The sequence below is a fragment of the Primulina tabacum genome, chromosome 18 (genome assembly GCF_025594145.1).
Source record: "Primulina tabacum isolate GXHZ01 chromosome 18, ASM2559414v2, whole genome shotgun sequence".
Classification (NCBI taxonomy): Eukaryota; Viridiplantae; Streptophyta; class Magnoliopsida; order Lamiales; family Gesneriaceae; genus Primulina; species Primulina tabacum.
In genome coordinates, this window is record NC_134567.1 from 30,269,564 (window position 1) to 30,513,340 (window position 243,777).

Consider the following 243,777-nt stretch of genomic DNA (forward strand, 5'->3'; position numbering starts at 1 on the left):
AACTCCATTCTTTTTTATCATATAAATTAATAATTATTTTTCTGAATAATTATTAATTTATCGTCAAAATATGCATTATACACATATATTGGAAATTTATTATAAACAATAACTAATTGCAAATAAATAACGTTTTCTTCAAAATCGTTGTCCAACCTAACACTGAAAACGTGCTTAAGCATGTTGTGTAGTCAGCTGAATATACGAGTGTAGCTCGTGGGGTTCGAATTAAGAACTGTATTAGAATCCATAGCACATGATCTCTGCTAATTAATAATTAATTTGGAACGATTAATTATTTGAATAAATCCATGAAAATAAGTGCAACATAAAGAAATCTCACATAGTCACGCAGTTACGTTTTGACAAGTATTTATAAATTTATTTTTTTTTTAAAAAAATCTTATAAAATGTTTTAAAAACAAATTTGTGTTTATACAACTATTCTATAAAAAAAAAGTTTTTTATAGTTAAAAAATCGTATGTTTTGATTTCCACTACTGTTTTCATGTCTGAAAATATCACAAAACACATATCAGTTGTTTTTTAAAAACTATACTATTTACTTTAAGGTTTTATTGGTATTTCTTCGCTCGACTAAAATTATTCGACGCTTTTAAATTAAGCTCGTATAAATAACATAAAATGTTATATTTGTGTAATGTATAAAATTAAACTACCACATCACTAGATCTTTATGAGAGAATACTTTCACATTAACCCGGTTCTTTTTTCGGGTCTTCAACTTTTTTATTTTTTGGCATTTATTTATTATTATTATTATTATTATTTATGTCTACCGACACATGAGTGATGGGTTTGTTAGTTACCAATCGGTTTTCAATCAATTGGAATCGAGGCAGTGACAGCACAATCAATCAATTGGAAAGGTTTTATTTATTTATTTATTTATTTTTAAATATTTTTATGGTTTATTTATTTATTTCCATTCAAAACTATATATATTATTATTTCCAAAATATTCAACGATTCTCATTCCCCAGCAGTAACATGCATTCACGTTGCTTCCAATTATTGAAATTATTTATTAGCTCGAAATTTTAGTGTCGACTCGGTTGATTTCGGAATCAAGGGTACATACGTCAATTACCCACTTCGTTTTGACGTAGAACCCTCAACCGATGAAGAATAAAGACAACTGGGCACAAATGTTTCTTTTATTTCGTATATTTGAAGGATCCATTTCATTTGGGAAATGTTAATATATTGAACAATTCTTGAGAGTCGTGTGTATATGAACTTGAACAATCTTCTTTTCTTGAACTAGATTTTAAGGTCGAGTCCTGATTTTAAGACATGGTGTCTTCTCGTTAATTAAGGTCAAAAAATGAAAAAAGTTGATAAGATCTTTTGCTTTTCGTTTTTTTTTTAAAGTTATTTTAGTGAAGAAATATAATGATATGGGCCAATAAAAGGAGAAGGTTGCAAGTCTTGGAAGCAAAAATTAAATAATCACCCTCTGATGCCATTCAATATTATTTATTTTCTAAAATTTTGTGGGGTTTCTTCATAATTATATCCTCTTTTCAAGCAAAACGCGAAGAAAAAATAATCAATAAACAGTAAAAGAATCCCACAAATTTTAGAGTATGTCTCTTGTGAGACGATCTCACAAATCTTTATCTATGAGACGGGTCAACCTTACCGATATTTACAATAAAAAGTAATACTCTTAGCATAAAAAGTAATACTTTTTCATGGATGACCCAAATAAGAGATCTGTATCACAAAATACAACCTGTGAGACCGTCTCACACAAGTTTTTGTTCAAAGTTTAATATATAAAAAAATAATTAACAGATATTTTCTCAACAACCTTGATAATCATTATGCACCAAGCCTTAATTCTCCATTTTCAGTTAGTTAATGTATTGTCAAATTCACTTTTCTTTCCCCCAAAAAGTTGAAGTCTTTTGGAAGGAATTTATTTATAAGAGTGCAACTCAAGTTAGAAAAATAAAATAAATAAAAGAAATCAGGAACTTATCCGGATAAAAACAATTCCTAGTCGTATTATTGCTTTGTTTTTTTTTTTTTACGATTTTTTATAATTAGGTCTCGAACTCTAAATCTTAGATTTTTAAAAAATGCCTAGAGTAAAGCGACAGTTTGCTTCAAAATGTAATTGAAGCATATACATTTACAAAATGTCTGAGGAGCAGGCTTTGCAGCTGCGAAGTCACTTTACTCCAATTTATTTATATCAAGAATGCTTTTTTTTTTCCGATTCTGTTCTAAAACAAAAAAAAAAAATGCAGTAACTTATATAAGATTGTTTCACGAATAAATTTTGTGATATGAATCTGTAACACGAAACAATGCATGAACTTTTTGTGTATCAAATCGACTCATATACATATATATATATATGTATACATATATACCTTTGACACTATTTAAAGAAGACATACCAAAAAGATGCTTGCGAAACTTTCTGTTGGAGGAGATAATAAGAAAAAAATAATTATATATTCAAATATTTTTCGTTTAAACTATCAAAATTCGAAATTATTTTAAATTTCCTAATTTGAATTTTTCTAACAAAGTCAAACGTGAGCGCATTTCTAATCTACAATACACGCTTGTCATTTCCCTATGTATTCACACGCGGATACTAATCAAAGCCCCCCTACATGCCTCCTCGCATGTACATACATGTCTGTACGCGCATTCATTCAAGCTGTAAAAAGAGACAAAAAAAAAAGGTGAAAAAAGAAAGAAATTCAAAAGGATATATTAATTTTTTTCTCGAGTTTTAAGAGTTAGAGCGGTGGGGGTGGGGGAATTGAAGAAGACTTAAACATCACGACAGGGAATGTGAGGGAGGGGCTGTGCGTAAAAGACAGCTTGCAATGGAGCAAGAAACTTCACCTACCATAGTGTTTTTTTTTTCCATTTATTTTTAGCCTCTCCTCCTCTCAGCACTCCTTCCTCTCAAACAATAAAAGCCCCCATTTTCAGTTTCAAAGTTTCCACTATGTTTCTCTCTTTTCTTTCTCTGTACACGTGAGACTCCCTCTCTCACAGCTAGATACGTTAAACAGACAGCCCCTATAACTATTGTTTTCAGCTACCAGTGGTAATAGTGTGGGAATGGAGGAATAATAGAAAAGGGATTTGGGTTCCTTTTTCTCTTGTCCCTTGCTGTGTTTCAGAGTGTTGTGTTTCTTATTTCAGACTGGCCCTTGTATTTCTGTCTTGGAAGTTGTTCCGTTGAAAAAGTTTTCTTCTCATTTCTTGGTTGGCCATTGCTCTGTGAGACTTTCGGGCGGGAGTTTTGTGGGGTTTTAGCACAGGTTCGGCCCTGCATTTACTCTACGTTTTCTATTTCGTTGCGGTGAAAAAGTTGGGTTCTCTCAGTTTCACATTTTAAATTTCAAGCTGATTATTTGAACTCTAGTTGGTTCTTCAAGAGCAAAATGTTGGGTTTTACTCCATTTTTCTAGCATGTGGACTGTTCTTGGTGAAAGAAGGTTGGAAAAATGGCAAAAGTGTGGATCTTTCTCCCAGAACTCCAAAACAAATAAATTGGACTTTCTTCATTCTACAGAAATATATTCGAAAATTTGATTCTTTAGTCTATATTTTTTTATCAAATGAGCAAAAAATATCGATTTCTACAAGATTTTAAATGGACAGACCTTTTCTTGCAGAATAATTAGTCCAGTGGAAACTTTAGTTTCAAAGATTTTGTACCCTTTCAAACTTCAAGGTTTGTGCTTTATATGCAGTTTGGCCTTAACAATCTGTACTCAGCGTCGTGCTGTCTAATATGTGCTTAGATTACTTTAAATTTGCTGTGTCCCGTGACTCAATTTAACATTTCAAAACATTGTACTTTGAAGAAGATGACCTTTTTTCACTTGTTTCATAATATTTGTCCGTAATTTACCCAAGAATTTTAGGATCTCAGTCGCTTTGAGTTCTTATGAACGAGATCCAGCAACTGCTTTTACATAAACATTTATCCTTTTTCTAACGTCTCGTATTCTTGTTTTAACTATGTCCTGAACTGTGTTCCTTTTCTTCTCTTCTAACTAACATTCTTGGTTTTGTTTTTCAGAAAACTTTCGCGAGAGAAGAGACTAATGGAGTCGAATTTCATGGATGAGATTGACTGCGGGAACTTCTTTGATCAAATTGATGACTTGATCGAGTTTCCTCCTGAGAACGAGTGTGTCGGTGGTAATTTAGTTGGTTCCGGTGAATGTAAGGATTTTCCGAGCATGTGGAACGATGCTTTTCCGGAGACGGATGTCCTTTTTTCTGGTCGCCAGGGCACCGCTGCATCTGATATCTCTGCTGAGCTCTTTGTGCCGGTTAGTATGCACTTGTTTATGTATTCGATTCGAGCTTTGATGGATCTTGAATTGCTGTTCCTCATTTGGTTTCGAAGTTTGGAGATATTTGTTCTCAACTATTGGGTTGAAAAAAAAAAATCTGCATTCAATTTGAAATTCAATTTTGCAGTTGATATTAGGTGGTCCACTCTATCTACAAGATAACTGGAAATTCAATGCAACTTTGTCTTCATGGGAATGTTTATACAGTTATATTTGAATTTCGAAATGTTAGGGAAGCATCCCACCCATGTAAAACTTTATCTCCCGCCTTGTCGAGTCGCTTTCCTTCACAACTATTCTCATGCTCGAAGAGTTTTTTATGTGCAGATGAAATTGTTTTCTGTTGGTCTTACCGTGTATATAACACCATGTGCTGAAGATTTGTGCTTTTGTTGCAGCCGACAATTATCTTGAATCTCGTCGTGTTCTAATATTTCTCTGTTTTTTGTTCTCTTGCAGTACGAGGATATCGTCCAGCTTGAATGGATGTCAACATTTGTCCAGGATTCATTTTCCGGTGGAGGGATGACCGGCGGAAAAGAAAACCCGAGCATCATCAAGGAGATGACATACAACCGATACCAATCATCAAGTCCAGTTTCAGTTTTGGAGAGCAGCAGCAGCAGCAGTTGTAGCTCACGTGGGAAGACTTTGCCTCTCTGCCCCAATCACCAGGCCACGCAACGTGCGAGAACCAAGCGCCCTCGACCCAAGTCTTTTAATCCAAGGGCTGTGATTCAACCACTTGTCCCTCCACCCGGATTCTCTTCCGATCCTGTATGCTTTGCTGAGTCGCCGCAGGTGAAGAAAACCAAGAAAATAAAATTCTCCATGCCTGCCAATCCGATGGAAGCAGCCCCAAACCCGCCATCCCAATCAATCAGAAAATGCTTGCACTGCGAGATAACCAAGACTCCTCAATGGAGAGCTGGTCCCATGGGCCCAAAAACACTATGCAATGCATGTGGTGTTCGCCACAAGTCGGGCCGGTTGTTCCCTGAGTACCGTCCAGCTGCAAGTCCAACCTTTGTCCCGTCTCTGCACTCGAACTCTCACAAGAAAGTTGTTGAGATGAGAAGCAAAGCTGATCCAATAAGTGCAGCCACGACTGCGCCAGCCTCTGTTAAACCCGAGTAGAACGGACCTGTCGAAGTCACTCCCTGCAAATTGTGGGTCCGCCGTTCTTGATGCGCGTTTCGTGAAGTCCTTTGTACAGCAATGTAATGGGGGGGGAGTGATAGGAGCCAAATTTGACCATTATTTAGTTCTACTAGAAAGGAGTCTAGGTACGAAGTTTACTAATAGTTCAAGGAATACTGGGGACTAAAACTGAAATTTACTCATGTAATCCCAGTTTAAGTTTTAGTTCTTCGAGTCGGGTCGATCATTTTTCTTATAAATGGGTATTCTTTTTGCAGTTGATATTTGTTTTAGGGATTCCAAGTAATGAGTACGAGTTGAAATTTTTTTTTATCTGCATATTCTTTCTTTGGTTTGATGCAATGCAAATGTTTCCTTGATGCATTTGGGAGGTGGAATGTTGTGCACTAAGAAAAACCTTGTTTGATTGAGACATATTTTGAGGTTTAGAAAGAAAAATATCAATTCCATTCCTACAATGGATCTAAAATTTGTGTGTAAGAGATATTCCATATTGAGCCAACTGGAGGCCGAGCAGACCGGGCTTGGGTTTCACTGGACTAGCCCATCATAGCATATATGTTGGCCCAATAATTTTCTTGTTTGTTTTGTTTTTTTTAAAGAGTGTTTCAAGTATAATTTCTGAAGAACAATTGAAATATGTTGATTTATTTTAAGAATACAAAACTAGGTTAAAAAAAAATTAAAATATTTTTGTAAATTAGTTATCCAAATACCTTAATTATTTTTAATTATGAAATCAATTTTTAAATATAGTTCACACGTTTTCAAATCTAAAAACTTTTTATAGAATATTTGTTCAAAATCATATTTATTTCTAAAACAACTTTTAAAATTAATTTTTGTAAAAACCTTTTTTGTAAACTAAGTATTTGTCCACATAGAGCTGCATAATTACAAAGGTATTGACCAACATTAATATTCCAAAATATTTTACATATTTTATAATCAAACTCAAGATTTCTAATTTTTGGGGTAAAAGGTTGTCAACAACACTTAGTTAACTTGTATAAATATTTATTTTAACTCACTCAAACGTTAAATTGATAGTACTTGTAAATAAGAGACTTCCTTCAACATAACGTGTTACCTGTCATAATTCCAAAAGGGAAATATAAGAGAATCAACACCAATAAAAAAAATTATCTATTTAACTAAAAAGAAACTGGTAGGCTACTAAAGAAAGCTAATGTATGTGGAGCAGTAGACTTTCCAAATTGAGAACACCATGAAGGAAGCTTCTGAAGAATATTTTTTATTGGTGGGGTTAATCTGTCTAAGTCTGTTCTAAGTTTTAGAAGTGGAGGCTCGTTTTTACTATCTGACGGAGTCGAAAAAGTATGGTTGTTCATCCAGAAAAGTGAGAGGTTGAACTTGGTTGGCGCCTTTTTCCCACCCGAAAACTGAATGACATGCCATCCGTTTACACCGTACTTTTCGCCGGGTGAGATCAAATCCTCAGTACTTTCAGCATCTGTTGACAGAAGGTGTAAATGTTATAATCAAGGAATTTAAAATGCAGAAGAAGACTCCGTGTCGATTCAAGTGCTGATACCTTTCAACTGGAAGTCTTCAATTTCTTTGGTATTGATGCCAAGGGCCCATCGAGTGGAAGTTCTAGTGTTGATTGAGACCTGTGTTATTCTGCTCTCACCTTTCGTATCTTTGTCCACATGGATTCTAGGAACATCAGACTCGACCCATCCGGTTTCAGCGCTACTACTCATCCAACAGCTATAGTTGACAGAAAAGGTAACAAAATCTAAATGCCGATCCCTACCACAAACAACTCCTTCCCCAATATGCTCAGCCTCCTTATTCAAGTTTCCGGGAGTTACAGAAAATAGAGAAACAAATGAGGTTTCCGGCTTTCCACTCTTTCTTTGTGTTGCATCCACAACATGCACAACCTGGGAACCAAAATAAAGTTTTTACTATGGATTGTGCGTTGAAGTTTTAACCAAATTTTTGGACCACATTGATATTCAAGGACAATCAGTTGCGCACGTTTACAGCTCTTGCAGTATCTTCGGTAAATGGCAGAACGAGGCCCCCCCACACAGCAACGAGAGAGATAGCAAGCAGAATGCATGTCGTGAAAATGAGAGGAACTTTTGCATCTAGACAAAAGACAGAAAAGACACAAAAGGGCCTAGTTAAAAAATCTTTATTAGTTTATCATGTAAAATCTATTATCACCTTAGAGTTAGTGACATAAATGCCATGATTAAATTCACTGCAGCAGCAAGCTAAAAAAAGTATAACCAGAATCACCTGATATGTGGATGTATGATAGTAGATATACCATGGTCAAACACACAATAGCAGCAATAAAAATGGCAATTACTACATTTCCGACCCAGTCAGAAGTAGCACCGGGATTTCTGCGAACCAAAATGCATACTATGAGTTCTTGTAAAATAGTTAGACATGAAATACATAATGTCAAGAATGAAATTTGGGAGTGTGGAGAACAGTGATGATTTATCAGGCGTTTGGTTGTCCAAAACTCTTGACTGAATATTCAATCATATTGTTTTCATCCATCAAAGAAAAAGAAAAGTGGAAGATGAAAATCACTTAATTGGATCACGTTCCGCAGTTTTTGCAAGTGATTTGAGCCATTACCTAACAAACCGAACCATTATCCCAATTATAGTGGCTGTCAACCGAATAATCATGCCAGAAGAGAGTAATAACGGCACAAACAAACCAATAAGCAAGGTCAGAGTTTTAAGTCGCAGTGGCAATCTTGCAGGGGATAATGTTGCTTCGAGCAAACCATCTACATATTCCAGAATAAAGATTAGATTGAACCATAATCGCAAATAAACTACTAAAAATCAACCGAAAAAAAAGGAAGATATTGTGCATTTTCATGATCAGTGCTACACATAATAGGCTGATATTCTGGACTGTACTTACAAGCGAATGCGGGTGAAACCAACCAAACAAGAGCTATATAAGAAGAACCAACTTTATAGTAATTCCCAACAGCTAATAGAACAAGCCACTGCAATAAACCGGCTTTAAAAAGCCATCTTTCAGCATCCAACTTAGCCAAAGTAGCTTGCGATTCAGCAGATAGTTTTGCCTTTCTCACAGCAAATGTTTTTAACAAATAAGATTTAAGGATAATATATCCCAAATGTTGACCAGTAAATGCCCCAAGAAGTGCAGGTGCAGCAAACAGACCAATAACCAGCCACGGACTTGAAAGACATGGCACTGGTGAAGACATGATCGTAAGAATGAAGGCCACGGCAATGGAAAAACTTATCGAGCATAACCACATAAGTATGATACTGAAACATGATAGAATTAATGATATAGCAGCAGGATAACCACCCATCACCACTGACGTAGCCCATATCAAAATGGATTGCAGTATCACTGAATTGTAAAGCATATTGGCAAAGCTTTGACGAAATGTGACCATGTATGCTCCCTGAGATCAGAAGTCAATACTCATTAGGTTATAATACATGGAAACAAGACTTAAGTAAAAAATATCTTACTCCCTCCACCCGCTCCAAAAGTGTTATAATCTGCTTTGAGGAGAGATTTATATAAGAATTGAAAAGTTGCAAATTTGTGTGTTTATAGTTTTTCCTTAAAAGCAGTAGTTGAGTGGCGGAGGTGTCACATTGATAATTCAAGAAGTGAGTGTTCTTTAGGAGAAAATTTCCATTTTAGGAACAAAGATACCAACATCCAGAAAACGAAAAAGGACTCTTAATTAAATTGGGACAGAATTAATGGATGTATAAATATTATTATATAAAATTGCAAGAGGACTAGAGATACCAAGATGTCAAAATATATGGCTTTCTCCTTGCTAGATTCTATATCTGATTCCAACGTCTTGCCGGTAGGAAGGCTGGCATAGGCAGCAGCATGGAGCAAGAAAGCAAGAACATTTTCTCCAAGATGTTGAAGAGAACCAGGTTTCAGAAATTTTAACTTGTCATTCTGTATTAACAAGATAAGAGTTTACTGCACTTTCATCGCAAAAATGAAGTGCTTTGGTAAGTGTAAGAAATGGAAGTAGATGTGGTTCACTTAATTCCTCTAGCAATCATTACCTTTGTATGGTACACAGCTGTGTTATCTGCAAATGCAAAATCGAGCCCAGAAAGTCCTGCAATGTCTTTATACACTTGAAAGTCTGTTGCAGAATTTATAATCCCAGAATAAAAAAGATCCTGGAGCATGTAAGCCACTTAACTGTTAGCTGAAATCTGTAGGAAAGGGATATCTATGATACAATGATAAATTAAGAGAAATTTATTGCATTACTTTTGCCAACAGACCTGAGCAACAATTTGAGCAGATGGATACTTCGCTACCAAAGCAAAGTTTTCAATGGCCCAAGGATGAGGACCAGCCTGTCGAGCGAACAGTGTTAAAAAATCAAATATGATCTATTTGTTTTGATCCTTAACTGATCAGGTAAACTATCAAGTGAAACGGGAGATGAAAATAGGGTAAGGAATCTTAACCTATGTTGAAGAGATTAGAAATAAACCAGTAACAAGTTACATGTTTCACCAAGTTGTGCATTTACTTGATGATACAACCAAAATAAGAAGAAGAAAATCCATTCTTTCCCGAGACCTAAATGAATGGCAAAAGACCCTTCGACACATTGAAGTTACATATAGCTTCGAAATGTGACCTTGTATGCAATATATACCTAACCAACCGCTATGATACCATCATAAGTGTGGACAGCTGTGAGTATGTCTAGTTATGTATATAGGGTTATGCATATGAAGTGAGAATGAAAATATGAAGAAACCAAAAAATTATATTTGGAAATAAATGCAGACCTGGAAAATGCTAGATTTTCCTCCTATTCCCATTGCTTCCAAATCAATGGCCAATCTTAAGGTATCACTCCAAGGATGCTGCAACAATAGTATCGAGACCACTCCACATCATTTAAACAAATGGTTTAAACCAAATTGGCAGCTTTAAAAATGTTGCAACATGATTTTCTATAGAGGTGGATCCGGTAAGTGGCCCGGAAGGGGGGGGGGGGGAGGTGGGGCAGGACGGTCAACTAAATAATTTTTACAATTTTGTGTATAAATTTTTAAATCTCAAGTTTTGCCCAGGGTTAATGCATCTTGATTGCTGCAAACCTGAGAAATAAAGCTGTGAGCGCCATTCAAGCCTTCCTCCTCTCCAATATTAAATAAGAATATGACAGCATTCTTAAATCCATGAGCCCACTGGGAAACTCCTCTAGCAAGCTCCAACATAACCGCAACACATGAACTGCAATCGCCAGCTCCTTCCCTGAAACAGTACCCAGAGAAAGGACTTAATGTATAATTATCCAAATCATAGTTACTCTATTACAGCAAATTTTACCATAAAAACGTTTCAGCAAAGACTTTTATACTAGAATACTTCATAAGTGAATTAAGTGCAAAAGAATATGCAAGCATTTTAAATTACTCAATTATGACCGCACAACACTAGTAAAAGATATTGTAAAGAAAAGTAAAATTCCATTCTATGGAAGACAGATGTGCATAAAATTGGATCTTCTCTATACAAAAAAATTCCCGAGTTAAATATTTTCATTATTAATAAATTGGTATCACACGAAATAAAAACAAATATGAAAACCCACAAAGAATTTTGAAAACAATAAATTGATAGCAACCATGGAACAAACTTCAAGAATACCAGAGCCATACGCTGCAAAAACGGTATCAATGTGGGAGGAGACAAGAATAGCATTATCTGCTGCTTCAGATGCATATTTCGGCATGATTCTTAACACAACGTGATTCAAATCTGAATAGACAAGGGACTTTCTTCTAAAGAGGCCACCAAGTTGATTGTTGACTCCAGAATTTGCATGAAATAAATCCACGTCAACGTCAACCTCCCAATGAGCCGTTTTTTTTATATTTTCTGCTGCTTCTCTGACATACTGCAGGAAAAGATCCACAGCAATATTCCCAAGAATGACATCAAGCTTAATATCAAAAGGGTAGACTTCCAAACCAATAAAACCAATTATTCTCATTCCTAAATTCTTGGGTATCATTTTATGTTGCTGGTTGGAGAGAACTTTTGGTGAGCCTTAGATAATCATTTCTTGATTCATGACTGATATTTTAGAAACAATAAAAGTATTGTAACATCTAATTAGCATAAATGTGGTGCCTAATATTCCATTTTAGCATGATATCAAGTGTTAGTCAAGAACCTCATCAGCCAACAAAGGCCGGAATACATACAAAGTCCTGAATCTTTCATTCAAAGCTATAATACAAATCTGCAACAAAACTTGTGCTTCACAAGATACACGAGTAACAATAGTCTAAAGCAATATCAACAAGGCACATATATCAGTACTGCACTCAACATAAAGAATCAATTTTTCAAATCACAGCTAAGTACCTGAAAAGCTCTCTCGAGAGCATCAGAGCCAATGGTATGAGGGCCTAATTGAGTCAATGCGACTACATGTTTCATAGCCTCCTTTTCGGAGAAACCCCTTTTTCCCGCACTTTCGAGATCCAGCGGAGTAGGCAGATTCTCAAACTGATAATGGTAAACACCCCAACTCCCATTAATGACAAGAACAAAGAGTGCAAGAATCACGTAAGGTGACCTGGTGGCCACCAAAATGGAATTTTTATCCTTAACAGCGGTATTCACTTCTCCAATCTGTTCACTGGTCCTGGCCTCACGGCCAGACGTACCTTTTGGTTTTCGTCTCATGTTTTTCTTCTGCTTATTTATTGATCAATGAAAGCATAAAAAACAACAGTTAAAAAACAAAGGACGACATTATAATTATGGGGGGAAAGGAAAAACTAAGGATAGAATTCCTCCATGAGTGTTCGTATGCGCTTCACACGCACCCTGAGCATGCTAGCTCAAGTGAATTCCGATTTACCAGACATAACTACTCAAGAAACCTTGAATTGGTTTTGATAAAATGCTAGAAAACAACGCCCCCGTAACAAGTAAAAGATTACAGGTATTCCGAGTAAAAAACAAAAACAAAAACTTACCGACTGAATTGGGATTGTGATAACGATCGATTTGTCCGGGAAAAAGGTCAAGAAAGATTGACAGGATGGTTAATTACAGGACAACCAGACTCGATAACCATAGTTCGGGAAATATGACAGGGGGGCAGAGAATATCAAGAGTTCCATTGGATAATGCAAATTTGCTTCTTCCATTTAATCAAAGAAAGCAATTGGTTGGATTCATTATTGATTTGATCCCCACTGGGGAGTTCATTTCGATCCGACGACTTTTTCGGTGCACGTGGTTATGGTTATGGGCCCGAATTCGTACTAGGTTCGGTATCCAAGTCCACTGATAGTATGTCATTCCAAATAGGTTAGGTAAGTACGATTGGCATACTCAATTCCCCAAATCGTGAAACGGGCCCAACAAATGGTAGGTTGTTGACCGGCCCGCTCAACCTACCAAATTAATATAAGCCCGCTAAGTTAGTCCGTTCCACTATCTAAAATAGGTAAGTGTCGAAATAAGTTTCTTACATCATTTGATGCCATTACTGCAAACTCCAAGTAACCTGAAAGTTCTGAGTTCTTGGTAAAAACAAATGAAACACCTGGATTGGTCAAATAATATGTAACCACATATTAATGTTAAATATGCAAATCATATGACAAAATATATACTTTCCGAAATAAGCATGAACTACTACTGTCTGAGTTGTACCTTGAAGTACATATTACAATCAGATGCGGAATTGTACTCATGTTCGATTGATATATAGGATCGGATCGTGTCCTCTCTGAGCATCATGTCATCGGCAGCGGAACTGGAAACATATTGCCTGATGTGGTCATTGCGACCTTTTTAGACGATTATGTAATGCAACAAGCTTGGAGTCTTGTCCCCTACCCGAGTAAATGACACGCTTCGATAACTTAATCGTCATTTCTTCCCTCTTGTATTTTGTTTAAGCCCCGTTAACGTGGGAATGGTGTTTCCATAAATATTTGACTGCAATTTTGTTTTATTTCCTTGATAGAATTTTTTCCTCACTATTGTTGCTTTTTTGCCTCTTCACTAACGTTGTGTAGAAAGAGTTTTGAGTCTTTTGACGAAATCACATCTACATGCAATCCTTAGATTCAAATTTTTACATCTTTTCTTAAAGTGTCGAGTTCACTTAAAGTTGGAAATGTTTTTGCTTTTATACCAATATAATACACACATCATTTCAAGTGTAGAAACTTAAAATGCAATATGGTTATGTAAATGATCACAGCTACCAAAAAACCGAAAAAACAATTTTTTTTTAAAAAAAAAGAAAGGAACTTCAGAAAATTGCGATTTCTTTAACCGACGCCATTTTCATACATGACACAGCGGGATCCCATTTTTACACATGACAAAGCGGGTTGAGTTTGATTATCCTAATCGTAGATTTAATGACTCGTAATTTTCCATGTCAATACTATAACATCAATTATACTCGTATGTTTGAGATATTAACTGTTAGATACATAACTTGTGTACAACACTAACATTAATTATACTCTATATTAACCATCATATACATAACTTGTGTACCACCCTAAGAGTAGGATCTCATTAAATAACAGAGCGTTCGTTACATGAGAAAAATACCGCGTGGAAAAAAATTTGATCTCGACTTTCCAAGACGGGTGATGATATCTATTTTCTTTTCCACATACGTGGAAAGGGAAACCACCAAAAGAAACAATCCTCATTAAAATGAAATAGAGAACTGCAGAGAAAATCATCGAGCACACATTATTTTATGATGTGCCACATTCATCGCATGTTCATAGAACATCCATGACAGTATTAGATACATCGTGAGTATCGCATTATCAATGTAGAAAGGGATACAACACCAAATGAACTCAAATTCGCCACCACATATAAACATGGAAGTCTTAAATCAACAGTTACAAATCCTAATGTTGCAGCCTGCAGGGAAACAATAAGGGCAAACACCCTCCCCCCTCCCCCTCCCCCTCCCCCACCAGATTCACAAGATGGCAGGAAATACCAAAAGAATAGAGAAGAAAAATGATAGCAAATTGGGATCATACAACTTACACAAGAACTGAATATACATCTCCTTGATCAACTGCATGGGCTATCCTCTTAAGCTACAGTCAATTGAACAGACTGAAGGCCTGAATATGACAGCCATCAAGGCCAGAAACAAGATACACAATCTACCATCTAAAGCATTACTTGATACTGATCCAATTCGAATAAATACAGCTTCTGATTCAATCAAGCAAAACTTGAGAGAATAAAAGAAAAAAGGAACACTCTACTGGTGGAGTCACTTGTAATGCAATATCGACTAATGATCTCCCTCCACATGGATATATGATCTGAAATGTCGAGCCACGTTTCCACTGTGTTGCAGCATAGTTTCCATAAGACCTTCAAAACCACAAGATAAGCATTTATATGGGTTCTAAGGACTTGAAATGCTCATATACTATTGAGGAGTTAACTAAAGACAGGTATATCTGCCACGAGAGAAATACTTTAACAAGAAAGTGAATGGAAAACAGAGGCTACAAAGTCGAGAGAAGCTCACAACACGTTATTTGCTATTCGAAAAAACCCACTATTATATCTTTAGCTCGCTGAAGTTTTCAACACCGGCTGACTCTGGCAGCTTGTCCTGCAAATTTGTCCCAGCCTCTTCAGCAAATTGTATTGAGGTGGTGGTTGCGTTGTTGACTTCAGAAACAGGTGGTGCAACCTGAACAGCCTTGAATTCAGCCGCTAGTAGATGAGTTTGAACTGCTGGAACTTCAGAATCTGGTGCCTCACAAATAGGTAACAACTTGGAACCATGAGGCTCTTCAACTCGAACCAGGGGGATTTTTGGGAACTTTGATTCCTCAAGTTTGCTCACTGCTGCTCTAGAAATTGGCAGATTCTCTGCTAGAGATGTTGCGGGTTTGAAGAGGCGTGGGTCCTCTACTTTAACAACCGGATGTAATTTGGCTAGCTCCTCCTTTCTAACAGGAGGAGTATATACTGGAACAGCCTGTCTCACACACACAGGTGGAACCATACCCAATGGTGAAGGCCTCATTACCATTGAAGACTGTGGAGAAGGAAGAGGTGGTGCAGAGAAAACCGGAATTACATTGCGTATTGTCACTGGTGGTGCAACTCTATGGTGTGGGCTGCAATGACGGACAGGAATGTAGGGAGCTGCTCCTGCTGCAGGAAACTTTTGGGGTCGGATCTTGAGGTTGTCTGCAAATGAGGAGATGCTCTCGTTCGAGATAGAAATATGTAACTGGCTGTGAGTTGGCTGCACAGTCTTTTGGCAAATTGAATTGTTGCTTACAGTAGTCAAAGTCCTGTGGCGCGGAGCTGTTTTAGGGCATATCAAAGGAAGAATTTTTGATGTCGAGGCCGGAGACTGCTGCATACTTGATGGTTTAGGATTTGGTGTGGGGAATTTTATTGGAAAAGATATTTTCTCCAATCTTGCCATTATTAAATACTTCTGCAGAGCACGCGCTGCTGTCACATGCTCCTGCTCGTCCTTATGAGTCTTCTCTGATGCTGAACTTTCAAATTGTTGCACAACTGGTAACATAAGAGAAATAAGTCACTTGTAGTATTACATACTTTGGCCATATAACTTAAGCTCGAAGACAATTGACTGTGTATTTCTTAGTCAAATCGTTATGTTACAAGCACCGTCAGAGATGTTAGAACTTAGAAGTTCACAACTTTAGTAATTAAAATAAAATATACGTAGAGGAACTTGGCTAATCTACTCTTAGTCAAATCGACAACTCCCAACATCTCTTGTTGAAAATCAGACAACTCTTTCGTTGTTGGATTACAAGATTACCCTTTATGGATAGGATATACCACTCAAGAAGAGATCGAACTTTTATGACAAACCACATTCTTATGTAGATTTAGGTCACTTACGTGATTTAAGAGATAACCAAGCGGCCATAGCAGCATTCTTTTCCGCTTGCTTCTTGTTCTTAGCTGGCTCACCTGTAAATATGACTCCAGCCAGCTCTACAGTACAAGTAAAAACAGGAAGGTGACCCAGGCCGGTTCGGAAAGTTGTATAAGCAGGCAAAGATGCCCCCACTCTTTGTGAAACCTCCTGCAAGAGATTCTTATAGACACCTGTCTCATCCTGTAAATTAGCAAACGATATAGCTTGCAAATCATCTCAGAAACGAACAAGGCATAAAAATAAATTAGGAGACTTTGCAACACGCTAACATATATAATATGGCGATTCTGATCTGAAAACTTCAGCTTGCCGTTTGAATATAACAGCCAAGTCAATTGCATTTTATTGTGGTTTTTCTTACCTTACAACTATTTTTTTCCTTAAACCTCCCTATCTTTGTTTGTTTTCTGTCAATATCTCTTTTACACCCTAAAATTGTTAGGCTTTTGGTAAATATTAGGATCGTTGGCCCAGATTTGCAATGCGAGACCATAAGCTCAATGGCCAACACAGTTCACCAACAATGGTTACACATCTTGGAATATCTATCAAACCCATTCTACTTCTATCGCAGTCATTACATCTCCCATATACATCACATATTATCTTGTAAGATTCTTTACAGATTTGTGCTCACTAAGTCTAGCTTAATTTAGTTATTGTGGCGCTCTACATGCCAACAGAATCTGGTAAAATACTCGAGTGTCTTAAACTGCAAGAATAGAAAGAGAACATAAAGAGGTTGAGAACCACATTTTTCATCCCAGATATTGCTTTAAGACACAGAGCACGTCAGCACCAAATCTCAGAGAGTATGATGTCACGTGCAATCAAAAGCACCCTGGTTGCTCGCAGAGTTAAAAAGACACATGGATATCATCTTGTTACTAGAAAATCAAATTTTTTTTTACAAAAATGCTGTCACTGAGATTTTCGTTCATTGACTATGAGACCAGAATGACCACAGAAGCTATTTCTCCCATAAACATAGAGAAGCTCTACATCACGTTGCAAGTACCAGTATTACAATAAGTTGTCTGCTTCAGACCTCCAACAAGTGCAATAGTTACCAAAATAATGTCAAGAGTTAATAGCCCATAAAACATAGAGAAGCTCTACATCACGTTGCAAGTACTACTATTACAATAAGTTGTCTGCTTCAGACCTCCAACAAGTGCAATAGTTACCAAAATAATGTCAGAGTTAACATAAAGATGACTTTAAAGTAAAAATGGCAAATAAAGCATCTAGTTGTCACTCAATAAATATCAATGGGCACGCTAGATCGAAGCACAGAAAGAGGAACAAGAAGCAATTATCGTAACACATGGCATTCTCAAATGAAGCGCTAATCATTACTGAGATTCTACATCAATCCGTCTTTGCTATTAAATTTCGTGTCCAAACAAACCACACTAAAGATTTCCATAAAAGAACAAATGAGGTTAAAAAGAATGTATTTTCCGCCCATAAGCAAGAACTGTATCAATCAAAAGGTAATAAAATCACCAGAATTCTAGCGGCGAGGGAATTTGAAGGGCCACGGCTGGAGAGGGCATCGAGAGCCACCTCAGCAGCGGAGTGCTCAGCCTGACGGAGCGTAGAGCAGTAACTAGGGCTCTCAAAAGTCTCGCCGTTAAAGTTAACAGCCGCCTTGAACCTCGGCGCGTGATCAGGACCTTCCCGAAAGCTTGTGTACGCCGGAAGATTAAAGCAGCTCCGCTGCGCCAGCTCCTGCAGCTGATTTTTATACATTCCTCCCAAAATCCCCAAAAAATCAAAAAAAGAATAAAAAGAACATATATTGTTCACATCATAATTACATTCAAATCATTTCATTGCCCAACGACAACTAAAATCCGTAAAATGCGTCGAACTAGCATTCCAAATGAGGTCTGATCGTGTTTTCCTCTGGTTTTTGGTAGGGTTTTTGGTTAAATTTCAAAGGTGGGTCTGAGCTTTGGGGAGAAATTTAGAGAGAGAGACAGAGAGAGGGTAGTGGAGAATTGTAGCATGCAGTCACTTCCACTAATAGAAATTATGATGGCGCAATTCTGACCGTTGGATTGTTTGACTTTTTCAATATATGATGAGGTTGAGTGCATTGGAATAAGAGGATTGAAGTTATGTTGAATTTAGGCATGTGGATTTTATTTCTTTATGCTTTCCATTATTAGCTGTGTTTCTTTATTATTTCAATTTCGATTATTATTTGAATTTACGTTAGCGGACAGGGACGGAGGCACACTCTTGTATATCATACTCGGCTTTAGTTCGAGTGGCCCAATTTTTTTAAAAAAATTTATATATAAATTTTGTATAATTTTGGAATAATATGATATCAGTCGGGTATATCAATTTAAAATATTAAAAGATTGTAGAGTTTAAAATTCTAGCCCGGACAGAGTCATATTTCTGACTCCGTCACTGCATACGGACCGGGGTAAACTTAAAAAATTATGTTTCTAGGTTACACCTTTTGTTTTGAACCAGTCATAGAACCGATTGTCCTCTATGAAATGTTTAATTCGCTTATCTACGAGTGAAAGTAAAACAACAAGATTGTAGTTCCAAAACAAGGATTCTACGGTCTTCCAATATCAAACCCGAACTAAAAACAATCCATTGTTTCTATATGATTTAAGAAGATTTTATTCGGAATTTCAATATAATCAATGGGATGAACAACACATAAATCCCTTATCAACAAGAATATGGATTCATTTAATATATATCAGTGAGTTGCATCACATACTATACATGAAAAAAATTAAATTTTAAGATGAATTTGTCGAATTTTTAAGTTGAAATAATATAATCAATTTGTGAAATTGAAATGATATAAGATATATATAGGATGGTCAAGTTTAGTTTGACAAGATATATAGTCTTGTTAATATAGAGTGCTCGCATATTATTATAATAGGTTTCTCGTAAGATGATATCACATATCTTTATCCTTTAGACGAGTCAATTTTGCTCATATCTACAATAATAAGTAATACTTTTGGCATAAAATGTAATATTTTTTATAGATTACCCAATAAGGGACTCGTCTCATTAAATTGACTGGTGAGATCGTCTAACAAAATTTTTTGTGATATTATTAATAATAATAGATTTTTACTTAAAATAAATCGGCATTTTAAAATGATCTATTCAGGAGTTGATTGATGATTATATGAATTTGAAGTTTCAACGATCAATTATATTTCTCGAAAATGCTTGTGATGAAAGAGAATAGAATTCAATCTTTAACTAGTGCCTAATATTTATGATAGATACGATCAACTAATTTTTATAGTGATAATAATTAGCAAAATACAAATATGTTGTACGGTAAATGTATTTTTATAGAAGAAATGTATCTTTTTAATAAACGGTAAATATATAGTCAGATATACATAAAACCTCAACATTCAACTTTACTGACAACCTATATAATACATTTAGGTTACATTAGGTTGGATATGATTACATTTAAAATGAATTTATTATTAAGTGAATTTGAAATTTATTATATAATGGTTACATACAAGTTTATAGAATATAGAAATGCGAGATGGCCATGGCGTGTATGTGTCGGATGAACAAAATCCTCATTGAATTTGATTTTTCCATTAGAAGGGGCGATGCCTATTCTTTGCATTTATTACGATTATGTGACGGTCTCACAAGTCAATTTTGTGATATAAAGATTCTATTTGAGTCATATATGCAAAACAATATTTTTTTAATGTAAAAAATATTATTTTTTATTGTAAATACGAACACTATTGACTTATTTCACAAATAAAAATCTATAAACAATCTCACAAAAAATCAACTCATCATAAAATAAGTGAATATAAATCTTAAGTCATATTTCTTTAAAAATATAAAAATACATTTAAATGTTTTTTTATATTTTTATTAATTCTAACTATGATGATCGCCGTCCCATTACTTGAGTGCTGGACGACCGATCGAAGCTGCCACCATGGTCTCTGCGTGGCGGTGGCCATCCGCAGCTCAGGGCTCCGATTAGCCCCTCCATTCCCCATCCTCTATGTCTATCGTCGCTGATATCCTGATCTCCGCTTCTAAATCTAACCGCTGGCGTCGGGTACTGCCGGCGGCTCCGCTTACTGCTCACACCCTTTAGTTCCATCACACTTGAAAGTCTCGATGTACCGAAGAAGAACAAGTACCACTTAGCTTTCCCAGACGACGAGGACGCCATTACAGGAAATTTCTGCACCGGGAAATCGCACCCTTTAACTTTCTTTGGTGAATAACGCAATGGGCTAGAAACATGGCGATCTTTTACGTTCTTCTGCACCAGGCCAGTTAACGGGATTGCTCTCGTTTTATCATACTTGGAGTCGATGCATCTTCCAGAAGCACTATTGCTGGAACCAAAATTCCAACTCGAAACTCCACGATCTTGATCTTTACTTGTGTGGGCTTCTTGTTTCCTATTTTCGAATGAACTTTTTTGATCACAATATGGCTGTTTGTAAGGAATAAGCTTTCCACAGAAGATGATGTTCTCCGGCGGGATTCCGGCGGGGGGAGAAGGGTTGGAGTATTCTTGGCTAAAGAACTCGAAAAGATTGTCTTCGGATGAGGAGAAGGATGTTGATTCTTGAGAGGAGAAATCTTGTCCCCAACCATCACTATACAATGGAAGATCACTCAAAGAAAGTGTTTCCTCCTCATCTTCTTGATCCCGTGTGTGATGAATGCTTTCGAAGTGAAGTTTGTCCATTGGAGCAATAATTACTTTTGGTTTCGACAACTGAGGAAATTATGGGGAATTATTGATGTTTATATAGTGTTGCAAATTCGATGTGTTCATTTTTTTAAAACATATTTGTAAAGGAGAGAAAAATCTCAAAATTTTAAAAAAAGTAAACAAAAGGTATAATGATGGCTTGAATATCATTGCAATATTTACTATTATTTAATAATTATATTTTAATAGCCGCGTGTGAAAAGCATAAAGTTATGTTAATTTCTCTTTTTAATTTCTAGAAGGTTTGGCCGTTTGAGGTGACATTTGCTAAAGTAGAGCTAAAATATTAAATATGTACTAGTTGCATTTTGTTGGGATGATTAAATAATGAAATGATTAAGAGAGAAATGATAAAAAAAATGATTGAAGTAAATAAGGATAAAATAATATTATTTTTGGTATGATTTTTAAAGATGGGATAAATAATAATCTTTTGATGAATCGACAAAATTGCCCTTCAAGTTATGTGGCGGTAGTCGGCGGCGGTCGGTGATGGCAGTCGGCGGCGGTCGGCGGGCGTCGGAGGTGGTCGGGCGGCGGTCGGTGTAGGGAAGTGGTGATGAGTTTAGATTTAGGAGAATGTAAAATTGGAAAAATAAGATGGATTAAGAGTGAGATTAATAATCTTAGTGGGTGAGGAGTGATTATTTTATCACACATAATATAACCTAATCATTCATAGGAGGGATAGACTTGGTTAAATAATCACTCCTACCAAACATGTGATTAAGTGTGTTAAAAAAATAAACACACCTATTTACTCGTACCAAACGCTGCCCTAGAGGTTATCATGGCTAGACTTTGAAACAAAACCAATCACAACTTGACTCCTTAACTAGACATAGTCTTCATATAACATTTTTTTTTTGGAAATTTAGAATTTTTATGATATATATATATCTATATATTATAAAAAAAATTAAGCAAAAAATTGTGTGAGACGGTCTCACACAAGTATTTTGTGATACGGATCTTATTTGGGTCATCCATGAAAAAATATTATTTTTATACTAAGAGTACTACTTTTTATTGTGAATATCGGTAGAATTGATTCGTCTCACATATAAAGATTCGTGAGACAGTCTCTCAAGATACCTACTCAAAAAAGCATATACATTTCATAATCATATAGACCTCGTGACAATCTTATCATCCTTGTGGTAGTACCACAAGGATAACATTGAACAAACTTATTTGTGTATCAGGAATTTTTGGATTTCGAACTACTTTATTCTAAGTCCGATGTAATTATCACACATAAAAATTCGTACTTACATAAAAAACCATAATTTTGTGGTGTTACGATCGTTCTGTTAGGAATTAGCGAAAGTTTTGGGAAATAGACTTGGTAAAAAAATAATCTTTAACTATAAAAAACGCACTATACTACACATACGAAATTATATTTAAAATCGAATAAATATATTTTATAATTTTTTTACCATTATTATTTTTTAGAATCCCCTAATAAACTTTACAAGATAAACTAGGGAGTAATAAATACAATAACGAGAGAAGATTTTTCCCTGTCGCGTGGGTTAGGTATATTGTTCTAGAATTGGGCCCTACTCTGTCATCCTCGAAACACTTTAAGACTAGTGGGCCGGCGGCCTGTATCACCGGAGTCTGACTTAGGGGAAAAGAAATAGGAAAACGAGAACAATATCTCAGTCAGTCAGTGCTAAATTAAATAATTATACTTTATAAAATTTGCGAACTAATGCTAAAACAATCAATCCGGTGAGCTGTAATAATTATTTATGTTGAGTAAATCGATTGAATTATGATGTATGAGTTATTATATGATTTAAAAAATTTAAATTGCATCCTTAAACAGTCGTATAATTGGTATCAAAGTCAAATTTTCGAGTTTGATTCCTATTTGGTTTCAAGAAGTGTACTTATTGAGAGATTATTTATTATGGTGCAATGATTAACTCTGTTGAAACAACGATCGAACCGTGACGTTTGAGCTGTCGCACAGTTTAAATTATTTGAGTTACGTCGTTATAATCGATTATAGCTTTTGTTAAAGTTACAAGTATTCGATCTTACAAAAATAACCAAAAATTATTTAAATTACACAAATAGTTAAAAAATAATTTGTTATTAAAAAAACATAAATCATACTTTACTATATGCTCTAAATTGGAAGTTAATGAATTAATTTTTTTATTTACATCTTATCCTTTGGAACTCTGTTTTTATGTTCTATAGTTGCGATAAATCATATCATTCGAAACGAACATTATTATAATATTTGCTAAAAAAAAAAAGAAGAAGAAGAAGTGGGAAAACGAAGTCCTTATTCTCAAGCAACCAAGCCATTAAATTTTTAGGCATTTTTGGATGTGTTGGGCAATTAGTGGTAACCAAACTCGTGAACATTTTATTTATGGTTTTTCTTGAGTCTATGTTGTACAAAAAAACCATATCCAATATTTAAAAAGTCACGTGACATATAAGTGACACGTGGCACTTTTTTCAAATTTTTGAATGAGTGTAAGAAGTTAAAAAGCTCTACATTATCGTATATATTAATAAAACTAAGTTATAAATATTTGGCCCTGCATAAAAGCTTAAGCCTTACAATTTCAAAATTACAATCAACATTCATATTTCTAATTATAGTAGGTATTTTATGAGACGTTATCACAAATTTTTATATGTGATACGTGTCAACTCTACCGAAATTCACAATAAAAAATAAATTTTTCATGGATGACCCAAATAAGAGATCTGTCTCACAAAATACGACCCGCAAGACCGTCTCACACAGATTTTTGCCTTCTAATTAATTTAGTAAGTATTCTATGTTACGTTATCTTTTTAATCTTATTATTTTAATTAATCAAAATAATATACAAGTTTAAAATAAAATTAATTACTTTTAGCTCTAAAAATATCTATTAATATATATAAGCATAGATTTTGTTATATTTGAAAAGTTCCCGTCAAAATACATTTGCTAAAAAAATTATTCTGTAATACTTTACATATTATCAAACAAATACAAAGTTAAATTTTAAGTATTTTCGACTTCCTTTTTAATATTCAAAATTGAATCTCACTTCCTTTGAAAATAAAAACTAATTTAAATGTCTATATTGATTATATCATTTTATTTAATTTTTGTTATGATTTGTGATTTTGTGTTACTTTTATATATTTTGTTTGTATATTCTTTAAAATATTAAATAAAATATAAATTTTATATAATATTATATTTTTCGACTTTTAGTGAAAAATCTAATCGTGTATTTTGATATATTGTATGTAATTAAATTGATATTATTATCATCACCATTTTTATTATTACAAAAATTTATGTGAGACGAGTCAATTTTGTGAAACAAATATTAAATTTGAGTTAACCATGAAAAAATCATTTTTTATACCAAAATTATTACATTTTAATACAATTAATTTACCTTTTAACATTAAAAAAATTATTTTTTTCGATTCTTTTTAATAGAAATCCCTTCGACAAAGATAATTATATAAAAATCAACTCACGTAACGATACTAGTTAATTTTAAAAACGATTATATAAATATAGAACAAGTTATATCAACTTGCTAATAGAAATAATAAAAATAGGTAATTAATATTTGGGGTTCGAAAATAATACAGCGTAAAAAGTAATATTCTTAGCATAAAAAAGTTATATTTTTTCATGAATGACTCAAATAAGAGACCGTCTCACACAGGTTTTTGTCATTTCAAATTTACTAAAAAAGTCTTGTTATAATACATTTTATTGGAGGGAATAATAGTATTTTTGTGCATCTATTAAATTATCAAGATAGTTACTATAAAGAGTCGATATATTATTAAATAGTATATATAATATGAGGAGATTAGTTGGTGAACATCCATCATTGACATATATATGAACATTGTCGATGTGACGTTCTGTACGACATTGTCGATATGACGTTCTGTACGTCTAAAAGAGTATATATCATCTTAGTTGATGGTCACATATGTATTTACAGTGAATGTTCATAATATATAATAGTAATATATATATACATTGAATTTTGAAGGTATTCATTTTGTAATATATTAAATTACTATTATTTCATATATAATTGCTCTTTATTTGGATGAATACTGTTTCAATTTTTTTAAAAAGGAAGAAACAAGTATCATGCTGCATTTTCCCCAGCTATACATCGAGATTTTAATAAATTATGATATATTAAAAGTCTCCAACTTGAAAATTTTAACGATTAGGAAGAAAAAACTGTCAAGCTCGAGTCATATAATATTTCATCTAAGAACATAGACTTATTTGTTTATTTTCATACAAACTAAAAAATCATTGAAAAACAAAAAATAAGCTTCATATCTTGTCCTTATTTAAATTATTCAAAAAATAATTGTATGTTATTTAATAAATATTTAATAGAAATATATTAGTAAAAACAAAAAAAGTACTATTAAATATAAGAGTATGTCTCTTGTGAGACGATATCACAAATCTTAATCTGTGATACAGGTCAATCATACCGATATCCACAATAAAAAGTAATACTCTTAGTATAAAAATCGGTACTTTTTTATGTATGACCCAAATAAGAGATCCGTCTCACAAAATACGACCCACGAGACCGTCTCACAGAAGTTTTCGCGTAAATAAATATAAAAATTGAATAATATATTTAAGAGAATCAGAAGATAAAAGATTTTTTTTAAAAAAAAAGATAAAAGAGTGGATGTCTCATAATTCTGACAATTATGTTGGATACATAGCTTAATCATATATAGGTATGCTTCACCACTTCGAAGTTGACTTTTAAAGCACAGGTGCTTAAAGTTGATCGAATTCATACAATTCAACACGAATTGGGGGCAAGATCCCTAATTTGTTTGTATCTTGAAAACCATGTCAAATAATTTGTTCCCGTAGATTGTTTTAATTTATTACACATTGTTGGCGTGTGGGTTAGGTACGTTAATTACGATGTCGTTTTAATCTTCTTTCCGAATATACCCACTTCGTTTACATTTTCTCCCCAAACCTTTGCCCAACACACTCCATTATTTTATCCCTTCTCTCTCTAGAGATACCTCTGCCCAAGTTCTGATAATTGCCTGTATGAGATTTGAGTCTTTTGAATTTTGAAGGTATTCATTTTGTTTTTCTCCTTGATGCTTTCATTTTCTTGTTTGTGATTATCATCTTTCGTCAAAGTTTTAATTTTTAGGCTTTTTACATGTTATGTGTTTGTGGGTTTTGCTTTTTCGATGTTTTTTATGATTTTGAATTTGATGGTTTAAGGTAACAGAGAAATTGTTTGTAAGGCCTAATGATGGATTTTCTCCTCGTTTGCTATTTTCCATCAGTTGGTTTGGGTTTGATTCTTTGTTTTGGTTTGATGATATAATATAGGTTTTTGTGCTATGATTTAAGGTATAGATACCGTGGGTTTGTCTTTTTATATGGGTTAAACAGTTTGCTGGTTATTATTATGAAATGAAACTTAAAAGAAGGGTGTAATTTAAAAGAAAGGGTGGGTTCCATGAGTTTTCTAAGATTATATAGACAGTATATTATGTACAAATTGTTCTGGGTTTATAGAATTGAGCAAGAATAGGCGATTTCAAGGTCTATTTTCTCTATCTGATGGGAAAAAGGTCAGATCCAAAGTGGCAAGGTGTTCTTTTGTGTTATATCTTTTTTATAAATGGAGGTTTTTATATGTTCGAAAATCTAAAAACGACAGGTTAAAGAAAAGATTTTTAAAAATCAAAGGATATTTAAAGGTGTATCTCAATTTTGTTGCATGTTGTAACGAGTTAGTTGTCACAGTCAATCAAGCATTTTGTAGCTATGTAATTATCAAGCTTGATGATTTGTTTATTGGTTTTGTACCTTTGTGATTATGTGGAATTATTGTTTGACCTCGGATTTTCTCAAGTTCGTGGCCTTTTCTGTTCCATGTCTTTTTGTTTCGAAAAGATCCTTTGATCTGATGTTGCATACTGGTGTTTGCGATATGGTTCTTTCTTGCTAATTTTATGTAACCATTTCAGATAAAGGATCACACAAGGTCAATTATCTTTCTTTAATAGGTTGTCCTTTGAAAGGTGCTTGAATTGTATACGAATTTAACACGTTAATTTCAGTTCTCTTTCTTTAGATTTAGTAAAGGATAAGTCTTCTTACTCCATTAAAAGCTGGAAGTTAGCTACTAATTAATGTTAATATTTGTCACTGTTCTCGGTGATGCTTCTTTTGATTAATATATTCTTACACCATGGTTATGAATTGTTTTCTCCTTCCCTTATCTCTCTTCTGCAGGTAATTTTACATTGATAGAATGGATTTTGTCTTCGGAAACTTGAATGGGGGATCCTCATCTTTCAACCCGGACATCAATAAGTGTCCATTTTTGCGAAATATTAATGAGCCAACAAACTTTTCCTTCTCAATGCCTATGGCTCTCCCTATACCGGTAATCCATCCATCTCTTTCACTTCCATGTTACATTCTATTTAGATAATCCTTATCATGCTTATTCATATTATCATATATGAGCAAAATTAAGCTGACAATCTTCTATACCTTGGACCTTCAGTTGCGAGATGGAAAAGGTCCCATATTTGAGGATGGTCCCAACTTTGATATGGCATTTAGGCTTTTCCATGGGCAGAATGGTGTTGTCCCTCTTTCTGAGAGATCATTCATTCGTACTGAGAAATGTCCATCCGAATCATCTCCCATTCATTTCAATCCATTGGGAGCAAAAGCAGCCACCATTAGTCTCTCAGCCTTTGGTCCAGGAGGACCTTTTGGGTTTGATGCATTTTCCAAGAAGTGGAAGAAAGAAAGCAAGAAATCAAGTTCCTCGAAAAATGAGTCCTCAAAGGTAGTCGACTACTCAGTTTCTATTTATTTTCAGTACTTTGAGTCTTGACGAAAAAGCTTTGTATTGACATTTATGACCGAAAAATTATGGTAATTTATTTAATAAACCTGAACAGTTTTGAAACACTTGCATGACATGTCAGAAATCAGAATACTAACAATAAACATAATGGTTACTCGTCTGTCCCATCGCTAATATGTCGTTGAAAACTTGTATACTGAGGATCCTATTATGTATCTGTTTCCAAGTTATCTTGACGATTCTGTTTGCTTGTAGGGAACGAAATCAGAACACGAAGCCATGGGCAATGAATGGCTACAGAACGGGAACTGCCCCATTGCAAAGTCGTATCGGGCTGTGAGTCATGTCCTTCCTCTTGTAGCAAAGGTCTTTAAACCCCCGCCTGGCATGAAGTATAGGTGTCCTCCAGCTGTGGTCGCTGCCAGGAGTGCTATAGCAAAAACAGCCTTTGCCAAAAACCTTCGACCTCAACCACTACCCACAAAAGTACTTGTTGTTGGCATTTTGGGTATGGCAGCAAATGTACCATTAGGAATATGGAGAGAACACACCGAAAAGTTTTCACCTTCTTGGTTTGCTGCTGTTCATGCTGCCGTACCGTTCATAGGTATTCTCCGGAAATCCATCTTGATGCCTAAAGCAGCAATGGCTTTTACCATTGCTGCTTCCATTTTAGGGCAGGTGATTGGTTCGAGGGCAGAAAGACTCCGTCTGAAATCGGTTGCTGCCAGGAAGCTGGCAGTTCTTGAATCTTCTAGCAGTGGGCCGACTCAATTGGCTGTTGGTGGAGTTAGAGGTGGATACTGTGGTGAAATCATTGATTGGAAACAGAATTCTATTGAAGCTCCCCCATCGTCGGCAGACGTTTTTTGCTGATGGGGTCATTGTGTTGGCTCTTGTTCTTCATTGTTTTCGGTTAGAGCCATGTGTTTCTTATGTCGCTAAATTTGTTTCTTTTGTATAAATAAATGAATACAACTACGGGACCCTGTGAAACAAGGGAGATGAGATTTCTTGTACTTGTATTATGACACTGAGATTCTGTGTCAATTGTGAGGAAAATATTATGTGGTTCATTTGTTTGTCTTGGTGTAAGAAGGCATTACTCACACTGTAACTGTACGATTTGGGCTACCTTAATCCTGGCATTTGATTTACTACACAATTTAAAATATGCATTAATTGTAACATTTTGACGTAAGGTGAAAAACTTGGTCCAATTTGCGTTACATTTCTGTCCAAATGTCCAAACGAATGATTGGTGGAGAGCATCGTTTTTTCTTATCCAAATGTACAATATCTTTAAAACAGATCTGTCCTCTCCTGTATATGCTTTGAGGATCGTCTTGGATGTCTGTTTTCCAAGATACAACGGAACAACCAGCAGTGACTTAACACGAGACACTACTACGACGAATTGAAAACAAACATTTACTTTATCAATGAGATTTAACGGATGTCAAATGAAAAACTAACAATATGAAATGCAAGATAATACTTGAAAGAGATAAGATTTTCGTATATATGAAATAAGGAAATGAACACATTATTTATAAGCCCAAAATGCACACCAAGTATTCTGTTAAGATACATGATTTTCATGTATGACCCAAATAAGAAATCTGTCTCACAAAATACGATACGTGAGACAGTCTTACACAAGTTTTTGTCTTGTTTAAAATAGCAAGCTTGTGTTTTATCGCTAAATTATTTCTTGGATATTGGGTTTTAATTTGGGATATTATCGGTTTATAAATAAATTAGAGTAGTTTTGCAAATGCTTAAAAAAACGCTATCCAAAAGGGCCTGGTGGAGCAAACTTCACCTAGAAAGGGAGAAAATTGACAGACTGTGGCGACCGGGTATTTTGCCCAAGCATGCTTATGTGCTAAGCAAAAGCAGGCTTCTATTTGTTGATGACAAGAATTGTGTTTTGTGTTCCACTTCCTGCTTGGAAACTCTTGATCACGATCACCTCTTCTTTCAGTGCAATTTAGTAAGCAGTTATGGGGTAAAGTTGTTGGCTTCATGTGTTTCATTCGATGACTACCGTTCGGGCTGCCTTCCATCGTGATTATCGTCAGCTTAGTATGATTAATACCTGCATACAAGTGGATGCTTCTTCCCACAGAATTGAAGTGTTTGTGTCGCGTTGCTTGTACCTGCATTTCCCGGCGTCCCGCCGGTTTTCTGGATTTAGCTCAACTATTGTCTCCTCGTTTCCAGGTTCTTTGCATTGAGTTTTTGCTGATTATGTTATTGCTAATGGTGTTGATGATTGTATTGCTTTATGATTTGCCCGGATACAACCGGTATCATCCTGTATTAGACTTTTTTTTTATCTATTTATTTCATTTACGGATGAAAAAAAAGAAGAAATGAACAAAGATCCAGAGGACCTCACATAGAAGACTTGTGGGAACTCGTGAGAATATGAATTCCAGACAATTCACCTAAAATTTTGGGGGAACGGAAAAAAAAAAGAAAATAATTTAAAAAAAGGATCACGCACAATTGTGAAGTTAAGCATCCATAAAGTCTAAAAGACCCTTATCGTATGACTAAAATTCAGGTGATGAATGCACAGGATAGCTTCAAGAATGGGACAAACGAACGAAAGATCTGCACAACTGTGAAGTTATTTACTCCTTCCATGGAGAAGCGCATTTAACTCGGCACTTCCACCTCTCAATTTGTTTACAAACGACACAATAACACAAGTCAACAGGAAATCGCCATAAATTATAGCATCACAACACAACATCCCACTTTCTCCCCAAACTTTTGATAGATTATTTCTGTATTTCCATCAAATACAACAAATACATAGCCCTTCTCAAATATTACATCTAGTGTGTTTCTGACCAAAACTACAAAACAAAAGTTGGATTCTGCAACTGTTCACAAAACTATAATACAGCGCGACAAAAAAACAAGAGATTTTGCCGCAGAGGGTGTTCAAGATCGGCTATGACTACCTGCCTACATCCCCTTTACTTCTCCATGTATCATCGTCTTTGATGATGCTTCCAGCTTGCAAACTGAACTGTTCGTTTTTTGCATAGTGCATTTTGATGGCAGCAACAGGGTCCGAGACGTTGGAACACTGGCCTCCAACAAGAACCCCTCTTCCAATGTTCATTTCAACGACTCCTCTTGACTGCTGCTGCATCCCAGGGATGATATGGAAACCATTCTGTCTTTGCATCTCAGGGAATAGTGTGGCTTGTGGGTTTTTCATATTTATGGTGAAAGGCTGCTGCCCTTCTTGATACTTTAGATAATCTGCTATTCCATTGCTGCTACATAGATCCTTGGTCGAATAAAGAGAGACACCACCATTCACAGGGCGGTCATTGCTAGCAACAATTCCATGTAATGGTGGATGCTCGATTTTCACAGCAGGAATGGTAAAATTACTAAATGCTGCAGGATACTTAGTCAACAAAAGGGTTGAGTCGGGTATAGGAGGAAGCCCTGTCTTCATCCTGTTTCCATCCCAAAAGCTGAAATTTCTTGCCTGAATATCATCGGAACCAAGATAGTTATGACGATCAAACTTTGGCAGAGAGCAATCAAAGCTGACATTCTGTTCATTATTAAATTTCAGGCCCAGTAAGGCAGAACCCGGTTTGTGGTTCTGGCCATTATTGTCCTCAGTTTGTTGTCCACGAGAATTTTGTTTCTGTTGGGAGGGCACTAAAATCTTACCAAACAATTTCACATCACCATTCCCGGATGGTTTTTCAAAGCCAGATGAGCCACTGGGCTGGGGTCCAGAATGATCTACGGTCTGGTCATGAACAGGATGTTGAGCTTCAAACATTTTACTATCATGTCCCGAACTATTACACTTTTTAAGCAAGGGCTCTGCATGATGTCCGGTATGCAAATTTCCATCTGGCCGAGAGGCATTCTGATGCAGGACTTGTTTTTGGCAACCTACACACCCGTTTACCTCTTCATTCAGCATTGGCACAGAAATTGGGTATCCTCTGAGAATCCGAGAGGATTCAACATGATCTGACAATGAGTGACCTGAGACATGCTGCTGGCAATCACATGTCAGAGCAATATTCTGAGAATGGTCATCATAGGTGCCATTAATACCAACGGACGGCAATGCATTATGATAGGACAGCTTTTGATATTTAATTGGAACAGAAAACAAGGTTGACGACCTCAAGGATGCTATGTGACCATTCTGCGGCAAGGAGCGGGCATCAGATGTGTCTTCAGTAGTGCTTCGAAGAACAGCTTTCTTATGGCACGCAGAAACATTATCAACTTGAATGGAAGAATGCCCATCAACAAAAGCACGAGAGGCGCTCTCGGTCCGCTGTGAGTCAGATGAAGTCTTCATCTGAGTCACTGACCAATCTGTGCCACTTACTCCAGTGGAATTAGCATCTTTTTCTTCAACTTTCTGATCGGTTGATACATCTTCAGCTAACAAAAGATCCAACCCTTCATACTCTTTCCCCTGAAGCTCGTCTGAAATCTCAATCAAAGTATTTTTCTCAGCCCCAGTTGATCCATTAGGCAGAGCATGGTCATCTGCTTCTTCAACTCCTGGCAATGATTCTTCAACAGAGGATACACCCGTTAATCCAATTTCTCTCATAGATACGGGAACATCAGTCACACCATTCTGTCCATTGACACCTGAAACAGGTTTATCAGCCAGTTGAGAATTAACCAACAACAAACTATTCACACCAAGTTCGGCATCCATGGGATCAGGGGTGGAATCCAACCCATTTAATTCCTCACGTCTCTTGGATTCAGGCTTCAAACTCAGTGTCCCTGATACAACATTAGACATATGACTTGACTTTCGGTCAGGAGATGGAAGGTCCTCTTCTGTCTTGGCCCCTGATCCCTCATTGTAAATAAGGGAGCCAGTCTCCACAATACTGGCATCTTCGATGTCACTATCACCTCCGTTAACGTCACCAGAAACTGCATTATGAAATCCAGGCAGAATAAGATCCAAACCAAGACACTTCCGGGACTTACTAAAGAATACCTTGCACTGGTCCCTGGACTTTGATCTGACACAACGTGATATCATTCCAAAATCTTTGCCATAAGTTGACACAGCCTGAATAAAGATTGATTTCTCAACATCAGTCCAATCAGTAGGATCCATCTCCCCACAGCTCTCATCCGAGCACTCATCGTCAACAATCTGGGTAATCTCAGTGTTGAAAGACCGCTTCATCGAAAAACCAACTCTCTTACACCTTGAATCCTGATATCCATCCCCAGGGTCAAAAGAACTCGTGATGCAAGAACTCATAGCCTCAGATGATAAAGAACCACAAATACCAGCCAAAACATCGGCAGCCACCGCTTCTCTCTCATTCCTATAAAAATCCAGACTGTTCGATCTCTGTGATTGATCATCGTAACACCTAGGTGCTTTATAAGCACTAGATACACCCAAAGAAAATCTAGAAGCACCTTTCTGGTTCTCAATACCATCGGCATTAGCCGCAATTGCTGAAGCTTCACCAAGTATGTCTAGGGAAGCTGCCACTGCCTCACGATTCCATCTTTTCCCTGAGGCGACCAAGTATGTAGTACATTGGGACTTACTTCGTTTCACAGCTTCAGGCTTCTTTCTAGCTTTCTCAAAGCTATCTGATTTGTGGTTCTTGTAGTAGAACTCAACACAATCAGCTATTGTCTTGTGATCCAAAGAAGATGCAATCTTCCTGAAATCTTTCCCAAAGATGGCAAGCTTGTCGATGAAGATCTCTCTCTCTGCATGTGTCCATGTGTTGATCATAGACCTTTCTTTTTCAATAGCACAAGGATCTTCCACCAGACCATTACTTGTGATAAACCTTGACATCTGCATCTCCTTCTTGTCCAAAATCAAAGCAGGCATCTTCAAAGCATTTCTACAGGGTTTAAACGAGGATTCAGAAAGCAACCCACTAACAAAACCAACTACATCTTCTGCAGGAACAGTTCGAGAACTACTAGCTGCAAACATAATCAAGGAGAAATATTGAAATGTTAGGAAAGATCTGCCAATGTATAATCAATTTTGGATCCCAATGTATCCAACAATTAGAGCAAATGCGAACAGATAGAATCAGGAGAATCACATAAACACAAGTTTACATAAAACTATGGAGGAAGCTGCAAATTAAACGGCATTCATTCCCATTAAGGAATAAAAGTATACATCTCATATCAATTTTCCTTGAATCCGGTGCACGGACACTACATTGTTGAGGAATATCACAGCCTACACCAATAAAATAATTTATAAATCGTTAAGCCCCCTCACATAAACTATAAAGTAACCTACAGATTCCTATCACCTAATCTTTTCTTGCAGCCTGTGGATGTACTAAAGGATACGCACAACACAAATTCCCTCAATCACCGTACTCAAGCTCCAAATACTCCATCTAAGAATCACCACAAAATTCACAATGAGAGATAGCACTAGCAACTGGGCACATGCAACACGTGTGACACAATTTTATATTTCAAATGTTTGGTTTAACTATGACATTTTCATAAAACTACATATAAAGAATTAATTTTCGTAAATGATAAATACATGAGAAACCACAATGATAGTTATTAAATCGTTAGCACTACATAAGAACATTCCTCCTAGAATAGTTGTTAATACGAATAAGAGAAACTCTGTTATAGCCATTTCTGTACATTCGATGTACTCTACGGATAGAGGAATACATAGAGTTGAACATAGTAAAATAAGAAATTGAAAGATTTCGTTGAAATTGTTCGTTTGGAATTTCCCGAAAAGCTAATCATAGGTTCTTCTCTCCATCGGAACAATAGGGCTGTTATGCTCATTACTAAACTTGTTGATGTCATTTAAATAAAATTGATAATGAAAACGGAAGGAAAAAAAGGATTTACAAAACAAAAATGGGATTCCTAAAAAATAGATTGATTCTAAAATTTAAGTAATTATAAAAAAAATCAATCGTTAATGTGATTAAATACGGCAAAGGAAAGCATATCATGAAGCATTTGAATTGAAATGAGGTTGAGGAAAATGCGGGATAATGGGAGAAATTGTGGGAGGTTTGAAATTTACCAAAAAAAGGCTACAAAATCAAAGTAATAAAAACCTATACGGGCAAAAGATGTTGGGGTAGAAAGAGAAAAAAATTTGGTGCCGCGTGATGTACCAAAGCAGTTTTTCTAAGGATCTACTTCAAAATAGTGAAGATTAGTAAACAGTAAATCTTATGGGCAGCAAGACTTAAAAAATAGTGAAGATATTTAGATGACAAACAGTAAATCTTATGGGTAGCATTAGTTTGGCAAAATGTTTATGAAGATGAAAAATACAGAATAGGGCCTAGCCTTTAGTACTTTCTTAAAACATAACTACGTAGGCCGCCCTATCAAATCAACAATTCTATGTTTTCCTAATTTACAACTATGAGGACAATCTTGCATCATTTATACAAAAAGTTTCACTGATTCCTAATTCTAAACTATGATTGAAGGCTTTAAATTAAGATTCTAAGCCTGACAAGAATGGAAGAGTAGAAACATGTATTCCCATGATCCTAAGTTAGCATATTATCAAGAGAAACATAAACCAACATTAATAAGATAAAATGATGAGCAAAAACAGCATTAATTCTGTCCACACAGGACCCACGATTAAAAGAAAAACTGTACATTATCTGGTGGTGACGTTCATCATACATGAATACTGAAATTCTAGAATCGTAATCGGAGGACAGAATATATAGAGAATCTACCACAGGCTAAACAGTAATACATTCCAATAACATATATTCATAAACTAAATGACTTGGAATTGCTTCAAATTTAATGAAATGAATGCAGGCCAGAAAAGAAATCTAGATGCTGCAGATTATTAGATCATGCCAGAATCAGAATTAGGTTTCAAACTTTGCACGCCAAGTTCCCAACCCATAAATAATTCAATAACTAAGAAAGTTCTTTAACATTGAAATCATTTGTTGCATGATGTCACACAGGTACTGACACCATATTTTCTGGAACAACTGTTTGGCTACATCTTTGATTTCGGAGAAAAGATACAAAAAAAGAACTTAACTTTGTTTATTAATTAAAATATCACCTAATAACAGCATAAAAGCCGTATCTCCCAAAAAGTGCTAATTTTTTGACAAATATCCCCCACGCTGCTTTCGGGCCAACGATTCTCATCAAATTTCAGTAGAGAGTTAAAAATGGAAACATAAATCTTTTAACATCCACACATAAAGTCATATCCAGACAAACTAAATCACACAACTATGACACCAGTGGATAAAAACCAACCTCCAACAGCCAACTGATTGAATCCTATAATGAAGTAAATTTTCATATAACAAATTTCCGAATAATTGGCAAGAAGCTTCAATGGAACTTTTGACAAAATAAATTAGGGGGTCCCTTCACAGATATAAAAGAACAAAATTGGGGTCTCTTCCTCCGGCACAGTACGAAAAGAGAACTTAGTTCCCATTATCATTAAAGCGTAAAACCAAAAATAATACAAATATCTTTCCAAGTTATAGAAAAATTGAAAAAACGAAAATTCCAGATAATTTATAGCAGCAAGAGTGCGATAAGCAGAGAAAGCAGCCAGCATATGAAAGATTGAAAATTAGATCATAACATGAGGAAAAGCAAGGACGAAAAAAGAAAACACAAGGGAAATGTCATAAATAATTACCAAGCGAACAAGTTCCAGGGCGGCCATAACGATGCTTTTTATGCCCAACCACGTCTATTTTCTTATGAGACTTTGCTTGAAGCTTCCTCACAGAAACCAGTCGACCTTCAATCCAAAAATGCTGAAATAACTTATACTTGATTGTAAGAACCTTCTCCTTGAATCTGAGAAATTGCTTCCTCATATAATATTTCTTTTTAATCAGTGAGGGAACGCTTGCCAGGCAAGAAACTTTAGGTCCAGCCATACACTGTTTGGAAGGTAGTAACTTATTTAAGGCTTCAGAAGCTGCATTTGCTTGAACTCTATTTGAAGCCAATATTGAGTCATAAATATCCAACACATCATCATCCATAACCCTAGCAAGATCACTGCAACTATTAATGTGAGTCAGTTCACAGTAATCCGCACGACAAACGTTTTCCTCATCACAGAGACCATTGCCTACATATTTCTCATTCAAGTTACTAGGATTCTTGACATCCAAATTCACAAGACCTGTATTATTTTGAGAAGAGTAGGCATCATCCCCAGATAGTGAAACCTCAATATACTTAGAGGTTGCACTGCTTGGGCTATCAAAATTCTCAGATTTTAACCTCACATGCTCATCTTCAACTGCACCAGGTGTATTTTCAACAATCGCGTCTCCGGACGAAACAAGATGCAAAGGAGTCGGTCCATGAATAAAATTGGAAGCTGTGCCTTGCTCCTTGCAAGGTTTAAAGTGAAATTTTTGTGGTTGCAAACTGGGTGCATCTGGATGAGGACAGCTATCTCCAGGACCAGGTATCAATGACTTCAGTTCAGTTTCAAGCGAATCTATCTCTGTTACGGTGATCTCAAGTGCCTTTAATGCATCAACCTTCCATAACAACAACTTGTTCACCAAGTTAGCTCCGAGATAATTCGAACTCCTGGAACTTAGATCATCTGATTGTAACAAATCACAAATCAAAGAGCTGACACAAGCAAAAGAAGTAAGCTCTAAGTTTTCTAGGTTAAAAATTGATCCCTCGTTCGGATTCCAGGAAACAATACTAGGTGAACAGCTTAAATTAGCTGTGTAATGATCTACATTGACAGCCCTGTAGGATTCTTTCTCCTCAACACCTGTATTATTGAAAAAAAGGGTAAGCCAGAAAAAAATGAAGATATTCACACGCAATGCATATTCTCTCGACAAAGAGAGGAAACACAAATTACTGTTTGAGTAGATAACATCAAAAAGCCACTTCTCTCAAATGTTATCACAAATTCAGCAACCACAATGGTGGCCAATAACATCACATTATGACAATTGAAGCATCACCCTAAGAGAGAAAGTGAAGCTCATTAGAATGATTGCAGTTTGCACCATGACAAAGGTACATATTTTGCACCAGAAACTATAAATATTAGCAATTTAATCATTTGCCATCTACAAGTTGTTGATTTTCCTAAACTTAGCCAACCAAAATTTAGATAAAATAGCCTGAGTAGTGAAATAAAAACATGCATAAAACACAGCATGAAGCACAAAGTAATACAAGGAAAGAAGACTAAGCTATAAAATTAACAATTACAGATCAAGAAGTAATCAACATGGCATCCAATCACAAACAAAATATTTTTAAATGCAATATCCGGAAGGAACTCAAACATAATCAATTCATGACAAAGAACATACTACCGTTGTGTTTTACTTCTTCGAACATACATGAACCATTCTTTATCAATTTCCAATCCCGTTATATGCCTCCTATTGATGCATACCATACCCTTCATATTGTTTTTGTCACAACTATAAAACAAAATGATGGACAAAGACATCACCTGTAGATGAGCTACAGCCAACTGAAGATGGAGTTGCAGGTGAAGCAAGATCAAGAAAACCTGCAACCCTGGGACTCTTATCAAGCACGTTCATGTCATGAGACCGAACAGTTTCTTCGATGTTACTGAGGTTAATAACCAGTTCATTTTTTGCTGCACCATCTTCAGGGCCATCTATTTTTTTCTTCTCATACTTAGCCAGTCCCTCGCCCCAGCCAAGTCGTGGTTTCTTCCTGGAACTAGTCTCTTCAGATGAAGCTGGAGCAGCAGTCATTACACAAGTAGTAGCCTCTGCGATAGGAGATTGAACAGGCGCCAGTTTCTTTTCCCGTACCTCAGCCACTCTCTCAACAGAATCCATGCCCATACTCTTTGAGCTACTTGAGCAACTGAGACTAGATCCTCTCGAAGATAAGCTCCCAGACCTTGACCACTTCAGAGGTTTCCAATCAATTGAAGCCAAGCAGTTTTCTTTCTCTAATTTCCCTGTGCTTTCCAATCCATTAGCACACAATCTATCAGAATTGTCACCATCCTTATCCTGCCGCTCTTTCTCTAGAGGGCAAGATGGCTCCGAAGGGTTTAGAGAATCAGAAGGCCGAGAGAGATTCTCGCTCTTAGGGCAGTTGGGAACACAATTGCTCTCATGAGTTGTTTTGTTGTTCTCCAGAAGCCTACTCTGATCATTAGTCTCGGTGTTGGGTCTACAAGGAGTTGATGCAGCAAAAGGTTCCCAAGAAGTTGCTTTCCACTCTTTCTGGCTGAAGGACACCCTATTTTCTCTACTATTTCTCACATACCTTCCTCCATCACTGCAAGATCTGTAAGGCCGAAAATTCTCTTCTTCTAAGTTCCTGTCGCTGAATCTAGACCCAAAAGGCAGAAACGCATGACTACCCTCGTCAGGATGCGCGTACCAACCAGCTTGCTTACCTTGAGCTTCAGCAGAAAAATGCACACCCACAGAAAGGTCAGAAAAAATAAATACAAGAAAAAAATCTAGTTATCAGAAAGACATAATTTTTCTTCATAAATTATTCCTGAATAGCACAGCGTGTTCAAATCCATCCAACAAATTAAACACCCTATCATATAAAATGTTTCTATACATATCAGATCTAGTCAAAATATCCACCTGAACCCACCTATAGATTCTAGACAAAATATGCAAATAAACCGGTCAAGGCTTCCTTCCTTTAAAAATTACTCACAGATATAACAACGTGAAAAGGCATATTTTCATCGACATATCAAGGGTTGAAAATTACAGTAATCATCAATCACCGAAAATTCCCCAAACCCGCTTCAATTACCTAGTTTTTTCTGAAACCTGACTACAACTTAATTAAAAAGAATACAAATATCTTGTTATCATCGAAAAATAAGAAACTTGAGAGACATCTCTCTTAAAAAAGAAAAAGAAAAAGAAAACCCTATTTGGTTGTAAATCGATAACTCACCAGGTGGGAGAGAACGAGTCCGGAAATCAGAATACCAACGCTGCTGCTGCTGCTGCTGCTGCTGCTGCTGATGGTGATAGTTTTGGTGGTACGAAGGCGGGTGAGCAGGCGGTGCGTTGTGATGTTGTTGGTCTCGCCATCTGGGAGACCCGCCGCCTCCAAATCCACCTCCAAAACGAGGGTCCGGCCCGGATCTCTCGTGCTTACGGAAATCTCTCCGATCCCACGGATATGGTTCCGGCGGCATCAAAATTATACTCTACTTCTGCTGCTCCACTTAATCTCATCCAATACCTTACACAACAAACAGAAAACGGCAATTGAAGTAAATTAAAGGGTGAAATGAAATTAGAAAAATGGCAATTGGAGTCAATTAAAGGGTGAAAGTAAATTAGAAAATTGGCAATTGGAGTCAATTCTAGGGTTTAAAAACAGAATTTAAAAAAATAAATAAACAAAGAGTTCAGGAGCACACCTCCCCACGTTAATGCGAAGAATTCAAATTCTTGACTTCACACAAGGTTCAATTCGGAGGCGATAAAATACAAGTACGATAGAAAGGGGATAGAGTGGTGTTGAAGAGAGAAGGAAGAGATGAGAGGACTTTCCTTTTTTTGTGTGTGTGTGGTTTCCTTTAATTTTTTTTGTTTATTATTATATTTTGTAAGAGAGAGGATAGAGACGTGGCGGTGAGGAGAGCAAATGGAGGCTGTTCAATTAGGGTTTCAATCATGTGTGCTGCCCCGCCCCTTGCACGGTTGGCGCATAGTACACACATGATATGAAATATATTACATAAAATATTTATTTGTAATAATAATAATAAATAAATAAAGAAAAATCATGAGTTTAGAATAATGTCATAACATGTATACCAAATTAATTTAAATCACGATATATTTTTATCCCATAAATAATGTTAGTTATATAAAAATAAAAATTATTAAAGTTTTTTAAAAATTATAATTTTTCAAAATAAGAAAACTTTATTTTTAAAATAGATTAAATTTCAAACAAAAATCACAATTTTTGGCCTAAGTTATGAAGGTCAGGCTTAAATTTACCGAAAAAATGTCAAATTGGAATTTGACTTGAAACATAAAAAATAAAATAAAATTTGTTGTAACAAAGTCACGTCGTATTTCCAAATTAATTGGTTAGATTTGATTTTGAATCTATGATTTTGGCCCCTTTTGACTTTAGATATTAGAAACTTCTTGAAGTAATTTGTTATATATATATATATATATATATATATAATTAAAAGAAAAATTTGAGTATAAAACATTAAACTTGACTACAGAAATGTGGCGAAACTGCTAATGAGCTGTATCCATTTTTATGAGTTAGATAGATTAGATAAAAAGAAAATTAATCGTGGATGAGAGAATTTTCCCTACAGGATCCATGTTCTCTCTAAATTCATTAGGATTGGATATGGTTGGAAATTTTAGTCGAAAATTTTTCGAGAACTTTTCAATATTGCACATTGATGGCGTTAAAACTACATTAATCATATATCCAATGTCTCTGTGATTTTGTTTTGCCGCATCAATATCTTATGCGTTGAGATAAGAATCGTTATATACATTGATATAATACTATATTAAAGGTATTATCTCATTAACTATTGAAGGTGTACCACAACCATAGACAAACTCGTCGTTTTGACTTTATTCACTAACATCATTCTTTTTATTTTAGGATATTTTTTTATTACTCGCGTGAGAGATCGTTTCACATTAATTATATATACTAGTGTAACCGTGGCACACGCGTTGCGTATGTCCTGAATACATGTGACTAATATATTAAATATTCATGATATTACAATATAATGACGTCACAACATAAAGAAGAGAGTTTATTTTTCACGGTGGCTAATTTGGAGAAGAAATAATATTATTTTTCACGTGAGCGGTTTCCTTATGACGGTGAATATAATATCATTTGTTAAGAAAAAATATAATATGAAAAATGAGAAAGGATAAAATAGGAAAGAAAGTTTGTGTCCTCGTAGAGCGGTTATTATTAGGGGCTCAACTATAATAAAATAATAAATATAAAAAATTAAAAAGGGTAAAACAGGAAAGAAAGTTGGTGTCTTCGTAGAACGGTTATTATTAGGGCCTCATACTTAATATAACAGTATAGATATACATATATGTTACAACTTTTTTTTAAGAAGTAAAATCCTACGATTTTAAAATATTTATCGATTACTAAGAAAAACAAAGAAATAAGTTTTTACATTTATTAAAACAAAGTGAAGGAGTTATTATTTATTTTTTCAAAAAAAGAAAAATTAGAAACGAATTTCAAGAAGGGTTTGACTTGAAGTATGAAGATATTATATTTGTTCGTTGGAACATAGGTTTGTTTCATACTACCCGTGCAGCAGGCCTGCACGGGCAATGAACGGCCCGGATCACTCCACATGAGTGATCCGGGCCCACCTCCATGTAAAAAAAAAAAAAAAATTGGCTCGAAAAAATACGAGCCGTTGGATCGATCCCTGCAGGCAGTGCCCGCCAGGGGTAGGGTCGACCGAACCGACTGGGGCCCAACGTACAATTCCGCGAAGAGTGGCGCAATATAACGTGTCGCAGAGTAGCAGAGCCCCGTACGTGTGTGTTTTCGGATCTCAACGTATCTATCAATGTGAATATAATTTGTTTTCAAGTCCACTCGACGATTTTTTCACTCATTTTTACTGAAATACCCTTCCTCTGTCCACCGACAACTTGGCTGCCGACGTCAGGTCAATTGCTTTTAATTCCCGGCTTCCGTTGTTGCCTCATTTATTACTCATATCCGGTTAAATTTCGATTCCTATTTGTATTATTTCACTCGCTTGGGTGATTAAATTAAATAAAATTTTTTTCTGTTTTTTTAACTTTTTACATATTATGTCATTTATAGATATCCCAATGTTCGGTCCGCCAAATCATCATTAATTAGTACTCACATGCCAACGAATTAATGAAGTAATGGTCTTCCCCTCATCTTCTGTTCAAATGTTTCTTGCAACTCACATGCGGTGTTCCTTAATTACCTCACACTCCACAAGAACTAACGACCATGTCCTATAAAAATGGGTACATATCGGTTAGTCTAAAATTAATCGAATCGAGCTCGAACTTGTTGCACGTGGTTATTTTTTCTACATCATGTGGCTGCTTCGATTAGGTTCCCACACCATAAACACGAGCAAGAGAGGGATATGATTCTTCAGGCTCCCCGAAATGTCGATTTCAGACAATATTCGGGCTATGCCATATTCGAGTCGATCGAGCGTGGAGCCTGGTTCAAATTTCAAAGCCACTTGTTGTGTGGCTTAACGGCAGGCGGGGCTGCCCATCCATCGCGTATGGGGCATCGGAGGAGATCGGGGCGATGGGCGGTGGCCGGTGATCACTCTACTCGAGTCAACATGCATGGAATTGAACAAAGGTTTACCATCTTCTATTGTTTGAAACTTTGCTACAAACTCTACTATGTTGTTTTGGATAGGTGCATACAGAAGCCAACTTACAATTTCTTGGGTTAATATAATTATAATTACAAACTTTTTTCAGTTAAAGATGCTTATAAATTCCTTACAAGATCCCCCAAGATTCCACACAATTAGAGGGTTGCCCCTCAACCTTTTTTGTTTTAGGTCATTACATACCTCAACTTTCTAGCTAATGCCATTGTTGAAAGCAACAGGGGAGCCAAGAATCCTATCATCAACTTTCAAGGTTTCTTGGTTAGTTCTAGTATCAATCAAAATTACATGTACATACATACATACATACATACATGTGCAAAAGGCCTTTCATAGATATATATATAGATATATAGCTTATATGCATGTGCAAAAGGCCTTTCATGCCATATTCAAAAAATTATCAGATTTCCACGAAGTTCCATTAACAAGTCCAAAGCTTGCTCCAACTTTTTTTTAGGCATTTCTTAACCAATCAGTTGATGTAACTTTATTAACGCTACAATAATTAAATTTCTGTTGATATCGATAGTGGAAACATATATCATAATAACTTTTCTTTTATTTAAGAGTTATGTTTATGTAGGAAAAGGGAATCATGGTATATTTGTGTGTCGAATAATTTTTAAATTTGTTGTAAGAATGTATATTTTTTTATAATTTTGCGTGTGTGTATAAAACATGAATTGCAAATATTATTTTGGAAAGGAAAACATATACTATGTCAGTTGAAGAAAGAGATCACGTGCATGTATTGCGGAACATTTATACATACTTGATTTTGAAATATCAATAATTACTTTATACTTTAGATTGAAAAACCATGCAATATAGAGAATATGTTTTCTTTTTTTTTAAAAAAAAAATATGTTTGAGATGGAAATGGGTTTGTTATAATTGGGTTTGAAACCCAATATTTCTTCTCATATGATAATAATAAATCATCGAGCATATATCACGTGAGACGGTTTTATGGATATATGTATATTTGAGACATAATTGACCCTAGCTCTGTTCCTTGCTTGCCTTGCTACAATATTTAACTGAGAATTCGATACGTTTTTATTCCACTAGCTAGCAACAAGAATATAATCCATCCGGAATGTAATTCATCTCAATCAAATTTGTGGATGATAAGGTTGCTCTAATTGTTAATAGGAGGAGTACTATATAACGATTTTTATTTTCTTTTTTTTAACCGAATATAAAAATTTTAAACTATACCGAACTAATATAATTAATTTTTCTTTTCTTTTTTTTTAACCGAATATAAAAATTTTAAACTATACCGACCTAATATAATTAATTTATTTTTTTTAAAACTAAATTTGTATTTTGGTAAACGCAAAGAAATTCCCTCGAAAGTTCCTTAGTCTCCAATTAAGGGAGCTTCTGTATGCATCTCAATCAATGTGTGGATGGCCATCACACTGTACATTATTCTATCGAAAGCAATCCATAAAGCAAAAAAAGCATAAAGCAACCAGCTTAAGTGACATTATTTCAACACCTCATGCAGGAAGATATATTAATAAAGCAAATTAAATCAAATAACCCCATTTTCACTCACTCCGATGCCATAAAAAGTAAAACGAAAAAGCTTGGTATATAATACATCCGGAATTTAATTCATTTGAACGTGTCTTTTTTTTTTTGTATATGAAAATATAATATTTATAGATCATTTCATGATTTTTTTCAATACAATTACTCAAAAGAATTTCTTAAATCGGTTATTTCGCATGAATAAAAAATGTTTTATTATTATTATTTTTTTTAAAAAGAGTAAGAATCGTTTTGTTGATTGCTTGATTTAAAAAAGGAGAATTCATGGTGCAAATATGATTTTATGAGCTCTATATATATACAAACGATTCCAATGCATACAAAAAACTAATCGAAACTCTTTAAAATTTGCAAAATATATATCACCTCTACCCTCCGCTGTGATAACGCCATGATCATTAAAGATAAAGCTAGTAAAGCAAACAAATCATACAAGAACCATAACTCGAAAACCACCCACTACCACTAAAACACCAGAAAAACAAAGCACACAACCCCATGTACAGATTCAGCAACACATTGATAGGATTTCTCAACCTCTTCACCCTCTTAGCTTCGATACCGATAATCGGGGCCGGGTTATGGATGGCGAGAAGCAGCACGACCTGTGAAAACTTTCTCCAAACACCCCTTCTAGTGGTGGGCTTCATAGTCCTGATAATATCGTTGGCAGGATTCATAGGTGCATGCTTCCATGTTGCGTGGGCACTTTGGGTTTATTTGGCTATCATGCTGCTGATCATAGCAACTTTGATGGGATTAACGATCTTCGGATTCGTCGTCACGAGCCCGGGAGGCGGTATTGAAGTGCCTGGGAGGATATATCAGGAGTATCATCTGGACAAGTATTCGGGATGGTTAAGGAAAAGGATTGAGGATCCGAGGTATTGGATGACTGTTAGGAGCTGTATTTTGGGGTCCAAGACTTGCGGTCAGGTTGTTTCGTGGACTCCTTATGATTATTTGACTAAAGATATGTCTCCAGTTCAGGTAATAATACCATTTTTCTTTTTGTGTCTTTTAGTTAGTAGGTGGGATTGTTAATTCTGGGTAATTATAAGTTTTAAACATCGATCTTTTGTTTAAAAAAAAACAGTTTTAAAGATTTGATCTTGATCTGCTTGGAAGAAAATAATAATAAATAATGTCTTAAATATTATTTAATCTGAGCAAGTCTATGTTCATTTGTGATTCTTCAAATTAGTATTAAACGCTTTGCTCAATTTATTATTCCAAACAAAGCTATTTTAACTCTCTCCATAAACCATGTTTATATAATTAATATGTATTCCAGATTAACATTTATAATTTCCCATGAAACCAAGGAAATAATTTATGCATTTAGCTAACGAACAATCGATACAAATATGAATGCAGTCTGGCTGTTGCAAGCCACCAACATCATGCGACTATACAGCCACAACGACAGCCCAGGACGCAGACTGCTACAGATGGAACAACGCCCCGAACGTGCTGTGCTACGAGTGTGACTCGTGCAAGGCCGGCGTGCTCGAAAACGTGCGTAGGGATTGGCACAAACTCGCGGTGTTGAGCATCGTGATGCTTCTTTTCCTAATCGGGATCTACTCCATAGGATGTTGCGCCTTTCAGAACGCGAAGAGGGCGGAGACCGACTACCCTTACGGCCATAATCGCATGTCCAAAGTGCAACCTAGATGGGATTTCCATTGGTAAGTCAAAAATGAGGAAATACTTTTTACAATGATATTTGGTTTAAAATATTTAATCCAAAATTGTTTTTCCAGAAATTTAGTTTCACAAAAATAAACCCCATCAATTCAAATTTTTGAATTAAAGTGACATGATCACGTGGATGTGTTTTGTAGGTGGAGATGGTTGGATGACAGAAGGAACCAACTTTATTAGCTAAAGCTAGACAACTAAATATAATATTTTCCTTGCTTTCTTTTTGTAGTATGCATCCGAAAAACAAAGGCCAAATATTTCTAATATGTTGTTGCAATCTTTGCTTTTATATGATAGATAGATCATGTCCAGCTTTTCTTTTTTCAAAACTGTACGTAGAAATATTTAAATTTATTTTTTAGATCTTTTACTAAGTACAGTCGCCCTCACGGTGTATTCGACAAATTAACCAGTTCACAAACTTCCAATAATATATATCGACCTGATCAATATCTGAATTTAAACAGCCAGGCTCGTAAAGCTCGCGACCCGACTTCCTTTCTTTTTGGTAGGATTGTGCACATAGTCGCATATTCTCCCTAAATTAATTAAAGGCAGATGTATACAACGAGATTTTATCAAATATTGTTTATAAGCCTCCTTGCATGTTTCTGCACACTGAGCTTCATCAATTGTAAGGACGACTGTGCTTCCATATCCGAAGCTTGGCCAAGAAATCACGACCAAGAAAGTTATAATTGCCACACATATGGATTTCATCGTGGTTTCTTCAATTAACTGATTTTAGTTTTTTTTTCATTTTCTTTTATCTTTTTGAAATGAGAGTTAAAAACATAATCTGATCTGATGTTTATAGAAAATATTGATTTTCATGAAACATAAATTTGTATAACAAAATTAATTAAATGATGCTCGCAATTGGTTTTCAGATTAGTGCCATTAATTACTTTTATAATTCAGGACGTTGGGTAAGGAAGAAAGTTAGAATTTAATTACGTAAGTCGATGTATTTTTTATTTTTAGTAAAGTAACTTGTTAGTATTTGATTTTCTTTCAATAGGTTGGATTGTTTTTGGTTTTGATCTTTTTTTTCCGAAATCACTAAATTCATCGAATATTGATTATTTGACATCAATTATTTGCTCATAAGATACAAATAAATTCTATGTTACACATATTATAATCGATCTGAGTAAAGATAAAATGAAAAAAAAAACCAAACAACGCCAAATATTTCAAAATGTGAGAATTTTTTATTTTTCTTAATTAAATTTTAATATATGTTTTACTAGGGCCGAATAAGTCACATTGGAGAGTATAACGGTCAAATAAATAATATTCGTTAAATTTAGTGATTTTGGGAAAAAAAGAACTAAAAAACACAAAAAAAATAAAAATAAATTAGGAGATGAAATCCAAACTCTGATAAGTTACATGATTAAAATAAAAAATAAGTCAACTTACAGGACCAAAATCTTAAATTTTCCCTGGGTAACCAATAAATTAATATCGTTATGTAGTTAAAATATTCTGGAAAATGAAAATATGAAATAATATATGAAAATTAGAAGGAGCACGGATGTGCACTATATGCATACAATGACGATTCGTGAGACCGTCTCACAAGAGACCTAGTCAAGAAGGATTGGAAAAAAATGAAAAAAGATATTACATACTTGTAATCTTGAATCTTGCAAATTTTTGTAGAGGGTGGCGGCATGTTAGTAAGTAAAACTGGCCAGCAGGCACAAATGGATTTACATACACGGAATAAGCCACCCAAGTCACCAAGAAGCCGGCGACGGAAGACATCAAAAGATTCGAAACCATAGAATCGAACTTTTTTTCTAAATTTTTTTAAAAACAAGCACATAAAAATACAAACCAAAATACGAAAAGTGGGGAAGCTAAATAGCTAAGTAGCAGAATAACTACTCCTAGAAAAGAAACTGACACATGCAAAATATCTTCAGGAACTTTTCATGGTTTGTTCTTCACTAGGATACCTTGAACTCTATGTTTTTTTTCCTGTGCCCTTATTATTTAGACATGTGATGCTTGTAATGTTCTGGAAAATGTAGTGACACATCATTACTTACTTCAGGGTTAACCACTGGATCTCCAATCAAGATACAAGCCAATACTGATCAAAGAGGGCATGTAAGCACATAAACAAGTCTTCACTGGTTGTCTAGTTCAGAACTTAATGGTGCTATTTCATCAATATACACATGAAGATATTGAAATCTTCCTAGAATTGATTCCCCAGAATACTGTCCTGTATGCAGACCCATAGGATGGAAACATTTTTACCTTCTTTTTTTGAAATACCAATTTTTAATGCATGGGTTAACTTTGCTAGTTTGCTAAAAGTTTCAAAGGAATTTTTTCAACTGATAATGACATATTAAATGGAGCTGGACTTCATTTATGTGATTTTCATGCAGATTCAACTTATGATTTCAAATATGGCGTAAGACATTAATACAGGTAGCATCTCAGCTTACTTGAAAAGTTAATGTTCACGTTCTCGAGCAACTCTCGGAATGTTCCACGGCTAACCCCCATATCCTACCCCCTCTCAAGCAACTCTGGAATGTGTTGCATGATTTACTGCAATACTTGTCGTTTGGTTAATTGTTGATATTAAGAATTCTCCGAAATGCATCTGAGCACTCATTTGCATCATTTCAGGGGCACGGTTCTCCGGTTTTTGACAAACTCGAAGCAGAGTTGGGCAAAGCTGTTTTGTCACAACCTGCAACGAAGGGCTTCGATTTTGGCAGTGGATTTGCAGGTGCAAATCATGCATGTTTATGATTTAGTGTTTCCTTTATTTGATGACCGGCTGATAGTTTGCAAGTGTGTTGTACAATAATTAACATATCGAAGAGACATTTTTGTCCCAAGTTTAATCATCTTTTGTTGAAACTCTATCAGCTACTTTCATGACTGCAGTGAGCATAATGATGAGTTAATTCTACATGGATGAATCTGGTCGAATTAGGACAAAAACCAACCGATCTGGTGGCATACAAGTATAGGGTGTTTTTTTCATAGGACCATATGTATAGGTTATACCTGTCATCTTTCTAAGTTTCTGTCTGTGATTCCCCAATACATTTTCAGGGTGGAATGTCAAATGGAGAAATAATTAACAAGAGAATAGCTTTCAAAGTGAGCCATGCTAGCAGCCCGTGAGTCTAATTGTTACTTGGCAGGATCATGCCATCAAGCGCTCGAGTCTAATTTTTTTCCCTAATTGTCATATCGCGTTTATAAATTGCTCTGCCAACAACAGTTAACCAATTACAATGTAAGCCTGGTGAATTGCATCTAATACACAGGAAATATTGTCCGACTTTGGGTAGAATATATGCCATTGTCGACGTGATAACAGATATTTGAAATTGAAACTTCCTGCTGTGTCGAAGAGAGAACAAAATCATGCATGTCTTAAGCTATCTCACTGTTTGACTGGAATTATGTTCTATATTCAAACCTTTGTTTGGCGATCCCCTCATCAAGAAGTTATGCAAGTTTCATGCGGGCCTATGTAGGGACACTTGTTGTTCAACAGCAAGAAGTTACGCAAGTTTCTTACTTTGTTTGATTCAACACCAAAAAAACGTATGTTTCGATTTCTCTGTCTAACGCGATAATTATGCAAGTTTCATGTCAAGGCATAGAATCCCCTCAAATAATGGCTACTGGTCGGCATTGCTTAGCCCGTAACTGGCACGTCGAATTCTATGGATGAATGGACACCTCACCTCAATCATGTACAACTCTAATTCGCGTATGCACAAGGTTGGGTCACCTTCTAGTCCAAAACTCCATCTCACTATTATTTTTCAAATAATATTTGTCCAAAAAGAATAATACGGTTAAAAGAGCACACCACACCTCACCGCCCCGCACCGGCCGGGCGCGTTTAATTCACCGAGATCTAGCCTGGCAGCGTCTCCCCCTTCCAAAAACTTCAGTACCCCTTGGGGCCCTAACCCATAGTCCATACTTAGAACTAATAAAGAGGAGTAATTCCTCTAGGCTTCTAATGTGGGACAACCATATTTTCATTTTATTCACCTTTTCTCTAACACTAATTTGTTTTAAGTTCTAAAAATACAGAATTATAACTTCTAAAAAATATATTATTCACTTTCTTTGTGCAATAAACAATTAATTATAAATATTTGTTTCATCTATTTTGTTTTAAGTTCTAAAAATATTAGAATTATAACTTCTAAAAAATATATTATTCACTTTCTTTGTGCAATAAACAATTAATTCTTAAAAAAGTAGTTATAAGCATGAATGTATTTTATTTATTTGGAAAAAAAACTCACAGTATATATATTTAAACATGTTAAAAACACAAATTTGTTACAAATCAGAACATTTATAATAAATTAAATTATATAATATAAATATTTTTTTTTTTGGTTTGGTGAGATCAGTAAAATTTTGGAAAATCAAAACTTTACAATATCTTTATATATTTTATTAGCGGTGATAAACTTTTTGTTATTTTACATTTATTTATATATAATAAAAAATGACAGTTTTTTAAAATATTAAAAAAAATAAAATTAATTTTTATGTTTTAATCTACTTAATTTAATCTAAATCCAAAACCCGATTTCATGACGATTTAAATATTTTGATAAATAAATGAAAATTATTGTATATACTTTTCTCTTTAATATTTATGTTTAATTCAAAATAACCCTTTATATTCACTTATTTGCCAAAACTTTATTTCTAGGAGAAAAATCACTTTATACATTCAATTATTGATTTCTGAGTTACTTAAAATGTCGATTTCAATCCCATAGCCGTTTCTTTTAGGTATCCCCATCCATGATTTGACCAGTTCAAGATTTTTATATATTCACCTTATTTTTTTATGTGAAATTTTGCCAAATAAAAAATTGTAGATAATATCTAATTGCTTATGTTTTTAATATGATATGTCCCCATCGATTAAGTTTTATATTTTTATTTTAAATTCAGACAATTAAAATAAATATTTTGTATCATACTACAAATATATCGTTGGTTTGGGTCTCTGTTGTTTTAATAATTATGTATTCTACTCTTATTTCGATGAATTATTGACCCTTTTTGCTTTATTATTTCTTTTTCTCAATGATTTAATTAATGGACATTTGTTGATTTAAACAAAAACCATACATGATGTAAAGTCATAATAATCATCGTCGGTTTGAGGGACTGTCCTATTGAAAACTATTTTTTAAAGTTGACCAAACAAATATATATTAATCTTATTCATATAAAGTTGTTATGTTCGATGGATAATCGATAATCAGATTCAATTAAATGTTTAGTTCGGTGTAATGATTTTTTTGTCTCACGTCAATCAAATTATTAATTAATTATCTCACGTGGCATTAAAATTACAATATTTGAATTCATTTATTTCTATATTTATATTATTAATTAATTAAATAGAAATGATAAAATTGTAATTAATCAATCAATTAAACATTTATGATCGGATATATTTTATTAGACGAACTCATGAATCTATACTCATGATATTGGTCAACCCGATCTATATTTACCATGAAAAGTAATATTCTGACATAAAAAATAATATTTTTCATGCATTATGCCAGATCAGATATTCGTTTCACAAAAATTCATCTGCAAACCGTCTCACGAAACTTTTTGTAATAATTATTTTTTCAATATTGTTCCACGTCTTATTCAAATATTTTAATAATTGAGTGGAGAATATAAATAAAGTCTGGAAGTGCTCACAATAAGTAAACGTGTTCAAAAGGATAAGCTTTTGTCTAAACAAAGATAAAGCTAAAGTTTATCCCATGGCTCTCTATTAAACCACAAACAAATTCGGGTTATTATATAAATGCGCTAACTCGTGGCATGACTATTTTTTTATTATTATTACAACAACACACGTGAAGAGGGAGATCGAATTCGGAGAAAAGAGCCAGCTAATCTGATGGGTGAGAGCATTGAGCTACAAGCCCGGTCTCTCGTGGCATGACTATTTTATTGTAATTAAAGCATTTAAAATGATCTGTATATATGAGAATGATCGATCTGATTTATATTTATCACGAAAAATAATATTTTTTATAAGTTTGTATTTTTTTCATTATTATTATCTTATACATGATTTGGATAGCATAAAGTAGAAAGACAACAAAATTAATCAAAAAATTAGTCATAAATTCTAATGGAATAAAGCATTAAAACAATTGGCTAAGGTTTGTTCCAACATCTTCATCTTTCTCAATAATTTAATGGGGAAGTGGACATTATAATCATCAAATCACCATTAAAATGTGACGAATAGAAAATTGGCCATTGTGGTTATGTTTCGAGAATGACGACTTTGATTTGAAATTTACATTTTATCAACTTTTGCTTATTTGATTAGTTCAGAACGCTGACTTTGATTTGAAACTTGCATTTAGCTTATATTACTAATATTTTTTTTATTTGAGTCAAACGCACTGTGTTTGCGATCGACATGATTTATAAGTTATTACGTCCACTTGAAAATTTTCAATTGTGCATAGAAATACAACGAAGTCGAGTTCCACGTCTTAAAACAATTTAAGACAATGAGGGATACATGCATACGTGTGATCCTCACACTTTTTTTAAAAAATTTGGTTAATGTGTTACTTTAATTTCATTAATTAGGAGTGTGATCGGGCATGGTCTTAATCAAACTGATAGGCATGACACCATAACATATATAGCTTAACCTATGAGAGTTGAATTATTTAATTAGATGTCACCGTTTTATCTAATAAAATATAGTGTAGGTTTCTTGTGAGACGGTCTCATGAATCCTTATCTGTGAGACGAGTCAAACCTACCGATATTCTCAATGAAAAGTAATACTCTTAGCATAAAAAGTAATACGACCCGTGAAACCGTCTCACAATATATTTTGCCTAAAATATATTATTTAAATTTTTTTTTAAAAAAAAACCAACAAACCAAAAATATAAAATTGCCTTTTTTTTAATCGTAAATAACCCTTAAAAAACCAACAAGTCAAAATATAAAATTTTCTTTTTTAATCGTAAATTACCCTTAATTCATTTTAAAAATAATGTATTTAGATTATAATTTAATTCTCATAGGAAAATATAATTATTTGTATACATAATAACCATATATGTAGATGCATAAAATATGATTTTTTCGTAGTCATATATTCTTAGCAGGGTAGTTATTATACCCACGCACATATAACTATAATATAAATTATAAGACCGAAATGTTTGAAAACAAAAAAAAAATTTATTGTTTATTCACTAAATTTTCTAATTATGTTAAATGTATATGGAACTCAATTCAGGCAGGCCGCCGGTCTTCAAAGAGGTTGGGGCGAGCCGGTTCACCAACCCTAGAGTTGGAAAAACCCTAATCCAATCTGGCACGGATTTTAAATTAACAAATGAACCAATTAAAAAATAAAAAATCTAAAAAAAATTACAAAACATAAAAAAATTCATACATAAACAATTATAAATTACATAAAATTCATTAACAATAATTAAATCATTATAAAATAATATAATATTTCAAATTCAATCGACTGTACGAACTATTATAAATAACATAAATCTTTTAAAACTTTCAATAGTATACAAATCATTTAAAACTTATTAATAATCTTCAAACGGATTAAAGACAAAAACTTGTGAGAGACGGTCTCACGTGTTGTATTTTGTGAGACGGATCTCTTATTTGGGTCATCCATGAAAAAGTATTACTTTTTTATGCTAAGAGTATTACTTTTTATTGTGAATATAGGTAAGGTTGACCCGTCTCATAGATAAAGATTCGTGAGACCATCTCATAAAAGACCTACTCTGGACTAAAATGTTTGGCTCGCCACCAAAATTTCGAGCCAACCCAAATCAAACACACAAACCGCCAAAAGAGAGAAAAAAAAACAACTCAAATAATTTGAAGGAAATGAGGTTTACAAATGGGCAACTATCTGATTGATGTAGAAACACAAATATATTCTTTTTGACTACCATGACAATTAAGAAAAGAAAAAACTTTTTTTTTTGTTTTTCTTGCAGAAGAAAAGATTCACTTCACACTCTTTTTCTATCTCAGTCTCTTGCTAGTCACCACCCAATTCTCCAAATCTTTGCCAATTTCTCAAAAGCGAAAGCTTTCCTTACTTTTGCTTTTTGAAAATTTTCTCCTTACAACAATATAAATCTTCATTTACCTGCATCGAATAAATACACCAACATTCATAAGAAACTGAACCAAAGTTTTGATTCCCTCTCATAAGAAATATGATCGGCAAGGACTTCATGACAGATTTTTCCACAAGAGTGACACTAGTAACCACTTGGGTTATGCAGAGTATATGATTGTAAGCTCCACAAAGATCAAAACAAGAATCAAATGTTAATCGGAAGAGGTCGCAAGAAGGCTCATTTCTTGGTTTTATTTTTATTTTTAGCAAAGATCTTATTGACTCGTCAATGGGAATGTCAAAAACTCTATGCTACATAATCAGTTACTTAAAGTAATAATTGAAAGGTTTTAACTTGTAAGTTCATATTGTTGCCTAAGTTTACTGTTTTCGAACGTAGGAGAGCAAACGAGCAGGCAAAATAATGCAAGTAATAAACATAAAGTAAAGTGACAATATAATACTAGTGATAAATAATGAAAAAATAGTCAAAGAGGGTGGGGCTTACCTTTTCTTAACTCTTCTTGTTCAAGAAGTTTTTGGGGTAGCTTGCTTGAATGCAACAGTGGGAGTTTTCCACAACTTCTCCTCTGATGTTCCAGCACTAGCTGTTCGGCAAACCATTCGAGTTTCTCGAAATTGCTCCTCTCTCCTATCCTCTTACCTTTGAAGAGGACCGATTCGATGTTTTTTTGCTTCAGCATGTCATCGGCCGCTCCGATCAGCATTCTCACTTTGCTAGAAGTAAGGTATGACTCGAACCCATGTCGACCCAAGTTCGTTCCATTAGTCTGCGACTCGAAAATTCAGTCAAAGTATCAGCAAACACGCTATATTAGATTGGATGTAACTCGAGAGTATAACTCAATACAGAATAGGGATCCTTGTAAAAATAAAACAGTATTAACATAGCAGTAGATCAGAACCAAGGTTTTGATTATGGCAATACAAGTTTCCATGGTGAAAAAAACAAGTAAAATAAATAGAATAAGGGGCAACTCATCATGCCCGTGTCCCATCCCTTCATATTTTATCAAAAGATGCACCTAGCATAATTATCAAATTTTTGTGAACATAATAATGCAAATAACTAGCAACTAACACAAGAACTTGCAGTATAATCACAATTCCCAACTCAGATTCAAGAAGACAATCAAGTTTTAATTAGCTCATCCTTCCCATACTTCTCCGATCCCCTAACTGCTCATATGGTCTAACAGTACAATCTATGTTTTTTGGTCAATTCCATGATATTCAGATCATATATAAATAAACTTCAGGAAGATCACAATCACCAATATGCATATATTATAGTACACCTGGGAAAAGAATCAACAGATAAAACCGATAAACTTATTATGGTGCTGGACCATAATAGAAAAGTTGTAAATAGACCCCACATTATGCCAGTGGTCCGAACAATTAGGCGACATGCAAGATTAGGAAGAAAAATCAAACCCTTGCAGTTAATTCAAGCACAAGATCTGTACAAAAATAAAATGTTCAATTGTGTCAAATCTTGATTTTCTTGCTGAGTTGCATTCGATATGAATTGCACCCTATATCTTCTCTGAACTTAAAAACTCCTAGTTTTAAACGCAATTTTCCAAAAAATCTAGTTTTCGTCTCCTCACTCTCCAACCTTGCTCATCGAAAACCCCGAGTTCGCGAGGACTCCGCTGACATAACTTCCCCCCAGGTGAAAATGTAAAAACTGAAATGATAACTAGCTGTGTATTGATTTACCCCTAATGGAAGTGGCACCACAAGCGTAGAAGCCTTAAAAATACTGGATAATGTGAAAAGGGCAATTAACACCAGCCAGCCAAACATGTGACTAGCTGAAAATGTAAACAACGTAAACACAAATTAAAAAACGAAGTGTTGTATGTATGTCGAGGTAAATTTACCAGAGTCAACGTAAACGACAAATTATATTAAAAACAGTGCTGTATGTCGAGGTAAATTTACCAGAGTTTAGAAAAACCAAGAAACTGTAAAGGCATTCAACCATTAAGCAATGATTTACGAAAGAACATCCTTTCACATTAATTGACAATAGAACAAGACTTTATGAAGGTTGTCCATACGCATGTGATAAAATATACCATCCTGGAAAACAGTACTGAATGAAGGTAACAAAGTCCATAAATGTTTGGAACACTCCATTCAATATATGCTGACTATGTTGAGAGATGAACTCCATAACTAAAATAGAGAAGTAATTAAGACGATCCAATCAACTGAGGGAAATTCATTTCAATTGTTTGTCATTTAAATATCAGAGTATTCTTGCCATTTGAAACAAAAAGGCATCTTGGTCTCAACAGTATTGCCAATTGAAACAAATGACAAAACGATTCTCCATGTCTCTGTCTGCAAATGCTGCTGGTCACTACTCTCTGACCTGTTCGCTTCCTTCACTCAAGTGCACGTTCCTCTCCATAACGAGGACACTGAAATAAATTGCATGCTCCCAAAATGTCTACCTTAGTCCACCCCTCAGCCTGTCTAATCTCACCAAAACCTCCAAACTAAATCTCGTATCCATTAATAAAATTTGTTATTTTTCACATTTCAAAAGTAAACTGAGAGCTCCGATGATACATTTAAATGATGAGTTCCATTAAAAATTTTTACATCGAACATCTAAAAGGCGAAGCGGTGTACCTGAATGCGGACGTAATTGCTGCTACGGCTGTCACCGAAAGCCAAAGCTACGGCTTGGTCAACAAACTCAGCTGAGCCATCGGCCGAAATCCTAGCCGACGGCCGAGCCCAATCTTTAGACTTCCATTTCTTGACCTCCTCATAGTCAAAGCTGCCTCCGAGAACCTGGCCGCCCGCTCCGAGTGAAAGTACCAAAATATCCTCAACCCCTTTCACAAAAGGGAACTCCTGTTTGTTATGCAGCACGTGGGTAATAGCCGCCGCCGTTGGATTGTTCATCGCCAACCCTCCGTCCACACTAAAGCAACGTGTCGACCCATCAACCGACGTAATGCAAACCGGGCCGAAAAACCCGGGTTCTGCTGCTGTGGCCATACATACCTCCCAGAGGTTGAAATCGAATCTGTCTGATTCGAGAGCATCTGCTCGGGAGAATAGAAACGGCGCCATACTGGCAAGGTCGTAGCAAGGTATCAAAACCGGTTTCAAAGTATTTTTCAACGTTAAGCTGCGCCCGGTTTTCTCATCCTTGAAAGCTTCCTTTATCGCCTTCTCTAAACCCGTGGCCGAAAAATCAGCGCCGCCGGTTTTCCTGAAAAATCGCTTGAGTATATTGCCCTTGTTATTACGTGTTTTTGCGGGGTGGCAGGTTTTTTCACTCTCCGATTCCAGAAACTTCCACGTGTCATCGGCGTGGAAGATCGGGTGGTTCTGATCGTTGGTGGCGAAAAGCATCGCCGTGAAAAAACCACCTACACCGGCCCCGGCGGCAACGTCGAAATAATCAGCTATTCTGGCGTTTGGATTGCCAGACTTACTTTTCAAGGCAGTCTCCAAAAACGACAGCGCTTTACCCGATAGAATGTTCTGCATCCCACCGCCATCTATGCTGAGGATGCATGTCTTCCACCTCTGGTTTTTCATTGCCTGAAAGCCATCTTCTTCTTTAAGCACGACATCGTTTCCGAGCTGCTGCTGCTGCTCTGTCAGCTGCTTCGGAACCAATATGTTCTGATCATCACAGCCAAATAAAAAATTGGATTCCAGTATCGAGAAAATCTCGTAGCTCAATTTATCCGCATCAATACTGGGTTCTTGCAATCCAAACGAATAACTTTTAACATTATCAACACCAATACACGCCATTTCTGAACAATTTATCCTCCCGCCAACTAATTAATACATCAGTCTCCGTATCTTTTAAGTTAGAATAGAATAAGAACTGGTCTGTATGTATACAGGGATTGCAGACTACAATAGGATAAGGGGTCAAAGGATTAATGCTGCAAACGAGGAATGAGAAAGAAGATGAAGAACGTGACAGAAGCCGGGGAAGTAGAGCAGTATTTTGCAAAGCGTCTCTCTTCAATTCTGCATTTTATAACCAAAATAAATAATTGATACCTAATATTTAACAATAATACATATTGTATTATTTTATAAACAAATCTGAACCATGCATTAATTTTTTAAAAAATAAATAAATCATGAAGGAAATTTTATGGTTAGAAGATATATTTAATTTTGTTTTTTAAAACTATAATATATATTTATTGTAAGCAAGTAGGACCCTTTAAAAATTTGCCTCAAATTTTAATCCATTCAACCGTCAACGTATATATTTTGAAAAAAAGTTACGTGAGACGGTCTCACGGGTCGTATTTTGTGAGACATATATCTTATTTGAGTCACCCATAAAAAAATATTAGTTTTTATGAAAAAAAAAATATTACTTTTTATTGTGAATATCAGTATGTTTGACCCGTCTCATAAATAAAAATTCGTAAGACCGTTTCACAAAAAACTTACTCTTTTCACGTCAATGTCCAGAAAATATTCCAAAGAGGTTTTATTTTTATCATCAAATTATTATGATCTTGTTATTACAAGTGAGGGTATTATAAATATAACATCCTCGTACGGATGAATTGAAGGATAAAATTTAATACCTCACCAAAATAGTAAAAAATTATTTTATTTGTATTATATAATTATTAAGAGATGTCTTATTACTTACTAGATCAACTAACTTCGGTAAATGTCGGGACAAAATACTCATTCACTTTCATGGAAGTTCTGAGTTAGATTCTTTCGGGCAAGCTTATATTGTCTAATGTTGTTTAATTGATTAGAGTAAATTAAAGATGACTGTGTCAACTCAAGATTTATCTATCGAGTCATTGTACAATTTAACTGATTAGAGTAAATTGAAGATTACTATGTTAGCTCGAATTTACCTATCGAGTTATAAGATGAATGGTTTATTTTTTTCAATAATTTTTTTATAAGATGAATGGTTTATTTTTTTCAATAATTTTTTTTAAAAAAAATTTCACAAAACTGGCAAAACATATGCGGTCTAATCACTTGTGTGAAACGGTGTGGAATGGATCGGAAGAGAAGGGTTCCGCACGGTTGCTGCCGTCAAGTGGTCCATCCCCAAGGCCCGCTACGCCCAAATTGCATTATAATATGTCGAACTCCATCATGGGGTCACTTCAATTTCTTAGTGCTCTCATCTCTGTTGCTAAGTTTTGTTCAAGATTGAACCGAACTCGACTCGTGACTACACCTTGTCGAGTCAGCTAGCAAAACGATCCGGAAGCTTTATTCCAGGCAATGTAGCCGAAACCTTTGAGCAACACTAAGAAAAAACATCGTCACACTCGAAAGAAAAAAGGCATACCTTATCTACAGGTATTCTAGGCGATTTAATCAACCACATTGAGAATAAATATTGACCATCCCACGGTGATGGCGAACTTTTGGCCAAGTTTTTGCAGCATCTATAGGGTGAATTAAATATCGTAACAATTAAAAAATTATGCGGTGACCTCGAAAAATTAAATCTAGGATTTCCGGCACATTCCAGGACCAGACTCTTTGAATCTCTATAGTTTCTTCTGTAGCAGAAACTGTTGTTAGATTGAGCCGAAAGTGCTTTGACCCTCTCATAGTTCATCCTTGGCATCATTACTGCTCGCTTCATGGCTTGCAGTAGAATCTGAAGAAGCAGCAGTTCTCTGTTGTGAGGCCGGTTTCTGAAGCTTCAATGGAATGGATGCGTGTTTCTTTAAGAATTTGTAGTAGGCCACCACTGTGCGGTCGGTGTCACAAGTAATCTGCAAAGAATTATATTTAGATACATAATGATAGTATATTCCTAATACAACGAAGATTTTAGAATATTGAAATAAACTACTGCGTACAGGATCAAAACTCTTGTTGCCCGCTGGGAAGAACAGAAGAGTTGGGAAACCATCTGGCTGTAAAACACACAGTGAAATTAGCATCAGGAATTCTATGCAGAAATGCTTATATGCTTAATGTCTCGAGAACTTCCCTTCAAAATTAAGGTTTACTCGAAATCTTTACTTTAAACTTCCCAAATAGGAAAATGGGTTGTCAGAAAACCACATTCAAACAAAACGGGAGTACCTTAGCTCGAGGGTGCTCGTTTGTTGTCCCATCCATCTTGGCGATGACGAGGGAATCTATACCTCTCAAATGCCGGCCAAGCTTGTTGTATATGGGTTCTAAAGATTGACAGTGCCCGCACCAAGGAGCATATATCTATTTCAAAACAATAATCATAACCCACAAAACAAATACAAATTTAATGATCATCCCATGTTCGTTCAGGTGCAACGGTACTCGGATCTATATCTTACTGTAGGTTGCACTTGGTGTTAAATAGAAATTTTTTAGTACTACTGAGACTATAACATCATCACAGATGAGCAGACTTGTACCTCGAGAAGAACGTCTTTGGACTCATCCAACACGATTTCATCAAAGTTATTGCCCACCACTATTTTGACGTCTCCATCATTCTGTAAAAAGAAATGACAAAAGTGGGAACGGATGTCTCATGGATACACGTCAATGTCCAAGTAACCAATTGAAACATACTTTTTCAGGTATAGGATCGGATTTGTAGAAGGGTCGAAGATTATCTTGCAAAAAATTCTCTCCAAAAGACTACAAGATTAACAAAATCCTTTAGACCACAATAACTCACAGTTCCAGAAATTGTTCAGTTCCATGAAAACGAGTATTGAATAACCTTTATGCTGCTAATGGTCAATTCTCCATCCAATAAAAACTTCCTGGCATCATCATTTCCTGTGTATGCAATAACCTGGATTTCAAATTATTGTTATCAGATAAATGTATCATTATTTAATATATTAATGAATAAATGAAAAAATGTTACGTGACGGAAACAACAAAGACAACGGGGAAGATTTTAGAGGGGTAATCAGCGAAATAACATCAGCCAAACAATTTTCTAAAAAAAATGGCCTTATTTGTATTTGAAAACACTCAAATACACTTGTAGAAGGTTATTTTAAAAAAATTAAGTTTGACCAAAGTTATTCCCCCAAATATCTCGATTTTAGACAGGGGCATTACCCTTGGAAAGGCTCCACTGACTCCAAAGTATTCAGAGACTTCTTTCCCAACATCTTCATTATCCAATTCCACATAAACACATAGAAGCTGCAATAGATTCAATAAAACAATTCACAGTGGAAACATTTATCATGTATCACAAGTTGGCATGAGCGAAAATGAATGGAGAGGAAATGGCACAGAACCAAATAGCAGGAACCTATATGGAAAGAAACTGAGATCTTCAATATGTTTAATTAAAATATCATGCTCATTTGGCTAACCATGTTACAATGTTAATAGTGCAAAATTTCAATAATCAGATACAAAACATGCTTCAGTTTTCACCTACAAATTTTTATTTTTATTTTTTAAAAAAATAATACAGGCATACCCAACCTCCAAAGTTTCGAAGGTACTGAGATAATAAGAAAAAGAATGCGACTTTTAAAGTTAGACTAAGATACTGTAGATTCTGATCTAAAGAAGAAATGTGCAAATAATCTGTTAATTGAAGCATGCTGATAAAGACTGTAGTCACCTTTCCCTTGACAGTTTTTGCTGCCTCTAGAAATGCTGGATAAAATTTCTCCGAATCACTGGAAGTGGCAAAAAGTATCAACTGTGATAAAAAAAAAAGAAGAAAAAAGAACAAAATTAAATCAGCCTACAAATAAATAAATGAAAATAGAATTCTTCTTATCTACTGTTAAAGTGGGATCGGCCTATGATACCTGTTTCTTGATCGGATTCTCAAACACTTGTCTTGCACTCTCCCGTGTCAAATTGGTGACAAGAGGAAGCTTATTCTCAAATACAAAGTCTGCAATTGCTGACTTAGTGAACTGGCCATCTGCCCGACCACGGAATAATGAACATAATTACAATATGAGGTTAAGTTCTCAAAGAAAGAGACTAGGAGAACTCACCAAAAATGCCAAGTTTTTCAGCTTCTTTTTTAATTACAGCCAAAGCTGGACGTTTGATGAGAGGATCAATGTGGAAAAGTTTTGCCACATCTGAAGATGTTGTCTGGTAAAAGCTAACATCATCTTCGAGCTTTGAGGCAGCACCAAGTTCCTCACTATCCGAAGCCTACAAATTCATAGGTTAATCAGTGCTGCTTCACTTCAAAATAAATTTTTCCAAAGCACATTGATTATCGTCATGACATGTCAGACTACACTGAACGAATCATGAACGAACTTCATACCGAGGGAATTAACTAAAATTTAGAATTTTACTAATTTTAAAGTCAATTATCCTCTTTAAACTCAGGAAAGACAACCAAGAAGATTAGAAATAGTGGATAACCATACCACCAAACTTTCCAAATAGCCCAAAACTAATATGTCTTGAGATGCCAGAATGCTTTGTGCTTCTTCAATCGTTGTAATATTTTGCAATATCGGTCCTATCTTTTTCTTCAACCAAGAAACAATAGAATCTCTGTAACAAAAATTATTACATTAGAAAATGTCTTGCAACGTAAGCTATCGAATATTTGCAATATCACAGTTGGAAAAGAAATTAAAATCATCAAATTTCCGACCGTTGATAATAAAATCAAATTCTATCGATGAACAACACACGCAGTTTAAAAATTACTCATTTAATACGCAAAAAGTCAAAATTTTACTTGGTGCGGTGCCCAGTATAGGGTTTTTGAATCCCATCCACGAAGAAGTAAAGAGTAGGAAACCCCTGCACATCGAACTTCTGCGCCAGCTCCATCTCCTCCGTGGCATCGATCTTTGCCAGCACCACCTCCTCATCCTTAAGCTCCGCCGCAGCCTCTGCGTACTCCGGGGCCAGTGCCTGACAATGCCCACACCAAGGCGCGTAAAACTCCACCATCACAAACCTGTTCTTCTGAAGGAACTCGCTGAAGTTCGATTCCTTCAGAACCAGCACGTGGGTCTCGTCCACCTCAGGCGCACTGTAGCTGCCGTCATCGTCCGTGTACGTCGATAAATCATCGTCTTCCTCTAAATCGTCATAATTTTCGTAATCTCTCGGATGGCCGTAGGGATGAGCTGAATCAGATGATTCGGCATAATTTTTCTCGTCTTGCTCAAGAAAAGTGAGATCTTCATCTTGCTCAGGTTTTGACGACTGTATAGTTATACTGAAACAAACTAAGTACAGAAAAACTGAAAGAATCATCACATATTTCATTGCCAATTACCAAAAAAAACACCAAAAATTTCGAGAATTCGTTAGTTTATGGGTGTAGTACTTGAATCGACGGGTGAAGGAATGGACGACAAAAGGTGACCGAAAGCGAAAACTGCTGATTTTTTTATTAATTATTATTGTTAGATCGGAAAATGGTTGTGCCGGGGATCGAGGGTTCAGGAACACCACGTTGTCAGAGGAGTGAAACGTGGACTTTAATAATTGGTTGAGTTGGAAGTTTAACAAATAGTATATTGACATGTGTACTGATTGAGTACATTTGACTTTTACATGCCGAGGACGTAAGTCGTCGTCCGAAACGCAGACGTGGAGGATCATACAAGACTGGCATGGGTTAGAATTTAACATTACATATAAATTTTTTATTTTTTGTCTTATTAAAGTTGTTACAATTATATATAGCATTTTTTTACATGGAATAAGATAAATCATTAGAAAAATAATTTACAAACAATTTTTTATTTTATTCTTATTTGATTTATTTAAAAATGGTTGTACGTTTTTCAAAACTTATTTTATATGAGTATATATTAGTAAAAGAGTCGAAAAATTTAAATTTTAATATATATTTGTATTTATTGTTGAAAAATCGATCAAATTTTTTTTATTAAGCAAATAGTCATGCCCTAGTTTATTTTGTAAACTAGCTCGGTGATAAATTGGTGATGGATGATTTGAAATGATATTTTTCAAATTTCTTGACTTTTTCTTACTGGAAAATTTAAGTAAATTTAAAAATTGTCTGGTTTTCGGTATCAGATAAATTAAGTTATTAGAAGTTATATATATAAACTTTAACATTCAACTTCTTGAGTTGGCATTTTGTGTGAACTTATATTCAAATTTTTGATCTTAAACTCATCAAATTAAGATAAATATAAGCTTATTTATGACTATGGGTATGATTTGTAATCAGTGGTTTCATTCATATTTATTATATTCATCTTCATCTTTATTCATATTGAGTATTCAATTTCATCAACATCAACACATACCAGTTGGAGAATTGAATATTCAAACCTTACCCAAATATCTTATTACCACCTATAATTATATTTTCTCAAATTTTAATTATTTCGAATAAACTATGAATATTTATTAAATTATTGAATGATAATAAGAAAAAAATAAATATAAAAATTAGTAAATTAAATATTATAAAAAATAACAAAATATTCATACTAATAATTTTCTTAATTCCATCCAACTAATAGTATTCACAAAAACATATTAGAATTATCATCATAGTCGAAAAATCATATATACTAGTATACTGATGTACGTGTTGCGTGCTTGTATAATATTTTTTATAATTCATTTGATTTATATTTAAATGAGCATCAAAATATAATTATAAAAAATAATGAGGGACTACACTGTAATTTTGATAAATAAATTAAAAAATTTAATTAAAAAAATTAAATAATAAAAAAATGACCTCAATAAGAATTAAACTTATAACATAAACCTTAAAAAACAATGACTCTATCCACTGAACTACATATAACCTGCATTAAAATTTTAACATTTTATTAATGTATATAATTATTAAAATAGACCATGACACCAAAATTAGTTACTCTAAGTGTCTCAAACTTAATAAAATAGTATATATATATATATATATATATATATATATATATAATCGAGTATTCGGGTTGAATATGAGTAAAATTCTTCAAAACCCGCCTCCATCCTCGTACCCAAAACTCTCGACACCGATTACCACGTTCATATCATCCATTATTTGGTTCGGTTTCGGAGGAAATTGCCATCCATAGCCTAGAAAAGTCAAATATTGGGAGTTCGTAGAGTTTATCCACTCAAGCATTCACTGCTAACAGATGTTCAAAGTCCTCAATAAACCGAAGTAGAACAGAATAGAATCAGATATCGATGGTGACGATGAGGGTGATTTATGAAACAACACAATTTATTAGTTACAAGAATTTCATAGCCACACAACCATCCAGCCGTCTCATCTCCACCGTTAACCGCGACGCTCAGATCTTGTCACCAGCCAATCCACAACCTCCCCAAACACAAGCTCCACATTTTCATCTGGTTCTCCCGCTAGCTGGTGCCACATTCCAGGGTAGATCCTAAGGGTCTTATCCTTGGAGGACGCGCGGCTGTAGAGCTCCTCTGCACAAGCCGGATCACACACTATGTCTTCCCCACCATGCACAATCAGAAATGGCACATCAACTTCATGGAACTTCCCTTGCAAGTCCCTGCATACCCTCAACAGTTCTTGTGCAGTGGCTGCACGAGGCCTCAACAAAGGCCTCCTAGGGCTTGCAAATGCCAGCTTTCGCTTCCATTCCACCTTTAAAACAAAGAATCATATGAAAACATGTCACACGTGCTACTTAAACTCAGGAGGGAAGAATTTCTTTGGCTAATGTTATTGAACAGCAGTCCCCCATCTAAACCGTCAGCTTTACACGTAATTGTTTAAAAAAGTGACCTCCCGGCTCAGTCATTTTTATACAAAATTACATATAAATGTCGCCGAGTCACTTTTATTGCCTCCAATCTCTTTTTCCAATCAAGTCTTAAAATCGACGGTAAATTCATACAATATTTTCCTTTCTCCAATAACGTGTTTGGAAATACGGTGATACAAATCCATAAAGCGTTCGTATAACATGAAATAGTCGACATTATCATTCTAATTAGTCTCAAGCCTTTCTATAACTCAGATTTTGCAAATAATTACCGAGAATTGATCTTCCAATTTCATTCAAAATGTCCATTCCAATTCTCCTTTATAAATAGGGACGGCCAAGCAAGCCCACTCGTATGTAATCTTAAGAAACAAAATAAAAAATCGCCACTTTCTTAGGCCATCCCTACTAATTAACCAAATAAATTCCGACGATTCAAAATTTTAAAGCGACACAACCAGTTTTCCTAGTAATCTACCAAATTCTAAATCATGGCTTCTATTGGATGATTTACGAACATTATCCATCATTCGTGATCACATCCTATCAGATTCCGTCGAGAAACCGAACTACACTATAATAACAAAGTTAAAAAGTGGGGGAAAAGGTTACCTTGAAGGAAACACCGGGTATGGAGCCGCGTGTAGGCACAACGCACCACGTCGGAACCAAAAACGCAGCAAGGGAAAGGAAATGCTCCAATGGCCATGGTGGCTTAAACTTATCACTAATCCCACACATAGCCCCGTTTAAAACGACGCCGGCGAACTTCCTATCCGGTAAAATTCCATCACGGCGAAGCGTTATCAGCAACGCAATAGCACCGCCAAGCGACTCCGCGTACATGAACGCCGGCAAATCCGGCCCGTACCTCGCGCGGAAACTGTTGAAGAACAAAACACATTCATCCACAACGAGGTTCATGTCCGGTAAATGAGCAATTAAGCCTTCGGAGAAGCCGTGGCCGAAGTGATCGATAGCGCACACGGCGAATCCGTGCTTGGCAAAGTGCACGGATGTGAGCTGCAGGAACCAGCTGGTTTCTCCGGTGTACCCGTGCACCACGCACACTATGCCTTTGAGCGGGGTTTGCTGCTGAATGGGGGTCCACCACTGGGTGAAGAGCTTGAGGTTCTGCTTGCTGGTGATGTAAGCAGAACCGTGGTCGACAGAGTGGCGCGTGTAGAACTCCTCCGGCGTCAGCGAGCCAAAGGGGCTCGTCTCGTTGGCTTCGGCTACAGGGTGTGTGTGTTTCATTTTTCGTAGGTTGCCAGAATGCGCCGGGGTAATTAGAAGCGAGACGGACATAGTGGAGGAGGCCGGGAATAACTATGTTAGTGCATCCGCGTCCGTCGGAATTAATCCATGTTAATAACTCTCCATCTTATCAAAAATAATGGGGTCCACGAGCCACATATTCATTACATTAACACTTCCCCATTATTAACACACACCCACGTTCATTTAATTTCAACTTTCATTATTTATGGATCCCACTGTCCACTTACTCATTTTTTTTTATTTTTAATATTTCAATATCTTTCTAATATTTTTAAAATTTTACAACAAATATTACTAAAAATAAATAGTATTATTATTTTAAAAATAACTTAATTCCAATATTCATTAAAATATTATTAAGAAATGAAAAAAAAGTTGGACTCTTTTATTTAAAATATTATTCAACACAATCTCTTTAAAAAAAACACAAAATACAAAGAAAACGAATTACGATAATTGAAAAGAGAATTACATCAATCGAAAATTACATATTCCATTTCTCTCTAATTTGGTCACACAGTCTTTCGAAAGGATTTCGTATTCCTTAAGCAAATATTTGCTCTTTTAAGCTTCAGATTTGTTCAAAGCCGCTTTTGCTTTCATCTCCTCTATTGCAAGTTCTTTTTGTTTCCATTCAGATTCGTTCTTCTTTATGTCTGTATACTGAGTAAAACTTTCGACAAACTGTCGTATCTGGTTGTCAAATCCTCCATCGATGATTTTGCTTTGTTTTTACCTTTTCTTTTGCGGATTTTTGACCAATTGGACGAATCTCTTCTTCATTTATATCTAAATCAATACTGGCATCTTTGTTCGATGAGGTGTTGCTAGCCCCCGACTCTGAGATTCTCGCTTTCTTTGTACCAACCAAGTGATCATCGGACTGTGGAGTGAACAGTGGACGTGTTTTCATGATTGTCCACACATGCTCCAGATTAAATGCAACTCCATTATTTTCATCACGATATTTTTCATATGCAAACCGCAATACGTCTTCATCACTATGGCCGCTTCGATAAGTATTGTAAACACTATTATAATTTGCGTTGAAGCGATTTACCTTTTTTTGGACGGTATTGTGCCAATGAGATCGAATCACGTTTAAAGCTCTCCGAGATGAACCAGCGGGACGATTGTCATTGTAGTAGTCCGCAACACGTCTCCAGAAATCATTCCCCTTCTAATCATTGCCGATGACTGGGTCATCACTCATTGTGACATACGATCTCACTAGTAGCTCGTCTTCCTCCTTTTTCCATATTATTCGCTTCTTCGTACCCTCAACATCTACATCAGCATTTTGCACATTTTCGAGATCAACTCGTGTTTCACGGTCGGACAACTGAGTCTCTGGGACAAACGTAGGAGTTGGCGGCTCGTTTTCGATTGGCATATTGATGGATTGTGGATTATATAATCCATAAAAATAAGGCGGCATGAAATCTGGGTTGCCTATACTTTGCCAATATTCAGGTGTAGGCGGTGGATACGGAGCTCGGGAGGTGTAATTTGGATGATTCGAAGGATTTTCATAACCTTGAAATTTGAAACAAACGGCCAATTTGGAAATTGTGGTGGATATTGTGTAGAAGAAACAAATCGAGGTCGATTTTGTGAGTTATGACTATTGTCACCCATTTGGCTTAAAAATATGAAAATATAAATGTTGTAGGGATGAATTTGTAGAAATTGATTAGTATATATAGTGAGTAATTTCGAATATAGCCGTTGGTGCATAATTTTGCCATTTGAAAATAGCCGTTGGTGATAATTAGCGACGGTTTTTGAAAAACCGTCGCACATAGCGACGGGTGTTAAAAAACCGTCGCAAATAGCGACCTTTTTTTTAAAAAAAACAGACGCTTTTTCACTTTCCGACGGTTTACGAAAAACCGTCGCAAAGTTGCGATGGTTTACGAAAAACCGTCGCAAATTTCGAAATAACGCCGTTCATTCTGATGAATTTCTTGGCTGCCATGTCAGCCAAGATTATTAATTCTTGCGCCCACATTGGTGGGCGAAAATTAATGGGTGTTATTGACACCCATTAACCAACCAATGTGGGTGCCCTTAGTTGTGGAGGTGAACAACGTGTTACATTTATATATTTATATCGTGCTGAATTTACAAATCTACCCCGGGAACAAACTATGACGGTTTAAATTAGACAAAAATTTGTGTGAGACGACGATCTCACAGATCTTATTTTGTGAGACAGATCTTTTATTTGGATCATCCATGAAAAAATATTACTTTTTATGCAAATAATATTATTTTTTATTGTGAATATCGACAGAGTTGACGTGTCTCATATATAAAAATTCGTGAGACCGTCTCACCAGAGATCTCATCTTTGAATTATTTATGAATCCAATTGCAACGGATCCTATTGCATGCCAAGGTATAAATTTAAAATATCTATTTTTTAAAAAAATAGATATAAGTAGATGTGTGTATATATATATATATATATTAAAAAATTAAATATATATATACATATATATATATCATGTCCCCAAACAATTTCTTAGTACTTGTTTGGATTTTTTTTCGCGCTTTTATTTCGTGAAAATAATATATGCAAATCATTAATTTTGTGCTTAGATTGATTATGAATTCACTTCAACGTTATCTAATCCGAGTTTTTTACACAACCCAAAAGTTATGGGGTGGTAGGGAAGGCATGATCAAATAGCATAAGAATTGTTGGGGAAGGGTTGTTGCAACAGAAATCCTGGCTCCTCTACCTCATACATAAACTCAAACCAATCGTATGTACAAAATTCAAACCAATGTTACCAACAAACTATTAAAATCATAATTGTTATATATGATGATATTCGAAAGCAGATAGTTGGAGATTTCAGAAAATTTGAGGCCCTAAACTTTTGATATTTCTACTAGCTAGGAATTGGGATATATATATAAAAGGTTTACCATTAAACATCACACATTATGACTGATATAAGGAGATTCCTGGGTCTTGTCAGCACGTTCCGTACCGGCTTCAGCTGTTTTCTTCCTCGATGCAAGCTGAATTAATCAGGAGAACAAAATAATTTCGGCTGAGTTTGGGCTCTATCAAATCAAATGCACACTACTAATATACTCTATTTTCGATTATTTTATTAATTAAGTATCGGAGTTGGGAACTGATTTAGAAGCCCAGATGACATGAAATCGACATGAAAACGCAATCAAAATTTTAAAAAACTTGGGTTGGTAATCTGGTATTTTCGTGATTTCCGAAGATGGATTGGAACTTTGTTCCAAAAATTTTAAGTACAAGTTGAATGAAATGCACAATTGGGAAAATAAATAAAGTGAGAATTAGCGGTTTGCAGTCAGTCACCTCCACAGCAAAAGCAGCAATAACAGCAGGAGAGGATCATGAAAATTTCTCTGCAGAGCATGATAAATCCTCCACCCTTTGAATTTAGTTCTGCAGTATCATTTTCGTCATCCAGAAGCTTCTGCTGATTCCTGCAAGCACCGCTGGTTTCGGACCGCTGCTTTTCGGCATTCCTTCGATGAAGATTCAACTCCAGCTTCTTCAGATAACCGCTGCTGAATGAGTCCCGTAGCCTTAGAGACGGCCATAGATGCATATTTCTGATCCAAATCCGTAGTTGACACAAGTTTGGGGGAAAAAAACACTACCTTCTGTTAGATAAACATTTGCACCAGTGAAACTCCAAAACAACCACTCTCTCCACAAGCCGCCTGCTGCCAGGCCAACCCGTTGGCCGGCCTGCCTCTCGCTAGATTGAGAAGTCCTCGACCAGCCCAATCAAAAATGGATTGTAAGTTAAGTGGGCTGGCTCATCCAAATAATAATAATAAAAAAATCTATATGATTAATCGAATTTGATTATTTCTACAAATTTATAAAAAAAAATATTTAAAAAGGATTGTAAGTTAAGTGGGCTGGCCGATATAGGTCTACCTTTAAACCCGACTAACTTAAACTAGTTGGTTTGATGGACCAATCCGATATGCTCAACCCATATTGACGACTTTATCCAAAACAAACACATGTAAGTGTTCACGGACAAAATAAGTCGACTCGAGACAGTATTTGTATTGAAAATGATATTTTTAACATAAAAATAGATTTTTTACCATGAGTCGGATTGGGATCGAAGATCCTTCTTGTAAGATTGACCGTTAGATTGTCTCACTACAATTTTCATAAAAAATCATATAATCTTTACTTAGAAATTAACAATCTTTTTAAAACTAGATGTCTTCCAATCGTTATATAAAAAAAACCTCGTGTAAATATATGGAATAAAACCCTTAATTTAATATAAGATATTTTATAAAAATTTCATATTTTACGAGAGTGAATCGCATTTTTTCAAACTTTTCGAATACATAAATAACTAGAAAAGGTATATAGTGAAGATAATAAATAGTGAGTGCAAAAATTGTTTTCGATAATACTTGCATAAATTATATGCAAAAATTTCAAACTTTGCAATAAGTTTTAAAATAACCATCTTCCACTACGTAGATAGATTTAAAAAAAATAAAAAATCATATTTAGCGTCTCCAACATAAATCATATATCACTTATATATAAATATATACAATTTAATGCATATTTTTTTTGTTATATATATATATATATATATTTATATTGAAATATATTGTATATTGAATTATATTATTGCCGACATTTTGTTTTCCCTTTTGTTGTTGTTTTCCCTTTGTTGTTCATTGGATACCTGTAAATCGTGCATTCGATTTCTTTATTAAATCAGAAATTTTACCCAATGTGGATAGATACTATAATAAATCTACAATTAGTCACAATCCGAAACAAAAGTAGACATAATGAAAACAAAATCAAAAATGTTTTTTTCATAATGTTATTATTTTACCAATTACGATATGTTAGATTGTATTCGTTTTTACGTTTAAAAAATATTATAATTTTTTTAAATGCTATTATTTTATTTTCTTCTATAAGCCCATTATAAAAACATCATCATCGTCATTATTATTATTATTATTTCAAATATTCAATCATTTTCCAAAAATATCTAATTATATTGCATTATAATACAATAGAATATATTTAAACCTTTAACTATGCATAAAATATATATTATCGTATACATAGTGGAATATCTCCATCAATTAGGGGTGTCAATCGGGTGGGTTGGGTCGGGTTTCGGGTCAACCCGCGAAATTTTTTTTATTTTTTTTCAACCCGAACCCAACCCGAAGTAACCCGAAAACCCCCAACCCGAACAGAACCCGTATAACCCGACTCAACCCGTCTAACCCGCCTAACCCGAATTTTATTTATTTTTTTTAAATTTTAATAAAAAAATTAATGAAAAAAATTCAAAAAAATAAAAAAAAATAATATTTTAATTTAAACACATAATAACAAAATTTCCGATTTAAATTTGAAAATTTAATCGTAGAAAATTAAAAGTATATCTACTAAATCAAATAAAAAATTGTTAAAAAAATATGCAAAATAAATATTAAATGATGAAAATTTATCATATAAATATACAATAAATTTTGTTCAAACATACAATATATAAAAATATAGGTAATATTTTCAAAAAAAAAAGTCCCGATCCAACCCGAAACCCGCCTAACATGGCACTAACTCGAATCAACCCAACCCAACCCAAACCCCAACCCGAATCTGATTTTTTTCGTGTTGGGTCGTGTCGGGTTGACGGATCGTGTCGCATTTTGACACCCCTACCATCAATATTTTCCCATAACAAATCTTTATATTTAAAAAGCAAACAAAAAAAAACTTTGCGGATCTTAACTTTAAATTTCACTCCTTCAAGATTGAATTTACATTTTGGCACGGTGATTTGAAAATTTTCCCATATTATGAAAAATAGAGATAAAAATAAAATATCAAATTTTGTTATTTTCTCTGTAATTCTTGCCCTCCAACTTGCAGCAAAATTGTACTCGAACTCCGTGCTCTCTCACTGTCTCACGTGTCATTATGACGCCAAATCCGCAGTTGACACTGACTGTATCAAGAAAACAAGAAAGCATGAAGACCCATTTCAAATTTACTCACTTTAAGGTTTTTCAACGTGCAGAAGTTTAAGCAACAGTGTTGGATAGATCAAATCTGGTTACAAATTTATGTCCCACTGAAGAAAGGAGAGATCTTTGGTGGTTGGGTTGGATTTTGTTTCCAATTATGAAGGCTAAAGGGGTGGCGGCGGCGGGAGTTGTATTGAATTCGAATCCTGCCATTTCTTTTGATTACAAAAGGTATAGAATTGGCAACGCATTACCTTGTTTTCATCACTCCACGTGTCCATTTTCTTGATTGTTTTTTTTTGTCGGAGTTCTCGAATTGGTTTTTCTGTGATCTGTCGCTCACTCGCTCTACATAGTAGACTCTGCTTCGTATTATTCAGACATCATAAAAAAAATTTGATCTTTCTATATCTTCTAATTACATTCAGTTTTTCCAATTTATAGTACTCTGGATCAGTTTACGTTAATTTGAAAGGAATTTAAAATGAGAAAAATTCTGGTGAACTGTTCGGGTCTTTTACTTCAGATTAAATACCGACAAATTGTGAATTTTTGTCATTAAGGTTTGAGATTTGAATTTGTAGGTACATTCGATATGAGAGTGAATTTGCTCTATTTTCTTGAAAACAGATAAGAATTCGATAGTTTGATTTTACTGAATTCAAGAAATTTATTTATTTAAATATTTGAAATTTTAAAGGAAGTAAATACCTTCTGCCATTTTTTTGGTTTAAATTAAATAAAAATCAAGGGGCACTTCGGAAATAGAAACTCGAGGTGAGCGTTGAACTGCGGTGGTGAGGACTTGAGAATGATGATGTTAACAACCTTTTGTAGCGAGAAATGTTTCTATTTAACCTGAGTCAGAGGTCTTCTGAGGCTGACTGCAGGTCCGCGGAATAGTAAAACTATTTTTTACTTGATTCTAGATGTGTAAACGTATGTCATTGTGTTTGCGATAGTAATTTTTTCCCCTGTTTTTTTTCCCCCGAATTTTATGCTTGATCCGATAACGATGAGAAAATAGACGTGAATTCTTATTTTTTAAAGAAAGGAAATTTTATGTTACTGAAAAAACAATGCGGCTAATATCTAGATCAGAGCTTTTTCTAAAATCTCGCTTTTACTTTGTTTTGTGTTTATAAAAAAAGCCTAAAAGAAAGTTTCAAGTCTCTGCCGTGTATCATAGAGAACTATTACTTACGTTCAAGTTCCTCAAATTTTTGCAGGGATGCATATGGGTTTGCAGTTAGACCTCAACATTTGCAAAGATATCGGGAGTATGCTAATATTTACAAGGTTTTGCCTCCTCGGAGCAAACTTAATCTTCTGAACCTCTGTGTTTTTTTAGTTAATTTTTTTAAAAATTATCAAAGTAGACATATTTTTGCTTACACTGATTAATAAAGGAAAGTTTGTCTTTTCAATTTGGCGTGGTTTTAGGAAGAGGAGGAGGAGAGATCAGATAGGTGGGAGGACTTCTTGGAAAGGCAAGCGGAGTCAGTTCAGTTGGGTAGGAATCTCTCTGACAAAGATAATGCCATAAATTCCAATGTTGAATCAACCAAGGTAATGAATGATGACTCTGATGGCAAGACCCCTAATTCTGATAGCTGTATCGAAGAAAACAAGAAAATTCCGTCTACTACAGAGACAGAAGTTCATCATATCCAAATATGGACAGCGATCAGACCATCTCTTCGAGCCATAGAGGACATGATGAGTTGTCGTGTAACAGCAAAAATCAATTCGGTAAAAAATGAACTAGCTTCTGTTGATGGCATGCTACTCCCTGCAATCGAAGAAGCTAGGCCTGTAAAAGGAGCATCTGAAGATGATTCTGACGAAGAGTTCTATGATTTGGAGAGATCAGAGTCAGATCCTGTTCAAGACATCCCATCATGTGACAGTACTCATTCCCCTGCAACTGGTTCTACTGGGAATGAAACTTATTCCGGATCTCTACCCCCTTGGAAGGAAGAACTAGAATGTCTTGTTCAGGGAGGAGTCCCGATGGCACTTAGGGGAGAGGTTTAGCGAACATTCTTGAGTTATATTTTGCCTTTTCCTCTAGCATTGTTTTATTCACTCTTTCGCTTCGACTTACAGTTGTGGCAGGCCTTTGTTGGTGTTAGAAAACGTCGAATTGAGAGATACTATAGCAATTTGCTTGCTTCAGATACTAATGTAGAAAGCAAACAAAAGGTACCGGAGGACAAGAATCATGGACTACAGCGTGGAGGTGTGCCAGAAAAATGGAAAGGGCAGATTGAGAAGGTTCTTTATTGTGAACTTGTGAAGTTGCTGTACCAGTACTTCTAATTGCTTAAAATTTCACTTCCACATGGAAACCTTGTTTCACTTGAAATGCAGGATTTGCCTCGAACATTTCCTGGACATCCGGCTTTGGATGAGGATGGTAGAAATGCTTTAAGGCGTTTATTGACAGCATATGCTCGGCATAATCCCTCTGTGGGATACTGCCAGGTATTTATGTCAGAAAGATTTCGCTGATCTGTAACATGTTGGGCTCACAAAAATTACTGATGGGTGCTAAAATAACTGTTAGTCGTTGTAGATCTGCTAGGCATAACTTAGAATCCCATGGAGAGGAGAAATGAGTGGCTGGTTTTTAAATACTCATCCCGATTGTTTACTTTTCTTTATGATGGCCCATATATGCACTATCCTGTTTGTGTAGTTTCCATTTTTGTTCTTTTTGTTCTATTTTTAGTAGTGAATTATTGAAGTTCTGGGGCTGTTAATAAAGGTGGGGGTTGGGACTTGGTTTTAGGCCAATGAAAGATGTAGTAAGATGTTTATATGTTTTAAATTCGCAAATGTGGCTCTTGATTTGATTAGGGCATTAATATCTCATTTTAAGGACTACAATTGTATTTCTGAGCGTTTATTTGACTACTTGTGCTTTTCTGATCAACTCCATCAGCATTTCACTTTGTTTTATACTTGCAAGTGTCATTTTGTTCATTTGCAAGCATCTCATTATACTTGGGACAAAATCCCCTCGGTATCTTTCATGAGATGATTGTTTGATTTTTCTCAACTCATTTTTTGCCATTGATGAAGCATTGAAGAGTCTTGTCGGTGTTTAGGTTTCTGTGTTGTTATTGATGGTTACTCTATTTTCTTTTAAAAAGATTTTTAAGTGGAGGCTATTCATATTCCTAACGCTGCAAGATAGTTTCATGCTGAAAATCCATGCTTTTATTTCATGAGCTTTAAAAAAAAAAAATAATCTTTTGCGTATTAAATCTTTGATTCAATTTTCAATTTGAGGTTGTGAATCATTCTCACAAAATATCTCTTGCTTTATGGCATTGCTGATGTTTTTCCAATTTATGCAGGCCATGAATTTCTTTGCTGGCTTGTTATTGCTTCTGATGCCAGAGGAAAATGCATTTTGGTTGGTTTCAATTATGGTTCACTTTTATTTGCTTGGTATTTTTGCTTTTATTTCTAAGAGGACCTGACCATGCAAAGACTCTTACCTTGCACATCAACCTGCATTTTACCATCTAATGGATGAACTTAATTACATATTTTATACATTGTTGGTGTTCGTCACGCTATTCAGAACGTAAAAAGTTCCTTAATTTTCAGGACTTTAATGGGAATTCTAGATGACTATTTTGATGGGTATTATTCAGAAGAAATGATCGAGGCTCAGGTACTTGTTTTTTGATTTTGATTAGGAGTTCTTTCCACAGATTTATAAATGATTTTTTAAGATTTCTTCTGTTGCATCGGCTTTTGGCAGGTTGACCAACTTGTTCTTGAGGAGTTGGTTCGAGAAAAATTTCCAAAATTGGGTTTGTTCCTATTTAATGATTTGTTGTTCACAGCTATCCGAATCAGATTTTAACATAATCATATCTTTCTGGTCCTCATTAATCTTATATCTGCTGCAGTAAACCATCTAGATTACTTGGGAATGCAGGTGGCATGGGTGGTTGGGCCGTGGTTTCTCTCAATATTTATGAACATGCTTCCATGGGAAAGTGGTCTGGTTCTTTGTCTCGAACATTCAAAAGTTGATATAAATAGCATTTTGGCAGTTTAGATTCTCTATTGACTCTTCATGCTGTTATAATTAGTGGTATAACAAATATATGAATTCCCCGCCCTTTCTCCTTATTAGCTTTAAAGCAATTGATTTTTTTACGCAAAAGCTTTAGATCTGATGTATTTTATCTGCTTTCAGTTCTTCGGGTCTGGGACGTGCTTCTATTTCAAGGAAATCGTGTAATGCTCTTTCGGACCGCACTTTCTTTAATGGAGTTATATGGTAATGGGTCATGACAATCTTTATTTAATCATTTTGATAAATTTCCCGAAATTCTGTCATCTGCATGTGATATCTCTATGTACAGTAGCTGCCTTGGTCTTTTCGTTTACCTCTTTATTCATAAAATAACTATTTATTGTAACTATTATTTATATATATAGACATTAAACTTTGTAAAATACACCCTCTCTCTGATTAATAGTATAAATTTTAGTATTTAATCAATAAATCATATGTCGTGATGGATATATGTGATGCGTGAAACCCAACGTGTGTGCTCAATTATTAGCATGTATATAGTGACGTGAACTTTTTTTGTGTCTTACTTGTACAAACTTATGGTGACCATTTTGCAGGATCAAACTCACCTTTTTTCAGTTTTCTGCAGGACCTGCATTAGTTACAACCAAGGATGCTGGAGATGCTGTTACTCTTCTTCAGTCATTAGCTGGCTCCACATTTGATAGCAGTCAACTTGTCTTGACGGCTTGCATGGGTTACCATAATGTTAATGAGACAAGATTACAGGACCTGAGAAATAAACACCGGCCAGTTGTCAAGGCTGTATTAGAAGAAAGATCGGAAGGGGTTCGAATTTGGAAGGATTCCCAGGGCCTGGCTTCAAAATTGTACAGTTTCAAACAAGATCCTGGTTCAATGATGGTCGGTGCTGGTAAACCAGGACAAACCGATGTACAAACAAATGGTGGCAAGTCTTGCCTGGATTCTTCATCTGACAATGTGAATGGGTTGTATATGAGTTTAAATGGGAACGAGGTGACTGATTCTGTTAAGGATATTCAAGATCAGGTATATATTTTGCAAGCATATAATATCACATAACGAGTTTATACCCTTTGCATGACCACATAATTTTTAAATTTCCTTTACCTTGACTATGTTGGTTGCTCCTCTCTTTCTTGTTCACAAGAAATATTTTGGACCTTAAAAAAGTTATTTTTCCTTACGTGCAGTACTCTGTACGGATGACTTGTTATACAGTGTTGATCCTCTCTTTTAAGTCACAGTCACAATTATCTTATCGAAACATTTTCAATTTTTTATTCTTCTCTGCTCAGGTGGTATGGCTTAAGGTTGATTTGTGCAAGCTTCTGGAAGAAAAACAATCTGCTGAACTCAGGTAAACACAAGCCTGTTCTATCGAGTTTCATTTACTTGTGCTGAAGGCAGTATTCATCTCATTGTTTTCATTCTGTACTTATTATAAGCTATAGCGGAGATAACTTGTAGGTTATCATATTATTTAGTTATTCTATCACTTTTATAACAATGAAATCCCAAATTGTGTATCATTTGGCACTCTAACCACCATCCATTTATTGAGTCAACCTCTACATTTGTCATCTATCTATGAAGATCCGCTTCTAAATCTCAAATAGCTTATATAGAAATTATCTGATAGCTTAAAATTTTGGAATGTGAACAGTTTTTTCAAATCTTTTTGGAAAAGAACACTTCCTAATTAAATGTCTGAACATAATTTGATTATGACCAGAGTATCAATTTTTCCGGTTGATGAGTGATATAATTACTTTGTTTGTTGAAACATATGCTAAATGAGTTGCACATTTATGATTGAATTACACTTCTTACTTTTTAAGTTTTACACCATTGTATTTGTTGTACAGAGCCGAAGAACTCGAAACTGCATTGATGGAGATGGTCAAGCAGGATAATCGGCGACAATTAAGTGCTAGGGTATGTGAATCTCCATGAACTCATATCCTGTGTTTGTGTATATACTTGGAAGCGTGATCTAGAGGATGCAAGCTGTTGATAACCCTCATCTTCCAAATTTACTTTATTAGTTTTTTTCTTCTTTTGATTGATGTTTTTCTCGTTCCTCTCTTTTAGAGTATTGTCTGTATATGTAAGTCTTATAGATGATACTTTTTTTCCTTCTTGATTTATGAATCTTGCATATGATTTATTTTGTCGTAGAATTTGGTCTAATTTCTGACGCAAATACTTGAGTGGTGGTATCTTTACTTGTTTTCTACCTTATAGAATATCGATGTACTTGCGATTGGACTAATCTATTGAGAGGATTGTTTCACTTTTGGCACATTGGCGAGTGATTTTCTTGGTTCTTGGAAGTAACATGGTTAATGTGTATCAAAGATGTACAAAAACTAGATATGAAACTTGGTACTTCATGGTCTCTGGAGTGGGTCAGATCAGCAGTCTTTTAAAACTTAACCAGTGATTTATGTTAGATTGGTGTCTTTACCTTTGAAGTTGCGATGAATTAGCCAAGAGAAATTATGACTATTTGGTTTTGGCTTAACAAATTAGGTTGAACAATTGGAGCGAGAGCTCTCTGAGCTTCGGCAGGCCTATGATGGTAAGCAGGAACAGGAAAAGGCCATGCTTCAGGTAATAATATTGCTATAAGATTCAGTGAAGAAAATATTACTTATTATTTATCTTATAATTGCTTGTTAGTCATGGTGGTTAAATCTTTGGATTTTTCTATAGATCTTAATGAGGGTAGAACAAGAACAGAAGGTGACTGAGGATGCTCGAATATTTGCTGAACAAGATGCTACTGCCCAGAGATATGCCTCTCAAGTGCTTCAGGTTTTTACCTCCTTTGAGATTGTTTGCAACTTTGCATACTTGTGATATATTGTTCTATGCACTAATTTTTAAAAATATGTGAAACAAAACCTGATAATAATGTTAAAAGATATTTCCTTGAGACCTCTTATAATTTGTTTTGTAATGAATTTCTTTCAAACTTTCATTGATTCGGTGACTCGTTTCAAAATTAGTTGTTGCTTTGCCATAATTTGCTTTATGTTTAATTTAAAGGTATTGATATGACCACGTGTAGGAAAAATATGAAGAAGCAACTGGTGCTCTTGCGGAGATGGAAAAGAGAGCCGTTATGGCAGAGTCCATGCTTGAGGCAACTTTACAGTACCAGTCTGGGCAAACCAAAGCGCAACCTTCTCCACGGTATCTCACTAGTTTCCTGAATATAATTTTCTGTCAATTATAACCATTTGCAACTACAAAAACCGAACTTATTTTGTATGTATGCATGCAGTATGCTTTTCCAGCCATATTTTTTCTGTCTTTCCAAAGTTTCGGTGCCCTGTTTCGTTAAAAGAATTCTGTTTATCGCTGATGTGTGTAATTTTTTCAGATCGACACAGCAAGATTCTTCTGTCATTCGAAGTAATCAAGATCCTTCTCTAGAAATTCAGGCAAGAAAGATAGGCTTACTATCTAGACCATTTGGGCTAGGATGGCGCGAGAGGAACAAGGTCAGTCAATGCTTTCACTTCTCTTTCGATGTTTAATATGATATATTTAGTCCATGGTCTTTTTATTGGTTGATTGTCTGGTGCTTGTTACCTATCTGGGTTTCTTCTGTAGTCTATTAGGTTTCATCAGTATTTCAACTATATATGTTCCTGTAACTACGCTATGCTAGCTTTTATTACTCTGAACTTTGACCTAATCACATCTACACCTCTCGTAGGTTTGAAAAAAAATAACACACACAGTTATAAACCCAATAATGTATCATCCCAAAGGCTTGTCTATTGGGTTGTGCTATTTATTAATTTAATATATCAATGACAATTGTAACAACATTCATATGGGATATAAAAAATCTTGCATCTTTTTGTAAAATGTTTAGAAGAAGGAACTGCCAGAAAGACAGAGGTTATAGGCACAGACCCTCGAACCTTCGGGTGCCCAGCTAAAAACCACACACACACACACACACAGAGACGGAGATTTGAATATTTTGGTAAAACCTGCCATTTTACGACACGTTAATGTAGGTCACAGGAAAATTGTAGCGTGTCATTGTAATTATTCAAGTCTTTTGGTGTGTCTATAATCTATATATAAATGACACCAAATTTTACGGGTCAATGGTCATTATTCTAATCTAGTCTCATCGTTTTCTTTTCCAAGTGACGAAACCGTGACAATCTCTGCAATTTTTTCTTGGGATGATTGTGTACGAACTATATAAATAGCTACCAATTCCGATACTGACTCACTTTCTGTAAAAAAAAAAAAAAAAAAACAAAAAAAGTCAACGAGTGTTGAGGAATCCAATGATGGAAGAACATCAAACGAGGGACTGAGTTCAAGCACCGAACATGAGAAAACAAATGATCATCCGGTTGAAGAGAAGTGAAAAAAGAGGCACTTGAATGGTGGTACAGTTGTCGCAGGGTATCCTGTAAGAACCTTGAACCCTTCATTCTCGAGTCTTGTAAGTAACGCCATTTATCCAGGCAGGCGCTTCAAGAGCCATACAAAGATTCTGGTTCCGTTCTTTTAGCGCATAAGAGGAAAGATATAGACTGCTATTGTTTGTTTGTTGATTCATTGAACAATAAATGGTTGGTAAAGATAAAAAGTAAAAGAGATGTGACTTCATCAAAGTTTAGCTAAATTGTAGTCTTTGCTATAGCTAAGGTACTCAAATCTTTTTTAGAATAGTGGAATATGATAACAGTAGTAATTGTTCAGTGAAAATTATCATATTCTTATCAGTTTCCTGTTTTTCTTGGGCGAATTCTGCTAGTAACGGCTTAAGTAGACATTATATTCAGGTTAACACTAATTTAAGAAAGTTTTGTAATGAACCTTTATACTGGGAAGATGAACAGCAAAATATCAGGGTGATGAAGCAGGCTTAACATCATCAATTGGACTAGAAATTCCCTGTCGATCCCTCTCACACCATCCTCAATATCAGTTTGCTTCATTCTTGCATTCTTCTGCATAAAAATGGCAAACTGGTAGAGCTGCGTCCAAGTTAAAACTAGCGTTCAAGGCAATATAATTTAGATGAATTCAACAAAAACAGAGCAATATTTTCCAGAAAGATTTTGAGAAAAAATAAGTGGTCCCACCATTTAATTCAAATGATTTTTTAAAAAAGAATTTAGAGAGCAAGTCTAATGGGTCTGCCACTTTGATGAAGACCACAAACCTTTCGAGTGGTTTCAAGGTGCCGTTTACACGAGTCATGAAACATATCGAACGCTGGATGAAGCATTAATCCACCTGCATCAAGGAATTCAAGCTTGTTAATATCCAAAAAGATTAGATGTGATACTGAGAATCATTAGTGAGAATATCAAGGCAAGAAATAGTAAAGGATTCATGGCTCCAAGCCACGATCGATCTTAGCAGACTTGAAAAGATGAAGGCAGCATCGTTGTTGACAGGACTTAGATTGATATCAGAGCCAGAATCCGATTCGTCGGAGCAACAACTCGGACTCCTAGATTGTTGATGACAAAGTTTCCAAATCTGACGCCATTTCAAAACAGCGGCAACCAGTCTCTCCCAGTTTGTCATACGCCTTGGGCATATTTTCCCTTCAGAACGCTGTTATTTCAATAGCTGAAACAATTTTTGATGAGGAATGCATGACCCCATGTCTCCATGTCTATTGAAAGTCTTTAGAAAGACCCTTGAGTTGATGTTTTTGTCTGTTGCAACTTTTTGAGGAAATGCAACGTTAACTTTCGCAAGTATGTACGCAGCAACGACTTGCTTGACAGCTGGAATATATAAATACCTATATCCTTGTCCACTTCAAGCGCCCACACACACACACCCGTTATATTTGAGGTAAATTACAAACAGCCAGACCGTCATTTTGTCCACTTCCTGGTATATCTTTTTCTAGGAATCATGCAGTGGATACCAACTCTTAACAAGCCAAAGATTCCCTAAACATTGGGGTGGATGCCCCTCAACTTCCAAAAGTTAAATTTTTACGTACAAGTTTTCAAAATTTTCAGAAAATATATATCTTATTTTAAACTCAGTGAAAAATATCCTTTCTAGTTTTGCACCTCTAACCATCGCATCATGGCTTCATTTTGCATGTATTCCCGGACATGGCCGGAGAAATGAGGGACTTTACTTGGCAACCTCAGCTTCCAAAATATATTAATTTTAGTTTATAAACTTTAGAAAATTTAAACAATATGAATAGATTTTTATACATAACTCCCGTAATAATATAATCTTAAAATTTGCACCAACTAACAATCGAGGCTTATGTCCTATTGAAATCAATTTCTTTAGTTTATTTTCTTGGTCAGATCCTACTGATGATAGGGTGACTTTCTATATATTTTACTCCGCTTAATGGGAAAACCTAATTGGAAAAACAGTTCAATCAAACTCCAGTTCATTCTTTCTACGCCATTTTTTGGACAGAACTATTACATGGTATTTTTTTTTAAACGACTTTTATTGTATTTAAATGTTCTTTAAAGCATGGAATTTGAAGATGCAAGTAGTAGGTTCATGCACCAGGTTTCATTGTTTCAATACCTAAACTCGATCTACTCATCTACCGCGTCATAGCAGCATGCAGCTTCGTGGCTTGAATCCGCAACTTACTATATATAACCAAAGCTCCCTTCGCATTATTGAACTGACGGAGGTTTTGCTGGCTAGACTCTTGAACTGGCCGTTTCCGGGGACCAGTTCTGAGAATTAATATAATTTATGGCTGTAGCCACATCTGCCATGGAAGGTCGGACGTCGGGATCCATCTGAAGGCACATAGCAGAAACAGCTAGAGCTTGATACAGACCCCTAACTGGGTACCGACCTTGCAGCTTGGGATCAGCCATCTGTGTGAATTTTGTTCCATCTTGAAATAAAGGACGAGCCTGCAAAAGAGCAAGAGCAGTTAAAACGTCTGAGTCATATTCTCTAGGCATAACATTATTCCACCTATATTATAGACTTGATCTATCATGAATTCTCATTATAGATGAGTCACGAGCTTAATCTGAGGAAGGAGACAACTCTCCTATTCTCATTCCAGCCACCCCCCTTAATTGGGTGCTAACTCTTGCTAGTGAAATTTACTGGCTGTGCCTTTTCTTTTTTATTAGTCCAAAAGCGTTGTGCTTAGACGAGGGAATCGATGTGGATCCTCCACCACTACAATAACCAAAAAAGGGAAGTGGACAAGTCTCACCACAAAGGGTACAAAAGATCAGTGCATTCTTACAAAAGGAAGACTAGTTGTATCCATTTTTTTATAGAGCACACGTGTGCTCGGGGAATTGTTTCCAAAAGACATTAAAACTTGTATGCGCGAATGCAATTAGCCTACGCCCTGGTCACCACATCTCCTTACGGGAAAATATGAAAGAATATTACCAGCCAACAAGAAAAAATCTTCTAGATTTGGAATACAATACGATTGTAATCCCATTTGACAAGCTCAGATTAAATCAACTTGCTAAGAGATCAAAGAGTCTAATTTCTTCTATATTCTGTAATCTACAATAGGTTAAGTCTGAATGAGGCAACATGCTTAAGCTAAATCATAACTTTCCCCTGGCTACTATGCCAGCAAAGATGTTTCACAAGGAAAAAAAAGGTCTGAGAATCACGCACCCATGCAACTAAACTGATCTCTTCAACGTCTCTTGAATTGTCAATAGCCCTTTTGCCAGTAATTATCTCCAGTAGGACAACTCCATAACTGTAAACATCTGCTTTGACTGTAAGTCGTCCTGTCATTGCATATTCTGGTGCACAATAGTCGTATGTTCCCATAACTCTAGTAGATACGTATGTTTTGTCACCAACTGGACCAAATTTGGCCAATCCAAAATGAGAGAGCTTGGGATGATGCCCTTCACCGAGTAAAATATTTGAGCTCTTCACATTTCGGTGAATAACAGGTGGATTTGCCGTATCATGCATATACACCAAGCACCTTGCTACACCAGTGGCTATTTTCATCCTTGTGTTCCAGTCAAGCGGCGCTTTCTCAGGTTGAAGGTCTGTAATGTGCAAACATAGAGTGTTTTTATATGCTAGAAAAACAATGTTTGAAGCCATCTCAAGCATATAGTAAGGAGCGAGGATGGTAAAATAGAGGCACGAGAGATGTTTAGTCAAAAAATTAGCAAAAGCGTTTCCTAGTGAATGGTGTCATCAATCATTGAAAGCAAATATCTCAGAGCCCACTTACACAATAGCAACTTCAGAATCAAATGACACTCACAAGTTTGTTAGGTAGTGAACGCTTTTTCAACCCTTTTATCTAATAACAATAATGATTAGATGCTGAAATGTCACGATCTATATACCATGTAGATGGTCATCCAAAGATCCAAATGGCATATACTCCTGAACTAAAAGTCTATGATCACCATCAGCGCAATACCCTATGAGGTTCACCATGTTTGGGTGGTGAAGTTCACTCAGCATCAACACTTCGACAAGAAATTCCCGGTTTCCTTGCACACCGTTCCTATCAATTTGCTTTACAGCCACAATCTACATGAAAAGGTTCGTTCTGGTTTTAGTGATCAAACTCTATGATTAATTAGTAAAAGTTGCATTTCATGTGTGTGTAAGTGTGCATGAGAAAATTCAAAGGAGAATAAGAGGTTATTGATACAATCTGAAAACACTCAAAGGCACCACGTACACAAAGAACCACATGAACTATTCAATTGCTCTAAAAAAACACATACTGCGACTGTTCCATGATGTTAGAATGAGAAAGAATAATAATTTCCAACTCTCCTATATGGATAGAGATTAGAGAAAAAGGTTCGAAACTCTATATTTTACTGAAAGTTTATTATTTTATACATGGAGAAGGATAAAAGCAGGTCATCCCTAGACAGAATTTCAAAGCTGGAATAAGATGCACTCAATGAAAAGGAAGCATTTCTATCCCAATTTCTTCCTTTTAAGTAACACAAAACCTGTTTAGTGCCCTTAAGTTGACCTTTATACAACCTTCCAAATCCACCTTCACTCAAAATGAAATCTGGTCTAAAATTCTCAGTAGCAGCAGTCAATTCACGAAAAGTAAATGCGCGTGGAGCAGTATGAATCGATCCCTCATCTATTGAAGCTTTCTTTGTCTCCAGCTCTTCTGCAAGTGACATCTAAACCGATCAGATAGAAAAATAATCGAAGGAAGATCAAGAAGTAGTGGTAAATGGCCGTTGATCGCTTCCAGTGTATAAATAGATGGGCCTTGAAGGCTTGAAAAGCCAAAGGGAACACAATTGAAGGAAGTAGAGCTTGATTCCGATGCTTCGGAGCAGGTGCTCGGGCTCCTCGAGTGTTGGTGGCAAAGTTCCCAGAGCTGCTGTTTCTTCAAAACTGCTGCCACGAGCCTCTCCCAGTTGTCGTACACCCGAGACATCTCCTCTCCTCCCTCTACGATTTTCAGAAAATGATCTGTTATGCTTATTTCGATAGTTCAACGTTTGATGTCGGGAATCCATTTGCTATAAACAAATCTTGTGTTGATTTTTCAACCGCGCTTCTAACAGCTAGCTGGCACCAGACTATCAGAGCACGCATATATGTTCATAACCAACAAAGGGCAGGCCGGAAAATGTCAAATGGATTTGATTTGGATGGAGACAAATTTGACGTCAGAGTTTCCGTATGTTCTTATTTAAAAATTTAGCCTTTTTCCAAGAAATTTAAATTTCATGCGAAATAAGCAAGATATTATGATTTATAAACGTATATATATTATTGCAACTAGACGTATTCATAGATCGATCGGTTAGATTCGATTTTTGATTTTTTCGATTTTACAAATATATAATCCGATTTCCGAATTATTTTTCTTCAGTTCGTTTCGATTTTCTACCTAAATGGTTCAATTATTTCGGTTTTGATACAATTATTTAAATTAATAAAATAAATATATTGTATAATATAATATTTTATTTTTTTACAGTGATTTCTTAGTAAAATATCTAAATATAAATTATAAATGAATTACATAAATTACAACAATTAAATATTATTCAAAATAATCATTATTTTTACCTATGTTTTTCATTTAAATTTTAAAAGATGTTCTCTTATTATACTATAAATATGATTCGATATAATCTTCTAAAATTTAAAATATAATTGACATACTAATTTTATTTATTAACATACATTTTTTAACAAAGAAATTCGATAAAAAAAATTCCTTTTCTCATTGAGGTTTCATTAATCTTACTTTTTCTGTAATATAAAGACAATTAAATGTTCTACTCTATCCTCGACAAAATCCCCAAGCAATTCTTCCTTCTTGAACAACTTGAGTAACTTGGTTTTTACGGAGTATGTCACATTCTATCAGGAAGTCTATGCCATTTACAACCCAGGCGTATTTCAGATGCCCCCGATTACCCAAAGCGCAACACATACTTGAATAACAAGGACAATATATCATCTAAAATACAATCTTTACAAAAAGAAAAGCGTCCCTGGACTCAAACTCCATTGAAATACCAAAATGTTAGAAGCTCAACAGAGCCAAGAGATGGAGAAAAAGTTAACGAGGGAGAAACTAAATGGAAACGATGGAGTACATAAGGTCACTGATACACGAGATCCTTGCATCTTTTACGTAGATGGAATCATCGATTTTGGATCAATAAAAGTTCTCACAAACCAAGTTAAAAACGGATGGTTTACTTGTGGTCTACCCTGCTATCTTCCTCGAAAATTCCATCCCCCGCGTGCCTGCAACAAAATTCATTCTTGGGTGCTTGCTCAGTGCGAACATTACAAGTTCATCTCCTGATACATAATATATTACGTCTAGAGCATTTCATGTCAACTCGTCTAATAATTTTCTACATTTTGGTTCAATGTGCATTTTCTATATATTTCCAAACAGTAGCATCTATAAGCTACAGATTCTCTCCAAAAGAATTTCAACAAGAACAGCCGCCATCTTTTCCTCAATGAATAATTTCACATCTCAGCCTATGATGAAGATCCCCCAAAAATTTCACTAAGCTTCCAAATTCAAACCCATCTAATATTCCAGTAATTATTATGTAGCAAGGCCAAAATTTATTTAGTTTCAGCATTTTACGACATCGTTAACGGCTTCCAATGGCTCCATCAAGATGGAAAAGTTTATTCGGTTGAATTGTTCCCATAAGTGATAAAAAATCTGAAATATGATATCAGCCTTCAGAAACAAACCTCCAAGAAGTTAGATTTCGAGCTTTTCTATCCAACTGTAGATTTTCTAAAGCAGCTGAAGCACGCATCATATCTTCAGGAAGGTCATCATTATCATATCTCCAATTGTAATCATCTTTCCGATAGCTAGAAGTAGATGACCCTGCCCTTCGATCTGAAACTTTGACAAAGTAAGACAATAAAAGAGAACAATGGAAATGGTGTTGCAGAACCAACTTCAAATGGTTTTACTGCTCACCAGATGCTTGTGAAGAAGGAAGAGGCCTGCAATGAGCAATCCATTAAACTGTAATTTATGTACTAAATTTGGAATCAAGTAAAAAAAACACAAGAAAAATAAGATTATTGAAAACGAACCTGCCTAATGGAGGTAAACCCCCTGCAACTGATGACGATGGTGGTCTCTTAATATTTCGAACATCCAGGTTGGATAAGGCATCAGCATCTGGAGTGGTTAATCTCCTGTTGCTACCCCTACCCTGAGATAAATTCTGCATGAACATGAATCAGAAAATGATGAAAAGCTAATGCTATCTAAGAAAAAGAAATTCAGCTTTGTGATATCAAAACAGATGAGAATAATTCAGCTCACATTTTTAGCACCGTTATCTTCATCAAAAGTTCATATTATGTGCTACAGTCATGCTAGGATTAAATGACACGAGAAAATTCTACGTTACAGGCTTTATACTACCTATTATAATATGTGATGGAAAGCAGAAAACAACAATTACTATTTACTGTTTACATATTATAATGATTGCTTGGTAACACCTGTTTAGCATATTTACCAAGTGAAAGATAGCTGCATTAAAGGCATCATTAAAAACATCATACAAGTCAAAGGATCGGTTTCAAAATTTCACAAGGAAAGTAGACTTCATCAGACCTCAAACTTCAAGAATCCTTCGAGAACATCCAAGAGTAAAGGGCCACTGTCTCCGTTCCTGTTCAGATCATACCCATTTTTTATGCTGAATTCTTTTAGCTCGGATTTCCAGGAATCTTTTGGCTGAAAAAGAAAAAGAATTTAACAGATAATGATTACATAGATGTCATGGAGAAAACATTCAAAAGAGTTAAATAACCAAATTAACAACAGATTATGGGAAATACCAAATTGCTCTCTGGTATGTAGACTTTCAGCGTGTGGTTTAACTGAGCCCACTCCAAATATTCACATATCAATGCAGTTAGAAGTCTTCCTGTCAAAGTATCAACAAACAGATAAATAATTTATCGTAACTAGCATCTTAGACAACCCCAAGTGCACACATTAAGTACTAATTACTAATGATCCTGATAAATATTAGGTCGCTACAAAGATAGTTCCATAGAGTTTGCAGTCACTTAAATCTTTTCACGCAACCTGCATAGTAACCTTACATCTAATTAAAAAAAAGTAATTGTGTTTGGCATTTCAAAATTGTAGCAATTCCGTTTCTATTCGGTGCATGAAGAAAAAGAGATGATATGGAGCCTGAATGTCACATACATGCATGCAGATTAACACATGTATCGAGGATAGAACATAACGGGAAAGTTGGAAATTAATTCACCTGAAGGAGAGTTATGGAGTTGCTTTGCACGACCATTGCAGCTACCCAATAGTGCAGGAGGCAGACCTTCTTTCTCTATCACCCCATCCTCTTCTTCAATTGCTTCAAACACACTGGCTCTCAGCTCAGCCTAATAACAAAGAATATATTAACAATATTTCCTGAAAACAGCTGCATTAGCAACTTCCCCTTATTTAGGCGTGGGAGTATTATATTTTCAGTGTATATGCTAAGTTGGTAAATTTTGTGTTGACTAAAAATTTAACGAGTCTTTCCAGTAATGTAAACGATTAAAAATATGAGCTTTTACTAAATTGCAAGCAATGCATGTGATTCTTTGAAAAACTTAGCTGCCGTGAACTTACTAGCATCATATGGCTTGAGTATTCTTAATTATTACCTGAATATATGCAGCAACACATCTAACTATTGTTGGCTTCTCAAGTTCAGTCACCAAACACACTTACACACACATTAAACTTGCCCATTCAGACACCAATTTACAAAAAAGACAAGAACATGCATTTCCATTTCAAAAACCTTTGTTGTGATCCTATATCAGCCAGACAGTTAGTTACAGAACGAGTGAATGATTAATAAGCTCAAGACTATCCTGCCTACAAGGCCAGTCTCTTGGATTTGGGTTTTCATCTCGGACTTATGGCCTTATATTGGTGCTTTTGTTATAAGTTGGTAAAGTGGAAGGAGCAGTCTGAGAAAGGACTACAATTGTATTGATTATTTGGCTCATGTTCATATTAAATATTCAAGTACGTATACCTACTAGTCATAGGTAAGAGAAAACCGTCATAGGACAGGTAAGAGTGCCGACTTCTCCAGGAGCAGACAATGTTTAAACTCGCATCATACTAATAAGCTTGTGAGGGTTTCTCATCTACAATGCTAGTGCTTTGAGTTTAACCACTCCTCTCTCATCCCAGGCTTATGGGCAAACAATCTTAAGCATGCCATAAGAACTACCATCCCAAACCTTGGGTTCATTTCACAAATTTACAGGGTATGATAACAACCAAGGCAATTCTCAAGAGAAATCAAGTACCCGCGTTTTCTTAAAAATCTATAATAAAATCCTACTTCCACAAATTAAAATTTCCTTACCAGTTATTCCAAATTATCCGCACCCCAACCACCCCCCCCCCCCCCCCCCCCCAATTTATCTTTTCCGTTTTTAAAGCCCTCAACTTTTGTGTTCAAACAAAAACACACCCACGTGCATGAGAATGAGAAATTAAAAAAAAAACAGAATTCGTAACAGATGGCTGAAAAATGAACGGGAGGAGTGATGCTTACTCGGATCTTGGCAAGGACGCCTTTCTTCTCAAGAGTACGAGTGATCAGGGTTTTTAAATCCATCATTTCTCTCGTATAATCGTCCATTCTAACGAAATTCTCACGATTTTCTGGTCGTCCTCAGCTCAGAATATTGAAGGACGGACCTGTGTTTCTCTGTCCTTTCCAATTCAGATTACAGATTTGAGGAGCTCGGAAGCAATGGCGTACGGCGGGTGTACGGTGGGTGCGTAGTATAGTGGCAGTGTAGAATGCTCCTTTAAACATTAAAACGCTATTAAAATTATTAACTATATCACACGACTTTGCTTCGCGTTATCAAAAATCAACTAATTATTTTTCTGACGAAAATGGAATTCCGCTCTCATTCGATTCGAATCGGGTGAAGACCGAACAAAAATTCAACTAATTAATACGTGTGGATTAAATAATAAAACATTATTAAATTAGTAAAGTAATCAATTACTCTTTCATGTTGTTTGCCAGACTATTTATGGTTCTAATTTCTAATATTATGTTGTCTAAATTTATTAATATTATCCTTATTTTCATAATCAGATCGGTGACGAAATCGATCTATTTTGAAAAAGACGAGTCAATTGGAGCATCGGAGCGAAACAATGTTTTATTATATAATATAACAATATGATATTATAAATAATACATTTTAAAATTTAAATTTTTAATTAAAGTTTAAAATCTAAAATACATATAATCAAAATATCAAATATATATATAAATATTGTGGGGACCCAGACGCTAATCATGTTCTTAATTATCATTGGGACTAATTAATCAATTATAAAACAGGGTCTAATTTTTTTTTAAAAATGCGGAACGTAGTGAAATAAAACATATATACATCTCAGTATAAAAGTACAAGTCTTGTACTACATACATTTATTCAACTAAGGTTTAACAGCTAATATCAAGTGTCCAACCCTATCTCTATTCCAAGTCCGGAGCCTCCACTCTCATCACGATCTCTCTTCATCTTCTCAACCCTGAACCTGTCCCACCTGTTGTCATGCACACATACAAAACAAGACAACAGCCGGATAACTCTGGTGAGAATAAATCCCAGTATAAACAATGTAAACATGCAATTATATAAAAACATATATAAACGCATAAATAAGATATCATTAACATGTAGCAACTCAACAAACATGAATGATATGAACACTGTAAATCAACATGTCATCACAGACTCGACTCAAACAACGCGTCGTCTCAGACTCGACTCAACTCTAACCTAGGGATCCCAATGTCTGGATATTGATAATTATATCGAATCTCAGTCGATAGGAATGAATCAACCCTAAACGGCATCGATATAATTCATATATCCAGTGTCTGGGCGAAACAGCCGCAGAATTGACGAATCAGTCAAGAATTAAGCGAATCAGCCAATAACTAGACGAATCAGCCAGTACTTAAGCGAATCAGCCAAAGTTTAGACGAATCAGTCGATAACTAGACGAATCAGCAAATAACCAGACGAATCAGCCAATAACTAAGCGAATCAGCCAATGACTAAACGAATCAGTAGTCAATACATGCAGTGGCTATAAATCAATAGACTATAAACATCAATATCATCAATTACAAATATCAATGTAATAAACTAAGTATGTGATTTAGGGAGACTCGAGTCAAACCTCACTCGAGTTGTGCAATCCCAACTCAACATTAATTTATACATTTCTTTCTGATACACTGCACTCTGTCGAAGTCTCGAACTCAAAGCCTGTCAATACTCAATCTGACAATAACAATATCGAGGGTACGGTATCAATACACCACTCAAATAACACTGGATATAATCAGAATTCAATCAAATTCTGTTTCAACAGCACAACGTGATAGTCTCAATATACCCAACAATATCATCTCAGTCAGATATCAATTCTAACATCTCATAATCGGTAACAATTAAATTCTGATATCAAATCGACTCCAAAACTACTCCGAAAGTCATAACAATTTCATATGGTATCTGTTCTCCAGTCCGGTTTCGATTATACGATGTCTAATATGATAAGAACATCATATATGAATCCTATCAGATTCTGACAATACCATAATTTCAAAACATATCAAAACGTAGCAAAACTTACGTCCAGTTGTAGCCTACGTCGATAGGAACTCAATACCGAAGTCAGATTCAAAATCGGACGGACGGATTTCTCCCGAAAGGCGTAAGGATTTTCGGAGCTTCTCTGAATCTTCTCCTTTTCTAATGAATTCTGAACGAATTCATGATATATATATGTATATATATATCTCTCTCTCTCGTACATGCAAGAGGGCAAGTGGCTCATCCCTCATACTGCACGTCTCGCGCATATGCGCGACTAATATCGGCGCATATGCGCGAGACCTACTGGTCTCGTGAATAAGCTTCTCGGCAGCTCGCGCATATGCGCGACTCATCTCCGCGCATATGCGCGAGGTCCTCTGGACTTCGCCTGTACAGGCTCGCGCATATGCGCGACTCACTTCGCGCATATACGCGCATCTGTGCCGCGCATATGCGCGAGGGTTACTGTTCCTCGCACATTTTCATGCATTATCTCGTCTTTCCCGGTCCGATCCTTTCCGTCGATAATCATATCAATTATCCCCAAATCATTTCAGATTAATAGGATAAAATTCTCGGGCCTTACAAATATACTCAAATATTAATATTCATTATTAAAATAATATTTTTAACCAAATTCAAAATCTAAATAATTTTTTTTTCAAGGATATGAGAAATAAACAAATTTTAGAAGTTATAAAATAATAAGGTTGAATTGGTTGATCTGTTTTTTAACCGGTTAACCAGTTCATGACTGATCTGATCGATTTTTGACTGATTTGATAGTTAGAACATCTTATAAGTGACGTCCGGACTGGACTCATGGTTGATTATGGTAAGTCCAGTATAGTTTTGAAAATACTGAATGTTATGTCCCAAATCTCAGCTTACTCTAGACCTCAATTAGTCAAAATCTTTTAGAACATTTTTGTATCATTATTAAATATGTATAGCTTGTATCAAATCATATTTAACGAGATGTAACATTTTTAAATTTCTCATAATCAAACATCTAATAAATCTTTATTAGCAATATGTTACTCAAAATATCACAAAGATTTTGATGCATGCATAATGTCATTATCTATTTGAATTTATGGTGATTTTGGTGGATATGAAAAGCTTGAATGTTAAACTTCGTTTCACTCAACAAAACCATTTGATCATAAGTATTCCTTCCCCGACTCCATTTTATTTTTATCAGCTCCACTTCATTAAAATATATATGGCAACTAATCAAACTATATGAATCTGCATCAAGAAATTGCTTGCCTACAACGTTTATGCTCACCTCTAAAATGCTCAAATCGATCATCTGCACATTCTTGCTAGCCACAACCATAGCTAGCTCAGCAAGAATTCTTGATGAAGCAATCACACAAGTTCCACTCCCAGACGAAGAACCGGATACTTCTGATCCTACTCCAAATAACCCTCATGTTGGCACCCACTTTAATTTTACTCAGCCAAGCGGACAGTTTCCAGCCACTCTGCCACCGAATCCTTCAGCACCCGTCGTAGCACCCGAGCCTGATATTTCCAACACTCAAACTCCGCCAATAAGCAACATGTCACCGCAACATGTCACCGGTAAGGTAACCACTCCTGCCACCACGACGACCACTGGAGGAGCTGCCACCAGTACAGCCTCCGGTTCCACTACTGCATACCACCATACACTGTCCTTGTTCATGCATGACATCCTAGGTGGCTCACACCCTTCAGGCCGAGAAATGACTGGGATTGTCGCCAATTCCAATGCTAACAACCTCCCATTCTCAAAGCCGAACAATCAGATCTTCCCCATCAATAGTGGTGTGCCGCTAAACACCATCAATGGGTTCATCAACAACAACTTCCCCTCCCTAATTGGTCTAAACGGCTCCCCTACTAACACTCTCCTCCAAAATAATGGCAACAATAACATCATAAATGGTGGAAACAACCAGGCCTTAATCACAGCTGGGCAGTTGCCCGCTGGCGTAACCCTCCAACAGCTAAAGGATATGCAACCATTCATGAGACTCTTCCTCATGAGGATTAGCATACAACTGATGAGCTGGAAACAATTACACATTTCGCTCTTTATCTTACTCCATAGAGGGTTCTACCTTCCTTTTATCCTTTTTCTTTTTCCTGCGTGCTCTTCATATGTTTTTCCGTAGTTTATCTTATTTGGTTGTGTGATCGATCGATGGTTTTGTGAAATGCATTTCTATGCTTGTTAATCTCCTTTTCATCATTATTACGACTGTGTTTTAATTGATCGACAGGGCTTCAAAGTAGTCGGGTTTTCTTCACTGTGCAAATAGAACTAACCATTCATACAATCGTACCCTTCATGCATGGCTTCGAAGTTTGTAATTTGAAGATATCAGAAAAACGTAAAAAAAAGTGGTTAAAACTAGAACCGAATTAAGTGTAATCAAAGCGTTAAATTAAATAAGTTTAAGCACAATTAATCGCTAATAAATTAGGTTTATAATTTAGATGTATTTTTAAATTTTAATTATGATTAAGCATGTCTGATAATAATTTGACAAATATTTAACATTTTTTAATGTGCTCTAGTTGCAAAAACAAATAAAGATTGCAATTTTGAGATTTTTATGCTTTTATAAATATGAAAATTAATGCATCAGACTTAAATTTATCATATTTATGTATTATTTTATATATTTATTAGTCTGAGATAATTACAATTACACTAAAAATAAAAACCGTTTTTTCACGTTTAAGCCGGTGCTAATCTTGCTTAAGTTTGAAAAGCTTGGAGCTCGACATCCACGGTTCGGGACGCTTCACGCTTTTTAGAACCTTGATCAAAATATATCAGCTAGCACACATAATATTTATTTTATGGCCCTCGTGTATAAAATATTGATAAAGCATTGCACGTGATTTCACGTGCTCACATAATTTAATTATTTGAAATATATATATTTTTTGAAAAAAAAACCATAAGAAAAAAAAAATATGTGAACTCCATCAAAGTTCAGGGGTAAAACTTATGTTATATAATAAAAATTATAGTAGTTATTGTAAATTTTAAATTAATGTGATATTTACTGTAACGACACTTTGCAATGGCAGGTGATTAAAAATAAAGTTTTTTTTTTTTGAAAAAGTTGATATGAAATGTTAAATAATAATTTATGCAAAAATATTGTGGGAAAAAATTCTGAGTTTATAAAATGAAAAAAGTTAGAGCTTTCCAAATCAATATAAAAAGAGTACTATTTGTAATAATTGAGTAGTCATAAAGAAGTCACCTCCCTCATCTCTCCGTCGTCCGATCGTCCCCTCTCCCTATTTTCAGATTTCTCCAATCAACCAACCAATCCCCTTTCTTCTTCCCCAAGCGCGCCAAATACAAATCCAACACCCAGGTACTTCCCCCCACCGCCACACTGTAATATGTATCTACTCGTGCTAATTTCTGATAATTATAATTGTGTGAGGTGAAATCAATCACACCCGTCTGAAAGTTTCATGCTTTATGATTTTTTATGGCGATTCTTATTTTTAATCCGAGCAAAATTTTGGTGATTTTTTTTTATGTTTTTCGTTTAAGGAATTTTTTACTGTTCTAGGGTTTAGATTGGGAATGGCCGAGAGTCCGGGTGGATTTGCCGGTGGAAGTGGCAGCCACGATAGCGGCGGCGGGGATCACAGTCCGCAGTCTAGCGTGAAAGAGCAGGATCGCTTCCTCCCGATTGCAAATATTGGCCGTATCATGAAGAAAGCGTTGCCTGCGAATGGAAAGATAGCGAAGGATGCGAAGGACACGGTTCAGGAATGCGTCTCTGAGTTCATCAGCTTCGTCACAAGCGAGTACGTCCACTGCAAAATTTGCGTATCTTGTATTTTAACTGAACGTGGATTTTTTATGTTTCTATTGTAAAATGAATTTGTCTGAGCCCATTACTCTTGTTTCTGCCTGTGAATTACCTGTATATTTGTCCTGATATATGTTAGGAGAATGCATCGAAGTTGTTGTAGCGCATGTTTCTTATTTTTTGTGCTATTATTTCCATCTTGGTTATTGGGAAAGAAGCTTTTGTACTATATGGGAGGATGGGTTGGTATATGTTCCTTGTTGTTATGTTTTGTGTTGTGTGGTATGACTCGTTTTGTAATAGCTGAATCAGTTTTATCTTTGATTAGATAACAAGTATTTGATTCATGTGGAAAATGGAGTATTTTTTGTATGTATCTTTTGAATTGGAATAAACTTCAACTGTTGCATTGATTGTTTCTGGAAGCCAGCATCTCATTATTGATTGTCATTTGCTCATGCTCTGTGACCTCAACCACTTCCCTTGCCTCTTACCAATGCCTAACTATAGATTTCATTATGTTGTTAACCTTACTGATTCAAATCCTTTCATTGATCAACTAGTGCCCGACGTGCGAAAATACTGTGGGGAACAAATTCTCATTTGTGTTCTAAATTTTCATAGTTCTTTCCTCAGTTCCTGGATTAGAAATGGAAACTAGGCTTCCCCACCTCCAAGTAAAGTGCATGCATGCATGATGCATCTTCAATTTTCCCATATGGCCCTTGAATGAGTTAGTGCACCTTGATAAGCTGGGCCAAGAATATTGGTTCTAGAATGAATCAGTTAAAAGCTGAAAAGGGGAGACCACTCGACTATTTAACAGGACATGTGAGTAGATTGTCCTTCTCATCCATACTCACATCCGCAATCATGTTCAAATCACCATTCAGTTGAGTAGCATACTTTTAAATGACTATTTTTTAAAAACGATTTTGTCTACAAACGTTTTCGGCTCTGTTTTTTATATTTACACTTGCTCAATAGAGTAGGTGGTGACACCTGACCAATAAAATAGCCTTCAGAGCAATCTCTCAGCAGGGAGAGCAATTCAAATGCATCTACACAATTTTTCATTTGGTTAAAAATACCTTAGCTCCGGAATACATTATGTATTTTCAGGATATTTGATTGGTTACTTTTTGTTTAGCCTAAATCTCGTTGATGTTTTCATTTGATGCTGTACCTTATACGTGCCATCTCAAAAGTATAATTTATTTGCCTTTTGGGTGTTAACTAAAATGTTATGCATTGTGAAGATGCATGCATGTTTCTTTATTGAATACAGTACAGGGGGTGTGTTATTAAATTCTTTAGTTTTATGAAGATGGGTTTTACTTTACCTCGTGTTTGTTGAATAGAGCTAGTGACAAATGCCAAAAAGAGAAAAGAAAGACGATAAACGGGGATGATTTATTGTGGGCAATGGCAACATTAGGTTTCGAGGAATATATAGCCCCGCTGAAGGCGTATTTGGCTAGGTACAGAGAGGTACTATCTTATTTTCTGTGGTTATCTTGTAACCTTCCCCCCCCCCAAATATGTGTTTTGGGAAGTTATGACCGTCCCATTCGGTCCATGGACAGGACACGGCAAACGTAAGAAGACAGTGGTAGATTGTTTTACGTTTTTTTTAAAAAATTCTTGGCTTTTTTCACCTGAATTTAAAGTTGATTAATGAGATCATCTAATTCGCTTAACCTTTTTGTCTCGGTACATTTGGTGAATGACTGCTATATTTTCAGTTAGAGGTATGCACATCAGCTTCTTCTTCAACTTTTCTCGACTTCATTTAGTTGCTCTATAGTGATAATTTGTTTGACAATTGTCAGGGGGACGCTAAGGGATCTGCTAGGGTTGGAGATGGATCTTCTAGCAAAGAAATGGGAACTCAGCAGCCTTCTGAGTCACAGGTTAGCTTATATATATTCCTTTATGCTTTGTTAGCTTTGTAGATTTCATCAACAGCGGAGATATCATAATCAAATCTTTTTAGGTATGGCTTGGAAATTGAAACTGATTTCTTGTTACTGTGTTGATTTTTAGCAGTTTGTTCATCAAGCTCCTTTTCCACAAGGCTTCAGCTACTCTAGTTCCCAAATCAAATTCTGAGTGAGAGGCCTCAGCTTACTCAAACGCCAACTTAAGTATTTGATTTATGTGGTGAAATTTCAACATTTACATCTCAAACAAAAGTATACTACGCTTTCTTCGTCTGCAACTTGTGCTCTGTAAATTCTACACTTAAATGTGACTTTTTACCCTTCGTTTGGATATCTTATATCGAGGGAGTGACTATGTAAAGTAAGGCTTTTTATAAAAACAAAAAACAAAACTTACCGTAGATCCATTCATGCCTCAGTTCACGAACGAAGCATCGCTATCAATTATAATTCTGGAAAGTGCCCATTTCATTCTCTTTCATTATTTTTTTATGGTTAATATGCTGATATTATTAAAATTACAGCAATATATCGAAGTAAATAAATGTGAGTTCTCTGTTTTTTATAATCAAATCCAACTGAACTATTGCATTTCATCCAATTATTTTACCCATTTTAAGATTCAATAGCCACCATGTATTGTCAAATTAATATTAATAAAAGAAACGTAGAAAGTTATTTTAAATCGATCGTCCCTCTTAAGTTATGTGCTACGTGGTAATATTTTGACGCCACGTAGTGTTGGTTTTTTGTCTGTTTAGAATTTAGAGATCCGATCCAAAAGGACACGTTACGTGCTACGTGTTAATATTTCAACGCTTTAAATGCTTAAGAGCCGACACCTGCTCGAATCCTCCGACATTGGTTCTAATTGAATTTGTCATCATCTTGTGAGCATTATTTTCCAAGATCTGCTTTTCAACCGAAAGTTGGAAGTTGATTCAATAATGGGTTCCGAGACATTTCTTGAAGTGATTCTGGCAATTCTCTTACCACCCGTTGGAGTCTTCCTTAGATACGGATGCGGGGTAATCATCATCATCTTCTTCTTCTCCAAGTATTTCCCACTAATGCGTGAATTACTCACTACATTGTTTGCACAATAGGATTTTAATTTCTGCATAGAATTTATAATCATTTGTAGTTTGTTACCTTGGAATCAGGTGGAATTTTGGATCGATTTGTTGCTGACACTACTGGGATACATACCGGGGATCATCTACGCAATTTACGTATTAGTTGGATGACTAATGTCGTTCTGGGGTGGGTGTGAGGTCAAGCATTTGATTTTAAAGCCATGTTTAATTTGTATTATGAACTTTCAAGGAATGGTTAATGATGTGAAATTAATTGGTTACTGAGTTTATATTTTATATATGTTGGGTGATGAATCAATGTTCCTTCCTTCGCACCTAGCAAAATCAATATAATTTGATAAATACTGAGTCAAAATACTAATTAGAAGCAAAAATCTATGTATAATTTTACTTGATGCGAGCAAGCATCAACACTGTATTCAACAGAGATTCGATATTCTTATGTTGGGTGCTTGCATTATCACCAAAATGAACATGAATTTTGTGCAAAGAGAGAGAAATTAAAAGCTCTCTTTTGGTGTAAGGTGATATTGATTTTCGTTGATTGGGCAACTAAATTGGAGAAGCAGCAGCGATGTATATTGCTACTTTGTAGCTCACACGCACGGTGTTGGTATTTATACTTCTTTCCAAGATAAAAATAGAAATTCGGCTTCAATTTTCTCACACCCTTGCAGTTCGTGTAATAGAAGTCCAAAAACAATAATTTTGGAATCGGACTGAGATTAGATTTCTATGTAAAAAAAATTAATATTACAAGCCAAGAGTTTTTAATATAAAACTAAATATCTTAATTACGGGGTGTATTCAATGTAGAAGATTTATTGACTTTTAATTATTTTTGTATATTTTAAAAGTCTAGAGGTATTCAATCAAGACTGTTGTATACTCTATAGAAGTCTGGTGGTATTCAAAATAGACTTTCATGGAATTTTAAAAAGTCAAGTGGTATTCGACATTGACTTTTAAAAACAAGTCTAGATGTATTCAAAATTTCAATAGACTTTTAATAACATCATTGAATTCGTTAACATCCAAACATTAAAGCTTAAGGTACAATTATAAATTGTTAAAAATTGTATTTGGCTCAACCCAAAGATTTGGATGGATTTTTAAAACTTCTAACTCATACACAAGCTATTTATATCTCTTTGTCGCTTCACATCACCTCTATTCTTATCTTATCTCCTCTCATCTTCTCCTCTCTCATCTATCTCTATGATTCTCTTAAATTTTCGAAATGTATCTCTATATTTTCATCTTTGCTTATCAAATTTTTCTTTTAATAATTTTTTATTTTAATATCATAAGAAATTTTGAATTCTAAATTTGATTTTGTGATTTTTCATTTATGATTTATAAAAATTAATGTAATATTCAATAATAATAAAATATGATACAAAAAATATCGTTTAATTCTTAATAATTGAATAGCCTCGCAACAATCATGATTTTTTAAGTTCTTTTTAGCAGTTTCAATTAATGTGTAAGCTATGATATTTTTATATAAAATTATATCCATATAATGAAAAATAATATTTTTTCACATGTATATTATAAATTCAAAAACAATGTTACAGATTAATAAATGTATTTTAAAAATTTACAAACATGCATACAAACCCACATATATGTATATGTAAGGATTAAATGATTTAACTTTTAAATAAGTAAATTTACTTATTAATATAAATATCGAAAAAATATTTCAAACTGAATATATTATATATGTCAACTAATTATTAGTTCATAATATGTTATAATTAAGTATAAAATTTATAAAATTCTATTAAAAAAATCACAAAAGTCTATAAAAATCTTGTAAAAATGTCTGCATGAATCCAAGTAAATCTGTTTATAAATGTGTGAGATTATGTATAAGTCAATAAAAATCTATCAAATCCTTAAAAGTCTATAATTTGAAAAAGTCATTAAAAATCATCAAAAGTCTGAATTGAATACACCCTACTACGTATCAAAATTTTATTAAATTTAATAGAAATTTTTTAACTTAATTAATTGCAACTGTTTTTTTTTTTTATTTACCAAGAGACTTTCACAGAGACAGCAGTTTCCCTGTTGGCAATAACTAGGGTTGGTATCACGAGCCAATTTATTTGGATGATAGTATCCGATCGAACATAAACTTCTTGGTCGGGACGTAGCCGAGCTGAATCCTGAGAAAACGTTATCGCGTTCTTTCTATTTCATCCCATTCCAGGGTATTACTGAAGACACTAATTTCGCCTCGATCGGAGTATACGGAGAACATTTGAGTTGTAGCCTGCAATCCGAACTGAGGACGGGTTTGCTAATGGTAGGAGATGGCATGCCGGGGTGAAGAAGGTGGTTCCATACGGAGGGTAAACTTCTCTTTTCTGGTAGTAGAAGGGAAGCTCGTTAGCTCGGTCCGGCTATCCCGATCTTTTTTCTGTTCATTTCGTCAGTTATGATGAAATCGATTCCTAACAGCGGATTCTCAGCATCTAGGGTTCTGGCGGACCGTGAAGTTGTTTCTGGTCTAACTCATGTGATGCCTAAGTTAGTTCCGAGAGAGAGTTTAAATAATGCAGATATACTGGTGTTTGTTACCTGATATTCCAAGAAATATACAAAGAAACCAAGTGCTTCAGGGAGGTTGCACCGACCTGACATGTTAAGGTTTGAAATTGCCAGAGACACCAAAATTGGGTTTTGAATGTCCACATCAACGCAACTCTGAGATTAAAATTATTCTTGATGTAATTGTCGTATGTATCAACACCAGAGTGATTGAAGTTCTGCAACTTCACCATCAAAATTGTGGTCGTGGTGTCACCGCATATGAGTGGCTGTAGCAGTTGAACCATATAACATTTGTAGACGATGAGTGATTGGAAAATAACATCTTCTTCTACGGAATTTTCTTCTTTGCATTCTGAGATCTACGCCTATTAGGTTTATATCGCGGATGTTCACATATCTTACACTCATTCAAAGCATCGTCTGCAGTCTGCACCCCAATAAATCATGCAATTATCGTTACAAGCATCAATATTCTCGATGGGAAGTCCGAATTCTTTAATAAGTTTCTTTGTAGAGTAAAAACTATCAGGAACGTTGTTATCTGCGGGACATAACTCTCACATTAACTGATACATGACATTGTGATTTCTTTCAGACATATTATGTTCATGTTTCATCTTTAATAACGTCGCCAAAACAGATAAATAGTGACCGTGTGGATCCATCTCATATCTCTTTCTCGGATGATTTGATCACCTCATACAATGAATTTATGAAGCTGTTTGTACTTTTAGGATCCTCGTCAACCTGATTTGATGGTTGGTTTTCTTCATCGAAATTCTTAATTTCAGTTTCCAAAATTTCCTCAAAGATAAAATTTTCTTGGAAATTATTATCGATCCCAGCAAAATCAGAAGGTGCAATCATTTGTGGTTCCCTAAGAACGTTCGAAATACGGTACAAAGAAGACGGGGCTTCAATATCAATATTTCGATATGACGGACGAACATATTTCTACCCATTAAAATATCAACAGTAATAATCAGGTACAAATCCATATCGTCCTAATTGTACTTAACTGTATCATCAAGCAAATAAATTTTGTTTTGACATTTCTTGCGGTTGCACGGGAAACGCTTGCTATTTATAAACACTCTGGATGACTCAAAGCAAATGCAACAGATGACTCTACACCAACTCCTGGGTTAAGAACTCATTCTCCAACATATGATACATCCAAGTTACCACTTTACAAAGTGCATTTCTCTATATACAATATGTAGATCTAACATACAATTAAATAATAAATAAATGAAATAATCTAACATAAAGTCATATATCGTGGGTAAATTTAATTTAGCGGTCGTAAAAACGTTGCAAAATTCAAATTAACCACGTGTTTTTACGTTTTTTGTAGTGTTTAAATGGCACATAAATTCTTCTATGCATGAGGGGAAAAATAGTGTAATTATAATATACTCAATATCTATGTTTAATTTAAATATTTTATCTTATTTTTATTTTGTACAATAATAATAATAACAACAATATATACATGATTGCAACATAATATCAAATTATGCCGGAGACTTTAAATTGAAGTCGTATTCTCATTGACCACGAGCTCCAACGGTTCCTTGACTACCGTATAAACAAACGCCACGTCGTAAACGCTAGATGGCGAAACGCGCTGTCTCGATTGGTGGCTCCAGCTGAATAGTCTTTTTCTCTTGTTAAAAGTCGGCACCGGATGGATAGAACCGGACGGTAAACTCGGCCACGTGTTACTCTTCTAGCATAAACTTGCCTACACCAGTTGGCCAATCCATCTAAAAGTTGTTAACATCCTATAAAGGTTTGTCATTTTATTCTAGTGTAACATCAACCTAAGTCTGTTCGGATATAAATTATTTAATTTTTATTTTTGGAAGGGGAAAATTTTTTATTTATAATAAATTAATACAATTGGACGTTAGCTTGTCAACCTTTCGACTATCCAATTATTTTTTAATAAAGTATCGATTTTTTATTTTATTTTTTGAATAACTAAATAGCATTAACTTCAACCAACTTCCAACAATTTTTAAATATAATATGTAATAAAAAATACAAAAAACAATAAATTCTTTATATTTTGTATCTAGATTTGATTTTCATACAATACGGCGTATGTTATATATCATTGTTGGTTGTTTATTTGTATAATTCATTTTTTTTATATAAAAAACTATTTGGATTTTAATTGATTTCATTGATATTATAAAATAAAGCTGATATTATAGTGGTGAAATTTTACCATAGTGAATGTATGATAGTGATATACATGTTAAAACGGGCTTGACGGGGAGGGCCAGCCAGCCACCTACCGCAACCGGCCATTAGGCGGGGCGGGGCGGGCGGGGCGGGCCAGCCCGCCATTTTGGCAGGCCTCTAAATGGCCAACCCAGCCCAACCCACCTTGGGCCGCGTGTTAGGCGGGCCATCCCACTTATTATTTTTTTTTAAAAAAAATACTAAACAATATTAAAATAAACATAGAAGAAAAATATATTTCAGTCAAATAGTTTCATAAAAAACTTAAAAACATTGAAATAAAACATTGAAAGCATACAACAATCAACATAATTCATAAAAAAATAAAATGCTTATTCTAATTCACACAAGATTTCATCGTACACATGTACTAAAAATTAACTCATGTAATATCACCAACCGTAAATACAATGAAACCTTTAAATGTGAATCCAAATCTTTTTTAGTATACACTTTCTCCAGTTTCTTAAGGGTTTGTCATCACAAGAAAACAAAAATTAACGATCTTAAGGGTTTGTCCGCACAAGGCACCTAGCTCTTACCATCCACATTTCTTAAAAAGTGAGAAACATTGGAAGATAACACAAAGTCGAGAAAACAGACGGTTGTAAATTTCAAAAAATATTATGTGTTCAATAATACACATAATTACTTTATTTACTATATTATTTCGATAATTCTGGATTAATTCGAGTTAAACATTAAAAAAAAGGAGGAGACTGGAGAGTATAACATCTTCAAAAAAAATTAGAAGCATAGAGATTTTACCAGATTGATTGAAGTTAGGCACATGAGAAAAAATAAGGAAGAAATATGAATTTTTATATAAAACTTAAAAATATAAAATTCGACCCTAATTTTGTGGGCAACCCAAATGGGCTCAACCCATTTGGCCGCCTCCAAACGGGGTGCTATTTTATCAAACCAACCCGCTCAATTTTTATGACGGGACGGGCCGGCCTGACCCAATTTGACAAGCCTAGACAGTGATTTGATTTTGGTGTAATTTGGTCATTCCAATACAGGACCGTGACTTTATATAAGTATAGATTTAGATATCTATAATTAAATATATAATTGTTGAATATTTGTGTGTGAATAATATTGACGTGGGACGGTGGGATGAAATTTCCATCTATCAAGCATAAACGACGGGGAAATTACATTGATTTGGTTATCGTCTTAAATTCACGGTATTAATCCACTAACTTGGACATTTTTGTTTAATTTTAATCTTTTTCATCAAAGTGCTGACTTAGAATCGATATTTTCTGATTACACGTAGTCATTTTTTTGATTTCACGTCAGCACTTCGATGAAAAAAGATTGATATCGAAAAAATTGCAAATTATTGGACTAAGATCGTAAATTGACCGATAACATGACAAAAAATGAACAAACATGACATTTATAGGATAGATTTCCCTTCACTAAATAACACAAGAATTTTAAATTCACAATTTTTTGCATTGTATTTTCCCAAATTCAATATAATGCATAGAATGTATATTTGAGGGATAATTGCAGCAATCTTCCTTGTCAAAAGTCTAAAAGACATAAAACTCATTAGAAATTATTAACAAGCTAATACATCCTTCATTTTTTTTTAAAAAAAAAAAAACACACATCATCCATATGATATAAAAACTTGTACATATTTATCCGATCCATTATAGGGTTTTATGTCTGATTTTTAAAACCACGGTCTACGGAATCTAAAACGATAATAATTTTACATAATGATATTTTGATTTTTTTTGAATTTTTAGAAGGTGTGCTGATGCATTCATATTTAGGCAAAAACTTATGTGAGACGGTCTACGGGTCGTATTTTGTGAGACGGATCTCTTATTTTTGTCATCCATGAAAAAAATATTACTTTTTATGTTAAGAGTATTACCTTTTATTGTGAATATCGGTAGGGTTAACTCGTCTCACAGATAAAGATTCGTGAGACCATTTGACCTACTCTCATATTCATGCAATTTATGTCACAATCTATTTCATAAAAATATTTTTTTAAAAAAAATTATGACATTTGGTATATTGCTGTCACATGATCTCCCTCCAATCCCAACTACGTCTGTCTCTCACTATAAATACTACACAAGTCTCCAAATGATCGAAGCACGGGAAACCAATTGGCATGATTACTGGACGCACTGAAAACACCACCACCACCACTCCCGTCGCTGCAACGGCTGCGGAAGTTAGCCACTCCTCCTCCTCCTCCCTATCTCCTGCTTCATCGACTTCATCTCCTCAGCCAGTGATTATTCTCAGCCCATGTGCTGCCTGCAAGATCCTCCGCCGCAGATGCGCGGAGAAATGCTTGCTCGCCCCATATTTCCCCCCAACCGAACCACTCAAATTCACAATCGCACATCGAGTTTTCGGTGCTAGCAACATAAGCAAGTTGTTGCAGGTAATTAATCTACGCACGTTACGTTGAAAGCTACGTACGTATATTGATATTTTTTAGAACCAAGAAAATGAAAGAATTGACTTAAATTAATTAATTAGTTAATCACTTTCATATCAATAATTTGTTCCAGAAAACCAGGGACCGGGATACCGAATATCCACATATTATTTTTGTTAAATTTCCCTAAAATGGCGAGACAAAATTTGTGCCCACACCTCAAAATATACCCCTTCATCGATTTGACTTCTTGATTTTTTTTAAAATAATCTAGTTAATTTTATTTTTAAAATTATACAATAAGATTTGAAATTTTATTCTGTAAAAGCTTTAAAAAAATTAATTATACGGTTTGAAAATGTTGGCATATGTTGTACCAAATAAGATATTAAAATAGAAATATTTTACTCTTTTACTCTTATATATATATATATATGTATATATATATATATATATGTTTAGTCAACAAACAAGTTGTTTAAAGTCTTTATTGGCTTCATTAAAAAAAAAAATTGGTGAGTCTTGTGGTTTCTAAATATTATAACATGATTTGTTTGTTACGTTCTTATACATTTATACATGCAAAATCAATTAATTTGAGGTACATACTTCCCATTTTGGCGAATTATATCGAATCGGAACGAGATAAATGTATGCATCTATTACATTTTTAGGAACTTCCGGATGATCAAAGAGCAGATGCAGTAGACAGCATGGTATACGAAGCCAATGCGAGGGTTAGGGATCCTGTGTATGGCTGCACGGGAGCCATTTGCCAGCTTCAGAAACAGATAAGCGAGCTCCAAACTGAACTGGCCAAGGCACAGGCACAGGTCCTGAACATGCAAAGCCAGAATGCTAATTTATTCGAACTAGTCTGCAAAGATGATCAACAACTTGTGTTGCCACAACCTGCAGTGGTACTGCCAAATAATATCTGTTACGAGAATTCCACTAGTTTTTGTCTGGATGACAGTATCTTGGGCCTTTGGACATGAATATTCAAAAATCGATTATCTTTTCGGTTTCTATTCTATCTTAAAATTATATATGCATGTGGAAAGTCGTTTAACAGGTAGAATTCAAGTTAACAATTTAAGTTATCCAAATCATCTCATTAAACGATAGCTGAAAACCAGTTATATATTGTGTATTATTGGTAGTGTCGATGCTACCACACAGGCAGTGCCCTCACAGGATCTGGGCCGTTGATTTTAAAGAAATTGATGGACAGCATATGAATTGGTGGACCCCGCATATGTGTGGTTAAAACTGGGCCTTTGATCTTCTCATGGGGGCAGTGCCCCATGAGGTAGGGTGAAATATTCCGTATTATTGCTTAACGTTGATTAATGCCATTTTTAACATTAAATATCTTCTATATGTATTCAACCCAAGATTGATTGAGAGAGAATATAGTCTGTATATGGTCATTAATACATAGTTATAAGCATTAAATAACATTAATTCACTACAACAATAAATGGCTATTGTGACACTTTTTTGTAGACACTTTTAATTAAATGTTGTTATAAATACTTAATAATGACACTTGTAAAAAATTAATAATGTGTAAAATAAAAAAACATATGAGATTAGTTATCATGACATTTTTAATTGATGTCATCTTTTATATGGATGAGAACAATTACTTTACTCACATCGTAAAAAATCATTAAAAAACTTAAAAATTTCACTATAAATAAGTGTGAGAATATTTGGGTTAGATAAATATTGGAGGAGGGAAAATAATTGTCTCCCTCCATATAAAAAATGACATCAATTAAAAATGTCAGGATAACTAATCTAATATGTTTTTTTATTCTCACATTTATTTTATCTAATTTTCCCTCCTCCTATATTTATCCAACCCAAATATTCTCACATTTGTTATTGTCACTATAAATAACATACACGACACTTTTAGTTGTCATTATAAATGATTTTAACTGACATATAAATTTGTCATTATTACTATAATAACAAGGCATCTATAAATGTATTTAAACATGAGTTTTCCTGATATTTAAAATTGTCATTAAATGAATAATTAGTAACACGTATGAAGTTGTCATTAACATCTTATAATGACATTAAAAAATGTCAGTAAGTTTAAGACGACATTGGAATAGATGACATTTGTTGGAGGTGTCACTTAAAACTTAAATGTCACTAAATATTGAATATGATGACATTTATGAATGTCACCATAAACATTTATTCTTGTAGTGATTTTTTTTTTAAAAAATTTTATTGTGAGCTCAACTCACATATTAATTTTGTGAGACATATATCAAACCGATCTAATTCATGAAAAATATGATTTTTATTCTAAAAGAATTACTTTTCACTTTAAGGCTATGTTTGGTTGGAGGATAAAATTATGAAATGAGTAAGAGAGAAATGATAAAAAGAATGATTGAAGTAGAAATATAATATATAATGATAAAATAATATTATGTTTGATATGATTGTTAAGAATAAGATAATTAAGAATCTTTTGATGAATTGACAAAATTGCTCATCCACTTCGGCGGCAACGGTGGTGTGGTGGCCGGCGGTCGGTCGGTGGACAGTCGGTGGCGAGAAGTGGTGTTGAGTTTGTATGTAGGAAAAAGGTAAAATTGGAAAAATATGATGAATTAAGAGTTGGATAAATAATCTTAGGGGGTGAATAGTGATTATTTTATCCCAATTAATATAACATAATCATTTATAGGAGAGATTGACTTGATTAAATAAAAATCCTACCAAACATATGATTAGGTGGGTTAAAAAACTATAAACCCACCTAATCGCTCGTACCAAACGTAGCTTAAGTATTAACCGGTTTGACTCGTCTCACGGAAAAAGATTCGTATAAATGAATACATTATTTATACAATATGTTGCCACTTCTGACTTTTGCATGGCGTTAAAAAATTAATTGATTCGTAATCGTCTCTTGGTCTCGGGCATGTAACATGTTACATGCTTTACATGCGTGTGTGTGTGTAAAGATTATACTTTTTTGTATGATTTTTCTTGGAAGTCCATCACAAGCTTTAGAAGTATTATTGGAATCTTTCACTTTGGAATTAAATGAGCATCGGATACCATGTGTTTTATTCGTTTGGCAAATGGGTTGTGAATAAATCAAATAGGAAATGACAAAAAGCTAATTATCATATTCACGCAGCAGCAAGTCCATAATCAAGAAAATGCAAGATTGACTTTTATGCATGTGTTGAATTATTCAAACCAAGTTCAAATTCGAGTCAAGAACTAATATGCTAAATCGTACAAGTGATTGTTTGTGTATTATTGTTCAAAATTTACGAGCTAGTTCCATTTAAGAACAGCTTATCTTTATGAAAATCGTAATTTCAGAAAATGTATATCGCGTTCTTTATTTTATCGAACTTAGACCTATTTCCTATTGGGAGAAGTTTATATCACCGAACCATATATGAGATGGTGATATCTTGTTCTTAGGATAAAAGAAAATGAGAGTTCAAAAATTTCGATTGACTTTCGAAACACGAAACATAGTGCAAAAAATTGGGGCCAGCTCGAGACAAAATACTTGACTATTTTTGCAGGGTTGGTTCACCAGTTTCTCTGTTTTTGTCCATTGCCTTTTTTGCGAGCATGGCCAGCAAAATTCATGGCACACAAAGGAGCAATCCAAAAAGAATCGAGGCACAGCTCCTTTGCATAATCCAAGGGGGCCTTCGTGGTGTGTAAAACAGAGAACTCAATCAACGATAATGTAACATGTCGACCAGGAGGAGCGGTCATTGTTCTGGTTTTTATCATAGAACGGAACCTCTCGGAATAGTGTGGCACCAGTCCCACGAAAAAAACCCTCAAGACCATCTTGCTGCCAAGTTCCGACGAATGGCTTTCCCTAAATTGCCGAATAGACCAGTCTGCAATCTTTGTTTCATCACCTCACATGGTATCCGGACTGCTGTGCCGAGAAAGGTGCTACAAAATGATGCTATCGATTGAACCTGAAACATGATGCTCTAACTTTGATGTTGAAACATAAAAATATATCCATGGCATCCGCAAGAAAAAATGCTGATTTCAAAATCATCTAAAAATGCAATTTATTCAGAAACATCTTGAACTAGACTTCCACAAATGAAGAAATTAGCACAATCAAACATAGGTGAATCACAATAAACGTATGCATACCTGTAAATCTGAAAGAGTTGATACAACATTTACTAAAGCTTGCTTGCTTCAAAGACCGCAAACCATGGCTGCACTATTCATCAAATTAATATCCAGAAAAAGGAAGTGATGTTAACATTTAATGCAAGAGAAAACAGGTAATCAAATTAAACCTTGAAATTAACCTATTATAGCTGGAAAAGACCCCCTATATAATCCACAGACACCAAATTGAGGAAGCATCGATAATATTTCCGGGAGGCTAAGGGTTGAAGCTTGTACCCATGTCTGGAAAACAATTATAAATCAGTGAGATCGCATCATAGGATTAAAAAAGTGCCAGAATATATTTGCCATGTACTTATTGGCCTAATTCATTTTTATTTGCACGGATCTGTTTCATGCAATCAAGAACTAAAACTAATCCTTAAACAATCCTCCACACAAACAAGCTTAAACTGTTTCTTCGTTCTCAAGATTTTATCTTAATTGTGTCAATAGGATGCAATAATGAAGTGGATAATGCACAAGAAAGCCCACCAGCCAATGCTGATTTCAGAACACTGCCAGCAGGTATCTCCACAGGAGGAGGAACGGCAACCACAGTAGCAGCTTCAAACCAGATACTTCTTTACATCATAAATAGGCCTGGGTTAGTAGCTGTGGACAAAACAAAAGGCTTCTATCAACGAAATCATGATACAAGACCAACTCTAGGATATATGAAGCAACACTATTTTACATAACATTTCATGTTTTCCCAAGTCTGGCTAATAATCCATAGTTAAAATATGACAGGTGCATTTTCTTAATAATGCCCCTTCTTTGAGAAGGTGATAAAAAGAAAAAGCTTAAACTACCGAGGATCTCCTTGAAGCCGGTCTGATGGGAGCAAAAGCATAAGGTTCCTGAAATGCCCATAGGATACAGATTCTTTGGTGCTAGCATTTAGAAAACGCATCATGTCAACAGCATTGTCTTTATTCGCAGGAATTCTTCAGTGATGCCAAGATTTCACTTTTCTTTAGTGTCCCTAACTTACTCAAGCAGAGAGTTGTACAGGCCTGAAGAATGGTTGGTTCTTTCTGTTCCATCAAGGACAAGAACTGTTTCCAACCAAAAGATTTCAAGAACTGGCTCCTAGCACGGCGCATAAATTCAAGAGCGTATCTCTTAGGCAGTTTTCTCTTTCTCATAGCAACTTCAAGATCTTCTCGAGTAACTTGACCGTCACCATCCCTATCCAACTCCTGGAAAAACCCCTTTCCTGAAGAACGAAAAACATATATTGAGATTCTCAAGGAGACTCGTTTCAATATCTAATAGCAACTAGCAAGGATATTGAATTTCAGACTACAAATGCTGATTCTGAATAGCATTACATGGCATAGAATCTGTCTCCTGATAATCCCCTGCACATTTGCAATAGAACTTTGTTGACTAAAATGTAATAACCTTCAACAAAAATATTAATACAGGACATTACTACAAGGTCTTCCAATATTGAACACTATTTTATGGTCAAGTACTACTGAAAATGAAAAGTGGAGATATAGCTTTGATCGCATGTTCGAAACGGTGCGCATGAACCTTCAGCTTCTGTGTACCTGAAAAAATCCTGCACAGAGAAAAGCTTCTTCTCGTCAGGATGGTCTTCTTTTACTGTTCTCCCCATCCGAGGCAGAAATTCAATTAATTCCGTCAAAACGCTCATCATTGGATAATGAAATACTTAGAAACCCATTGGCCAAATTTTGAAATGAGGTGCCTCCTTTATCTTCGTGATTAACTGCATGACTGATTCCCTCATCCCCTGCATCGTTAAGAGACGGCATTTCAATCATACCAGATTCGCCGGAACGGCCGTGTTGCGACGGGAACGGCCTTTGCTGTTCCAAAGTTCCGGGGTGGGTAGATTGATGGTGTGTAGCGGCGTTTCGTATACCGAAAACGGCGATATAACGGTGGAAAACGGAGATGTAACGGTGGAACGGAACCGGAACGCAATCGCGACGGTTTATCTTTAACCGTCGCTACTAGCGACGGTTTTATGATGTGGCGACGGTTTTATTTAGTACCGTCGCTAATATAGCGACGGTTTTATTAGTACCGTCGCTACTTTAGAGACGGTCTGAATTAAAAAAAAATTATAGGTTCACGGATTCATTTAATCCGTGACCCATCCGCTTATAAAGTGCGTCCGTCTCTCCTTCGGAAATTGCTCATTTCCGCAACATTGGAAAGCAAAGCAACTCGGTTGATGTGAGATGGTGAATCTTGAGTCTTTTTCCCGCTGTATCTATCAATGAAAGACTAATAAAGAAGAGACCGCAAGGCAACTATTTCTATTGAGAAATTTTCATTACAAAGTGTGAAAAAAACTAAGTTAATTATAACATTTTTATATTTTAATTGATGTTAAATAATTTGTAACATCACTTTATATAAGATTTGATGGTTATTATTAGTCCATCACTCTAAATTGATTCAAATTTGTGCGAACTTATATATATTCAATCGAAAATATTTTAATGTTTTGATTAATTAAATACAAATAACTTTTAATAGTATATTTAATTTTTGATATGATTGGAAATATTTTAAATATAATGACGATATAAATTGTGTTCAATAAATTGTTAATAAAATTTTAAAAATACTTAAATTTCTTATTTACATCAAATATTCTATTTAAATGATATTTATTTTAATTTTTTTATTTCTAAATATTTTCCAAAAAATCTAAATTTTTATATATTTATAATATTTTTTTTAAATACTCGTTCCGCGAAATTTCATTGTAACTGAACGGTAGCATCCGTTCCGATCTCCTGCGACCTCGACAGCGAACCATGTAATAACCAGAGGGCATCCCTCCAACTCGGGCAAAACTTAAGTTCCCCAAAAATCCATTCACAGCTCTTTTACCTTCAAAATTACCAATAAGAGCCTTAAAGTAGTCAACCTGATCTATAGGAGTAGGAGGTGAAGCTTTGTGCTCGATATTTTTACACACATGTTCTGAAACAGCCCTATCAAACTTCGGAAAATGACTCAACTGATCAAATGCAATCCCAACAAAATATTTTATTGACAAATCTTTTCTTTCTTTAACCTCGGACTCCTGCTGTTTGATTTCACTAGAAACATAAGATTTTATTTCCACTCGCACGCACCCCTGACTCATAAGAAAACCATTGCATGTCCGATTTCGAGTTCTCCCAAATTTGAATGGCGTAGGGAAGCCGTGAATAAAACCGTTAATTAAGAAAGACCATACCACCTCAAGGTGCAAACAATTACTATCCTCCTTCCCACCATTAACTCTTCCATATCTCTGCTTCAGGCCTTTCTTTGGCACACTCAGATAACTGGTTCTCAACACCATGGTTTTCATTGTTATGAGCATGATTGGTACATTTTTCCCGAAAAATTCCAACAAATATATTAATCGGAACTTTCCCTTTTATCCCATAAAATGATCAGTACTCGCACCACTCTTTCTTTTCGCATTTAACTGTGCTGCGACCAGCTCCGTTTTAGTACTATTAACATCACCATTCAAGTCTGTTGGATCTCGGTTTTCTACGCGTCCAACGCAGCGGAAGTTTTAAAAATTTTTAATTTTATTTTGACAATCAAAATATGTTTTGCTTTGGGCGCTCGTATGATTTTAACAAAAGCATTCATAGGGTGTAAATAATTTTATACCTTTGTGAATTATATCACTGGACTCCAACTAATCCGGTATTAGCGGATGTAGCTCTTGTTGTAAATCCCTACGAACATTCTTCGATCTCCTAATCCGGTCTACGACTGGAATATTTGTTCCTCTTCTAAATTGCACTAGAAATTTAGAAGATATTTTTGCGTAGAGATAGAACACGGAAGGAAAAATCAATTTCTTGCAACAAGAAAGAAAATTTCGAGAGCAGCACTTCAATCCCCTTTGGAAGAGCCGAACTTTTCATTTTAAATCTTGGAGAGAATCTCTCGAAAATCTGTACCATTTGGAATAAAGAAATCTTTTTTTTTCCCTTTAATCACGATTTACTTAATTAATCTCATTAATTAAGTAAACTAAATATTTGGATGAATAATAGGTGATTTTCGAAGATCATGAGGATGGAGGCTAGGTTATTTTAGGTCAAACTCTTATTATTATATTTAACCCATGACCTAATTATCATAGTATAATAATTGGGCCCTTTAATTAACATTAATTGGCCTGATTAATTAATTGAGCTAGTCACACTAGTTTAATCCATTAATCAAGGCACATTAAAACTTTAATTATTTAATATGTTGGACTTGTACTCCTACAAGCCTATTAAACACATTACCAACCATATTTAATTTATTAATTAATCAACTCAACTCTTGAGCTTAATAAATTAAATAAATTATAAATTCAACATTTGAATTTATTATTTAAATGATAAATTCAACTCATTGAATTTTTATCACCTCCAAAATTTAATATTTAATAAACCCAACATTTGAGTTTAATAAATTAAATTCTCAAATTTTTATAAATTCAACTCCTTGAATTTATTCTCTCCAAATTTCATAAATTCAACTTCTTGAATTTACTATATCATAAATTCAACTCCTTGAATTTATTTTCTCAAAATTTAATTATCATAAATTCAACTCCTTGAATTTACTATATCATAATATAAATTCAACTCCTTGAATTTATTCTCTCAACGGAAACAAACAATCCAGTACTTGTGTGACCCTCAATGGTTCAGGGATACAGCTAGCCGTGGGTTCACAACTCTTTGTGATTCAGGACATAATCCTTTATTCGGGCTTACCCTAGTTAGCCTCATTCTTTTCATCAACACCTTGATCAAGAATGTCAGAACTCATTTCTGATTGCACCCATCGGATCATGGTAAGAGCGTCTAGTAGCATCGCCCCATGATCCCCTAGGTATCACTGATAGTGCCTGCAAGAACCAGTCGATTATGATTAACGTACAGTACGGTCCCTTCATCTCATATATCCCGATCGAATCTGCAACCATTGGTTCATCGAGGGTTGCATATTAATTCGATAACTATGTGATAACTATAATAGTGGCATCGCGTGTACTATTGGAGAACTCCTTCTCCAACGTACATCTCATACTCTGGCCAGAGATTCCATGCACTATTATTACATTAGATCACATAGGATATCCACACCCGTAGGTGAGCGGTGAATCCCCGACTACAATGCACTGGCTCCTATATGTGTCGCAACTGTACCCAACCTCGCCACCTGATGACTCTCATGGAGCCGGTAAACGAGTCAAAGCACAGCCCTAGCATATAGAGCCTCAGTGTTGTCCCGGGTCGTAAGGACTAATGGTGTACAATCATAACCACGGACTTATCCTCTCGATGAATGATAACCACTTGGAAAATCCGAGGGAGGGTTGTTCGGTATAATCATCATATGACTACCCATCTGCATGTTTGGACATCTCTATGCCCTTACCAAGAAACGCAGTACACAACATCACAGATGCTAGTCTCGAGCTCAAGCGACCTTTATCCAAGTTTTAGGCGGCTGAATCGACTAGGAACGAATTTAGAATATGCAGTGTTTACAAATGAGTTTCAACATCGAATTACGATTCATTTGTATTAAAGCATAATCAAGGACTTTATCTATGCTGATTGCATGGATATACAGATATAGTATAACGAAACCATTAAAAAGTAAATTATATTAAAATAAAGATTGTTTATTACACTTGAGTCAATAAATTCTCTAGCCAACCGTTGGCTTGCAGGACATCTACTCTAACAAAGTCTCCATTCACATAAACCCCACTAATTCAAAGCTCGAGACTCTTCGCAACCTTGCGGAAATTCAATTCAAGTTCCGAAAAAACATTCTTAAGAACCTGAATCGGATTCAAGAATGACTCCCATGTGTCATTCCCCGGAACCATCATCACTAACAGCCTATTTCAGTTAATGCATGAAAAAATCCCACAAATCGAAGCAGAGCCCCAACAAAACCAGCACTTAATCCGTTGCTACGACAACAACAAAAAATCAAGAAAATCGAAATGAATGGACACCCACCAAAGAAAAACTCCACCTTTTCAATTCATGTCTGCAGCAATACTTTGTGAAGTGTTGTCAATTCTTGATTTCCGTGTACTGTCACATATATATGAGGCTATTAAGTTTCCGGATAAGGATTTTCGGTGATTTTACATTTTCCGACGATGAATGTTCCGACAGATTTTTTAACATCGATCAACTCTTTTTTTAAGAAAATGACTTCCTCAAATATCTATGGAATGATCAATAATTAGCTGAGAAGAAGACGACGTTCTTTTGTCCTTTATATTTAGCTCTCTCTTGATTTCTTTAAAAATAAAAATGGAAGTAAAAATGATAAATTAGTATCTTTTAAAAATATTAATTCAAAATGTTAATGTGAGATCCTATAGACAAAAATACCCTTATTCTGAAAATGATAAAATTCCAATTCCAAATTTATATAAATTCTGACCATTCTTGTCATATCAACTTCTTACTAAATATTTCTACTGAAATGGTAACATCATTTTCTCTCATAAAATTTGTTTTAGAACTTTTTTTAAGGTTTGGCCTCAAATCTCGATTGAAAAAGTCCTATATTCATGAGATCGTGCAACTAAAACCAACCAATTCGAAACAATTTAAACTTCAAGAAACAATGGTCTAGAAAACAACTTCTCCCACGACCACTTTTCCAACCATGCATCATCAACAAAAACACATCCTCCTCTATCACGCCTCCGCTGATTTTCCATTCCTGATTCCTTCGTCTTTTCGAGGAAAGACGAATGGATCCGACCATCCCAACCCCTACTGCATGTTCCACCGTTACATCCTCCTCCGTCTCCTCCCAAATACCGCCACCCACCCCTTCGAACATACTCGAGATCAGCTTGATATCGGCTCAAGACCTAGCCTCCATCACGAAATCTATGCGAACATATGCAACGACATGGATCCACCCTAACCGCAAGCTCACCACCCGAACCGATCAAAATGGCCACACGAACCCTACATGGAACGACAAGTTCGCGTTCCGTGTGGACAATGAGCTCCTCATGTCGGAAAACGGGACCCTGACCGTTGAAATCTACACGGTTTCGTGGTTTCGCGATGTCCTGGTGGGGACGGTGCAGGTCCTAATCAACGATCTCATCACCCCGGCGGTTCGAATGTCGCATAACCACCCTAAGAACACGCGTTTTGTTGCCCTACAAGTCCGCAGACCATCCGGCAGCCCACAGGGCATACTCAACATGGGAATTGCCCTACTTGACAGCACAATGAGAAGCATGCCTTTGAACAACTATCCAAGTGATAAAAAACTGAATCCCCTCAGCCTGCAACAGCATACAAACGAATATGGGGAAGAACAACAAAGGGAACTTACTTCAAGAATCCAACTGTGGCGTTCATTAAGCGTGGGGTCTGAGGTTAACAACGAGGATTTTCCATTAAAGGCCGGATCAGTAAACAATGGATCAATGGTTAATGGATCAATATGCAATGGTTCCACTGTAAATGGTTCGGAAGCGTGTTCTGATATCGGTCCATCTGCTTCGATCGTGGCAGCTGAGTTAGCCAAGAAGTTGCAACCACCATTAAACCCCAAGAAAGTGCACATAACTGCACAAGATATCGAGGAAACAGGCAGCTCCATTCTTGAGGACTTGACAATCGAAGAAGCAAAAGCGAAGGGGTATAGATTTACTTCAAGAAGAGAAAGATGGAGAAAGGAAATGAATCCAGGTGAAAAGATCGATGCAGATGATGATTATGATCGGTCCGAGATATCGAATAATAGCAGCAGACATTCACGTAGGAATTCGGATGGGGGACTCTTTTCATGTTTTGGAAATGCATATGGGATCGAGTTCACTATCGTATGTGGGGCGAGTAATAATGCAAGTAGTAAGAAACTCATCGATAGCAAGAGTAGAAAGAAGAGATCAAGTGAGGCCAATTCAGCGTAGCTAATTGATTATCAGGAATGGACAGCAGGTCTTCTTCTTCGATTTGCTCAGATGTTTCATATCATTATAGTGTCCCCTATTGTTTAAGCCTATTAATCTGAATTCTCTTGAAATTTCGAGTTCGATATTTTTTTGTTTTAAGAAATGGTTAATTGTTAACGTGTTGAGATATACCTTTCAACAGAGCGAGGGTAGACGGCAACAAAGTCCGAGTCTTGGACTGATTTCTTCTTTGCTTGTTGGAAATTTTTTGTTTGCTTAATTTATGGAATGCTCTTTTGTAAGTTCTTCAGATGGGCTAGCTACTCTCTCCAAGAGAAAATGGGGGTTGCTTGAAATGGACGCCTGAAAAGCTTTAATTATATGTAGAGTTTGCTGATGTTGTAACTTGTAAGTACACTGCTAACTCATGAGGTTGGACAGTTTCTTTAATTGATTTCTTCTACAGTCCTTTTATACATACGTTGCCTATTCTTTGTCATCAAAATTTACATATATTATGCAAAAAAATTGTCTCATTGTTTGCATGTAAATGAGTGCACTTAACCATTAATCCCAATCTGTCTTTCACTTGGGAAGAAAAGTGCATTTTTTTGTCGTGTAAGCATGTATTTCATTTTTATTTTACAGAAAAATACTGACATGACGACCTACTGTCAATATCACGTCAACTGTCTGGTTAAAAAATATTAAACTTGAAAAAAAATTATAAATTAGTAGACTATCATTATGAATTGACATGACCTATAACAAAACGAAAAATTATTAGAGTGAAGCCTTAGTTGTTGCTGGTGGCTTTAGTTGGAGTCTGGTAGCCTATAGTAGTAGTACTGCGAAAAATGGGATTGCTCGAGCCATGTTGGTGGGAGGGGGCGACGACTGTAATTAGAGAGAGTAAGGATTAGCAGAATGAAATATAAGTAGAAGTATAAAATAATCTGAATCCCCTAGGTTAATTATTTAGCAGCTTTCCGAGGAACTATCGGGAACGAAAGAAGAAAGCTACGTACTGATACGAAGAGTAAAAGCACAATCAAGGGAAGGCTTCCTTGAATCGCGGTTAATTTATATTAAGATAAAGAAAAAGTAATTCAAATCAGTTTTTACAGTTTCTCTTTCAAGCATCGTTTAATTGTTGGTTCATTCAAGTTGGCACCAAATTTCTCGATGGACCACACTTTCCCTTCTCACATCATCCGACATTAACATTATCATAACTAAATTTTTACAAGATTCTGCATCAACAATCTCACTTACTATATGTTACTCAAAAAATTACGACAGTGTTGGGCCCTTACATGTTTTTTCTTAATTTTTATGAAAAAATTTCCTTTCTCTTTATATTCACAAATTTGTTCTTTCAAAACTATTATCAGTGTTCATCTAGTGGCTATCCATAACTCCGTTTTTTTTACCAAAAAAAAAAAAACATCTTATCTGGATGTCGTCGCATTAATCAGCTACATAAGTACTGGTTCGATATCCGCTAGGCGGATTTATTATTATATATATATATATATATAATCAACAAGAAAAAAAGAGGGGATGTCCTACTTAGTGGTGAAGCAACCATGACACAAGGATATGTGGTTGATTGTAGAAACGAAGATGTCGATACAGATATTGAAGATGTAAGATAACTTAACGAAAAAATATTTGTATCGTGAAGAGGAAGAAGATGTCGTAAGTTTTAAGTTTAAATCTGATACATAAAAAGTGTTGGAAAAATATGTAGTACACAAAAAAAATTCTAGTGGTCCGTCGATAGAATTCTCTATTTAAAAAAAAATTATTTTCATTATATCGAATATGTCAATATTTATTTTTGAAATAGTATTATGACAATAAATTTTATTTAAAGCATAATATATTTTTTCAAATTTTGAAAAAAATATATTTATTCTCCAACGTTTCCTAATAAAATCAAATATTTCGATATATTCACATCATTTTTTCGTTTCTAAAATTAATTTGATATTTTATTCAATTCCGCGAAACAACCCCATAATTTGCTAATTATGCGGGTACTTTGGTCATTTTCTATACTTGTAAAAAAATTGAAAATATCCACTCTCGCATAAATATTATCGGTCCTCTAATCACGGCCGTCGATTATTTGGGTTTCAACGATCCAGATCACAATGTGACGATAGTTGGAAGTAGTAGTTATTAGTCGTCACTCTTCTCCCGTTCTCAAAAACCCTAAAAACAACCTGCTAGTCACCCCGCAGCCAACGTGAACGCCATTAATAAACAGGAAATAAATGAATAATTTTTTTGGAATTATGGGTATCATAGATGAGATGAAAGGGATCTTTTGATTCTCTTCCTGTCCAGGTAATTTTTTTCTTGTTTCTTCAATTTTATTCGTGGGTATCTATTGGTATTTCGGTTCGTTATCTTGAACAAAGATCGAGTTTTTTTTTTCGAACGTTTTTTTATGTATTTTTTTGCATTCTATAGCGTTATATTTTCTTTATGTAGTGACGGCCGAAGGATGGTGTAAAATGAAGTGAAAATTATCCAAGGTGTGTGGTGGGCCGAGTCGAATCGAGTTGGAATCTTTTTTGGTTCTGGGAGGAGTGTGAAAAAAGGCAGTAATAGCTTGGAAGGACCTATTCTGGGCCAAGTGTACTGGGTTCTAATGTTGTGGAGACCTAATTGAGACTCTGTCTTTATCAGTATTTGGCCTATCGAGATCGCGTCTGGGATTATAAGACTGACATTTAAGGAGAGATAAGTGCCATCTTCATAAAAAAAAGACCTTTTGTTCTGGATTTGGCCCGAACCTGTTCTTATTCTGTCTTATTGACTCGGTTAGGATATTTCTTTCTGATTTAGACTGATTTCATACTTCTATTTTTTCAAACTTGCTAGTTTGCTTTGTTAAGAAGACATTAAAAACAAGGATCTGACTATATCTCAGAGGTTATATGCTTCGATTTGAGCTCATTTTTGGTGTTTAATTTTGTGGGGTTGGAAAGTGAAGGGGAAGCAAATTTGGGGTCTTTGCTACTTTGTAGCAACAAGAGCAAGTCCATGCCTTCAGTAGGAATGAGACGCAGTACAAGGGTTCTTGGAGCGATAGTTTTGCGGTCAGGTAGGCGGCTGTGGACTGAACCGCCACATGAAGATGGCAAGTTCATGAGAGCAGTTCGGGAAAATGAGTGGATTGATATTCTTGATGACTCGATGGGTGGAGGGGATACTGGTGATCCCTGCAAGATTGCATCGCGGGGAAACGGTAAGGGCATTGGGATGTTCATTGTTGAGGAACTATAAAGTAGAAGAAGATGCACATAGAGATGTTGGAGATGTGGACAAGATGCGAGGAAATGTGTATGTCAGAAAAAGAAAAAGGGAAGTATTTAAAAGCAGTGGGTCTTGTGAGGATAAGAGGTTTGGGAAGAAGTTTTTAAGGAAAAAGTGGAGGAATAAATACAAAGCCGCTGCTTCATTGGAAGCTGGTGGTGACTATTCTGTTGACACTGCTTCAGGTCAAAAGCTTGCTGTTGTTTCTATCAAACCGTCTTATGATAGCAGTCATTGGATTTCTTGCTTCTTGTGTTCAGTACTGTACTATATGAGGAGGGTTGACATTGGATTACAACTGCTTTCTGAGTTTGTGCATTCGAAACCCATATTTGATGGTTATTCTTCGCATGGTATACTTTTTCTCCAGGTAAAATTTATCAATCAATTTATACTGTTAGATTTTTATGAAGTTATGAGTTTATACATCTAAGGATTCTTATTAAAATTTACATGATTTAAATATGTTCTTATTTGTTGTCTCATTTCCTGGTAAAATTCCCGTGAAATTAAATGATTCTTATTTTTGCATGCGGAAATTATTGAGAACCTTAGTGATCATTCAGATAAGAATATGAGGTGAGTAATGAGATGATAGCATCCAAATCAAGATACAAGGATATCCATTCACCTTTTCTGTTTAATCTGAATGTTAGCTTAATTGAAGTTCTTAATAATTTTATGTTTCTTGTTATAGGGGTCAATCCCAATCAAGAATCCTGGTTTATGCATAATTTCAGGATCCAGTTCCTTGATACCCATGTTTGCTGTGGATTTTTCCGCGGTACCCTTTAGCTTTATGTATTTGCATTTGAGTATGCAGCTAAGATTGGCACGATTGGCCTATGTGTTTGTTGTGGTTCCATTGGTTGTCAATGAGAACTTTGGAGAAGTAACATCTCAAATTGATCTTGGGAAAGATACCTGTAATAGCTGTTCTGTCGTATCAAGTGTTGGTGGTTTAAGGCAGAGGGATTCGTCTCAGACAACTGGTGGATTGCCTAAATCGGCTCTTCGAAGTATGCAATATCGAAATAGTAGACGTGTCCAGAAAAGGAGGTCTCTGAGACGTAAGAGAGGAAGACCGCTATCTGCTTTTCGGGCTAAAAAATCTAATGGGCCTTTGGCTTCCGATCTTTTAAGGTTTAGACAGAATGCAACTCATTCCTCTTCTGCAGCACCTAGTCGCATACTTGGGGGTTTAGCTAAGACAAGTCCCTCCAAGTACATCAAAGAACTAATATCTGCAGTTGGGATGGATGAGAGCCGGTCCTCCACACATTCCAAGGAATCAAAAGCTGCTATGGGGCTTATACCGCCGAATACAGGTGCCAGTTGTTCAGCGAACTTATTAATCATTGAAACGGACGAGTGTTACAGGGAAGAAGGAGTTATCATCACTTTGGAACTATCTGCTTCAAAACAATGGGTTCTTGCTGTTATGAAGGATGGAATGATACGATACAGCCTCACTACGCAGAGTGTCATGAGGCCATCTTGTTCTAATCGCTTCACTAATGCAACATCATGGTCGGGAGATGGGGGATGGAAGTTCGAGTTTCCTAATAAGAAAGACTGGTTGATTTTCAAGGAACTTTATAAAGAGTGCTCAGACCGAAATTTACAGGCTCCTACAGCTAGTGTCATTCCCGTTCCTGGGGTGCAAGTGGTATCCAATACCGTTCAAAACAATTATATGCCATATGTGAGACCAAATTCATATATCACTGTAAACGATGATGAGCTAGCAAGGGCATTGTCGAACATGACTGCCAGTTATGACATGGACTCGGATGATGAAAAGTGGTTAAATGAATTCAATGATGCTCTGTCCTCAGAAGGGGAGATTCATGAACTTATAACACCCGAGCGATTTGAGTTGGTTGTTGATGCCCTTGAAAAAGGTTTTCATTGCAATGGGGATGATCATTCTGATGAGAAGGCAGCATATGATTTTTGCATCCATTTAGAAAGAAAGGAATTTATAGAGGTTATCCATAAGTACTGGATTAAAAAGCGAAGACAGAAACAATCAGCTCTTGTCAGGATTTTCCAGGTAAAATAAATTCACATTCTAATACTGCAATTACATGTGGTGGAGTGTGTTTGCCTATTATAATTTGGAATATGGTTATTGTATATGGTAAAAAATCTCAATTTGTCATGAGATTGACTTTATTTACTCTGTGTATATTAGAAAAGCAATAATTTTCCATGCACTTTTTACTCATTGCTATTTGTGATATTGGCTTCTCTTCGATTTTTTTTTTTTTGGGTTGGGGGTGGGGATTGTACAATTGGGTCTCGAAGCCAAGACCATTTGATTTCCGAATTTACCTTTTCAATTTCATTGGCAGCTATACAAGCCTAGAAGATCTCATGTGATCCCGAGGTCCATTTTACGGAAGAAAAGATCATTCAAACGTCAGGCATGTCAAGCTGGGAGAGGGAAGCAACGAATTTTTCTTCAAGGTTAGTGTGCATAACATGAAGTTTCTGAAGTTCTAGTTGTGTTAAATTTGTGTTCACCGACTTTGGTTGAATGCTTTGAATCAACAATTTGGTCTTCTAAGAAATTTGCTGTTTAATTTGGAATTGTTTCTATGGTTGTGTCAATTTGTCTGTTTGCCAAATTCGTTGAACAATTTGTAACATACTGTTCTCTGTAAAAAAAATCCGAGGAACACATTGATATCTGTTTTTAAAAAGTTACTGTTTGATATGGTATGGGAAACACAACATTCATATTCAAATCTTACAATAATGTTGTAATAAAAATTGACAAGCGTTTGCTGATATCTGTTTTCATCTTGGTTGTGAGTCTTGTACGGGGGTTATCCCAACTAAAGGTAGTTGTAAAACTTCGATTGCACAGAAATGGTAGCTGAAAGAGACACTTCGGAGCACAAGAATAACTTGTTCAAATTGCAAGAAGCAAGAGCTTTTGCTGACAGATCTGAGCAATCAGCTGTTTTAAAGCGGCAAAGAGCTCAAATCCTCCTGGAAAAGGCTGACTTAACTACATATAAAGCTATAATGGCTCTTAGAATAGCCGAAGCAACTGAAATTGTGGAGACTCCAGGTGCGGTTGCATCGTTTTTCTTGGTCCCTTGACCGAGTAACAGTAATCTGATTTCCATTTCAGATGGCCATTTTTCGAGCTGGGAGGGAGGAATTACAGCCTCGTGACCGGTTTTTGGCGAAGCCTTTGGAGGACAATCGTGTGAAAGAATTAATGTAGTTTTGTATAGAATTCGATTTGAAGTTGCAGTGTAGTAGGTGATATATTTTAGTTTCTTGAAAAAGTAGAGAAGCAGAAAAATATAGGAAAATTTTCTTATAAATGGTCAGGGTCTGCCAATGGTGGTCGAATTCTTTTGTACACTTACTTAACGACACCTGTCCTAAAATATGTACATTTTGTATGGCTGCAATTTAGAACTACAGTTCATAGATTTAGTTAATAATTTATTGCTTATTCATGTACATGGATTTTTAGAACTTCCTTTTCTAATGCAAATATTTTATTGTAGAAAGTAAACTTTGTTGTATGATCAATACCAGGCTTTACTGCTTTAAAATGCTACAAGAAAAACACAGAACACGATCTTTACACACAGAAAAACAGGTACTAGTGATGATTTAGGAAACATGAAATTTACAGTACGATAGAAGTCCTATGACTGGCGAATATGCAAATATTAGACTCTTTATTTGCAGTGTATCCCCATATTTGTCTCACACCTTTTCGTCGAGGCTTTGCTTCTCCCAGCATTGTTACAATATCTCTCATCGATGGCCTGTCTTTAGGTAGCCTTTTTTTTTTTTTTTTGTCTTTAGGTAACTTAACAGTGCAGAGAGTTGCAATTTTAAGGACCAGAAGCATCTCCTCTCGAACGTACTTACATTGGCCAGAAACGTTAGGGTCTAATACCTGTTCTGATACTATCTTTGCGTTTCTTCGAACCCATTCTACTATATCGAAGAAACCCATTCTACTATATCGACGGAGTCGCCAAATGAAGGATCTAATGGCATTTTACCTGTTAGTAGCTCCAAGAATACGACCCCAAAACTGTATACGTCACTCTTCTCATCGACCTTCAGAGTGTATCCATATTCTGAAAATTTTCGAAACCCAGATTTTCTTTAAGAGTAAATTCACAAAATGAGGAGACAATTTAAAAGGAAATTCTATTCAGTTTTGGTTTGCAAGAATCAACTAACCTGGTGCTATGTACCCATAAGATCCAGCCACCATGGAAACAATCTTATTATTGTTATGCATTGTTCTAGCCAACCCGAAATCAGCAATTCTTGGCTCTAAATCCAAATCCAATATAATGTTATTCGACTTCACATCACGGTGAATCACATGTGGATGACAATCGTGGTGAAGATAAGAAAGTCCCTGTGCTACACCAAGCGCAACATTATACCTAGTCACCCAATCCACCAGCATTTTCCCTGCCTGTTTCCCATGTAGTGCTTCACCGACACTCCCATTCGACATGTATTCGTACACCATCATGATATCAGTCTCAATCTGCAGATATCTTAACAATCTTACAACAATCTTGCATTGAGGACGGCTTTAGAACATGAGGGGAAGCACACCGCCACATAGGCCAGAGTTTCCGATCAGATTGTTTGGATTGATGGTCATTAAGATACCATTGCTCGGAACAGGACCCTCGAGCTTATTGTAGGACAGTTTATCATTTCAAGAGACGGGGAGCTTCCAAAATTTTCTGGTATTCTTCCAACAAGTGAGTTGGTTGACAAATCAAGAATTGATAGAGTCGGCATTGTGGCTAAGGACTTTGGAATTTCTCCATCGAATTTTGAGATTAAGAGTCACCATTTTTTCACAGGAAGCTATTCTCTCAGGTATTTTTCCTGAGAAATGGTTGTTTGAAAGATCAAGTTATGAAAGTGACTCACAGTCTTGAAACTGATCCAGGATGTTCCCTTGCAGATTGTTATTTGAAGCTGCGAAGGTTTGAAGAGTTGGCAAAGAGAGAATATATGAAGGCAACGAAGAATCTAGACTATTCCCAGAAAAGTCAACGAACGAAAGTGAAGCAGATAAAGTAAAATGTTGAGGAAATTCACCCGTGAAATTGTTATAAGCCAATTCTAGCCTTTGAAGTTTTGGAAGATTTCCAAAACCAGAAGGGATTGAGCCTGAAAGATGATTGTTTTGGATCCGAATGCGGACCAAAGACGAACAGTTTGATAGGTTCATTGGGATTAAACCTGAGAAAGAGTTATTAAAGAGAATGAGCTTGATGAGATTCCCGGAATCGCATAAACCAGGTGGAATCTCACCGGACAATGAATTTGATGAAACGTCCAACCGCTGTAAAGGAGAGTTTTTTCCAAGATTCGACGGCAATAAACCAGTTAAAGAATTCTTCCACAGCTCAAGAACTTCAAGTTTCTTCAAATCTCCAAGCCCTTCTAGAATAGGACCTTTCAATTCATTGCACATGAGATTCAGCAGCTGCATATTCTTGATACCTGAAACCTCGTACGGAATCTCACCCGAAAGATGGTTGTTGGAAAGATCTAGATACACTAGACTTGTCATATTCCCTATTTCAGGTGGGATTCTTCCTTCAAAACTGTTCTGATACAAGTAAACAGTAGTTAACTTTTTTAACTTCCCCAAACTGGAATTTGAGCACTCAATGTACCAACAGCCAAATCAAGATACTGAAAATTCATCAAATTACCGAACTCTCCTGGAATTGATCCTTCGAACTGATAATATCCCATTATAATAGTTTCCAAGGACGACAATTCACCGAGCTCAACAGGAATCTTTGCAGTCAAATTATTACCAGAAAGGCCAAGAAACCTCAACTTCTGCAAATTCTTGAAAGAAACTGGAATTGAACCTTCTACTCAAAAATCATATGAAAATACAAGTCTTAATTATATTATTATAAATACTATTATATCAGCTTTCCTCATTCACTTTCTACCTAAAAAAATATTTCTATGAAAAAACACTCTCTAGGAAGATAATGAGGTTCTTGAGGCGCTCTTGCAATCAACCTTCTACTCAAATTTCATAATATATATCTATTAAGTAAGTGGAACGTGTATATTCATGGTATTTTCGTAACGTTATTTTCATAGTATCTTAAAATTTAAATATTGCGTTATATTGCATGAAAATGTTTTAACAACAAATATTTTTTGGCGATGTCTTGATCTTGTTTGTGATCTTATCTAGTAGGATAAAATTAGACACTTATGATCCAGTCTATAGAGTTAAACCATACATTTATGATCTATTCGAGGAGTTAAGCCAGAAATTATGATTCAATCTGGGAAGTTAAGCCATATATTTGATGTTTATTGTTTTTTAAAAAAAGTTTTAGATCTACTTTGGAATAAGTTCAATAATATGATATGATGTGATAATATATAAAATATTATGTGTTTAAACTTGAAGATATGTTCTCTTCAATTATTCAATGACAGTCATATCGCATACCCTTTACGTTCCCTTTCATATGAGAAGGAGATAGAAGATCGAGAATCTATTGAATTTTGATCAGGGTGTTGATTTGACTAAAAAATTTATTATTTCTTTATGTAGTATTAGACATTTATTTTGAATAAGTTGAACATTGAGTTTGGTTTTGTCTTTGGGTTGTAAGAAGTGAATTTGTTGAATAAAGTTTTTTTTAGATTCAAAATATTTGTTAAAGCTTACTGTTTTTGGTTAATTCAATTATTAAATTCCAAGAAATTCCCGATGTTCACGTCATGCATCTCAAGACGCGACGGTATAAGAAAGGTAGTCGAATCCGTAAGATGGTGTATCGGCCCTGACGGTGGTGACTAGGTAGTTGTTGTTGCCATTTTCCTCCGACGAGTCTCCAAATACGAAGTATGCCTTTGCTTTTGCAAAATTGACCAGATTTCCTAGTGCCAAAATCAGTGCAAAGATAACAAAATTTTTGATGTTGTCCGTTACCAATTTTCATTGAAGCACAAAATAATATCAGTTAATATATCGAAAAATAGAGAAATTAATGAATTATTTTAGGAGATCAATTGTATTTGTGCTTGAATTGGTGCGAAATAGATCGCTGTATATATATGTGCGATGAAGCCTCCAAATTCCAGCTAATATTAATGGGCAGTTGCAATTATTATTAGTAGGTTAAAAGGACAATTAAGATTAATGGTCATAACTCATCATGACTCACAAAGCATTTTGACCATATTGTATTTTAGGATCTGTTTTTTACTTGGAACATTTTATTTCAAATTCTTTAATTTCAAAATTTCATTTATTTGGATAATTTTAGTTATTATATATTTCAAATCTTAGAATTTCCATTACTTTCTATTTGCTAATTAAAAAAAATCAATCCTTGCTTGTTATTAATGAATCATATCAATTACTTTTATCCTATTGGTCATGCCACATATTTCGATTACTAAAGCATACTCAGAGTAGACTAATTTATTTTCTCATATATATATATATAGATATATAATTAAGGGATCCATGCATGCGTCAAGTATTCGAGTATCAATATATAATTAAGTTGCATAAATTTCTTTCACAATTTTTTTACACTAAACAACAAGTGAGCAGCCACTATATTAATTTAAAGAATTTATCGTGTTCATATTTTCTAAAGTCGAAGAAAAGGGATCCATGCATGCATCAAGTATTCGAGTATCAATTCGATTTCCAATGTGAATCAAATCTATCTATATCTATACATATCATAAAAGTGTGAATCAAGGTCAAAGTTTTTCTATTGTGTAATGTCAAATTTGTCCTTAGTTTGTACATACAGGAAAAATTTAGTGAGGATGTTTTTGTCAAATCAGTTATTATGATAAGGACAAAATTGTCAAACTACATTTATGTTAGATAATGATCAAATCTATACAATTATTTATTATAAAAGTGAGAGTTGAACACTTTTTGATAAATATAATAAAATATTAATTAAATCATATTTTGTCAGTTGTCTAGAAGATAGAATAACCGAAATTCATTGATTTTATTTGCATGTATATTAAGTTAAAATATTTACAAAAAATAAATATAATTTGTAGAATACTGAAATAACAAAATTCTTTGGTTTTATTTGCTTGATGAAACAAACTTTTTTTTCCTACAAAACACTTAATTTGTGTGGAGATTTATAGAGGCATCAAATAGAGAAGAATATACATTCTTCTCATAAGATTTGCTAATGAAGATGGCGAGAATATTGTTTTTTCACATAGTAGAAAAATTGATGACAAAAAAAATCATAAAAGCAATATAAATTGAAAATATAAAAGAAGAAAACATTTGACGCAATAATTAATTTAAGGTTTAGAATATATTATCTATATTATATTTTTATTTTTCATAAATCAATAATACGTGGTAAAATAAGTGGGCAACATTATGTATTATATTTTTTTCTTCTCTCAAATTTAATTTTAATAACTATTGTGATATCAATTTTATATTATATTTTCTCCAATGTCTAATTTATACAAAATTATAATATTTATTACTACTATGTTTTTCAACAATTATTAATTTATTTAGATTGCGCTTGGATAAATTGATTTCAAATTTATGGATTATAATTATAATTTTATTGTTAACAATAAAACAATATATCAAATCTTGAATCCACACATTACTTATTTACATATTATTATTTATATAAAGTAAAATAAATTTCAAATAACATTATTATTGGGTGGACTTGAAAAATATAATAATTAACATGAAATACTACTATATAAACATGAAATGAGTGGATTTGAAGTTTATGATGTTACTTCGCTAAAATAACAAAAATACATTTGAATGTATTGAAATCCATGGATTTGAAATCCTTCCATTCAAGAATAACCTTAGATTTATAACACATAAAATTTTTAAACAAATATCTTTTGCACTCATTTTATAATACATGTAGTACAAATTATATTACATTGAATTTCCTACGGATAATGCTAAAGGTACAACCAATATATCGTACTGCGATATTTACAAAAATTATATCGTGAGATTTTGTTATTATCTAATGAGATTTTATATTTAATTTATAATGAGATTTTAATAAATGAAATTTCTATAATGATTTTTTTGAATTGTAAGAATTATTGTACAAATTTGGTTGCACATGTAGCATTACTCATTGTCTATCGACTAATATAGCATGAAATCATTAATATATAATTTTTTGTAAATTAATCTCTTCTGATCTCATTTTTTAACAACAATTATTGATAATAGAAATGTATTTTCATGTGCGTCGCACGTGTCTTTAACTAGTACCTATAAAAGTGTGGATCTTCTACAATGTTTTATAATTGTGCAATGTCTATAATACCCTTGTGGTCTATCTACAATGTTTTCCAATTATGCATTTTCTATAATATTCTTCATGCAAACTTCAATCTATATAAATGACATAAATTGCTCACACATTTTCCTCATCATTATTACTAATAACTAAAACGGTTGTATTTGAATAATATTCGAAAAATGACATTATGTCCTTTCTTTGACTGCACCAATGAAAGCTCCGAAGTAGTAAAATTATCCGAGAATAAAGAGTTTAAGGAACTGAAGCAATGCAACAAAAGAAAAGCTGAGTGCGCCATCCAAGACTTGGATAATTCTATTAAGAAAGTGAGGGAGACTGAGGCAGATTGTGAATTATACAATCGGGGCCATATTAGTTTAGAAGGTGTTAAAGGGCATCAGATTTTTATTTTCCTCATCATTATTACTAATAACTAAAACGGTTGTATGTGAATAATATTCAAAAAATTAAGTTATGCTTTCATTCAAAAATTGTTGTTGACCTTTCATAATTGTCATTTAGAGCCTTTGTGTGACCCTTGGATTAAAGCTTTGCTCACTTTAAATATTCTTTTAGCAATGCATCCATTTTTATTTTCTTATACAATTCCCTTCCTCATTTTCTCACCAGATTGGTTTGGAAGGGAAAGAATCGGGGCTATCTATAAGAAGTTTTCCACTTGGTTCTCCACCTATAAGGTAAAATCCGGCTAACATGAGTGTGGAAGATGTCATATCATTTTTACGTAGTTCAAAGTTATTGTCATGAAAATATTCATATGTTGGAATGCTAGATCTCGGATGTTGTTTTACGAAATATCTATTTGATATAATTCATATGAGTTCATACTTGGTATTTTGTAAATTAATTACATAGAAATGAAAGCGAAATTTATTGGCATGCATTTTGAATTAACAACTCCCTAATAAGCTCAATTTTTATTTTTATTTTCAAATTAAGTGTTTATTGATTTTTTTATTTAATGTGTGCTTACCTTTTTGTCAATATAATTGTCATTATATACTTGTATGTAAATAACTCTACAAATACAAATAAAATGTCATGGCATTATTGTTATGATTGAGTACTATTTGATAATATATAAATATGAGGAGACTTAAATAAAATAGAATCTATGAGAGTAATTAAAACAATTAATCATTCAATTAATTTTATTTATTATCAAAATTAGTGGGAAAAAACTAATGAAAAAATTGATTGATTTTCTACATATTTCTTTCTCATTTTAGCAATTGTACAACAATATTTTTCTAGCATCATATCATCCAATGTATGTGGATGAACGATTCATTTGTCCACACTTTTATAGGTACTTCTTATTCAAATTTATTAATTTTTTATTACTATTATTCAAATTCACAATTAAATTTAGATTTATAATATATTATATTTGTTCATGCATTTAGAAATTAATAGTTTGACAAAATAAATTTAAAATTTTGATTAAATATAATTTTATTTTCAATTCAAATTGTTTTATTTAATTTAAAAGTAATAATTATTATTTTAATTTTTCATTTGTCAATATTTAATTTAGAATTTATTTGAATGACTGTTCGTTCAAAGCACTCACATACTTTATCATGAGTCCTTCATATATATAATTTTTTGAAGTTTTTTTTAAATCTAATTATATTAAAATTTATTTTTAATAATTCATTGAATGAATTCAAATGATAGTAAAATATAACAATAACTAACATTTATTATCAAAATTAGTGGGAAAAAACAAATGAAAAAATTGATTGATTTTCTACATATTTCTTTCTAATTTTAGCAATTGTACAAGAATATTTTTCTAGCATCATATCATCCAATGTATGTGGATGAACGATTCATTTGTCCACACTTTTATAGGTACTTCTTCTTCAAATTTATTAATTTTTTATTACTATTATTCAAATTCACAATTAAATTTAGATTTACAATATATTATATTTGTTCATACATTTAGAAATTAATAGTTTGACAAAATAAATTTAAAATTTTGATTAAATATAATTTTATTTTCAATTCAAATTGTTTTATTTAATTTAAAAGTAATAATGATTATTTTAATTTTTTAATTTTTCATTTGTCAATATTTAATTTAGAATTTATTTGAATGACTCTTTGTTCAAAGCACTCACATACTTTATCATGAGTCCTTCATATATATAATTTTTTGAAGTTTTTTTAAATCTAATTATATTAAAATTTATTTTTAATAATTCATTGAATGAATTCAAATGATGGTGAAATAGAACAATAATTAACATAATTAATTTAATTTAGAATTTAAATGAAAGTCCAAGAAAGTTATTAAAATGAAAAAAATAATTGATATTAATATTAAGTAAATTTAATAGTATTTTTTTAAAAAATAGCTCAAACATTTAAAAACGTGGAGATGACTTATTTGCCCAAGAGATATGCGACGTAGATATCTTGATGCGATGGCATTAGTGAGAACATTTGGTAAACCGGATCTCTTCATTACAATGACTTGTAATCCAGAATGGAAAGAGATAAAGGATAATCTTAAAGAAGGACAAAAAGCTCAGGACCGGCCAGACTTAACGTCAAGGGTGTTTCGAGCAAAATTACATGATTTGAAAACTCAGATAATCAAAAAAGAAATATTTGGAAAAGTCGCTGCATATGTCTATGTAATTGAGTTCCAAAAAAGGGGATTGCCTCATGTTCACATGTTGGTCATACTAAAACCTGCCTACAAAATAAATACTCCTGATCAGTTTGATTATTATGTATCTGCGGAACTTCCTAACAAAGATACACATCCTCGGCTACATGATTTGGTTGTAAAACATATGATACATGGTCCTTGTGGAGATATGAACAAAAAAAATTCTTGCATGGTTAATGGACAATGTAAAAGTCATTATCCAAGGCTATTTTGTCAAACTACAACACAAGGAAAAGATGGATATCCAATATATAGAAGAAGAAACAATGGCCAAATAATAGATGTGAGAAGAACAAAGCTTAATACCCAATGGGTGGTTCCTCATAATTCTTATCTCCTGTTAAGGTATGATTGTCACATTAATGTGGAAGTTTGCTCTGGATTGACAGCTGTGAAATACCTATACAAATATATTTATAAAGGACATGATAAAGTGGCAGTTCATATTGCTCATGAAGATGGAGAAAACGTGATAGATGAGATTAAAAACTTCCAAGATGCAAGATGGGTGTCAGCACAAGAAGCTGTTTGGAGGATATTTGAGTTTGACCTCAATGAGATATCCCCAGCAGTGATTAATTTGCCACTGCACTTTCCAAATAAACAATGTGTCACCTTTTGGAAGAATCAAAGTCTGAGAAATGTACTACAGTGGGAGCATGTCTCAAAAACAATGCTAACAGAATTTTTTCAGATGTGCGCAACAAATGATAGAGCGAAAGCTCTTTTATATAGTGAATTTATAGAATATTATGTGTGGGATAAAAAGAACAAGTTTTGGCAACAAAGGAAAAAAGGAAAAGTCATTGGTCGTGTAAATGGAGCTAATCCCGTGGAAGGTGAAAGATATTATTTAAGATTGTTAATCATGTTAGAGGTCCAACTTCATTTGACAATCTGTTAACAGTCGACGGACATATTTGTTTTACTTTCAAAGAGGCTGCACAAAGAAGAGGTCTGCTTGAATCAGATAAAAGTATTTTTGAGTGTTTAAATGAGGCCGTTAGCTTCCAAATGCCACACGCATTACGAAGATTGTTTGCAACGATTTTGGTATATTGTGAGCCAACAGATGTCAGAAAACTATGGGAGACTTACTTTGAAGCAATGTCCGAAGACTTCAAAAAAAACAATTCTATATGCAGGGGATTATTGACGGCAAAAACATTACAAAGTCTCAGTATGCTTCTAGAAAGCATAGGCTAAGATATTGGACTATATGACCTGCCAAAAGTAACAACTCCAATAGATAGGACCAAGTGAAGTAATCCCTCGAGAAATTCTCGATGAGTTGGCCGTTAACATCCCATATGAAGATTACTTAGCTCAATCCAACCTGAATACAGCACAACGAAAGGCATTCTCTACAATAATTGATTGTTTAGATGCAAACAAAAATGGATTATTCTTTGTCGATGGACCTGGAGGAACAGGGAAAACTTATTTATACCGTGCTTTATTGGCCAATGTAAGATCAAGAAAAATGATAGCACTTGCTACAGCAACTTCAGGAGTTGCAGCATCGATATTGCCGGGTGGTCGGACAGCCCATTCACGATTTAAAATTCCCATTGACTTGCATGATAAAAGTTATTGTACAATATCGAAACAAAGCGGACTTGCAGAGTTATGTAGAAGAACACATTTAATCATATGGGATGAGGCACCGATGGCAAAACGGTTAGCAATTGAAGCAGTTGACAGAAGTTTACGAGACTTAACAGGAATCCAGAAACCGTTCGGTGGAAAAGTGGTTGTTCTTGGGGGTGATTTTATGCAAGTTCTACCGGTTGTTCCTAAAGCATCTATTCAAGAAACTATTAATGCAAGTTTGGTGAAATCGTATTTATACGAACAAATTTCTCATCTAACTCTTTCAGAAAACATGCGAGCAAGATCAGATCCTTTGTTTAGTGATTTCTTGCTACGTGTGGGCAACGGTACTGAATGTTCAGATGCGGATGGCAATATCAAAATTCCAGATGATATGATTATAAAATATGATGATGATTATGATGATGAAGATTCCTCTGAACAAAAGCTTATTGATCATATTTTCCCAAATATAGAGAAAAATTTCCAGTCGGCTGATTACATGACAAATAGAGCTATACTTGCATCAAAGAATGAGTATGTTGACAAGTTGAATGATAAAATAATTCAATCATTTCCTTGTGAGACCAGAACTTTCACAAGTCTTGATGAAGCAGTTGATGACACTCAAAATTTTTATCCGTCGGAATTTCTTAACTCATTAACTCCAAATGGCATGCCTCCTCATCGTTTGGTTTTGAAAAAGAATTGTACAATTATGTTGTTGAGGAATCTCGATCCATCAGATGGATTGTGCAATGGGACGAGAATGGTATGTCGAGGATTCCAAGATAATGTCATCCACGCAGAAATCACAGTTGGCCATCCGAGAATACCTTTATCTCCTGCAGAAAATGAAGGCTACCCTTTCCAATTCAGAAGAAAGCAATTTCCAATTCGATTGTGTTTCGCAATGAAAATTAATAAAGCGCAAGGACAAACTATACCATTCGTTGGCGTATATTTACCCCAACCTGTATTTTCACATGGACAATTGTATGTTGCACTATCTCGAGGTACTTCAATGGCAAATACAAAAGTCTTAATTAAACCAAGCACAAACACAAGCATTGGTGACACATGGACAAGAAATGTGGTGTACCATCAAGTTCTTGCTCGAGGTATTTACTTTATGTTTTTTCCAATAAAATATGCAAATCTACATTTCCTTTTTCCCGTGATGATTTCTAATATAGGGAACATTGTAGTCATTTATAACAATTTATTTGCTTACAACTTAACTGAATACCCAAATGTTTTTGCTTTTGATGTGCAGAAACAAAGGACATCTATCAAGATCATGTGTCATCGTGAACTTCAACAAACCCAAGATGGTAAAATATGAACTTATTTTGTTCTTATTTCATTTCACATATACAAAAGGAATATTTATTTCGTTTCCATCATGACTGATCAACAAATTGATTTAAAATTTTAAATATATAATATATTCCCCAACTACAAATGATATTATTTCACTTAACTTTCAAAAAATATTATTTCCCATATGCTCAAAAATTCATTGTAAAAGCTCTAAAATTGTAAGTTATTTTCAAGTTTAAGTTTTACTTTTTTCAATACATTATTTTTGCTGAAAAATTATTTTATGCAGGGTAAATAATGATTATAATGTGTGCTTGAATTCATTCTTTTTACTTCTACTGGATTGGAGTCTTATTATTCTGCGAAACTATTTATTTAGTTTGCATTCATTGGTTATTCATTATATTTCAATCATTAATTTATTGCCTAATTTTTTTAAATGCTATTTTTCATTGCTTTTAATTTGGTTTATGAGGGCAGACTCCAAAGTCTAGGCAATACATAAAAATAATTTATCTGTATTTAATATATTTTTTTATTTTTTTATGGAACCAACGATACGTTATTTATTTTAAATGTTCAAATATATATTTTTCATTGTACGCTCATATTTAGATATCAAGCATTGTTTTCACCCGACCAAATATGAATTTATTTAGTTAATGTAATAGCTTTTTTTGTAACGTGGTTTTTTTCTCCTATTTAGAATATAAAATAATATAAATCAATTACAACAATTATATATATATATATATATATATGTGTGTGTGTGTGTGTGTGTGTATATATGCATTTTAAAATAAAAAATAGCATCTTCTTTTTTTTAAATTATACATTCATTTAAACATAATTAATCTAATTATGCATTCCCACGTAGATAATCAATTTCATATTACATTTCATCATTTATTCTCATAGGATGTTTGGGAAAATTGGGACAGATGTTTCCACAATATCGATACTCATCCACCGCTTGGTTCAAAAGAGAAGATAAGTCCAAATATTTTATTTATTTTTTCCCCAACAATAAGAAATACTATTGGTCACATTTCAAATTTTCAAATTTAAAACGGCCGAATCTTCATTTTGTTATAGCTGGTTATACCTGACTTAAATGTATTTTGGAAAAAATTATATGTAATTAATGTGTTTTAAGTGAGACTACCTATATATAAAGAAAGGTTATTCTACGAATTCAAACGCTTAAAACTTTTCTTCTTCCTTGTCTTAAAATTAAAGAACTTTGTTTCAATGGCTGCTTCAGAATTATCTTCTATTACTTCTCTGCAATCAAATCAAAAGGCTACTACGCTCGTGCTTAAGGTTCTTCGACGAGGAAGCAGCCTATTTTCAAAGGCAAATTCGAAACCAATCCGGAAGATAATATTTTTGGATGAAGAGGTATTATTAATATTTTTTTATGAAAACTTCTAAATTATGTGATACTAGCACTATGTGAAGTATATTTACGTGGTTTTCCACTTCATAAACAGTTCATTGGTTTAAATTTTTTTGGTTCTTATCGTTATTCATATATTGCACGAGCTATACTAATCACGAGTCCTCATCAGTATATATATTATATTATATAAACATTGTCAGAATATTCGTTACAATTTAAAGTTCTAAAAAAATTGGAGGTGTATATTTTGTCTTCTAAATTGATTGATATCGCATTTTTTGGTTTTTTTTTTCTGTTTTCTATTCCCTTATTTGTTGCAGGGTACTATGATATATGTGATTGTTTTTGCCAATGCCATGCAATATTTCCATGAACAACTCAAGTCCAACAGAAGTTACCTCATATCTAATCCAAACATAAGGGAAATTAACAATAATTTCCCGAACATCAATCCGAAAATTGAGCTGGTCCTACAAAACAATACAACAATCACAGAAACAGATAATATTATCAGTTTCTCTAACTACACTTTCAGTTTTTGTGAGTTTGTGGACATTAAGCAATCTTCACAAGATGCTCAACCACTCGGTATTTCTCAACAATTATTTGATTTGTAAATGTATCATTTATTTTATTACTATAACTAATTAACATCCGTTCTTTATTAGATGTCATAGGTGTCATCATGAAAGTCAAGCAATCGATCCAGTTTCGTAGGAATGACAATAGCACAGGCTGCAGGAGAGAAGTCATATTGATGAACCTTCTGTGCGTACAACCATTTTATTACATTTCGATTCTTTTAGAAAATATGTTATATTGTCGTAATTTTTCTCAGACATGATACTGTTACAATAAATTTGTGGGACGATCTCGCCTTCAATGAAGGCCAATGGTCAGAGGAAATGGTGAATGAGAAGCCAATAATTGCTTTCTCAAATATGAAAAGACAACCTTACCAAAGTATTGTCGATTATATTATAAATGTATTGATCAATACTTAAAATACTCACTTCTCAGTTTTTTTCCACAGACACAGTTCAATTGAAATCCACTTATACTACTACAATATATCTAAACCCACCATGCACCGAATCGGAGAACTTAAATTTATGGTGAGCAAATTGAATTCTATTATTTCCCCGAGCATTAATATTTTAATTTGTACGCATGCCTATAATAATTGAAATTTAGAATGAGCCAAGTTGATAAAAGTGTTGTATAATTTAATCTATGAAAAAAAACATATTGATTGCGTCGTAACAAGTCGAAAATTCACTTTTGTTGAAACATCTTATAGTAACATTTTTTTTACTAATACTTCTTGTTGTTTTTGACAAACAGGCTGAACTCGGGTTTCAAAGACCACAATCTCGATAATTTGTGGCTGGCTACTAAACTGAAATGTTCTAAAGAAATCACCATCAATCAATTGCTCAATGAACGCAAAAGTTTAACCGAGGTAAGAGAAAAATTTCACAATTTTTTCCTTTTATTACGCTAATTTTTCCTCCCATTTTTCCAAAACACTAATTTTATTTGGTTTATCGATTGTATCGATCTTATGTTCTAATGAACTAGAACACATACTACTCTTTCAAAGGATATGTACTTGAAGTTGAAAACAGATTTAACCCTTGGTATGAAGCTTGTAACAATTGTTCGAGGGCTATTATTAAAACAAAAGATGCGACAACTTGTACCAAATGCGTTCATATACTTGCGGAAGTAGTGCCGAGGTATAAATCCATCATATTTGTTTTTTATACATGAAATAATAGCATACATTTATATTTTTATCATATTGTCACATGTACAGGTATCGAGTTACGATCAATGTCAAAAAAGACAATGACAATATAAAAATTACAATGTTTGAAGACGTACCTGTTGCTTTTATTGGTTGTCTAGTGAAAGACTATATCAAGTCTGTCGCTGAGGTTAGTTTAAACCACATTACTCCAAATAACACATAAACTTTAAAACTCTATCACTAACTTGTGTTTGATTTTGTGTAGGATGCAAGTGCTTCGCCATATTATATGGCCCTTGAAATGCCAGAAAAGGAAGAATACAACTTTCTTTTCAAATTTACTGAAAAGACTCCGACCAATAATGCAACCTCTTCTATTGTAGTTGAAAGATTCCAAAAGCCCCTGCAAAAGCACAAATCAGAAAAAATCGAAGATGTCAATGCAAATGCTCAAATTCATATGGAAGATGATGAAAAAATTGCTACTTTTATAAAGAGAAAAAACATCAAACAGAGTTCTATGTCCAAGACACGAAGCCAACAAAACAACAAAAAATTACCTGATGATGCGAAAAGAAGTACCCACATCCTGATTGAAGATGATGACAAGTTTTCTTCCTCCATGAAGAGAAAGAGACAAGTCAAGACAAAAAATAACACACAAAGTGTGGCATTTGTGAAGATCAAGCAAGAAAAAATTTGATTCCATCGTAACTTATTGCGCTATGCTTTTTTAATGTTTTTTCAATTTTTGTCTTATATTAAATTTTTCTTATTAATAAATATTTGTATTTGCATTTTTAAATAATTATTATTTTCATTAACTGATTATATATCATCATGTTCTTTTATAGATAATTTTTAATTATATAATTTAACTTATAGTTTGCACACAAAAAATTTCGACAATAATCATCGGGATATCACGTGCAACGCACGTGCTTTTTACTAGTAATAAGAAAAGAGTAGGTCTTTCACGAATCTTTATCTGTAAGACGAGTCAATCCTACCGATATTGACAATAAAAAGTAATACTAATGGCATAAAAAGTAATAATTTTTCATGGATGACTCAAATAAGAGATCCGTCTCACAAAATACGATCCGTGAGACCGCCTCATACAAGTTTTTGCCATAAGAAAATTTCACTTTTTTATATGACCGTTAATAGCATCATAATTTAGTAATGATTTATTGAGTAGTTAGAATAGTCAATATAACCTAATTTAATTGCGTCCCAATATATATGGATATATGATATATACAAAAACCACACCAAGAAGAAGGTACTACTAATTAAGGGCACGGCACCCGTAGAATCATTCTATTAAAGACAGAGATTACCCAAAAACAAAATGCATAATCAACGCTTTTTGCGTGCAAATTCCCTCAACTATTGTCACCCCGTATATATGTCTGCGTCCAAAAACCAAAAAAGATCAAAATCACACACTAGAAACCAAGGTTTATTTGATCTAGATAACTAGCTAGTATATGAAAATATAAGGATATTGAATTCCTATATAGTTCATTCCCATTGAGGGAGAGAACTATTTTCTGGTGGGAATTCCGGCCAGCTCGAATCTTGCTTATCATCAAGCAGAGACGGAGCCACCGGTGTGTCCCACAATTCATAGCAATTCGCTTCATCTCCATGATGACAACCCTGCACCCAGAAATCTTCACTCATCTCACTAGTTGGAAACGTAGGAAGAACGGTCTCTCCACTGTTGTGGTCCGCTGCAGGAGGCGGGAGGTTGAGCTTTGCGCTCGAGCCATAGAGGCGCCGAGAAGCGTCGTCGTAAGCATACGCGGCTTCGAGGGACGTGTTGAAAGTCCCGAGCCATACTCTTGCCCCGCGGTTGGGCTCACGGATCTCAGCGACCCACTTGCCCCAGGTTCGCTGGCGGACTCCCCTGTAGGTGCAGAGCGCGTTATCCGGTCCACCTTTGCCACGCATGCAACCCTTTCTGGACCGCCCCACAGTCGTCTTCTTCACCGGCTCCATGATATATCAGCTCCTTAATTTTCCCCGCATCAAATGTAGGGTATTCTTTTTTGTTAGGAGGGTTTTGGCAAATAAGTGTCAGCAAGGTGAAAAGCAGTGAAACGTGTCGTCTTTTAACAAAGTTAAAGCCGTGGGTGTCATCACCGCCACACCATTTAATTTATCTCACTCATAATTATACATGTTTTTGACTTCTCCAAACACATTTGAAAAATTATAATTTTAATGAAAATAATTTGCAATATTCAATATTTGTCACTACTTACTCATAAACCTATCTCATTGTCATATATGATAGGTAATATCATTTCAAAATAAAAGCTTGTGTTCGGTATCCATTATGTAGGGTAAGCTCCCCCTTTTGTGTTCTCAAGTTTTTGCATTGTTTCTCTTGTTTTGGGTGACAATACATGTAGTTTTCTTCGTACATTTTCCAATAATTCTAACGTTCTGTCCGTGATACAAACGACGATCTATCAACGCACTCAAACCCAACCATCCAATTGATTCAGGTGACTCTTTCATTTGACAACATCGATGTACATCGAAATCAAAATCATCAACTGACAGCCTTCTTTCTATATCCAATAATTTTGTCTACATTATGTACCTTAAACTTTAAAAAATGAGTAATAATACGGGTACATCGATCATACGAGAAACGCCCTAGGATCGACGAAGAGTCTGTACAGATTGCGAAGAGGCGCTTGGCTTATCATTTATGCGAAACAACTGTATGGACACGTGTCGCGCCAGGAGGGCGTGAGCCACGTGTTCAGCTTGAAACTGAGCATAGCTGGCATACTTGCATGTCATAGCCCAAAAACAGTTAATCGATTTCATATTTATCGAATACGTACATATCTATGTAAGTTATATTACATACTATTTGATAAAAATAATTGTACGTGCATATTTTGTACCTCCTTGAGTTGTGTATTTCGGTGTTAGGATTTTACTTTACAATTTTATTTGAATTTTTTCCCCCTTTGATTATCGTGAATTCAGATGGGACAATTCGAGATCAAATTCACAGAAAATCACTATCATAATGTTATAAATTGTTAGTATTACGAACATTAAGGTAATAATGAGAAGACGAATAGAGATGAGTGTGATTAAATAAAATTAAATTATTAATAAATATTAAGGTCATATAACACATTTTTTTCCCATTTAGAATGTAGATATATTTAGATTACTTATGTATCAACAAAAATACGTGATTGATAGAAAATATTTGTATGTAAGTGATTTCATTGCAAACATTTAAGTTATTTAATCAATTTTCAATATATGATGCTAAATACATATTACTAAATAATATATTATCTATTAATCTATTAAATATATGACTTTCATTTGTGAGCTTACTATTATATTATTTTTTTGTTTTACAATTTGTCATGTTAATGGTGTTATTTAAGTCATTTTTTATCTTAGTTTAATAAGATCATTAATAGTGTATTTAACTCAATCAAACTAATTATTATTTTAATTTACTTTTAAATTTAATTTTAATTACTTAAATTTATACATTGCCGTCAAATAATAATAGGAAGACAAAGGGAGATGAGTCGGATTGAATAAAAATAAATTATTAATAAATATTTAGTCAATTTTTTATAAATGATGCTAAATAAATATTACTAAATAATATGCTCCATTTGACCATTTTGTATTCTTGCAATGAGAGGAGTTTTTTTACCCTAGCGTTAACATGTTTGATTGTTATATGTCATTTGTATTGATCATGTAATTGTGTTTGGATTGTTTATGTGATTTGTTTGTTTGCACAAAAAAAATAGAGAACAAAATCAAATATCCAACAAAAATGGTTATTTTTCAATTTTTTATTGTTGAGATATTTTGTTAATTTTTAAACACATAATGCATGTTTTTTGTTTGCTTAGATTACTTGGTTTGAAGTGACTTAGAAAATATTAAAAAAATTAAAATATTTCTTCGTTTTTACCTTATGTATCAGAATATCAAGAGATAATATTTTTTATTTATTGGGGCAATTGCAATTAGAGGAGTTTTTTTACCCTAGCGTTAACATGTTTGATTGTTATATGTCATTTGTATTGATCATGTAATTGTGTTTGGATTGTTTATGTGATTTGTTTGTTTGCACAAAGAAAAGAGAAAACAAAATCAAATATCCAACAAAAATGGTTATTTTTCAATTTGTTATTGTTGAGATATTTTGTTAATTTTTAAACACATAATGCATGTTTTCTGTTTGCTTAGATTACTTGGTTTGAAGTGACTTAGAAAATATTAAAAAAATTGAAATATTTTTTCGCTTTTACCTTATGTCTCAGAATATCAAGAGATAATATTTTTTATTTATTGGGGCAAATGTATTTCCAAACTTCTGTCTATAAATCAATATTTAAAATTTTTACGACATTGTTATATTCTCTAATCAATTTGTTTTACTTAGATTGATAGAAGGCATTTTAGTTTGAGTTTTTATGTATTTGCTTATATTATTTTTTTAATATTAATTATTATGAAAATAATAGGTGAACTACAAAATTTGGTAGGTCTAAGAGTCCTCTGGTGAACGACAAATATGGATAAATTATTAAAATATATAATATCCAGTAGATTTTTGGCATGCAATTTTGTTCTAATTCAATGATTATGCATGATTCTAAATTTTTATTATATCACAAGTTAACACATGCATAATATTTTTCTTTGGTTTAAGAAAAATTGTGTGACTTCCTCAATATTATCTCGATATATTTCGAGGTGCAACAAGATTGTTTTTGTCTCTTTTTTTAGTCAAAGTGTCTAACCAGCTAATTCATAACATATATGATGGTAGCATAGAAAACCCCTCGTCAAATAAATTCACTTAGCCAAATATTGAAATTCAAATAAAATTCTACAATATTTCATCAAATTAATTTTGACTATCATAAAATGCTCATGAAATCTAAATGGTTATATTATTAGATGAGAATCATGAGATATTGAATGAGACAAATACTTTGACATATATTTGAATGATATCTCATATGCATATCTTAATTACATTATTCGTATCTCTTCTCAAGATTTTTAAAATACAATAATTAATTTTGTATATCGTTCCACAAGATATAAAATATTATAAAACAAAATATAAACTCGATAGAAGAAAATTTGTTTAGTTTCAATGAATAATATAATATTATGTTCTAAACGCAACAAATGAGATTGAAACTATATCATCCTCATGACATGATGCACGCAATCATTATTTCAAAGCTTCCAAAAAATGACGATCAAGATGACTTTCTTCAATTGCGTCAAATTAAATGAGGACACAATTCTAAGATATAGTCATTTGAAGAGATTTCAAGTATTTTTCTGACAGTGATTGAGAAATAGTTGTTAAAAATTTATTAACCTTATAGCTATATGTTGATAATATTGATACTAAATATATAAAAATGATATCACAAATATCACAATATTTGAAGAAGGTGCAACATCATTCATTGGTTATGTTGTTGAAGAATATATAAGTTATACATATTTTTAGTCACAAGTGAAAACTTATCACGAGTAAAGCATTTTTTCTTAAGAGTTATAGTTGATGATTGTCAAAAGCGGAAAAATCATTTAACAATAAAAAAATAGTCGGGAAAATAAGATTATCAGATAAAAACAATGTAGAAAACAGAAAAAATGGCGTGATAAAGAAGCAAACTACGAGCATGTCAGATCCCCGATAAAGATTGTAAATAACATAATAGATGTTAAAGACGATCAGATACTTGCTGAACATACCAAAATAGTTATATGCATATTATAACAAATTACGACAAAGAGTTGTTGAGTTGTCAAAATCAACCAAGAAGCATATTGGAAAGTGTGTCAAATGGATAAGATAATTTATCTGATTCATATACCGTCTATGGTTATGATTTTTTATTTTTTATGGCTTAGTTTGTTTCAGTTGATAAATGTTATTAACCAAGTTTTAATTCATTTAAATATTATCAAAATTTCGTACATATATTTTCAACAGTTTAGATTTTTGCACGTACATTTTTTCTGGAAGGACATAAATAAATCAAAGTCAAATATATTTGGACAAACGTGGCATTGCTTGAAAGGACATTGGAAGGCCTTTTTTGTAACCTCCCCTACGTTGTCGTTCATTGCTATTTGTAAATAGCTGTAAATTTATTTTGTACTTATTTATAATGTGCTGAAAATAATAATTAAAAATATTTTATTTTATTTAAACCCGTGGGAAAGAACAGTGAGAACGTTAAAGCGCCGACACGGAAAAAGATACCTCTTCTTGTTCGTTAGTGGTTTGGTGGAGGTTATTGCTAATGCGATGCCTTTTTCGTGTATAACCGCCATCAAATAATTCCGTGTTCCCCTCTCTCTCTCTAGAAAACAATGGCTGCCAACCTCTCTTTTCCTCAGTTCTCCCCCCAAATCGTCAACACTCAATCGCACAGAAGCAGACTAAAGCAAGAACTTAAGCTTAGGCGAAACATCGGTGAGTACAGTTCGTATTGCACCATATATAATCTGGGAGTTTATGGTTTTTGTTTGGGTAATTTTTTTTTGTTAATCGCATGTTCAGGGAGTGGTTGGTTGATTAGTTGCTCGTATTCGAGTAATGGGAGAGGTCCCAGCGGGACTGATGGCGATGTTCTCCAAAACGACACCGTAAAAGAAGTGGAGATGCTTTTAGAGGAGAAGCGCCGTGTCGAGCTGTCGACACGAATATCCTCCGGTGAATTTACAGTCAAGAAGGCTAGGTGTGAATCGGAATTTATACCTGTTCTTTGTTTAGAAGCTAAAAATTCTAGCTTGACTGTGCATTTGTGCGTGTCTTTTTATTGTCAATGATAGCTTTCAATCGCAAACGAGAAACAACTTGTTGAAATTTGGCGTGCCGGAAGAGTTGCTTGACTTCATATTCAATTTGACGGGAGGTTCTATTGACTACCCGAGAATCCCAGAGGCAAAAGGATCAATTTCTGCCATCAGAAGCGAGGCCTTCTTCGTTCCTCTATATGAGCTTTACTTAGCTTATGGTGGAATTTTTAGGCTAACATTCGGTCCGAAGGTTTGCTTTCCCTTTTCCTTTAATGCCTTCTCTTGAAAATGTATTTTCAGTGAGTAACCGTGTTGAGGCTTGTATTGCAGTCATTTTTAATAGTGTCGGATCCTGCAATTGCTAAATATATTTTGAAAGACAATCCAAAAGGTTATTCGAAGGTAAAGTAGTGTAAAAAGTGCATGGTTTTTCTTTCCTATTATGCAATCATGATCTGCATGATAAAACCCATGTTCGGTTTTGTTACCAGGGTATTTTAGCTGAAATTCTTGATTTTGTGATGGGGAAAGGGCTTATACCTGCTGATGGGGAAGTATGGCGTGTCAGGAGACGGGCTATAGTTCCAGCATTGCATCAGAAGGTAGTATTGGGATGGCTGTAAAAAATTCGTATATATTTCTCTCTTCTATTTTTTGTCACGGTATATATTCTAGTGGGAGAGATGCTCAAACTGAAATATATAATTGGTTTTCTTATCTTGTATGAATATTGCTCCTTATATGTTTCTCTGATATTACGTCTCAATGCTAAATTTAGTTTGTAGCAGCAATGTTTACGCTGTTTGGAGCAGCCACAGATAGACTCTGCAAAAAGCTCGATGCTGCTGCATCTGATGGTGAGGATGTTGAGATGGAGTCCCTTTTCTCCCGTTTGACATTAGATATCATTGGGAAAGCAGTGTTTAACTACGATTTTGATTCCTTAGAAGTTGATACTGGAATAATCGAGGTATTGGCTTTTTCTTTGTATGATTTCATCCAATTGCTTGTTAACATGCCACTGTTTAATGCATTGCATCTGGCCTAGAGCAGGCTGTATACACTGTATTGCGAGAAGCAGAAGATCGTAGCATTGCACCGATTCCACTTTGGGAGATTCCCATATGGAAAGATATTTCACCGAAGCTGAAGAAGGTCAACGCAGCTCTGAAGCTGATCAATGATACGCTTGATGATCTGATTGCCATATGTAAGGTATAATTATTTTATGTCATATCATAAGCTTGCTTATTCTTTCTACTAATTTTTATCATTTTCCTGTACTATCATCGACTAGCACCACTTGTATCATAAATAAAGTTTTTGTTGGGAAGTTTATTTTGTTTTGATTTCTTGGATTTGCAGAGGATGGTAGACGAAGAAGAGTTGCTGTTTCACGAGGAATACATGAATGAACAAGATCCTAGTATTCTTCATTTCCTGTTAGCATCTGGGGATGATGTATAATAACCAGTTATGTAATTTGAATGTATGCATTGACAAATGAATTTGATGATGACAAGGTTCTCATGCTGTCATTTGTAGGTCTCGAGCAAACAACTCCGTGATGATTTAATGACATTGCTGATAGCTGGACATGAAACATCTGCCGCAGTACTCACGTGGACCTTTTATCTTCTTTCCAAGGTGGTGTTCTGGGCATTTAAATCCTTTCCAGGACATAACTTATGATACCTCTAATCCCATTTATGTTCTTATAACCTGCAGGAACCTAGTGTCGTGGCCAAGCTTCGAAATGAGGTGGGTCAAACTACTTTTCTGGATCTTCTTGACTTGACATCCCTCACTTGCATGTGATAACTGTAGTGCTGCATTGTTTATTATACCGGTGCTCATAGGTTGATTCAGTTTTGGGCGATCGATTCCCGACCATGGAAGACATGAAGAAGCTTAAATATACTACTCGAGTCATCAATGAAGTGAGAAAATGCCTTTGCCAAATATCATCTGTTATTTTTGCGGTTTTAGCATCTTTACATTTAATATCTTTAACGTATCCCAATATTTTACAGTCCTTAAGACTCTATCCCCAGCCACCTGTTTTGATTCGTCGGTCTCTTGGAGATGATGTACTCGGAGAATACCCGATTAAAAGGTTGGTTTCTTTCCCTCTGAATCTTGATTTTTTGTAATTGCTTCCTTCTCATGTATGTGATTTTCCTGCAGTGGAGAAGATATTTTCATTTCTGTTTGGAATTTGCATCGTTGCCCGAAACATTGGGAAGATGCTGACAAGTTCAATCCTGAAAGATGGCCCTTAGATGGTCCTAATCCCAATGAAACGAATCAAAATTTCAGGTTTGAATTATTTTTTTGATACAACTAGTTGAACTATAACACCGTTTGCTTATTTTTCGTTGTTTTTGCTTAGTTCCCTTTTACCAAGAACTAACAAAGTTGAACGACAAAGTACCCATGACATAAAATAAATTAAAATTTTAAGTTACAAAAAACGGTGAGAGATTGTTAGTTGCCTGTTTGGAAATGCAACTTCAGAGTCTAGTAGGAATTTTGTTTCATTGTACCACGCTGTATAAATGAAATGAGAACGTTGAAGTGTCACTAATTTTGCTTTTGCAGCTACTTGCCTTTTGGTGGAGGACCAAGAAAATGCATCGGAGACATGTTTGCTTCATTTGAGGTAATTTATTCTAAATTGATCGAGTGACAATGTCTCCGTCTCGTAACTTGTGATAAAATGACTAGCTATAACATATCTACTGATTTCAGACTATAGTAGCTGTGGCCATGCTTGTTCGTAGATTCGACTTCCAAATGGCCCTCGGAGCACCTCCTGTGAGTCGCACATTCCGATTGTAACACAAATGTATTAAAAATACTGATGTTCTCTGTGTCATATACGCTGCTTTGCAGGTTAAAATGACTACAGGAGCAACAATTCATACAACAGAAGGCTTAACAATGACAGTTACACCAAGAAGAAGAGATCCCATTATCCCAACGCTCAATATTCCAAAATCGAACCTTGACTCCTCATCACTAAACGTACCAGATATGAAACCAGTTTAAGGTTTGCAAGATGAAACTTCCTTCGTGTTTTCCTAGTATATAGGAGCAGTAATTTTGTTCTATATATGATTCATAATAAGATATATATCCAAGAAAAGAATCATCTGTATCAAACTCGATGCTGTTAGTTTCTTGAGAGAATTTGAGATTGGCCTCTGTCATGGAAGAAGAACAATTAAATGAAATGTCTTATTGTTACTTATTAAACGCTAATGATTTGATCAACTATTTTTCTTAACAAAGAATACTGATAAATAATTTTAAAAATTGAATTTTTAATTAATTTAATATAAAAGAAACAATATTTTTATATAATGTTTGTTGTTTCACCTTTAAAATAAAATTTGGATAAAAAAAAAAGAGGGATTATTGCTTAAATTTCGAAATATAGAGTTGTATATGATCATTTATTTTTCATAAATGATTTTATGTTCTTCCTAATTTTCATACTAGTGATAAATGATATTTTCTGAGTAAATTATAATATGTTTTGGTAATAAAAGACGCATTATTTTGGTTTGATTGGGCTTTTAATAGCCTGCGCACAGTCCCCTTCCAGACAGAATTCAACACCCTTGGATCAACTTTTGTTTCTTTTCTTAAAAAAAAATATTGAATCCACTTTTCTCCCAAGTTTAAAAAATATTTTCCCTCAGCAAAATCACTATAGCAGAGCATATATTGACAAATCATTTATTTTACTGCAACAATTTTTTCTTCTTTTTGAATATTTAGTTAAATTTTCACCAGAATATAATTATATGTCCGATGTCACAATACTCCATGAAAACTTAGTACACATTGCATTTGTATATATGTTATTTTTTTTCTATATAATAAATACTTATGTAAGATAAATATATTTCTACATATTCTTTTTTATTTAATTTTATTAAATAGAATTGTGTTTTTAGTTTTTTAATAAATTTATTTAATTTATGTTTCTGTTCCTAATAGTTATTTTTTTAAGTTTGATCAGCAAAATTTTATGAAAATTTGAAGACTCAAGGAGCTCGCTCATAATAAATGAATAAATTGTATAGATAATATAATGATTATCATAATAAATAAAACAATACATTTATATTTATTATCGAAAAATTATATAATATAAAGTTGATGAAACGATACATTTGTATTTCTAAATCGTTATCCTTGTTTATGGATTTAAGGTTAGACAAAAACTTGTGTGAGACGGTTTTACGGGTCGTATTTTGTGAGACGGATCTCTTATTTTGGTCATCCATGAAAAAGTATTACTTTTTATTGGAATATCGGTAGGATTGACGCGTCTCACAGATAAAAATTCGTAAGATCGTCTTACCAGATACCTACTCTTAAGGTTAAACCTTTACCAAATAATTTGAGATTGAAAATAACCAAGTGTGATTAGGAAGCCAAGCAGGCGTACGTCAACAAACCAACGATTTTGATTATCGAAAATTTATATAAGAATTATTGCACGCTTTTGGAATTACTAAGCATATATTATAGAATTATATTTAATATTTACTAATATACATTTTTATAATTACATTTTTATTAATTGATTTCAAACGTAGTATGTAAACAGTTCTTTATTTATTTCTCAAAATCCGGGGAAAAATTTATAACTAGAAATGGAAAATAATATCAATATGTCAAAAAAACGTGACAAGCTATGCATGCACAGTGACAAACTAACAATTTGAACCAAAACAGTTCAAACAACATTCAATTTATGTATGTATTGCACAGTATATACCTGAATACCCTAATTAACCAAACCTGAGTGACCTAATTAGACCAAATCAACTGCCCACAAAGCCATAAATAGTCGATTTAAAATCAGGCCAGGTGACTCAAAGCCAAAATGGATGCACAAACTTAAGTGCAACATCCCACTTTCATGTTTATTTACTCCATCGGATCCAGCATGGACAGAATATTATTGATTGTGTTCTTTATATATATTGAGTCGTGACAGTTTTAGTGATTAATATTTTGTTGAATCAATTATAATATATCTCATAATTATGTTCTGACGATTAATTTTAGTATTTTTCGCCAAAATCATGTGATTTAACAACCAACATCATTATTAAAATTTTATACTTATATTGATAAATACATTTACATGTCACAACATATTTTTTGACTCCGTGATTAAAAAAATTTAAAAATAAAATTATTGATTTAATTATATGATTTTAGAGAAAATGATTTAAATTGGTAACAAAAACATAGTTACAAAACTATAATTGATTCAAAAAATAATACATGATTAAAAGTGTCATACATCAATACATATAGAACTATAATTGATATTTTTCCAATTAAGAATTATATATTTAATCTTGAGAATTCATATGGATCCCCATGTCACATATTTCAATATCTCATCAGTTGCAACTTGCAAAATACTCTTAGTTTTATTTGGATTGATTCATTTCTAATCCATGGTTTCAAATTTATTTTCATTGTTAAATAAGTTAGCTAGAGACAAACTCAAATTCATCTTTTAATTATTTAGCTTTTAATTATATTAAGTACAATGAATTTCAAATAACTTCAATATTCTAAAAAAAATGAGTTCATCGTGATTTTTATGATTATGGTGTAAATTAGTAAGGAGATCCGGATATATACTTGAATTTCTTTTGTGTAAGTTATCTAAACAGTGAAAATATATATAATTTCATGGATTTCAAATATTTTCTTCCAAACAAGAGAAATAACTTTTTGTGAACACTAACTAATTTCCAAATTTTGGATTTTATTCTATTAACTAATCAAATTTAGTTTTTGTTCGCTAATTAAAATTTTCGGATATTTTGATCCAATAATAGGTCTCTTGTGAGATGGTTTCACTGAATCTTTATCTGTGAGACGGGTCAACCCTAACGATATTCACAATAAAAAGTAATACCCTAAGCATAACAAAATAATATTTTTTCATGGATGATCTAAATAAGATATTCATCTCACAAAATACGACCCGTGAGACAGTCTCACACAATTTTTTGTCTTGTTCCAATGGCTGACGTGGTGTCGGACATTTCAACATTTCAGAAATTATTTCAGTAATTTTCGATATCACGTCATCACTCCGATGAATTAAGACTAAAATTTTAAAAAATCAAAATTTAATGCATAAAAAACAAACTTTAGATATTTATATGTGAACCAAATTCTAAAATAGAACGTACAAAAAAATTATTATCCCTTATTTTTAGGATTAATTATCTTATAATTCTGTAACTTTCATAAATCACATGCTTTTGAGTTTTGATACATGTACGTTGGCCCCATCAACCCAACCCTAAATTAGAAGACAGTAACATGAATTTTTTTTAAGAAAATAATAATGAAAAAAGATGAAGAGGAAAGGTCATGTCACGACAGTAGACAACTCGCTCTCAAATCTCTGTACTCTGAGATTGTAAGATAGTCATAGTGATTATACCTATATACTCAGTCCCCACACCCATTCCTCCCATAAAATAACAATAAAGTCACTTCAAATACTTGTTCCTTCTTTCTCCCCCCTCACACACAGAGTAGAAATCAGCAGCAACACACACACGCCCCACTGTGAGTGAGCTTAACTTTGCTTTTCTAATTTTTAGCTGCCATAGTTTTGCTTTCTCCCCGTTTCCATTGCCTCTGGTCTTGGGGGACTTTCCTTCACCTGTTTTCACACTCAAATACACACACATACACTTGATTCTCCAATATATATATCTCTCTTTCTAGCCCTCTTCATGAAATAAGGGTTCCTTTTCTTCCGCGCTGCCTTCTTTTCACCATCTTTATATGCACACTTTCGTTTCTTCTTATATTCACTTAAGTAAGCGAAAAGATTGCTGCTAAAAGAAACCCTTTTGCATGATCCTTGAAAATACCGAAAAAATCTATTCGAATGATTAAAAAAAAACCTTTACTTCTCTGGCAAAGAACTTATATTATGAGGAAAATTTGACAGGAGAGGGTGCATCAAACGAGCTGGGAAATTAAAAGGCAAAGACCCGAATCAAACTTGTTTTCACCTACTTGTCAAACTACACGAAACCCGAAAGGGGAACTGTACAAAGGAAGAATAAGATTGACTGCAGAAATCGAGGTGCTTTAAATTTTCAACGAGAGGAGGAACAGAATTACAGGGCCATTTTCTGTCTAGGTATATACCATTTTCTTTATTTATTTTATTACATATATATATTCTTTGAGTAGTTTCAGGTGATTAAATAGTTGTAATTTAACTGATTTTTTTTATCCGTTTGATTTATTTGATTGTATTATTATTTCTTGTGTTAAAATCAAATCCGGATAGTGGAAACATCTGGCTTCTCTCAAAAATCTTATTTTCACAGGTAAGTGAGGTAATTAATAGTCTCCTCTCCCCCTCTCACTCTCTCCTCTCTCCGCACATTTTCTAGCGATTTGTCACTCACTAATTAACATGCAAAAAGGAATTACTTCCAAAAATGATTATCGTAGTGTGAGCTACTCTTTTGTCATTATACCTCATTTTCTTGCATAAAATCCATACATTATACAAGACTGAAAAGGGTTTTCACGTAGCAAATTTACACTTTAATAATGCTCTCTTTCTGTTTCTGTATAAAAATAGAGTTCGAGAACATGTTTAGGGTTCTGGTTTGGAAGTGGATAGCTAGATATGGAGCTTTATTTGTTCCCAGAATCATATATATATATATATATATATATCCGGATCCAGTATGCTAAGTCTTGAAATTAATGACAGCAGTTTTTACATCTTGTTATTACTTGACACAGCCCGAAGTTGAAAATTTCACGATCGCCAAGCCTTCACGAAGAAGAAGAATATTATAGATTTGACAGATCCTACGCGGAGACTTATAAACGGCAGGTATAGAAACGTTCATTTTCCAGATTTGGTCATGAGATTCTTTTTTTCTGTAGTTTTGATTTTGATCTCCTTAAATTCAATCAACTTTATTTACGGGTAGGTTCGTTAAAGCTGTCAATGATTTGGATCTCCAATTTTATGTGTCAAAGGCATCTAGCTTCAAGATTATTATATATTTGATTTCTTTGACTAAATAAAATTCATACTCGGAATTTACTGTTGGGGGGGTGTATGTTTTAAGAAATTTATGCTTTTCCAAAAAAAAAAAAAATACTAGGTTTTGAAGAATATTTTTGATGACTTGTCTTGTCTCAAAATTCTATATTGTGTGGTCATATAGAAGTAATATATACATACAAAAAGTCGAAAGAACAAAGATCCACGTTTAAAACCAGTTCTTGCATATATAGAATTTTAGTTTCTTCTTCACCTGTGCAGATCTTTATTTCTTGAAATTCTATCTAATGGCGGTTTAGTTGATAGATACGCCAGGTTCCAGTTCATGGCTTCATCATCTAACTCCCCATGCGCCGCCTGCAAGTTCCTGCGTCGAAAATGCCAGCCGGAGTGCGTCTTCGCGCCGTACTTTCCACCGGATCAGCCGCAGAAATTCGCCAACGTACACAAAGTCTTCGGCGCCAGCAACGTCACCAAACTTCTGAACGAGCTGCAGCCGCATCAGCGTGAAGACGCCGTTAATTCCCTCGCTTACGAAGCCGACATGAGGCTGCGCGACCCCGTCTACGGCTGCGTCGGCGTCATCTCTCTCCTTCAACACCAGCTCCGCCAGCTTCAAATCGACCTCAGCTGCGCCAAATCCGAGCTCTCTAAGTACCAGAATCACCTCAACGGTGGCTTCATCCACCACCATCAGCAGATCAACCTCCTCGGCAGCGGTATGGCGGCGAGGGACTTCCACCACCAGTTCTTTCCTACCAGTCATCATCAGCAGCAACCGGTGATTAATGGGTATGATGCTAGTAGCTTCCTCGCCATGAATATGTCTGCAAGTCTTGGACAGTTGGGCGGCTTTCAGCAGGCCAGGGCAGCCGGGGCCGCGGCTGATGGACGCCGGACACCGGTGGAACCGTCTTAGGGTTTTTTTGGTATCCGCTATAATTTATTTTACTTAATTAATAATTATTTAAACCCGGCGGTGAGTTATATCGGTAATATGCTGCTCATGAAAACACTTGCGAACTAAATTAATATTTGTGCTATTATTTATTTTGATTTTGGTTAGATACATTATTTAATAATTTTTATTTCATATATTAAATAGTTTATCTTCCTTATAAGTTATTAAGATGGGTGGATAAAATTATTAAGTTGTAATTTTTTGTAAGATGTGTTGTAATTTCTTTCAACCTACAAAACCTTTCCCCGATCATTTCAATAATAATATAAGACACCGTGGATTTTAAATAACATGTATATTAGATAAATTTTCATACTAATATAATAGTATTTAAATTACGTTAGTCAGATAAATAGTCTTGGACAAATTTAATACGATAGACTTGTTCAAGAAAATCGAATTTATGATAACTGGTTAAGCGTTTTACCTTTTCCGTTTACTTAAACAAAATTGAAAGGAAGAAATTTAGTAATTCACTAAGACCATTCATTTACTACAAATAATTCACTCTTCATACAGACGATCACACATGCATTTATTTAAATGCCCATACATATATTATACCATGTAATTTCAATCCAAATTTATATGTATGAATCAACCGATTTAATCACCGAAAATCTAAACGTTGATTGTTAAAATATGGTTTATCATGTTGAGTATGTCTCTTGTGAGACGGTCTCACGAATATTTATCTGTGAGACGGGTCAATTCTCCCTATATTACAATAAAAAGTAATACTTTTAGTATACAAAGTAATAATTTTTCATTGATGACCTAAATAAAAGATCCGTCTCATAAAATATGACTCTGAGATCGTCTAAACACAAGTTTTTGTAAATCCTATTAATTAAAATATTAAGTTGCAATCAGAATAATAAAATAAAGTATTATAACATTGACTACGGAAAAGAATAATAATGTTTAAAAAAAATTAATATGATGTAGTACTGTTGATGCAGTCCAACAGTAACATGCCTAGATGGTGTAAGGGCCCATTCCTTAAAATCTTGAAGGCATGCACAGTGAGTTTTGTTTTGTATTTTTGCAATTGTACAGTTTACAATTAATAGAAGAGAGAGAATGTGACAGACAAGTAAACATTTGCCATCAACTATGTTTCAAAATTTATGGATTTTTTTTCTTGTTTATAAAAAAATCAAGATTTTCACACATGTATTGATACTATTTTCGAAAAGTTTATCATTTTTATGGTACGATTTAATTTGTAATTTGAATCTTCTATCTTTAGTATCGATTTTTATTGCCTTCTTTACTGATGTATTATATGAATTCGGAGGAGGTCTTTTGTTAAACGATCTCACGAATTTTTATCTGAGAGAGTGGTCAAGCCTATCGATATTCACATTAAAAAGTAATATTCTTAGCTTAAAAAGTAATATTTTTTCATGGATGACCCAAATAAGAGATTCGTCTCACAAAATACGACATGGGAGACCGTCCCACACAAATTTTTGCTATGAACTCGACCACCATTTAACCATTAAAATTGTGGTATTTGATAGGCGATACTTATATTATATATATATTGATATTAATCTGAATATTTTGATAACCGTTAATCATATCCATAATTTTCATGAAAATTAATATTTTTAACATAAAAAATTCTATATCTCAGAAAGTTGATTTATGAAACGATCTTGTGGCAGATTTTGTGTAAATAGTAATAATGATATCATCATGTTGGATATATATTGATAAAAAAGAGTTGATTTTTTTAAAAAAATCTTAATTTGTTTAAAGAAAGTAAAGAAAAACAAATGATAGTATCATCCAAGTTTAAAAAAATCAAGTTTGTTGAAAAATATATTTAAAATGTGAGTATTGAATATTTGAATGTTGAATATTTGAATGTTGAAAATAAGAGTTGTAAATATTGAAAATTAGTGTGTGATGATGTAGGTAATGATGTATTTTATTTTTGAATTATTTGTAAAGATTTCCTATAAATAGATCTCTCATTTGTGAAGAAAATCACAATTGAGTAGAGAGAAAAATATTATAAAGTGTGTAGTTTGGTAAATTTTGAGAGTTTGAGATTTTTACTTTTTACCATAAATTTTTACTTTTTCACAACACATTATCAGCACGAAGCTCTAAAAGTCCTACATACTTTTCCAAGCTCCAAACAGAAGAAAAAGGTAACAAAAATAATTATATTTATTTTACTGTTATTTATTTATTGTGTATTTATTTAATATACAATATAATGTTATTATTAGAAATAATAAAAATAAATTTTTCATAAACTTGTTATAAATCCTGGGAGGATGTTAAGACGACATCCCACACTCCCGGTAAGGGATACGACAAGTATAAAAGCCTATAAGGTTTTTAAACAAAATAAATTATGACACTCATTATAATATTATGATATGATATACATAATTATTTAAACATGTCTAATATTATATATATCATATTATTACCATAAAATTATACAAATACATACCTTTATTTTTTTTGTACCCCAACGGTCATAAATGGTAAAAAACGGCTAGTTTTTGCCCTATAAATATGATCTCACAAACACATTCCATCACTCCAACTTTCTCTTCTTCTCTAAAAATTATTCATCATCAAATTTTTCGAAGAAAAAAGAAGATGGCTTTCTCAAGGATATTTTTAATTATTTTGGTTATCATACTCACGAGTCTTTTATTTATCGGAGAATATCCTCATCGTGCGTTTTCTTTATTTTTACAAATACTTGTACTTGTTGTTTATCCGTTACTTTGTATTGCAATAATTATTAACTAATAAAATGCATCGTAATTTTTTAGTACCACCATGTCAAATTTAACAAAGCTCGAATTTGTTGCGCTCGACATCACGGGAAAGAATTATATGCCATGGACTCTAGATGTAGAAATGCATCTTGAGTCATTGGGTCTAAGCGAGACCATTAAAGAAAATGGCATATGCACGTCACAAGAAAAGGCAAGAGCCATGATATTTTTGCGTCGACATCTCGACGATGGATTGAAATGTGAATATCTGACTGAAAAAAATCCCATGGCTTTGTGGAAGGGATTAAAAGAAAGATTCGAACATATAAGAGAAGTTATACTTCCGACCGCCCGGGATGAATGGAATACATTGAGATTCCAAGACTTTAAAAAAGTCAGTGATTACAATTCGGCGATGTATAGAATAATCTCGCAATTAAAATTTTGTGGACATGAGGTCACAGAATCTGAGATGCTTGAAAAAACATTTTCCACGTTTCATGCATCAAATATTACTCTACAGCAACAATATAGAGTACGTGGATTCGCGAGATATTCTGAACTCATCGTCTGTCTTCTTGTGGCGGAAAAAAAACAACGAGCTATTAATGAGAAATCATCAGTCCCGACCCACTGGATCAACAGCATTTCCAGAAGTAAATGCTGTAAGTAAAAATGAATTTAAACCTGGAAACCAAAATCAAATTCAAAGACAAGGTTTTGGTCGAGGTCGAGGTCGAGGTCGTGGACGTGGAATTGGCCGTGGTTGTGGTCAAGGCCGTGGTTTTGAAAATAATCGAGATAGTTATTTTTATAACTCATCTCAAAAGAACGTCCCAAACCATCCACAGAAAAGGCATCATGAGAATACAAGTGTTAATGAGAAGCACTCAAAAAGATATGAAAGTTCTTGTTACAGATATGGTACTCCAGGACATTGGTCCAAAGTTTGTCGAGCCCATGAGCACCTTTGTAAACTTTATAAAGAATCATTAAAGGGGAAAGAAAAGGAGACCAACTTCACTGAACGCAGTGACCGTTTGAGTGATTCAACTCATTTTGATGCTGGTGATTTTATGAATGATTTCTCTGGAAATGATCAATATGTTGGTGGGATAGAAATGAACAATATTGATGCTGCAGATTTTCTCAACGATTTCTCTGAAAATGAACAATATAATGGTAGAATATAAATGTACAATAATCTATTTTTCATGTATTCATAGAATAATGTTTTATTGTATAATTATGATTTGTGTTATATTTAAATATATATTGCAAGTAATTTATATCATTGCATATTTTTTTGAAGTTCAAATATGGAAAATGCTATGAGCAAAGCTGAAGTTTGCATACCCGATAGTGGTACAACGCACACTATCCTCCGAGATAAAAGATATTTCTTGGAACTAAAACCAACAAAAACAACGGTGAATACAATATCAGGTCCTGTAGACTTGATTAAAGGATGTGGTAAAGCACAATTTTTGTTACCTAATGGTACAAAATTTTTGATCAATGATGCTTTATATTCACCACAATCGAAAAGAAATTTGTTGAGTTTTAATGATATATATTCCCATGGGTATGATACTCAAACAATGAATGAAGGGAATGAGAAATATATGTGTCTTATCACATATAAATCAGGAAAGAAATATGTGATTGAAAAACTACCAATGCTCCCTACTGGATTGCATTATACACATATAAGTCCCGTTGAATCAAACATGGTAGTTGATAATTCTTCGATATTAACCAATTGGCATGATCGATTGGGACATCCTGGTTCAACAATGATGCGAAGAATTATAGAAAATACACATGGTCATCCACTGAAAGACCAGAAGATCTTTCAGAATAATAAGTTTCAATGTAAAGCATGTTCTCTTGGAAAACTTATTATAAGACCATCACCAGTCAAAATCCAAACTGAATCACCAATGTTTCTTGAACGTATTCAGGGTGATATTTGTGGACCAATTCATCCACCATGTGGACCATTCAGATACTTTATGGTATTGATTGATGGCTCCAGCAGATGGTCACATGTATGTTTATTATAAAAAAAAATGTTGCATTTGCAAGATTACTTGCTCAAATAATAAAATTGAGGAATCAATTTCCCGATTATACAATCAAGAAAATTAGACTTGATAATGCTGGTGAATTTACTTCCCAAACTTTCAATGATTATTGTATGTCTATGGGAATCATTGTTGAGCATCCTCTTGCTCATGTACATACACAGAATGGATTGGCTGAATCATTGATTAAACGTCTGCAAATGATTGCTAGACCAATGATTATGAAAACAAAGCTCCCTATTTCTATATGGGGACATGCAATTTTACACGCTGCTTCATTAATTCGCATCAGACCAAGTGCATATCATAAATACTCCACATTGCAGCTTGCATTTGGTAAAGAACCAGACATTTCTCATCTGAGAATTTTTGGATGTATGGTGTATGTGCCTATTGCACCACCGCAACGAAAGAAAATGGGACCTCAAAGAAAGGTTGGAATTTATATCGGTTATGATAGTCCATCAATCATTCGATATATTGAACCTCAGACAGGCGACGTGTTCACAGCACGTTTTGCTGATTGTCATTTTAATGAGGAAATCTTCCCAATGTTAGGGGGAGAACAGAAACATACCGAAAAAAAAATTACATGGTATGTATCATCATTGTTACATCTGGATCCAAGAACAAAACAATGTGAAAAAGATGTACAACAAATTGTACACTTGCAAAGAATAGCAAATCAAATACCAGATGCATTTGCAGACACAAAAGGGGTAACTAAATCATATATATATGCTGCAAATGCCCCTGCTCGAATTGAAATTCCAAAGAAACAAATGGAAGATACTCATGATGTCATTAAACGCCTGAAGCGTGGAAGGTCAGTCGGTTCCAAGGATAAAAATCCTCGAAAAAGAAAATTCATAGAGAAACACGATGATCACAAAATAAAGAATGACGTTTCTGAAGAAACACACGATGATCACAAAATAGAGAATGGTGTTCCTGAAGAAACACATGATGATGAAAATGTTCTGTCAGAACCACAAACTGACGAGAATCATGAAATCTCTATCAATTATATTAATACTGGAAAAATATGGAACCGAAAAGATATAGATGAAATTGATGATATATTTTCTTATAATGTGGCAATCGACATCATAAATGATAACGAAGATCATGAACCAAAATCTTTTGGTGAATGTAAAAATCGGCAGGATTGGATAAAATGGAAAGATGCCATCCAGGTTGAATTAAATTCGCTAAATAAACGTAATGTTTTTGGACCTATAGTCCTTACACCTGAAGGTGTAAAACCTGTTGGATACAAATGGGTTTTTATTCGAAAGCGAAATGAGAAAAATGAAATAGTAAGATATAAAGCTCGACTTGTTGCACAAGGTTTTTCTCAAAGGCCTGGAATTGATTATGAAGAAACGTATTCTCCTGTGATGGATGCAATTACGTTTCGGTATTTGATTAGCTTGGCGGTATCTGAAAATTTAGAAATGCGTCTTATGGATGTTGTTACAGCTTACTTATATGGATCACTTGATAGTAATATATATATGAAAATCCCTGAAGGATTTAAGATGCCTGAAGCACAAAGTTCAAAACCCAGGGAATGTTATTATGTGAAATTACAAAGATCATTATATGGGTTAAAGCAATCAGGTCGAATGTGGTATAATCGACTAAGTGATCACTTGATGAAAAAGGGATATGTAAATAATTCAGTATGCCCTTGTGTTTTCATTAAGAAAACAACATCCGGATGCGTAATTATTGCTGTATATGTTGATGATTTAAACATCATTGGAACGAATAAAGAAATTCAAGAAGTTGTGTCATACTTGAAGGAAGAATTTGAAATGAAGGATCTTGGAAAAACCAAGTATTGTCTGGGTTTACAAATTGAACAAAAAGAATGTGAAATGTTTGTTCACCAGACAAATTATACAGAAAAGATCCTTAAACGTTTTAATATGGATAAAGCAAATCCTTTAAGTACTCCAATGGTTGTTAGATCATTAAACATAGAAAAGGATCCATTCCGTCCATGTGAAGATGATGAAGATATTCTTGGTCCAGAAGTACCATATCTAAGTGCCATCGGTGCCCTTATGTACCTTACAAATTGTACAAGGCCTGATATATCTTTTGCCGTGAATCTGTTGGCAAGATTTAGCACATATCCAACAAAGAGACACTCGAACGGAATTAAACATATATTCCGTTATCTACGAGGAACGACAGACTTGGGACTTTTGTATTCAAAAGATGCTAATCCAAGTATAATTGGTTATGCTGATGCTGGATACTTATCTGATCCACACAAGGCACGTTCCCAAACTGGATATGTATTTACTCGTGGAGGCACTGCAATATCTTGGCGTTCTCAGAAACAAACGCTCGTAACAACTTCATCAAATCATGCCGAGATTATTGCACTACATGAAGCAAGTCGTGAATGTGTGTGGTTAAAATCAATGACCCAACATATCCAAATTTCATGCGGATTATCATCTGATGAGAAGCCTGTGATACTATATGAAGATAATGCTGCATGTGTTGCTCAAATGAAAGAAGGATACATAAAAAGCGACAGAACTAAACATATTCCTCCTAAGTTCTTCGCATTCACTAAAGAGCTAGAGAAGAATAAATGTATTGATGTTCGTCACATTCAATCAAGTGAAAACTCGTCGGATCTCTTCACAAAGGCACTTCCTACGTCAATATTCAGAAAGCACATATATAATATTGGGATGCGCAATCTACGAAATTTGTGAAGAATTGTTCGTGTCAACATGAGGGGGAGTTTACGTGACTGCACTCTTTTTCCCTTACTATGATTTTTATCCCAATGGGTTTTTCCTAGTAAGGTTTTTAACGAGGCAGTATAAAAACACGTAATGAAGACAATCATTATGATCATCATCACAAGGGGGAGTGTTGAAAAATATATTTAAAATGTGAGTATTGAATATTTGAATGTTGAATATTTGAATGTTGAAAATAAGAGTTGTAAATATTGAAAATTAGTGTGTGATGATGTAGGTAATGATGTATTTTATTTTTGGATTATTTGTAAAGATTTCCTATAAATAGATCTCTCATTTGTGAAGAAAATCACAATTGAGTAGAGAGAAAAATATTATAAAGTGTGTAGTTTGGTAAATTTTGAGAGTTTGAGATTTTTACTTTTTACCATAAATTTTTACTTTTTCACAACAAAGTTAATGATATCATCGTGTTGGATACATATTTGTTCATGTCCCTCTAAATTTGTTTTTTTTTTTTTTTAAATGCCCTAACCTCCATTTTTTTGGCTATATCGTTGACTGTAGCATACAAAAAAATCATAAAAAATTGAAAAAAAAAGTTGAAAATAGAGACAATAACAATATAGATTTTTTGTTGATAAGATTGGTACTAGTAGTAAACATGCGAAAGTCCATAAAAGATATATGATCTATGATTTAGAATTCGAAAATTTTCAATTTTAATCTACAATCTTTTTACTAATATACTTCTATTACATATATCTCAAAAAACACGTAATTAATTTTTGAATGAATTTAAGAACGATAGAACGAGATGTTTGTCTGTAAACTTTGATTTTTCGATAATTTTTTTTATATTATCCTGGATTAAGAGAGAAGGATTAGTGATATTATTGTTATTTCCGCATAAAAGATATTTTTCAAATCAATAATTAATTCATCAATTATATATTTTTAGGAGTGCAATAAATAGTTTTAGGAAAAAAACATTCTTTAAAACCGCATTAATCTGCGGTCTTCTTTTACAGGATATTAATGTGAATTATTTTACTTTGCAATTAAGTCTCTTGATTGATGTCCATTGACCGAATTCGTCTCACTTACATCGAGATGACATAGACGTACCATTCTCGTTAATCAGACAAACGAAGGATTAAAACTTTTCAAATACTACTTGAAAATTAGCTATAAAAGCGACGGCGGGTAAGAGTATTTGGATTGGAAGAGTATTTAAACGGATGATTTAATTAAGAGCAGGTAGGTATGTCATGAGATGGTTTCACGAAATTTTATATGTGAGACGGATCAATTTTATCTATATTCACAATGAAAAGTAATATTCTTATAATAAAAAGTAATATTTTTTTATGGAGGACCCGAATAAGAGATCCGTCTCGCAAAATACGACCAATGAGATCGTGTCACACAAATTTTTGTCTTTAATTAATTGATTACACATTTGACAAACAACCATTTTTCACCGTCATCAAAATTCTACTTATTTACGTGGTAGAGATTTAAATTTGAGTTACACTGTTTTATTATCTATATTAAATATTAATCATTTAATTAGTAACATAGTTAATTAAAATTGTTTTTGATTAACATGAATTACAAAAAAATTAATTATTACAAAATAATTAAATGTATATAATTTAAATATAATTTAAATGAAATGGATAGACAATGATGACGTAGATGTGTAATGATGGCCTCAAGAACCCTACTTTAAATGCATTCTGCAGTGGACTGACTAACTGGGATAGTCTCGTCTCAGTCACACACATACACAAACGTCGCGCCTACAATTTTATACTTCATCTGAAGAACTACTAATTAATTAATTAATTCTCTAAAAACCCTGGAAACAAATATATATATATGTATATATATATATATATATGTATATTTATCTGAATCTATACAACTTGTAATTTAATAATATAAACAAGCATTCATCACTTGAACATTATAATCAGAAATTGACAAAACGGAAGAGCCAATGAATGCGAACACAACCACACGCACAAAAATGAGCCCTTACGATTAATTATTACATGCATATTACGCAGGAGAGTGAGGGGTCTACACTCTACGGACCCTGCTTAATTGATTACTATACGATACAAAAACTGCGGTGTTATTATTTTAGGTCAGCGTATGTTGCTGGGGTTACATATTTTTATATACATTTAGTTCCACTCTTTAATTGAATACACGTATATTTTTTGTCCACGGTTTTTAGTTATGTGTGATATTGATCCGCTATATTATCATAATTAAATATTAGTTTTTGAGAATTTTGATCAATTTCTATGCAAGTGCTCTGACGATACCCGGAGATATCCGGGGTTATGTAGGGGGTATCTGGATCATCTTTGATCCGGATTTCGGATAGTCAGAAAGCCAGGAAAGTTGAGCAAACCGATCATTGCTTAAGAGGAGCCGGGCTCTCAACTGTGAGAGCTCGGGCAGTGTAATCAGTGGGCAGTGATCCACGTTACAATTATCCACCTAAGCACCCCGGTACAGGTGTCATCTCCGAGTTCACATGTATGAAACGTCATGTCTCGATAATCATTAACAGGTCTTTTAGCGTAGATAGGAGTGTTGTGACTAGGTTGAAAAGTAGTATGGGCTATCAGATTTGGTTGTGTTAGAGAGTAGGAAATGAGCGTCAACTTCGCTAAGAGTAGCAACTCGACATTGAACACAAATGCATCATTGATTTGTTTCCTATAAATAGCATGTTTGCTTGATATTAATTCATTCAGATATTCTTGCACTAAATACATATACTCTCTATACATTATCTTGATAACAAACTTTTGACCGACTTGAGCGTCGGAGTGATTACGCCGGTGAATCTTCTAACGTCACACTAACGTTCACCACTCTCTCAATTGTGTAGATACTTCAAGCCCTAGCACTTTTACTCGAGCTCCAACATAACAGAACAAAAACCAACCTAACCCAATGTAATTACCCATCAAACTCGGATTCAATTCACCCAATCATCATCATCATGCTCATATGATATTATATGATATTGGACACAATAGTGTCAAATAGGAAAATGATAGTAAATTTGAAATTAATAAAATAATTATCAAAATCACAAAAAACCAAATATAAACAATCAAATTTATAATTTTTCACAGGACTTTACCACAAAGGAATAAGTAAATTAAAGTTCCAAATCAAATATAAAATTATTATATTCTACGTATAAATTATTATTTGAAAAAGAAGGAGCGAAATATAATTTGTTTAATAATTATAATTTGTATTTGTATAGCTATCTAGTGGAGGGCATGAAGTGAGAGGGACGGGCTATAAAGGCGAGGGGGGAGAGAGGATATCTGGCCCGACAGAAGCACGCCTATCGAAGAAGCCAAAATGCCAAAAGAAAAAAAGAAAATGGTAGCATTTATTTCGGGTTGTCCCTCTGAACTCTGATACTTCCCTTCTGTTCCTCACCCCTCTCTCTCTCTCCATCATATACATACATACATACATATATATATATATATTTATTTATTTTTAACAAATAATTGTGGATGGGAGTTTACACATGGTAACATTAAATTGTTTGATAATTTTTTTCAACACACTCTAAAAATATTATCACATTAACACGATCAACATTAATATTTATTATATACCCGACATATGGAAGATTATCGAGATACTATTGTAATCCATACATACACTTAAAAAGATGATAATAATAAGTCACGTGTAAATGTATATATAAATATAAAAATAAAGACATCTAATTGTCAACTTGATGGTTACCCTAATGTTACATATCCAGTAAAATATATATTACTACTTATTGGTATATGGTACTTGCAAAAGCTAGCTACTAAAGTGACACCGTCCTTTGCATTTATTAGATAGCGCCAACACCATGACACTGCCCCAACCTAATCAAAAACTATGCATATATATATATATATATATATATTTATGATGTACTCTAAATACACATGATAATCATCTGTCACACTATATAAATTAATTAATTTTTCCTTTTAAATAATACCATACGTGTGCTTAATCAGAATAATTATCTTATATTTTATGAGAAATATAAAATAAGATTTTTGGTCTATTAACTTTATCATTCTGGGTTCGGTCCGCTATATTTTCAAATTTTGATTTTTGTATATATAATAACTTCGATTTGTTTGTATTTTGGTCTAATCTTGCAATCTTTTGTCGAAAAATATCGATGTGAAATTAAAGATCGTCGATGTACCCGATATTATGTTACTATTCGAGTGAAATAGCGAAAAATTTAAATCGAATGCACCAAGTGTATTTTCATCCATCGATCTACTTAAAATAGTGAGTTATATAATTAAGTTTGAATTGAACTTTCTTATGTTGTAATAAATAAATGAGTAAGTCTTTCACGAATTTTTATCTGTAAGACGAGTCAACCTTAACGATATTCACAATAAAAAATAATACTCTTAGCATAAAAAATACTATTTTTTTCATGGATGACCCAAATAAGAAATTCGGCCCACAAAATTGATCTGTGAGACCGTCTCACAAGAGTTTTTGCGTAAATAAATAAATATTCCACATTCAAGATATTCAGATTGTTTGAATATTAAATAAAAAAAGAAGGTGAAGAGCATGAGTAACTAAAAGTTGTTGCGATGATAGGCATGAAAGTTGTTAAAAAGAGTAGGTACTGTGTAATATATTTGTATTTAATCAATAATAATGAATCTGAGAAGTCCTTTTGACTTGACTAATCCTAATAATATCTGATATTTCTAGAAATGTAAATAATGGCGCGGACAGATTGATTGTTCCTTTTCTATTGCTTCTTGGGCTTTGACAGCGGACATTAATTTTCCTACAAATTTGATTGAAAACGCAGAGAGGGAAAGTCGAGAAAACAACATATCATGAACGAAAATACATCTATTTTCGATTTATTTTCGGTTTATATATACAACACATAATGCGCCTATTCAAGGGTTTTTTTTAGTTTTAGTTTTGTCAACTTTTGTAATTAAGAATCGACATTTATATACATGGGAATGATCAGAATTTGATAGAGACCAGACGACAGATTTACAAATTGGTTATGCTAAGAAAACATGTAGATTCTTTATATATGATACATCTTATAAAATAGCTTACAATTTTAATTTCTAGATCAGTTGGCAATTTTGTTACTACGGAAAAAAGAAGAAGAAGAAAACTCTCCTACTCCATTTTATAGCTAATTATTATTTTTCTCATTTTTATGCTCGAAACTACTTAATTTATAGAATTTAAATTTTTTTGACAATGTTTCTTTTTCTAAGTCACACATGTGATGAAAATTAAGCTCATATTACTGAAATTAAAATTAAAATTACTTAAAATGAAGGGCAAAATAGAGGAAACAACCCCCAATACTTCAAAATTGGAGGAAAAAAAATTTGTTGTTTCCATTTATTTTTGTTTAAGTATATTTTAATGTGTGCAATAAAAGTTTTAATGTTGTCACATAGGAGATCATCGATGTCAAATAAGCGATATTTGGCGATTTCAAAAAAAAAAAAAAATCCCACATTTATATGAAAAACAAACTTTGAAAATTTACATCATTAAAATTCAAATAATATCAACCTTTTTAATAGTAAAATCAATAGCTAATAGCTGTTCATATTCTCGTCGACAATTTTTTCTATCGTACACATGCTGTATATATTTATGAAAATCCGAATACAATAGTCACATAAAAACATTCACGTTCTTTTTTATTTTACAGTAACCAATATTTTCAACTATTTTTATAGGAATATTATCCAAAAAACGAAAAAAAAAAATAGCATTTATCCATAATTTTCATTATATTTTAATATATTTGGCATTCTCTCTCTCTCTCTCACTCTCCTTAATGACTACTTTTACAATATGCTTTTTGTCCCCCTCTCTTTGAAAGCATTTCACCAACTTTCCTGTGTAGGACTTGGATATAATCACTATTCGTGTGTTGTAGTAACATTCACATACACAAATTATCTCGTCGTCTGTCTTTGTGTACAATGCAAAAGCCAAATTGCTTTCTGTATATTCGAGTTTTCAAAGTCTCCCTTCTTTTCCTGTATTTTTGGAGGTCAAATTTACTGCTCAAACTATTTCACTTCACCAATTCATATGCACACACATATTGCCCCAGCATACATATATGCATAGCATAAGTGATTTTGGATCAAGTTCGTCATCCAAAATCTCTCGATTTTTAAAAAAATTTGCGTACATTTTTTATTGATCTAAGAAGTTCCATTATCTAAAATATAATAGGCAGCCCCCGCGAATTATTTTTTCTCTCTTTTCTCAATACTAAAAGGTTATAATTATATATATCGGTACCGTTGGATTTTAAAATTTTGGTACAAAACTATGTGCATGAATGTGTGGAACCGTGATATCTTCGTGTAAAATCTAACGGTCCAATTTTAATTTAGTTATGGCAAAAACTTGTGTGAGATGGTCTCACGGGTCGTATTTTGTGAGACAAATATCTTATTTGGGTCCATGAAAAAATATTACTTTTTATGATAAAAGTATTATTTTTTATTGTGAATGTCGGTAGGGTTGACATGTCTCACATATAAAAATTCGTGACACCGTCTCACAAGAGACCTACACGTTAGTTATGTGACTCACTTTAGGGTAATTACTTCGAAAGAACTCAATGAAATCAAGGTTAAATTTGACGAAAATCGAGTTTGAAGTGTATCTAATTAATGTGATTGTACAAGGCCTGGTTACAACTATGGATTCTTGATTGGGGCCTGAGTGGCCCATATAATGGGTTTTAAGGCCTGGCCCTGTAACTAGAAACCGGACCATTGGGCGGTCGGTCTGATTCATTTTCATGTACTCATTTCAACTTTTTATTTATTTATTTATTATTATTTTGGTGGATTAACATTTTTTTGTTATTTAAGCCTACCAATTATTATTATTATTAATTTTTTTGAAAGGAAGCCTACCAAATTTGAACCATGTAAACTAGGACTATAGGAGTGAATAATTTGATCAAGGTCTTGAATTGCTACGAAAACTATGTTTATGATTTTCTTTGAATTTGGAATTTAATAAAAACTCGATCGGATGACGGATTATAACGATTTTTCGCCGGTCTTTTGAACAATATTCTAATCTGACTAATTATTTTAATTTATTACCAATATAATTAACAAATTTATTATAATTTGAATATTTATTTATTTTTCCTTTTTATCTGAGATACTACCAGCATCTACAATATTGATATTTGAGATATGATAACGTATACTAAAAAATATGTGTTATTTGTATTACGTCATATATATATATATATATATATATATAAAATGGAGTTGTACGTTTGACTCATTTACCGACATAAAAGTCAGCAAAAGGCCAAATACACCCAAGCGTACAACCACCGTAGTGGGCTCTTTTACAAAATCTGTCTCCCCTCTTCCATATTCAACTGCCAGATTTCAATAATGTACTGAATTTTCTTTGACAAAAACTATAGGAAGCTACAGGAAACGAAGGAAAATCACATGGAGTGAGTTTTTTTCTCCATTACGCCTCGTTCATTGATCGTCTTCATATTTTCAGGTCATTATATTCATATTTATTTTCCTAATTTGGCAGTTTTTTGAAGAAATTTATGATCGTATAATTTCGTATGCAAGCCTATTTGGGGGAGGTTTTTATAAAAAAAAAATATTGATAGAAACAGGAAGAAGTCGCCGTTCAGTGTGTCCGTGTATTAGATTCCGACTGTGAAAGTTATTTATTTGCTGCGATATTATGCGTGGCAGCTTTAAGTTTGAATTTATTTTATTTATTAGTGCATGATTGCAATGCTTAAGTTTAATAGTAGAAATTTGATGACAGACTTAATGGAAAAAACACTCTAGTCTAGCTGAGGATTGTATTTTAACTACTGCTTTTAGCACTCTTAAGAGTGCCTCATTTTGGTTAAAAGTTTGTAAAGTTTTTTCGGATCAAGGGTTTGTTATTTTTTATTTCACAACCTATTGATTGCAGTTAAGATCACCTATACCATTGTAAAATGTGGACGGGTGTTGTATGTCAACCAAGTCATGGTGAAAAACTCTTCAGCACTTCATCGGCTTATTAATGGACTGGATAAATTTGAAAGATTATTTTCCTATTTATATGTGGCAAAATTGCAGTTTTGCTTGGATGTGTATGAGAAATTCATAGTTTGATCTATATTTGCCTTACATTTTGAGCTTAATTGGAAGGATTATAAAGTGTGCACAAATTTGTGTTGATGACTAGTTTTGAGAAGACAAGAAGTAATGGAGTGGAGTTCCAAAACGGTTACCCACTTACCCACAACTTACAATAGCTGCAGCTTCTTGTTATTTTGAAGTTAATAAATACTTATTTTGCTTTTATTAATTTCTAGCTCTACTATGCAGCTTGACGTGCATGGCCAAAGATTTAAATGTGTTTGTACATCAGAGAGTTCTATCTCAATTGTATTTAAACGTTACAAGGGTTCTTCATTATGTCTTCTAGAACACTGTGGCGAAGAAAAAATATTCTCATTGATACACTTAGGCGACCTCCATTTTGGGTTAAAAGATTGTCGAGTTCTGAGTATGGAAACACGTCGGGGATTTGTCATTCACAACATTGGAGCTGGGCTGGGGGTTATTCATCATCTAGTGCAAATCTAAGAGACAAAGAAGATTCCAATTCTCCAATCAAAGATGGAATACCATGTTTGTTAGTGAAAAAATGTGTTGGGCACGACTTATTTGGTGTCCCATCTTTGCACTGCGAGTTTGGAATGCAAAGAAAATTTCCCCCCTTTGGATATGGGTGGATAAAAGAGTATGCACACACTTTTTCCTCTGCTGTGGCCGGTCAGCCTGAAACAGGTAGTGGAGACGATAAAAATGAAGAACCAGCTGTCAAGCAGAAAAAGGAGCCTTCACCAGAAGAATGTGATCAGGCGGTTGAAGGCTTGAGCTCAGTTAAAGCCAAAGCAAAAGCCAAGCAGCTGCAAGAATCTAAGAAAGGTGATAAGTCTATTCTAAAGAAGACGTGGACTATGCTTATCGGAATTGGTCCAGCTTTAAGGGTTGTTGCCTCTATGAGCAGGTAAACCTTTGTGTTCTCCGTTCCTCTTGTCCCAAAACTAAAATATCATGTTTTCTCGTCAGCCCATATTGTTGGAATGGTTGAACTGAAAAGGCTCATGTCTTTTTTGTTTCTGGAGTCCTCAAAGATATTATCTGAATTAATTTGATTTTTATCCTCTCACGGTAGGGCTGATTGGGCAAAAAAATTGCATCACTGGAAGGATGAGATTAAATCGACATTGCAACACTACTGGTTGGGTACAAAGCTACTTTGGGCTGATGTGAGGATATGCTCAAGACTATTGTTAAAACTTGCTAGTGGGAAAACTCTTTCCAGGAGAGAGAGGCAACAACTCACACGAACAACAGCCGACATTTTCCGGCTGGTTCCTTTTGCAGTCTTTGTTATAGTACCATTCATGGAATTTTTACTTCCTGTATTCCTTAAATTGTTCCCCAACATGCTGCCGTCGACCTTCCAGGACAAGATGAAAGAACAGGTAGTTTTATGTAGATGTAAGATATCTTCAGCATTTGTCCACATCCATTTCTGTGTCTGAGATATTTATTTTAGTTCCTTCTTTGTGGCCTTTGTGTTTCAACCTCATCTCCCCGGCCCTTACTTTTTACGTCAGGAAGTTCTGTGTATCTGTTCACCTTTTACATTTGTCTTATCATGTAAGGAAAATCCAAAATACCGAGCTCAAATTTTTATCAAGACACAATCAAATATGGATGTCTTCTGGTTTAATATTATGTCTCCTGTTGTATTTCCCTTGAATTTCAATTAATCTTGGATAAAATGCTTTAAAATAGGAAGCCCTAAAGAAGAGGCTGAATGCTAGGATAGAATATGCAAAGTTTCTTCAAGACACTGTAAAAGAAATGGCAAAGGAAGTTCAAAACTCAAGAAGCGGAGAAATAAAGAAAACTGCCGAAGATCTTGATGAATTTATGAACAAGGCAAGAAACTTAATAATTCAAAGCAGTTATTTGAGAAGTTTTATTTTGGTTAACTTCTCACCTATGCTTTCCCACTTTTTGATATTTCTTTCTTAATTCTTGACCAGGTCAGGAGGGGGGCTGGGGTCTCCAATGAAGAAATTTTAGGCTTTGCCAAATTGTTTAATGATGAACTTACTCTGGATAACATCAGCAGGTAATTGTTTAATGCTCTTCCATTTTCTTGGATTCTATCTTCTTTATATAGTCAGCGGCCCAGCAATGTGGCTGGCATTGATGTTGCGTTGATGTGAAAGTTCAATCTATTTCTTTGATTCAGACCCAGGTTGATGACCATGTGCAAGTATATGGGCATTGGTATATATGGTGGTACTGATGCATATCTTCGCTATATGCTTCGAAAGAGACTTCAAAAGTAAGCTACTTTATTTACACATGAATTTTTGTTTCTCATGATTTGATAATGGTGGTTCGTGTTTTGGTCTTCTTTACACATGCATGGTCTTAGTGTGACTCGAACCCAAGGAGCCAACTGCATACCACTAGTGAGTTGGTTGTCTCCTTGGGTTTGTACTGGATAATATTTGATCAGTTTTGTTTTTCTATACATATTATTTGACTAGTGAATTCTACTCCCATGAACATATTGAATCAAGTACGAAAAAGTTTTTAGGTTTGGAAGGTGTATTTTTAAGAGGGTTTGATAGGAATTTGGAAAAGTGTGGGGGAATGGTTGATAGGATTTTTTGCCGCCACGATGTTTCACACATTCTGAATTTTTTTGTGAACCTTATTATTATTCTTTTGATGAGGTATTTGATATGTTTCCCCTCAAGTAGAAGAAATAAATGTTATCGAACCCCGGGTAATTGTTTTTTCAAGCGAAGGAAACCGGTAGGGAGCAATCACTGGATATTTAAACAAAATCAAGTTATGAAGTGGCAATGAGAAAAAGGATTAGGTAGAGCACAACGTTAGAGTGAAGCACAGGAATGAATTCCAGAGGCTGGGTAGTCTGGTGAATTGTGATGGAGAAAGGCGTGGTGGAAAAAGATGACCTTTAATCATAGAAGAAAGTGCTGGCTAAAATTGAGATGAAGTTTGAAAGTTTTTGATCAATTGATTTATAATTATTGCCACGGGCGGAGCCATGTGTTGCTCCACCGCTCGAGTGGCTCGGTTTTTTCCTTATTTTTTATACATAAAATTTTGTCCAATTTTCTTCTAGCTTGGGTACTCCATTTGTCAATACCTAAGTCAACCCTGGCTTAGAAAATTCTAGCCCAGGTAAAAATGAAAACCCGGCTCCGCCATTGATTATTACCCTTAGGCTTGGCAACTAAAAGGGTCCAAAGCATTTTCTTTATCTGTACATAGGTATGCAGTTCAATTTGGAATAATGTCCAAAGGTTAATGTTTAAAAAGAGAGTGTAATTGTATAATTAAAGTCTCAAGATATATTTATATACAACCCTGCAAATAATAATTTATTTCACACACACAAATATCTTTGTGTTTGTATATTATTACCGTTCCATGTATGCTTTGTTCCTCAGTTCAGTGTCTATTTCGACTTCTGGTTATGCCTAGACAAGATGTTTGTAAGTGCAAGAAGTAAAGTGAAATCTCATTTGAACATGCTGAAACATCATAATTTGTTTCATGCTTTCTCATAGTTTTTATTCTAGTCTTGATGTTTTCACGCTTTCCCATAGTTTTTGCTAGATTGATTGGTCGTGTGTGAAGAAATGTAGTTTATTATTGGACACAGAGAGATTCATGTTGTTTGGACAAGGAATGGAGAACCTGCATCTTGTAAATATTGAAGCACTCAGCCAAATGCGTCTCATGCAAAAGCAATCTGTTTTTCTTGTGCCTTTTTTTTCAAGGATCAAGATTGATGACACATTGATTCAATCCGAGGGGATTGAGTCTCTTACTGAGGAGGAGCTTCGTCAAGCATGTCGAGATCGTGGCTTACTTGGATTACTTTCAGTTGATGAAATGCGTCAACAGGTTTCTTCAATATTTCAAAGCCTTTTTCAAGTTCCAGAGAAAAGTTTCCATTTTGATAAACTCATTATTTTATTGAACCAGAAAGAACCTAGTTGATTTTGTAACAGGCAGAAGTGTGCCTAAATACACTCATATTATGATGAATACCTATTTCTTTTATAAGAGTATCAGACTCTGCTGGTGTAAAAATGAGGATAGGGAAGTTGATAAATTTTTGATATAAGTGACAGAGCCTGAAAGTTCCTGTGACGTCAAATAATGCACTTTCTATATGGAAAATGTGATATTATATGTGTGTGTGTGTGTGTGTGTGTTTTTTTTTTTTTATATAAGTGACAGAGCCTGAAAGTTCCTGTGATGTCAAATAATGCACTTTCTATATGGAAAATGTGATATTATGTGTGTGTGTGTGTGTGTGTGTGTGTGTGTGAGCGAGAAGAGGACCTATTTTAAAAAGTTTAGTTTGAGTGTTTTTTGCTGTGATTGTTGTAAGTCTGTGCTTGATAGATTGAGGGTGGTTGTTAGTTTCCTTCTACAAATTTATGTTTAGCTCCATGCTCTCATTTCATACAGTTATTGTGGTAACATAGTTCGCTGCAATTTCTCAGCCCATCATCGACTTTGTATTATAGCAGTGCTTTTCCTTTGTGAATCTGCAGATAGGATCTTCCAGTATACTATTATTTTCTGGAGTTAATAAAAGGTTTACTGGTATCTCCCGTTGATGGATATTTATGTTTATTGCAGTTGCGAGATTGGCTGGACTTATCTCTCAACTATTCTGTACCATCATCTTTATTAATTCTTTCCAGGTAACTAAAACTTCCACAAGCTACGTGGGTGAATGTCAAACAGTATTGATTTTTAATATTTTATTTTTGGTATCTTGTTCAGAGCATTCAGCGTCTCTGGTAAATTAAAGCCAGAAGAAGCTGTTCAAGCTACACTCTCATCTCTGCCTGATGAAGTTGTGGACACGGTTGGTGTCACTTCTTTGCCTTCAGAGGATTCAGTCTCTGAAAGGAGGAGAAAGTTAGAGTTCCTAGAAATGCAAGAAGAATTAATTAAGGTCTGTTTAGGCTCTTAATTGTTTAATTCTAATGAACTGATTGCAAAAATGGGCAGTGAAAGATAACTACAACAAAATCTTCTTCGATCATTTATGATGCTTTTCTCTTCAAATATTCCCTCTCTATTTTTTTTTCTGTTTCCATTGAAAATATTGACAAGCTGGAAAGGATTTCTGGAATGTATCAACTACTTTAGATCTGCATCATGCTGTCTTAATCTGATCCACACGCCCTAGTAGTTTTATCATGCTGTCATGATTTAAGATCATATGTGCTCATCGTGTTCTAGGTGTCAATAATGTACTGTATTCAACCAAATGTCATAGAATTTGTTATTTCAATCTTTTGTTCTCTCTTTTGTGTGAGTGTGAATGTGACCTCGATAAAGTTTCCATCGTGAAGTTTTTCTTTTCATTCTTCTCAGTAACCGTAGAGTTTATTGTTACAGGAGGAGGAAGAGAAAGAGGAGGAGGAGCAAGGTAGGTTGAAGGAATCTGTCATAGGCCAGAAGGATGTAGCCTTGGAAGAGATGATGACCGCAACTGCAAAAGAAACAGAAGATCATGAAAAAACTAAAACTTCGGATAAACAAGAGCAACTTTGCGAGCTTAGCCGTGCATTGGCTGTTCTAGCATCAGCATCGGTGTGACTTCGTTCTTGATTGTTATCTGTTGCTAATCACCACCTGTCATAAACTTTTTATTATCTTTGCTGCCTTTTCAGTCTGTAAGCAGGGAGCGTGAGGAGTTCTTGCGACTTGTCAACAAAGAGGTAATTATTCCATTAGTTTTTACCATTTAGCTTGGGAACAAAAGCATTGAAGATTGCTATTGTGTTTTGTGCCTGGTAATTGGGTTAAAGCAAAAATTGCACCGTAATTCAACACTGTCAAGTCTTTATTTTTCTTCTCCGATTTGATCTTTATCTTGATTCTCATTTCTTCTAATCTTTTCACGATCACATCTTTTTGTGCCATAAACTTCCTGGGTCTTCTCGTTCTTTCTATTCAACGCTGTCAGTTGGACTTTTTCTTTGTTCTGTCCGTTGGAAATGCCTACTTGCATGTGGGTTGTAGGTAAAGGGATTGAAAGTTATTTCATTATATAAGCTATGAACGTAGTAGTTACATTTATCAATTATAGTTTTTTGGCACAGCCTGATTTCCATTGATATAAGTTTATATAATTAACAATAAAGTGCTATGGTGCTTAACATTTGGATCTTGTGCAAAATAGTCTAATGAAATGAGGAAAATTGGCGATTATATGCATATCTCGCCTGAATCTTGATCTCTCATCTCTTCAAGCATCTCATTTTTGTCCACTGTACACAATAGTCCAAAAAACTGTTCTCACTTTAAAATGTTATGAATTGCATGAAGGCTGTGTCACTGTATTATTGACTAGTATAGATGTGATGATTTTGCTTTTCAATTTATGTAAAGCTATCAAGGTTTCTAATTAATAAATGTCAAGTTGGTATCTTAGTAGCTCTATTTTGTGATCTCACTTTGAAATTGAGTTTGCAGATAGAGTTGTACAATAGTGTGGTTCAGAACGAGGGTACTGATGGAGAAGAAGAAGCCAAAAAGGCTTATATAGCAGCCAGAGAGGAAAGTGATCTTGCTGCTGAGAAAGCTACTGGTGATAAAGTTTCTTCAGCGCTTATAAACAAGGCAAGGCTTATTTCTGGATATTTTGGATTTGCTATTTAATAAGATAATACGTAATTATTTGCATTTAATTGAGAGGAAGGCAACATATGCATAGATTTGAAAAATTTACTGGGATTTTACCTACTAGGTCGATGTTATGCTTCACAAGCTTGAAAAGGAAATTGATGACGTGGATGCCAAAATTGGTGACCGGTGGAGGTTGCTCGACAGGTAATAGTATTTGCTAATTGGTAAAGGTGTTTTCGAGGTTTAGTACAACTCAACTTTCAATTTCTGTGTTTAAATAATTATATGCTCAATGCCCATGCATTAAGTTTTAAAGCATTTGATTAATTTTTCGTATATCCATTTAAGTTTCAAGTTTCTTGACAACTTTTATTCTTTGCTGCGCATTCGCACCGTTGAGTCTATGCACTTGGTAAGGGAATCAAAAAGTTAGATGATTTCTAATTTAAGGCCAGGGTACAAAATCTTTTTTTATCACCTGCCAATTACTGTGTAGTGGATCTGCGGAATTGTTATAATACCTATTTTGTGGACTTAATTCATACTTTTTCAATTAGAAATACAATTTTGAAGACTATCGTTTGTACAGTACAGTCTATTTATTTTCTCAACTCTTGTTAAAATAATCTTCCCTGTAAAAACACTGGGATTTTAGATTTCAAGCACAACTCATCGGTCTTTCCGTTTCAATATGAAAAATACAAGAGTGGTCTGAACATCGCAGCTTTCACTTAGTGGAATAGCAGTTAAGATACTTTGAAAAAAGTACGTGTTTTTTGCTTTTGCATTTGGAGAGAGCATAGAGTTACTGTGCTCAAGAAGTCACACGTGTTACTGGATTTGGGATGTTGTGCTTGAGAAGTGAGAAAATTCCTCCAGAATTGTCACCACAGTTTCAGCGGCATTTGGTTCATAGAAATGAAGCTGAATTTTTTTCTTGACTTCATGTTTCATCTAGTGATCTTGAAGTCAGCGTGGTGGTTGTAGACACGGTTTATGACTTTACTTTTTTTTTTTCCGCTAAGTTTCCATCCTGTGTTTCTACCGAAATATCCATAATTTTCCTACTTTTGAGCAATTTAACAACTCTTGACACTATAGTGGTTTTGAAATTTATTTACTTTCTGGAAAACCTTGTTTTTTCTTCAGTTTCGTTAAAAATGTATGAAAACTCATCTCGATTCTTCAGTTTACACAAAATTATCTCTTTTTGCTTTAATGATTTTTATTCGTTTATTGAGTTTTTCAGAAATTAAACTAGATTTTTGTGGCTCTCGGAATTTTCTCCAAAAATTTCTGAGATCTAGAGATTTCAAACTCAATTCATAAAGAAAATCTTATCCAGCATCCTGCAACTATTTGCTTTGATATCCATTGGCAGGGATTATGATGGCAAAGTGACTGCTGAGGAGGTTGCATCAGCTGCTATGTACCTTAAAGACACCCTAGATAAGGAGGGTATTCAAGAATTTATCAGCAGTCTTTCCAAGGATAGAGGTTCGCACACACTTTTGTTACTTATTTGGGTACAAACCTTTCATGTAACATAAATTTTAAAGTCGTGACAACAATGGTGGATGTGGACCCTGTCAATTCTACACTAAAAGGAGATTTGACCCCCTCCTATTGATGTAAGAATTTGTGCTGTTTGTTTGGAAATGGACAAGTATTGTTGGTAGAGTTGTGTTGACTTGAAGGCTTGAAGCTCTCTAGAAAGAACAATGATATCATATTGAATCTCCCTACAGCTGACAAAAATTACAAGGGGGGATGACTTCTTGCATTGATAAAATACTATAAAAAATCTCAATTGGGCTGAGTCTATAGTTCTATTTGTGATGGATGTTTTAGTTTTTACCGTCTGTATTGTTGTTTGTATCTGTTAATAGTTACCTTCATCTTTTTTTTAGTGCTCAGCATGATTGCTAATGCTTACAATCCTGATATTTGGTTTCTAACTCACGTTTCCGCTTTTTCTATTTCTAACAGAGGGCAAAATTCTTGTGGAAGATATAGTTAAATTAGCCGATCAAACAGAAGATGCAGAAGCAGAAGAAGCAAAAAAAGCTTAGGCCTGAGTTTTGTTAATATATAAAATTTTCTGGTTCGTTCGGCTTCGGTGAATTTCATTTTTCCCCTTTTGTCGGTGGACAACTTTGCACTATTACGTATGGATGAACTGAAACTTTAATATGGGTTCTTCTATCGTAGCCGCTAGTTGCAAAGGAAGTGATATATATAAACTCAGATAGAAGCTAGTAATTTTCATTATTTAATTTTTGCTATACAGTATATCTCAATCTTGTTCTCTTAAAGTGACTATGTACTTTGATTCTTGTTTATGTGATTTTGTCCATGAAAGATCTTAAGATAGAAGTTAATTGGCTTATAATATTTGAATAAATAGCTCACTTTTGATCCATACATTACTTAATATTTATATTTCTTCATTTGTAGATTGCCATATTTTAATAGTTATATTATATTATATTCATTTAGTGAATGTATAGATTGCTTTGTTTTAATAATTATATTCATTTTCAAATCTTCGTCTTCCAATCTAGGTTAGTTCCATTTCTTCCATTGCATAAATATGAAAATTGAAAAACATCTTGATGTCAAATTAATCCTGCTGTCAATGTTTAAACGAAAAAAAATTCATTTAGTATTCCATTGGCCATCAACTCGAAACAAGCCAAATTCTTGCTCTGGCGACCAGGTTTTTGTGATGTGCTACTGAGAATGACTCAGTGACATTCATAGACTCTTAGAATTCAAGTTCATCTTCTTGAGCTCTGATTGCAATCACATTTGTTCATGTATGAGGGGTACGCATATCTTGAAAGTTTAACAGAAAATGGTGCTGAGTGCGTATTGGATTTCCTGCTACTTATTTATTATAAGAAATAAATAAATATATGTGGATATCAAAGAGGAATAGAATGCCAAAAAATATATAAATTCTTACATTAATGTAGCAGTGTTGAACTGAGAATCATGTAATTATTACTGCCGATATGTTGTTCTGTAGATCAATCTCTTGAAGCTGTCTGTCTGCTAATTCTGCCACTCATTTCTAGGTTGTGCTCATACGCATTGTTCCTCAATTTCCTGTCAACTACAATAAGATCACACATATATTGGAAAATTAATTGATTGTTGTTTGATAAATATAAATAAAAAATTATATTGAATTGTTCATTCCTGCTGATCATTGGTTCCATAGATTACATGCTGAATCCGAGGCAAGCTGAAAATCTTTGGTGTCTGAGACCCCTTAAGGGGTACATGTTCATAACTTGGAAGTATTGGAACCCAAGCTCAAATATTCGTTCGCTGAATACTATAAATGCCTATGTTCTGTCAAACTCTACGTTATATAGAATTCATATTTGCGTCAACAGATCTATTGGAAACTCAGAGTGGTAACTCTTACATTTACGAACGATGCCGGGCTTCAGACGACGAGCTGGATTTTCTTTAATCGGATATGTTGTTTCTCGTCTGCAGCGATTGTGCCACGTATCTGAGCCAGTTTCAAGTCCCCATGTTCCTTGGCGAGCCTTGCAATGAGAAATGAAAGTTGCTCTTTCTTGGAATGAAGTGTAGATGAATGCTAGGTATGGGGTTGTTCTCCGTTTGAGGATCCTGCCAATTAATAACCGCATGAGGGGGAAAAAATTATTATAACTAAAGACTCCCTAAATTTTTTCACAAACATATTCATCGACATTTGCCGCATAAGATATTTTCACAAGATAACTATTGCGTGTGCCATTGACTGATAAGATCTCACCATGCCTGAACCGATAGATACCGCGTGGTTCTCTCTATTTGCTTCATGTCAACGCGTCCCGTAAGATAAAGGTCTGTGTTGAGAAGGTCACCATGCCTATTCTCTTCAGCAGTCCAAATAGCCCAAGGAGTGAGGCTTGCACCCGTCTCATCTCGAACTGTATCTAAGGTGTTAATCATGGTCTGATAAGTCGGAAGCGCTTCCTCTGTAATCATATCACCAACCAACACGACAAAATACTCATCGGGGATTTCTTTTGATCTTTGCCTCACTTCCTTGACTTGGTCTTCAAACCCTTCTGAAGCAGGGTCTGGTAAAAAGTCGCTAGGCTTTGAAGACTTCTCAACGTAATTTAGGAGCACCAAGAGGTCACTTTCAGCCCAATCTTTAAGAGAATCGAAGATTTCACGCTTTTCTGGTGGCATGGAATGGGTGACCTGAACATGTACTTCTCGAGGGTGGACTGATAGGCTTCTCGACGTTTATGATATCTCAGCATTCGATTAATCGAAACGTTTCAGACGTACAACAGAACAATAATGTGCAATGAACCGCAAGAATAGAGTAAAAATTTTATGGTTGTGAGTGATACAATCAGTGAAAAGAAACAATACAGTAGTTCCATCACTTCAGTTTATCTTTTCCCACGATTAAGTCACAAACTTGGAGTTTGACAAACTAATTCACAAATCTTTGTCATTTTTTCTAAAATCTTTTCTCGTTTCTTGTTCATCTAGGAGGAAACTAGGGAGTTGGAAGGCAGATGAGACACTAAAATAATAATTGGTGGCACAAAAGTGTCCAAATCAATAAAGAACTGAACGAGTTATACCAACTACTCAAATTGCTTGTAAACAAAAGGTCAATAACACTGTGACAATATGCTAAAGGCAAACAAACTATCCATTGACGATATCAGAAACCATGACTACTTCACAATATATCTTCACAAATTAACTCCATAAAATAATCTAAAATTATAAACTATTAAATACCATATTTTTTTAAAAATAATAAAAAAACAAATTTATTTATTATCTTTTATATTTTTGTATTTATGACTTATTCTTTCACTTACCCAAAATATATCCAACAATATTGCTTCCTTCTTTTACCTATCTGTTATTTTGGTTTGTTCATAATAATATTTTTATAATAATTATATAACATTTTAGTGGATCGGCATTTGATTTAATTAATTAGTAACTATATATATGCGTTTTTAGTTAATTAGTTATATACATTATAAAATAAAAAAAAAATGAAAACACAAAAGAATAAGAAGTCGCATAAAACTTAACCAAGTACTAGAAGGATCCGGTGGTGACGTCTATTACATTATTTATGTGCATAATATATACTCTCAAACTTATATACAAGACAGATTTATGCATGGATACGTTCAAGTAATCACATGTACGTAGCTTAAAATTTCATGCGGACAAATACTTGTAAAATAGTTGTTCGAATATTTCCAACTCCTTAACCGGCAATGCAACCGAAACATTCACCCCGCCGCCACCAACGTCAGAAAATAGCAGGATAATATCCTTTCTATGGTACACCACTGGACAACTATACGCTGGCTTCCCCCACGGATACATTACTTCATCAAACCCTAATTTCCACCAAGAAGAAATCAACACCTCTCCATTTGGGAACCCTCTGTGAACCTCTCCCCAATCTATGACGGACCTCGCGTATTCGTCAGTCATTCTGGCAGCCCCATCCGAGATCATGTCGACCAGCTTTGAGAAAGGATAGTCTTCCAGGTCCATGCACTTTGCTGACGCGTAAGCGCTGAGTACCGCGTTTCCGCAGTAGGAATGTGGCAATGGAGGGTTCAGTCTAGATCGTATGTCCACGGCGTAGAGGATCGTGTAGACCCGATCCCAGTTGTTCTGGACAGGATTTGACAGGAATTTGCATCTCCAGATGTGCGCGGTCACCACGTTGAAGCTGGTGATCTTCGTTGTTTTGTTGGTTTCGCAACCAGATTTTGCTTTCTGTTTCAGGTAACTGATGTCACTCGGGCTGAGATTAAAGATTTTGAAGTCTAGATCTTCATCATCGCTAGCAAATACTGGACGCTGTTCCCTGATGTGATTGAGTTCGAGCATTTCTGGGTGGGGAAAAGTCACTTGCGGAGGAGATCTGGCTGCAAGGAGGCGGCGATTATTGCAAGGCTTGATGGCCAAGGGTGTATCATCAAATGCTTGTGAGGCGAGGTTTTTCAAGAAAATTATGAAGCTCAGCCCATCGAACAGAGCATGATTCGTAGAGATTCCCAGCGCGAAGCCGCCGCACTCGAATGATGTCACCTAGAAAATAATAATAATTTTGGCCTTAAAGTTAATATTGCAGATCAAATTTCACTCTTCTTTCTTTCGCATAAATATATATATATATATATATATATATATCAATCTGCTAACCACTAATTAGGTATATACCAAAATGAGTTGTATAGTCTTACATGCTTTCTCTCATTGTTTGGGAGTGAATTATTAGAAAACCAGAGTGAGTACATATATTTCGGGGGCAATAATTGGACGTTCAGCTCTTATATAACAAAAATTATATATATATATTTTAAAAATTTAAATTTTAATATTATACCTTGTAAGTTGCAAGACATGCATATTGAGATTTATACCTGAAAAATGCAAAGTGGCTGATCTCGATCTTCATTGTTATCCCAGCTCTGCATAATTAGCTCTCTATATGCTGGATTGGGATAGACCAAATCCACAATCTCCTCCAACATATACTCGGTTGAAGCCTCGACGAACCCAACACCACATCCATCGCACTCGATCTCCAGCCGTCCTGTCTGTCGGTTCAAATTCAATTTTCCGGCCAAGAAATCATAAGGGTCCTGCATCAATTTTTGTATCGCATTTTTAAGCCTAGCGGCCACCACTTCCAGCGGGAAATCCGGGTTGGCAGGGAAGAAATGAATTGTTTGAACATTGAAATTAAGTACTTTGTCTATGTTGGACAAAAATATTGAATCGTGCTCAGTTTCTTGGATTGATAATAATAGGGTTGAATGGTGGATTTTGACATTAAGATCTTGGATGGAAGGTTGATGAAGAGTTCTCATATTCCTGATCAGATCAGGTTTTCCTTCGTTATTATATTTACGTATGTATAAAATAATGTACAATGTGTATGTGAAATGACTTGCATAATAATCTGTTGGCATCTATCTATATATAGATGATTAATTGTAGGAGCTCCACATGCATAAACTAAGCCTAAGTAGTTCAATAATTCCATATGATAATTTAATTTACATAACTTTATGTATAATATATGTATTTTTTTATGCCGATTTGTTGAATGGGACTACTATAATTTATAATTATGTTATGAATAAAATGTCATGTATGTTAAAGGGAAACTTATTTTTGGTCATATATATTTAATTTTTGCAATTTTTATTTTCTATGTTGTCAATTTTCAGTTGTAGCTAGTTATGTATCTCTCAAATTTTGACAAATTTAATCCTTCTTTTTATTATCAGGAATGCCGATGTTACACTTCACACATCCACACTGTGTCGATAACACATCAGCTCCACATTATCGTCACGTTGGAAAAAAATAAAATAGCAAAAAAAATATATTAATGATTAAAACTATAAAGAATAGATCTACTTGTGAGACTGTCTTACGAATCTTTATCTGTGAGAGGGGATCAACCCTACCGATATTCACAACAAAAATTAATAATCTTAGCATAAAAAATAATATTTTTTCATTGATGATCCAAATAAGAGATCCGTCTCACAAAGTACGACCCGTAAGACCGTCTCACACAAGTTTTTGCCAACTATAAATAAACAAAATCGAAAAAAATAAATATATAAAATCAAAAATATAATTTCACGTGTTTTAATGAGAACACAGAATTGGTTGGAATACCTACCTACATGCAATTGTGTGATGATCTATTTTTTTCTGGTTCCTACGTTGTATGTTTTTCTTCCTCTATGCCCATGGGCCCTCATCTCAGTTCTGAAAAATAAATAATAAAAACAATGCCTTTTTTAAGCTACCTTAATTAGGCTGATACGTGCCCAATTCTATGCTGTTTATTTTGTATATTTACACGTCCCCCACAACCCAATAGGTCCATTTCGAGTGTACTTAAGTGTCAATAAATACAAGCATCAAATGGTTCGATTAAATTGACTTTAGTTTTAATTAAATTATGTAAAATAATGACATTTGTTCGTTCAAGTTTTCCTGGTTTTCCAGATGGTATAAGCCAACGATAGAGGAACTGCCAGGCTGTAGACTGGGAAATGGATAAACGGATTCATCTCATACGCTCTCATAAGAGCTCTGCAGTTCTGCATGAGTAAATGAAGAATTCCACCATGTTAGAAACAAACAAAAAAGAAACAATGGTGACATTTATTATACAAATAATGAAAAACCGAGTTGTCAAATACAAAACTCTGCTCCACTTACGATACAACAAAAACATAATGAAGAAATTCTATCAAGTCAATATAACTGATCAAGAAAGTGTGATCACGAAACAAAAGCTTCAGCTTATCAAACAAGATCTTTGGAAGGGAACATTCGAAATTTTTAGAAATATAATCCACTTCATTTTTTACTCATAAGAATTCCAAACAAACTCGTAGGAAACTCAGAAAACAATCAAATCAAGGCTAATCTGAGACAGTTCGCATAACTGATCATATAATTCAACTACAGGTTGGGTATGAAAGTGTAATTGGCAGATAAAGGAAACATGTATAATAATGGATCAGAAAATTAGAGTGAGACTACAAAACTCAAGGATTGTTTTAATGCATTGGAAAACCGTATAGCAGCTTCTTGCCAAAAAAATTATAGATCCAATAATTCCCATACTCAAATCAACCCATTTATTTTGATTTTTCAAATTCCAAGTCATTGATTAAGCACAGAAATCTACCTTTAAGTGTTTCCAACCGACGGCCAGAGATACGACCAGGAAAAATGTCCTAAGCCAGCTGTTAAGAAGAATCAGTTCTGATACTTTCTTGGTGCGATTGTTAGGAAATGCAGCTTCCTTGTTTTTGCCATCAGTCTCATCTTTCTTCTACTTGAAAGAGAAATAAGGTAATCATGATATAAACCCCTCTCAGCAACCAACATGATGATTGCAATAATTGCTGGCAAAAGTATAAAATAAAGATGTGGAAGCACTATCACCATAGCATCTGGAAATCCAAGAAAATCCATCTTTCCAAAATTATTAAATTTCAGAGCCACCCCTCGGTAAGTCATGTATCCCAGTTCTCCACCTTCATTAAAAATTTGACCAGAAAACCAAGGGAACAACACAAGGTAAAACAAAGTAACCTATCATACAGCACCATGCTACAGGAACATTGTGTATGTCTACCAAAATCCGAGCTGTTCCATTAACGAAGTGAATATCTTTTGGGAAATGGTTCCTCAAAAGCTTTAATATTCCATGGGGCACCAGAGGTCGCCACCGGATCCTTCCAGCTTTGTCATTAACGTCTCCACACAACAAGAAGATTTCCAGAACTAGAGTGATAGATCCTAGCCACAACTGAGATAAATGGAGAAGTGGAGAAAACCAGAGCTCTGATTTCCCGGTAAGAAGCGTCTGCTGTCCGACATTGATATGATTTTGAAGTAAACCTGGAGTCCAGAGGTAAAGTTGGCAGTGTAATAGTTTTCTTGGCTCCTAACTTGAAGTCAATATCAACAAATGATATATGGCCATCATCAATTGCCAAAATGCGCATGGCTCTACTTTTTCTCCAATCACTCAATTCCCATTCCCAGAATTCATTAAATTTTGTCGCACCATTCGAACAATTAGCTGCTTAATTGGAATAACTGTTTTGAACTTCGCTGATGATGACTTGAGTGATACCTCTTAAAATTATTTCCAAATTTTGTGTGCAAATGCCCACATAAGTAGGCAGATAATGAGTGCACGAGGAAGCTATCCTTCAGGGTCTTTCCAGACTTTGTGGCGTCTGAGAATGAAAGAGGAAAATGCCCAAAGGATAACTTGGTAAAGATTGAGATGACTGATAATCCCATTGCGAGAGTTCAGAATTTATATCAGTTAATAATAGTTGGGCCTCACAAACCAGATGGCATGGTGCTGTCAAACCCGACAAAAATAAGTTTCCTTTTGCTCGTCTGGATAGCTCAAAAATATACATAAAGGATGAGAGAAAAGCACGACGTTAATTAATGCCAAGTATTATTTATAGCAACATCAGGTCAGTTATAATTAATTGTTAACGACGTATAGCAGACTACATTTAGTGTGATTCACAGAATTAAGCTCATGGTGTTAGAATTAATCAGCATACAATTCTAAGTTCTTAAGTAATCCCCTCGTACCAAGAACTATGAAAAAGAAACAATTCCAGAGATGATAACCAGGAACAGCAGAAACAAAAATGGTGATAAATAATGGCTACGTGAGGCCGTCTCACACAATCAACCAATAAAATGCGGATCCCATAAGTTATGGGACTCCATGTACGATTGTGCATGGTAGCTTAAAAAAAGGGAGGGTTAATCACCTACTTGAATTGTGATGCTATTGACATTTCCACTTCTTTTAAGAAGACCATTGAAGCTGTATTTAGTGAAAAAATCATATGATCCACCAATGGATGGAACACAAAAGTTATCAACTATCATGACTCCCAAAGTCCAAAGGATGATATCAACCCAACCAAAAAAAAATGATAAAAAGGACACTTCCACTACCAAAATCTACAATTCATAAAACTAAACAGCGAAAAAGAAGTAAAACAAATGCACACCAAAGTAACTTAATAAGAGCAACACACCTGTGAGATCACCCGTGAGGAGGACCAAAGCAGGTTTGATGAATGAAAGGATGGGTCCAAGTCCAACAATTTCCCTGAAGTCGTGAGCTCTGTCAGGGTGGTGCACACTAAAATAGAGATCAGACAGCTGCACCACCTACGCCAAATCCTCTGGCCCATTCTTCAGCTCAATCGTTTCGCTTGCTTCCGATGTCCGGAATGGGGCTGTAAAGATTACAAGGAAAATGGCGATCGGAATCACAATCCCCATTCCTTCCACACTTTCCCCTCTCATTTAACTTCCCTGTGGCTCGCCGTCCATGTCATCCTCGATCAAACGGAGCTTTCTTGATTGGGTTCGGCCCTCAGCCCGGTATTAACAGGCCATCAATTTTTGTTTTCCTTACTCAGATTTGCTGAAAATATTTGTTACAGCTATGAGGCTGGAGCACATGTGCTAAGTTTGAAGTTTATAAACTTTAGTCCTTGCACTTTGTAAACAGATGGCTTCTTGTTTTTTCATAACTGGATTCAATGAAATGTTGATTACTTGATTTTGATATTCTTTTCTTGTAATTTTCTGACAGTAAAGAAGAAAGGATTACAGAGAGAATTGTTATGGCCATCGATGGAGGTAGCCAGCAACTCATGGCCGATTTTTTTCCTGTTGCCAGAAGGTAGTTTATCACTATCATTTTCTCTATGAGCAAGGTACATCGTTGATCATTAGATGCACAAAAGATAGCAGCATCAACCGTTATATTCTTATTCAATTTTAAATGAAAATGCATCCTGTAAACTGTAGCTAAAATGGAAAAAATTTGCATTGATTTAATGTTAAAATCGCTTGGTGGTCCTGCTAGAAAGATGGAAACACCTAAAATTAAAGCTGAGAAGCTCACCATTTTCCTACTCGATGAAGTGTTTCTCAAATCTGTTTGCAGTTATCAGTTGGAAGCCTTGGAGAAAGCCCTAAAACAGAATACAATTGTTTACTTGGAGACTGGTAGTGGAAAAACTCTCATTGCAATCATGCTCCTCCGCAGCTACGCTCACCTCCTCAGAAAGCCTTCACCATTCATAGCAGTTTTTTTGGTCCCTACCGTTGTTTTGGTTGCTCAAGTATGTGATTGATTCTGAATTTACATTGACATTATAATAAAGTTCTATTTATCCGGTTAGGATAGAAAATTTAGTTTTGAGGAAGGGTTTTGCTCGAAACTGTTGGAATTTAGGTCAATATTACCACAATCATTTATTGTAAAATGAAAGGATTTAGTACGGCATTTGGAAGATATGATTTTTCTGTTGTTTTGCTAAGAATCTCTGTATCTTTTAGAATCTATTACTTTGAAGCCTAGAGATGTTCCTGATTGCAACAGTTTTACGTAACGTAATTATACTTCCAGTTTTCAGTACCAAGATTTTTGCAGTGTTAACTTCTGACTTTGATGCTATCAGCAAGGTGAATCAGTGGCAATGCTCACTGACTTGAAAGTGGGCATGTACTATGGCGAGTTAGGCGTTGATTACTGGGATGCTGTCGAATGGAAGTTGCAAAAGGATGAAAATGAGGTTTCCTTGACTTCATTATCTGCTGTTGATTTATTTAATTTATCACTAATTTATTTAATATGTATAGATCGTGATTCATGTCTTCGTGGGATATTTTTCGAGGTGGTTGAAATTTTGGTGATGGTTTTAAAGTAACTCAGGGAGATAATACTCAATTGTACGTGTTTGTGATAGTTGCTTGTGTAACCACTTTATACCTTAAAAGTAAATTTTTTAATCCCCTCAAAATTGCGCTTAAGAGCGCCTCCTTGGCTTATGATCAGGATGGTCCACCCCTGCATGCACCGGTCAATGTTGTTTTTACTTGTTTGGCACTATTTTTATTTCTGACAATGTCTAGTCCAGCATAAAGCACAACATTTGCCACCATAAATTTAAAACACCCAATTCTCTTTTTTGATGCTAACTGGGATCCTTGCAGCTTTGAACAACTATGTCAGCACCAGGTTGGCCATTTTTCAGTTTTCTTCTTGTTTGACCTGATTTCTCCATGTCCTTCCTAATCGCCATTTTGTTTTCTGCAAATGACAATTGCACAACACTGAAATTTTTGTAGTAAATAGGATTATTGCTTAAATTAATCATGTATTGCACCAGTGTTTCTATATAGATTATGCATAAAATTGTCTTGTTGCTTATTCAAACAAAGATTTTGATTCACATCCTCTGAGAATTTATATACGATATTTTTCAATTTTCGTAATAGAAACTTTTGAAAACATTGCCTAGTCTCACGAAGTCAGTTTGTTTCAATTATTCGTTAGAATAATATAATAATTCATCTGGAATTTGTAACTTATCTGTATAGCTATTGTGTTGAAGAAACTAACAATGAGTTAATGGTTATCATGAATATGAAATTGATTACTTATGGTTGCATGCATGCTTACATAATGTCAGGGTGTTTTTTGTTTAAAAAAAAACTCTTGAAGTTTTATTAATTTTTTTCTATATGTAACACATTGACATGACAAAATACGCTGGTTGTCTCTGTAGTTCTTCTACCATTCACTGTCATGTTCTGTGTTATCTTATCAGCTGGTTTAGTGTTATTTTCACGGAATAGGAAAACCTCTTCATTTATTTCTGTTTATTTTAGAAATGAGAATTATATTGGTCTATCAAATGTGATCTGTCTAATAAACAGAAATTATTCAAGGCATCCCTTGAACACTCGTATCCAAAAATTAATATCTGCATTCTGCTCTTCATGTCATTTCTCTATGTTCCATGTTTCAGGTGCTTGTGATGACACCACAGATCTTGCTTGATGCCTTGAGGCACAGCTTTTTGAGACTCGATCAAATAAAAGTTCTAATATTTGATGAATGCCATAATGCAAGAGGCAAACACCCATATAGTTGTATTATGATGGTAATATACTTATTTCATGCGGGCCATTTGGTTAATCCATTGATCTTTTCTCTTGAAAACAAATTTTATATCCATGAGACTGGTAAGGTGTTGTGGTAGGACATAAAACATAATGCAATGTTGATCATCAGCCACCCAAGCCATGTGATTAATATATTAAATTTTTTATTACTCAAATTGTTAGGAAGTTCAATCAATTATTTCCAAAAGGTCGTGATGAATATGATGTTTCATAATTGTAATTTCTACATGACCTAATCATCCTCATATTTCAATACAGAGGACTTAGCAAACGTACAGAAAACCTAGTGGCAAAATTTAAAAGTTAAATACAATATGCATCCCGTTGAAATCATGTGAATATATATGTTAATGATTTTTTTTTTTGTTGATTTAGAATGGATATCATTATTATCATATGAAAACCTCATTGTGCCTGATCTTCCTGTTATGGCCCCACCCTGCTGGATTTTCTGTGATCTATAATGTCTTGGATTTATCTAGTTAAAAGAACAATATTCTGTACAGGAATTTTATCACCGTGAACTCTCATCAAATAATCAACAGCTTCCTAGAGTGTTTGGGATGACGGCTTCACCGATAAAGGCTAAAGGTATGTGTAATATATTTCGTGTTTAAATATTATTTGACATATAAAATTCACTGCTCTTGACCTTTTGCGATGTTGTGTGTCAAAATTATGCAGCTCTAAGTTCAAGATCTGCCTACTGGGAACAGATCAGTGAACTTGAAAGTCTTATGAATTCAAAGGTGTTGTCCTGTTACTCTATGCTTTTACTTATTGATCAATGGAAGTAAACTTAGGTTGCACTTGGATTAAAGGATTTGAAACTATGGATTTCAGCTATTTGGTTGTTTGGGTGAATTTATATCGGATGAATTTCAAATCCGTCCATTCTTAACGTGTGTAAATGCAGCGAGTTACGATGAATTTGAAATCCACCAGGTTGAATGTCATTTCGAATTAACCCTTCAAATATGTCCTCAAATCAAATCCTATTGCGCCCTTGCAGTTGAAGAAGTAGATTACGATAATCGATATATTTTAGCTTTCTATAATTTTGTGGTATTCAAAATATGCTTTTTTAAAAACGAGTAGCTTGGCTAGAATTCTTCATTTCTTTTTACTAATGTATATGTGGACTTATTCTATCTCCTTGAACCTTGAGTACTCAGTTCTTATGTAGCATGCACTAGTATGTACCATCATCTCCTTGAACATACTTCTTTACCTCTAATTTTTTCTGGTCCTCCTCAAACACAACATACTCAAGGTAGTAGAGAATATGATGTTGAATTTGTTAATTGCAAGTTAGAAGGTTGGCTCTTGATAACATTACTATATTTACTAGTAAATATTTTATATTCTATACACGCACTTCCATGTTTAGTTGTTACATTGATTGGAAATATCATTTGGCAATACTTTTTCATTGTCACTGTCACCTGATTTACATGTCTATTTATAATTTAGGTTTTCACATGTAAATCGGATTCAGTTTTATCTCAGTATGTCCCATTTTCAACCCCTAAAGTGAAGATATACAGGAAAACAGGGGTACCTCACACTGTTTATGCACGCATTACTGGTGAACTGAGCAGGTTGATAACGAAGGTATGCACATATATTTCAATAAATGTGTACTAATTTGTTTTGTGATGCAGCACAAGTTTAAAATGCTTTCATATTATTGATTTCCTATTATAAGATTATTCTATTTCAGTATTAAGATTTTCTATATATGGTATTATGATTTCTGTATTTTAATTCTTCCATCTTTTAGTTGCATTAGAACTCTATATATAGGTCTATTATTTGCAAAAAAATAATTCATCCAGAATTAGTAATATTTCAATTTCATATTGTTTTACGCAATTGAGTTGAGTTTTATTGTTTCATTTGAAACATCCCTTCCACCGCAACATTTTTCTCAATGAAGGTGTATACACTTCCATTAATAGGTAGTAATATTTCATCCCTTGAGAAAGATATGGTTGCTTTATTTGCTGATGATCCAATTTACATCGAACGGTGTTTACAAGATAAATGGATGAAAATAATACATCCAAATAATTTTAAAGGTAGGTTGGAATAACTCCAAGTTTAGGGAAATTCTTTTTGAGAATTTCAACAGATGTAACATAGTTAAGAACACAGTAGACTTCCTGTTAATCAAATATGAAAATATTAAAACAGCATCACCCAAAAATACTTAGGGAAATTCTTTGAGCTTGAGACTAGGATGTTCTGGTTTGGGTCACGAAGAAGGGTATGGACTCAAACACAATGTTAGACATGGTAATTAGTACTGAAAGTCAGATGGCTGGTGTTTTTGTTTTCCAACAAAACTTAAAGTCTAGGATGCCAAGTACAGAAATACAAATTGCAAGGTATGGCAAAATCTGTATACTGCTGTGAAAAGAATGATTCTCCGAGCTTTACTTAAATATAAAATACAAGGAGCTAAAATAGTAAACTACAGGATTTACACTAGCAAAGAATTTTGTCGTTGTTTATCCATATTTACGGTTCAATCTATGCTACACCTGATATGTTTTAATGCAAAAACATCAGTTGATCTTCTGAATTCAAATAAAAACATTGTGGGTTCACAAGAAGATCAATTGATATTCTTGTATTAAAACGCAGCAGGTGTGCTTGGTGTAGCATAGACCGAACCCATATTTACACTTATTAACATGCCCCCATTCAACATAAACCAAAACTGCGATTTTTGTACTAATATTTCTTCTATTATTAATGTTTACTCTGTAATATTTCAGCACGAACTTTCTCTCCATGGACCGAATATCTCAACATCTGATTTAGAATCTGCAATAAAAAGATTGCATAAGCTTCTATCAACCTTCAGATTTTGTTTAGAGGAGCTGGGGATTTGGTTAACCTTGAAGGTATCTATTTGGAACATGCTTAAATATTTAGAGTTGTGATACTTGATACTGAAACATACTCCTGTTTTGAAACAGGCAGCAGAGGTTTTCTCTCTTGAGGAAGCAGACATCTTGTCATGGGGTAGACTGTACGTATCTGGTGAGACTGTCCTTGGGGCTTTCAGTTTGGATGTTGTTCAGGTCTTATCTGCATTTTTTCCAGCTGGTATTATTTTATAGTTAATCCAGTCTATTTTTATGCTTAAGCTTCCTAGTTTTGTCTTTTTTTGAACGTTTTTTTGGGTGATTTTCCTGCTTCTTCTTAGATCCAAATTGGTCACTTCGACATGATATAATAGCTAATGCGAAGGCAGGGTATCTTACATCTAAGGTTTTGTGCCTCGTTGAGACTCTTCTTGAGTACAGGTGTGCTGATTTTTGTTATCATATGAAATTCTTGAGATGTATTAGTATTTACTTCTATTTATTCATACTTTCAGATTTAACAATGGTGGCACATGATGAGTGGAGTGAGATATTTTAAATATTTAAAGAGCAATATATTTGATTAAAAGGGAAAGTTAAAATTTTTCCTTCAATTTGCAATTTTTTCACCTTTGGTCATGTTAATAATGAATTTAGATTTTTAGTCATGTAACTTTTATTTTCCCCACTTTTGGTCCTACTTTGACCGGAGTCGATCATGTTTGTCGGTAAAAAAGAACCAAAAATGAAAAAAACATACAAGCTAAAGGATCAAATGAAAAGCATATACACAATATAGGACCAAAAATGAAAAAAACATGCATGTTACATGACTATAATTCAAAATTCACCGTTAACAAGACTAAAAATAGAAAAAGTGTAAATTACTTAATAAAAAATATGATTCTCTCTTATTAAAATAATTTATAAAAATAAACTACTTTTGGGAATTGTTAAATTAAATTAAATTGAATGATTATATTGACAAATGTAGAAATTGATAGAAATATATTTTTGGGAATTATTGCAAATCAGCTGATGATATTTGATTTTATTTTGTAAAATGAAAACTTGGTTTGTGGGATGGAAAACAAATGTTGCATTAGTCTATAATTGTTTCTTAATTTCATAAATTTGGTCGAGAGCTTCTTCAGTTCTTTTTATTTTCTTTCATAACAATGTTTGACCAGGGATATGAAGAATTTGAGGTGCATAGTGTTTGTTAAGAGGATTGTTACAGCCATCGTTATTTGCTATCTGCTGAACGAGTTGCTTCCTGAATTAACTGGGTGGAGTGCAGAATACACAGCAGGGAACAATTCCCGGTTTCGGTCTCAGAGTAGGAAAGAACAGAACAAAATTGTGGATGAATTCCGCAATGGAACTGTAAGACTTGGTCGTACATGTATTTGTGGTTTATCACTTAGGCTTTGGGTTTTCCGGGGAAATGTTCTTCTCCTTTCTGACTTGTCATTCTGGATATTATTTTAAGCCAATGTTCTTCGCATCATAACTTTCAGGTTAACATTATCATTGCCACTTCTATGCTCGAAGAGGGATTAGATGTCCAAAGTTGCAATCTTGTTATAAGATTTGATCCCTCTGCCACTATATGTAGCTTTATTCAATCCCGTGGGCGTGCTCGAATGCAGAACTCAGATTTTGTGCTAATGGTGGAAAGGTGAGCTTAATTGCTTAAATTAAATAAACAAGGAGAGAAATATCAACTGTTGGTTCCTTGTCAGATTCCTCCATAAAATTTCATTTACTTTAGATGCACCTCTGGGCTTCTTAACTACAGTTGCAGCTTCAGGCTTCAGTGTATTCATAAAATATATTGGGAACAAAATAGGTCACTACTTGATTTTCTTTCCTCATTGGTGTAAACTTCATGTTGCAGTGAAGACACATCGGCTCTCTCTCAGGTGAAGAACTATTTAGCCGGTGGGGAGATGATGCGAAGCGAGTGTTTGAGCCATGCTGATTTTCCTTGTGAACCACTTGATCAAATGTATAGCGAACCATGCTATGAAGTTAAAGCCACTAGAGCAATTGTGAATTTGAGTTCTAGCGTGTCATTGATTTACTTCTATTGCTCGCGGCTACCTTCTGATGGGTTAGCATCCCCATCTTTGTGCCTGCACATTCCAACATTACCTTTCTTAATGCTTCATATTATAAATTCTCAAAATTAAGAAAATAGCTTCTTTGCTAAGATTGCTTCTTTGTTCTCGATTCTTAGGTACTTTAAACCTTATCCTCACTTTAACATTTATAAAGAGCTGCAATCTTGCACACTGCTACTTCCCAATAGCTGCCCAATACCAATTGTTGAGGTTCAGGGAAGTATCAAAGTTCTAAAGCAACTAGCTTGCCTGGAAGCTTGCAAGCAACTACATCAGGTTGGTGAACTGACAGACAATCTTGTGCCAAATACTCTGGAGGAAGAAGCAGACACGCAGGAATCTAGTACTTTTTTTTATAGTTTTCATTTTCTTGGGATTAAATGTTGTCATCCACCCCCAGATCAAAATTGTAAGATGTCTCAAGTGTTAATTTATCTGAATGTACAGGATGTGAACCTTATGCTGAGGATCATACGAAGTACTTCCCACCAGAATTAGTTCACCCTCAAGAGATAGGTTCTCAAACATTGTACCATTGTTATTTAATTGAGCTGAACCCAAACTTTCAATATGAAGTCAAGCTTCAAGATATTGTGCTGGCTGTCCCTACCAGACTTGGATATGATCTGGAAATGATTGACCTTGACTTAGAGGCGGATAAGGGGAAAATAATAATGAGCTCAAAATATCTAGGATGTTTAAGATTAACTTCTGCACAGGTAATTGATATATTCTGATGACATGTGCACAGTTTAGCAGGTACCATGAGATAGATTTTCAGAAAGCTAATTGCATTTTGAAACTTTAATGGCAGATTTCTCTGTGTCGGAGTTTCCAAATAATTCTTTTCAGGGTTCTTCTGAATCAGAACTTTAACCAGCTTCATGAAGACATCGATCAATGTTCTCTGAGCAGTGGTTCTCGAATTTTCAACTACCTTCTTTTCCCATCTACAGGCTCAAACCAAAACTTATCTGTTGATTGGAAATGTGTCACCTCTGTTCTATACCTGAGCGATGGGTCTTTGGATAAACACAATGACTGTTTTGCGACCAGAGATCGAGGGCATTATGTGCACACAAAGAACGGTTTGGTTTGTAGTTGCATGTTAGAGAATTCCTTAGTATGCACGCCTCATAATGGCTTAATGTACTGCATATCCGGCACTTTGGATGGTTATGATGGCAATTCAAATTTTGAACTAAGAGATGGAGAGGTTCTTTCTTACAAAAAATATTATGAAAAGAAGTGAGCATCTTTTTTTTGAAGAAACAACTATTTTTTGAACTTTGAACCTTATATTGTGAAGCTAAATGCATATAATAAACTAATGGTTTCAGACATGGGATCAAGTTGCAATTTGAAGGAGAGACTCTTCTTTATGGAAAACGGATGTTTACGGTGCACAACTACCTTCAGAGATGTAGAACTCATAGGTCAAAAGGTACCTGACTTTTTATATGTGTCTAGATGACACTTTTCCCCTATCATCACCTCAACTGATACTAAAGTAGACACAAATTATTATTAGTCTATACCGTCTTGAATTATTGGCATTTCAAATTAGTCCTTTATTTTAAAAACATTATGTCTTTTCATTGTTTCCACTTTATCCTAATTGGTTATCCTCTACCTCATACAGTTTATTAAAGCATATTGTTCCTTTAGAGGCTCTAGCTTCAATATCGTGTTCCGGTTGTGCATTCTATTATAACAAATTTAAAATTTTTGAAAGTATTTCTTGAAAGGTTGTTCAGATTGTATTTGGTATGAAATATTTGAATTAGTTGAATATCAGGTTCACTACCAATTCTCTTAGCAAATTAATTAATTATGTGCTTGATCACATGTATTTATGTTTGAAAATTCGAACGCCTTAAGATGCTAAGGCCATGCCAATGATGAAAAATAATTTCACCTGCTTTCACTTAAAAATATATTTTCTTTAGAACAGTAATCAAGCTGAAGCTTTAACTTTATTACCAAAAAAAAATAAGAAAAGAAAAGAAGTTTTTCTATCTTTTGTACATGAAGTTCATTCAGATAAAGGGCGGCAAGAAATTTTGTGCGCAAGTTAGTGACATTTGGATTGAATTCGTGATTAAGTCAAAATAGTTAGTTATATTCAAGAAGAAAATACCTAGTGCTCCCCCACTATTCAATGTCATATGCTCCTGTCAAACATTTGAAACTTTCAGATGATCATGATTATTTTACAGTTCTGATTTTAATTTGGTCTCTTGCCCTCTTAGTGTATGAAAAATGGCTATGATTAACCCAAACCTTGTGAGATAGGTTGTATCTGTAATGTTTTGCTGGTTGGCTTTTTTTTTTTATTTGGATGCAGAGCCAAGTAACAATTCATATGAGTTGCCGCCTGAGCTCTGTTTCATAATCATGTCGCCTATTACCATTTCTACATTTTATTCTTTCTCGTTCGTTCCATCTATCATGCATCGGATAGAGTCATTGCTTATAGCTGCGAACTTGAAAAGTTTACATACGGATCTCTGCATGCCAAATATAGTTATTCCAACCCTTACGGTATGGGTTTACTCTCACTTTCTCGTTTCTGAATTAATATTCCATTACGACCAAGCTAGATTATTTGGGGATGTTGAAAGCATGCCTAATCTACCATTCCGGGTACATGTTCAGGAGAATAAGATTGGTGGATATCCACTTTGATTTTAATTTTTTGACCTACATGAATGTTTTCCAATTTTATGTCACCATATGAATTCAATTTTAAACATTGTAAATTTGAGATTGATGTTGATCAAAAGGAAATGTGATGATAATCCATTGTCACTTAATCTTGTTTTCACTTTACTCGACAAAATTCTATCTCTGGTTATATTAGAGGAATAAATCTAGGCCTTAGGAAGTATCTCACATGGGGAACAAACAACAATTTATCCGTGAAAATTCTCTTATAATTACAAAATATACAGTCAAATTTCCCTAAGGTTGCTATTGGAACGGATTTGGATTTGAGAGAGGATTTGGAATGGCTATACTTTAGGATGAACATGAAATCTATAATAATAAAAATCTATAATAATTACTCAAAAATAAATAATTGGGATTCGAAATTTATTGCCAAGTAATTTTACTTAAAAAAACTAATTTATTTGTTATTATAGATTTGAAATTATTGTGGTCAAATCCATCCGTCCAAATGTATAATGGGGGGAGTTATTTGGATTTTGAAGAAGATTTCATAAGCATCTTAGCATGCATTTGAAATCTATGGATTTAAAATGACTAGGGTTGGGAGTGGATTTGAAAGTCGAGCAAAACGTATTATTGATTATTGAATCAACAAAAAGGTTTTCAAATAATTTATTCTAATTATGAGCCAAATGAATATAATGGATTTGATTGGTGAATTTGAAATCAAATGCAACTCAAGTGATTTTATCAAAATATAGAATTCGAGCTCTGTAAAATATGGTGTTTCTAAATTTGGTTGCACCTGCCAAATAAGTAATATTATTCAGTAAGATGAGTTATTTTTGCTTAAATTACTGTTACTTTCCGGCTTTATTTGAGCTACAACTTCTTGCCAATTTGTTTGAATTCAGATTTTGGAAGCAATCACAACAAAGAAATGCCAAGAGAAGATTCATTTAGAATCACTGGAGACCCTAGGAGACTCTTTCATCAAATATGCTACTAGTCAGCAGCTTTTCAAAATGCATCAAAATAATCATGAAGGCCTTCTTAGCACTAAACGAGAGAAAATAATTTCTAATGCTAACTTGTGCAAGCTGGGATGTGTCCGCAAAATTACGGTAATCTTGTAGATTCATGATTTATTTTTGCTTTCTATTGAAAATCACCTATAAGGAATAAAGATCGAGTATTTGTTTTCGTATATTATCTTATGATTGATGATTCCAGTTAGTTTTTTAATAAAACTTATTCTAAGTCTAGGGTTTTATACGCAACGAACCCTTTGATCCCAAAACATGGATAATTCCTGGTTCCTATTCTGCAAACCATGCATTAAAAGAGGAGCTGCTTTCATCTAAAAAAGTCTTTAGCAAGGGTAGCAGGAAGATAAAGAGTAAGACGATTGCTGATGTTGTAGAAGCATTAGTTGGTGCATTTCTTAGAACTGGTGGTGAAATGGTTGCTCTGTCCTTCATGGCATGGCTTGGCATCAATGTTGACTTCGTCAATGTACCTTATACAAGGCACTTTCCTGTAAATCCAGAGCGTCATGTCAACGTAAAATATTTCGAGTCTCTTCTGAATTACCAGTTCCATGATGTTTCTCTTCTTGTTGAAGCTCTGACTCATGGGTCTTACATGCTGCCTGAGATTCCACGATGCTATCAGGTTAGATCTTAGTATCTTTGTTTTAGATTGAAAATATTTTAATTAGATTTCAACCGTAATTATCACATACGGTTGCTGATCCTGACCTATATTTACTTTTTCTTTAGCGCTTAGAATTTCTCGGTGATGCGGTGTTAGATTATCTTATTACGTTGCACCTCTACTGCAAATATCCTGACCTATCTCCTGGACTTCTAACTGATCTGAGATCAGCATCCACGAACAACGATTTCTATGCTCAGTCAGCAGTCCAGGTTGGACTATACAAGCATATTCTTCATGCTTCACAAGCGCTTCATTGCCAGATCGTTGAAACTGTGAAGAATTGTGAGCAATCATTCCCCGTCTCAACGTTTGGTCAGGAATCAGAGACCAGTTTTCCAAAGGTATTCATTAGCCTTACGTTTTCCAAGCTAAATGATAAGGCATTACACATACTTTTATCATGGTATGGGATTGAATACAGAACCATTTGTTTTATTAAGTACTTTAATAAATATTCATTCCCGATAATTTCCTGACTAAGTTCCCCGACTAATATCACAGAAATCTTGCTAATTGTCAAAAGGGGACTTGCATTCTCATGTATTTGGTAGTTCTTTCCATATCATTAAAATCAGGGGCATCCCCCTTGCACAAAATCATTAGAATTGTGCCTTGTACCCATATTGCTTTCCCTCCTAGGCCTGACTCGAATAAAATTTAATCAATCATCAGGCTTTTTGATCTGTATTACCTTTGTTACTTATACAGGTACTTGGCGATGTCATAGAATCTGTGGCCGGGGCAATCCTTGTTGATTCCGGCTACAATAAGGAGATAGTATTTCAAAGTCTCAGACGACTTATTGATCCCTTGATTACACCTGATACACTGACGACCCACCCTATCAGAGAGCTGACTGAGTTATGTCAAAAGAAGAATTATACACTCAAGAAGCCTGTCGTTTCTCACCAGAATGGGGTTGCATATGTTACAGTAGAGGTTGAAGCCAATGGAATGGTGTACAGAGAATCGAGAACTGCAGCAGATAGAAAGACAGCCAAGAAACTTGCACACAAAACTGTGTTGGAATCCCTTAAAGAAAGCATGGGGTCTTGTTCACAATAGAAATATTATATTATCATAGTTAAACAGAAACTGCTGTTGAGGTGATTTTTGATTTTTTGTCACTTGCTATTTTAAGTATTTCAATTTGAAGTTACATGTTAGGAATTTTTTTATGACAACAATTTACGCTTTTTTTCCATTTTTGCTGAATTATTGTGTTACCTTTTTTTTTTAAATTTCATAAACACCAACCAATTTAAAATAAAACATGATCGAGTCTTGATTAATTGTTGATTTATTTATTCTTTTTTCTGTTAATATTCGCCTCTGAAAAACTCATAAGGATTCAAATTTGAACTTAAAAGTTATATTGAAAAAAAAATATATATATATATATATAACATACATATAAATATATGACTTCTAATTGTGAATTTTTCAATATACTTTTATTCATTTAATATAACAAATTAAATCAATATTTTTTTGATAGGTTCTTTTATAATTTATTGTCATCTTAAATGCTTTTGGATATTAATGCATATTGAATTTATCAATTTACCCATAATTTTTCTTTGTTACTAACTAAAATTTGTTACTAAAATTAGTGTATTTCTTCATGGTTGTCAATGAATATTTAATATTTATATCTTATCTTTTCTTTTATTTTATAAATTGATTTAAGTAATAATTAAATAAATAGTTACTCAATAATTTAGTGATTTCATTTATGATTCATTATGTATTATGATAATATTTTAGATAATAATATTTTTAACATTAAAGTTTCTATTATTATATATTTTGTTATCAATTTTCAATTGCATTCTAAATATAATACAAAGTATGATTATATTAGTATTATTCTATTACGAAATCATCATATATAATATATTGATTTGTTATCTTGTTTGTTATTTTCAACCTATTAATTAATTTTTAATTGTATATAATGAAATTACATACATAAAAAACGATTTTTTCTCTTTTCTACATATTCATTAATTTATCGTTATATATGATAAATTTGTATATATAAAAACTATTTTTCACATTTCAAAATAACAAAATTGTTATTTAATATTACCCACTTATTAAATTAACTAAGTTTTGTTTATCAATTCATTGTGCATTATTACTATGATTGCAACTTAACGAAGCGTAGCTGATGAGATAAAGTGGTCACCATAACAATTAATATTTGTGTTTAAATTATTATTAGTAATTAAAACTACTTTGTGTTCGATGAAATTATTTGATTAGTGAGAATAAATTTGATTTAGAAAAATGATTTCTAGAATGTAAAATAACAATTATATCATATTTGTTAGGTGCAATAATTGTTTATGTAAGGTATAACAATCCAAATGTGACGTTTGAGTTGTTTTACGATTTTAAAAGATTTTAGTTAATGTTGCATCGTTACCCCTGTTATAACTTTTGGTAAAACGGCAAATGCATGATCTTACAATTGGTATATATAAGTGTCAAAGTCATGAGATCGATTCTCATATATTGCAATTAGTGTAATTATTGATATTGTTGGATACATCAATCGAATCATGACGATTGAGCTATTATACCGTTTAAAATATTTGAGTTGATGTGTAATATCTATTCTAAAAAAAGAAAAAGTTAAACAAAATTCGCAATGAGTTAAAAGTTAGCAAAAACACAATTGATATTTAACTTAATAACAAGTTTAGGGGTTTTATTTTAACATCATTATGATAATTTAGTTGATTAAGAGAATTTTATTTGACAATTACTATATGCACTCCATTTAAATACATTATGATTTTGGTTTTAGTAAAATTTACTATTCTCTTAATTTTATTTTTATTTTTTTCACTTGTGAATCATATTTGGATGAAAAATATCTTTGTTAATTTGAGAGAGCTGTCATTACGTTATAATCATGCAAATTGAAAAATGTTATATAAATAAGTGAATATATTTGATTTATTGTTATGATGTATTTTTATTTATTGTGTTTTGATATATTTAGATTAATAAATACTCATAAACAAGATGTTATTCAAACGATTTTAAAAATTATCTAAATCTCGTTATTATATTTTTTATTATTAATCACCCACGTGCATCGCACGTTATCATTCCTAGTATTAAAAAAGTGCAGGATTCGGATGACATGCTTCTCAGGATGTATGTAAGTTGGGGAGAGAAGCAGCGTTACAAGACGATCCATGGGGGAAGAAGCTGGGAACAAATCGGCTTCCATTGAACTAGAAGGCCATTATGTTTATGGGTATTTTTATCTGGTGAAAAAGGAACCCATGGCCACCGCATGATCAGACAGTTACCTTTCAATGCCAAAGGTCTTTGTCAAACTAGCTTTTCCGGTGTTGAAGTTATGCCTCTCCTTCCTGAAAGAGTCATTCGATGTAGAGATACCCGAAGAAGACTTAAAGATCAGTTTTTTAAGAGCATGTGGTAAAGGCAGCCAAAATGTAAATAAAGCTTACCTCAAGTACTAATACAGTGAATCCGTGGCCAACCAGTCCTAATCAAAGGCACCTGTAGATTAAGTTTTTGTCGTACTTATAATATTTTTAATCTGTCCGCTCATTGCTTCAAAAATAAAAAAAATAGTTCCTCTTGTTTGCATTGACTAATTTCTTTGTTTTATGTAGCAGTAATTCGAGATCGATTTATTCTTACATGAACAGTCTAATACTGTAACCTTGAATAATCAGATTAAGGAGTACAATGCAAACAAATAAATTCGTGGAACTGATAAATATATATTTAATGAATGAATTACTCTGAAAATACATAGAAACAGCTACTTAATTTCCGTAAGCCCAAAAGTCCATTTCACTTCTCGGAGTTAATTGATTGTTTTTGTCAATGCCGCTGGAGGCAGGATCGATGGTCCCCTGGAAGACATGTCTTTTGGGGGAGACCTCGTTGTGATCGTGGTGATGTGCGTTGAAAGTAGCAATTACGAGGAGATCCCATTCGTTTTTGTTAATGTTATAATCTGATTTGCTTGCAGCTGTAGCTTGACGAGACGATTGAGCGCACCTCTCAATCAGAGATGGGTGCATGCAATGAACCTGCAGGTAACCAATGGAGTCTGCTGCTGCTGATGCATGGACTATGTTCTCGCAGCCGTGATCTTTGTAATGGTTACTAGTGCTCATCATTAATTGCTTGTTTTGGTTATTGGAGATGGAGTTCAGAAATTCAATTTGTGGGTATTGGTTTAGTGGGGAAGTGGCGGAAACTGGAACAGCTAGAGAATAATTTGGGTCGCTGCCAAGTTCAACCTCCTGCTGCTGCTGCACGTTATACTGATTCATATTTATTATCATATGATCACTATTCGTGAGGAGGGATCGAGATTGCAGGTTGCAGCTGCTGGTAAATGATGTGGTGGCAGTACTCATGTTGAGCGGAGCTTCACTGGTATTGCCTGTACTATCCCCATCTTTTAACAGATTCTTCTTCTTGAATACCCGACAGACTACCCATCCATCTTCCTGAAAATCTTTTATATCTTCATTCAAATAATTAAAAAGAAAATTACTATTCACGTTCATACTGCACGTGACTTACATTAGTGGTCGTGGATTGAGGGTCTTGATCATGATGATAAGGATTAACTTCAAGCCGATACTCATGCATAATCCAGTCGGTTTTTTGACCATGTGGGGCTCTACCACGGTAGAACACTAAGGTTTTTCTCATTCCAATCTTACTGAAGTTGTTTCTTAAACATTTGTCTCTGCCGGTCGCTTTCCAGAATCCAGCACTAGTCGCTCTGTTCGTCCGAGAACCTGTCGGATATTTCCTATCCTTGTGACTGAAAAAGTACCATTCATTCTGTGGAGTTGATCCGATCCTACACCTCTCTGCATTCACATTAATTTTGTCCAGAAAAAAGAAAGTATGACTGATCGGTTCATGCATATATAAGAATTAATATTGGTGCCTAAATTCTTACATACCTTGTAGATCCCATGGCTCAATCTTATTTAAATCAAATTCTCCGATGACTCCATGTCAAACTTCTGAAACGAGACCTTCTTCTTCAAGTAGAAGTGCAGAAGCTCTTCATCTGTCGGGTGAAACCGGAATCCGGGTGGAACTCCACCACGTCCCCGATGACGATGAACCCATTATAATCTCGTAAAGTTTCTTAATTTATTGAAATTGCATGCTTATACTTTATTCGTGCATTAGCGTCACCGTTTATTAGCAGCTGTATTTGTGTGGACAAGTTGGTGTTGTATATTTATAGTGTGATAGAAACAAAAAGGTTGACGGCCGGTGACGCCGCCGTCGGGTCTGCCTAAAGCTGACGTAAAACGCAATGTTCTCTTATTGTGATAGCAGTAATTTTTTTAGAAGCTTCTTAAAACAATAAAATATATGAACTCTATGACAATAGAAGACACAAAAATATTAATAAACTAAATACAAGCTAAAAATTTAAAATATATGAATTTTCTTCACATTGCTATTTTCTATGTAAATAAATACTATAAATATACATAATACATCCTGCTCCAGTGATTAGTATATTGATTTTTATTTTTATTTTTAAAAAGAAGACGCACGTGTTTAATGATCGATGCATAATTATTTCTTATGAACTGTGGAGAATATAAAATCTTTTTCTTTCCTTCTTTTTTGAATTGAGATTGTTAAAAAGGAGTCTCGAATTCGAGAACTCAGTCCCAAACTTGAGACATAGTTATCCGGGGAGAATATAAAATCTTGATATCCCTAGGATTGAATTCGATTGAATATATAGACAAAACATCTCAACTGAGTGCAGCTTATGATCCATTATTGATTCATGATTATAAATAGACATTCCATGGTTGATGTTTAGGTTACCCCATATAGATGCAAACATATTTAATTTGTTAGCTAATTTGGCTCAGTGTCTTCCAAATTGGAGTTTGGTAAATTCATGCATCCATTCCAAATCAGGGATTTTTAAATTAAATTAAAGTCAGAAATTTAACAAAGGTACACAAAATTATAATGTTTGCTGTCACACTCATGCCACATTTGTCTGCGGGGTTTATTAAGCAATAATTAATCATATGATCGAAGGCGATGAATTGAATTTAATCCAAGAACTAGAGATGAACATTCCAAACAGCTGCGTCGCCTTCTCCGCATGCACCGTGCACTTGTTTCATCTGCTCCACAGAATTGCACACGCCGCTGCATTTCCAATCAAACGATGCCACACAAACGTTCCCCGCTTCCGACTTCCATTCGCAGTCTACGTATATAGACATATTAACCATTGGATTTACAACGTGCAGGGACGGACCTATACTTGCCCGTCCTAGGCTGTAGCCCAGCCCAATTTTTTTTTACAAGTAGTTATAGAGATTCGAGCCAATTCTATTTTTTTTGGTAAATATATATAGAGATTTAAGCACAGTCTAATTTTTTTAAAAGATATCACCGTGCAAATTAAATAACTCATAAAAGTCAATATCTAGAATACCTATTTAACTTTCACAGTGAATAAATGTAGATTTTCGATATTTCAAAAGTGTTTGATGCAAATAACTCATAAAAGTGATAAATTTATTTTATCAATTCTTTTATTTAATCGAATTTAATTTTGAAAGTATATTTAAAATATATTAAAAATAATTTTAAATTGTAATTTTTGAATATAATTAGGAACTTGTCTTATATTATACGAGTTACATATTAATTTAAATAATATATAAATTTTGAAAAATGATATTGATTAAATTTTTTTTTTGAAAATTAACTCTCCTATTTCGAATATGCTAGGAACAATATGTTTTTTTTTTTAAAAAAAAATATCAAGGTCATTTTGCTAATTAACTATTTTCATATTAATATCTCATATTTGATTTATTTATTATATATATATATATATATATATATATATAAATTAACTTATTATATTAAGTGCAAGTCCACCTCAACTTTAATTTCTGGATCCGTCCTTGACAACGTGGGTAATGCCGTGACACTCATAACTTCTTTTCAAAGTTATTTTTAAGAGATATCAGATATGTGAGGTACCTGGAGGAGTTCCACAGCACATGGATCGCTCGTCTACATGTTGGACTTCCAACCCGATCAACCAAGAACCCAGAGAAACATCCTCGTTCGCATATCGATGCAAGATAGCCCTGTTTATAATTTGTATACATACATAATTCTAGCAATGTATGCATATATTAATCAAAAGGGTTAGATACTATAAATAACATGCCTGCATGACTTACGAATTGATGGAGATATAAGTTGCCAGGTCCTTGGATATGGCGTAGATTTGACCCGTCGCATGCCTGAAATATTTGTTACCTTCTTCCCCAAATTTCCAGAACTCGGGCTCGTGATATTTTAATCCTCTACGCGTAAAAATAGCCAAATTATTTATATACTTGTAACTAGTACCTATATCATATAAGTAATTAATGTGAATTTATATAGTGCTCTAGCCAGCAAATAAATTATGCCAAATTACTTCTGAGATAGCACTGGCCCGGACTTCATGCAGCCAATGTATATTCTTGGTCTTGATTTGTGCTTCGCTAGCGTGCTCACTAGCATTCCTGCAGATAAAATATATGAATTTTAGTGAGAATATGATTTAATTACAATAATAAATATTTTACCTAGAGTAAGGAGTAAGTACTATATATAAATTTTACCTAAATTTACATGAACATCATCGTCCACCTTAACATAAAAGTCTGCATCCCAGATTGTGACAGCCTTCGAGAAAAACAACCTCGTTTTTGTGGAAAGCTCATGATATCCCTCGACGTGGTCCAGTCGGAAAAAATCTCTGTGCTCCGCATCCTCAACATCGATTGCTCTATCAAGAACTCCCCCAGGCGTGGCGCTGTGACCTATCGCGAATCGTATAACTATCCCTTTATTCTTCTCCAGTTTCTTCAGTTTATCTCCTTTAAGCATCCATGTTTCTCGTAACGAGTCCCTTCGTTTCTTGCTGCTGAAAGCGGTATTGATTCCTATAACAACAAAAGCCTTGCGCGGTGTGGTGTGATTTGATGATGCGGGATATAGTCCATCGACTGTACTCGCTATCTTGCTCGTTCGAGCTGCTGCTAGCTCCATCTCCAATGTTGATATAGTTTTATCTAGTGCTCTGTTAATAATATGCAGATATTTATACATGCTTTTGAATTTTTTAATTAAATCCCAGAAAACATAAATTGAAAAATGGAAACGAGAATAATTATTGCCAGTTAGGTAGCCAAAACTTACAGGATAGCTTCATGTGTCTTCATCACCTCTCCCATGACATCTCTAGAATTTGACTCCACCAGTTTCTAATTCAAACAAACATGATATCATCATCCAGTAACAAAATCTTTTGAATCCAGGAAAAAAAACAATACAAGCCGGTTGATCTCGGCAATTGATTTTTTTTTTTTAAAGTGAAAATTAATAAATGTACCCGCTTGTGCTCGTGTTCATTAGTAGCAGAATCCATCTTGTCTTGCAGATGATTATGGGGGATGATATTAGGGATTAAGTGATGCGCTGCATATGATTCAGGGCGTGGCCTAGTCTGTGTGGTGAATAGTGATCCTGCAAGAAAGCTTGCAAGACAGAAAGCAAAAATAACCTTGGCTGAAACTGACTTCCCTCTCATTTTCTTGATAGTGTTGTTATTACTGCCACTGCTCACCAGCTGCGACGATGAAAAAATCGATACCATCTATATCAGCAACCTGCAGTCGTTCACGGTGAGCTCTTGTGATTTTCTGCTTAAACAACAAACGAATGGGATATATATTAATTCAAGCCGGCCGTGTCAATTAGTGCCAAGGTTAAAAAAAACTGACATGCATAAATACTTGCAAATTACAAATTTCAATATCAATTATTGATCAAAAGCTAGCAAGCTAGCTTGCTGTATTGAGCAAAATGTTTATAGCCATTAATTAAAAACTTTGGCTATTAACAGCTATGCATGCAACTGATGGCAGTATATTTGTTAAACATGTCATGTAGTAAGTGTGTGTGATGTTGAGGTGAAGCAATCAAACTACATGCATGCAAGTGAATCAAATTTAAAGAGCCAATAAGAGTTAAGGTGGACAAGAATTCATATTTTTTTTGGGTGTAATAATATATATAAAATATATAACTATATCAAATTTTTAATCACTCAAAATAATACAATCCGAAACAGACCAACTTGTAAAATAATTTGTTTTCTTTCATATCGTTTTTCGTTAGAGTGTGAACGAGCCACCAAAGTTTACTCACATGGTGACATGTTGAATGCTAGGTCAACACCTAAGAAAAGAACCAAAATTGCAAATATATATGATATATATGTGTGTGTACAATTTTGATATATTGTAGATTAATCGTACACATTTATGTGAATACCGATCAGATGACACTCACCTATTGGATATACAATTTTTCTATGTTTTATCAAATCCAACAGGTGAATGTCACATCATCGATGATCGCATAAGTATGCACTGTGGATGTGCAATATATCAAAATTTTATATATATATATATATATATATATATATTTATTACTTAAAGGATAGATATAAACTCAAAATAGCATAATTTATGGGGGAAATGGGCAAATTTTTTTTTCAAAAAAAATAATTTGGTAGATAAAGAATTTTCGGCTAACTTCTGAGCAAATAAAAGCATATGTAAAGGACTTCTAAATCTATTTTTTTTTCCCAAAACTTTTAAAGGTAAAACCCCCTTCCCCTAATTATATATAAATGCATTAACAAAATAACCCCTATCTAGCCAGCTAATTAAGCGACTTGCTACATGTAGTATCAACTACTGAATTGCCATATGCAGTGCCCGGAGAAATCAATCATCTAGTGAACGAAACTAGGTTAAAAATGAAAAATCTCTCATCCCCAAATCAACAAGGAAAAAATATGTGATCTAACATTGACTATATAAAATCGAAACGGAGATCGATTATATACCTGGTGAAGATGACATAAAAAATCAGGATGATGGGATAACAGCAAATGAATGTGAAAAAAATGTCATTTTTCGATGTTTAAATATAAATAGTTTGACGTATACATATAATTGGCTTCATCAAGAATCAGACGTGACGCTTTCCTTTTATTAATTTTATGAGGAGAAGAAGAAGAAGAAGTGGAAGAGATGAAATATTAAGGGTACGTTTTGCTTGCAAAGGGTGGCAGTTCAATCATGTGGTTCTTATGTTTCAACAAACTGTGTTATGCAAATTTCAAATTTCGCTCTAAATTTGTTTTTCATTTTATATATATTTAAAAATCGATTAAATTATATATCTTTGAGAACTTTCTGCTAAGATAATTAATCATATATCATCGTGCTTTCATTTTCTTGGATTCTTCTCTCATATATAACTACTAAATGTACGTGTGTCGATTTACATATATTAAAAATCCATTGAAGTTTGAAAAACATTGCAAAATCAAAATCAAATATATTTGGAAAAAATTAAGGTCCATTTGATCAAATACTTATAAAAATTTTTTATAAAAGTATTTTTGACAAAAATAATTTAAAAGCAGCTTTAAAATAAATATGTGTTTGGATAATTATTCTATAAAAATATTTTTACAGGTATTATGTTTTGACTCTTATCATTCTTTGATGTCTAAAAACTTCAAAATACACATTTCAATTGTTATTTAAAAACTATAATTTTTTTTAAATGAAATCAACATACTTTAAGTTTTTTTCAGTTATAAAACACTAAAAATATTTTTAAAGCACTTGTCTAAACAAAGCCTAAAACGCATGCATTTAGATATATGTTAAATTTTTAAAATTTATTAGGATAATAATTGAAACATCATCTACCTTGTTATGATGAGAATATCGACATGTTATCAGCATTTTTAATTAACTAATTTCAGTTTCAATAAATTATCGAATAAATTATTTTCATGTTATAAAATTCTAAATGATGCAATCAATGACGAGTGAGTGTGTGTGTACGAGTGAAGGGTTAACTATTGGCCTTCTTGGACGGTTGAACGAGGAAGGGCCCAAGATGAGAAAGCCCAAATATTAGAATATATTTCCGAGCCTACCATCGTATACGTACCTACCAATCATAGTGTGTGTGTGTGTGTGTGTGTGTGTGTGTGTGTGTGTGTGTGTGTGTGTGTGTGTGTCTAAATGGATTAATTTATCTATATCAGAAAGATCATATAAAATTTATATAATTCATATATATTACAAGCATATTTATACAATTACGATATGTATTTATATTTATTGGCATAGGACTAGATCAGATATAAGTGGCCACTTAGTTCTAAGAGGCAAAGAAGGCCAAGGGTCCCACAATGGCAGCAGTTAATATATGTAGCAGGTTCGGAATGAGAGAAATCAGTTCGATCGTCCGAGTAAAAATCATTCTGATTCGGACCTCCAACGACGGCTCCGGTAAGGATATTCGGGTTCGGATTTGGTGTGTAATAGAATGGTTGAAACCCGGCCTCACACTCGAACGGCTGTGGACGAACTCTCAACGAAGGTAGTGAGGATCCTCTGTGGTGAATTCGTTGTGGATAATTTGCTCCATATCCCACCATGTATGACATTTTCATTGGATTTTCCCCCAATATATAGTCCACCTGCACACGGATAAATTAAATTATAATCCAGCTACAAGTGTCGTATTATATTAATATTAAACATTAAAAGGCTTTAGCCTATATCAAGCGTACTTGTTTTTTGGCTAGGCTTCGTAAGGTCCGATGCGTTACTTGAAGTTGGTTTCCGCAGTAGAAAGAGTTTTTGGAAGTGGCCATGTATTTGGAGTACGTGGTGAGCAAGAAGGTAATAGAGGTGACATATTGGAGATTACTTTGACCCAGTTTCCACATCATTCCTCCAGCTGTGTACTGTGTCGTGGATGAAGGCGAGTTTGGTAGTATTCTGCACATGAACTCTTCGGCCCGCTGCCTGAAATCTTCAAATGCCTTGTTCTTATCCACCAAATTTCTCTGCATGTTCATCAATGTTTTCATTGAAAATTTTGCTCTCCATTTGATATACTTCTATTCTAGTTATAAATAATTGTTTGCAAATTAAAGCCAACGGGAATTACGCACCCTTGCAAGGAGAACGCGAGCACCTGCATATTTGTTGTCCCAGCTGAATATGTCTGTTCCATCGTTGGAACCCAGTGATCTTACCACGTTCACGTAATAGACTTCATTTGTGGCTCTAAACAGCCAGGCAGCTCCCCATAACAACTCATCCTGTTTATTTATTTTTAGGTAACAATCATTAATTAATTATGAATTTGTCAGCGATTAACGAATATGATACGTGCATGATATGGTGGGATCAACGTACCGTATAACCAGAATAAGAACAATAAAATGGGCAAACGGCGGAGCCCAGTGAGTCGCTGTATGCACCTCTGTAATTCAAAGCAAATTGCATAACTTCCCTTGCAGTTTTGAGTAGTAACCTTGCATAAGGTGCGTCAACTTTCCGAAAGACAATGGAGGCAGCAGCCAAAGCAGCGGCAGTCTCCCCGGCCACGTCCGAGCCCGGATTGCTGGGAGACACAGAATAAACACTCCGAGCCGGGTTACTGCTGTCCATATCCTCAGGCCTTATCCAACACCTGTGATCCGCATTTGGATCCCCAACGCCAACGTAAAGCTTACCGGGAGTGGCCCCAGCACACTTTAAAAGGTAGTCGGTAGCCCAGCGGATCGCTGCCCTAGTTTCCGGTAATTGTGGCCCTAGTTTCCCAGCGTACTCCATCGCCCCCCACGACAACATCGTGGTTGTGAAGGCCATCGGAAAATTGAACTTGACGTTGTCTCCCGCATCATAATATCCACCGGTTAAGTCCACCTACGTAAACATTTGTTTTAAAACTCAGTATTTTATTTTTTTTAAGATGGATATTTTTTAAAAAAGATTTTAATTGATCAAACTTGGTGTAATATTACTATTAAGGAGTTGAAATTTGCACTTCATTTGTGTGGATTTTAGATAACACAAATTCATAACTAGTATTATTACTAATTAAGTAGAGGTACTATATTTTAAAATACAAAATAAACCAAAGTGCAGATTACTGAGAATAAAAACTTATTTATTCATAATGAGGGGAAGAAAAAAGGTATTTTGACAAATAAAAAGATATGCAAACAGCTAAAAGTTAGACAAACAAGATACATGCCAAACATGGTATACAAGAAAGTCTTTTAGTAAGCAAAAATAGTTGCACCAAATGATAAATATAGATATTGTACATGGGCTGGTTGACCATCCAAAAGTCCAGAATTGGCCCTCCAAGTAATTTGTTGAGCCGGGGATGGAGGTAACCTTCCTGACCTCTGGCCTTGGAAGAACAAAATGGACTTAGCAAGTGCATCCCTATAATTCGGATTGTTCCCGGCTTCCACTATTTCACAAAATCGGCAGAAATTTAATAATACGCAGCAACTGATTAAATAAAAGATCAGAGAGATGGAATTGTTGGCACCATGCCTAAATATTGTCATCCTTTGGTTGATCAATTCTCCGAGGATTAATTATTTTGAAACGAGCAAATTAGGAACATGCATGGCCGGACTTATATAGGCGATCGAGACACGTAAATTTAGGGTTTTGCCATCAACTGAAGTTAATTTTTGCTAATTAACGTGCTTATTCACACGCATCCGTTGAGGACGTAGAATAGAGAGTGTAGAATATGCATTTTAGAATCGTATATATCCGAAGTCTACACATCTTTTTATTTCTTGGTCACGAAATGGTACTAATTGCGCCTACCAAATTAATGGAGTATAAAATGCTTCTTGCAAGAAACGGAATAAGCGCAAATGTCGCAAGTACGCCTTCGTTCGCGGAGCCCTAACTTTATATTATTACTTAAACTATATATATATATATATATATATATATTCAGTATCTTAGGATTTGGTCATCACCCTCTCACGATATATATTAGGGACCGTTCTTTATGGCTAAGCTTTTGAATTTCTTCTAGCCTTTTAATTTGGCAGATTTAGTGGGCAGATGGGATTACCACGTTATATATATATATATAATAATGCCTTGACAGACTCAAACGTGAAGGTATCGGTAGGAAGAATCGAACACATGATCATTAATCAAGTGCTCTAGTATTCCACTAACTCGAACACGACTTCGTAGATTTAAATTTCATTTCTTGCATGAGAAAATTCATGGCGGCCAAAATATAATATATGTACTGAAAAACGTCTCTTGTTGGAAGCAATTAATTAATTAATTTTCAGAATTCGCTGGACCTCTTCTCCTATGGGTTACAAATGCAGCATCATCTTGTATAAAAGGCCTGTGTATCATTTGATGAGCCCAATACAATAAGTTTGAAACCAAATTAAAGTAGACATGTATTTTTGGTTGGTTAATAATTATTGTTATTTTATTTATTTAAATAAAATTAGGGTTGCACATGGTTGTCCTGATTTTTATATAATATTAATTAATAATATTTATAAAATACAGTTACATAGAGTACTTGAATATGATCTTAAAACAACCCACATGGATAAGCACGTGACTTGAAAGGGCTTCTGTTCTAAATTTAGCTACTCTTCCACGATTTCGTAAACTCGACTTTGATTTCAAACCAACTCCATATTTTAATTTCCTTTTCCTCCATATATAAAACTCATTCCAAATCAATATATTGATGGATATATATATATATATCTTCATTATTTTGTCATTTTGCTCATTTTTTCTACGAGATGTCGATGATGTGTCGATTTGATACTCGCGGGTGTATAGCTAGCTCCATTAGTACTAGCTAAAATCCAATTTTGATACACGACTAAAATCTAGTTTTGATAATATGGAGAATCAAAATTGCATTTAACACAAACGAAAATTACTGTTTTTCCTGAAAAATAATTGGTATGTATAGGTGGATCAAATTTTTGGAAAGATAAGTAACTTAAATTGGTAAATATCCTGATTTTTAGTTAATTAGAAGAAATAGTATTGAATATACGTGACAGACTTAAAAGAGATCATATCTGATGTTTCGGCCCCAACTAACTATGCAACACTTTCAAAATTTACAAGAAATAGCATTGCATATTCGTGACATGTATATATATGTGTGTGGATTTTATCTTCTTTGCTCAAAGGGGGAATTGAAAAAAGGAGCACGTTAAATTGGTCATCCACCGCTCCACCGAAACTTTCATCTTTTCCCGCAACAAATAACATTTTTCTAGTTTATATTTCTATTTTTAGTATCCTCCATATCAGCATAAATACTCATGCATGCAACCAACCACTCACAACTACTCAAATCAACGAAGCTCATCAAACAAATACATATTTCTGTCGAGTGTTGGTAAAATGGTTGCTTCTTGTTTTAGTGCAAGAAGGGCCCTCGTTAATTTTTACGATCATTTGCTTCTCTTGGTCATCATTATTGGTAGCAGCAACATGGTCCTATGTGACAACATTAACAATAGAAATTTAGGGTTCGTTAGAACAAGAGGCCCTCATTTTGTCTTGAATGGCTCGCCCTTTCTGTTCAATGGGTTCAACTCGTATTGGATGATGCACGTTGCGTCTGATCCGAGCGAGAGATACAAAGTTTCTGAGGTGTTTAGAGAAGCCTCAGCAGCCGGCCTTACTGTTTGCAGGACTTGGGCTTTCAGCGACGGCGGCGATCGCCCTCTGCAGATATCTCCTGGAACCTATGACGAACGTGTTTTTCAGGTAATATATACGAGTACATAACAGTTAATTAAGTAGTCGAACAAGAGATTGATTTTTCGTAGATTTGTCATAAATTAATAAATTCTTATATATGTATACAGGGTCTTGATTTTGTGATTTCCGAAGCAAAAAAGTATGGGATTCGTTTGATCTTGAGCTTCGTGAATAATTTCGATGATTTCGGGGGGAAGAAACAGTATGTTGCATGGGGTCGAAATGCGGGTGGTTCGGGCCAACAGATCAACAATGATGATGATTTCTACACGCATCCACTTCTCAAAGATTACTACAAGAACCATATCAACGTCTGTCACGATTATACACGTAAATTTATCGTTTAATACTAAGTTGAAAATATAATCAACTAATTAATTACTATCTCTATTTGGCTGCAGAGAGTTGTGACAAGATTGAACACAATAACCAAAATTGATTACAGAGATGATCCCATAATCATGGCGTGGGAACTCATGAATGAACCCCGTTGCCAGGCTGACTATTCTGGAAAGACCATTAATGTGCGTATATTCAATAATTAGTAATAATACTTATCATTTATCGATTAATTGATTATATCTCAATATGGGCATGCATTATTTTTTTTCCTTCGATAATTCTATGCAGTTTTGGGTTCAAGAAATGGCAAGTTTTGTGAAATCCTTGGACAAAAAACACTTGGTTGAGATAGGCATGGAAGGGTTCTATGGAGACACGATGCCCGAGAGGAAGCAAATTAACCCTGGTTACCAAGTGGGAACAGATTTTATTAGTAACAATCTTGTCCCGCAGGTCGATTTCGCTACGATACATGCATACCCCGACATTTGGTCAGTTCGATTACCCATTTTTTAAGCTTTTAAATGATTTAGAAATTGATAAATACTTCTTTTTTACAATAATTACTACTGCATATGTACAGGTTATCTGGTAAAAGTGAGAACGAACAAATGGGATTTATGGAGAAATGGATGTGGAGTCATTTTGATGATTCTAGGAGAATCTTGAAGAAGCCACTAATAATGGCTGAATTTGGAAAATCCAGCAAAGATCCAGGATTCAGTTTGAATGAAAGAGACTTGTACATGGGCAATGTCTACAGAGACACATACAGGTTTGCAAGGTTAACCGGAGGTACAATGAGCGGAAGCTTAGTGTGGCAGATAATGGCACAAGACATGGATTCTTACAACGATGGATACCAAATTGTTTTATCGCAGAGCCCTTCAACGGCTGGGATTATTTCAAGGCAATCTCATGCCATGACTGCCTTGTCTCACTTGCTCAACGGGCCTCATTCCATTGATCGTGTGGATGGAGCCGATAAGATCGCTCGTGGGCAAAAAACATAATGCAAGACACACTCGTCCATCGGGACACATGAAAGATAAATCAGCTCCATGATGATTTAAAGAACACATCTTTTGTAAAATAAAATCGATCCAGAGGCGATCGAGGTTTAATTTAGCAAACTTTATAATCTCTTTACTTAATGTATGTAATGTGTCATGCACATGAAAATTTGTTCACCGGTGATGAAACTAACTTGGTTTCCCCAATGGATTTAATATTGTCGCAATGGCACAATAGCTATATGTAGAAATGAGAGTTTTCGAAGAAAATATGACGATAAACATACTCCACATCAATTAGGAGTTCGTTTAGAATACATATATTCGCCTTCTGATGTTCATTAGCTAAGATAAAGCAACCCCCTAATCTAACAGATTGATGCACCCACAGATTATACACAAGTAAAACAACTACATGTTTCCTTCTTCTCTGTTTATGGTAATAATGTAAACAATACATAGAACCACTTAAAATGCAGGCTTATCTGAGATGGGCCATTGCAGGCCAGGTTGTCACCCCGTCAGCAGGCAAAGAAGGCCGGATCATTGGGACACGCTTCACTACCCAGAATGCTTCGTTCAAACGAGCAGCACGACTCATCACCTGAGATGCCTTCTGCCAAAATAGACACGATAAAAAAATTCGATAAAAAAGGTAACATGTTCTTCATCCGTAGTGACATACCTAAGCATACGTCATACAGATGGATTTTGTTTCTTAGTACATCTCAACCATACACATGGCATGCATTATGTAAAGTCATTAATGTAGCAACTACCTAATCTATGCGGAATAACACATCGTGAGAAACTCTCCAGTGATATAACTTCTTCCAGACAAGAAAGTGATCTCAACCACAGCACAAAACATGAAGTCATTTTTGGGTGATGGAAAAATTTTGATACTTCATCATCCTATTACCATCAGGTGTGGGAAAAAAACACTCAACTAGTATCGTGATAAGCCACATCCTAATTGCTTGTCCTTCGTTTATGCTACTTCACCTGGCATCAAGCACAAGAGTTTTTCCATGAAAACTTGCTTGTGTATACCAAATCCATATCAACCCTAGCCTTACAGCCTCTCACACCAACCTCTTGACCAAAACGCTAAAGATTTTGTTTATGCAATATTTGCACGAGATATCGAACAGCGACTGCACTTTGAGTAGGATGCATGATTGAAAATGACAGAAAACAGTGATTTGATTGTGTGAACACACATATTGACACCTAGAACATGCAGTGAGCCTACAATATGCCGAAGGAAAAACCAATGATGCCCAAGCCATCGAATAATTCAACATCAGAAGAAGGTAACATCCAAATTTTTTAATGAGAATAATTGAAATAGTGAGAAGTAGTAAATGATCTTCCCTGTTATAAGCCCTAGCCCCTCGTGCCACCCTGCACCTCTTTCAGCTTGTGAAGAGTGGTTGTAAAGGAATATCGCAACTCCATAAGGTCAAATTTTGAATAATCGATTGCATTTAACATGCAGTATGCTAATGTGTTTCTTTTCTCGAGTTGCAGGGCAAAAGAGATTCGCAGCCTAACAAAGTCTTGATTAAAAAGGCTCGGCCTTGGTTTCCATGACTCAGTAAACCGCTATATCATAGGAACCGACCTCGGTGTGACCCAACACAGATTATCTAGTTAACTGAAAGCTTTTGAAGGCTCCTATATCATCAATACATTCGCAATAACCTGTCTTCAAGAATATACCTTATTTAACTGGATTCAGATGCAAGATCGGTCATAATTTCATCAAACCAGTAATTCAAGCACATGCATCAACAAATAGTCTAAACTCTAATGCACGTGGTCTATCCTAACATGATAACAGGAATCCCAAAGTCCCCTGCATCCTAAAATAAACAAGGGATAGATTATTTAATCACTTATTAGTCTTTTTGTATCACAACAATATTTCAAGCTCTGCGTATTAACAAATCACAAGACAAATGAAAACCTCAAGCTACAGGGATAGAAAACAACAGAGGGTAATAATAGGACAGAATCACAGAAACTCGAATAGAATGAAATACTACTTTCAATAACATAAGCGTTTCTCTTCTCAGGTTCCCACAAAAGATATAATTTTTAAGCGAAGCCATATAGCATAAAGTATAAACTGCGTATCAAAACAAAAGCACACTTCAATTCCAATAAAAAGAAGCATAAGAAATATGAAGATATATCATAAATCCACAAAAGATCGCTGACCTTAGCATCAACAGTAACCTTAATCTCCTTTCCCCTACTCTTCTTCTTCATTTTATAAAACCTGCGCCGCAGAATCAGAAAACCCAACACGGCAGCCGCCGCGGAGATGGTCCACAGAGGACTCATCTTGAACACGCAGTATTTCAGAAGCTCCATAGGCATCTTCCACCACACCACACAACTCTTTTCAATCTCACCACTATTCTTGATTTCGTTAACATCAGAAAATTCACGCCCTTTTCCAATCATCTCATTCTCATGCTTTTCTTCCTCTGTGTCATCGTGCAAAATCACATTACCTTCCAGACCCGAATCAGAATTCTCAACAAAGTCATTAACTTTCTCAGAAGAGGGTTCGAATCCCGTCGAATCTGAACATAAGTTCCCCAAATTCTCCACCTTTCCCACTTTTAGCTCCACCATTTCCTCGACTCTATCAAAACCCACATGCTTATTCTTGTCTTGGGTCACATTACTACCATCCGAATCCTCGATCTTGCGATCTACAGACCGTTCGCTACCGGAATCGGACCAAAACCCAGCCGTTTCCCTGTCGAGGTACCTAGTTGGATTCTCGTCCAACCCGGGATCAATCCAACTCGGGTTATCCGACCCAGCTGACTTATTATTGTCAAAGTCCTCGCCATATCGATCCAAAGGATCCAACGAGAAATAATTAGCCCGAATCAACCTTCCAGAATCTATTTCATCGAAGGAGTAAACGGAATCAATCCTAGTAACCGGAATCGCCTCGGAATCCAGGCCGGGTTGAAGCACCTCCCAATCGTTAAACTCATTCGTAGCCTCCACCATATCCATAGTGGCTGATGATTCGCTCGAGACTCGAGTAGATGGAAAATGGATTACGAGAAGAGAGTGGAAACAGGGGATGAACCTTTTAATGCTAACTTGTATAAATGTTCTTTACTCTCGCAACATGTTAAGCTTTATTTAATTTTTCTGGTATTAGATATTTTGTACACTGTGGTAGTATTCATATGTTAACTAATTTTTTTACTCACAAAAATTCGTCTGGGATGGTTTCACGAATTTTATTTTATGAGACAGATATCTTATTTACATCATTTATTAAAAATATTATTTTTTATTGTGAATATCAGTAAAGTTGAAAAGACAGTTATTTTTTTTATTTTTATTAAAACAAGGCATTAAATTATTAAAACAAACCATTAAAAAAATATGAATATTAATGTATCATAAGTGTAGTCGTGGCAGACTCACCACACCTATCAATTTTTGGTTCGTCGTTTTCTATAATTATAAGTTATCAATAGGTTTATTATTTATTTTGTTTAGATCGCAAATAATAAAATACTAAGTTGTGGAATCGGAAACTTCGTCGTCTGCGGCGTTTCTTCCCTTCATGACACCAAGAAAACACGTACCATTTAGCCGGAGACTTATATATTATTGAATTGAAACTTTATAATATCAAAATCACCGTCTATTTATTATTGTTAGGTTACATTAGATTGTTTCCGGTCACACTTTCGACATATGTTTTCGTTTTAAAAAGTAAAATATATTTGTGGAAATGCATTGAAATTGTAAGTTTAATTTAATTATAATCTAAAATTGTAATTCATTTTCAAAAATAAATAAAAAAAATAAGAAAAAAGAAAGTTGGTGATTTACAAGAAAATACATAAAATTAATCTATCACTTTAAAATCATATCAAACATCATATAATTTATCACACCAAATTATTTCTTTTTATTTATCATTTTCTTATCTCTCTTATTACAGATACTATATTTATCATTTCTCATTAACCGAACGATAATCACGGCACTTTTTCATATGAGTAACTGCATTGATGTATTTGAAAATACAGATATATATGATCTATTTTTTTAAACCATTGGGTCATTGTCGATAAATATATATATATATATATATAAATTAATTTAACCGTCCATCCCGACTTGGCGTCATGTCGTTTCCGCCATTAATGAATAAGCTTGGATAGGACAATGAAATGCACTGAGTTTCAGAAATTACATGTACTGAAACAAGTATTTTGAATTAATGGTTCCGGGATTCCTCTGAGTGGATTCGTGAGGTGTTTGGGTTAGGCTCGTAAATATAGGAAGAAACGAAAGGAACTCAAGGAAGGACATACAAATAATGGTCATATTATTGAATTCCTAACAAGAAATTCATGGAATAACTGTATATAACTCTTAGGAAGCTCTTGTTTTGGCAACTTCAAGAGACGCGCCACCTTCTCAAATCCTGCATGCTGCTGCACCAAAGAGCTTGCTGATCTTACTCCTTGTTTCCATGGCTTCGGGTTCGACAAGGCCCATTGCATCGACCATACAGCCAGCGGCCGCATGTAGGACAGTGATCTATACTCGCCATCTGAAGTCCACGCTTCCGGGGTTTGGAAAGATACTCTGTGTTTTGAATTCAGAATCCATTTGGAAAATATGCATAAATGCAGACTCTAGAAATCTATTAAGAAATAACTAAAAACAAAACAACTTACCCGAGGCCCTGTTCAGACCAGGCAGCTTCATGTATGCCAAATGCTGTCTTGAATGCCATATCGATCTTATCCTCTTGTATCATTGTGGCAGCAAGAGAATACGTAACTCCAGCCCACACTTCTCTTGACTGCATGGCCGACATGTCCACTTTTCCATTTGCTTGCATCCCATTAATTGCACCCCTCGTCCCTCCCTCAAATTTCAGCACGTTGAAATTATATATTTTTTCGAGCACACTTTCTATTCTCTTTTCGTCTGCAATCGGTGAAAGACCACAAGCTCGAGCATACCTGTCATGAAGCTTATTTTTGGTTCACAGAAAGAAAATGCTTACAAGTTACTACTTAGTATGTTAAATTCAAGATACATACGGCATACCATTGACCCGCCAATTGATCTGCTTGAATTGATGTGCTAGTTTTAGCAGAACTGCTGTCATAGTTGAAGTAAGAACCGTTCCAAAGTTTTTTATCATATGCAGACTTCGCCTTTTCAAATTTAAACCATAAGTAATCAGCAGATGAATTATCACCAAGTTCACGTGCCATTGCCGAGGCAGCTTGAAGGGCTGCCACCCATAATCCACCACAATATGCGCTAACGCCCGTAACAGTCCATACATCATATGTCTGATCGGGGAATCCTTCATTCTCTATCATACCATCGCCATCTTTATCGAATTGATCCATGTAAGCTATTGCCATGAACACCGCAGGCCAAACAGCCCGCGCAAACCTTATATCACCGGTGGCAACCATATCTCTGTATACTTGAAGGACAAATTTTGAGTTCAAATCTTTCCACCTGTCTGTGTTGAAAAAGTTGTAAGCGTTTACTTCAAACCATGGGTCATTGATCCCAATATCATGAGGAACAGCACCAAGAGCTTTTCGTGGAACAAATGTACCATCGCTCATTACTTGCATTTTACGTGAATCGTGCATCATCACTGCCATTGCAAAATCTCTTTGTATACTCAGCTCCAGCTCTGGAAATAGCATTACTAGCGCAAAAGATGAATAAAAGTGGACATCGTAGGTATTCCACATGTGATATTCCATCCCTTCTAGATATAGAAGCTGGCCAACATTCTCATCTCCATGCTGAAGCAAAAATGGTCCGAAAGCTGAATTTGAAGTCATTGGAGAGTGCATTCTCTCCGAAACAGTTTGCATCCTTTCCAATATTTCTGCAGAGGTGTCGCTCTGATGGACAAAATCAAGAGTTCTATCAGTGACTGAATTTTTCCCATGAAGGGAAAATCTCTGCTGTCCGATAGTTGAAATATTTTGCAGTGGTAGGGATCCATCTGTGAGCAATAAAAGGTGATTATGGACTTGATGAAAACAAACATCAGAGAAATATATCCTGGTTTCTAGTTAACCTGTCCAGATCGTTCCTCCAGCATTGAGGTAATAGAGCTCATTGAAAAGTAGTGAAGGGTACCTAAAAAAATTCAGTTCAGTTCAGAATAAACGAGAAATCAGGACACCCAAGCATATTTGCACTGGACACTGAATTCATTTTACTGTTACCATTCTGGAAGCCTTTTGTCTTCAAGGATTGGCCTTTGCCATTCTTCAATCTTGAGCTCCCAGTTTGTGTGTTCTGGTTGCATAACAACCACAAGCATTTAAAGAGATGTTTAAAAAAGTATTTGATAACAGATTTTTGCTATTCCAAAAAGTCAAAGTTTTAATATAACTATTTTATAATGCTACCTAATATGGCATCACGTGCAATACTTGCTGCAGCGTTCCCTTGGGTGCCATAAAATTTTGTATAGCGCCTGCCAGGTCATTGATATGCATGTTATACACAGTCATTATCTGCGTATTGGTTAGAAGATCTGAGAATATAGTCTATATTCTTTACTTCTTTGCTTACCTGTGGTATGTTTTCCCGCTGTAAAATCTTACTTCAGGACTGTCCCATGCTAGTGAAAAAGTCACAGTGCGAGTGGATCCAGAAGGAATGGTAACAGAAGCAGCTATAGCAGCTCCTATAGATGACCCTGGCTCTGAAGATAGAGGCTTTTCGTCATGTTTAAGGGCATCAAATGACCTATGCTGTAAGTAAAGAAAAAGGATTTTATGAAAGAGATAAATGATCATTAATGTTTTTATTGTGGTAATGGAAAAAAAATCATGAACATATAGCGGCATGATAATTAAAGGATGCAGAAGCTAATTCACTCGTCTCTAGGTGGAAAAAAGCTCACCATTTTGATATCCTTTTTTTTAGGCATCACCAATTTGATATCTGATACAACATAAACAATTAAGTGGAATAATACGATAACCAACTCACCTCTTTAATTTCATTCCACATGTCTTTTGCATTTATTATTTTGGAATTTCCAGATATCATAAAGCAAGGGCATTCTGATACATGAACCTCATCCGTCTCTTGAGCGGCTATGGCATAAGTCACAGAAGGGTTGCCATTTGTAGCACTACACATTTTTTTATAAGTTCAAGTTATTATCAAATAGATTATATATGAAGCATTACAACAGAAAAATCAATGATGATGATAGATTTGCACAAGGCTTACCAGTGATGCAGAAGCACGGTATGTACACCACCTTCCATCCTACAAGAATTGTGAAAGTTAAGTTTAGATTGTATCAATAACTATGTACTTTTAAGTTTTATCAGAAAATGTTATTTAATATTTTAATGAAATCTACAAGTGCTTAGAAAATGAGAAATGAAATTCATGAACCCATACTCTGTCCTTTTGTTATGATGATTGCCATTAGATCCTGAAGTTCCACCAGCAGAGTTCTGTACAGTGGATAATAAGTGCTAAGTGAGAATTCATATTCAACTTATGTTGAAGATGGGATTTTTCCAGCATAGCAACTATCTTGTGAACTTCGTAAATACGAATGCTAACCAAAGTTCCACAAGAGTTGAGAATATTGAAATTGTAGATTAATGCATACCTCCCACGTGAAAAGCACCGTAGCATCAGCAGCAGTCCTCCCTGAGTTGGTAAGCTGCGAAACGTTGTAGGAAATATGAGGGTCAAAAATCAAGCCGAATGACTCCTCTAGGGTGAAAAGAGCATGCTATTGAGGACACCTACCGTAAATGCGAAAACAGCTACAGGGAAGCTGCTCTCTTTGTAATTATGTGGAATAAATGGAGAAATCTGATGACATACAACGCTGATTTCGGGATCAGGTAAACCTGTAGAAGCCGTTGGTGCGATGAAAGGTAAACTATATGAAAACTATCGATCTTGAATAACAACCAAACAAGTGTGATTATGAATTAAATATACCTTTATATTCTGTCCAAGCTCTTGGATATAAACCGTGGTAAGTGCATTTTTCACCGTCAAGGTTCCAATCCCAAGAGCCAATGCCTGTTCCTGTTTTGTCCCTGCATGTTCAGTTATTATTAGTCCAAATTTCTAGTTGATGTTAAACATTTCCTGGGTGCATAATTTGTTGCTTACTCGATGGTTTTTGAATTTCTGGGGCACAAAACTGTGGAGGATGTGCCTCCATTGGGACGTGAAACAAAAACCTGAAAACACAAAATATATGAACTAAACATATTTTGGCATCTCCACTGAAACAGACAGTATGATACATAATTTGCCGAAGACTTCAAAGGGCAACTATGTTCGAATATTGGTTTTTTCCCAAGTTCCATTGTATGTTGCCGTGTGAATGCTTGAATTAGAAGTCTGTAAAGCAGGACTTAAATTTTGAAACATCGTATTAAAATACTTACCGAGAACTGGTTTGCAAGAACTGGGGTATCTTCGCATGTTCTAGGGAAGACTTGAAACCGTTGGAACTCCCCTCTGAAACTTCTTCCGATGCTTCCACAACTGAAAAATGAACGAATAATGAAATGCTAGTGCCTGAATTGGTTTGAAATACACGTATACAAACGTCAACAATTGAAGTTCGTGCAAACAGACAAGTGAAGAACGAACTCTCATTACCCAATGCCACCCAAGGGAATGCCATGGTAACTAGTGTTGAGTCGCTTATGATTGGGATCAGAAATCGTTGGCTGCAAGGGAAAGATACAGTTGAAGTGATGGATCGATCAAACAAAACTAAGAGCTCAAAATTACATGTCCACTCCTATCACAGCATAGCAACAAGATCAGAAAATAGGATAAAGGACATTACAGCTCCCTTGTCTGCTTCTTCCTTTATATGCCGAAACAACCGCATGCCCAATGGAAGCTTAATTTCATCGAAGCAAAGAAAACAAAATAAGAACACTAGACAAGGCTGAATGAAGAAAAATCAATCAAGCAATCTCAGTATCTTTAGAAACTCTGGAAGCTAAGAATATTCATTACCAGATGCAAAATTTCTCCAATTTTGAAAGAAAACTCAGGAGCTAGAGTGGCCTTGCAGTTAAGCTTGCGTTTCCAGCTCAATGGTGGAACAACCTAGAATTCAAATACGAAGAGACAGGCACATGCATATAAGCATCAAGAGCAACAATATTTTTTCAAGAGTATTTCTCTATTATTATTATCTACAGTATTGAATTTTTAAATTAGAGGACGAATTACGTTTAGTTTTAGATTAAAAATTGATATGTGTGGATAACCACGTGCGTGGATGGCTAGATTGTATTACGGGCATTGGCACGTGGGGGTATTATGTTATATAGTTTAAAAATATTTTGATATTATTTTTTTAATAATATATAATTTAAATTTAGAGAATTAATACAAAAAAAAAATCATTAATTGTATAAACCCAAATTGTTGGTTAAAAAAACTAACTTTAAATATCAAAATGAGTAGGTCAGACGGTCTCACGAGTCTTTATTTGTGAGACGAGTCAATCCTATCGATATTCATAATAAAAAGTAATACTATTACCATAAAAATTAATATTTTTCATGGATGACCCAAATAAGAGATTCGTCTCACAAAAAAATACGACTCGTGAGACCGTCTCACACAAGTTTTTACCTACCAAAATTGCATTGGCTGCAGTCCAACAATTGTTAATAACGCCCCACTTTAGATATAAAATTTCTAACTTGACAAATTTATCTTTATTTATTTTATTTTTTTAGCATATTTAGTTCAGATTATGATATTATTAAATGATTAATAAATGAATGATCAAAAAAAATGATTTATGGATAAATTTAATATATGATAATAAAATAGTTATTATATTTGTTGACGCAATAAATTAAGAACCTTTGTAGTTTTAGACTAATTGCCCTCCCAACATATTAAAATAACAATTCTAACAAACTTTTTTTTGGGTAGGTCGAAGGGTATTTTTGGAATAAGGCAAAACAAGTTTACCAAAAACTGAACCAAACATGGGACAAATTAAGCCTTAATATTTTTGTATGTTACCCACTAGATTTTTTATGTTATAAATTTTTCATAATTTTTCATCATCTATAAATAAAATATTAATATTAATATTATTTCTTAAAATTAATTTTAAGAACACATAAAAATTTTGGGATCACAACATTTTGATTTACCAATATTTTGTGAATTTTGGGATAAAATACAAAATATAAAAGAATATTTATTTTTCATATCAATTTTTTTTTTACCAAATATCTAAAAAATTTAGAAGGTAAAAATATTATTTTAGAAGGTAAAATATTACCAAAAAAAAATATGATGTGGAATAGAATATTACAAACATAAAAGTGCATGTGAAAGAACTGGATTGAGATTTTTTGAAATATTAAGCATAAACTAAAATGAAAATAAAATTGATGGAAAATGTTTTAAATATTTATTTTGTGTATTTTCTGAATGATATTGATGACATATTTAACTGAGTAAATAAACTTTTAGATAACTTATTTTAGGAATTAAAGATTAATAATGAATTTACTAAAAATGATTTAACAATTAATTGAAGGACCACATTATCAATTCATGTTATAAAAATGAATGCTGGGGTGTATCTAAAAATAATTGAGTATAAATAAAACTCCTCTATTATTTAGTTACATCATTACTCGTCAATATATAATTCTTACACGGAAGAATTTGACTTGGACTTGCAAAATATGGATTTCTAATAATATCGAATTTGGAATATGTCTGAAAATCCCTTATAATTATCATTAATTTGATGGAAAATCGTTTGAAATTCTTTAATAAAATTTAAATTTCCCAAATAAATAGTACATATGAAAATAATCAATGGTCAAAACTTTGATTAATCAGTCAACACTTTTTAAATAGATGATATCGTACCGAAACCTTGTAAGAGGGGTACTTAAGCGGGATCGACCGGTCAAAACAAAGTCCAGACGAGCTGGCCAAAAGGCATAGGGCCAAGACTGGGCCGGCAGGTTCATCTCACTTAATGTGTGTTTTTATGGGATAGACTTCCATCAAGAGAAAATGCATTTTAAGTTCGATTCCGTTTCGACAACTCTTTCTTTTTCTTTGCAAACGATCGCTCAACCCCCTCAAAACTATGGCATCAAGGTCGTTAACCCCAAGGCTTGGCCTTCAACCGATGGTTTGTCACGTTTATCTTAATGTTTTAGTCTAGATATTTATCGAAAAATAACGGGATAAGGTTTTATGGTTGGAGAACAAAAACAAAAACAAACAAAATGTGTTTATGGGGATTGGGAGGACAAGGCTAACATAATTGGATGACAAGTTGAGGGGCCGACAATATGGATGAATTAAGCAAAATCATGATAAATTAAACTAATTAATTAATTTGCAGTCAACGTAGTACAGCACGTACTGGATCCTGCTTAATTCGATCTCTTACGAGTGAAAGTCAGAGTTCAACTACCTCTTTTTTTGAAGAATCTGAATGAAATTCCTTCTCTGATTCAAAACTACCTGCAGCACCATTCTCCATCCTGATGGGAATCCAACCACGCACAGAGTTACTATCGATCGTCGGCAGATCCTTTGAAAGCACACGCACAGTTAATATATATGCTTATCCAAATCCAACCATTAATCAATTAATAAAATGCATCCCCGGCCCTCTCAACAATACAACTACTCTATAAAATTATTATTTGCAGTCCTTTTGTCTTCTCCGACGTTGTGATCACCAGCTACCCCTAATGCTATGGAAGTACAAACATAGACACACACACACACATAAATAGTGGATAATACTAGAACAGCAGCTTGTATCGGTATTAAACATATATATATATATGCAACAAACGTTGGCAAGCTCCATTGACGATCGAAAAGGAGCAGATTAAGGATGAGATGGGCACAAACCTGGGTTGATTGGAGATGGACCTGTGGGGTTGCGTTGTAGCTATATCACCAGCTAGTTAAGGGAGATCATAATAAATCAAGAATGGGGAAACTGTAATCAGTCAGGCATATTTATTCGTTGGATGATTGAATAGTAAAACTATGCGTGCGATCGAGTCACGAGTCACGAGTCACGAGTCCTTCGTTGAATAGGATAATATTTAAAATATTAAATAAATCATTTTCACAACAGTTTCAAATTTATTTTCTATTAAAATTTTGACTTCATAAAATATTTTTCTCTTTTTAGATTAAGTGAGTCTTCGTATTTTTATGGAAGTTGACATGTATGTTGATAATCTAAGAAGTAACATTTGACAACATCGTAACGAAAGAAATAATCCAAATATAATATAGAATAATCTGTTTTCATACACACTACATAAATCTCGAGCCAAATAAATTATCCTTCATCTCATGGTGTTTTGTTGTCATCGACTACACATTGTAGTCGCATAAAATTTCAATAATTTTTATTGTGAATAGTATTAAAATAATTTATTCAACAAAAAATTATATATTTAGCGTTTCATAGCATCTTATTAATAATTAAACATTAGTAAAAGATGCACTTGCATTGCATGTGCTATTATGGTTTTTAATTTGATAATTTGATCAAATAATACTAAATAATTAACACAAAATTATTTTCGATTTAGAAAAGTTGTTCGATTTAAAAGGGAAGTTTTGTTTTGATTTTTTTTCTATTTAAAATATGGAGTGACTTGAAAAGATTTTTAGTAGAATAAGAAGGATAATTATGGAATTAAATATTTTGGTGTCCTCAAATGTAGTTATTCTGAGGCCTCACATTTAATATAATAGTATAGATATATAATTTAATACGACTTTGAATTTTGACAACGACAGATTTGAGTATCGGTGAAATATGTATTACACCTTTAATTCTATTCCAAATTGTTAGGCTTGGTCGCGGCATTCAAAGCTTTGAACTTTATTATTATTATTAATTATAATGCATCAATAAAATCAAACTAGGGATACACGGTCCAATTTAAAACAAATTTTATTTTTAAGGCTGGTAGACCTCTCAGTTCTCACCCTTCTAGATAATTCCCAACTTGTGCTTCAACAATAAGCAGCAAGAAAAATAATTCTAAATGTTTACTCAGTGTATATCGAAGATAGGGCACTACGAGTTCCATCATCATAATAATAATATTAATTATAAAATTATTTTAGCAAAAACTCATCATATCTCGTATAGAATTTTTGTTACGAAACGATGTTTCTGGAATAATTATTATGTATATCACTAATAATAGAAATTAAATTTATCATAGTCACATTTTCCTTCATTTTGACAAATACTTATAGGTTTAATTACATATACCTCCCCTAATGTTTATCATAATTACAAAAAAAAAATTTAAGTAAATTTGAAATGTATATATACATCTCATGAGGTTTATATCAAGCTTTTATATATTTATATCATTTAATTAACTATAAAAATTGCATATACGTACCTGGAATACATGTCGATCCTACAATTACCTATCGTATATTAATATTAAAAAAATTAGTTCAAATTAGTTTTCTTTTTAATATGTTTGAGTGAAAAGTTAACAAAAAATTAAAGTAAAAACAAACAATTTCAAATTATAAATATATTTTGGTTTGGTTTTATCGATTCAATTTTAAAATACATCTAGTTTGAAATTTTTTAGCTATGATATAAATATGTGCCATTTAAAGCAAGTTCGGATTTTTAATTTAAAAATTTAAGCAATTATTCGTTTTTTATATGAAGATCGATCGTTGATTGAACCTCGAATATGACAAAATCAGTGTTCAAATCAAACTAAACACAAATATAAAACTGAAAATGATGGTTTCGTATGACTTTATAAGAGTCTGAGCCTGACTGAATATTTGTAAGGCCCGGGAATTTGATTACGTGATCTGAAATGATTTGGTGATAATTGATATGATTATAGACAGAACGGATCAGACCGGGGAAGCCGGAAAGAAGTTGAAAATATGTGCGAGGAAAAGACCTCGCGCATATGCGCGACCCTGCCGGGCAGCATATGCGCGAGGCAGGCAGAAGACCTCGCGCATGTGCGCGAGGGTGGCAGAAACTTGTGAAGAATGGAAAAAGGGCCTCGCGCATATGCGCCGAGTAAAGGCGCGCATATGCGCGAGTCACCGTGATACTACGCGCCGAGACTCGAAGGTCTCGCGCATATGCGCCGACAGTGCGCGAGACGTGTTTGACAAAGGATGAGCCACACGTCCCTTACATGCATGATATATATATACATAGGTATCTTACCTTCTTCAAATACGGAAAGAGGAAAGGAAATAGAGAGAAACGCAAAGGGAAAGCTTCACTGTTGGAAATTTGACCTGGTGACAATCCATCCGTCTGATTTTGAATCTGATTGCAGTACCGTGTTTATATCGACGCATGCTTTAACAGGACGTAAGTTTTGTTAGGTTTTAATATGATTTGAAATTATGATACTGGCAGAAGCAGATACGATTGATATATGTTGTTCCTGATATAGTAGGCATCGTATAATCGAAACTGGATCGAAGAACAGATACCGTATGGAATTGTTATGAATTTTCAGAGTCAATTTGATTATGATTAGACCGATTTGATATCAGAATTGTATTGTTATCGATTATGAGGTATTGGGATTGATATTTGATTGATATTGTATTGCTGGATATATTGATATTATTCAGATTTGGATCAGATGAGTTGTTGATTCGTATATACTGATATTGTATTGCCGGTATTGCGAGATTGTACAGAGTTGAGATTATGATCTGTTATTGTTAAGATTTTGGGTTGTACTGATATTGATTATGAGCCGTATTATTATATCTGTGATGTTGAAGTTGACAGGGTTATTGAGATTGTATTGATATGCCGTCGAAACATCAGTAGATTGATATTAATCAGATTCGTTTGGTTGAGATTGTATCGTTGTATCGTTAACATTGATCAGATTATGTCTTGATCTGCGTATTGATCAGAACATGCCTTGAATTGAGCTGTATATTGACACAGTCTATTCGATATTGTCATTTCAGATTGGATATGGACAGATTTGACTTCGACACTTCGACTTCGTCAGACCGAGAGAGAAAGATATAAATTGATGTGGATGCGGGATTGCACAACTCGAGTTGACTTGACTTGAGTTTCCCAAAATCACATACTTTAACTTATTGCATTGATATTTGCAGTTGAATGAAATTGATATCTTTGATCTATTGATTTATGTATTGAGTCATAGGCGGATATGCCTAGTCGTAGACGATTGATCTCGTGACAAGGGTGCCTGATAGTGATGGAATCGTCACTGGGCCCATTGCACATTGTCACAGAGGTTTGGCAGGATATGCCAAGGCTGATATGCCTAGTTAGTGGCTGATCGCCAAGATGCCGGACGTTTGATTATATCGAAGTGGATAGAATTGGAGTTTCTTCTATTACTGATGTTCGATATGGAAAGAGCCAAAGTCCGCGAATAAGAACGTACCACCACCCCGATCGGGAGTGTAGCTGGGTGTATGTTCTTATTCAGAGCGGGATCCCTAGATTAGGATGAGTCGAGTCAGAGTCTAGGAATCACGGAGTGTGTTCAGAGTTTGTATTGATTTATGTTTCTGATTTGATACATATTATGAATATTATTTCATGCTTTTATATCTGTTATATGAAATGCATATATACATGATTTATACTGGGAATGTAATTCTCACCGGAGTTATACGGCTGTTGTCTTGTTTGTATGTGTGCATGACAACAGGTGAGACAGGATCAGGATCAGGAAGAGGATGAGAGATTATAGTTAGCGTGGAGATCTCGGCCCAGAAGCAGAATAGGATTCAGCACTGAATGTATAGTCGTTGAACCTAGTTGAGATGGAGACATGTAGTACAGGACGTGTACTTTGATATTAACATGTATATCAGATAGATTATTATTACGTTTCCGCACATATTTGTAAATTAAAAAGAAAAAAATTTAGTCCCACTTTTCTTAATTGTTATATTTGACATTAATAATGATTAAGACAGTGAATTAGCGTTCGGGTCCCCACAATATTAAAGAGGAATTAGTCACACAGGTTTTTCTCACCATGAATTTCCCCGTTGAGTCTCTTACCACAGTTCCAAAACCAATTGCTCGTTGTTCTTTAAATAAGGCTGCATCGACATTGCACTTCATAGATGGGTCGGGTGGTTTCGTCCATCGATCATCTGCGTCCTGGCGCGAGATTGCAGCCTGTCCTCGTAGAGATTTCCTTTGAGCTTGGTTCCAGTTCACTACCATTTCATAGCCGAGTGAAACAGTGGTATGTGGTGGTCTAGATACTCCTTTCCATAGCTTCTCATTGCGATATTTCCATAAACTCCACAAAACGGTCGAGAAATTCGGTTGCACAGCAGTGGGGCATTTGTTCAAGCTCGCAAACAGCCACTTCGGAAAGGAATCATCTTCTCTTGCGCATTGTGCTACCAATTCCCCAAGCTTTGCCACTTTCCAACACTCTTTTGCGTATGGGCAGTCGATGAAGATATGCCAATTATTTTCCAACCCCGATTTACACATCACGCATTGAGAAGGCACCTGAATTTTTCTGGATTGAAGTTTGATACGATATGGTAAATAATCCCGTGCTGCTCGCCATAAGAACGATCTAATCTTGGGAGGTGTTGAGATTTGCCACAGCTTTGCCCAGTCTCCCTCCTTCTGATGTGTTCGCGTATGGTTCATGATGTTGTTCATAATTTGATGATGCCCAGACTTTACTGTATAATTTCCATGTCGACTAAAGTTCCACATCCGTTCATCTTTTGAGGCTATCGGATTCAACGGTATGTTGGTAATCTCCATTACATCTCTGGGGGTAAACATCTCCTGGATTAGTTCGAAGTTCCACTGCTTTGTCTCTGGAATCATGAGGTCCTTCACATATGTAATCTCTTCCTGGTTCGGGTTTGTTGTTTGGACATATAGATTATTATGATCTCTGAGCCACAGATGCGTCCAGATTTTCACACGTTGGCCATCTCCAATCTTCCAGCGTAAACCTTGAGCCAGGACTGCTTGTGAACACCAAATACTTCTCCATATAAAGCTTGGGTTTGATCCCAATCTTGTCTCCATGAAGTCCTTCTTCGGAAAAATTTAGCTTTGAGAATCCTTGATAACAAAATATTTGGGGTTGAAATAAGGTTCCAACCTTGCTTTGCAAGCATGGCGAGATTATAAGCTCCGAGATTTCGAAAGCCAAGACCATCGCTTTCCTTTCGAGTGCATAATCTGGTCCAATTCGTCCAATGTATACCTCTCGAGCTCTGTGATGTCGAGCCCCACCAAAAAGAGTTCATCATTCTCTGTAACTCATCAATAAGAGATGTAGGTAGTAAGAAGCAATTCATGCAATAAGCTGGCAGCGCTTGGGCCACTAATTTCAATAACACTTCTTTTCCTGCTTTTGAGATAGAGTTTCCTTGCCAGTTTTGAATACGGTTCCAAAGTTGATCCCGTAGGTAACTGAATATCACTTTTTTCTTTCTACCAATTAGTGATGGAAGGCCAAGGTATCGCCCCGTATCCAGTGGGTTCGTCACTCCAAGGGTAGATGACAATTCCTGCTGTTTTTGGACTTCGATATTTTTGCTAAAGAAAATCCCAGATTTATCAAAGTTAATAGCTTGTCCACTTGCCCTCTCGTATGTGGTTAATATATTTTTCATCTCTACACATTCTGCAGTTGTTGCCCGGAAGAAAATGAAGGAATCATCGGCAAACAGCAAATGAGATACTTTCGGGGCGCGACGACAAATTTTCACCCCATGCAAAGTGCCTCTACTCTTTGCTTTCTCAATCAAAGTAGTTAAACCTTGGACACATATTATAAATAGGTAGGGTGAGAGAGGGCATCCTTGGCGGAGTCCTCGTTCTGGGGTTATTGGGCCAACAAGATTGCCATTTACCCGAATCTGGTATTGCACTGTTGTAATGCAAAGCATCATAATACCCACCCATTTGTCATTAAAGCCCAGTCTTAGCAACATGATCTTCAGAAATCCCCAGTCGATGCGATCATACGCTTTACTTATATCGATTTTTAGCGCCACATCCCCATGTTTGCCACGATTATTTCGTTTCATGTGATGAATAATCTCAAAAGCTGCTATCACATTATCCGTGATCGATCTACCCTTGACAAAAGCCGCTTGAGTCTCTGAGATTAATTTTGGCAGAAGCATCTTGAGTCAATTTGCCAACACCTTTGCTAGCACCCTATACATCATATTACAAAGAGAGATCGGCCGAAGGTCTTTCATTGCCCTTTGGTTAGCACACTTCGGGATAAGGGTAATAATAGTATCATTGAGCTTTGGTGGGAATTTTACCTGCTGCAGCCACTGCTCACTTTGCTGGAACACATCTTTACCAATAAGGTGCCAGAATTTTTGAAAAAATGCAGGATTATATCCATTTGGTCCAGGTGATTTGTTTGGGTCCATTTGGAACAACGCCTCTCGGAAGTCATCAATGGTGAAGGGAGACATAAGGAATGTGTTGTCCTCTGCTGAAAGTTTTGGTTCTATCTGGTTTATCACTGCGTCATAAGATGCATTTTCTGATGAGAAAAGTTTATTAAAGTATGCCAAGACAATGCGGCCAAGGTTATGTGGATCATTGAATTCCACACCTCTGTCATCAATCAAGCTTTGAATTCTATTGTGTGCTTTCCTCCTTGTTGCCATAGAGTGGAAAAATTTGGTGTTAAGGTCTCCTTCTTTAAGCCAAAATTGTTTGGCTCGTTGTTTCCAATACATGTCATTTTTTTATCATCATCTGGTTTAGTTTCACCTTTATCTCCTCCACTTGTAACACAGATTGATGGTCCGAGTTGGACCGCCTCTTTTTCAGCGTGTCTTTTCAGCTCGTCAATGGTTTTGCGGTCTATTTTTGGGTGTTTCCTGCTCCATCTTGTTAATTCTATGGATAGGGCTTTGAGTCTTTCTGTTATTGTATCATAGGTTTCTGTGATCTCCCACCGATCATTCACAACTTCATTGAAGCCTTCTTCTTCCATCCACCTATTCTCAAAACGGAAGGATATTCTGCTGATTTTTGTTGTTGGAGCTTCATTGTTCAGAATTAAAGGTGACTGGTCTGAGCACGTGGCAACCGTGTTCAATATTGATGCATCTGGAAAACGTGCCATCCAAGATGTGGATGCAAGGCCACAATCTAGTTTTTCCTCCACAAAATGCGTCTTACCTCTCCCTTTTTCCCATGTAAAAGGGTGACCTTTCATTTGGATATCTTGTAGCAAGCATTGCATCACTGTTTCTCTGAAGCCCTGTATCATCCATATTGGCCGATCGATTTCCCCTTGTTTTTCACTAGAGTCCAGAATGTCGTTAAAATCCCCAATAATACACCACGGGAGCTGATTTAGATGAGCGAGAGCCTTGAGGAAGTTCCATGCTTCTCGTCGCCTTCGTTGTTCTGGGAAGCCGTAATAGCCAGTTATCCTCCAATCTTCTTGTCCAGGTTATGTGATTTTAAGATCAATATGGTTGCGTGAATATCATGTAATTGTACAATGGTCTGAGTATTTCCAAAGAGCTGTTATTCCTACACTACGACCCTCTCTGTCCACTGAGAAAGCCGCATCAAATCCTAGAGAAAGTCTTAACTTCTTCAATCTTTTGTGAGTGAGTTAAGGTTTCAAATAAAAAAATTACAGACGGCCTGTGAGCTCGCACTAGCTATACGCAAATTTGGAACTGCTCAAGTGTGGCCCAATCCTCGGCAGTTCCAACTTAGGACGATCATGGTTTTCGGCAGGCCTGGACACCAGGCCCTGCCGCTAAAAAAGGCTCGCAAGTGATGTCATGGATGTTGTCAATCTCCTCCTCTTTGTCACCAAAATTTATACCATGTTCTGTGTTGTCTGATTTTGCAGAGTTTTCACTATCAAGATCCATGTGTCTATACTGATTATTTCTGTCTCGAGCTGCTCTTCTTCTCTTCATGTCTTCATTTAAGGTAAGCTCTATGTCCTCCTCATTTACTCCTTCATAGGTGGATATTGATTTTGAGTTTGGTAAGTCTTCCGAGGATAGCAGAGAATCATGCCTAATTTCCTTATTTGGTTTACCACTAATTCCTCCTGATTTTCCGGCAAAGATTGGATTACGGAATATTGTCAAATCTTTCTTTATTTGATTATTCTCGCTGTCGCCGGAGTTCTTCTCATCCTTTGTCGTTGCTGGATTTTCTCGCAACCATTTGGAGCTGTTTGCATTTGTTGCTCCCCGTCTCTCCGGTGCTCGTAACCATGGTCCCCATTCTCTTTTAATGTTTTTTTCGTTTGAGGAGAACATGATTTCACATAACCTCTCAGTGTGTCCAAGGCATCCGCGTACAAAGCAGTAGGATCCAAGCTTCTCATATTTTAATTGAACTATGAACCAGTCACCATATAGCTTGCGAATTTTCTTGCATCTCTTAAGAGGTTTGCGTATGTCCACATCGACCCTTATACGCATATAAGTGCGCCAAAAGCCCGCATTATTCGAACTATCGTATGTAATAAATCGTCCAATGAAGTCTCCCAGTTGTTTCCCAATAGCTTCAGATATATAACCAATTGGTAATTCATAGATTTGAATCCAAAAAGGGATGGTGTATAACTCTACCTGTGTTGGTACATCCCCTTGTTTCAGATGGTTTAGAATCAGGATCTGGTTATCATATGTCCAAGGCCCTCCGTCCAGAACACGCTCCATATCAAACTCATGGAAAAATTGGAATAGGTAGCGTTGATCTCCTCCTTATTATCATATATACAATTAGTTAAAATTAAACTTAGATTATAAAGAATTATAGCTGAAAGACGTCATTTTTAAATTAAAGTTAATAACGACAACAATAATAATTGAAATCATTTTCATGACAAATATTCATAAAGATATTGAGTGTATTAGTTGAAAACATTCTCATTTCACTTTATGACGACATTTTGGAAGAAAATTGAGACCGAAATCCATTCTACAAATTGGAAGTATCAGCAGAGACGGATCTAGTGTAGGACTCGGGGACCGTGGCCCCTCCAAATTTTTTTTAAAAATTATTACTATATAAGATATATTTTATTATTTAATATATATATTATTTGACCATAAAAAAATAAAGTAACTATAAACGACCTCCCCGGAATTTTTTTTAAAAATTATTACTATATAAGATATATTTTATTATTTAGTGTATATATATTATTTGACCATAAAAAAATAAAGTATCTATAATTAGTTTAATGGTTATAGACTTTCAAGGTTTACACATGTGGTCTGTGTTCCATTCTCTGCAATTTTTTTCGAAAAACTAAATAACGGACCTTTACAAAGGGTCAAAGGTCCAACTTAAAACGGGAAATTGGCCTTCAGTCCCCAGCCGTCGATTTTTTTTTGTGTTCAGTCCCTGGGTACTTTTTTAGTACCACATTTCACATGAAGTGTACCACATTTCCACATGAAGTATACCACATTTTGTATGACATAGTACCACAATTTTGTACGTAGGGATAAAGAGGTAGGGCCCAAGTTGGATTTCAGCCGGCTCCCTCAAACATATAATTCTGGATCTGCCCCTGGAAATGTGAATTTCTACATGAGTTGAAGATTAAACAAAAGTTGTCCGAAAAACGTTACATTATGGGATAAAGATGTAGGGTCCAAGTTGGATTTCATAAAATACGTTGCACCATTAAAGTCTATCCGGGTAAAAAAATAGAAAATATCCGTCACCCGTGACCCGCCTCACACCACATCAATGACTAAGATTATTTGGAAAGGTTCCAGCGAGAATTCAAGCCTTCCTAGAAAACTTGCACAATGCAGCAGCCTTCTCAAAGTTTGGGCAGCTGATCTATTCCATAACTTTAAACCGGAGGATAGCCAAAATTCAAAAGAAGTTTGATAGGTTGATGAATAACCATAAAATGAATCGTATTTTTTTTCAAAAGAAATAAGTAGAGGAGAAAGCAAAATAAATGCAACATATGCAGAAAATCTGATGATCAAAAGTGTTTTTTAGTTGTATTTGATCATGTATTAATAAATTTCAATCATTAGAGACATATTGTTTCATCAAAGATGTATCATTTCATCCTAAGGTCTTATGAAGAACGTCAAAGGACGCCATTTGGATAGAAAATATCATGAAAACTCGTCACTTTTAGTCAATCAGCAGCGTCGGACGCCTAGGCGCCTCCTTCACGGCCTTGGAAATTCCAAGGCACTGAAGGAGGTTCTTAGGCGTCTCCTCCACAATCCTAAAATAATCCCTGGCATTGGGGAGGCACTTAGGCCTCCACTTTGGGGCGCCTTCCCTGGGCCTGAAACATTCTTTTGCTTAATTTTGACTCATTAAGTCTTAAAACATTTCAACAATTCTTCGCATTAATGAAATTAATGCATAAATGCACGTGATATCGATAGAGAGTATACACAAAATATTTTCACATCAAGATAGAGGGTTTTTGGCATTGAACCTTCTTTAGTAGAATACTATTGGATTTACTGGGACACGAAGTGAACTTGATGTCTTGAACTTCTTGACGATTTATGTAAAACTAGACAACAATACCTACACGATAACTTTCCTATCATTCCCATTTGGTTTTTTATTGATCATGTCTGTTTTGGCTATGAAACACTTATTGGTTTTGTAAGTATTTTGTTGAGGTGGATCATCTTCACACTTACATTTGTGGTTTATTTTTAAGAGTATCACACATTACTCTTCTTTTAACAAGCTAAGGAACCATTAAAATTTCAATACTTAACATCACTACATTGATAGGTATCAACACTAGTTTTCCTGAAAAAGAGAAGGGAAAAATTCCCGATTGTTAGCTCAAGTTTTTTTATAATTTAGTTGTCTTATTAAACCAAAATATTTGAATCTCTAATCAACAAGGTTGAGTTTCCAATATAAAAATTTTATTTTATAGATTTTAAACACATTCATCTAGACAAGTTGTATAATTAATATCTATTTAA

The 243,777-nt window shown here is 34.6% G+C and overlaps 32 protein-coding genes, 3 long non-coding RNA genes and 4 pseudogenes across 66 annotated transcripts; 18 read left to right on the plus strand and 21 right to left on the minus strand.

Moving 5' to 3' along the window:
• Positions 1–2,849: 2,849 nt before the first annotated feature.
• On the plus strand, positions 2,850–5,888 carry LOC142532752 (GATA transcription factor 8-like). Of its 2 annotated transcripts, XM_075639180.1 has the most exons (4): positions 2,850–3,317; positions 3,675–3,733; positions 4,085–4,340; positions 4,824–5,888. In XM_075639180.1, the coding sequence occupies exons 3-4, from the start codon at positions 4,110–4,112 to the stop codon at positions 5,499–5,501; spliced, it is 909 nt and encodes a 302-aa protein (XP_075495295.1). In that variant the 5' UTR covers positions 2,850–3,317; positions 3,675–3,733; positions 4,085–4,109; the 3' UTR covers positions 5,502–5,888. The 2 variants fall into 2 exon arrangements, with proteins under 2 accessions (XP_075495295.1, XP_075495294.1); XM_075639179.1 differs by lacking the exon at positions 3,675–3,733 and having other exon boundaries at positions 2,853–3,317.
• A 690-nt stretch (positions 5,889–6,578) lies between these two features.
• Positions 6,579–12,841, minus strand: LOC142532656 (uncharacterized). The gene is made up of 14 exons (XM_075638998.1): positions 12,569–12,841; positions 11,949–12,281; positions 11,237–11,475; positions 10,673–10,829; positions 10,358–10,435; positions 9,839–9,913; positions 9,611–9,730; positions 9,333–9,497; positions 8,451–8,973; positions 8,154–8,310; positions 7,800–7,909; positions 7,533–7,645; positions 7,081–7,435; positions 6,579–6,999 (listed from the first exon to the last, which is right to left on the minus strand). The coding sequence occupies exons 2-14, from the start codon at positions 12,270–12,272 to the stop codon at positions 6,680–6,682; spliced, it is 2,736 nt and encodes a 911-aa protein (XP_075495113.1). The 5' UTR covers positions 12,273–12,281; positions 12,569–12,841; the 3' UTR covers positions 6,579–6,679.
• A 1,747-nt stretch (positions 12,842–14,588) lies between these two features.
• Positions 14,589–18,535, minus strand: LOC142532790 (double-stranded RNA-binding protein 2-like). 3 transcript variants are annotated; one of them, XM_075639249.1, is made up of 4 exons: positions 18,046–18,535; positions 16,497–16,716; positions 15,161–16,142; positions 14,589–14,969 (listed from the first exon to the last, which is right to left on the minus strand). In XM_075639249.1, the coding sequence occupies exons 1-3, from the start codon at positions 18,289–18,291 to the stop codon at positions 15,163–15,165; spliced, it is 1,446 nt and encodes a 481-aa protein (XP_075495364.1). In that variant the 5' UTR covers positions 18,292–18,535; the 3' UTR covers positions 14,589–14,969; positions 15,161–15,162. The 3 variants fall into 3 exon arrangements, with proteins under 3 accessions (XP_075495364.1, XP_075495363.1, XP_075495362.1); XM_075639248.1 differs by having other exon boundaries at positions 15,130–16,142; XM_075639247.1 differs by having other exon boundaries at positions 14,589–16,142.
• A 7,665-nt stretch (positions 18,536–26,200) lies between these two features.
• On the plus strand, positions 26,201–29,294 carry LOC142533174 (uncharacterized). Of its 2 annotated transcripts, none has more exons than XM_075639841.1 (4): positions 26,201–26,224; positions 27,624–27,777; positions 27,901–28,191; positions 28,468–29,294. In XM_075639841.1, the coding sequence occupies exons 2-4, from the start codon at positions 27,643–27,645 to the stop codon at positions 29,086–29,088; spliced, it is 1,047 nt and encodes a 348-aa protein (XP_075495956.1). In that variant the 5' UTR covers positions 26,201–26,224; positions 27,624–27,642; the 3' UTR covers positions 29,089–29,294. The 2 variants fall into 2 exon arrangements, with proteins under 2 accessions (XP_075495956.1, XP_075495955.1); XM_075639840.1 differs by lacking the exon at positions 26,201–26,224 and adding an exon at positions 26,249–26,446.
• A 618-nt stretch (positions 29,295–29,912) lies between these two features.
• LOC142533901 (uncharacterized) lies at positions 29,913–31,134 on the plus strand. The gene is made up of 2 exons (XR_012816841.1): positions 29,913–30,438; positions 30,785–31,134. It is a non-coding gene; the product is annotated as an uncharacterized LOC142533901 (long non-coding RNA).
• Positions 30,934–40,909, minus strand: LOC142533900 (uncharacterized). Its single transcript, XM_075640830.1, has 5 exons — positions 40,682–40,909; positions 40,207–40,500; positions 38,747–39,685; positions 36,932–38,044; positions 30,934–34,206 (listed from the first exon to the last, which is right to left on the minus strand). The coding sequence occupies exons 2-5, from the start codon at positions 40,451–40,453 to the stop codon at positions 31,187–31,189; spliced, it is 5,319 nt and encodes a 1,772-aa protein (XP_075496945.1). The 5' UTR covers positions 40,454–40,500; positions 40,682–40,909; the 3' UTR covers positions 30,934–31,186.
• A 4,693-nt stretch (positions 40,910–45,602) lies between these two features.
• On the plus strand, positions 45,603–47,329 carry LOC142533845 (tetraspanin-6-like). Its single transcript, XM_075640753.1, has 3 exons — positions 45,603–46,252; positions 46,640–46,953; positions 47,110–47,329. The coding sequence occupies exons 1-3, from the start codon at positions 45,761–45,763 to the stop codon at positions 47,147–47,149; spliced, it is 846 nt and encodes a 281-aa protein (XP_075496868.1). The 5' UTR covers positions 45,603–45,760; the 3' UTR covers positions 47,150–47,329.
• A 7,568-nt stretch (positions 47,330–54,897) lies between these two features.
• Positions 54,898–59,242, minus strand: LOC142533691 (patatin-like protein 6). Of its 6 annotated transcripts, none has more exons than XM_075640545.1 (4): positions 57,834–59,242; positions 55,926–55,954; positions 55,672–55,892; positions 54,898–55,190 (listed from the first exon to the last, which is right to left on the minus strand). In XM_075640545.1, exons 1-4 carry the CDS (start codon positions 58,977–58,979, stop codon positions 55,183–55,185), a joined length of 1,404 nt encoding a protein of 467 aa, XP_075496660.1. In that variant the 5' UTR covers positions 58,980–59,242; the 3' UTR covers positions 54,898–55,182. The 6 variants fall into 6 exon arrangements, with proteins under 6 accessions (XP_075496660.1, XP_075496659.1, XP_075496657.1 ...); XM_075640544.1 differs by having other exon boundaries at positions 55,926–55,960; XM_075640542.1 differs by having other exon boundaries at positions 55,672–55,960.
• A 1,177-nt stretch (positions 59,243–60,419) lies between these two features.
• LOC142533368 (protein disulfide isomerase-like 1-4) lies at positions 60,420–64,721 on the minus strand. Its single transcript, XM_075640113.1, has 12 exons — positions 63,868–64,721; positions 63,548–63,677; positions 63,158–63,323; positions 62,963–63,081; positions 62,770–62,850; positions 62,250–62,336; positions 61,900–61,974; positions 61,746–61,814; positions 61,586–61,666; positions 61,272–61,406; positions 61,043–61,099; positions 60,420–60,955 (listed from the first exon to the last, which is right to left on the minus strand). The coding sequence occupies exons 1-12, from the start codon at positions 64,404–64,406 to the stop codon at positions 60,785–60,787; spliced, it is 1,710 nt and encodes a 569-aa protein (XP_075496228.1). The 5' UTR covers positions 64,407–64,721; the 3' UTR covers positions 60,420–60,784.
• A 1,493-nt stretch (positions 64,722–66,214) lies between these two features.
• Positions 66,215–68,216, minus strand: LOC142533371 (caffeoylshikimate esterase-like). The gene is made up of 2 exons (XM_075640115.1): positions 67,490–68,216; positions 66,215–66,756 (listed from the first exon to the last, which is right to left on the minus strand). The coding sequence occupies exons 1-2, from the start codon at positions 68,183–68,185 to the stop codon at positions 66,418–66,420; spliced, it is 1,035 nt and encodes a 344-aa protein (XP_075496230.1). The 5' UTR covers positions 68,186–68,216; the 3' UTR covers positions 66,215–66,417.
• A 2,749-nt stretch (positions 68,217–70,965) lies between these two features.
• Positions 70,966–71,934, minus strand: LOC142533142 (uncharacterized). The gene is made up of 2 exons (XR_012816684.1): positions 71,511–71,934; positions 70,966–71,191 (listed from the first exon to the last, which is right to left on the minus strand). It is a non-coding gene; the product is annotated as an uncharacterized LOC142533142 (long non-coding RNA).
• Positions 71,935–74,151: 2,217 nt separating this feature from the next.
• On the plus strand, positions 74,152–81,105 carry LOC142532543 (uncharacterized). Its single transcript, XM_075638825.1, has 15 exons — positions 74,152–74,428; positions 75,427–75,496; positions 75,641–76,228; positions 76,307–76,474; positions 76,571–76,684; positions 77,563–77,621; positions 77,819–77,885; positions 77,976–78,027; positions 78,127–78,219; positions 78,420–78,503; positions 78,892–79,313; positions 79,583–79,644; positions 80,153–80,244; positions 80,820–80,900; positions 81,003–81,105. The coding sequence occupies exons 1-13, from the start codon at positions 74,355–74,357 to the stop codon at positions 80,238–80,240; spliced, it is 1,941 nt and encodes a 646-aa protein (XP_075494940.1). The 5' UTR covers positions 74,152–74,354; the 3' UTR covers positions 80,241–80,244; positions 80,820–80,900; positions 81,003–81,105.
• A 546-nt stretch (positions 81,106–81,651) lies between these two features.
• LOC142532544 (serine/threonine-protein kinase PBL27-like) lies at positions 81,652–87,913 on the minus strand. Of its 3 annotated transcripts, XM_075638828.1 has the most exons (8): positions 87,543–87,913; positions 87,266–87,438; positions 86,639–86,828; positions 85,938–86,329; positions 83,699–85,198; positions 83,494–83,567; positions 82,590–83,278; positions 81,652–81,807 (listed from the first exon to the last, which is right to left on the minus strand). In XM_075638828.1, exons 1-5 carry the CDS (start codon positions 87,712–87,714, stop codon positions 84,977–84,979), a joined length of 1,149 nt encoding a protein of 382 aa, XP_075494943.1. In that variant the 5' UTR covers positions 87,715–87,913; the 3' UTR covers positions 81,652–81,807; positions 82,590–83,278; positions 83,494–83,567; positions 83,699–84,976. The 3 variants fall into 3 exon arrangements, with proteins under 3 accessions (XP_075494943.1, XP_075494941.1, XP_075494942.1); XM_075638826.1 differs by having other exon boundaries at positions 83,494–85,198; XM_075638827.1 differs by lacking the exon at positions 81,652–81,807 and having other exon boundaries at positions 82,422–83,278; positions 83,494–85,198.
• An 814-nt stretch (positions 87,914–88,727) lies between these two features.
• LOC142532545 (protein TONNEAU 1a-like) lies at positions 88,728–92,635 on the minus strand. Of its 2 annotated transcripts, none has more exons than XM_075638831.1 (8): positions 92,387–92,635; positions 91,076–91,205; positions 90,633–90,721; positions 90,406–90,528; positions 89,874–89,995; positions 89,755–89,780; positions 89,517–89,670; positions 88,728–89,045 (listed from the first exon to the last, which is right to left on the minus strand). In XM_075638831.1, the coding sequence occupies exons 1-8, from the start codon at positions 92,471–92,473 to the stop codon at positions 88,994–88,996; spliced, it is 783 nt and encodes a 260-aa protein (XP_075494946.1). In that variant the 5' UTR covers positions 92,474–92,635; the 3' UTR covers positions 88,728–88,993. The 2 variants fall into 2 exon arrangements, with proteins under 2 accessions (XP_075494946.1, XP_075494945.1); XM_075638830.1 differs by having other exon boundaries at positions 89,874–90,007; positions 92,387–92,633.
• Positions 92,636–95,733: 3,098 nt separating this feature from the next.
• On the plus strand, positions 95,734–96,803 carry LOC142533268 (uncharacterized). Its single transcript, XM_075639976.1, has one exon. It carries the CDS (start codon positions 95,753–95,755, stop codon positions 96,632–96,634), a length of 882 nt encoding a protein of 293 aa, XP_075496091.1. The 5' UTR covers positions 95,734–95,752; the 3' UTR covers positions 96,635–96,803.
• Positions 96,804–97,690: 887 nt separating this feature from the next.
• On the plus strand, positions 97,691–100,644 carry LOC142533269 (nuclear transcription factor Y subunit B-1-like). Of its 3 annotated transcripts, XM_075639977.1 has the most exons (6): positions 97,691–97,858; positions 98,063–98,303; positions 99,670–99,799; positions 100,054–100,059; positions 100,141–100,221; positions 100,358–100,644. In XM_075639977.1, exons 2-6 carry the CDS (start codon positions 98,077–98,079, stop codon positions 100,418–100,420), a joined length of 507 nt encoding a protein of 168 aa, XP_075496092.1. In that variant the 5' UTR covers positions 97,691–97,858; positions 98,063–98,076; the 3' UTR covers positions 100,421–100,644. The 3 variants fall into 3 exon arrangements, 1 of the variants encoding a protein (XP_075496092.1); XR_012816708.1 differs by having other exon boundaries at positions 97,702–97,858; positions 99,670–100,059; positions 100,355–100,524; XR_012816707.1 differs by having other exon boundaries at positions 97,702–97,858; positions 99,670–100,221; positions 100,355–100,644.
• A 285-nt stretch (positions 100,645–100,929) lies between these two features.
• LOC142533270 (low temperature-induced protein lt101.2-like) lies at positions 100,930–101,608 on the plus strand. The gene is made up of 2 exons (XM_075639979.1): positions 100,930–101,279; positions 101,415–101,608. The coding sequence occupies exons 1-2, from the start codon at positions 101,199–101,201 to the stop codon at positions 101,496–101,498; spliced, it is 165 nt and encodes a 54-aa protein (XP_075496094.1). The 5' UTR covers positions 100,930–101,198; the 3' UTR covers positions 101,499–101,608.
• A 6,694-nt stretch (positions 101,609–108,302) lies between these two features.
• On the plus strand, positions 108,303–109,661 carry LOC142533111 (LOB domain-containing protein 1-like). Its single transcript, XM_075639752.1, has 2 exons — positions 108,303–108,591; positions 109,263–109,661. The coding sequence occupies exons 1-2, from the start codon at positions 108,313–108,315 to the stop codon at positions 109,584–109,586; spliced, it is 603 nt and encodes a 200-aa protein (XP_075495867.1). The 5' UTR covers positions 108,303–108,312; the 3' UTR covers positions 109,587–109,661.
• Positions 109,662–112,047: 2,386 nt separating this feature from the next.
• LOC142533110 (uncharacterized) lies at positions 112,048–114,594 on the minus strand (annotated as a pseudogene).
• Positions 114,595–119,500: 4,906 nt separating this feature from the next.
• LOC142532170 (uncharacterized) lies at positions 119,501–121,235 on the plus strand. Its single transcript, XM_075638432.1, has one exon. The coding sequence runs from the start codon at positions 119,585–119,587 to the stop codon at positions 120,767–120,769; it is 1,185 nt and encodes a 394-aa protein (XP_075494547.1). The 5' UTR covers positions 119,501–119,584; the 3' UTR covers positions 120,770–121,235.
• A 1,717-nt stretch (positions 121,236–122,952) lies between these two features.
• LOC142532230 (uncharacterized) lies at positions 122,953–127,534 on the plus strand. The gene is made up of 5 exons (XM_075638537.1): positions 122,953–123,106; positions 123,254–124,451; positions 124,779–126,137; positions 126,439–126,553; positions 126,957–127,534. The coding sequence occupies exons 2-5, from the start codon at positions 123,933–123,935 to the stop codon at positions 127,193–127,195; spliced, it is 2,232 nt and encodes a 743-aa protein (XP_075494652.1). The 5' UTR covers positions 122,953–123,106; positions 123,254–123,932; the 3' UTR covers positions 127,196–127,534.
• A 75-nt stretch (positions 127,535–127,609) lies between these two features.
• On the minus strand, positions 127,610–130,608 carry LOC142532480 (uncharacterized; annotated as a pseudogene).
• A 5,285-nt stretch (positions 130,609–135,893) lies between these two features.
• Positions 135,894–139,051, plus strand: LOC142532481 (uncharacterized). Its single transcript, XM_075638769.1, has 4 exons — positions 135,894–136,983; positions 137,082–137,197; positions 137,394–138,858; positions 139,014–139,051. The coding sequence occupies exons 1-4, from the start codon at positions 135,894–135,896 to the stop codon at positions 139,049–139,051; spliced, it is 2,709 nt and encodes a 902-aa protein (XP_075494884.1).
• A 941-nt stretch (positions 139,052–139,992) lies between these two features.
• Positions 139,993–142,918, plus strand: LOC142532482 (replication protein A 70 kDa DNA-binding subunit D-like). Its single transcript, XM_075638770.1, has 9 exons — positions 139,993–140,461; positions 140,783–141,050; positions 141,131–141,230; positions 141,301–141,425; positions 141,496–141,577; positions 141,807–141,924; positions 142,044–142,201; positions 142,282–142,402; positions 142,481–142,918. The coding sequence occupies exons 1-9, from the start codon at positions 140,312–140,314 to the stop codon at positions 142,916–142,918; spliced, it is 1,560 nt and encodes a 519-aa protein (XP_075494885.1). The 5' UTR covers positions 139,993–140,311.
• A 645-nt stretch (positions 142,919–143,563) lies between these two features.
• Positions 143,564–144,228, minus strand: LOC142533979 (putative dehydration-responsive element-binding protein 2H). Its single transcript, XM_075640920.1, has one exon. The coding sequence runs from the start codon at positions 144,220–144,222 to the stop codon at positions 143,743–143,745; it is 480 nt and encodes a 159-aa protein (XP_075497035.1). The 5' UTR covers positions 144,223–144,228; the 3' UTR covers positions 143,564–143,742.
• A 4,360-nt stretch (positions 144,229–148,588) lies between these two features.
• LOC142532713 (protein LUTEIN DEFICIENT 5, chloroplastic-like) lies at positions 148,589–152,340 on the plus strand. The gene is made up of 16 exons (XM_075639096.1): positions 148,589–148,747; positions 148,826–149,003; positions 149,098–149,314; positions 149,395–149,466; positions 149,556–149,666; positions 149,843–150,034; positions 150,118–150,279; positions 150,430–150,525; positions 150,610–150,711; positions 150,793–150,825; positions 150,924–151,004; positions 151,098–151,180; positions 151,252–151,383; positions 151,666–151,726; positions 151,816–151,881; positions 151,960–152,340. The coding sequence occupies exons 1-16, from the start codon at positions 148,636–148,638 to the stop codon at positions 152,113–152,115; spliced, it is 1,854 nt and encodes a 617-aa protein (XP_075495211.1). The 5' UTR covers positions 148,589–148,635; the 3' UTR covers positions 152,116–152,340.
• A 3,253-nt stretch (positions 152,341–155,593) lies between these two features.
• LOC142532715 (protein ASYMMETRIC LEAVES 2-like) lies at positions 155,594–158,331 on the plus strand. 12 transcript variants are annotated; one of them, XM_075639100.1, is made up of 4 exons: positions 155,594–155,688; positions 156,080–156,274; positions 156,895–156,988; positions 157,427–158,329. In XM_075639100.1, exon 4 carries the CDS (start codon positions 157,491–157,493, stop codon positions 158,082–158,084), a length of 594 nt encoding a protein of 197 aa, XP_075495215.1. In that variant the 5' UTR covers positions 155,594–155,688; positions 156,080–156,274; positions 156,895–156,988; positions 157,427–157,490; the 3' UTR covers positions 158,085–158,329. The 12 variants fall into 12 exon arrangements, with proteins under 12 accessions (XP_075495215.1, XP_075495214.1, XP_075495213.1 ...); XM_075639099.1 differs by having other exon boundaries at positions 155,624–156,274; positions 156,895–156,987; positions 157,459–158,331; XM_075639098.1 differs by having other exon boundaries at positions 155,624–156,274; positions 157,465–158,330.
• A 14,791-nt stretch (positions 158,332–173,122) lies between these two features.
• LOC142532895 (uncharacterized) lies at positions 173,123–182,931 on the plus strand. Of its 3 annotated transcripts, none has more exons than XM_075639432.1 (15): positions 173,123–173,333; positions 174,170–174,857; positions 175,026–175,338; positions 175,655–175,801; positions 175,909–175,997; positions 176,121–176,216; positions 177,691–177,817; positions 178,565–178,629; positions 178,712–178,886; positions 179,336–179,530; positions 179,611–179,658; positions 180,416–180,562; positions 180,690–180,772; positions 181,950–182,065; positions 182,558–182,930. In XM_075639432.1, exons 2-15 carry the CDS (start codon positions 174,259–174,261, stop codon positions 182,638–182,640), a joined length of 2,283 nt encoding a protein of 760 aa, XP_075495547.1. In that variant the 5' UTR covers positions 173,123–173,333; positions 174,170–174,258; the 3' UTR covers positions 182,641–182,930. The 3 variants fall into 3 exon arrangements, with proteins under 3 accessions (XP_075495547.1, XP_075495548.1, XP_075495550.1); XM_075639433.1 differs by having other exon boundaries at positions 173,123–173,280; XM_075639435.1 differs by having other exon boundaries at positions 173,124–173,280; positions 174,270–174,857; positions 182,558–182,931.
• Positions 182,932–183,190: 259 nt separating this feature from the next.
• On the minus strand, positions 183,191–184,211 carry LOC142533822 (uncharacterized). The gene is made up of 3 exons (XR_012816817.1): positions 184,005–184,211; positions 183,537–183,686; positions 183,191–183,454 (listed from the first exon to the last, which is right to left on the minus strand). It is a non-coding gene; the product is annotated as an uncharacterized LOC142533822 (long non-coding RNA).
• A 149-nt stretch (positions 184,212–184,360) lies between these two features.
• LOC142532483 (stearoyl-[acyl-carrier-protein] 9-desaturase, chloroplastic-like) lies at positions 184,361–185,271 on the minus strand (annotated as a pseudogene).
• A 380-nt stretch (positions 185,272–185,651) lies between these two features.
• LOC142533821 (acyltransferase GLAUCE-like) lies at positions 185,652–187,971 on the minus strand. Its single transcript, XM_075640725.1, has 2 exons — positions 187,021–187,971; positions 185,652–186,685 (listed from the first exon to the last, which is right to left on the minus strand). The coding sequence occupies exons 1-2, from the start codon at positions 187,570–187,572 to the stop codon at positions 185,798–185,800; spliced, it is 1,440 nt and encodes a 479-aa protein (XP_075496840.1). The 5' UTR covers positions 187,573–187,971; the 3' UTR covers positions 185,652–185,797.
• A 109-nt stretch (positions 187,972–188,080) lies between these two features.
• LOC142532484 (putative metallophosphoesterase At3g03305) lies at positions 188,081–191,491 on the minus strand (annotated as a pseudogene).
• Positions 191,492–191,637: 146 nt separating this feature from the next.
• On the plus strand, positions 191,638–204,765 carry LOC142533858 (endoribonuclease Dicer homolog 2-like). The gene is made up of 22 exons (XM_075640769.1): positions 191,638–191,873; positions 192,141–192,318; positions 192,658–192,771; positions 194,011–194,145; positions 194,674–194,758; positions 194,852–194,916; positions 195,641–195,781; positions 196,951–197,079; positions 197,155–197,284; positions 197,385–197,484; positions 198,234–198,429; positions 198,564–198,724; positions 198,944–199,159; positions 199,286–199,512; positions 199,617–199,888; positions 199,984–200,417; positions 200,510–200,613; positions 201,517–201,713; positions 202,757–202,966; positions 203,109–203,516; positions 203,624–203,902; positions 204,270–204,765. The coding sequence occupies exons 1-22, from the start codon at positions 191,815–191,817 to the stop codon at positions 204,624–204,626; spliced, it is 4,197 nt and encodes a 1,398-aa protein (XP_075496884.1). The 5' UTR covers positions 191,638–191,814; the 3' UTR covers positions 204,627–204,765.
• A 2,611-nt stretch (positions 204,766–207,376) lies between these two features.
• Positions 207,377–208,280, minus strand: LOC142532485 (uncharacterized). Its single transcript, XM_075638771.1, has 2 exons — positions 208,149–208,280; positions 207,377–208,072 (listed from the first exon to the last, which is right to left on the minus strand). Exons 1-2 carry the CDS (start codon positions 208,278–208,280, stop codon positions 207,377–207,379), a joined length of 828 nt encoding a protein of 275 aa, XP_075494886.1.
• Positions 208,281–209,520: 1,240 nt separating this feature from the next.
• On the minus strand, positions 209,521–213,689 carry LOC142533007 (putative beta-1,3-galactosyltransferase 8). 2 transcript variants are annotated; one of them, XM_075639592.1, is made up of 8 exons: positions 213,553–213,689; positions 212,029–212,305; positions 211,836–211,900; positions 211,256–211,716; positions 211,069–211,156; positions 210,827–210,952; positions 210,621–210,730; positions 209,521–209,832 (listed from the first exon to the last, which is right to left on the minus strand). In XM_075639592.1, exons 2-8 carry the CDS (start codon positions 212,290–212,292, stop codon positions 209,684–209,686), a joined length of 1,263 nt encoding a protein of 420 aa, XP_075495707.1. In that variant the 5' UTR covers positions 212,293–212,305; positions 213,553–213,689; the 3' UTR covers positions 209,521–209,683. The 2 variants fall into 2 exon arrangements, with proteins under 2 accessions (XP_075495707.1, XP_075495706.1); XM_075639591.1 differs by having other exon boundaries at positions 212,029–212,338.
• Positions 213,690–214,846: 1,157 nt separating this feature from the next.
• Positions 214,847–217,123, minus strand: LOC142533358 (endoglucanase 3-like). The gene is made up of 5 exons (XM_075640102.1): positions 216,856–217,123; positions 215,939–216,451; positions 215,692–215,841; positions 215,305–215,583; positions 214,847–215,211 (listed from the first exon to the last, which is right to left on the minus strand). The coding sequence occupies exons 1-5, from the start codon at positions 217,105–217,107 to the stop codon at positions 214,861–214,863; spliced, it is 1,545 nt and encodes a 514-aa protein (XP_075496217.1). The 5' UTR covers positions 217,108–217,123; the 3' UTR covers positions 214,847–214,860.
• Positions 217,124–218,926: 1,803 nt separating this feature from the next.
• On the plus strand, positions 218,927–221,221 carry LOC142532693 (mannan endo-1,4-beta-mannosidase 5-like). Its single transcript, XM_075639062.1, has 5 exons — positions 218,927–219,331; positions 219,433–219,636; positions 219,727–219,849; positions 219,956–220,158; positions 220,251–221,221. The coding sequence occupies exons 1-5, from the start codon at positions 218,963–218,965 to the stop codon at positions 220,678–220,680; spliced, it is 1,329 nt and encodes a 442-aa protein (XP_075495177.1). The 5' UTR covers positions 218,927–218,962; the 3' UTR covers positions 220,681–221,221.
• Positions 220,953–223,849, minus strand: LOC142532694 (uncharacterized). 2 transcript variants are annotated; one of them, XM_075639064.1, is made up of 2 exons: positions 222,907–223,849; positions 220,953–221,293 (listed from the first exon to the last, which is right to left on the minus strand). In XM_075639064.1, exons 1-2 carry the CDS (start codon positions 223,723–223,725, stop codon positions 221,162–221,164), a joined length of 951 nt encoding a protein of 316 aa, XP_075495179.1. In that variant the 5' UTR covers positions 223,726–223,849; the 3' UTR covers positions 220,953–221,161. The 2 variants fall into 2 exon arrangements, with proteins under 2 accessions (XP_075495179.1, XP_075495178.1); XM_075639063.1 differs by having other exon boundaries at positions 220,953–221,296; positions 222,907–223,842.
• Positions 223,850–224,932: 1,083 nt separating this feature from the next.
• Positions 224,933–232,811, minus strand: LOC142532690 (uncharacterized). 3 transcript variants are annotated; one of them, XM_075639058.1, is made up of 20 exons: positions 232,660–232,811; positions 232,211–232,280; positions 229,756–229,848; positions 229,580–229,636; positions 229,387–229,457; positions 229,170–229,269; positions 228,889–228,959; positions 228,712–228,812; positions 228,514–228,617; positions 228,371–228,424; positions 228,154–228,209; positions 227,977–228,015; positions 227,731–227,875; positions 227,308–227,489; positions 227,142–227,209; positions 226,956–227,028; positions 226,805–226,866; positions 225,799–226,729; positions 225,420–225,710; positions 224,933–225,327 (listed from the first exon to the last, which is right to left on the minus strand). In XM_075639058.1, the coding sequence occupies exons 2-20, from the start codon at positions 232,277–232,279 to the stop codon at positions 225,060–225,062; spliced, it is 2,835 nt and encodes a 944-aa protein (XP_075495173.1). In that variant the 5' UTR covers position 232,280; positions 232,660–232,811; the 3' UTR covers positions 224,933–225,059. The 3 variants fall into 3 exon arrangements, with proteins under 3 accessions (XP_075495173.1, XP_075495175.1, XP_075495174.1); XM_075639060.1 differs by having other exon boundaries at positions 232,211–232,330; positions 232,660–232,794; XM_075639059.1 differs by having other exon boundaries at positions 232,211–232,496; positions 232,660–232,791.
• Between the last annotated feature and the right edge of the window lie 10,966 nt (positions 232,812–243,777).

Coding starts and splice junctions, on each gene's coding strand:
- LOC142532752 (XM_075639180.1), top strand. CDS start 4,110: ATGGAGTCGAATTTCATGGATGAGATTGACTGCGGGAACTTCTTTGAT. Junction 4,341..4,823: donor CTGCTGAGCTCTTTGTGCCG/GTTAGTATGCAC, acceptor GTTCTCTTGCAG/TACGAGGATATCGTCCAGCT.
- LOC142532656 (XM_075638998.1), bottom strand. CDS start 12,272: ATGAGACGAAAACCAAAAGGTACGTCTGGCCGTGAGGCCAGGACCAGT. Junction 9,498..9,610: donor CAGCTGTGTACCATACAAAG/GTAATGATTGCT, acceptor TTGTTAATACAG/AATGACAAGTTAAAATTTCT. Junction 8,974..9,332: donor CCATATATTTTGACATCTTG/GTATCTCTAGTC, acceptor TTCTGATCTCAG/GGAGCATACATGGTCACATT.
- LOC142532790 (XM_075639249.1), bottom strand. CDS start 18,291: ATGTATAAAAATCAGCTGCAGGAGCTGGCGCAGCGGAGCTGCTTTAAT. Junction 16,717..18,045: donor CCCTCGCCGCTAGAATTCTG/GTGATTTTATTA, acceptor GCTAATTTACAG/GATGAGACAGGTGTCTATAA. Junction 16,143..16,496: donor TTGGTTATCTCTTAAATCAC/GTAAGTGACCTA, acceptor TTATGTTACCAG/TTGTGCAACAATTTGAAAGT.
- LOC142533174 (XM_075639841.1), top strand. CDS start 27,643: ATGGATTTTGTCTTCGGAAACTTGAATGGGGGATCCTCATCTTTCAAC. Junction 27,778..27,900: donor CTATGGCTCTCCCTATACCG/GTAATCCATCCA, acceptor TTGGACCTTCAG/TTGCGAGATGGAAAAGGTCC. Junction 28,192..28,467: donor CGAAAAATGAGTCCTCAAAG/GTAGTCGACTAC, acceptor GTTTGCTTGTAG/GGAACGAAATCAGAACACGA.
- LOC142533900 (XM_075640830.1), bottom strand. CDS start 40,453: ATGCCGCCGGAACCATATCCGTGGGATCGGAGAGATTTCCGTAAGCAC. Junction 38,045..38,746: donor TGGCTGTAGCTCATCTACAG/GTGATGTCTTTG, acceptor TCAATAATACAG/GTGTTGAGGAGAAAGAATCC. Junction 34,207..36,931: donor CCCTGGAACTTGTTCGCTTG/GTAATTATTTAT, acceptor TTATGTTTGCAG/CTAGTAGTTCTCGAACTGTT.
- LOC142533845 (XM_075640753.1), top strand. CDS start 45,761: ATGTACAGATTCAGCAACACATTGATAGGATTTCTCAACCTCTTCACC. Junction 46,253..46,639: donor AAGATATGTCTCCAGTTCAG/GTAATAATACCA, acceptor ATATGAATGCAG/TCTGGCTGTTGCAAGCCACC. Junction 46,954..47,109: donor CCTAGATGGGATTTCCATTG/GTAAGTCAAAAA, acceptor TGTGTTTTGTAG/GTGGAGATGGTTGGATGACA.
- LOC142533691 (XM_075640542.1), bottom strand. CDS start 58,979: ATGGCGTGTATTGGTGTTGATAATGTTAAAAGTTATTCGTTTGGATTG. Junction 55,961..57,833: donor GCAATTACGTCCGCATTCAG/GTACACCGCTTC, acceptor TGAATTTTCGAG/TCGCAGACTAATGGAACGAA.
- LOC142533368 (XM_075640113.1), bottom strand. CDS start 64,406: ATGAAATATGTGATGATTCTTTCAGTTTTTCTGTACTTAGTTTGTTTC. Junction 62,851..62,962: donor AGAATCCGATCAAGAAACAG/GTATCATAGGCC, acceptor TTTTTATCACAG/TTGATACTTTTTGCCACTTC. Junction 61,407..61,585: donor CCAAAGACGTTCTTCTCGAG/GTACAAGTCTGC, acceptor GTTTTGAAATAG/ATATATGCTCCTTGGTGCGG.
- LOC142533371 (XM_075640115.1), bottom strand. CDS start 68,185: ATGTCCGTCTCGCTTCTAATTACCCCGGCGCATTCTGGCAACCTACGA. Junction 66,757..67,489: donor TACCCGGTGTTTCCTTCAAG/GTAACCTTTTCC, acceptor TTTGTTTTAAAG/GTGGAATGGAAGCGAAAGCT.
- LOC142532543 (XM_075638825.1), top strand. CDS start 74,355: ATGAAGGCTAAAGGGGTGGCGGCGGCGGGAGTTGTATTGAATTCGAAT. Junction 75,497..75,640: donor AGTATGCTAATATTTACAAG/GTTTTGCCTCCT, acceptor GCGTGGTTTTAG/GAAGAGGAGGAGGAGAGATC. Junction 78,028..78,126: donor AGAAAAATTTCCAAAATTGG/GTTTGTTCCTAT, acceptor TATCTGCTGCAG/TAAACCATCTAGATTACTTG.
- LOC142532544 (XM_075638828.1), bottom strand. CDS start 87,714: ATGTCTCGGGTGTACGACAACTGGGAGAGGCTCGTGGCAGCAGTTTTG. Junction 86,829..87,265: donor AACTTAAGGGCACTAAACAG/GTTTTGTGTTAC, acceptor CTTTTCATGTAG/ATTGTGGCTGTAAAGCAAAT. Junction 86,330..86,638: donor TTTGGATGACCATCTACATG/GTATATAGATCG, acceptor TGCACATTACAG/ACCTTCAACCTGAGAAAGCG.
- LOC142532545 (XM_075638830.1), bottom strand. CDS start 92,473: ATGGACGATTATACGAGAGAAATGATGGATTTAAAAACCCTGATCACT. Junction 91,206..92,386: donor GCGTCCTTGCCAAGATCCGA/GTAAGCATCACT, acceptor CTTTGTTATTAG/GCTGAGCTGAGAGCCAGTGT. Junction 90,008..90,405: donor AAGGATTCTTGAAGTTTGAG/GTCTGATGAAGT, acceptor ATGTTCATGCAG/AATTTATCTCAGGGTAGGGG.
- LOC142533268 (XM_075639976.1), top strand. CDS start 95,753: ATGCTCACCTCTAAAATGCTCAAATCGATCATCTGCACATTCTTGCTA.
- LOC142533269 (XM_075639977.1), top strand. CDS start 98,077: ATGGCCGAGAGTCCGGGTGGATTTGCCGGTGGAAGTGGCAGCCACGAT. Junction 98,304..99,669: donor ATCAGCTTCGTCACAAGCGA/GTACGTCCACTG, acceptor TTTGTTGAATAG/AGCTAGTGACAAATGCCAAA. Junction 100,222..100,357: donor AGCAGCCTTCTGAGTCACAG/GTTAGCTTATAT, acceptor GATTTTTAGCAG/TTTGTTCATCAAGCTCCTTT.
- LOC142533270 (XM_075639979.1), top strand. CDS start 101,199: ATGGGTTCCGAGACATTTCTTGAAGTGATTCTGGCAATTCTCTTACCA. Junction 101,280..101,414: donor TCCTTAGATACGGATGCGGG/GTAATCATCATC, acceptor CCTTGGAATCAG/GTGGAATTTTGGATCGATTT.
- LOC142533111 (XM_075639752.1), top strand. CDS start 108,313: ATGATTACTGGACGCACTGAAAACACCACCACCACCACTCCCGTCGCT. Junction 108,592..109,262: donor ACATAAGCAAGTTGTTGCAG/GTAATTAATCTA, acceptor TTACATTTTTAG/GAACTTCCGGATGATCAAAG.
- LOC142532170 (XM_075638432.1), top strand. CDS start 119,585: ATGGATCCGACCATCCCAACCCCTACTGCATGTTCCACCGTTACATCC.
- LOC142532230 (XM_075638537.1), top strand. CDS start 123,933: ATGAGTGGATTGATATTCTTGATGACTCGATGGGTGGAGGGGATACTG. Junction 126,138..126,438: donor CTCTTGTCAGGATTTTCCAG/GTAAAATAAATT, acceptor TTTCATTGGCAG/CTATACAAGCCTAGAAGATC. Junction 126,554..126,956: donor GCAACGAATTTTTCTTCAAG/GTTAGTGTGCAT, acceptor TCGATTGCACAG/AAATGGTAGCTGAAAGAGAC.
- LOC142532481 (XM_075638769.1), top strand. CDS start 135,894: ATGGCATTAGTGAGAACATTTGGTAAACCGGATCTCTTCATTACAATG. Junction 137,198..137,393: donor GATTGTTTGCAACGATTTTG/GTATATTGTGAG, acceptor CAACTCCAATAG/ATAGGACCAAGTGAAGTAAT. Junction 138,859..139,013: donor CCATCAAGTTCTTGCTCGAG/GTATTTACTTTA, acceptor TTTGATGTGCAG/AAACAAAGGACATCTATCAA.
- LOC142532482 (XM_075638770.1), top strand. CDS start 140,312: ATGGCTGCTTCAGAATTATCTTCTATTACTTCTCTGCAATCAAATCAA. Junction 141,231..141,300: donor GTCATATTGATGAACCTTCT/GTGCGTACAACC, acceptor AATTTTTCTCAG/ACATGATACTGTTACAATAA. Junction 141,925..142,043: donor AACGCAAAAGTTTAACCGAG/GTAAGAGAAAAA, acceptor CTAATGAACTAG/AACACATACTACTCTTTCAA.
- LOC142533979 (XM_075640920.1), bottom strand. CDS start 144,222: ATGGAGCCGGTGAAGAAGACGACTGTGGGGCGGTCCAGAAAGGGTTGC.
- LOC142532713 (XM_075639096.1), top strand. CDS start 148,636: ATGGCTGCCAACCTCTCTTTTCCTCAGTTCTCCCCCCAAATCGTCAAC. Junction 149,004..149,097: donor TTTACAGTCAAGAAGGCTAG/GTGTGAATCGGA, acceptor TGTCAATGATAG/CTTTCAATCGCAAACGAGAA. Junction 151,882..151,959: donor TGGCCCTCGGAGCACCTCCT/GTGAGTCGCACA, acceptor GCTGCTTTGCAG/GTTAAAATGACTACAGGAGC.
- LOC142532715 (XM_075639100.1), top strand. CDS start 157,491: ATGGCTTCATCATCTAACTCCCCATGCGCCGCCTGCAAGTTCCTGCGT.
- LOC142532895 (XM_075639432.1), top strand. CDS start 174,259: ATGTCTTCTAGAACACTGTGGCGAAGAAAAAATATTCTCATTGATACA. Junction 180,773..181,949: donor CGGTGGAGGTTGCTCGACAG/GTAATAGTATTT, acceptor ATCCATTGGCAG/GGATTATGATGGCAAAGTGA. Junction 182,066..182,557: donor CAGTCTTTCCAAGGATAGAG/GTTCGCACACAC, acceptor TATTTCTAACAG/AGGGCAAAATTCTTGTGGAA.
- LOC142533821 (XM_075640725.1), bottom strand. CDS start 187,572: ATGCCAACAGATTATTATGCAAGTCATTTCACATACACATTGTACATT. Junction 186,686..187,020: donor AGCCACTTTGCATTTTTCAG/GTATAAATCTCA, acceptor ATTATTTTCTAG/GTGACATCATTCGAGTGCGG.
- LOC142533858 (XM_075640769.1), top strand. CDS start 191,815: ATGGCCATCGATGGAGGTAGCCAGCAACTCATGGCCGATTTTTTTCCT. Junction 192,772..194,010: donor TGCAAAAGGATGAAAATGAG/GTTTCCTTGACT, acceptor TCCATGTTTCAG/GTGCTTGTGATGACACCACA. Junction 202,967..203,108: donor GATGTGTCCGCAAAATTACG/GTAATCTTGTAG, acceptor TTCTAAGTCTAG/GGTTTTATACGCAACGAACC.
- LOC142532485 (XM_075638771.1), bottom strand. CDS start 208,280: ATGAGAAAAACCTTAGTGTTCTACCGTGGTAGAGCCCCACATGGTCAA. Junction 208,073..208,148: donor CTCAATCCACGACCACTAAT/GTAAGTCACGTG, acceptor AAAGATTTTCAG/GAAGATGGATGGGTAGTCTG.
- LOC142533007 (XM_075639592.1), bottom strand. CDS start 212,292: ATGGTATCGATTTTTTCATCGTCGCAGCTGGTGAGCAGTGGCAGTAAT. Junction 211,901..212,028: donor ATGAACACGAGCACAAGCGG/GTACATTTATTA, acceptor TGTTTGAATTAG/AAACTGGTGGAGTCAAATTC. Junction 211,717..211,835: donor AAGACACATGAAGCTATCCT/GTAAGTTTTGGC, acceptor TATTATTAACAG/AGCACTAGATAAAACTATAT.
- LOC142533358 (XM_075640102.1), bottom strand. CDS start 217,107: ATGACAATATTTAGGCATGGTGCCAACAATTCCATCTCTCTGATCTTT. Junction 215,584..215,691: donor CTCGCGTTCTCCTTGCAAGG/GTGCGTAATTCC, acceptor ATGAACATGCAG/AGAAATTTGGTGGATAAGAA. Junction 215,212..215,304: donor GAAGCCTAGCCAAAAAACAA/GTACGCTTGATA, acceptor ATCCGTGTGCAG/GTGGACTATATATTGGGGGA.
- LOC142532693 (XM_075639062.1), top strand. CDS start 218,963: ATGGTTGCTTCTTGTTTTAGTGCAAGAAGGGCCCTCGTTAATTTTTAC. Junction 219,637..219,726: donor ACTACAAGAACCATATCAAC/GTCTGTCACGAT, acceptor ATTTGGCTGCAG/AGAGTTGTGACAAGATTGAA. Junction 220,159..220,250: donor CATGCATACCCCGACATTTG/GTCAGTTCGATT, acceptor GCATATGTACAG/GTTATCTGGTAAAAGTGAGA.
- LOC142532694 (XM_075639063.1), bottom strand. CDS start 223,725: ATGGATATGGTGGAGGCTACGAATGAGTTTAACGATTGGGAGGTGCTT. Junction 221,297..222,906: donor AGGTTACTGTTGATGCTAAG/GTCAGCGATCTT, acceptor CTATTTTGGCAG/AAGGCATCTCAGGTGATGAG.
- LOC142532690 (XM_075639058.1), bottom strand. CDS start 232,279: ATGGAGAATGGTGCTGCAGGTAGTTTTGAATCAGAGAAGGAATTTCAT. Junction 228,618..228,711: donor AGCTTGGACAGAATATAAAG/GTATATTTAATT, acceptor CGGCTTCTACAG/GTTTACCTGATCCCGAAATC. Junction 228,016..228,153: donor CATCATAACAAAAGGACAGA/GTATGGGTTCAT, acceptor CAATTCTTGTAG/GATGGAAGGTGGTGTACATA.